Source organism: Dasypus novemcinctus, chromosome 7 (genome assembly GCF_030445035.2).
Source record: "Dasypus novemcinctus isolate mDasNov1 chromosome 7, mDasNov1.1.hap2, whole genome shotgun sequence".
Taxonomy (NCBI): domain Eukaryota; kingdom Metazoa; phylum Chordata; class Mammalia; order Cingulata; family Dasypodidae; genus Dasypus; species Dasypus novemcinctus.
This window is the reverse complement of record NC_080679.1, coordinates 68,905,559-69,115,421: the sequence shown is the minus strand read 5'-3', so window position 1 is coordinate 69,115,421 and position 209,863 is coordinate 68,905,559. Positions and strand designations below refer to the sequence as shown.

Sequence of the window (209,863 nt, the reverse complement as noted above, 5' to 3'; positions counted from 1 at the left end):
TCAAATCAATGGCATGTTGGGAAAGTATAGAAGAAACAAATTCAATAGCTAGTTTCTTTTTCAAGGGGAAAGGATATACCACAATGAAAAGCTAGTACATTAGATGTTAGAAAACTGTCTTTGCTTGATTTGATTACAGTCCTGCTATAAAACAGATCACTATTTCTGCAACGGGATGTTAAATAAGAGCATGGCCTCTATCAAATATTAACCACCATAAGGATTTTTGCTCTTGAATTGGAGCAATTGCATTTATTAAGAGCATTTGTAAGGCAATATTCATACAAGAATAAGCAGGACCGATCTGCAAAAACTTAAATGAGGTAATCAGATTAAATTTATTAATTTTACAGGAGTTTAATACTAAGTTAGATTTTGAAGAACTTCTAGTAGAGTTAGGAAACAGTAAGTAGATTATGTTATTTTCAGGAACTTAGTAGACAGGATCTAAAGAAATGAACACACGAAACATTTATTTCTAAAGTAGTCATATATACTTTAATAACATTAAGAAAAGTCTGTCTTTAAGGGCCCAGATTCAATGCTTTTTATTAAAAATTTAAATATTATGGTCAATGGATTAAAGAAACTAACGTTGCTTCTCAACCAAGATTATTGATATTGTTATTAAATTTAAATAAAAGTAACCTCTAAGTTCTATTTAGAATCAAGCCTTTTTGGATCGACAACTATGAGGAATTTAAATGGATTTATACTTAGGGTTGATATATGTGTATACATATCTTAACAATATTTTCCCTCTCCTATCTCTGTCAGGAATATTTAGGAAACATACTGGTTTTTAATTATCCATTTTCGAAACTGCAGTTGTGCTAAGTAGCATGTAAATATCTGTCTGTATAACATCACCATTAACATAAGAAGAGCCTGCTTGTTCATTAACTCTTGGCCATTAGCTGCTCAAGGCACTGGTGTTATTAGCATGAGGTGTTTTTCTAACCTGATTTCATCACCTGGGCACTTCATAAATTACTGAATCATACAGCTAAGAAATACTGACAAATAGGTACACATACACACATTCATACATATGCTGTATCACCAAGATCCAAGACTCTTGATATGACTTTTATTAATTCATAATGATACCTATGATATGTGATGCAATGTGCTACATAATTGTGATTAAGCCAATGAATAATAGTTTCTCATATTTAAAAAACATAGACTATTCTAATTCCAAATTTCTCTATGAGATGGCACCAGCCTTCCAAATGATTGGAGTTTTGCCTGCAAAAAATGTGACAATACAGGGGAGTGGGTGTAGCTCTGTGGTTGAATGCCTGTTTCTCATGTACAAGGTCCCAGGTTCAATCCCTGATACCTCCTAAAAAAAAAAAAAAAATCTGTCAGTACAGAGCACAGGAGGACTGGAGATTCCGTGCCAAGAAAAAGTGAGCCACAACTGAAGACTTCAGACTGTGGTCAAGACTTGTATATTCTGTGAAGTTGGGGGTCATTCTTCATGGTGTTCATGATACATTTTTATTTACATCAGGATATCAATCTTTGCACAATTATACAATATGCTTCCATAGGTTTGAACAAAAGCTACAATGAGTACTTTGCTTGCATAACATTTATAAGTTTTGGGTGGGATCTTTACAATGCCCTGATATTTATGTGATTATATTTACAAAGCCTTTGATAAAACCCAAGTATCATACTAGGCTTTTGTGGTGCTACATTAGTTCGTTTTCTTTTGAGTGATAAAGAACAATGTCATTCTATTTTAGACAAATGATATTTAAGGCCAAAATTAGTTTCAAGAACATATTTAATGGAAATGAAAAAAGCACTTATATTTAACATTTAGGAAATACAAAACTATTAATTTCATTGAAAAGTTTCCAGTTAACTATAGGTGCCAAAGTAGCCATTCATATTCTATCTTTCAATTAATTAACAGATCAAGATGTGACCTTAGGAAAATACAATGTTTTTGAAGTAAATACAATGTTTGAAATATTTTTGCTCAAGTTTCTTCTAAGAAATCATTGAAATAATACTAGCAGCAAGAACCTGTCTTCTGATAGAAAAGTGCTTATCCATGGGAGGTACATTCATTCTTGTAGCTCAGTAAAGGATCAATTGATAAATCGTCCACTCCTGAAATTGACTTCAGAGGCCAAAGGACTTCTTTTCTTCAAGAATTATTGTTGGAGAAGTTTCAACTCCACAATGCTATACTTAACATTTCTAATTTTTCTCTCTTGGTCCTGAGAGTGGCATGGTTGGCAAATAGCCACATTTGATTTATATCCAACATCAAATGTTTCCTTGCTCTGATGAGCACTGCCTCCTTCAAATAATTTAGCTCTCATCAAAGCCCCCACAAATATCCTAGGAAGCTAGTGTCATAAGCAAAAAAAGCAAGTGTCATACCATTCAATGGGGAAAGAATAGCCCTTCAACAAATGGCCCTGGAAGAAGTGGATAGCCAGTTGTAGTTGAAGCCTTACCTCACACTACATATAAAATTAATTCAAAATGGAATAAAGGCCAAAATCAAAGAGCCAAGATTATAAAATTCTTAGAAGAAAACATAGGGACAAATCACCATGACCTTTGATTTGACAATAATATCTTAATATGACAGATAAAATACAAGAAAAGAAAAAAAATAAATTGGACATCATCAAAATTAAAAATGTTTATGATTCCAAGGACACTATCAAGAAAATGACAAGACAATTAATGGGAGAAAATATTTCCAAATCTGATGAGATACTTATATCTAGAATATATAAAGAACTCTTACAATTAATTAATAAAAAAGGCAAATAACCCTATTAAAAATGGGCAAAGGACTTGAACAGACACTTCTCCAAAGAAGATATACAAACGGCCAAAAAGCATGTGAAAAGATGCTTGATATCATTAGTCATCAGGGAAATGCAAATCAAAACCACAATGAGATACCATTTCATATCCGCTAGGATGGCCAAAATAAAAAAGTCAGATAACAAGTGTTGGTGAGGATCTGGAAAATAGGAACCCTTCTACATTGCTGGTGGGAATGTAAAATAGTCCAGTTGCTTTGGAAAACAATTTGGCAGTTCCTCCAACAATTAGACATAGAGTTACCATGTGGCCCAGCAGTTCAACTCCTGATTACATACCCAAGAGAAATGAAAGCATGTGTCTACAAAGAAAATTGTAGATAAATGTTTGTAGAAGAATTATTCACAATAGTCAAAAGGAGAAAACAACTCAAACGTCAAATGTGGATGAATAGATAAACAAAATGTGAGTCTAAAGGAATGGGAGGATAGGCAGAGAGTGCTAAAGGATATGTAGTTTCTTCTTGAGATGATGAAAATATTTTAAAATTCACTGTGTTGGTTTGCATATATCTGTAATATACTAAAAATTATTGAATTGCACACTTTAAATTCATGTGAATTATATCTTAATAAAACTTTTTTTAAAAAAGAAAGAAAAATCAAGTGTGAGAGGTTGCAACTAGATTCTAAGTATCCCTGAAGCCTGGAACCAATTTATGGAATAGGGACAAATCCATGTTGCCTGACCTATCCATGGACTCTGAAAACTCTGAAGATACCTGGTTCATTGTTGTTCATTTATTGACAAATCTCTGATATTCTCCTGGATGCAGTTGTTACAGGACTTCTGTTTTTGGTGATACTGTAAATGGTATTTTTGTTATTTGAAATTCTAATTGTTAATTGCTGACATACAGGAGAGCAATTGTTTTTTGCATATTCTTGTATCCTGAAAACTTGCTATACTCCATTATAAGTTACAAAGTTTTAAAAAAATAGATCCTTTGGGATTTTTTGCATAGGCTGTTATGTAACCCATGACAAAAATACATTTTTCCCCTTATCTGTATATTTTCTGGTCTTATCTTATTGCAATAGTTAGGACTTCCAGTACAATATTGAATAGGAGGGGTAAGAGAAGGCATCCTTGTCTCGTTCCCAATCTTAGGGGCAAAGAGTCCAGTCTCTTTACCATTAAGTATGATGTCAGCTGTAGGTTTCCTGTCGATATTCTTCATCAAGTTGAGGAATTTCCCTCTATAGCCAATTTTGTGAGTGGTTTTTTTTTCGTGAATGGGTGTTGGATTTTGTCAATGTTTTCACTGCATCAATTGATATGACATCTTTCATCTGTGGATTTGGTGGATTATATTGATTTATTTTCAAGTACTGAACCAGCCTTACATATCTGGAATAAATCCCACTTTTAAAAAATTTCAAATCAGAGACCTAACTTTAAAACTGGAGGAACTGGGAAACGGACTTTGGCCCAGTGGTTAGGGCGTCCGTCTACCACATGGGAGATCCGCGGTTCAAGCCCCGGGCCTCCTTGATCCATGTGGAGCTGGCCCATGTGCAGTGCTGATGCGCGCAAGGAGTGCTGTGCTACACAGGAGTGTCCCCCACGTAGGGGAGCCCCACGCGCAAGGAGTGCACCCATAAGGAGAGCCGCCCAGCGCGAAGGAGGGAGCAGCCTGCCGAGGAATGGCGCCGCCCACACTTCCCGTGCCGCTGACAACAACAGAAGCGGACAAAGAAACAAGACGCAGCAAAAAGACACAGAAAAACAGACAACCGGGGGAGGGGAGGGGAATTAAATAAATAAAAAAATAATAAAAAAAAAGATTGAGTTTAAAAAAAAAAATAATGTACGAAAGCACTACATTTAAAAAAAAAAAAACTGGAGGAACTTTAAAGAGAAGAACAATTAACCAAATCCAATGGGAGCAGAAGGAAGGAAATAATAATGATTAGAGTGGAGAAAAATGAAATAGAGAAATTAAAAACAATAGAGAGGGAAGTAGATTTGGCCCAACGGATAGGGTGTCCGCCTAGCACATGGGGGTTCCAGGGTTCAAACCCAGGGTCTCCTGACCCATGTGATGAGCTGGCCCACGTGCAGTGCTGATGTGCACAAGGAGTGCCATGCCATGCAGGGGTGTCCCCACGTAGGGGATCCCCATGCACAAGGAGTGCGCCCCATAAGGAGAGTTGCCCAGCACGAAAAAAGCACAGCCTGCTCAGGAATGGTGCCACACACACAGAGAGCTGATGCAGCAAGATGATGCAACAAAAATGAGACACAGATTCAGGGTGCCACTGACAAGAATACAAGCGGACACAGAAGAACACGCAGTGAATGGAAACAGAAGCAGACAACAGTGGGGGGGGGCAAGGAGAGAGAAATAAATCTTTAAAAAACAAACAAACAATAGAGAGAACAAACAAAATCAAAAGGAAAAAAGAGAGATGACACAAATAACTAAAATCAGAACTGAAGATGTTATACTTGAACCCACAGAAATAAAAAGGGCTATAAGAGGATGCTATGAACAACTGTGCACAAACAAATTAGGTAACCTAGATGAAATGGTCACATTCCTAGAAGCACATAAATTGCCTACAGTGACTCAAAAAGAAATAGATCTTTAGAAACTAATAACTAGTGAAGAAGTTGAATCAGTCATTAAAAATCTCCCAACAAATAAAAGTCTAGGACCAGATGGCTTCACAGATGAATTTTACCAAATACTGCAAGAAGAATTAACACCAAAAGTGCTCAAACTCTTCCAAAAAATCGAAGAGAAGGGAACAGTTCCTAACTCATTCAATGAGTTAGCGTCACCCTCATACTAGAGCCACATAAACCACAGATAGAGAATACTACAGACCAATATCTCTTCTGAATATAGACGCAAAATCCTCAATAAAATAATAACAAAGCAAACCCAACAGCACATTAAAAAATTTACAAAATGATCAGGTGGACTTTATCCCAGGTATTTAATGGTGGTTCAAGATAAGAAAATCAATTAATCTATACAATGTAATCTATACATATACACATAATTAATATAATATACTCAATGTAATATACAATGTAATATATCACATTACTAGAACAAAAAAAAACAATGATCATCTCAATTGACACAGAAAGGCATTTGACAAAATTCACTCTTTGATAAAAACACTTAGAAAACTGAGAATAGAAGGAAACTTTCTCAACATAAAAAGGGCATATATGAAAAATGCACAGCTAGCATCATAGTCTTAATGGTGAAAGATTGAAAACATTGACCCTAAGATAAGGAAGAAGACAAGGATGCCCTCTATCATCACTCTTTCAACATTCTACTGGAAGTTATAGCCAGAGCAATTAAGCAAGAAAAAGAAATAAAAGACATCCAATTTGGAAAGGAAGAAGTAAAATTTTCCCTATTTAAAGGTATGTTACTATGTAGAGAATATCCTGAAAAATCTACAACAATGCTACTAGAGCAATGAAACTAATTCAGCAAAGTGACAGGGTATGGGATCAACATGTAAAAATCAGTAGTGTTTCTAAACACTAGTAATGAAAATCTAAAGAGAAATCAAGAAAAAAAACATTTATGATAGCATCTGAAAGGATTAAGTATTTAAGAATAAGTCTCACCAAGGATGTAAAGAACTTGTATATAGAAAACTACAGAATATCGCTAAAAGAAATCAAAGAACACCTGAATTAAGGAAGGACATTCTATGTTCATGGATCAGAAGACCAAATACTGTCAAGATATCAATTCTGGAAAGCGGGTGTGGGTCAACTAATAGAGCACCCGCCTGTCACATAGGAGGTCCAGGGTTCAAATCCAGGGCCTCCTGGTGCATGTGGTGAGCTGGCCTACACACAGTGCTGTCACATGCAAGGAGTGCCATGCCATGCAGGGGTGTCCCCCAAGTAGGGGAGCCCCACATACAAGGAGTGTGCCCTACAAGGAGAGCTGCCCCAAGTGAAAAAAGTGAAGCCCACCCAGGAGTGACTCCACACATATGGAGAGCTGACGCAGCAAGATAATGCAACAAAAAGAGACACAGATTTCTGGTGCCACCGAGAATGCAAGCAGACACAGAAGAACACACAGCAAATGGACACAGAGAGCAGACAATGGGGGAGGGGAGGAGAAATAAATAAATCTTAAAAAGAAAGGATGTCAGTTCTACCCAGAGTGATTTATAAATGCAACAGAATCCCAGCAGCCTTCTTTGCAGAAATAGAAACCAATCATCAAAGTTATATGGAAGGGGAATGGGCTTGCAAAGCTGGTTTGTGTCTATCAAGGAGTATCGCTGGAAATTTTATTGCCAGGGAAAGACATGTATTGACTCTTTTTAAAGCATATTCCTTTTATTAGTTTCCTAGGGCTGCCATAACAAAGTACCAAAAATTGGGTGGCTTAAAACAACAGGAATTTATTCTCTCCGAGTTCTGGAGGCCAGAAGATTGAAATCAAGTTGTCAGCAGGGCCATGCTCCATGTGGAACCTGTAAAGGAGTATCCTTCCTTCTAGCTTCTGGTGGTTGCCGGCAACCCTTGGTCTTCCTTGGTTTGTGTGAGCATAACTCCAATCTCTGCATCTGTTGTCACACGGCCTCCTTCCTTGCATGTCTTCTCTGTGTCTCTGTCTCTCATGGTCTTCTTATAAGAACAACAGTCATTGGATTTAGAGACCTCCCTAATCCAGGAGGACCTAATTTTATTTAATTCTGCAAAGATCCATTTTCAGATAAGGTCACATTCTGAGATTCTGGTTAGACATGAATTTTGAGGGGATACTCTTGAATCCAACACAGTGCTTTAGAGGAAAACAAAAATTATCTTGTGGACACATTTCAGTTGTGGCCTCTAACTTTTTGGGGGCTCCCCACACACATTTTCTGAATCCATAGGATATTTATACAGAGAAGGAAGATGAAAACCAAAGCTGACACTCGGTTTCCTCAGTCTGATGTTTGGCTATGTTTTCCTTTCTTGCCCTATATTTCTCTACCAACCTCGACAAATGGAGCACAGCATGCAAACCTTTCCAGCTCCCACATAACCCCTTTTCTCACCAGGATGTATTGTTTTTGGGGGAGGGACATTCCTGTTTAATCTCATAACACAGAGTAGGATGTGATAAGAGATTCTATTGCTCCTTTAAGAGTAATGGAAATGAATAAACATGTATTTTAACAGCACCTTCTGGAGCTACATGAACTAGAATTAGCAGAACAAGTGAGACAGTGGCCGGCAGGGAAGATGCTTTGGAGCAGATGGGCATTTTAGCCTTTCTGATTGCACCCATAAGTGATTTCCTACTTTTTCTGCATTCCTGACGAACCTTTTTTGCCAACAGCTTGTTTGTGCATGGGTTCGCATAATACTTTCTACAAAGAAAGGTGGCCTTCTGGCATGATTAGAATAATAGGTATTTGGGACTATTAGTGGTTGATGAGTACATTCCTTTACATTTCATCCTTTGAATTTTTATCTTCAAAAGATTTCATTGTATGTTTTTTAAAAATATCAACCTAAAGTAAACATACCATTTTGCAGTTGTTTGGATCAATAAAGTTCTTGGAAACAGACGAAGAACAGTTTTTGAATGACAAGGAAAAAATGTTATTTTTTTTTCAAATTACCTAGCTCTGGAACTGCTACTTTACGAGAATTGATAGTTAAGTGGATTTTAAATGGAAACACTGCACCATAACCAGGCTATCAGGATACAGACTGAAAAGTTTAAATTATGTTTCTATTATTGTTATGGTTTTAAAAACTTCAAGTTGTTTGTTTTTCAGCTACTCCTATAATTAAAATACATTTTGATTTCACCTAGTTTTATTGCACTAATTGGAAATATATACACAAAGCTTCCTCTCTATACAATTCTTTATGCTCCTTCATCCTCTAAGGAGGATAGGGTGTTAATTTTAGGGTATAGTAAGAAGATCCAAGGAATTGGATTTCCCAGGTCCTGGCTAATAAAAATTAAACTGCTGCTGAAACAGATGGAAAAGTCTGGTCAAACACTCAAACTCCAGAATTAAAGACTTGTTCATCTGGAGTAGTGTCATGGATCCAAACTTCACCACTGATACTTCATGATATTATATAAAATCTCACCAAAACAAGTAACAGCAGTGTGGAAAATCATGGAAAAGGCCACTTTAGCAGCTTTATGCTTTCTGTTTTTGAGATTGAATTCATACACAGCTGATAAAATTCAAACTCATCTAGGTGAAGAAGCAGAGAAAATGAATTGTTATTGTTTTAAGCAGGACACTGTTTCATTTAGTGAAAGCAAATCTTTTGGCTTTCTGATGCAGTTCCAAGATTCTGCTTATTATAAATGGAAAACAGCCTGTCATGCTTTGACATTTGCATTGACACTCACAATATCAGAGTATACACGCAGGACATATTTTGTTTCAACTCACTCATTTCTTGGCTATACTTAAAATACTATATGTACAACAGAAATATCAAAAGCTTTAGATGTAATTTTTAGTAAGAGATGGGACATCATGAATAAAGACAATAGAAAGCTGAATAAGATGCATTATCCTTTCCTTTCTTCGTCTGGGATTCAAATAATTTAAATTCTTGGACTTGGCTTTTTTATATTTACAAGTATAAATGAAATGTAGCTTTCAAATAAGATCTACCCATAACCAGATTACCAAGCTGCAGCTACAGTAAAATATTGATAATTTATGTAGTGTTCTAAAGAAGTATATAAATCCTGGTTTTGGCAGTTTGGATTTACTCATTAAGAATGGAGACATCCACTTTTCCACTGACACTTTGATGATGGTTTTTGCCCAATTTTATATGTTATAAAATGTTGGAACAATGATCCTGTACCTTTCCTTATCCCTCCTCAGTATTATTTTGACCACAGGAGCCCAAGTCTCTCTTTATGTTTGAATTTTTAATCAGGGTCTAGCTCAGGGAATCTGGAGCATTCTCACTTATGTTTGTAGATTTGGCAAGAGTGCTTTATACATACATCATGGCTAGGACTTACTTGATTCTGACTGAATACTATTCATAACGAGGAAGAATAATTAGGTAACAAGTATATCTTCTTTTTTCCACATGTCCCTTCATCTGCACCACAACCCCCCAGGAAAAAAAAAAAAAGAGAAAAAGAAAAGGAAAAACAAGTTAGGTCTATCTTTGTTTATCTCTGACAACAGTTCAACTAAAGCAATTATTGAATTAAGCTATGTCTCAGGTGCTGGAAATACAAAGATGAACAGATTCTGCTAATAAGGAGCTCAGAGGAAATAGATGCTCAAGCACACACTTCCAATTCTGTGTCTTAAAGGATGTGTAGGGATCCCAGTTGCTGACAGTACACATAGCAGGAACATCCAGACAAGATCTGATAGGTCAGAAGGCTTCCTGGGGGAAGTTGTGCCTCAAATGGAACCTAAAGGATAAGCAGGGATTGAATCACATGAAAATAGGCAAGAAAGTAGTACAAGAGTTCTAGGCAGAAAAAAGGACTGAAGAGAAGAAAGAGTGATGGGTTAAAAATCTGAATGGGAGTTAAATGTAGATGGAGCATAGAAGGTTATGGATGGAATGGAAGCTGTGAAGGGGAAGCCAGAGAGTGAAGGGTCTTTTGTGCTACTTTAAGGAATTTCAACTTGAGTGATAATAGTTAGAAGGTTCTTGCAAGAATCCACCTTAAAATCTGTCTTGATTAGGAGCAATGTTGGCCATTATTGAATGAAATAGCTAATTTTAGATAGTGCAGAGTATGCAGCTATTCAAATAAGAGGATTCCTACAGTAAATTGCTCCTGGAAATGAGTGTAAAAACCTTTATTGTCTAATGCCCTTCTATTGGACATCCTTTTATTGGACAATTAGTACTGGAAAATCCAATGATTATTTGCCTTGGCTATAAGGGAAGCTCAAAACATCTGTGTTGCAGTACTTCAAGGTGTCAAGTATAAAACCAATAACTTTCATATTTGAATAAATCAATAAATTTTCATCTTTCTTTTCCTTTTCATTTTCTTGTTTAAAAAGTGTTTTGATGTGATAAGCTGTCCAGAATTTTCTCTAGAAGTGAATGATTATAAATCACATATATATCTTAAAATAGGAACATTGAATTTCCTAGGTCCTGCATTTTTAACCAATAGCTTTCAGTTTACACTTTCATAAGGGGAATTCTTTGATGAAGACAGAAATCCTTGGAAAATGAAAATTACACTTAGGTCTTTGAAATTAATATATAACCAGAAGGATAACTGAATAGCTGATTAAGTATTCTTTACTGCTGCAGGAATTACTAAATAGTTCATTGATAGCCCAGATGTATAAGTAGATAGGTAAGAGAGAGAGAGAGAGAGAGAGAGAGAGAGAGAGAGAGAGATAGGAAGGGAGATAGACAAGCAGGCAGGCAGGCACCTATCTGAACTATATCGTGAATACCAGCACAGTATTTTTCCAATATTTGAGCTCTATGTATGTGTATATGTGTATGTCTTATATTTGAATATACTTTTATCTTTCTTTTCATTTTCCTTTCATTTTCGAAAAGGATAAGAAGATTGAGCAAGAGATAATTGATCCTGCAAGAAAGAAAACTTCTTTAATAACTATTTTAAATTGTCTTTGTTAAACAAAAACCTCTGGCTTCAATTTTTCTTCTTAATGGATGAAAGTCTTTGTGGTGCTCTTATCACATAATGAAGGAATGGGCAGAGGTGGAACATCCTGGGTAAGGAACATATACTGTCCATCTTGGCTAGTCCCTTGGGCTATTCCAACTTCCTCCTTGGCCATCATCTATTTGGGTATGTTTCTTCTTTATTCCCTTGCATACTGAAGTCAAATCTTAGCTTTTTTTTTTTTTTTTTTTTAACTCTGTGGCCACTCCCCAGGCTTCTTTTTCAGTTAACAGATTCCTAGTTGTCCATCTATCCTCCCCAAATCTTCCTAGCCTTCTGTCTCTCCAGTCGTTAATTATATCACTCTAGGAATTAGTCTTTCTGAACAATCTTTCTGGTATCCTTTGGTTATCTCAGTACAACAACTTTGTTCTTGTCCAGGGAAATTACTTGCCTTATTTGGGCATGTACGATGGATGCATATCCCACCATGTTCCCCAAAGGATTAACATTAGTTGGCATGCAACAGGTAAAGCAAATTAGCAATTCTCTTATCCTGACAACCCTAAACCACTAATTTAACCAAGATGACAAGATGGGAAGGAGATCCTGCCAAATAAACAATAAAAAGATAGAAAGTGGGAAGAGAGAGAATTTGTTACCTGGTCCTACCTGCCCTCTTTCAACACGAATAAGTTTTACTCTTTAGCTCCCCCCTGGGCCATGGTAGTTAGGCAAGTTATGCAGGACACTTGCAATTGGACAGAAAGGATAGAAAAGTGAAAACTCTGTGAGTTCCCTAGGACGTTGTGCATATAAGCTTTTAATAGGTTTCTGTCAAAAACTGGAAGAAAATTAAGAGAAAAATGTAATTAAATTGAATGTGCAACACAAGAAATATGCCAACTTTTGACTAACACATTTCACATCTTCAGATAACATTCAGTACTTTTTAATATCAACTTGAATGTATTACATTTAAATATTTTGATTATTTGTAGACAGTCTTCCACTAACATAATTAATTTCCTTTCTTTCATCCAAAAATCTGTAATGAATTATTCTTTCAACTAAAGATTTTGCCTTAGTATGATAAGATTATGTTGAATATTAAAAAAAAAAACTGTCTCTCTTACTATGCTTAGTTTTAAAAGAGACTGAAAAAATGATTCTCTTTTCCACATAATAGTATTTTGAAAAGGCACAGGATGGTCTTCATTATTATGGTGATAATTATAAGAAAAGCATAAAAGTCATCTTATACGATCTTATCACATACATATTTTTCTTTGAGACCATTCTAAATACACCCTCCTGAGCTTAATTTCAAATCTTTGGAAAGGATTTAGTCTTAAGTAATTAGATAGGAATTTAAGCTTCAATTAATAAAATATCTTTTTACTCCCATGGGAATAGTTGGAAATCACATATTTACACTACTTCTTTAATATTTTAGAAAATGGCATCTGAGGGAGAACTAATGGGATGGAGGCAGGTGTGATGACAAATTGCATAAAACAATATGATTACTCTTAGCCTTCATAGGGTACTTTCCATTTTCCAGGTCTCTACATGACATCATATGAAAACTCAATTGCCCAAGAGGTAAATGATGAACCCATTTTCCAGATAGGAAACTGAAGCACTGAGATGCCCTGCCAGAGGGTACAAAAAGGTCAGCAGGAGAATCAAGACAAGAAGCAGGAGGTCTTGATTATATTTGTATGCATGACCACCTACAACATGTCAATGGAATGACAGCAGAAATGTTGGTCCATTCCCATAGCCCATGTTCCATCTTGCTCAGCAACATGCAGAACTAATGGAAGTTTGAACTCCACTTAAAGCTGATGGGACATCTGTTCTCCAATGTCAAACCCATGAGATCAACATGAGGAATGATTATTTACAGTGGCTTCCTCAGACTCAGGAATGTGGTCTGTGTTGGAACTACATAGAATGCATTTCAATAAGAGAGATCAAGACATGAAAATAAAAATTAAAGGACAGCTAAAGCAATAATGAAAATTACAACTTCTGTTAAATATTTCTCAGTTATTTTCCTCAGAGATGTTTATGAGTATAACTAAAAATAAATTATCAAGCAATTGGATTTGAAATTTAACTCCCCTCTCTATGCTGATGTGAGTTTTGATCTCAGGCCCTTAAATTTTCTTTCAGAGGCAATAAGCATAGTATAATTTTACTGTGCATTGTATTGAACAAATCTGTTTCTCGAGTACAAAAATATATCCTTATCCACTGCAAATAATTTACCAAGCTCCTCAAATACATTAAAGCACTAAAGAGAATTTGATTAATTGCACTGAGCATTGGTATTAGCCAAACAAGCACTATTGCCGGCATAGAGGTACACTGGTGGTGGGGGGGGGGGGGGGCGCGGGGAGGGGTGCTTTGTGAGAAGTGCAGGAAAATAAATGATTGTTGTCCTTCATTCTCATAGCATGGTGTCCATTATGCCAACACCACAGTTACTGTGTGAGTAGCCAGTAGATTAGGGACACGCTAACATAGATGGCACACAGCGTTATCCAGTTTATTCTTGTGATTGGTGGCCTGTGGTTACCTGTCACGTGGAGGATGACACTGGAAGAGAGAGTGCCACCAGGGTTTTGGGCCCGAGCCACATAGAGGCCTGCATCTACCTTGCATACCTTCCGAATGAAGACCGAATGCCTTGTCTCCTTGTGTAAAACCTGTAAGTGCCCATCTCCAGACAATTTCTGGCCCTTCTTGTACCTGAAGCAGAGAGTTAGTTTTAAAAGTCGGTATCACTATTTAACAAGTTCTAACATCCATTACAAATAGGCCCGTTACCTCTGCAATAATCTCTAGTAAGTATTAGCAGGAAACTGCAGCTATACCAAATTCTAGTGGGGCTCATTATCTTTCAAGTAGAGCTCAGCACTGGTGGCCAGCGAAGCATTTTGATTTGCTTGGACCATGTTTTTAAGAAACTTATTATGTCTTTAACAATTGGAATGTCACATATGAAAATTCAGATATCTAGCCTCTCTTGAAAAACTAAATCATCTGATCATACTGAGCCACTGTTCACTTATAGCAACAATTCCCCAGAATGTGAAATGGTATGCTCATATTTGGCCTGTTTTATCCTTACAGATGGTGTGGAACAGCAGCTTGTGACTCCTTCCTGGAATTTGTATTGGACTGAAATTCACCTTCCCTATCACTTTCATACCACAAGATCCACATGAGAATACAAAAAAACTGTTTTAGAGGAAGGTACTTACACATTACTTCTTAGTGAAATGAGTTCATTTCATTTTTATAAATTAGTTTTGTTAGAAGAAGAAATGATTTCTAATTATAAAAGGCATATATGCAGTTGGGCCATTACTGTGAAATGGCATGTTCCTAAAAGTTTTCCATGAAAATGAACACTTAGCTGCATCTTTTTATGAAGTAAATAATTTATTTTGTATATTCTAGCTTCTTGTTTATTTATTTATATCCAAGTTCTCCCACACAGGAATTAATGATAAACCTGGATCTGTTCCTGTTGCCTAATTGATAACTTCCTATTTTTCTGAGAGTCCTGGGGATGTGATTCCCTGATAGCTGGCCAATTGTTAATTGAGCAAAACGGTTGCAAATCTGGTAGCAAAATAGTTTTTCATTTTGTTGCAAAAGTCTTTTTTCTTCAACAATATATGCTAACCAAATTATTTGTTGTGTGGATGAAACAAGAAAAATCTCAGACAGTGTTTTTTCTTTGGGGTGAACTGATATTTAATAAATTAGATAACTTTTAAATTCATAAATATGAAATTCCTGATTTGTAAAAAACATGCACTTGTAAAAAAACAAAAAATAAAACAAAAAGCATCAGTGTCTGTATTTTTGGCACAAAGTGCAGTTCTTTTAATAGCTGAGAAACCAATTTTCTCATCAGCACTTTAGATAGCCTACTCATACTTCAAGTACTATCAGTGGGCACAAACAATTGATACTCCTAATTTAATGTCTTTTAAAACATTATGGTAAATATATCATTTTATTTAACTTAATTTATAAGTCTAAACTCATTTTCACTTATGTCATTTTGTCCTCAAATAAATCTAGTAAAGGATAAAAATTTTCTAAATGTTTTAAGTAACCCATATATAGAGAACATTAGAACTGTGTTTGTTGTTAACAACAGTAAGTGATTCAAAACCTGTATTCTGTATTTACTTTTACTAAAACAAATAGGTTAAAAACCAATGATGCCTTCAGAGTGAAATCATATTGTTCACAGCCCAATGATTATACCACCTTTCAAAAGTCGGTTTATTACCTGCCACTTTAAGGCAACTGTGAAAGAAATATTCTACTTTTCACATGGAATCAATGCATAAAAAAGAAATCACAATAAAACAACCAGTTCTTACAAAGGTGGGATGTGTCACTGTTGAGAAGAGGGAAAAGGTGAAATAGGTAAATGAAAGAAAAGGGAAAAACCAAATTCTTATGTTTTTTTAATTGAATATGTTAAACCAAGAAAATTCCGTGCTTATAAGGAAATAGACAATAGGAAAGAATACCAACCCGCAATTTTTAGAAATGTGGAATGTTAAATTGAAACAAAAACCAACAAATAAAGCACAACTAACTCACATTGCTTTTGGAGTTGGTTAAATTATATGTTATATGGTTACTTTTCTTAAGGGTATTAGCCATGCTGCTACAAAAGGGAGAGTTAGGGATTTGATGTGAGATTGAATCATGCAGAACTGCAGTATCATAGAATATTAATCAGCTAGCCATAAACCTTTAAGTTAGGACACACAGAAAGATTTTCTAAGTGATTCAATTTGTTTCTGTGTATGATTTGCCATTATAGGCTACCCACCATGTCAGTGTAGGCTCTGGAAATCCTGTTACTTCAACTTCCAAAGTCACTGGAGAACCTTCCATGACAGTTACATTAGACAGGCGCCTGGAGAAATTAGGTGGCTGACCAGCAAGGCTGACCATGCTGTTCTTTGCTGATGTACTTTCAATCTCTTCTCGGGGAACCACGGGCCTCTGAAAGGCCTGGTTGGTATCTGATTGAAATCGGAGGCCCGAGAATGCATCAGGGGAAGCATGCAGCCTATGTTGGATTTTAGTGACATTATTATCAGCATGCATTTTTTCCTGTGTTTCTAGCAAGCTTCCCTGAGCCTCAGGGTACTGCTGTGAAGCTTTCCCATGCACTTCACTCAGCATGCTCTCTGGATGCTTAACACTGATTTTGCAGAAGGCAGTGCTCTTTTCCAGCAATTCCTGGGGAGGTAATGGGGGCTCAGCTTTGAATTGGGGGTAAGGTCTCTCAAAATGACTTGAAAACATTTCTTTCTTATCATCGAGTGTGTCAGCAAAATCCGCAGGTGGTGGGAGACCAGATTCCTGGGCCTCCCCTGGACCACTGGCCCCCATCTTCAGCCCAAAGTCGCTGATGTGCACACTGAGGGAGGAAGAGCTGGAAGGCTCCTCAATCTCCATATCAGATGGTGTGGGAGGGGACTCGGGGCTTCCTGAGAGTGGAGGCAAGGAGATGTCATCTGGTGATACGCACTCAAATTCCTCTCCTGAAAGCGTGTCTTCAGGCAGGAGCAGGCCCTGGATGCCATCCTCCTTGGCAGAGGTCAATTGCTTTGGGTCCTGTGGAAGATGATCATCTTCTGCCCCATTGATAGCCAAAACATCTGTCCCTTGTGCCTGCTCCTTCAGAAGACAAAGACAAAGCTTTGAGTTAGCCATTCATTTTTCTTTTTTCTGGTCCAATTAGAGTTAAATTCAACTTCACTGGGACAGCTCAAGAAAATCTATAGCCAGTGAAAGCTTAAACACCTGGCACAAGGATCACAGAACTTGACACCATTTGTTTGCCTAACCTGGCACAGTCCCACCCCATGACTAAGGAATCATAAAACTGGCTTGGGTCTCTTAGTGAAATATGATATATCTTATGAAATAGAAAGACCTGCTTTTCATCTGTAATGGAGGGGTTGCACTGGATCAATGCCTTTCAAACCATGATTGAGGGGTTCCCTTTAACCAGCAAGCTCTGCCTTGGTCTGTTTTGTCTATACTCCATGTGGACACAGAGTTCCTAAACATAAGAGCCCCCTTGTTAAATGATGACTCAGACCCTCCCAGAATAACCCCTCTCCTCTCTCAAGAAAATCATTCTTAATGACTGTTTTTATTTTCTTAAAATTTCTTGGTTTTATTCTTACATTGAAAAAAAATATTAAGCACCTACCAAATACTAGATGCCATACCAGGCATTGGAAAGATACAAAAATAGATGCAGACTCTGCCTTGTGGATAAGACAGCCTTGTGGGGTAAGGAGATACTAGTGAAACAATCACACTTTATGGCATTTCAAAAAGAATACACTGAGATACAATGGAAGAACACCTGTCACTCATCTTTCTGTCCCATGTGGAGTGTAGGTCATGCTTACAGCTGTGGGTAGCAGTACATCTCTTCCTGCTTATACTATCCTACCCTTCCTCCCCAATAATGCATGCCCATCTTTAGTTTACAGAGTCTCAAAATATCCCTTCTGGCATACACTCACAAGAACATTGAAGCTAAATGGGCTCTCATCTATCTCAACATGTTTGTTTCTTTTCTTCTAACTTTGAGTTCTTTTTAGCCCGTAGTTCTGCTATTGACATATACATTATTAGCAACTTTAAGTAAATAAATGTGTTCTCAGGTTGAAGAGTAGAAGCAAAAACACATCAATGCTTCCTCTCTTATCCCACATAGATGACTTCTCAGAGAAAGGGTAAATTCACTGTAGAGAAAGTGCATTCCTTCAGTCATTTAGTAGACTTTCCAATACTGGGACTAAAAGCCAGGCATTCTTAAAGAGTCTCTCTCATTTCTTAAAAAATGTCCAAACCCATGTCCAAGAGGGGAATGCTCCTCCTTCCTGTGGTTGTCCTAGAACAGTTTAGCTCACCCTCTCCATCTCTTCCTAGATGTAGAATGTTTACTCTCCTTCTCACAGGGACTTTGATCCAACCTCCTGGTCAATGATGATTCTCCTTTACAACATTCCTGGAAGCCTCCATTTGAATACTTTCCTTGAAGGTCTTGAGAAAAATATTATGCTTTACCTAAGAAGGACTTCCTGCAATTTCCATCAATGGATCTGAATTGACCTCCTGGAGCTACGTCCAATATGTCTGATTGCTCTCCTGTTTAATTGCCCTTTGACTACGGAGACTTTATCCCACAAACTCTATGGTCTCTTTCTTTGGGCTAAATACCACCAAGCTACTGTCTTCTTCTGCCTGGATCCTGGAGCTTTCATTATCCTGGTCATGTTCTGAGAGGCCTGACTCCTAGTAGACTACAAACTCCTCCTAGTAGAGCAGGGAGATGGGCATTTGTGGATCTTGTGAGCTATCGGGGGCCCATCTTAATGACTTCTTCAGGCAACATATGCCTTTCCAGAGAAGAAATAATGTTTTAAAATTATCTAAGAATTTACCCCAAGCTTAGGGAAAACCTCGAATAAAAGTCCAGGCCTCTCTCCTTACTCCTAACTTCCTACTGAGGAAGACTGACTTACCTAGTTGAGGATTTGGAAGTAGGAACTGAGCATGCTCTCTCAGTCCCTCTAATACTCTCTCTTTTGAATCTGTCTTCCACCAAAGGGAGGACTCAGATTAGCTTTAAGGCATAAAAAGTCCCCGTAGGGACTGTCTGTGGTTGTCCAGCTGTGCACCCAAGTGTCAGGGAGGGCAAGTCTATTTAAATCAGCATTGAGGTTTGGGAAACACACAGAGAAGTACATCTAAACCATGTCCTTCAGTCCAGCTTTTACTGGTTGTAAGAAAGGCTCCTCTGTCTTACTTTCAACTGGTGCCAAACTCAGGAAGAGAATCTAAGGAAATTGATTTGTCATTCCCTATATCCCCAAAGTACTCTGCACAGAAAATAACTCTACCAGATAATTTCTACTGACAGTAAGAGAGATGTAGTTTTCTCAAATCTTTTTCTGGAAAAATTTTAACTTATTAATATCACCCTAAATATGTTTGCTTCCAGAATTAATTTTACTATCCAGATGGGAAGTAATCAATGGAATCTTTATCTCCTTGATCTATGTGTTATGTTTATGCTGAAGTTACTGTATTAGTTCTTTTTTTATTATTATAAGCTCTGCATCAAACCATTGATTCTTACTGAGTTTTCAGTCAACTAAAATTTCCTGCTTCCTGTATCTCAGATTGGGACATTACATTTAAAGACACAGATGAGAATTTTAAATATATATTTGTTTAATTTAATTTCATGTTCTAGTCCATTTTATAGCCTGTTGAAATCTTTTTGAATTTAGATTCTCTACGGCCCATTATAGGATTTCAGCTTTATGTCTGTGCATTTTATAATCATAATTTCTGTCCATTAATATCATTGATAAAAATGTTGAACACTGCAGAGTTTAGGGAAAAGCCAGAGGTCTCCCTAAGGCAAACTGTTTTATAGGATGACATTAATGAATTAACACTCTACAATTATTACAATTTGGTTTTGTACAATTACTACTCAACCAATCTCTTACTCACTTTGCATTTCTCCACTTACCTTAAAAGAGATGTTATAAGTGTACTTATCAAATGACATTCTGAACTCATGATTAATTATGCTTACGGCACTAACCTAGAACTACCCATTAGATAATTATCTCCATAAGCAGAGTAAGGTGAGTTTAATATATATTTTTCTGAGTAAATCCCTGTTGGCTTCTGGCATGTCTGCCTTTGGTGTCAAATCAACATAAACTTCTGATTTTGGAATTTTACTGAAATTGCTTTTAAGTCCATTGAACTATAGTTTCCTGGATCTACCCAGTTTTCCTTTATGAAAATGGTATCCAAATAGCCACACATATGAATTATTTTTTCATATTTTCCCACCATGAAACCGTCTTCCCTATTAGGGAGAAAAAAGGTGTGTGTATGAGTGTGTATTTCCCAGAAAGGGGCAAATAAATCTATATATGTCAGCACAGACAGGGCATTTTTGCATTAGTCTGATGAATCCAGGCAAAATTACTAAGACATTTCGATCTAATTCACCAAAACATAGCTCTCAACTTGTTTTTCTCATATCCATGACTCCTCTCAATTTGTCTTTTTTGTTGACTCCCTTTTTCTTTTCCCACCTTCTAAATATAGGAATGACCTATTGTCTTGTCCTTAAGCTCTCTAATCTTCTCTATATACTTTTTGCCTCAAAGATTTCACCCATTTCCACATCTAATGAACAATCCTAAATCTGTAACCTCAAGTCTGAACTCTGTCATGATTTCTGAACTTTCATTTTCATTGATGGGCACAATTACTTGGATTTAAAGTCATCACCATGTAGTAGACAAAGTGTCTGAAGGGGCAGAATACAAGATTTTCTACATCTACCCAGCCAAGGTTCAGAACCAATCCTTAATGCACATAGAGCAGAGAACCACCGATGTGGTCAATCTAAAGAGACATCACAAGACTTTACCTTCCAAAATATCGCCACACTGATAATCTTACCTTGGCATATATAGGATATAATGAGGATAAATGAGAAGTAGAGAAAGATATTGAGCATGGGGTTCAATCTATGCACCACATTTCTGGGGGAGGTGGTTTTGGGCAGCCAAACGATGACCTAGGATCTTTGGGTACCAGGGGTGGGTAAGTTTAAGGAAAACTGAAATGTAGTAAAGGAGAACACATTTGTCCTCTTCCCACTTTTTTCTAAAGCAAGTGTCTCAATAACATTTTCTCCAACCCAGAATCTACCCCCAGGAGAATGGGATTGGCAGAGGAGTACCAGGAACTGTCCTCACCTGGGCTAATGAGAGCTCTCCATTGAATTGTTGGTCTAAAAGTACTTCCATGCTATTACTTTATTAACCATCACGGAAACAGACGAAATTGAAAGAGAGAAATGTTTAGCATGTAAAGCTACATAATTATTACAAAACAGCTTATTTATAGGCAACAATTCTTCGGTACTCTCCTTTGGGATTGTGGAAGGAGTACATGGCTGAAATTCAAGAAAACTGGAATGCCTGCCCAGTTCTGGCACTAACTTTTTGTGATTTTCAGAAGGGCAAGGCATTTAATCTCTTTTGGTATCAGTTTTCTCAACTATAAAATGAGATTTGATCAGATGATTTTTAATTCCCTCTAGCTCTAAAATTCTATAACTTTAAATGTTAGCACAGGAAGAACTCATCTTCCACCAAATAGTTTTGTGGCTTTAGGCAAGTCTCTTAATACTGTGTGCCTCCTTTTAACCTTAGGAGTTTTCAGCTATAACCATGGATTTGGCTTCAGTACTTGCCTTGGAGATAAAAAATGCCACCACTAATCTGTTAGCAGTGCAACATACATTGCATTTATTGAAAACCACCTGCTGCATTTTGAGTCAGAAAAATGAGAAGCACTGCACTTTTCTATCTTCAGGAAAAAATTCCTGTGATGAATAACCTTTTTAATAGTTTGGTGGCATTGTTCTTGCTGACTCAAATAATTTTCCTAGAAGATCAACATCTTTTAAGAATTGAATGCAGTGATTCCACAACAAGCTTTTTACTTGGTGCTTCTTATCTGCCCACATGGTGTTCCAGGGAATCATTACATCTGACTATAACATAAATAATAGATATGATAAGAGGGTAAATGTGTTTGAGAGGTTTAAAAGTGAAGATTACTGCCACCCTTTTATTTTGCTGTCTGTATCAGAATGTAAATATGAAATGATGTCAATCATTGTTCTTGATAACTGTAATCGTGTACTTTCACTTTGAACTTAAATGACTGATGGGCTATCATTACTTTCTATTTTATGGTTTTATCATGTCTTTTAATTTATATAAAACCTGAACTATGGAGGTTAGTCTTGCTTTTTTATTTAAAGAAATGTTTCTTCTTCTAAGGAAAATAATTTTTACTAAGTATAAATGAGTGTGTTTGCTTGGGTGGTAATAACGTTTTTTTCCTGAATTCTTAATAAATGTTCCTGGTTCATGATGTAGCAAAATGTGCACAATAAAATAAAATAAATGATGTACTTTTGGTTTTAGTAACTCTTAGAAAATTAAGAGTATGTGGGACATTTAATGTTATTCTTTATTATTTTGACCAGTGGTTCTTAATCAAGGGTTATTTTGCCCCCCAGGGGACATTTGGCAATGTCTGGAGACAATTTTGATTGTCACAAATGGGGGGAGGAGGGGTGCTACTGGCATCAAATGGGTAGAGGCCAAGATACTGCTAAACACCCTACAATGCACACAACCTTCCCTCATCGCCACAGTGTCAGTAGCGCTGAGGCTGAGAAATCCCGATTAAGACCAAATCAGAGTAACTGAAGACTGTTGATTCAAGACTAATTTCAAACAAGATGACTAAGGGTCAGCCCCTCTCGCTGGTCTTAGAGCAGAATCAGTATGTAAGTGCCTTAGGGTAGACAAAAAGGCAGCTTGTTTAAAGGTAGCTGCTGCCTAGTGGCCATATAATCACTCTAGACCTTGACATAGATTTAACCTGTGGAAAAAGATCTATAAGCAGGTTCTAAGAACCAGACTGATTACAAAGAAAAATAAACCTTTTTCCATAAAATGCTGCAACAAAGGGGGATTTAAAAAATCTCTCATGTCACATAAACGATAGTTTATTAATTTAGGGATCATTGAGAATAATGTTGACTCTGCTGCTTCCTCTTCAATTCCGTGGGAAACATTGGGAGCAGGCAACTTGGCAAAGCAAAATGTGCAGTGCTAATTATAGTCCAGCAGCTATGAATAGAAAGTTAGTAGCTTATGCCCAAGATGCATAATGATGTGATTTAAATAATACTTTTGAAATCATGATGCATTTGCATTTTGTGAGTATTTGTAGTTTTTTGTTACATGCTTCAGTTTATCTATAAATGCACAGGCTTTAAAGTAATTTAAACATTTTTCTAAGTTCTGTGGTATTTGTTTTCCAGCTGGATTTATTTTTCAGTATCTCTGCCTGAATATATCCTATTGGAATCAGATACAATCAAATTTCATGTACTATGGCTTTCCAATGGGTCATGTAAAAGAATAAAAGTCATACCTTTGTGGTGGTATAATAAAGAGGAAGAAGTAAAATTAGAAATTGAGTTTGAATATAAAAGGACAATAGGAAAGGCAGCCAGAGACAGGGGAAATAGAAGTGGTCTGGGGTAAGATTATAGCTTTTGAATGGTAGTCCAAAACACTGTGAAATGCTGTTTCCAGTATTTAATAAGAGGACGTCAACGGGAGAGAAGAGAGAAGGAGGATTAAGTAAGTAATGAGGAAACTCACATTGCATTTATATTGGGAGATTCAATCCACTGAGATAAGAAGGTTTTGATTCACTTTTTGTTTTGCAATGCCCAATGATTCTACCTCAAAATAAAACTATGAATAAACAGCTGAGGTTTAGTAGTTTTTGTTACCTTATTCCTTTCTTCATTGAATATTGTCGGCTTGTTTTTTGCTGGTTCTTTTAGTAGGTCAATGCAATCATAATGGAAGCCTTCCGAATTCAGATTTGTCTTTAAAACGTCTCCCTGCTGTACAAAGTGATGGTTGGTGAGAACCTGGGCCAGGAAAGTTGGAGAAACAGTGCCAAACAATAACCACGTGGAAGAATATGTAGGCCACTTGCAACCTTACAGCAAATGTATTCCACAAGAGACAGATGTACTCCCATGATGTGATTTACAAAATTACCCCTCCAAGCTAAGAGTTTCCCTTCCCTCTTGCCCCACTCTTCTGATAAAGTCCATTGCCAGTAAAAATTGGTGGTTCAAAGACCCAGTAGGAAAAAAGTAGAAAAAAAAAAGTTTCAATAAGATGCTCCTGCAGGAGCATTCTCTAGGGAAAGGAATCACTGTACCTGGTAGTTCAAACAATTAGGAGAGCCTGAGGAGCAGCAAAGAGGTAGAAATGATAAAAAATTTTTGATGGAGAAAAAAGCAGGAAATAAAGTATTTATACAAGCAAAATATTTTGAAAAGAGGAAGGAGATATTACTGTATATGCTAAAGAAAAAAACATTGAGAACAAAGGATGTTTCTTGTGGGTAATGATATTTTGCTTCTTCAATTCATGGGGCTCAATTTTGGTCACAGAAGTAGGGGGTTTGCAAACCACTGTGAGGTCTGAGAAGACTTTGTGAAGGTAAAAAGACCCACAGTTATCCCAAGTGTTGGAACATATGAATTTAGGATGTGATACTATTGCTACAGAAGATTCTCACATCATCTAGAATATATGTGATTATTAGATGGGCTTTAAAGACACAAAATGCTGCTCAAAGTTCATTCACTACACTGACTCAGAGGAATTATTTGGGGGGACACACTACTGGGAAGATTTAGGTTTAGTTTCAACTCTAAAACCAACCTGGTTTGAATTACTGGATAATAATTCTGCTTCAGTACACAGTTGATATCTAATTCCAAAATGGCAGCTCTTGTGGAAAGAATGCTAAATTTTGAATTAGAAGATCTAAATTCAAATTCTAGACCCAGCATTTAATGACTGTGGAGCCCCAAGCACAGCATATACCCTCTTTGAACTTGTCTCTTCACCTCTAAAACAAAGAAAATAACATTTGCCTTATCTCCATCACAAGGTTATTTGGGAGATCACTGGAGATAATATATGTGGAAGTCCTTTGAAATCTCAGACTGATATACAGATAGAAGGAATCATTGTCATAATTTCAATTGGGACAGGGTTTTCTGGACTTCCTTTTTAATAATCCCTGTAAAAGACAGCTATAGCATCAAACTTAAAAACATAAAGCCCAGACATTTATGCTTTTCATGCAAACATCTGCAGTGTTAGTATGCATTTCTTGACAAGCTTTTGTCCAGGTTGTAATGTATATAGCAATGCTGATGTTTAATTCTCTTGTCCAAGAGTCCTTTTTCAATTCTACACCTACCCACATCAAAAATATTCAAACTACAAAATGATTTTTCTTCCCTGGTCCAATCCTTTGCACATTCCCTACAAATGCCAAAAACCTTTCTGGAGAATGTTTCAGGCAATGCATGGTATGCAGTGTTGTGAGGCACCATAAACTGTACAGACCATAGGGTTTCCTCATGTGTACCAAAGTAGGGAGGTTGGATGTTATTGGCAGTTGTTTGTGATGAGTATGGTAGGAAAGACATAAAGTGCTATGAGAGATCACTGAGCAAGTGCTATGGCTGAGGAAGGATTCATGGTGGAGGCAATATTTGGATTTAGCTTTGAGAAATGGTAAGATTTCAATAAGCAGAGATAGAAGGTCATGAACTCAAAGTTAAGGGTTAGTTGTAGGAACCTCCAGCAGATGAAGAGCAGATAAGTGGGACTGGAATCTATGGTGAATGTAGAAGCACAGTGGTTTGGAAAAGCAAATGAGCCTCGGGAAAGCAGAAGGCTTTGAGAATGACTTTATTTAGAAGGCAATGAAGCGTTTGTAGTGAAGTGTTTTGAATGTGAAAATGACACTAACAAACTGTATTTGGGAAGAATAATCTAGCTGGGTAGTATAATTAGGAGGTTCCTGACTAGAGCAACAGGGAATTGAAGTAGTGGTCTGGGAATGAAAAGAGAGGGCACAGTCCTGACTCCTGGTGTGAAGAGGAATGGGAAGGAAGAAGTAGAAAGAGGGAGCGGAAATAACTATTTCAGGAGGAATAGCCCTGAAGGGGAGAAGCTGGTGTGGGATATGACTTGGAGAGGGCAAATTTTATTGAGTTGACTCTCCCCTGAAGCCATACATTGTAAATAGGAGGCATGATATAGATAAGGGAGAACACAGAGTCACAGGAAGCAGTATTTTTAGCCGGGGTAAAATACTCCTGAAGTTAGGAGTACAAACTGCTGCTCCACAGCACTTTGCAAGCCCGTTAGGGGATGGGGTGGAGATGGGGAGGAAGTGCTAAATGATAAATGTTGAAAAAGATAATATGGGATACAGGGTACACTTTTACTTTAGTTTTGTCATTGTAATTGTAAAACAGTTATGGGCAGCAATTTAATGTATAAATTAGAAATGTTAACAATTTAATGCCCATTTAACCCAATCTGCTTTGGAGGATTTATTCATAGGCAATAATAAAAAAGAGAGAAAAAGCTTTTTGCATAAAGTTGTTCAGTGTAGTGTTATTTAAAGTGCCAAAGAGTTGAAAAAAAATTCTAAATCCTTAACTAAAGGAAAAAGATAGTTTGTTGGAGCACCCACTGAATTAAGAACCTAGCAAAAGGAGCGGGTTTAGCTCAGTGGTTGAGTGCCTGCTTCCCATGTACAAGGTACCTCCTTAAAACAACAACAACAAACACCTAGCAAACTTTGAAAGAGAAGAGGCACTCAAATTTATGACATGGAAATGCATGAGAAAGAATGAGAAAGATGGTTGGCAGGAATAAATGTGATTCTGCTCTGAACTGCATGACCCCATTATGCCTCAACAACCCTCTCCACAACGATAAGCATGGTGTCATCATTAGAGCAGCTGCCCTGTGATAAGGCACCACTATTTCTTCCATTTTACAGATCAGGGAGCTGAGACTTGAGCAGATTAAGTAATTTACCTGAGGTCACATATCTAATAATTTGGGGAGTTGGTATTCCAAAGCAGCTGTTTTACTCTAGAGTCTGTGCTATTAATTGCCTTGCTATATTCTCTGCATCCTACATAACCAGTTCTTTCAGCCAGTTGTAAAAACAGCATTAATCAGACCACTTTTTGACATGACATTGATAAAACCTGTTGTTTATAGACATATACATGCTTTCTCTAAACTTTTTACCATCCATTTTATATGCCATGAAAGACATTAATGATTAGATTAATATTTCTATGATGTTAAATGGTCAATGAATATAATACTTGAAGATTAGTTTTATTTTCTCTGGGGCCGCAATTTGGAGGAAAAAACTTACATCTAGTATTTATAGGCAAAAATATAGGCTGCTTAATACAGACATTACTTTACTTTTAATGGCACACATTTATCCTTTAGGATATGATCCATGAAAATGTAAACGAGGCACCTTAATTGTATTTCTCCCTCATTCCCAGCAATATTTTTCTCTGCAGTGATGGAAAAGAAACAGAATTAATTATCAGAAACACCCAGATAATTATGTTAGAAAGCTGTGAAACAAATGTGCACATTATGTCCCTTGAGAATTTCTATTAGAACATCTTTGCACAAGAAGACACTTGATCAACACATTTTTATTTATGTCACTTGGAAATACATATTCTAGGGAGAAGAAATTACCTTCATCTTTTCTTCAAGTTCTGTGAGAGAGCAACATAATTCAGCAACAGATTCAAGAACCTCTTTGTGTTTTGTCACTATTTTCTCAGCATATTTCTGCCCTTCTTCCAAACCTGGGGAAGAGAAAAGATAAAACTATTTTTAAAGGTCAAACTCTTAGCAAAAAAAAAAAAAAAAGCCCAGGCATAATTCCATAATTCATCTCCCCAGTGTCAAAAGTATAGTAAGGCTGGTAGGTAGATAGTAAGTGCTTAATAAAGACTTGCTGAACATATAAATAAATGTAAAAAATACCTTTTTTTTGAAAGTCAGATATTACAGAAAAATAGTTATATTTGCTGTACCATGTCACTTTTATGTAATCTACATAACGTTGCTATAGTAATATTCTAAAAGCTCAGGCTACCCAAGTTTTCTCCTGCTCAGAACATTCAGTGGTTCTCCACTGCCTAAAAGAGTATACATTCCTCATAATGGCATTCAAGGCTCTCTAGAATATGGCTTCAACCTGCTCTCCCAAATGCAGGTCACCCTCATGCCCTCATGTATTTAATCTCTGGCCAAACCAAACCACTAACTCTTCCCCCAAATTCCCTCACAGCCACTCAGTATTCTTTCCTATACCAGAAATTCCTCCTTCTTTCTGGTGTCAAAAACCAACCTACAAGACTCTTTGAGGTCTTTTTCAGATGCCAAAATCTCAAGGGAAAATATTCGTAATATTTCCCAACTGGAGTCTGTCTCTCCCTATTGGAACAGTAATAAAAATAGCTATGACATAACGAGTATTTATTATTTGTCAGTGGCCAAACACTTAGATCATCTAATGTTGTCCTCAGGTAGATTCTGTGACAATGCACATTTTACAAATGAGACACCTGAGGCTCCTAAGAGGTTAACATGCCCAGGTGACCCAGCCGATAAACAGAGGAACAGAGATTTGAATCCAGGGCTGTTGACTCCACAGCCTAGTCAGGCTGCACAGCACACTTTATACCTTTCTCACTGCATTCACCATAGCATGGTGTCTAGGCCTGGACTGTGGCTTCCTGAATGGAAGCATTATGTCTATCTCTATTTCAACCACAGTTCCTAGCACATAGTAGATACTCATCCTTCTTGAAGTAAATTTATTATTTGAGTCAAAATTCTGGATTCAGTAATGCTTGAGTTTGAATATAAAAGGACAATAGGAAAGGCAGCCAGAGACAGGGGAAAGCTCCTAATTTTGAGTGTTGAAGTATCAAATTTTAATTTCCTCAAACTTTATATCCACTACAGTTTGAACCTTCTAAGTCACAATAAAGAAAATATAAAAACATGGTAATACATGTTTGTACTTGGATATTAGAGGCAAATAAGGAAGAATGGAAATACATTTGATTTTCCTACATTCTTACGTTTACCTGAAGTATAATTCCTAAGAGAAATGTTGCAGATTTTTAAGAACAGGTAGTATAGCAAACATATGGCACTAAAAAAAATCCAAATGTCAGCAAAAAAGGAGAGAAAATACCCCCAAACACACAATACCCAACATAATTAACTGAAATCATTAACAATACATAATAAAGTATCGCCTGATTAATATTCTTATAAATTCTCTGTTGAGTGAGGTTTACTTTATGGATGAAGGAAGCATCAACTGCAGGATAGTGTTATGACCTTTTAAAATAGAAGATGCACAGTCATATTGTCAAAGCACAGTGGCGAGTTGAGAGAGTTTCTCGCTAAAATAAATAACTGTGATAGAAGGAATGTGTCTGACACAGGCCAGAACCACTTATGCTTGGTGAGAAATACAAACACATGGTTCTATTAGGAGCTGGCTTTAAATAAGTGCCACAGAGCTATAGGAAACCTATATATCAGGTAGAGAAGGATTGTCTTGATCGTCTTTAATGCCGTGTTAAATAAAAAATCTCAACTGCATTAGTGACAAGAAGATTGAAGTTTGTGTCTCAGAATAAAAGGTTACAAAGAACACTCGAGACCTTCAAGAATAGAGGTTCTTCAATATAAAGTGTGCAAATAATAATTTTGTCAAATTTGATATATCTCTATATCTGTATTTGTATCTGTCTTTTAAGAGGTCCTGGATATTGAACCTGGGACTTCATACATGGGAAGCAGGTACTCAAATCACAGAGCTACACCCACTCTCAGATGATATATTTTATGTGTACTCTAACATGCCTCCTTTCAACAGTAATAAAAATAACACCAATAACTATTTTTATACCTGAAAAATCACTTTTTTTTCTAAATCTTTTCAAATTCTGTGAAATAGATAAGACATTCTGAGCATTTTAAACAGATCTCTTGACATATATAAGCATGCACATAATTCCATGATAATTAAAGATCTTGAGTTGATGGAGGTTTGGAAGAATTGGAACTCTCAGCTGTTACTGGTAAGAGTAAATTAGCGAAATCTTTCCTTGTAACATTCATTCTTTTAATCAGCAATGCCACTTTAGGAAATTATCCTAAGGAGCTAATCATGGAAAGAGGGATAATACATGGATTTCATAATAATAGCTAATGCAACATTGTTTTGAAGTATCAAAATAAAATTTTGAAACATTAATGGAGAATAATTACATTATGGTACAGCCATTGAAAATTATGTCACAGAGAATATTTAGTGACATCAAAAGGTAAAACAGTATATAAAGCATGGTTCCATTTTATCTATCTATCTATCTATCTATCTATCTATCTATCTATCTATCTCTCGCTAGAAAATAATCTCTGAAATATGAATAGATATATCTGAGTAGTGAGTTAACGAGTAGTAATTTTATTCTTATTGCTTATGATTATTTTCAAAATTTTTATATTTTAGAGATCTATATATTTTCTAAATGTTTATATTTTAAATGTTATTTTTAATTCCTACCAGTTTACTTAGGGTCTTTTCACATTAAATATCTATAATATTAGGTATTAATTAGATATTTTTAATATCTAGATATTAAAATCTAGTTTTTAATATAACTAGGTATTTTTAGAAACAAAAAAATCATTAATAATTCTGTTCAAATGCTCTAGAATAATCAAAGGTATAGAAATCATGCCACTGAAGACTGGCAGCCATTATTGCCCAGATCCAGTTAATGATCTGGGTTGTGTGAGAGATAAAATCCCAATGGTCAAAATAAGATATGAAAGATTTGTGTAGAGTCTTATAGTCTGTCTAATCACTCAAAGTCATCAATAGCATCACAATCCCTTTTGGGGAAAATAAAATGACCAAATCCAACCTTGTCAACTATGAAAATTATTCAGTATAAGTATTTATTTAGCTAATTTATGAAGTCTACCACATTCAAAGTCATAATTGCAATATGTGTCAAGTGAAAATGCTCTGGAGTTCAATTTCTTCATTTATAAAATAAGAATAAGCACATCTACTCTGATTATCTCATACGTTTTGGGGAAGTATAAAATTGTATAGAAGAGATGATAGGATTTAGAAGAGGAACTGAAATGTATACAAATGCAAGGTATTTATTACATGCAAGAAAGAGATGATTCCACAGTTCCTTGGAGTTGGTAGGCAGATGAATGTGGAGTAGAATACCATGCTGATATGTTTTATAATTACTTGAATCCTCATAGATCCTGAGTCAATCCACTGAATCAGAATCACAGAGAACACTAATCTAGAACTGTGTCCTCTAGCAAATGTCATTTTACTATGTACTGAAAGTCAGCTTCCCTCCCATCATTATTTTCTCATTTTTGGCAGGCAAAGATCAGCAATGAGTTAATACCTCTTCTATCAACTCCTGAAGATGCTCAGTCAGGTCCAAATTCTTCTTGTAATCTGTCACAACTTTGTCAAATTTATCCACATGTTTTTGTAAATCCTTTATGGCCTCCAAAAGGACATTATTATTTGGATGATTTAAGAAAGAATCAGAAGTTTTATTCTCAAAATTTTCCATTTTCCTTTTCAAAGTCTGTGCAAGAAAATTAATATCATTCTATTTTTTTATAACATAGCAATTAAATATTGATAGAAAAAAGGGGACAACCTACATAGATTCTTCCATTCTGCTATGTTAAAATTGTAACTATTACAAATGTTTTTTGGAGAGAATGGGTTTTCTTCAACATTGATTCAACATTCAGCAAACATAGGAAATTTACTATATACCAGGGTCTATTCCAGATTTTGAGAATGATCATATGATAATTTTTAAAAAGGTGACCACAAAATCAAATACTTGGCCTTGATAAGCTCACAATCTCCTGGGAAAGACATTCAAATGATCTAGTTGTTACATGTGCTAAGCAAGGTAGGTATAAGGGGTCATGTGAGCAGTTGAAGAAGCTCCTGCAATGGCTGGATGCAAGAAGAGGAAGGGCGTATACAAATGGTGTGTGTGTGTGTGTGTGTGTTGGGAGAAAGAATGGAAGCAGAGAGAGCTGGGTAGGTTTGGCAGAAACCAGAAACCTTTCTGGAGCTCTCTTAAAGGATATGACAAGTTATCATATATTTTACACAAAGATCCCACTGTTCTAAAAAGGAGAACTACATTTTTAGTCCCCACACGCAATAAGCACAAGTGTTAGGCATCTAGAATTAAAATGCAAAATGATTTTTCAGTAATTGAAGTAGCATGCATACACACACACAAACATGACTTTCTCATTACCTGCATTTTTTCTACATACATATCAACTTGTTGAATTTGATATTTAAGGGCCTTTGGATTCCGTGCTTTTTCATTTTTCTTAGTGTAATTAAACTTCAAATTGTTGAATTTCTTTTTGATATCTTTGAATGACTCTTTTAGCTGCAGTTCAATGAAAAGAAAAAAGTGATTTCCTTAAAATGAGGACACTAATATTCACTTGTAATAAATCAAAATGTCTAAACACTTCAAAATATTCATTATCTTCAAAATGTATTCAGAGTGATTTTTCAATAGAAAACATGTCTGCTAAGTGGACATATAATGTGAATCTAAAGATATCCCCTTGTAATTATAAGTTGTTTTTAATACTTTTACATTTTTGACTTTTAATTTATAATTCAAATTATAGATACAGAATATTCCTTTGGCCTCCAAGCAAGAAAGTTTCTTACATATGATAGACTTTCAACAAGTCTAATTTTCTTATTTGCATTTATTTGGTTTTTTTTTTTTCTATTCATCTGTTCTCTGTGTGCTAATTTTTGTCCCTCTACTTCCCAGTGCTTAATGTATAAATTCATTAAGGCTCTGAGGAGCTGGTCATATTGCAGAGGTCAATTAAGTGTTGACATTAGACCACCCAGGACATTAGTAGAGTGGAAGAGGAGACCCAACATAAGATTCAGCAGGAAGAGAACTTTATTTCCCCGAGCCTTTTCCAGAATAGATTTACTTCTTAGGTATAGGCCATTAATTTCAGAAGTCCTTCAAGAGCAAAATAAATAAATGCCTCCAGTAATGGTTGCCTCCAGTAATGGCAATACCAACTTGTGTATAAACAGAGTATATGTCTATGCATTGAGAATATGGTATAGATAGACCAGGACAGTCTTAAAAACAATTCAGCTTTACCAGTGCACCAAAATTCTAAGCAGTCCTGTTCCATTATACATACCATTTCCTGTGCCCTTCGCTCTATCAAGAAGGATAAGCATATTGGTAGGCAACTCTCTCTTTACATTATCAACAAATAAAAGTACAGAGAAAATATAAACCTTCTCAGCTTATATAGAGGCATTTAACAGCAGGAATGGACAATGCCATGGCTGATAAATTTGAGCTATGATAAGATAAACCAGAAAACCATTAAAATTCTTTTAAATGACATCATACAAATTATTTGGGAGGAAATAAAGGACTGTGCACATGCCAGATTTTTTACTTCTAATGCAAAAAACCATATTTGCCCTAGAAAATGCTTTCTCAAAATGCTTGCTTCAAATTCTGCATTGTGAAAACAAAATTTTGACCTCATCTTTAATGCTTCTTGGAGACAATTATCTATAAAGCTGTAGCAGACTTGAAAACACAGAAATTATTATACTGATGCAGTTTTTGCATCTGCCATACCTACACTTAATCAGTATTGTTTATTTATGGGAAAATGAAATTGCAGAACATTAGTTTTAAGCTACAAACTAAATCAAGCACAAGAGAACATGTAAAACATTTTAATTGACAAATCAGTAACATTCAGCAGGAGTGGAAATAGCTTTCACATCAAAACTTGAAAACTATTTCAATATTAGAGTTGAGGAAAACATTAAAAAGACCAGATTCAGTAGGTATATGTATGAAATAACCAAAATTTCAATGCTATGACATTCGTAGTTTGAACATGCATGTGCTTGATATAGTGGCAAAGGACAAATAAGCTCAATTACATGGGACTGAGATACAAAGGGACTACATCCTTAGTTAGTCATAAATTTTGGTGGGAACTTTTTTCCCCTCAAAGTCATAATCTGTAACTATAGGTATAATAATGACCATATCAGAGGAAATCAGAAATTTTTGTTTTAAAAAAACATTTCCTGTCACTAACCATTATCTCTTAGAAAATAAAATTTACATTATTATATCCTACAGGAACATGACATATATATGAACTTAAATGTAGAGAAAAGAAGCAGAGCTCTGTCAGAACCCTGATAACCATTGGATGACATCGGCTTACTTATATGGAAAAGATCAATGTATATCTGAAAAACTGTATGATAAGGACTTGATCTTTAATGCTTTAATACTAAACCATGAAATTGTAAGTGCTTTCAGGATTAAGAAATTTAAGTGTGTGATTTTATTTGTTTGCTTCAGAATGTATGCCCTTCCACTGCAGATGATTTATAAATTCAAAGAATGTTCATGGCCCTGTGGGTATGTGAAATGGGATCGGCTTCTTCTGATACTTGAGCTCCCTGGACAAAAGTCTTCAGTTGCTGGAAACTTTCTCTTTTGGCCCTATTGAATGTCCATTTTAAATCTAAATCCCTGAGCCTTTTCCGACTCAAATTCAGGACAAGTGGAAGGCAGTATGCATGAACTGCCTTCAACAGTTGAAAAATCTCATCATTCTTTTCTTACCTGCACATTCCAACGTGAAAACTTACTTCCTGGATAATCCCCACATAACGCGTGGCCATATTTTTAAAGGAACCGAGGGCCGCGTTTGCTGGGCTGGGATATTATCGCTCATGCAGCTGTTTCTAACTTTAGTTAGCTTGTCAACAATAGCGAACCGTGGAGATGGCTAAGACAACTGCTCAACTTGAGCACATAAACAAAAGAAAACACCCAAAGCTTGGGCCAAAATAAAGTTTACTCTATTAGAAAACTTTAAGTGTCATTACAAACCATATTAAGAAGGTTTCCGAGACTCTTGAGTAAATAGGGAAAAACAATTTTTCCAACGAATAATGCGATCTTCCTATCTTTCTATTTGCTCAGCTACTCCATAGTTGCTATGACATAAATAAGTAAACATTGGTATGATTAAGGAAAAAAAAAAATCAAAGCTTCACACTGTGGTTCATTTGAAACTAGTATAGTGAGCATCTTCACCAAATTTCCCAGGAAGCAGTAAGCCCTATTTCAGGGTTAGAAATGAACAAGGTTTCTTTTGAGAAGAAGCAGAAGGGAAAGGGACTGTCAAGAAGTAAAGCTGGCTTGCTATTCTTAGTCTTGACTAAGCTGGCTGAGGTGGCTTTGGCACAAGAATGTTTTATTTGTAAGTCTGTTGCTGGCAAGGCCAATTCATGAGAGGAACATGGGACATTTTAAAACTGAGGAATGAATTTCAAAAGACTTTCATTAGAAGAACTATAGCACAGATTTGATCAGAAGCAAAAATGCAAAATAGGTAGTCAATTTTCATGTCTACTTGACGAGCTTCATTTCTAGACCGCTATTTTGCCCACTCCAAAGAGATGCTTTCTAATACCCATTTTCAGTAACATAAGGATGTAATGTTGAGACCCCCCAGAGATGCTTATGTTTGAAATGAAGGGACCCAAAGACTCATAATTTACCCAAATGATTTGCTACAACTATTAATGGTAGATTATTAAGCCTTAATGCTGCAGATATTTTGGGGCAAGACTTTCTTTGCTTCCTCCCATTTGAGAATCAGGAGGCTGTTCTTCCTGTGCTTGAGGGAGCAGCAGAAAGTGGGGCAGCTTGGAAAGAGAAGACAACTGCTCCATTTTTAAATTATTGGTGACAGCATGTCCCAGTAATTAATTGCATTCACTCTGCAAGCTCTATGTGTTCAAGGTATCTTTCTTAAGTTTTATTAGCTGGATATGTTAATTATGGTTTGAAACATCAGCTCTCTATATTCTTTAGGAATATTCCAGAAAGTAATATTTTTCATTTTTCAAGCAACACATTTTTAAAAGATTTAAACACATGGGATGGAGGTTTTGGGAACAAATTATGATCTTTCCTATCCTCTAAAATATGCCACCCAAATGGACTCAATCTCATCTACTCATGAACACTAAATAGAATGGGGCCTGATTAAGCAAACAGCTATGAATATGAAACCCCGCAGGCTTTAATTCTCCTTGACTGTATCCTGAAGATGTTCGTATTCTTATGGCCTGGCATATAATAGTTACAGTATAGATTTGCTGATTGAAGATAATTTAGTTTATTTTTTATGGTGAATGAGGATTATCAAGCTGGAAAATAATTGTCGTCTTTACTATACCGTAGTGCTGCCCTCAGGGGAGTTTTGCCCCTCTATACAAGTCTTTTTCTGCTTCCTTTCCTGCTAGCAGGTGGGCATCCATGATCACTTTGTCAATGGCAAAGAGCTATACAAAGTCCAGTGGTTATAGTTTTATTAAACATGTATGCATCTGTAGCAGTACCCTTCCTCTTTTCTAATGTACTGCTTCTAATCTGACTTGTATCCCTGGAAATCAGATGACCAACTTCTCCAAACTGATAAAAGAAGTTCTGTCATGTAACTGGAACACATGATTCTGGCACTTTAAATTCCTTTTCTGCTGATTTCCTGATAGGTAAGATGTTGCCACAGTGGAAAAATTTTAGGACTAAGCAATATAATTATCTGTAAGCTTCTGATTGGAAAAATTATTTTTAATAAATAGATACCAACCCAGTTTTGTCATTACTATCCTTTTTTAGCAGAGTTATTGTTTGTTACCCATAATATGTCCCTCTAGTAAAACTCCCATGAGCATCATGTAAATGTAAAGGCAATTTTTTTTGGCCAGACTGCAAGAAGAAACATGCTCAATATTAACTTACTACATTTCTAAATTTTAGATGTGTAAAGAATAAGTAATAATGCTCCTTTGTCATACAATATGGAAAAGAATATGTCTATAATGCTTTGTGTGTTAACAATTTATATTATTAGACAAGAAAATGTACAGTGATATCAAAAAATTCATGCATACAAATCTATCTTTTTGTGGAATGAGTGGGGAAAAACCCCACAAAATCTGGCAGTCTGAAGGCTGTGTTTTCTAGTAGGTAGACATGGAGAAAATGTGGTTCGTATGACTTACATAGTATATGAAATGAGAAAAATAAAGAATATTTTACCCAAAGATAATCAAGGCACAAAACCATACTTTCTTTGTCTTCAAGAAATATCATATCGCATTTTAAAAAATCACATTAAGAACACCTCACATTGTTTTGCCAAGAGTCCTGTTTAAGACCACATAAGTTAACTTCAACCTAGTCAAGAGCATAATAATTTTTACTGAAATAATTAAATGAACTGTGCTTTTATATCAGACCATACAAAAGAGCTTATAACAGATATACCAGAAAATAAGGATAGAAGATGAAAGCATGAAAAAAAAGATACATTAACATTAGACTACACAGTGCTTGAACGTGACTAAAACATTAATGGATGGTGAATTCAGAGTTAAGCAAATGGCCCATGTGCTGGTGGCCAATAAAGGATCACAGATACATCTTCTTATCTGAAAATGACACTGTTGGCCTCTAAAATCAATTTGACTTAGAATCTGTAAACTTCCAAGAAGGACTTTAAGCACATTGGAAGTACAATAATGTATTTTAAAGTCAACTAAAGGGATAAACTACTATTCTTGATCTAGTTCCCTGGCAGGATATCTGACTACTTTTTATACAGTTAAAAAAAAAAAAAAAAAAATAGTGTAACATATCACTTTTAATTTTATATAATGTTTTAAGTATCTATACCCAAAGATTAAAATGATAATAAAAATAGTAATAATGTCTGGATGTCAAATATTATTATCATTGTGATATTTGCCCATCTTTTCATGCTCTGATATTCACAATACAAACTAGGACACATATATCTTCATTTTACTAAAGGGCATTGGAAAATTTACTTCTGATTATTTTCCTATTAGGCTTGTCTATGGGGACTACCTAGGGTGTGCATGCTACCATGTGCAATGTAACTATAGTTCCACAGAAAGGGAAGGGAAAAGGACCAGCGATTTTTCAAAGACCCTTTAAAAGTGATTCTATAGCTTGCACCAAAGATTAGTTGGGTTCAAAGTAGAAAGAAGTGGGAAAAATACCCCTCTTAATATTTAAGAGCATGTTAAAGTGAAACCTGATTCCTAAATCAAATCTGTAGGTATCTGGTTGCTCATTCCTGATATGGTACAGACAATCCCGGGGCATCCCTACTAACTGGAAGGGACATCTGTTGTCCCAGCTGGCTGGCTCCCAGTACAGACTCATCATGAGGCAGACCCTAGAAATAGAACTATTAAGAGCAGGGCCTGAATAGGGAAGTCCGGCCCCATAAATGCCACAGCTCTTCAGGGGGAAGAAAACTGAGCTACAGGAGCCTGGGAATAACCCTTAACATGCCTACTTGAGCTTTCAGAAAGTGTAGAATTGAACTGTCACTGAAGGGAGTGAGATTTTCAGCAAGACAAAAATGTGTGTATGTGTATAAAGCAGGAAGAAAAGATACCTTTGAGGACAGACTGTGAAATATTTGTGCCATGTCTGATGAATCCAAATTTTGTAGCTTGGGGGAGAACATTTGCTCTCCGGTTGTTTTCTTTAACAAGACCTTACACATTCTTACTACTGATGGAAGCGTGAGCTGCATCAAGAACACGTGCAAGTGTGGAAGTGTAACAATGGAAGAAACCATTCTACTACCTACAGGGCAGGCCGCACTATGGGTTTAATTCCAAGGAGTTAATGAGTCTCTTTGCCAGAGCTGATTTCCTGGAACAGAGGCTACAAGCAATAACTCTGCAGTTCTGTAACTCATCGCCAAAATGAAAACTGTTGTTCAATGTTAGTATCCATTTCCCTCCTCTTGAACAGGATCCAAATAGTCTCTAGTGCACTGGCCACTCCTTTCAATTTCCCCCAGCCATCTTCCCTTCCTCTATCTCCCATGGTCCCAAGGCACACTTCAGAGTTAGTCCACCATTAAAGTTCAGTTGCTCTCACTCAAATTTTAGTCCACACTTTCATGCTCTTTGTTTCTATCTGATACTTGCAGGCCTACATTTTGTAAATTGGTCATAAACAAAAAATTTTAGTCCACCGTCTCCTTTCCCTCTACCCCTTTTCCTAGAGGACTGATGACTAAGGGACTCAGAAACATATGGCTCTAAATGGAGGTAAATCTGAAATTATGATTACCCTTGCATTCCGCTGCCAATTCCCCATGAAGAGCCCTGCCCCGATCTGCCTTTTTTTTTTCACCCAGAACAAGTAAGCCTTTGCATGGAGGACTTAGCTAAGGGAAAGTGGTGACTGTGGTTCAGGAAGAGTCTGGGGGTGGGGATGGGCGTTAGAATTATGGGGGGAGGTGGGATTATGGATGTGGAAGCCCACTTTCAGCTGTTATTTATTTTCCTCTAAGAGCTGCTTTCCCAGTTACTCAGCCACTCAGTTTAAATATGAAACCAGCAACTTGACTTTGGCGATAATACTCTGTAAACCTCTGAAGGAAAGAGTCTGCCCCCTGGCCTTAGCACTCTTCATCATGAGTCAATGGTACTTAAATAGAATCCTGGCAGGCTGGAGCTGGCCACAATGGGACAGAGCCGCCCGTACCTCTGTGCTCTCAAAAAACTGTAGGCATGCAAGTATATAGCTGCTATAAGGGCTTGAGGGAAAAAAAGACACTGTAATCTTACATTCTAGGTTTCCCTATCCATTGACAACACACTGACTCTAACACTCTGGGGAATGTTCAGGTTACTTAAATCTCCATAGCCACCAAGGCCACTGGTGGTAGATTAAAGGACATAGTGAAAAGAAAGTCCCTTGATCTACCGAGTGTGTGTTGGGCGGTAGGGAGACACACTGACTGAGACACCTGCTTTAGGTTCAGAGCAGCTCTTGTCATTGTGTTCCTTCTCACCCCCTCTCTCCCACCTCGTTTATCTCGTCTCTCATGGTGCAATACTGCAAGCTGCCGGACAGGGCCTGCTTGCACGCCTCAGCTTTGGCACACCAGTTCACACAGTCCCTCTCAAGGATTTCCAGCTGCTGCTGTAGGTTCTTTGCAGAAACATTAGAGCAGTCCTACAAATGAAAGAGAAGTGGAAGTAACAAAGGGAGTGAATGAAACAGCAGTGAGACGCATATGCTAGCTACATGCATTATGAAACTCATAAACGATGCTCTAAAAAAATAGGTTCCAGATTTATTTCATCTTAAACATGGATGAATATAATTATTTCAGAAAGAAGGCAGACACCCCACATTATAGGAGAGGCAAACCATTACATTTCCAGTCTTGAATCTCTAGTTTTGATGATTTGCTCATCACATCCAACTCCTCAGAAACACCATTCATTACAAGGTATAATTTTTACTTCAAAAGGCATAAAATATGCATTAGAAATATTCAGCTTCTGCACTATAATTTTCCTGTCAACTTGAGCTTAACCTCTGGTTTATTATGCAAGTGCTCCAATCTCTACTCAGAGCTGAGGGGCTTCTGGGGCCAAAGCCAAATGTGGATTGAAGAACAATTTACATTATTTGTGCAAAGCAAGACTCCTTGCTTTCTTTTTTCCTTTTAAAGTAAATTCACAAATAAAATCAAACTCTTTAAAGAGAGAGCATTTTCTTGGTAAAAATAGATTCTATAAACAGAGACATATTTTTTCTATGTCTTTCAGTTAAATAAAAAAAAAACTGTAGGTTCATAACATTCCATATTGTTTAGAGGATATCCTAAATGAAGTACAAAATAAAATAATTATCCATTATAATTTTATCAATGTTATACATACTAGAGAGAAAAAAAATCTTTTCCCCCTGCAAATTAGGAATATGGAGAAGGATTTCTTAAAAATCAGAGCCCAGTGTATTATTTATGAAAATATGATCTGGAAATATGTCCTTCTCTTTTAGGCTCCCCTGTTGAAGTCAGTCCAGCGGCCTAAAGCAGATCCAACGACGAGTGCCCAGAGCCCTGGGTGGAGCAGGAGGCCTGGGCGCCTCCATTCTGGGCTTCTCAGCAGTCTCCCTGTCACAACGGATAAGGCATCCAGCTTCTCTGGGCCTCAGATTCTTCATCCATAAAATGAGGGTACTGGGCTAGATGATCTTTAAGATCCCTTCCAGGTCTGAAATGCTAATGTAGCTTTGTTAGGTAGAAATAATATGTGAGATGCATAAGCAGGTTTAAAAATTAAAAAAAAAAAAAAAACACCAAAACTTAAAAAAAGAAAGGTGAAATTAATTTTCAGAATGTATTTTATTTAACCCACTCCATCCAAATATCATTTGACATGTAACCAATATAAAAATATTAATAAGAATTAATAAGAATTTTCTCATTCTTTTTATACTAAATCTTTGAAATCTGGTGTGTATTTCGCACTTAAAATACATCTCAACTCTTTTGCTAAATTTCTATCAGTAATGCTTGAACTGTATTCAGATTTCATAAAATTTACAATTTGAAAGTGTAGATTCACAGGCCCAAGTTATTCCAAAGACACTTGAAAGTTTTCCAATAACTATATCGACTTTCAGTTTTGAAATTTAAGTTAATTAAAATTAAAAGTTCAGTTCCTTACCACACTCAAGTGCTAAAAAGCTGACTGCTATATTGGATAGCACAGCTCTACAAAAGAAATATTAATACTATCTTAGTTTTAATCTAGCATAAGGACAAATATATGAAACAAGCCTTTTAGATTCAGATTTCTTCCTCAAAATGTTTTTCTTTTGTCATTGGTGGTAGAAACTAACCATAAGTAAGTACCTCAACAGTCTAGTGTATTTTTAAGTTAACATATGCTGGGTTTCTTTCATATGCTAGCCCAAGTCCAGCTGGAATTAGAAAAAGTGGCTTACAGGCCGCTGCACTGATGAGATGATGTCCACTCCCAGGGAGACGGCCAGGCCGTGCAGATGGTCTACCTGGGCCTGCTTTTCCTGAGAGCGACTGAGGTGAGCTCGGGCGTCGTGAGCATCCCTCAGTTCCTCCGGGAATTCAAAAAACTCCAACTCTCTTGATGTGATGAGACGTCTCAGCTGGAATTTAGGACATTAACAATTATGCTGGGTTTCATATTTTTAAAAATAACAAAGATGGATTTTTTAAAAAGCCTATTTCCTGGACAGAGTTGATAGTAACACATTATAGTGAATAGCAACTGGTCTATAAATGGGATTGTGGCTAAAAGGGATATAAATTTCAACTGAAAGAAAGCTAGAGAATAATCTAAGGAATGGATAACACAGTGACCCCAGAGGTGGACAACAATCATGGTTAATAGTGCAAAATGTAAGAGTGTCCTTCTGTGAACTAGAACAGATGTACATCACTATTACAGGGTGGTGGGTATATAGAGAAGCATGGGAAAAATACAGTTAATGTAACCTATGGACTATAATTAACAGGAATACTGTAATAATCTTGCATCAGTGCCAAAGATGTACTGTGTTAATAATTGGGGGGTATGGAAAAATATGTTAAATATATGCTATGGACCATAGTTAGTGGTAATAGTCTGATAATATTATCTAATAATCTGTAACAAATGTTCCACAATGGTGTGATGTGTTGGTAAAGGAATGTTATATGGGAATACAAGTGCATGACTATTTTGTAAATTCACAACCTCTGTTAATAAAAATACATATTTTAAAAATCTATAAAAACCTAAAAAAAAGTAAAAGAAAAAGGCTATTTCCTATAGCATATTTTAGTGGCCCAGCCTATCCATAATCATTAGTAACATAACCAAATAAATGTTACAATGTTGGAAATCAACAGGGTAAAATTGAAGGGCTAACAGCGTCAGTTTTATTAAAGAAGAAAATATTTTTATGGTCATATCCTCATCTTAGCAAGTTCTAGGCTAATATTCTGAGCAAATTCAGAAGGTCTTTTTTTAAGATTTACTTATTTATTCCCCTACCCTTGGTTGTTTCACTTGCTGCCTGCTCATCTTCTCTTTAGGAGGCACCGGGAACTGAACCTGGGACCTCCTATGTGAAAGACAGGCACTCAATCACATGAGCTACCTAGCTCCCTGCTTTGTTGTATCTCTCATTGCCTTTCCTCTGTGTCTCCTTGTTGCATCATCTTGTTGTGTCAGCTTGCTATGCCTGCCCATTGCACCAGCTCCCTGTCTTGTTGGTAGAAGGCTTTTTTAAAGGAATGTCAATGTGCCACCCTTTTTGGTTAATAGAGGCTAGTAACTATTACTTTTTTTAGAAAGCCAACCAATAAATAAATATTTTCTGAGAAACCCACCAGATCAGGAACTTGAGATTATCTTTGGTTTCTTGCCCCCACAGAGCTTATACTTGAGTTAGGGGAAAACATGCTGTATTTATCAAAATCTAATTAAGAATCAAGATACTGAAAATGTCAGAAGTGTGGATCAAACAATAAGAGCCCCTGGAATTTAAAAAAGGGAAGAATCACTTCAAATGAGGTAAGATCAGGAGAAAGGTACAGGACCTAGAAGGTGAGAGGAGAGAGAAAGACCCATCAGGTAAGGGCAGCCATGAGGCCTGGCTTGAACTTTGGAGTATGTGCCCTGTTTGAGGAACAAAGAAGAGCTCAATTTGGCTAGAACATAAGGGAACAGAGAGAGAAGTTTGGGGCCAGATTGTATAAAGTTTGTAATATCAGAATAAGCAATGTGGCCTTCATTAAACAATAATTTCTAAAATTTCATAGTGTATAACACAGGGTCTTGCAGACATTTATTACAAGTCTTACCTCTTCCTTGACTTGGTGGAACTGGACTACCTTGTATAGGATATCATCATAATCTTGTATTCTCTCTTTCTGTCTTTGATGGAGGTGAATAAGGTCATTCAGTTGTTGGGACTTCTCTTTGACAGGGGCTCCTTTTCCACGTAACTCTTCTGATACTTTTATAATATACTGAACCTCATCATTCAGTTGCTGAAAAGTTGAAGGCAATATAAGGTCTAGCTTTTAGAGAGCTTTTTACTTTACACCTGACAATATGAAGATCTAAATAACAAATCAGTTTCTCATTTGTTAAAAAAAAATACTTATGCAAGCCCCTCAAAATTCCAGATATTGTGCTGGATGCTAGGGATACATTATCCCATTTTCCATCCTCTCAGAAATTAAAAAAAAAAAAAAGTAAGCATTGCAAAAAAAAGTGTTCTATTAAAATGGTCATAGCACAAATTTCAAATTAGGAGGTAAAATGGAAATGTGTGTATTGTTTCTCAGATATACCAAATATTCTAGTATTCTAGGTAAACACATTTTAGAATATTTTATGAGGCCCATAATCATCTCTGATATTTAATACAGACTAGAATGTGGTGGTATGGTAAGAATAGCAAGAGAAGACAAATATAAAAATAAAGTGGGGGAATTACTTGTCCCCTGTGATAAAAGAATGATCAGAATGAACCATCAGCTGAACACCATAGTAGATATACTGCTTTAAAAACAGTCATCCTGAAGTCCAAAAATAGCCACCACATGTAGGGAGAGAGAAACCACCTTCCCTTTTGCTCAGCACTGCTCAGGTATCCGTTACTGGATTCCAGATCTTGGGGTAGAATTTACAAAGGGTTGACATATTAAAGAAGGAGCTACTGAAATTTCATGGATGGGTATCATAACAAAGATAAAAATAATGGAAATGATTTAGGCTAAGTAGATAATTTGCAGAAGAGGGACCTAACCGGGGTCTTCAAGATTAAATCAGTCAAGTGGGCATCAATTATATGCAAATTACAGTGATAAGGCTAAAGATGCTTGGCAATTGTCTGATGTAGAAGAATTTACACACACATCTTTATATAACACAGCAAACATAAAATCATACAGCACAGGGCAATCACAGAATGGAACATTTGTAGGCTAGTGAAAATGTCTTCTGGGAGTTTGGAGGAAAGAGTTCACTGTAAGATACAAATGGTGCATGGTTTGGGGAAGAGGACTATATGCTATATCAGTTTTGTCTTAAAGGGACCTACAGTTAAATAATCCCTAAAGAAATCTTCAAACTTCTGATTCAGGGATTCTTTAAGAGCAACACTTAAGAAGCAATGACATAGAAACACAGGTATTCTAATTCTGCAGAAAAAAAAAAAAAAAAGAATCCAGGCAGGAGGATAACATAGCTGGCTACTATTTTTGGCAGTGTCCCAAGATTTGGCGAGGCAGGAGGTGCGGGTATGGAATGTGTCAAGCAGTCAGGGCCCAGGAACATGACTCACTGTTTTATCTCCCATTACACTGTGCTCCTGACTGAGAGCAGAACAAAATTCTTGGGGGTGATCGTAGGAACCTTATGTGTTGGTGGGAATAGAGCCATCAGGGTGGTAATTTCAGGCACTGAGGGCAGCATAACCTCTGTACCAGAGGCCGCTCATCCTTGTTCTAAGAAGCCCCAATCAAAAACATGCATCACACGGCAGCTAATTAACTAAAAGTCAGGGAGCCTTTTAGATTGTAGTTAGATGACACCATCATAAAAATTAATCAGATATTATATATATAATAATATGCTTACACTCTCCAGGAAAATAGAGTTAATATATATGTGTGTGTGTACATTACCAAGAAAATACATTACCAAGAAAATAATTTGATGTAAATTAAAACAACCTAAGATAAAAAGATACTAAGGACTTTTTGTAGCCCGAATGTTGGTCTATCATCAAATACAGAAAAGTACAGAAAGAACAGAAAGAAAATTGCATTTTACACACTTTTGTTCGAAAAATAGTAATTCACCACTGTTAAAATTAATTAGGTAAATTACAGCAGAACAGTTTTAAAATTGTGTTCCATTCTCCCTAGTGCAGCACTCTATTTCTTCACCTGGAACTGAGGCTTCATTTCATTCCATTTTTTTCGTATATCTAAAATGGTCTGGAGGCTTGCACCAAGGTCAAGTGCAGACACTGGCATAAGTGCTTCCTGAAGAAGTTTTAAGTTGTGAGTGGTCTGAAAAAGAGATTGACTGGTTAGATGTATGTTTTCTTTGACACCACCAGCAAACACATTACAACAATTTTAGTGATAACTTGTGTTATCAAACTTTTTAATCCCCACAAAAACATTTGCGACCTGGAGGGAACCTGTGGTTCTAAACCACCAGTGCCAAAAAACAGGCCCTGGGTTTCCCTTACCTTTTTCAGTTGGTCTTTGAATGCTCCCCACCGCTGTTTCACAGGCTTGCTTTCAGTGGCTTTAAGTTGCCACGCCACCCGGAGGTGGGTCAGTTCTTCTCTTTTTGTCTTCTGGTTTTCAACAGTGTTCTCCATAATGTGCACTTCATTTTTCACATTGAAGATCTTGTTCCCTTTTGCCTGCTGAATTAATAATCCATATAACTACTTTTCTTACCCAAGAGATAAAACATTTTTGCATACAACTCTTCTAGGAGGCAAAAGGTTTCCTCACAGCCAAAGCTGAGTATGCACACCGTTCTGATACTCAGACAAGTCTAAATTCCATGTGTGGAGGCACAGTTAGGCTTTCTCAGCCCCTCTATGCTGAATGGTAAGTCCTGAGTTCTTCAAGACCCTAGCGGTGTTTGGGTTCCCACTTAGGGCCTGATTATTTCCCTAGGTTTGAGGGAGTTATTTAATAAATGTCAGGATCCAGGAATTTTGAAACCAAAAAATTTTAATGCATAAGGTTTTATGTATATACCATTGTTTATTTTAACAAGACAATTGTAATATGTTAATATCTCAATATCAGGGAATATGAGGGGGCAGATTTTTCTTGACTTCTATTTATTTTTAAAAACCATCCAGTTGTATATATTACAAGCTCCTTGTGAGCAAATCAAGTTACTTCCTTTTATGAGAACTGAAGGTTATATCTGTATATCTCTATATCCATATCTTCATTGGGCACCAGAAGCCCCATACTCTAACTCCAAAGACTCTGCTTCTCAACCTTCACATGCTCTGGCCAAGTGATATAAAATCCTTCAAAACAAAATCCTTCAAAACAAAGCAGATATTCACTTATCTACTTGGAGGCAAAGGATAAGAGAGTTAAAGAGAAAGACCGTGTGCTTTATATTTCTATATAAATATCAAAAATGTAGAAAAGTATTTGGAAAAGCAATGATTTTACTTTGATGACCATCCTTTCCTAATAAATCCTTTATTTTCTAAGAAGCAAGATATATATGGATTTCTATAATCACTATGACAGCTAGTTAATTAAAAGTCAGGGGACCTTTCAGATTATAGTTAGAAGACACTATCATAAATATTAATGAGATATTTTATATAATAATATGATAACTTATTTTAAGATATTTTAAATTACATTAATATTGCATGTTTATATTTTTATATTATTTGAAATATTATTAAGTAGTAGTAATCACAAAAAAATTAGATCTTGAATGAGAGTTCTACCCAGAAGTTGAGGATTTAGTAATAAAATGATACAGTCCATAATTATGATTAACTGGATTCAATATATTATAAAAGATATTAGATACAGGAATCCACCCCATATCATATTTTTTATCTATGCTATAAAGTTACAGTAGCTTCCACATCTTATTAAGAAACTATTAATGAAAGTTTAAGGACTGAAAAGTAAAATTTCTGAAAAGAAGTTTAGTAATAGAAAGGGTAGACAACCAAACTGTAGTTTGTAAATATTTGGGAGCAAATTAGAGAAGTACATAATCAAGACATGGAAAAAGATGTACTGAATCAACTATAAATTTAAAATATGTGTAAGTTAATATACTATCAAAACAGCAATGTTCCTAATGAAGATAACTTGATTGGTTTTTTACAATAAAGTATTTGCATAAAACAGGAAAATGAACAAATTGCTTAGCAGGCTTTCTCTGATGCTAAAGGATGGTATTAGAAAAATTAGAACTATTAATGCATATTATATTTCCATATAGATTCAACAAGAATGGTCTTCAAATAACAGTTTGAAATAAAAAAAGGGATAATTGTTTCTCAAAGTAGATAAAGAGGTAGATAGACACAGAAACTAACCCTTCTAAATGAATTCGATGCTACAAACTGAGACTGAGATTAGTCCCATCTCAGTACTGAGAAAATCATAGATGTGTTATATTTGCAAGGCCATGGAAAACAGGAGAAAGGACAGGAAGTCAGAAAAAGCAAAATGTCCTGATTTTCAAAAGGGGAACAGGATGGGCTACACCATTTACAGATTGGTAGGTTTCACACTGAAAACCAGTGCAATAAATTAATCATTATCAGTTTGTGAGCATTTTGAGAAGAAAATCTTGATCACTAGGAGTAAACGAGATTTATGTCAAATTTTATTTATGAATTGACAGGACACCTGGTAGGTATACCTTCTTTTGAGCAGTGTATTTGAGAACATCTCCCTTTATAGACTTAAGAACGAGACTGTAAAATAGTGGTTGAATTAAAGTACTACTGGGAGCATACTTGATTGTTTAAAAAACTGGTTAGTCAACTGATTGCTTAATGGATTGGAATGTCAACCTGCCCTTTAGACACTTTCATTAAAGATCTAATTCCAGCCACAGGAGGCATAATTATCAAATCTATAGAATTAAACCCAGGAGAGATGGCTAATACAGAAGATAACAGGTTCAAAACTAGCTTAACAATATAGAGTCATGGATGAAGAGTGACAAAATGAAATTAATCAGGAATAAATACAAAGACCCATATTTGTTTGAAAATATTGTAACACAAATATAAAATGGGAGGGAATAAGCTTGGCAAGAATTGCAATAAAAATGTTATGGGAGTTTTAAAATAAACTTAATATAAATCAGCAAAGGAAATTATTGGTAAAAAAACCAGCATATTCTTACGTCTCATTAGTAAAAAAAAATATTGCCCAGTTTATTGTACTTTATTTTTAAAATACATTTATTTTTATTTTTTATTTTTAAAATTATATTTTATTTTTAAAATACATTTTATGACTAGCTTTGATAAATTACAGAGAATCTAGGGGATGGAATCAGGATGGAGAGAGAAAGGAACTTACCTCATAAGTAGTAGCAAGGATTTATATGTGTTTAATGGCAGAAAAGACAAGTTAAGCATAGCAATTGTTTTCAATGTTTGAAGGTCTTTTACGAGTAAGAGGAATTAAATATGCATATCTTTTTTTTTTTCCTGTGAAGTTATAGAGAGCCAGGACCAGATATGAGCCAGATCTAAATTTTTTTTTAAAGTTTTCTAGCAACTGGTGTTTTCCAATAATAGAATGAATCATTTCATTAGGAAAATTCTTTAAGTATCATCTCTTAAGGACTCTACAGGGAACTTTATATAAGTCAGAGATTGATGTAAGTGAAAATTCCATGATATTTTATAGATATAACTCAAGACAATTAAATTTTAGGGTACATTTATAAATGCAATTGAGCTTCATTGTATAAAGATTTGCTATAGTAAGAAATTCTATAAAATAAAGAATCATCCAGGACATTGTATTTAGTCACTAGAAATTTTGTAAGGACCTGTTGCATGCTCTCAACATAACTCAGAAATTTTGAATGGAATTCTGTTGCAGACTCTGTAATAGTAACACTGATAGATTGTAAGCATTCTTTCTTTTTGATAGTTAAAATAGCCTTCATATAATACACTAACAAAGGGTCTAGATCAAGCACACACTAAATGCTGAGCTTTAGAACTGCCCTAGATTGAATGAAGCTGAAAAAAAAATTCCTAAACCAGCACTGCTGATTGATAGTTGAACTTTTGAATTTATGATTTTGATTTTGACAAATAATTCTTGCAGAAGGTATGAGTCATTTAATATTCTCACCATATTTACTAAAATAAGGAACTCAAGACCTAGGTCTTGAGTTAAAAAACTCTTCTTTAAAAATAGCTGCCACTGCTTCTCAGTCAAGTCAGACCAATACTTGGCTTTAGCATCATCCTCCCTCTTCTGAGGAATTTCAGTTTGGTAAAACTCCATTAGACTTTGAGACTGCTCCTCTACCTAAAAAAGGAGAATATAAATGAAAGTTAAGAACACTTAAAAACATTTTTTAAGAAAAATAAAATATTTCAATAAAAGCCAATATAAAAATTAAATTGAAATTATATTTGCAGGATTATAAAAAATAATTATTGAATATTGTCAATTTACTGAAAAGACATGAAACTCTACCTAGGTTGTTGTCAGACAGGTAGTAAATTGAACTGTCAAGTTTATTACCCAAAGAACTATTTATTGTAGCCAAAAATCATATTATATATTGTATATATGTATATTTTATAATATGGGACAGTTTATGTCAAAGACCACTGTGGTTCAATTGAAAGCTGAGGTTTATAATTGAAAAGAAGATACATACAGAATCAGGGAATACAAATCAGAAAGAAATATCAAGTTTGAATGATGATTAGTTGTTAGGTAAATCACACACTTTGCTTCTAATTAACGATAAACCAGCACAAAGGAGACAAATAATAATGAATGTTCTGTACAAGTAATAATTTTAAATGACCTCCATGAGCTAATTTTATTGAAATATATTGTTTTGCCTCCCTGGAATTATACTTTCTCATTTGCTAACCAATGTAAGTAGTTCTAGATTATTTTTAAGTCATTCTCTATGAACAGAGTCTATACAAAATCAAATGTGCTTGTAGAAGTACAAATTAACATGTAATTGGATGATGTAGAAATAGCAGAAGTTATTTTACATGGCTTTTATGCATTTGGAATAATATTTAGTGGTCAATGGGACAAGTCTCAGAGAACTCATAACTACTAAAAGCAACCAAAACAGGTTAAGAAATTTCAGGGAATGGTTATTCATTGTATTTTCAATATCTTAACATCATTTAGTTGAAATAACTTAAGAGGAAAGCATGCAAGTGGTTTCCAGAAACAGAACTTTTCTCCTCATTTCCTGTATTCCATTTATTCATGCCTGTAGGCTTTGATGATGCTCCTCAGCCTATAATGATATTTCCTCACTCTTTCTGCTCCTTCTTAACCTTCATGGACTAATGAAAATGCTACTTTCTTCATGGCACCTTCTAAGATCCTCTCGTACAAATTAATCATTTGCTTCCCTGGGTTTCTAAAGATAGTTCAGAGAGAGACGCATATGCATATTATTACAATACTCAGACAAGTATACACACCATACTTTGGGCACACCCAATATTATGGGACCTCCAACTCTCAGAGAAAGCAACATTTGATCTACTTCTTAAGGAGATTTTGTCCAGGCTGAGACGAGTCATGACAAGGGTATCTCCGATGGAAAGAATAACATATAGGACACAGTTGTGAAAATCCTGGCTGGTTCAGATAATAGTAAATGATCTTAATGAGGGTAAAGTTCAGGTTCCACGAGCTGGAGGGGAGTGAGGAGTGAGGAAAGAGGCTAGAGGAATAATTGTTTTCAGATAACACTGGCCAGTGGGTTTCAACATTGCTTTATCATAACCAACACGATGGTGACACATCTTCATTCATTTGCAGCAACTGGTAGCTACCACAAGGAATCAGAATCAGCATGACGATCACCATTACTTCAATGGGGCTGAGTACTACATGTTGCTGGGTAAACTTATGAGCTATCTATTATGTGCAATTCTCAAACATAAAGTTTAATCCATCTTCCTTTATTACTCAAAAAAGCCCCATCAAATGCAAGTGAAAGTGATGCCATTATAAGAATTCCCTTGCCTCTGTTCCAATTTATTTCTTTTTTTGGTCAATTAACAATAAATTTTAATATTTTGTCCATTTTTTGTAAAAGTTATTTGTTATCTTTCAGAAATTACATTGACTCACATCTGACTTCAGGTGGCAACATGATTTGCTTTAGAATGAATTTGTCATTCTAAAAGGAGAAAGGAGGATAGAGTGAAAGGAAAACTATAAAAGGTAGAAAGAACAGGAAGGAGACCACTTCGTTAGGCTAGGCAAGTACAAGGACCTGAACAAAGGAAGTGATGGTGGAAATAGAGAGGAAGGGGAGTTAACAAATTTTTTCGTTAGTTTAATACCTATGGGTTAGCATGGCTTTTGAAACAGAAAATTAAAAGAGAGGGTAGTGCACATTAAATTCAATTATATTTTTTTACTAGCTGTTTGATCTTGGACATCTAAACTCTGAGAGCCCCATTTTTAAAGAGGGGTAATTGTAACTAAAACATGGAGGTGTTGATAAGATGTATCATACCTTATCAGTACAATAAGCTGAGCGCCTGGGACAAAATTAATTCTCCTTGAGAGAGGGGTTAGAGAAAGCTTTGAAGCTTCTGTGTAAGACTTCTAAAAGGATGATGAGGTATTAAACTAGTGCCATAATATGTAAGAAGTATGTGTGAGGAAAAGAGAACGAGTTGTGTTTTGTTTGAGTTTGAGGGGGCTACAGGATATGTAGGAGATGTATGATAAGAAGTTGAAATGAAAGCATTGGTCTGGAGCTCAGGAGAGCTGGAGCTGAGGAACTGCTTTAGAATTTTTGGGTATTTGTTCATCAATTGTAACAAATGTATCACACCAATGAAAGATGTAATTAATAGGGGAAAATGTCAGATGGGAGGTGGTAGGGTATATGGGAACCCCCTATATTTTCGATGTAACTTTTCTGTAATATGAAACTTCTTTCAAAATAAAGTTTTTAAAAAAAGGAAATTAAAAATACTTAAAAGAATTACTGGGGAATTGAAATTATAAGCAAGGATGTGATTTTTCAATGGCAAAGTATGTATAATGTACAAAATAGAGGGCCCAGGGAAGAACTCTGTGACATTTCAGGAACAAAGGAAGGGAAGTGAACCAGAGAAAAGGAGAAGGAAAGATAAAGAAGGAAATGGAATTTAACTACCAAAAAACTCCAAACAACCCAATTAAAAAGAATAGACTGCTGGTGTTTCTGCATGATGGAATTGGACTCAGAGGGGATCTCTTCTCACAAGACTTGCATGCTACATTATTGGAATTGTAGTTGGTGCTGGGGTTTAAGATATATTTAGGGGTTTTGAATCTCTGGACTGATAATAAGACACCCAGGCCCAGAGCCTCAACAAACTTCAGCTCCTACACTTTGATTTATTGGACTTACCCCACTCAGCTAACATGGAGTTGAAGAAGGTCAACCACCACAACATGGAGCCTAGAGTGTCTACAACTGAAAGCAGGAGGAGTGCATCCAGTATCCATGTGGAATCTAAGCCCCCACTTGACATAGATGTGCAATGGACACAACCAATCCAATGTCCACAGAGAAAATGTGGAATGGGTGTGGGAAGGGTAGCCATGGTGGCTGCTGGGTTTGGGGAATGGGAGGAAGAGTGAGATGTGGAGGCGTTTTCGGGACGTGGAGTTGTCCTGGGTGGTGCTTCACGGACAATTACGGGACATTGTAGATCCCCCCAGGGCCCACTGGATGGAACGTGGGAGAGTGTGGGCTATGATGTGGACCATTGACTACGGGGTACAGTGATGTTCAGAGATGTACTTACCGGGTGCAATGGATGTGTCACGATGATGGGAGAGAGTGTTGCTGTGGGGGGAGTGGGGGGTGGGGGCGGTGGGGTTGATTGGGACCTCATATTTTTTGAATGTGATTTTTAAAAATAAATAAATAATTTTAATAATAATAATTAAAAAAAAGAATAGACATTTCTCCAAAGAAAATATAAAAATGGCCAATAAGCAACACATTAGTCATTGGAGAAATGCAAACCAAAACCATAGCAAAATATCACTTTAAACTAACTAGGAAAAAAAATTAGAAAATAACCAGTAAAGACGTGGACAAACTGGAACCCACATGCATTACAGGTGTGATTGTAAAATGGTACAGCTGCTTTGGAAAACAGTTGGGCAGTTTTAAAAAACATATGACCCAGTAGTTCACTCCTAGGTATACATCTCAAAGAATTGAAAAGAGTAATCAACCAGATGATGTACATCAATGTTCAAAGCAGCATTAGACACAACAGCCGAAAGGTGGAAACAACAGTGTCCCTGTGGTGATCTGAAGCTATAGGTATCCCCTCAAAAAAAGTATGTTTTTAAGATTAATCTAGTCCTCTGAGTTGGGTGTGAACCTATTATGAGTAGGACCTTTTCAGAGGCTATTTCAGTTAATGTGTGACCCACCTCATTAAGGATGGGTCTTAATCCTCTTAGTGGAGTCTATTATATCTGGAAGGACTACAGTGAGAGCCGGAAGAAAAAGCCACTGAAGTAAGAAGCTGAAATCAACAAAACCCAGAATAGAAGGAAGAGATCAGCAGATCCTTGTCATGTGGCAGAGAGCCAGCAGCCTGTCTTCAGGAAGAAAGCATTGCTGTGAGTGGACATTTTTCTCAGCCTCAAAACTGAAAGCTAATAAATTCCCATTGTTTAAGCCAACCCATTTTATGATATCTGTTGTAAGCAGCCCAGGAAACTAAAACAATTCCTCAGGTGATGAATGGAACAAAAAGTGGTTTAAAATGTAGTAATAATATAGAGTATTGCTGAGTAACAAAAATGAATGAATTTCTGATATATACTACAATATGGAAGATCCTTGAGAATATTGTGCTAAGTGAAATAAGCCAGACACAAAAGGAAAAACATTGTATGATCCCACATATATCAAAGATTTACAATAAGCAAATTCATAGAAACAGGAATTAGATTAGAAGTTACCAGAGGCTGGGGGAGAGGGGATGGGGAGTTACTTACTTAATGGAAACAGAGTTTCTCTTTGGAATGAAGAAAAAGTTTTGGTAATGGGCAGTGATGAGTACAACACTGTACATGTAATTAATGTCAAGTGAATTCTAAACTTAAAAAAGGTCTACAAAAGTAAATTTTATAGTTTGTATTATGTGGTACCACAAAAAATTAAAAAAAAAAAAAAAGGAACCAAATAGTACAAATCAACATATGTGCAATGTGAAAAAAAAAAAAAGTGTGCATGTGTAGAGATAGAAAGCAGATCAGTACTTTCCTAGGGCTAGTTAGGAGAGGGTAACGCAGTGGGAACTGACTACAAAAGTGGCTCTTTTTGGGTGATGGAAATATACCAAAACTGGAGTATAGTGATGGTTGCAAAACTCTTTGAATATACCTTAAGTCAATGCATTATCTACTAAGTGAATTTTGTATTATCCTATGCAAATTATGCCTCAATAAAGCTGTTTATAAAAAGCCAAAGGAGGTGAAGTTGGGTCACTGGGATGAATAAATGCTACAGAGAGATTAAGCAGAAAGAAAAATGAAAAATATACCATTGCATTTGTCTACTAGTAAGTAGTTTATAAGAGCATTTTTGAGGTAGAGAAGAGGTGGCAGGACAACAGCATTGAAAAGGGAGTAAACTGATCTCTAGTGGGGTGAGGACTGGGGAGTATGAGGAAGTAGAGGCAAGCATTGCCATCTACTCATTTCAAGAGTTCACATGTCAAGGGAAGGAATGTGATAGAATGATGGCCTTGGCAAAGGCAAGCTTAGTTAAGTATAATTGTGGACAAAGAGGAAAAAAGCAATGGAAAAAGCAAATTGAAAAATCAGTGGGTGGTCTCTGGAGCTGGATGTAGGAATATACAAGGAGGGACTAATTCTTGCTCAACAGGAGTAGAGTCATGGCTTTACTGGAGACAAGGGAGGAAGGTGAATATGCTGATAGGTTTGGAAGTAGAAGGAAGTCAAGGCATTATGCTCAATCTTAATTTTTTTCAGTATGATGTAAGGACATGAGCTGAGATTTAGGGATGGAAACTAGGGTAAGGTGCTTAAGAATTACAACAGAAAGGGAGCCAATCATGGAGTATATGTGGACCCTGCTGAAGCAGGGACCCATAAATTTGTAACTGCACCAATTGGCACAATGGATGATTTTCCACGTAGTGACTGAAAGCTTGGAAAGAAGCTGCGTAAACGGAGTGCTGATGGAGCTAGGATTGGGAATTGGCTGAGTTAGGCACGGTAGAAGGCAGGGATTTGAGGGGATGGAGAATGGAATGGAAATGAGTGAGCAAGCACTGGCTGGGAAAGAAGGAAAGCCTGCAAATGAGGAGAGTGAAAGAATGGGAGGTTGTCAGTATAAGAGGGACAGGAGGCTCAACCATGTAGAAAAGTACATCCAGAGAAAGCAGGGACCATGAAAGGCGATCAGGTTCTTTTGAGAAAGTATTATTTGTGAAGCTAAATTTCCAGCCCTAGAGAGGATCCTGGTCCACAAAGGCCAGAGTGGGCCAAGGAAGTGGATGCTTAACTGGAAGTCAAAAAAGTTCATTTTGGCAGTGAAGATACAAAGAGCTAGCACTTCTTTGCTCCTTATCTTTATCAGTAGGATAATCCTATTAGTTTTAATACCTCTGCCCAACTGTGAGAATTCAGGGCCAAGAAGAACTAAAAAGAAGCCAGAAAATGGTGAATGGTTGAGTAAAGATGTAGAAAAGGAGGCAGTGGTTTACCTGAGATTTTCAGAGACTGGGCATGGGCTTCTTGCAGAATGGTAAAAAATTCAGAATATTACAAAATGAGATAAGACAGAAGAGATGTCTGTGTCTGTGGGATGGTGATGGTGGGAGGAGGGTGGAGGTGTGAACATGAAAATCGAGCAGCCACTTGACATTGGTAGGCTTTAACCTTGAGTTGTCCTTGCTGGCTCTACCTCCCACTGAAACAACCCCATCTCTCTGAGCATGAGGGTGATATGCATGACCTGTAGTACACTGGACTAGGGATAAATGCAGGGGACACTCTAACACTTTTCTACTACTGAATCCATCTTCAAGAAGCTGGGACCGTTGAGAGATGAATCTTAGTCTATTAGAGAGTGTTTTAGAGATTACCTATTAAAATCCTGTCAGAATGAGGGTTCAGAAGCTCTCAGAGGTGACTTGATAAAAGGTGTCTCAAAAGACGGATCTGAGACTGGACCCATAGCCCATGATTTTCAATTCTGTTTATTTTCAATGAACCACAGTAGTTGTTTAGCTGTCCAAAGAGATCAATGATTTAGAAGATGATTCGTTTGAAAATAATTTTTCTCTGTGTTTAAGATACTGTAAATATTTGTGGAACATGGTAAAATGTGTTCCTATACAACCTACTTTGTTTTTGTGTATATATCTACACACACACACACTTTTGTATTACTTTTCAGTAAAACAACCTCCTTTTTGAGTTTTTGTGCTTGTTAGTTTATGTGCACTTTCCTTGGTACCTTAAAGAATAACAGACCTATAAGTGAGTACATTCACTGGGATGGAGGACATGGGACTGACCATCCACCCGGGCAGAACTTATCATCCCATAGGAAGCAGGGAAATGGGCAGAGGATCTGAATAAGACCAACACATAGGTACCCACCTCCTCTGATGACTTTAGAAATGCCACATAAGTTTGCAGGATTTGTGACCTGGTGTCAATGCTTTGGCAAAGTATTTTAAATTCTTTTTCTAGGCATTTAGCTTTAGAAGAAAGTGATGCTACTTCATCAGGTTCAAATTCATTTTTCTCTGTCATGATTTTTACAGCTGCTTCTAATTCATGTGATGTCTCCTATAAAGCCAAGCACTGGAAGTCAGAAGCTGACAGGGGAATTATCTTTTGTACATCCATTACGATTTTTCATTGAACTTGTACCAAGACTTTTCTCAACAAAAGAAAGGCATAACTTTTAAACTTCGAAGGAAAAAAAACAAAACAAAACAAAAGGCACCTTAACAAAAACCATCTCAAATTATTCTTTAGCTCTATCAGCTACACTTCTTACTCAGAGCATTCTATTCTCTGTATCACAGAAAGGAGAAAGATTGTTTGGGACAAAACAAAATGGCAGAACTATAATTATACATGAGAACTGCTTTATGAAATTTAACAATAGCTCTGGCAAATTTTTAAGCTAATTTTGTTATAGGAGTGGGCAAGTTTACAAAATTTGTTCCTTTATTTTTTAATTGGAAAAAAGGAACATATAAATTATATTTTTGCAATCTTATTGGATATTCTATCTAGAAGAATTTTTAAACAGTGTAAGGGAAATGTTACATATAAAGTCTAAATAACCCAGAAGTGTCAGTGAATTTGGCTTGCTTGGGGTTGCTCTCCTATATTTTTCCTTGAGTGTACTTTCTGGAGCATGAAATCTAGTCACTGATTAAATGGATGAGAAGATATAGAAGTCATGACATATGCAGCTGCTATTGAAAAAGTCAAGTAAAATTTCATGCAAGACCAAGGTAGGAATCAAGCAAAAATGCAAGGAAAAAAGCTTCACTCATTTGCAGCAAGGAGGGATTGCGTCCTTCCTTGTATTTAATATGCTTCCCAAGTACTCCATGGAATGAAGGTAATTTTAATTTACAAGCTTTGCTTCCTGATAACACTCTGAGGAAGGAAAGGAGTAGGAGAGTTTCTTCCCATGCAATTTCTTCACCCCTTCTAAAATTTTTGAAATAAAAGAAATGAAATTAAGTCCAGACATAAGATTTTTAAATCCCACCAAGTGAATTAGCTTTTAAAACTTGGTTCAGTGAGTGTCAGGGGTGGAGGCTGTTTGTGAATGAGGCGCTACTGTTAAGAACTCATGGCATAACAAGGCTGTTTTCTGCTAGCCTCGGTGAGCCAAGGGGAGGACACTTGACTTGCCTGTCTAAACACCTCTGGGGGCAGTCAGGTAGCTTTAACCTAAGTCCCATATGACAGAAGTGGGAAGCAGCTAAAAAGGTACCAGAGAGAGGAGGGCCATTTTCTGCCTCGGATTGGTTGGTGTACAAACAAGGTTGTGTTTTTATTTGCTTTCTGGAATCTTGCAATAACACATGTTCCTAATGATAATTTTGTTTTGTACCTTGCTCCAACAGAAAGCTCTTGAAAATGAAGAAAGGAAATCACATTTACAAAATCATAACCTTATAATAGTTCTTTTACCTTAGCTTGGATTTCTAGTTCCAGATATTTATTTAAAACCTTCTCTGATTCAGAAAGGCTGGAACCAACATCCATTGCATTGGAAAGTACTGGGCAGATTTTCTGAATTGACATTTCCGCCTTTAGGAATAAAGAATACAATGCAATCTTAATAACATATATTTGTATATAGGGGCGCATTGTCTAGAGAAGATAAATATTACTCTCTATATTCCCATTATACTTTATATAAGTAATATCAATTTTAATCTAAATATAGTTTTAAATATTGCAGAATTTTATGTCCAAATTAATAATGCTCTTCTTCTTATGAGGAAATACTACTGACCCTTCAACAGAGGGAATATGTTTAAAGATATTTCTTCTATTTACAGCAATTAGACATAAACCATCATTCATGACGTCTAAGAATTTATTGATATTAACTATTAATAGAAAGGATAATGTACTTGCTAACACATCAGCAGAGATGAATTTATCTGATTAATTAACTCACAATCATCCACTGTCAGCTAAATGGGACCCAATCTGCAGGTACATTTAGAGGGCATAGGTATTAGATCACCCCAGGGGTTCGACAATTAGGGCTCAGGGGCTCTGGGGCAACACCAAACCCTATATATGATAGGAAAACACAGGAACACATTTAATCCATTTAATCACTGAATTTGGGGGACTATTATTTGATCTTCAGTATACATGAATCAATGAATAAGGGGTCCTTTAAAGTCTCCTATTCCATTTGAGTTATTTCCTTTATCTCCTTCTGCAAACTAGATTCCTTCCTTCCCAGGGTCAAATCGGCTTGGAACTGGCAATAAGAAAGAGCTGTTTGAGCTCCTACTGCATTTTCTACTACCACCAAATTAACTTGAGGATCAAGCTCTAGGGAATGTGGCAACAGAGTTGTCACCATATTTGGAATCGTTCAAACCCAGGCATCAGCACAAGCCTCAAATCCCCATTTTTGGATCAATAGCAGGTGGGGAGGCAATTTAACTAGAGACATTGTTAGCCTTTAACATCAGTTGTAGAAATAAAGAAAGGCATGTCTTTAATATCCTCCCCTGTGAAGTCTACTAAACCTACGGGTGTAAGGCTAAACAAATAGAGCCATTGTATCAAAGCATCATTGAAAATTTGAGACCTAGTCTATGCAGCAAGGTTTGTTAGCATTAATATCACTGAGATATCGTCAGTTTTTAAAATATGTCCCACCGACAGATAAGTAAATTTTTATTCAGTCAAATAGTAGCTGCCCAGATTTATTTCCCTTTAAAAATAGGAAGAAAAATTCTCCCACTCCAAGCCATTTTATTTCACTCTACAGAAAGGACTTTCAAATATATGTTTTTATTCAAAATGACCTTTGCTTAGGTCAATCAAGTATGATAATGGCACTTTATTACCTAGAAAAACCTAGCATATACATACATAGGCATCTATATAACTGTGAATTGACACCTGTGCCTATTAGAACTGTGCACAGAGCTGTTCAAAGCAAGGACAGAGTCCCAAAAGGCCCATGTTTCAGGTAAATGCTATTGCGGAAAACAAGGATTCCCTTTGGGTACATGTATTAAATCCTGGGCAAACAGGATTAGATATTCATGTTTGGCAACCTTGGGCAGAGATGGTTGATGAGCAATAGTGAATTACAGCCCTATTTTTTTCAATTATAGGAACTCATGTGGAACCTAAGAGAAGCCTCTGGAGACATGCCCGCCCCCTCCCCCCTGCTCCCATGCCCATACACTGCAGTTGCCATAACTAGTATCACCAAAGTAGAACAAAAAATTATCTTTAGCAATGGAGTTAAAGCAGTCGCATCTAAATATCAGCTGAAGGAGGGCACATGTGATGAAACTACCTTCTTTAGGTGACCCTCCACTGAGGCTGTTAATTGCTGCTTCTTAAGAGCAAATTCCTTGTGCACTGAGCATTGACTGGTTAGCTGATCCACTCGTCTCTGGACGCATCCCATCATCTCATGGATGCCGCTCACCCGAGAGCTAAATGGAACAAGCCAGCTGTTAGTTTACTCTGTCCTGATATAGACGTCCCAGAACAGGCAACATTTGAAAACCGATCTGCTCTTTCATGAAAGGTATGAGATGATAAAAGTTATCAGCTTCATTCAGGCCTTAGAATAAGAGAAATGACATAGTTATAGTCCTGGCACAGCAGAGCACAAAAACAAATTCAGATCCTTTGTTTAAGTCAGTCAGTCCTGAAAAAAAAAGATGCATTATGGATTTTTACAATCAGGTCTGTTTTTTTCTTAAAGTTTACTTTTTAGATATATCTCTAAGATATTTTGAGATCCTTATGGCAATAAACACAGTATGTTTGCCACAAGTTTTCCTGGGGGCGTTATTTAAAAGCTTCAATTATCCAAAGATGCTTTTTGAATAGAAATGTGGCTCAGTCAATTAACAAAGCATTTGCTAATCCAGTTGGGTAAAATATTTATAGAACACCAAGGTCCTGTTCTCTATATTTAGGAATGCTCAAGGCTATATTCATTAGGTGAAAATCAAGTTATTAATATCACCAACAATTAGGAATCAAGTGTACTAGTTGTAAAAAGAAACCAAGTCTCACTCACATTGTCATTTTTCACCTCTGATGGCCTTATGAGGAAAAGAAAAGTGACACAAGATTTCATAAAATGAAAATACCTTTAAAACAACAAATAAACTTTGAATTGGGCTCCAGTTACTCTAGACTAAACATGCTAAGATGTTTCCTAATGAGATACAACTTTGCCATATTAGCAATGCAAGGCAATGAAAGAACATTATTGATGGAATGAGTTCTTTTTAATTTTTCAACCTATCTCTAAAACATAACTCTGCTACTGTTGAGGAAGTTGAAGTCTTTAATTTTCCATTAGCCATTTCCTTCAAATACTAATAAAGATTAACATGATAACTCTTAAATTTAATTACCCAGAGTTAAAAACGATCTTGGATTGAGGTACAGATTTCAGTAATTTTACCTCAAATAATTAATTTATGACCTTGTAAAAATGAATTTAATTAGTAATGAAATGAGGGCAGGATCCCAAATGACTGAGAGGTAAAGCAATCTCATCAGAATTACAATGAGGCTGCAAAAGAGGTAAGAGTTCACCAGTCAGCTTGAGAATCCTGCATTTGTTAAATGTTCATAGGGCTCAGGTGTGTCCTGTGGGTACTATTGGAATCCCAGACAAGATTAACTGGGGAAAAAAATGAAACTACTTTGAAAATTGTATTCCTCACAATAATGTCCCATAGATGTGATACTTAAAACAATTCAGTTTGCATTTTAATTCTCAGAAACAGTAAGGAGTAACTCAAGAAAATAGGAGATTTCAGAAATAACTCCTTTGATATTTAAATACACAAATTCTGTAAAAGCAACCTATTAATAGTGCTGATTGTATTTTTCTTTCTTTTTTTTTTTTTTTAAGGAGGTGCTGGGGATTGAACCCAAAATCTCGAACATGGGAAGCAGGTCCTCAACCACTGAACCTTACCCACTCCCCAAAATTGTATTTTGAATAGGTGATAGACTTTGAGATGTTATATTCTAAAAGGGCACTTAAAAGCCTAGTTGTCCTATATACTACAGATTCCAAGTTTTCTGTAGAATATGAATCTTAGAAACTCTGGAATGAGAAACATAAGTGAGTAAGTGATACTGGGGAAAGAAGGTAAAGAGAGCAAAATTTGTAAAGGAAAATGGGTAAATGTAGAAAAGGGAAATGGCATAAAAGTCCCTTGCTAAAATAAAAGGAAATTGGCAATGATTAGTAAAATTCAGAAAGCTAAAAAGAGATTTTTATTTAAAAAGCTGCATCATCCAAGATGAAAGATGCTCACTCTCATCTCTTAGCTGCCTTTATGTGGTCCTACCCAGAATGACCAATGCATCTGCATTTTGCTAACCAATATTACCTTTATTATAGGTACCATTTTACCAATCAACCAGAAAATACTTTCTTGATTCCCGAGGAGTTGTAGCTGGGAGGGAAGCACAAACCTCAAAGAGGCGACTACCGTAGGGAAATCAAGTCCAGCCAAGCCTCTTGATCCCTCAGGTCACTCTTCTTACTCTTTGGCTTTCTCAAAAAAATATAGCTGTCAGACTGCTTCTTGACCTTAAATAAATCCAGCCAGGATGTCTCCGGTATCAGAGCTCAGACCTACTCTCTGACTTCCCCTAGTGTCCCTCACCCCTCCCTAATGGGGCATTGAATCCCTGTTTTGTCTTAGCTATGGTGCTCTGACTCAAAGCTGAATCCAGCCTCCATTTAGCCATTCAAATCTAGAATGAGCTCTTCTTCCTCTGAAATTGTATCACTTGGTCATATAGTGCCATGAAAAATATACAGATTATGGATTTATGGTTCTCATAGTTTTGCATACAGTACTATTAAGAGTGACTATTTAATGAAGTCTTGTAACAAGTGTGCCACAGTAAGTGTACTAAATGCATTAGTTCATATAGACCTTAAAATAAGTTTGTTAAGGTAGGTATCATTAACCCTAGTTTTTAGCCAAGGAACCCAAGGCTCCAGAGGTGAGATAACTTGCCCAGAGTTAAACAAGTAGTAAGTAGCAAAGCAGGGATTTAAAGTCAGATCGCTCTGATACTCAAATCCATGACACCAATATCTAATAATGCTTTATTGAATTAATGTTTCATTTATAATCTTAGATTTTAGTAATGATTTTCTACTTACATTTTAGGAAATATAAATAACACTGCTTTCATTTTTAGGCATAAAAGTATTATTACTACTACCAGTAAAAACAATTATTGAGCACTTACTGTGACAAGGCCCATTCAGAGTAGTCCCTTCTAGGGAAGTGGACTTGGCCCAGTGGATAGGGCGTCCGCCTACCACATGGGAGGTCTGCGGTTCAAACCCCGGGCCTCCTTGACCCATGTGGAGCTGGCCCACATGCAGGGCTGTGCCCACATGCACAGGGAGTGCCCTGCCACGCAGGGATGCCCTCGAGCTCAAGGAGAGCACCCCTTAAGGAGAACCGCCCAGCACAAAAGAAAGTGCAGCCTGTCCAGGAATGACGTTGCATACATGGAGAGCTGATGCATCAAGACGACGCAACAAAAAGAAACAAAAATTCCCATGCCGCTGACAACAACAGAAGCGGACAAAGAAGAACACGCAGCAAATGGACACAGAGAACAGACAGCTGGGATGGGGGGTGGGGGGAGAGAAACAAATAAAAAATAATAATAAAAGACAAATATTTTTAAAAAACACAAAAAACAAAGCAGTATCTTTTAATTCTCATAACAAGCCCGTGAACCTGATGTAAATGTTATCCCCCTTCTGCAGATAAGCAAACTGAAGAATAGAGAGGCTAAGAAACCCACCCAAGGTCACTGTTGTTAAATGGGAGAGCCAGGATTTGAACCTATTCATCTAATCCCAGAATCAACTCTGTACCACCTCGCAGTACTTTTCTGGGTCTGTGACAGTGTGACAGGAGCTGCACAGTGTTTTTATTATAAAATTTCACTTTACCTTAGATTGAGTGCTGATACCTGTCGTAAAAACAGAGCTGGCCTGCCTGAGGTATTCTTTTGAAATTGGCTGGTTTCTCTAGGTAATGCAGTGTCTGTAGTTGGCAAAGCGGCCGCTAGAGGGGCTTGCTGCCTTGTTAAAATAACATGTCTTGATGGTCTTTCCAGCACAGATACAGGAAAGGCGGAAACAAATCAAGCATTCCTTGTTGCTAAAAAAACATTGCTTTTTAGCAACTTACAACTTTAGCTTAGATGAATCACTACCAACTAAATAAGATCTCTTTCTGCCTTTGGAGGCTCACCAATTTTCAAATTTTCAATAACCCGTAAGATTGTTGTTCTGTGGTGTTTTGTGTCTTGTCATGTATATCCATTGCGTTTATACATTTTTTAAGGGGAAACAACGGCATCCTATTCATTCTTACGTCCTGTGTAAACCATATAGCTTTGTATTAAATGGATGTATATTTTCAAATTAAATAAAAATGTTCTTTAATCAATATTCAAGGGAAGAGAAGGCATAGATATTTAAGGACCACGAAGAACATATGCATGGTCACTCTGTTAAAAATGACATTAGTAACAATGTCCAATAATTTTTAAGCAACGGTGTCTGCATTTTGCCCACTTACAGAAGTTTTAGGCTACTCAAAGACTATCCAATTTCTTCTTTATCATTTATAATTTGGTTCAACTGACCCTTCACTGCTCTATTTACTCTTAGAAGGTCAGATTGAATTGCCTTGTTCACTTGAGCATTGTTATTTCCGGTCTGCATTGCCTCTTACTTGTTACTTGGACCCCTTCCTGGGTAGAAGAAGCTGCCAATCACCTGGCTTAGCCTAGCCATCCTTTCCCTATGTCCTCGACATAGATTATCTCTACCTGACTGGGCAGATCTCTGCCCTTTCCCCAATTACCAATTAGCATTTCCCCATCATACTTCTAGCCACATTGCCACTCTGTATTCCTTCTTAATGGAAATCTAATCTGCGGGTTACAATCATCCCAATTTTCGGTTAGAAACTTTATAAGCTGATTCAGGGCTTTGCTTTTGAATGTTCTAAAACATTTTTAAAAATGTATAGCATGCATATTGGTAATTTCCTCAGAGCCTGAAAAGCAGATAATTTGATCAAAGGAAAGATAGGGCCTCATTCTCTGCTTGCAATTCTTACATGAACTGAAAATAAATTAATAGAATTCCCTAAGTCATCCAGGAACAAGGCCTATTACTTCAGAGTCATAATAAATAAATGGGACAAGGACAGAAGGCAAATAATTGGACCTTGGTTGAAACAAACCGTGGTACCCTGGCACTTTGGTCTGACTCTGAAGCAACGCTGCTCATTTGCTGCATGATTTGAGGGGAAGAGGAGAGGCTACTGGTCTGCTGGACTTCTAGGTCTAACTACCTGTGGCTCTATAATTTGCACTGGAAATACTGCTTGACATTTGGGGCTTTTCCTATCACAATGGAGTGGATGATGCCTGTTGTGGGGTGTGAACACAATGTATATCAGATTATTCCTGATCTTGACTGTGACTTTTTCAGCTATCACAGATTCTCTGGATTGACAGACTGTGAAGCCTTCTTCAGACATTTGTTAGATACTCTGCAATGGCAGCATTTTCTTCTTTTTTTTTCCTTCAGCCAATAGAAGGGAGGAAAGGATGAAGGAAAATGATTGATTTTTTTTTTCCTCAAAGAGCAGAGACATACTGAACAAGAATAAATCGTTCTATTTGCTGTTTGGAAGAAGTTGCTCTATCTGCATCTGTCACAAATTGTGGCGGGGGAGGGGAGTAAATCCCAATGTTAATGTGTTCTAATGATTCTTTCTGGAGAATGGTAACTTGCTTTCAAACCTTTCATAAATTACTATTGGCAGCCCATCTGGATTAGGAGCTGAACCAGATGGTAAGCACTTGACAACTTACTCGTTCTCATCAGAATGAATCGGCTGATGATATTTTTTCTTTTTGTCTACTAAATTATACTTTGAAAATGGGAACAAAAATCTTCCTTATCTGTAAATTGCTGTTTCTTTTAACAGGGAGCTAAATAGTGTCCCTTCAAATTTACAATGTTCTTTATTTTGGAGGAAACAAAGGCAGTTCTCTGGTTTGTATTCCTACTTTGAAAAAGTGCCATTTCTACTGTAGAAGTGAAATGCATATGCTTTTACAATAAATTTGTTTCTCATTTAAGTTATGCACTTTGAGAGCCTCTTCCCACCAAACACTAATGTCACACACACATACAAAAACACATCTTTTATATGAACATAACAATGAAGAAGAACAAAGCAGTAAGTGAGACTAAAGCTACAGCTTCTTTGGTTCTGTTCCAGAAGCAGATAGAGGTGACAAGAAGTTCCATTCCTATCAGGCCATGGAAACCAAAACACACCTTACATGAAGGACACACTTCGGCCAAATGCTAACATACATAGCATAGGGGCCATGGAATCAAATACACATAGCAGGGCAATTTAGGACCCACAATAGCCCCTCCCCAGCCCCTGGTTTCCCGACTACATTTCTAAGAACAACAATATCTCCATGGGATCTTGTGTGACCTTGATCCAACAACTGAAGACTTATTCTGAACTGGAGGCCATGTGAGTCCAGGTGGAGGTCATTACAAAGCTGTTAAAGAGGAAAGAACAGAAAGGAGAGAACAAACCTAACAAAACAAACCTAAGCAACAAACATCTCCCACTTGAGATAAGAGTGCAAACCAAAATTTCAAAACACATGAGGAAAATCAATCCTAAGAAGAAAAGACACTAAAAAATCAAGTACTCCCAATGTACACCAGCAGAAATGAAAATAAGTACAGCAAGCTGAAAATGGCTTTAAAATAAATACCTCTAAGATCAGGCAAGAGATGAAGGAAAAATACCCATAGTAAAAGAATAGGAGAATATGAAACGAAAACAATCATAAATGGAAGAAAATTGGATTTGTAAAAGAATTAATCAGAAATTTTAGAAATAAAAACAATAGTTACTGAAACTAAAAAAAAATAACCAATGAATGAACACAAAGGGAAAATTAACAAAAGAGAAAATTAGTCTGAGGAATTCAATCAGAATGTAACACAATGAGCTATAAGAGATGAAAACTATGAAAGACGATTAAGGCACATGAAAGACAAAGAGGCTACAAGTATCTTCCAGTAGGAGTTGTAGGAGAAGAGAAAGGAGTAGCAGAAAAGCAATATTTAAAGAGATAATTGCTGAAAAATGTCCATGATTTATGATTTAAATCCTAAGATAAAAAGGCACAGCAAGCGCTAAGCAGATAAATACTCTCATTTGAAATAATTTAGAAAATACAAAAATACATTTTAATGTGTTTCCTTCGAAAAGAATTGTTCTCTTTACAGTCTCACATACACAGACACACAATTTACAATTTGGATCCTTTTACCCCCTTAACATTATTATGTGAGGACACTCTTCATGTCTTTAAATGTTCTTCAGAAACATCATTTTAATATGACCTTAGAATTTTCCATTATATGTTTGCCCCTTAAACTATTCAAACATTGCCCTGTTTCTGGACTATTTAGGTAGTTTTCAGGGTTGCATATAAATAGCACTGTGATGAGCATCTTGTTCATAAATATTTCCACTCATCGCTCTCTCCCTTTTCTGTGGTCCTTTCCCTTCAAGCTCTCTAATCTAAGAGACTCCTCCTCAATCACCCAGGGCTGAGATTTCTGCTCCTTCAGTCAGGTTTCCTCTTTAGGATCTGCAGTTCCAGACTTCCTACTCTGAGATCCTTGCTACTTCACATCATATCATCAGCATCAAAAACTAATAAATTCATCTTTTAGCAAGTAAGCCCTAGATATTTTACAACAACCAAATCCAGACATTCCTAGATTTAATGGAAAGAGTGAACTTGGGTGTCTTGCATACTAAACTTTTCAGAATTATAAAATCCTAACAATGTTAACAGGCCCAGATTGCAGTTATGACATTTACTCAACCTCTAAAAAGCACACCTCAATATAGACATGAAAATATTTGGAAAGTGGATGAGTTAACACTGTCATAAAAAGTCAGCTTTGTAATTTCGTAAATTTCAGTACCTGACATTTACCATCTAAATGTATCATCAAACTTTAAAAAAAAGTTATTTTAACTTCTTAAATGTTTGGGAGAGTTCTTATAAAATGTAATCATAGATGAATCTATTAGGCAAAGGAAATTTCTAGCTTTTTTAATCCTTTGTTTTGTTTTGTTTAATGGGGTGGGGATTGTTTTTCTTTGTTTTCCACTTAATTTAAAAAAAATATTTTCACTATGACAAGGGCATTTCTTTAATGTCATGTCAGCCTCTTAATGTTTCAAATCAAGCCACATAGTATATAAATACCAAACGAAGGAAACATAAAAGAGGTCCTAAATGGCTTTATCCCTCAAGATAATCATGGTCTGAATGAGGAGATGATACTGTTACAAGTGAAACAACTAAGGAATGATGCAGAACAAAACACGAAGTCACTAGGTAGAGCTGGCATATATTAAGGAATTCAAATAAAGTATTATGTGATAGGGATAGATTCTGTTCATCTTGGTCTGAAAATGTAGACATGTCACCCATTTTGGCTTATCAAATTCAACAAGTGTTCATGGCCTTTTCAAATCACTCCTTCACTTGACCTTTCCAGATCGGAGGATTCTGGGATTATCTCCCATCTCTGAAGAGGTTATCCCAATACCCACTATCTCCATTGCTCCCCCAAAGCCTGGGGCACCTTCCATCAAGGTGCAGTTCTCAACTAGACGTTAGTAGGATTCTGGAGATCTGGAGTCAGGTTTAAATATCCTTGACTGCCCTTAAGGCCCAGTGTTCATACATCACATGAGAATCTTACATGTATGTCTAATAAGAAAGAATGAAAAGCTTCACAGGGAAGGAGCATGAAACTAGAAGATGGTTGGAGTACATTTCAAGTGTACTAGAATGGAAAAAGAATCACATTGACTAAGTACCCAGATTCCTTGTTACTGATTATACAGGTGGGTGAAAGTATTATAGTATAGCTAACAACCAGTGATTAAGACCTGGATTCAAATACTCTCCTATTTACCAGAGCATGCTATTTAACCTACTCTTTGTCACAGTTTTCTCATTTGCAAAACTGGGCCAATGATAATTATAGTTCCCCTGCCGCTGGGTGGTTGTGAAGATTAAATTTCTCAAGGTTTAAGAAGCTCACAATGTTTCTGTTGTTGCTAATGAGCATTTGAACACTGTCTGGTTTCCATTTAACTCTTTGATCTGCTGGTGCCCTCTCTTTCAGCCACAGTGTCCTACCTTCTCTTATACCTTTGCTGTTACTCTACTCAGTCCACTCATCTCCCAAATCTTTGCATGGTTGTCTCTTCTCCTTTAAGAATCCTTCCCTGACTATGATATCTACAGTGGTTCCTTCACTTGAGGTCTCTCTCTCCCATTTCACTTTTATATTTTTTCATCGTACTCACTGCTCTATAAGATAATCTCATTTACTGATTTATTGTTGATTGATTGTTTTTTTCCCGCCAGAATATAAGCAGCACAAGGGTAGACACTTTGCCTATCTTATTAGTTGCTCAAGAACACCTGATACACATGAGACACTCAATTATTTTTTGATGAATAAATAAGTGAATCACATTCTGTTTAAAGTTTGCTACCATCCACAATATCAAAAAAGGGAAGTTATGGTAGCCAGACTTACCAATCAACACTTTTAAGCACATATAAAAAGAAAAACAACCTGTGTACATTGATTCAAATTCTGGCTTTGCTAACAAATGGCTTTGTGATCTTGTGCACGTTACTTTCTATCTCTGTGACTCAGTTACCTAATTTGTACCAGGCAAACATTAATAGTATGTGCCTTGTACAGTCACTGTGAGGACTCTAAAGCTCTTAGCTCAGTGTTTGGCATATGGTGAGCCCTCAATAAATGTGAGTTTTTTATTATTATTAATATCACCTTTTACTTGGGGTTTTGCTTGGTGAACCACCAAGTCGTACATGAAAAAGAATTCTGGAACTTAATTTTTCTCAGAAATGAAAAAAATGGGCAGGATAGACCTGAGGCTCATGGACTAACAGGGAAGCAGAAACCCTTTGGAGATGCTAGAACATAAAAAGGATGGAAAACTAAAGTTTTGTTATCTCCTTTTGTCCATTCCCTCTCCCCTTCCTTAGAAACTCATAGTGAGAAAGCTTTAGCATCTTTGAATCCTCAGGCTCACAACATGGCCTCCTGGATGAGTACAGTTGTTTTCAGCATTGCTGTTGACCAAAATTCAATAGATCTTTTTAGCCATGTAGCAATGTTTCGAAACATGAGAAGCAGGGAAAAAACCATGCAAACATTTTTTTAACAGGTTGTGAAAACTGTGAAAATGCTTATTAAACTGAGGGAAAAATAGACTGCACTCACCTGCAGGAGTCCACTTGGCTGATTAAGGCTTGTCCTTTTTGCAAAGCATCAGCTGAGCAGTCTTTAATTTCTCTGTGTAATTTCTCATGCTTTGCTGCCAAGACAGGCAGACTTAAACCCTCTGATTTAAGGAGCTTAAGGTAAGCTTCCACTCTTCCAAGTACATCAAATGCCTGCCAAAGAAAATGTACTTTCATTTTCAGTTTTTCTACTTTAAAATCTACAACAATGTGTACACAAAATGCTGGAGATTAAACCAGACTGTTAGCTAGTTTGATCATAAACAAAACCAACAATTTAGTCTTGGAAAACTTGGTTTTAAGTTCCCATTTGGGAAACTGGTCATAGTTTAGCTCAGCATAGATAAATGTGAACACCATAAAATTACCAAAATAGTTTACATTGAGAATTTATCTATACAACACACATAGTTATAACTATATAGTGTTTGGAGAGTCAGGTTTATTTGTATATACTTCATACTGATACAAATAATGGATAAAATATTTTTAAAATGTTACACAGCCTTTCGTAACCTGAATGCCTCTGTAATAATCTTAAATGGAAATTTCCTAATAAATTGCACTTTGGACCTGAACTACAATAGGGAAAAATATTCAGAAAATCACTAATGTGCTTTTCTCCATTGCCTTTCCAAGTATAAGACTTGAGGCCTCCTCAGCCAAGGCAATCATCGTCTATAAAAGAGATTAGAATTTAGTCCTGAAGCAGTAAAAAGAGAAAGTCCAAGGTAATATTTAGCTTCTGCCATGCAAAATAGGATTATGCAGAAAAAAACATATCCTTGCAAACCAAGATATTGTCCTTAGAGATGACTTTATGAATTCCTTTATTTTCTTGCTTCATCAGCAGATCAACAACCAAGCAAGGGTGATTAAGTTTATGGAATTCACATGGAGTAGGGAGGAGCTAACCTTTTGGTCATTAGGTTTAACTGGCATTAAGATGGAACATATGATGCATAGGCAGTAAGAGAGGACCATGAAAATACAAGGACAAAGAGAAAGGAGAGTGCAGTGGTCTTCATGAGTTTCCTGATATTCCATCTCTGAACTTCATCCTGAAGAGCAGGACGTTAGGTAAATTGAAGAAAAACTGACTGGCAGCCGAGATCTCTTGCTGTGTTGCCCTTTGGGACTATTGGAAGGAGCCAGCTTACAGGATGTCCCATACCAATCTGCCCCAGCCCCAGCAAAGTAAGCTTCCATGCTGTGCAGTCAAACAGGATCATAGAGTCTAGCCTTCCGGGTTTGCTGAGTTGGGAGCCGGTGAACTTGACAGGAGCATACCACAGCAGAAGAGGAAGACTCCACAGGAGAAACTGGGCAACAGATATTCTCACAAGTTTAGCACCACAAAGACCTGGTGGAAGCCTGAAGGGAGCCAGGCAAACTGACTGAGGGAGCACGGCTCCAGCCAAATGTAGAGGTTGCAGGCATGGAGACATGTAAAAGCACCCATCTCTCTACACCTGGCTGCCATCTTAGGGAGTGTCTTATAATGGCGGAATTAGAACCAGACAAAATTTGAATTTGCAAACGAAATTTCTCAAATATTATCCTATTACTTATGTGTTGATATTCTGTTCTCCCACCAATGTCTTTATATCTCCTGAGTTTGTTCTTTCTGTTTACTTAGAATGCTTAAAACAAAATCATTCCCATTTTTTGATAGCTGATAGGATGTAGCTGATACCACGTGGTAAAGGACTATGATGTGAAGCAGTAGGAAAGAAGGGCACTTCAGAGAAAACCGTGAACTTGTATGGGAAAGGTAGGATTTTAAAACTTACTTTTTGTAAATAAGTGTCTGCCTATTCTTCTTTTAAGTGAGAAAAACTACAGAGAAAGGCTGATAGACTTCTCTTACACTTTATAAGACCATAAAAGAAAGTTTTATTAAAGAAACTTTGAACCTGAAGAAGTCACTCTTCCTTATTTATTCTTCTTTCCTGCAGCTGACAACAGAGTCAAATGCAATAAAATACTTATTTTAGAAAAATAGATGATTTGAATTACTCTCTTGGTCTTTCTATAACTCAGTGAAACACCACTTGACAATCACCACTGTTTCAGGAATTTAGTTTTATATTTAACACATTTCTTATTTATTTTGAATAATGTGAAGTCATCTTAATTGAGGATTTGTTTTAAAATCAGTGCATAAACAAAAACCTGCTCTAGTCAAAATTACCTTTGAATTCCCTTAAATCACTCTTAAAGTTTAATAGATGTTGGTTAGTGTTTATAATAATTCATATTCACCTTTAGGATTGAGAACTGGTGAAATTCTAAATGCAGATGTCAGAGCATTTACACATGTCTTCCTTTCCGGTAAATCTCAAGTACCTAGTGGAAATAGGGAAAGGATGGAGAATTCCCCAGTGCTTTTTCTTATAAGTTTAACTCCATTCTGTTTTAACATTATGCCATTATAACCTTAATACATATTATGAGTGTTAGTTGTGAAAATTAAAGATGAGGAAATACATGAAATTAACTAGGGCATGATGGCAGACATTTAGTAAGTACTCAGAAAATATTTGCAGGCTGTTACTGGAAACCTTGATTGGAAAGTCGTATCTTGGCTACTTGCTATCTGTCATTCATCCTGTGTGGTCTTTTAGTCTTGTGGCTTCATTGAACAGCTGCCACACCCATATCTTTGAGCACTGTCTTATCTTCATAGAAGTTAGATTCTAAAGTCATGCGTACATTAAATGCATGTACAATGTGACACTACCCTATTCCTATACATGGTCATAAAACAAAAGTATTGTTTCCTAGTAGCAGGAACATAAATTGAAGGCCCACACATTTACTTGTAGGAGGAGATGATTAATCCAGGACCATGATAACTCACAACTTAATATTAAATAGCCAAATTTTCTTCCAGAGCTTTTTCTCAGAAAAATCAAAGTATAATGAAAGCATTTACTTGTGAATTGCTCTAGGTGTCACCGTTACTAGAACTATGGCATTATAAAGGAGGTGAATGATTTCATTAACTCAACATATGCACTTACAGAATACTTGCTATATGTAAGATAGAGTGGGGACTGTAAGAGAGTTTATTCCTTGACATCAACCCCAACCTAATCTTAACAGGAATAATCTGTAGACCCAGAAAAAGAAGCCCAATTTCTTGACTTTAAAAGCGAGTCTCTTTCAAGAATAATGTGTCTGTCTGAATCACATACAAGAGGAAAAGTCCAAAGGAATATTGCTATCCTCTCTCCCTCTCTCCCTCTCTCCCTCTCTCCCTCTCTCCCTCTCTCCCTCTCTCCCTCTCTCCCTCTCTCCCTCTCTCTCCCCCCTCCGAAGGGTCATTCATGTCATCTTGCCCCTCAAGATATATAACCTGACCCTTTCTTTAGAATCACCTTTCAATGCTCGTTTCTCTTACTTGACACAATTGGGTTAGCCAAGTTAAAATTTGATGAGGAATCCATGTGCCAATTGCAGAATCATTTCTTCCACTCACTCTACCCCCCAAATAGAAAATGAGTGCTTTTCAAAATACTATATCCATAAGGAACCTGACCCACCCAGGAAAGAATCTCTTTGTTGCACACACTGTTCAGAACAGATTCTTTCTGGCAATAAGAACACCATGACCCCCAAATAAACATCTATGGAATTAATGTTTCCCTTTTAGTTTCCCTCTTCACAAGGATAATAGTTTTTCTCTCTGAGTTCCAGCTCTTCTTGGCCATTTTATATGATATTACTCAGTTATTAGGCAGATAAAGAGGAGATAAATCAGCTCTTTTTGGACCTGGTTTGGAAAGGACTAAGGAGTTGCTTGGTTTTTTTTTCTTTGACACTAACAAAAATCTTTCCTTTTTCCCTTAAGTATAATATCCAAGGCAGGCTGTACCAAGTCAGAAAAAGATTATATCAAGAAACCGCATATTCTCTTCTTTTAAAAATATCTAGGGGACTAACTATTTAAGCAAGAGACATGAATCAGTCAGCATAAACTACAACATAAATAATGATCCATGCTGTGTAGCAATGCTCCAAAATGCACTCATCAAATGCAATGAATGTACCACAGTAATGAATGAAGTTGTCAATGTGGGAGGAATTGGGGGTGTGAGGAGTGCGTTATATGGGAACCTCTTGTATTTTTTAATGTAACATTTTGTGTGATCTATGTATCTTTAAAAAAAAATTTTTTTTTTAAATCAGTAGACGTTTGAAAATGTCCTTTCATGATCCCAAGGCTGTAGAATGAGTTTGGTTGGAAACTTTACAACTGCCAAGGACTCAAAACTGAACTCAGCTTCTAATCAGAGCAATGGATTCCACTGCACCTAGAGATCTGGACTTTTCCTGAGTTCAAGTTTTATTAAAAAGTAGAGGCGGCAGACTTGGCCCAGTGGTTAGAGCATCCGTCTACCACATGGGAGGTCCGCGGTTTAAACCCGGGGCCTCCTTGACCCGTGTGGAGCTGGCCCATGTGCAGAGCTGATGCGCGCAAGGAGTGCCCTGCCATGCAGGGGTGTCCCTCACGTAGGGGAGCCCCACGTGCGAGGAGTGTGCCCCATAAGGAGAGCCGCCCAGCGTGAAAGAAAGTGCAGCCTGCCCAGGAATGGCGCCACACACACGGAGAGCTGACACAACAAGATGACGCAACAAAAAGAAACACAGATTCCCATGCCGCTGACAACAACAGAGGCGGACAAAGACGACGCAGCAAATAGACACAGAGAACAGACAACCAGGGTGAGGAGGGGGAGAGAAATTAATTAATTAATTAATTAATTAAGAGAGCTTCAGTTTCCTTTCCTTAGCATCACCTGAGATAACTTCTGGTGACTCCCAGTCTGGAGTGCTTATTCTTCATTCTGGTCCTGCCCAAATCTGCCAGTTTTCAAGTGCTCCCAAAGGCCATAGCATAATGGTGACTTTTTTTCAACTCCAAATATTTGCTGCCACCTACTGCTGCTCCTGCCTGCTCCTGGCCTCTCAATGGTTGCAGCTGCTGGGTCCCAGGACCCTCTACTTGTTACAAGGGGATTAGTGATAATAAGACGTGTTTAAAAACATTAGCCTCTAAACAGGTTTTTGCTTCACAATACAAAAAATAAATTTAAAAACCTGAAAAAAAGCCCTAGAAAAGGAGTTTTAGATTGAAAGTGTATCTGGGGGAAGCAGACTTGGCCCAGTGGTTAGGGCATCTGTCTACAATATGGGAGGTCCGCGGTTCAAACCCCGGGCCTCCTTGACCCGTGTGGAGCTGGCCCATGCACAGTGCTGATGCGCGCAAGGAGTGCCCTGCCACGCAGGGGTGTTCCCACGTAGGGGAGCCCCACGTGCAAGGAGTGTGCCCCGTAAGGAGAGCCACCAGCGCAAAAGAAATTTCAACTAGCCCAGGAATGGCACCGCACACACATGGAGAGCTGAAGCAGCAAGATGACTCAACAAAAAGAAACACAGATTCCTGTGCCGCTGACAAGAGAAGAGGACAAAAAGAAGAACACGTAGCAAATGGACACAGAGAACAGATAACTGGGGTGGTGGTGGAGGGGAAAGGGAGAGAAATAAATCTTTAGGGAAAAAAAATAGGAAAAAGTGTATCTGAAGCATTTTATCAACAGGGAACCAAGCAAGTTTAATTACTGGCTGTCCCTTACTTCTTCAATCATAGTCCATCGTGGAGATGCATAAACTAGACCCATTAAATAGAACTTTAAGTAACTAGTCTGTGTTTATAATTTCTGGTTTCTTTTATCTAAATTGACCTAAATTGTTCTAGGATGATCCTGGCAATATTAATATTGAAAATGTCCATTTACAATGTGCAAAGAATTTATATTCTCATTTATTCAGCAAATATTTATTGAAATCTATGCACCATGGACTCTGCTAGGTACTGGGGAGGTGAAAATGAGCAAAAGCATTTAAGACATGTTAGAGTAACTAGGTCAGCAGTAAATGCATATAAAATGACAAAATAATGGCTAACACTTAGTGAGTGCTTAGCTGTTCTATGTACTAGCTATATATTAACTCAGACAGCACAGGCCCTTTGAAGTACATAAAATTACTATTCCTATTTTAACGATTAAAAAACTAGATGCACAGGGAAATTAAGTAACTTGTGCAGGGTCACAGAACTAGTAAATCTCTGAGCCCAGTTCATACCTCAGCAGTCTGGCTCCAAATTCCATGTACTTAATCACAAAGTTTCTTCAGCTAAAGGTCATACTAGCAAATATTTCTAAATTTTCACCTAACTCAGAATTCTATTTATTTACATTCCAACTCTATCCTAAAAAGATATATAATTATAAGAACTTTTATTAATGAATTTATTATTCCCAAGGTAGATAGGTATTTTTAGGCCTGTGTTAGAAAAGAGGAAACTCAACTTTAGGATATGAATTGATTTGTCACATAACCACTTATTTATTTATTCATCCAATAAAATTGTGGAGGACTAGGTGTCATACAAAGATGATTAAGAAATCATTTCTCTCTAAGGAACAGAGAGAACTCATATGGGAAAAATATGAGCTAAGCAATTAATGCTACTTGGAGACTTCTCAGAGAAGGTCACGAATGGTTATCAAGTCCTTTACACAACACTACTTGTCCTCTCAGCTATGACCCAAAGATTGAGCTTGAAATTTGTGTTCCTCATGCACTAAAGTAATTAAGCTCTCCTTATTTAAAATAATCTCATCCCAATTACCTTCGACTGATTAATCTTTTATGAACAATATAGTGAGTTTACCTTAAATCTCCGGGGTTTATAATATTTAACTACTCTCCATTGTTCAAATTATTACGCACATCTACTAACTGGAAGGCATTGTTCTAGGTGTGCTGGTGAACACAAGGTGAAAGGGACTCTTTTTTTTTTTTACCCCCTAGGAACTTTAATCTAGGAAAGAAAATTTTATTTACCCTAACAATAACTACAATAGAAGGCAGAATATGTTCACTGTCAATAGAGACAACATACTGAAAGTGTGCATGAAAGGGACACCAATGGATAGATTCATGTCTTAGAAGCTGATTGATATCTTGATTGTGAAAGATATCCATTTGTGAGTGAACATGAAACTGTATGCCTTAATTATGAGTCCGACTATTGAATATGCACTGAGCTGTGAGCTCTCTTGAGAAATTAAGATGTTAAAGGTATTCTTTTTTTTTTCCTGTAACTTTTTCTATTATATATATTTTATAATTATATGCTAATCATTTAGCCATTTTTGCCAAATATTGGCTGTGGTTTAAACAGTCTGACCCCTGAACTCTAAAGTCAAAGCTTTCTAAATCCTGTACAGTCATCACTCTCTCAGAGTTTCCAGGAGGAGGTTAAAGGAAAACATCTCTGGCTTCTACCTGATGAAATTTGCCTCTTTATGACTTTCTCCTGGTTAAAATTGTTACATATCTCTGCATAGTGGTCTTCCATCACTGCTTTTATCCACAGTGCGTTGTGTTTCTGTTACCTTGCCTCCCCCCAAACTAGACTGGCAGTGTCTTTGAAAGCAGAACTGCTCTTTCATTGCTTTAGCTCAAGTCCTTGTACAATGCATGGCAAGAGTAGGAATAAGACACATTTGCTGAAGGCCTGAAAGAAAGGAAGAAGGGAGGAAAGAAGGGAAAGAAGGTTGCTTATGCTGTCACTAAGAGAAAGGGAAGTTGTTCCGGAAAAAATAAATCTAAAACAGGTTGCATACGAATTATGAAACTAGAGACAATAACAGTTGCCTTTAAGCCAGGGGCTCTTAACCGTTTCTGTTCCATGGACCCCTTTGCCAGTCAGGTGAAAACCATATATCCCTTCTCCAAATGTAGCAACAGATAGTTTTATGACACTCAACATAGGCATGTTTTTAAATTAAATTTTAGAATTATTCAAAATTACATTTTACAACTTTCCTATAATTTTAACACCTGATAACCTAACACAGTTCAACATCTCTTCAAACGGTCATTTTTAGCAAATGAAATTCGAGTTCTCCCATGGCATCATAAAACCATCTTCATCATCCTTACCAACCTTTTGGCAGGCAGTTACTCACTGCATTCAGAATACGCTACATCAAAATGAAAATCTAACTAAGTTCACACTCTACTGTGTATTATTTAATAAATATATAATACCCACACCAACATGTCCCCATAAGAATAATGTTTTTTCGATTCAAACTCACAGATGGCTAGTTAAGAACCCAAGCTTTAAGCCTGATAACTTTTAGCTTAATTTCTTGAATTCATTTATATTACCCCAATAAATTCCTTCTGGATATTATTTTAGGCCCTAAAATTAAGCTGTGCTCTCTACTTTGGCAGGTTCTTCTATCTGTATAATAGCCAGCTAATTGTTAACTAATTGTTTCCTTCATCTAGGCCTAAAACGTATCTATTTTGAAAATGGTGTAATTGTCACTAAAAAAATATATAAAACTTCATGCTTAATTATTTTTTTTTCATCTGAAACAATGATGTTATGCATGAATGTAAATATCTTGTAAAAGTGATATCTTTTTAAAAGACTGAAATTTTCAACAGTGATGGCAGAAGCAGTGGCAACTGTGACAATCATTACACTTCAAACTGTTGTTGGTGTATCTCTTTGGCAAACCCAGCTTTTGCGTCACCTTTGCTTGCAGGTGAAGAACCAGACCATGTTTATGAAATAGATTTGGTCTTGGTTTCTTCCTCTCGCTTTCCCCAATGAAATCATATACCTGGGAAATGGAAAGCATGTGATTTGAAACTTTATGAGCAGATCAGCCATATTTTATACCTTTAAATTCAATCATCACTGTCATATAAATAAAGGCTCATGCTGTTCTGTCTTGAAACATATGGCCTATTTATCTCTGACTCACCACACTCCCTAAACAATGACAAATGTATTCAATGTAATCAATAAATATTAACCAGAGCTTCATATTTTTGAACATGGTAAAATACAATAAATAACATAATCTATAATCATGAAGGATGCAGATTTGGGGGGATCAAGAGGACTTATTATAATAGGTGCTATGTTCATATTTCATGCCATGTCCTCATAACTCTCAGCAATATCTCAAAATTAGAGGAACTCTTCTCCAATCAGCTATCATTCAATGTCGATAACAAATCACCACTTGTATTGGTCTGCTAAGCAATTTGCCAAATAGATCACCAAACACAGCAGTTACCTCTGAAAAGGAAGTATATCTGATTCTTGAATTATGTGGTTCAAGGTCCACTGGAATCCAGTGGCTAGATTATGGAAAGCGTCAGCAGCAATACCAAAGCCCCATGTCCTTACATCGCCATCTACTGTTCACTCCAAGTATGAACTACCCCATCTCAGCCAAAGGCTGCAGGCATTCTCTCTTGTTGAGAAACATACTCGTGAGCCTTGGGTAATCATCAACCTGTAGCAAGAATGAAAGGTAAACAACCAGTTGTACCCCTGGAGACAACAAGACAAAGATGGTGGGGCAACTGCTGTCAGCGAGGACAATTAAGTTGTAATTGTTATTGAATTTCACAAATTGGGGAAATATATTGGCTTATAGAATGTTATATGTTTTGTTTTCTGTTGCAGCCCCAGCACTTAGAACAGCGCCTAACACATAGTGAGTGCTCATTAAATATTTATTAAATAAATGAATTCCTAAAGAAGTTGTAATTATTCTCAATGACTTCAATAAAAGAAATTATTTGTGACATTTTCTAGCAAATAGTATCCCTATGTAATATTTGGTGGACAGAGGAATTTTGAACATGAAAGGCAAAAGGGAAAAAAGGAATTTCTAGATTACTGCAACAGAAATACCAAACACTCATGTGGCAGTTTGAGATTATGTATGAATTCCAGAAAGAGAGATTATGTTTGTAAACTGGTCTGTTCCTCTGGGCATTATCCCTTTGATGGTATGAGATTCAGCTGAGATGTCTTTGATAAAATTATAAGACTAGGGTTTTGATTTGAACATGTCAGTAGGGTTAAGTGCCCACCTCTTTGGTGGGCTGATATAAATATACACTCACTTAAGAAGACACACAGAAGAAGATACACAGAAAGGAGAAGGTTCAAACAGCTAAAGCTCTGGGAACAGATGAGCCCTAAGCCAGCCTACAGCTGAGATTGGAAGTAGCTGGGCCCATGGAAACTTAAGAAGAAGAAAGAAGGAGAAACTATACAGAGATCTCTGCCATCTTGCTTCAACATGTGGCAACAGACTTTGGGGAGAAAACAACCTAGAGGTGGGACTCTTTAGGACCTTGTAACTGTAAGCTTTTACCCCAAATACATACACTTCATAAATGCCAACAGATTTCTGGCACTTTGCGTCAGCACCTCTTTGGCTGACTACTACAACACATATTTTAAAATGTGGATGAAAAAAGAAATATATATGATCTTAAAGTATATTAATCCATTTTATCAAAGGTCCTTAACCTTTTTTGTTCCATGGACCCCTTTGCCAGTCAGGTGAAAACCTAAGACCCCTTACCATAACCACACTATATGGTGTATTATTTAACAAATATGTCACGCCTGCACCAACATGTCCCCACAAGAATGTTTTTTCGAATTTCAATTCAAGCTCACAGACCCCTTGTTAAGAACCCCTAGATTAGATTATCTGATACTCATTTGTTTGTAACAAAATTCATGAAAAGTACATGTGTTTTTTAAACCATACATTTCACTTTTTATTGACCAAACACTCAAACTGTTAAACTCACTCATTTGTATAGTACCCATAACACTAACATGTTTTTCACATTTGACACAGAAACTGAAAGAGAATATTGACCTAACTTTAGCAAATTTAGAACAAGAAGTTTGCTGAAAAAATAATATCATTATCAAGAGTGGAATTGGTTTCCAAAGTAAGTCTCCTTTTTTTAAAGCATTGACTTCCTCTTTTTCCCACAGTGCTAATCCAGATTATCAGATGTTCAGAGAGTCCTCCATGGGTCTCTTGTGTTCCTGCACATCTTACTATGTATGCCAAGAACTCACAGCCCTCTCTATCTGGGCCGTTTCTCAGTGTTGTGTTTGCAGCAAGCAGCCTTCAAGAATGAGGTCAGGTCTCCTTCTGAGATGAAGAGCAGGCTTGCTTACTGCTTACAAAAAACAGGTCCCCCAAGCTTAGGGTTCCTCTCCCATAACCTTACCCACTGCATATGCAGACACCATCTGGACCCATCCAAATCATCCCTGTGGGGTTTGGGCAACTAATGCAGCATGCTGACACTCCAGCTACTGCTCTGCTGTGAGTAATAAAGTCTGTCAACTATGACCCAGAAGCCATGTGTCTTCTGTCACCATCCACAGACCTGTGACAAGTTAACTTGCAAGGAGGGTAAAAACTCAGACCCTCACTGTTTTTGACAGTGTAACTTCATCTAGGGATGGAGATGTTCAGAATTCAGAAAACACAGAGCAGCTGAGGCACAGCAAAGTGAGTTTTCAAAGGAAAATTCAGTTATTCAGAGATAAATAGAAGATACTTCTTCACAAGATTAGAAAAAACATGTAAAGGATTTTGAAATCTTATTGAATTATTAAATTTGGCATTGGAAATTACTTCTTTGATATTTTGAACAGGATAGAAAGAACTCTACACCTTTCTGAATGCCACTCGGCTGCATAGAGAGAATGCTACAGTATAGAGAGATCCCAACTGAGCTTATTAATAATTTTAGTTTTTAGTATGCCGTGACATTCAAACGATGAAACAGCAGGATTTAGAAATCAAAAGTCTTGGGTTAAGAAACATGAGTTCTCTTCCCAGGATTTGATGTGAATTACTGTATGAGTTTTAGAAAGCTACTACTCTGTTCATTTTTAAAATTATTATTGCAAGAGATAACATTCCTTCCACCTCAAGGCCCAAGAATAATGTTAAGAAAATATCTCCCTGGCAAGATACCAAATAATAAAAGTAGAGAGAGCAAGAATAATAGAATGAAAATGAAAGAGACTTTGAAAACCTCTACCCTTTGCAAGGCTATAAATTACAGGGTTTGTACTAGAAACACAGTTTTATAGTTGTTTATGTTTTGTCTATTCTCTTAAAATAATTTGACAGTATATATTTCTTCAACATTTTACCATAATTCTCACATATCTATTTTGGAATTTTATTATTTATCTTTTTCTTCATATTAGTAAATAAGCTCAAAATTAAGGAACTATTTTAATCATAACAGGTTTATAGTCAAAATGATGTCATGACTTTAGATTGCAATATATCCAATATATCAAGGTTTCCCCATTCATTTCCTTTCATTGACCTTTTTTAAAAACATCAGTGAATTCGAAGGTATTAACTGAATCTAACAATACAATTTGAGGGTGTTTATTAGGTTGAGAAAGGTAGGAAAATATTTCAAATATGGCGACTAGCCTCATATCCTGAGACCTACAAAAGTGATATGAATACATGAACATTGTTACTACATAGCAAGCCACCTGCTACAATCAAGGTTAAATGAATCACTAGAAAGAGACACTGATTAAAGTCAAGAAGACCTGGAGATGGTCCAAAGCAGGATTTCCCTAAAATGGCAAGGCCAAGGCAGGGTGATCAGGCTGAGGCATCTGTTTCTACCCTCACAGTTTGCACTCTAATGTATTTTTAACTGGCAAATGAAAGAGAGTTTTTTAAAAAGAGCTTTTGGTAAAAGTTTCAAGGTTTTTATTTTTTTAACCTTGATATTTCATGATAATTCCTTTCCTCCATAAGAAACAGAATGACAGCTTTAAGATATAACCCAAATCAGGGGATTTAAACCAAAACAAAACGAATTACATGCCAAAGCTTAGAGTCTCTTAGTTTTGAGAACTAAATAATGACCATGATCAGAATACATTTTTAGAACTTTCTTTGCTGCTATCACTTTTGAAACTCTACATATAATCTTGACTTCTGTGATATAATCCAGTCTGTTGAAGTAACAGAGGTTTTACTGATCTGCCATGATAAGCTAAAATTAGTGACTTGACCTTATACCAACCTTGTTAGCACTGTTAAAAAAATCGTTTGCCTTTTTTAACCAGGTTTTCCTTTCTGCCATGAGCTGACTGAGTTCTTCTTGAAGCCATTTCAGTTTCTGGTTAGAGAGCTGTAGATGTTCTTTCTCTACGTGGTTCTTTGAGAGCAGAATCCCGAGGGCCTCACTCTTCAGCTTCTCAACTGTGGAATTCCATTCCTACAAGTGACCATTCACATTTAGTTTATTTTACATAGCTCACATTTTTTAATCTCTGAAAAGGTTTAGAAAACATTTGAATATCAGAAATCTATCATTATATTTTCAAGTCATATAGGAGTAAATGCCTTGTTACATGTTCTAATGCCAAGATGTAGACAAAATAGAAAAGGTAGCAGAAAAGAGGATAAAAAGAAAGAGAAGATGACAGTAGAAAGGGGTAGGTAGGTTGGGTGATGGAGCATCCAGTTGTCCTGAATTCAGTACCCTTCCAATTCTGGCAATTCTACCTGAAAATATATCCCAAATACAGTCAATATCAATTTTCAATCTCTAACTTATTTTGTCCTATTTTTATTCATTTAAGTAGGAAAGAGTATCTCTGACACAATTCAGTATCACTGCCACTGTAGAGAATTGTACAAGATAGGAAGAGAAATCTCATATCTTATGATTGCTGTTTTTATGTCTGCCTACACTTAAAACTGAAATTAAGATCTATTTATTCACCACAAAATTAATAGATGTTGTTGTGCAGTACTCCTCCTTTCTGAACCCAAATTTGCCTCTCAAGCACTTTGCTCTTAATAAAATATAAACATTTTAAGAGAAGAAAAGAGGTAGTTTTACTTTCTACTACATGGAGAGGCCAAAGAGTAAGTAGGGAAGAAAATAATAATCAGAATAGACCAAACATATTCACATACACTCTATTCAAAGGCAAATTCAAGTTTTTTGCAAGAAGACTGAAATCAGATCCAACTTTATAAAGTAATGACTATCTCTAACATGACAGCTTTGCTAGTGAGTTTTCTCTCTACCCATCTCAGTTAAGACTGAGTGCTAAGATTAGGTTATTTGCTAAAGCATTGGAAATTTAACACCAAATTTCAAAAATTCTCAGCCTTACTCCAACCTAGCTTGTTTGCCCAGTACAAAATGTCCTAATATTGTTATATTTTTTATACTACATTGTATAAAATAAGTATAATTTTAGTGTAATTTACCTCTACTATTTCCATTCATTCATTTCACAAGACATACCAAGTATCAGGTACTTGGTACTATGCTAGGTTAAGTGTCTGGGGGAATATAAAGAAAGAATAAAATGCAGTAATTTCCTTTAATAATATATAAACTGATATTTTATGTAATTTTAAAATATACTTATATTATTAAATATATGCTTGTTCTATACACTCACATAGCATATGGTAGTATTTTAAATAACAATTAGTAGGTGTTGAAGGTAAATGTTTTACATCTTATCTCTATAGAACTTACTTGTTCCAGTATTAGTGTAATAGACAAATATTTTGACCAAAAGAGGCAAGAGTAAGGAGGGAGGTAGATTAAGAGGCTGTCTTTTTTTTTTTTTTTCCAGCACCTGTTATAAGCTTGTTGCTTATAGGTATAATCCTCACAGACCCTTAGGTTAGGTATTATTATTTTTCCAGTATTTATATAGGCTCAGATGAGTGCATTACAATGTTGCATACCCAGTAAATGACAGACCCAGGATTGGTTCACAGGTCTGTATATAATGTTACGTTCTAGAAAATTGAGGGTAGAGAGACTCCAGAATCTCCAGATTTCTCAGTGACTACAAAAGCAATACTCTAAGGCATGGATACAGGCTATTGGGTCCTCAAGGTCCTTCACTGTTTTAAAGAGCGATTGTGTCCCCATTTAAGAACAACTAATATGTGCCATAACATTCTTGAGTACAGCACTGTACATATCCCTCCCATTTGAAATCATTGTTTTAACCTTATTGGGAAATGAGCAAATATTTTAAAGCAATTTCTGGCACACATAATGGGCATTCACCAAGTGTTAGTCCCACTTTCCTTCCCATCAGTTTTATCATGGTTCATTAGCACTTTAAAATTTGTTCTTTCTTTTATGGGTATTCCTGCTACCCAGTTCTAAAATAACTGTAGTGGAGTATTTTCCAAAATGTTACTGATTATGTAAAAAAAGTTTGGAACTTTTGGGATAAACAGAGTAGAGCAGGCTTCTTTACTGCAGTACTTCTCAGAACCGCTAATATATTAATGTGTACTGAGACTCCCTCAGAGGGAAATGTGCTGTGAAAATATCAGACAAATTTTCCTGACCAAGAAACCATTTGTTTGCTAACTGGATGAGTATTTGTAATGCCCCAGGACGACATGTTGGAAAAGACATGGCTACGAGATTCACCTGCTTTCACAAGCCTTTCTGTTGGTTTGTTGTTGTTGTTGTTGTTTTTCCCAACCCTCCAGCTACTCAACAAGTCCATTTCTTCCTGTTTTTTTAACCTATTCTCTTTTCTTCTGTCTGTTAAGAACCGTGGGGCATTAATAGTTAAAGCTAAGTTGAAGAAATGCTTCGTGCATAAAGATGAATAAAAGTAGGTAACTCTTTTTAAAAATAATGGCATTGATCAGAAACTTCTGTGCTTATTAAAGGAAGACCACTTAGCAAATATGAGGAGCCTGTGGAAGCTAGACATCTAGAGAGGAGGAAACTAGAAAAGAAGTTAAGATATGGAGAAAAGGGTTCTAGGCATCATGTGCTCAGCTTGGATAACACCGCGCTCTAGGATGTGGTCTGACCTGTCTGCAAGATAGCAAGGGTTGGTTTTCCTTTCTGTATGCCAGCACTGTGCTAAATCCTGACCACACCCCTGTTGATGTAGGAAGTATTAACCTCATTTTAATCATGGGATAACTAGGGCACAGAGAGATTAATAACTTGCCCCAGGTCTCTATGTGAAAGAACCAGAATACAATCTCGGGGTAGTTTGATTCTAGAAGCTGCAATCTCAACCAGTATCCCAGTCCCAGCTTTTTGTAGAGGTGTACTGTGTTCTTCATACACAGAGAGATTAAATATATTAGTTTAGAATTGTAAAGTGAAACTTCTGTTGGGCCAGGAAAAGGCCCTAGAGATTATATGAATCTTATAGGACACTGGGATTTTCTGGTTTGAAATCAGAAGCCTCTCTGTTTTAACATAAATATATCATTCTAAATATAATTGAGAATTTACAGTCCAAACTCACTCAATTTTGCTTACCAACTGGACTAAAATAATAAAGTTCTTCTCTTTGAAAGAGGAATACCTGTTCTCTAACAATGTTCATAAATCTGCCTGTAGTATAAATTTTTGCAAACAACATTAAAGAGAAACTTTTGGAGTATAGCCAAGTCTTTGAAAACTCACTTTGATCTTGTGCTTCACATTATGCTATAAAAAGTGGGCTATGACCTTCCAATGAAACTGTAAAGGACCATTTTGTGCCTCTTATCTTTTTTTATCCTCCATCTCCACTCTTCTTAATTATATTTCATATGAACTCTGTGGATCTTAAAAGAAGCTAGGTCCATTCACTATTTCTATTCAATCTTCTCAGAAAATTGGTTCTGTTTTCTTTGGGCAATCTGTAGGCATTTCTATACCATTCTGATGATGTATTTCTCCAGCCATTTTTCTTAGGGGATGCTTTTCCTATTTTATTTTCAAGATAAAACTTTCAAGAGTCATCTGAATCCACCACACATTTAAAAAAATATGTAGTTGTCACTGTTGTCAAGCCTGGAGGAACCCAATGGAGAAAATCTGGGTCCATTTTTCTCTAAGCCATTGGTGACTGCTAAGTGTTAAACCTGTAACAAGGTTTCAGTCATTTTACAATAAAATATTTCCAGTACTTGTCCCCGCCAGCAGAAAGGTAAAGACTGCCATTTCCTTAGCTTTTCAATTTGACAGAGATACATGCATATCTCTGACCCAATAAAGACTTGTGGCACTGTGTGTTCCTGGACTCATGGGATCTCCACAGGTCACTCCATTATTTTCATTTTTTGCTCACAGTAGTAGCCCTTTTAAACTGTACCTTTCAGTAGTCCATTTGTGGAGGAAATTGAGCTTCTCTTGGATCCCTTGATTGAAAGGGTACTTGTAAGAGGATTAGTGTTGATAGACAAGAAGGTGAAAGTGATTTCTTTTCCTTTTATTTTTTCTTTTTAAGTCCCAGGTTATCTCTTCAAATGAAGTTATAGATTGGCATAAAAATTATCCAGCAAGTAGATTCAAAAAGTTAAAATATTAGCTACTTCAATTGAAAAGAAAAAAAAAATCACAGCATGTTTAATAAGCCTTTATTCATATGAAAAACTTCCCTGTGGAAGTGATTCAACACCATGTGGTAAATTATTTTCATTATAAACTTGACTTCAGAATGTATTTTTTAAGTGGTAGAAGAAGGGTGGGAAGCAATAGGGAATGCATTTGTAAGCTACTGAAAAAATATAGCTGTGAAAATTACAGGCCAAAATCAGATCTGGCAGAAGGCGGTGTGGAGTCCATGATAATTCACATAGCATGGTCAATTCTTGGGTCATCTCATTAGATACAGACCATTTCTTGTTCAGTCCCTTAGTCTACAGTCCCATTTGGTTAAGCTCTAAGGACAAGTAAGTCACTGACACAAAATCATGAAATTTTACATGATTGCATTAGCAGATGGTACAAACAAAATGAACCTGGCAATTTTAATCAGAGAATATTTGAAAGTCTGCTTTAAACAGGAATGTTTTTTTTCCCAAAGAAATGTTTGTGCTTTTGAAGAGTGGCAGTGAGCCCTTGAAAAGCTGAAGCTCTCTAATTATGCCAAGTTGGCTTGCACACTTCAGGTTCCCTTCTGGGGCATTTCTACACTGACTTATACAGATGGAAGGGTCATCCTGGAGAGAAGCATCTCATTCCACTGCTGAATGAATGCAGAGTTCAGTGTCCACAGAAGATTTCAAATCCGCCCTCACTGTGAAGCATTCCAGCAAGGGCAGTGATTGCAGCAGGAAGAAATGTGATTTTGTGTGTGACCTAAAGATGGAAAAAACTTGATGTTTCACCTCACAGCCATAAGGTAGAGAAACAAAACTATTGAATCAGGGAGAGCTTGTAGGTAAGAACAGAAACCTGGAGTTAGAAATACACTTTTCATTCCAAGCTTTTAAATGGCTTCAGGCAGGATATTTTGCTTTCCTGAGCCTTATTTTTCCTGTAGTAAAATGACAGTTACTACCATTTCTCACAGTCTCTGCTTCCCTAGTGAGAGATCTGCACATTCAATGACATACTGACTGTACATTCAGTTTCTGGATTTTAAACTCCCAACCCCCCAACCCCCAAAATTCCAATTTTTGGCCTATTATACATTGATTAACCTTGCCTGCATTGGAGCTGACAGCCTATAGTAGGAATGACAGACAGCACAAAGTTAATTTCTGAGAAATAGTTGCTGGCATTTTTTGTTTGTTTTTGTTTTTTTTTAAACACAATCCATTCAAATATTCAAAAACGTGCAGGAGAAAAAACAAACAAACCATGACTTGGAAGTATCTGTTACTTATTCTGTTCAGCGTTTGACCACCAAGTGGAGCCCTTAGATTAGTGGTACAGAGAATGGTACCTGCTGCTAATATGGAAACAAATAGATGTAGGGGAAAATAAAATTTTAAAATAAAAAAAAAACCTCACTACCAACTATACTCAAAAGCAAATGTTCAGACATTGAAGCAAAAGTGCATTTGTTTTTCTTCCTTAACTCAACAGCGTTTTGAGATGAAATTTTAATTACATGGAAAATTGGGAGAAATTTTTCCCAAGATTTGCATTTTCCAAGAATCTTTCATTATCTTTTCTTTAGGGTCTTGTCCTTGTTATTTCCCTTAATTTTCTTATCCCTCTCAATTACATTTTCTTCTTGTCAATTAAGTAAGAGTCAGATTTGGGGGTATTGCTGTTTCCATTTTTACTCAAAATTATTTAAAATCTAGATGACCAAAATATTTCAAACACAATTCACTACAATTAGATTGTGTCACTGTTTTGTGAAAGGAAAAATCAATTCTGAGTTGAAAAATCTGAGAAACCTTCTTACAGGGCCTTTAATATGGGCAGGTGTTACGGCAGAGTGTAGAGGTGGAACTGGAGAAAAGGCATGGGGACGCTTTAAGCAGAGAGGACAAGCAAGAGCACAAAGGCAGGGGTGTTGGGTGTTACCAAGGAGACATGGAGGATGATTCTGAATCATAAAAGATATGCAGATAATCTACTCTGGGAAATTAATTAAAATTTTTCATAGGAAATGATGTCTGAGTTGAGACCTAAACAAATGGGAGGAAGTTACTGAAACCAAGAGAAGTGGAGTTGCAGATGGAGAGTGGAGAGTGAAGAGTAAATCCATGGGCAAAATTCCAAAAGGAGGCTGAGAAGGACCAGGGAAGAATGGTCAGAAATGGGGCATGGATTTATGAATAACATTCTTTTAGAGAGAATTTTTAACAATGGGAATTCATTATCCAAAAAGTAAAATAAATAAAAGAAATATAATTACCAAATTAATAAAAATAAGAGAAAACCATATAATTTTAATAGAGACAGGAAAAGATATCTATAAAAATCAATGTCCATTCATGATAAAAAAACAAATCCAATTCCCAAATGTGACGCAAGATAGATAGGGGAAAAACACGAGGAAAAACATCATACTTAATGAATAAGTATTTGAAGCATTCCATTTAAAGTCAAGAACAACACAAAGATGCCTACTATCACTGCTGCTAGTCATTTTCTTACTGTAGGTATTATCCAAAGCAAATATAGACCAAAAAATAAAGCACTAGAAATAAGAAGAAGAGCATAGTATTGTCATTATTTGTAGATTTATGATTTTCTACATAAAAAGACTAAGAGAATCTAAAAAATATTAAGTTGAATCAGTAAGAAAGGTCAGCAGAATTGCTGCATATAAAATCAATATTAAAAGATCAATAGGATTCCTATATAACAATAGCCAGTTCTGTTTCCTAATAAATATCCCACTTGCAAGAGTAAGAAAAGTGATGAGGTAGTCATTCATTCAATCAACAGGTATTTTTTTAATCTAATCTATGCCAAGCATTCTTCTAAACCCATACATCAGTGAACTTAGCAGTGGGGTGGGGAGGGGTAACCCAATTTTAGACGTGGTGGTGGTCACTACGTATTTTATTCTGCTTATACACAGCAAACAAAATAAATCAGTACCTTATGTAGCTTGTCAGAAGGCAATGAGGCTATGGAAAAACAGAAAAGTAAAGCAGGTTAGTGGGCTTTAGAATGCCACACAGGGTGGTAGTTGGTACACAGTATTTAATGTGGTCAGGGCAGAGCTAGTTGAAAAGTAAGATTGGAGTAGAGATAAGAAGGAATTGAGGGAGTGAGCCATTGGGTCTCTGGAGAAAGAGCTTGCCAGGCTAAGGGCACAGCTACGGGAAAGACTTTCAGGTGGGAGTTTTCCTGCTTTGCTGGAGAACCAGCAAGGTGATCAAAAGGGTGGGAGCCGAGGACCAGCAGAGGTCGAAGCCCTAACGAAAGAGCAGTGGTGGCGCAGGGGGAGGACCACTTTTCTTCTGAGTGCAATGAGAAGCCACTGCAGGGTTTTGAGCATAGGAATGGCATATCTGACTTAATTTTTAAAAATCACTGGTTGTAATTTTGTGAAAACATTTGGGAGTGTGGGGGGAGCAAGAATGTGAATGGAGAGATTCATGAGGAGGCTGTTGAAATTATCCAGGCAACAGAAGGTGGTGGCTCAGACCAGAGGGTGGCAGTGGAGATAACTGGAAACAACTGGATTCTGGAACTTTAGAAAGTAGAGCCCAGGTGATTTCTTGTAAGGTGTAAGAGGAAGAGGTATCAAGACTGGGTTTTTGGCCTAGAAGGACTGACGTCACTTAACCTGGGTAGTGAAAAACAGATGGAAGAGATTCTAAGAGGAAGGTGAGGAATTGGGTTCCTGACATTCATTCTGATCGCCCTGTCTACTGGGTTCTACAGGAAACCAAGAAGTGCCGTGGTCACCACCTCTGAGAAATTCACAGATGGGAAGAAATCAGGCATGTGAATAACCTAAACCCCAGGCAAAATGAAAAAGATGCTTTAATTGAGCAATAAACAACGTTCTGTGAGAATGGGAGGGAAAGAGAAGTACTGGGGGGATAGAAAAACTTCCCGCAGGAGGAGGCTGAGCTGAAGCTGAGCTACAAGATCATCTCATTAAGGTCTGCAAAGGATCCCCCTTTAGGCTGGAGTAGGGAACACAGAGCTTTAGATAGGTCCTCTCTGTTCAAGACATACTGCATATGCATACTAGGCTCATTGTCTTGCTTCTTTGCCAATTCATGCTGGGCACAATCTTGAATTACACACCAGACTCTGTGAATGATTTCCACTTCTGCTCGGATTTTCTGAAGCTTGGATGCTGGGAGATTTACAGGTTGGGCAGGCAGGCAAAGGGCATATCAGGGAGTGCCAAAGGAGTTTGCACTTGATTCTATACCCAAGGGAATCTGAGGAGATACCTGAGAGAAAAATGGTCTAGTTCTGCTTGTCCAAAAGTAACTTTGAAGGCTGCATAAAGGATGGATTGCAAAAAGGAGACAGGAGGTCCTGATACCAGTTAGGAATGTGGTAGGATGGTTCATTGTTTCCTCCCTATATTTCCATCACAAAGGCAGTCAGTATTTTCTGTGCTCCTTTTGCCTTAGTGAAGTTTACGTTAAGACCAAAAGCAGAAGTTACTTGCAAGTTCTTTCCCTACCTGTCTTTTACAAAAAGCTGAGTTCATTGAAGACATGCTAGATGTGCTAAAGGAGAAGGAAGTAGGGGAAGAGAGCCATTGGAAAGCAGGGAGATCTGGATGCCCTGCAAGGAGACTGCCTGTGAGATGAGGGTGTGGGGATGCACACTGCACTCAGAGAAGCACCTTGAGGAGGGGCAAGGCCTCTGTGGGTGGCTGTGTGTTCCCTTCAGGGAGGCCAAAAGTTGGGCCCCAGGATTCTAGACTCATCACAACTCCCTAGGCCCTAAACATGGCAAATAAGTAGCAGAGGCACTCAACCTGAAGACTCCACTCAAGCTGAGACAACAATTGTGTCAATACTGACAGAGATTGAGGATGGGGACTCAGAATCAGTCTTATGTTGATGAAAATGGAGAAAAAAGTTTTCTAAATAGTAATATTTTCTGTATATTCTAGTTCATAGGCTCAGATCCACTGCCACATAATATAATTGCAGCAGTCCAGTGGAAGATTCTGAGAACCTGAACTGAAGTGGTAGGCTTGAGGATGAGAAAGCTAGAAGATGGACAGATAAGAAACAACCCAAGTTATTAAGTGATTGACAGTGAGGGAAGAGAAAGAATAAGGACCAATGTGTCTCCAAAGTCTCTAAGCTGGGTGCCTGAAGGTTTACAACATTTTTAAACAAGAAAGAAAACAAGGAAGGAATAGCAAATTTGAAGGGGCAAGTAATGATTTTATTTGATTTTGAAGAGCAAGTAAGAAATATATATGAAAATTCCCAACAAGAATATATAAAAGGAAGACTGGAGTTGGCAAAAGATGTATGGATTGGAGATCTTCTAAGAAGTCTAGAGGTCATCCAGATAAAAGTGAGATAATTACGTTGTATTTTCGTGGGCTGGTGATTCTGCAGAAATGAGATGCTAATTCTGCTTCTCACAATATACTTCCAGGACTTTAGCCTACACCTCTCCCCTCCTCCCCCAAGTGCAGAATAGCTGTCCACTCATTAGCTTCCTGCAGGCCTGCTTCCAGTCACCCAGGCGGCCAGCCCCTCACTCCTATTCCTTTAGCCACTCACTTGGGGACCTGAGAGCCAGTGAAGGGCAGGACTGCTTATGGGAAAGCCTAGCATAAATATACCCCATGCACATACAGGAGGACAAGCGTAGATATTAAGGAGAAAGGTGGAATAGTGCCTCAAGCTCTGAGGAGTGTTATTTTGATTTTCTATTTGTGAGAGGCTTAAATAAGATTAAAGGAAGAAGTGACTGAAAAATTAGGGATTAAGAATGAAGAAACAAAGTGAAAAGAAAATGTGAAGGAAAATGGAAGTAAATGAGAGAAGATGACGAAAAGACAAAAGGTAAAGATGGAAGAGAAGGAAAATGTCAAGCAATTTAAATTTGCGTGACTAAGTGACTTAGAGGTTAGGTGAAGCCTGGCTCCATAGCAGTTTAGAGTTTAAAAAGAGCCACAAGAGCAAAGAATTAGTACATGATAAATAAAGGAATTTGTAAAGCTGACAGATAATAGATAATCTGCATTTTAAGTGATCCAGTTGGAACAATTATGCTAATTGTTGCACCTTCAGAATTAAGAAGAAACAGAAAGAATGGGTGACTGAGTTTATTATAATAGCCCTCATGATTAAGGTTCAGTCTGCAAGGAGGTAAACCAGGAAAAAGATGAAGGAAAGGAGGCTGACCTGTAAGCAGTTCTTGGTGATACCAAGGAACAAAATATAGCCACAGAAGAGTGAAGCTAAAAAGAGGTGAAAATAAAGGCAATTGGGCTTATGGAAGTCAAGGAAATCTAAGGTTAAAATATTGAATAAATCACTAGATGCATCCTGAAGTAGCACAGGAAAGTTGTCGGGGATTTAGAGTGTGACTGTGTTAAGGAAAAAGAAAATGACTGTTCAGGTGTCCACTTCAAGTGACACTCAATTTCATCATCATCATTACTATTAAAGTAACATTACCACAAGCTATAATAACAATAAATATAAAAAGTTATGTTTTGGGGTGATTTTTATTTTGGACCAGCAAATGACAAAGAAGGGTAGAAGGGAGGGAGGGAGGCAAGAAGGAAAAGGGTATGTATGAAAATTTTAACCAACATTGTAAAAGTCAGAACTAAAGAAACAATTCTAAAAATTGAAAAGAAAAAACTCTCTAAGCATTTAAACTCAAAGAGCTGGTGCAGATTCTGTAAGCAAGTGATAGCAGGTAGTTTTAAACCTAGTGATCATGAGTACAGCATTCTTTCCTTGATTTCTTAATTCAGCCTCTTCTTAGATGGGCATAAACATTTCCAATGCAGAATTAAATTCAAATTTCCCTTGGAAATGAAAGCTCACAGTTCACTAGTCTTTAACTCACAAGTTAAGGCTAGAGTAGGGTTACCACTGTGAAAATCCCATTATTTTGTGGATTTTCGTAATGCTTGCAAGAAAATTCAATATTATTTATACATATTGTTCCTGTTAGTAAAGAAATTGTTCCTAATTTATGTTCTGTGAAAAATGACATCTGCTTTTAATTGGGAAGTTCATTAAAAAATCAGACAAGTAAGACAAATTATTCACTGACATGAAGACAGAGAAATTGAAATGCACTAATGCAGGTGTCCTCACTGTTTGGAGACTTACTTAATTTCTGCCTTGAGGCATTTCAGATTCAGACCTCACTTTATTTTTTAAATTAGAAGAGACATTAAATAGGAAATAGTCTCTGCTTTATTTAATAGATTTTCCTTATAATCATCAGATGGAAGCTGAAACAACGTTTTAGAGTGGTTTTACAAATTTTTTTCCACATACTTTCACTGAAAGATTTTGAGGATATAATGGAAGATTAAATAGCGGAATAGTAAGTTTCTTTCTACAATTTAATATGTGCAGGAATGAGAAGCAAATCATTCAACAATGCTTGTGAAACAATTAGCGAATATTTGGATAACCTGGAAACAATTATTTGAACTCTGGATACTGCTGCCTACCCCAAACCACCTGAGACATATAAGTAGCTCCTTTTGTACTAAATGTTTCATAAAAATGCTATTTCTGAGGAACTATTTTCAAAAATGAACAGTCAGAAATTTTAAATAGTTTTGCCTTTGATCTTCAATTACCTGAGTCTAGGAATAAATGGAAACAACAATAAATCAAGTTTCAAGTTTTGACCATCATTTTCACACACTAAAGAAACTCAAAGAATAGTTTAGACTTCCATCTTCCAACAGTGATGCAATTATTTCAAATCTGTCACTTACACTCATCCTCACTCTTTCACAGTTTTTTCTCCCATAACCTTTGTTAACTGAAGGGTGACCACCAATCCAGCAGCAGCAACATAACGGTGGAGCTTGCTAGAAATACGTATTCTAGAGCCCAACTCTGACTTCCTGAATAAGAATCTGCCTTTTAAGATACCCAGGTAATTCACAAGCACACTAAAGTTTGAGAAGTATTGGTCAGAGTAAACTGCAAGAGTAGAATTTCACAATTAGACAGATAAGCAAGAGATAAATGAACAAAGACATGGAAGGGAAAACTTAAAAAAGAAGAAAACAAATGATCAATGTGAAAAGAAAATGTCAGTCTCATTAGTAATCAAGGAATTGCAAGTTGAAATAATGGTGAGATACATTTTGTACTACTGAATTGGCAAAGAATTCTAAAGGGTAATTTATTATTGTAGCAAAATTTCAACAAAATAAATTATCTTACATAGGGCTGGTGGGAGAAAAAATTGATTCACCACTTATGGAGGACAATTTGGCAATATATGAGACATGATGCTTTACAGTTCCTACTCTAAAACCCAATAATTTTACCCTTAAAATTTATCCTAATTAACTAAGAGGATGGCACAAAAATATCTTTAAATAATATTTTCCACAAGACTTTTATAAGTGCAAAACTTATATTAAAAGAAACCCATATTTAGGTATTCAGAAAACTACAATGCATTGCAAAAAGAAATTTTAAAAGGCCTAAATAAATGGAAGAACAGTCCATGTCCATGGATTGGAAGACTAAATATCATTATGATGTCAATTCTACCCAAATATATAGATTCAATGCAATTCCAATAAAAATTCCACCAGCATTTTTTTAAAGACATGGAAAACACAATTAGCCTTGAATAGCCACAAACATCTTAAAAAGGAAGAACAAACTTGGAGGACTCTCACTTTCGGACTTTAAATCATTTTACCTAGCTACAATGGTAAAAAAAGTATAATGTTAGTATAAAGTTAGACACATAGACCAATAGAACTGAAGTAATGGTTCAGAAACAGACCCTCACATCTATGGTCAAGTCAGAACAGTCTATTCAACAAATGGTACTAGAAGAACTGGATATCCATGGCCAAAGAAAGAAAGAGGACCCTTATCTCACACCTAATACAAAAATTAACTCAAAATGGATCAAAGACCTAACTATACAATCTACAACCATAAATCTCCTAGAGCAAAATGTAGGGAATCATCTTCAAGACCTGGTGGTACAGGTGGGGTTTCTTAAACCTTACACTGAAAACTCAAGCAATGAAAGAAAACATGGATAAATGGGACTTTTTCAAATTTAAACACTTTCATGATTCAAAGGACTTACCCAAGAAGATAAAAAGGCAAATGGGAGAAAATATTTGGAAACCACATATCCAATAAGGGTTTAATTTCCATCCTATATAAAGAGATCATATAATTCAACAATAAAAAAGCATCTAATTCAATTTTAAAATGGGCAAAAGACCTAAATAGACTTTTCTCCAAGGCTGAAATACAAATGGCCAAAAAGCACATGAAAACACATTCCATATCACTAGCTATTGGGGACACGCCAATCAAAAAAACAATGAGATATCATCTCACACCTCTTTCATCATTATGGCACATTCATTGCATTTGGTGAATACATTTTGGAGCATTCCTGCACCATATGGATAATAGTTTACATTGTAGTTTACACTCTTCTGCAGTACATTCAGTGGGTTATGGTAGGATATATAATGTCCAACATCTGTCCCTGCAATAATATTTAGAACAACTCAAAGTCCCAAAAATGCCCCCTCATCACATTTCTTCCCTCTCCCTCCCCTCAGCAACTACTGTGGCCACTTTCTCCATATCAGCGCTACAATTTCTTCAATTACTAGTCACAATAGTTCTTTGGTAGAATACCAGTAAGTCCACTCCATATTTTATTACTCCATCTGTGGAACTTGGGATGGCGATGTCCATTCCACCTCTATATTGAGAGAGGGCTTAGATCCCACATGGTTGATGAATCAGTTCTCTTGCGTGCAGTTGTAGGCACTCTTGGTTCTCTGGTGTGGGGTTAACCATCTTCACCTCCCTGTTAGCTGACCTGGGTAAGTCCAACGAACTGAAGAGTAGGAGTTGCAACTCTGCTGAGGCTCAGGGCCCAGCTGGCACATGGCCAGCCCAGAGATTCAAGTCTGGTGAGTATAAACCAACCCCAGCACCAACCACAGGTTCAGTAAAAGTGACAGAAGAAACATGTAGAAAGGTCACATCTGAGTTCAACTCCATCACAATCAGAAGCACAGATTCCAAAATAGGGCCCAATGGCAAGGCACTGAACTCCAGAGCTATCTGCCATGACCGTAGAACCTGCCACCAATACTTCTTTTTTTTTTTTTAAGATTTATTTTTTATTCATTTCTCTCCCCTTCCCTCCATTGTCTGCTCTCTGTGTCCATTCACTGTGTGTTCTTCTGCATCCCCTTGCATTATCCAGTGGCACTGGGAAACTGTGTCTCTTTTTCATTGTGTCATCTTGCTGTGTCAGCTGTGTGTGTGTGTGGTGCCACTCCTGGGCAGGCTGCACATTTTTTCACATGGTGTGGCTCTCCTTGTGGGGCGCACTCCTTGTGCATGGGGCACCCCTACACGGGGATGCCCCTGTGTGGCACAGCACTTCTTGCACCCGGCAGCACTGTGCATGGGCCAGCTCACCATATGGGCCAGGAGGCCCTGGGGATTGAACCCTGGACCTTCCATATGGTAGACAGATGCTCTATCAATTGAGCCACATCTGCTTCCCCCAACACTTCTTAATGTCTGTCTTTTTGAGAAAAGCCATCCCCTCCAGCACGTGTTTCCTGTTTTTTAAAATAATGGTCATTCTATGTGTTCCCAAGTTCCTCCTAAAAACAAAACAAAACAAACAACAAGCAAACAAATGGAAAAAACCAACTCAGAGGAACTGATGTGGCTCAGTGGTTGTGGGCCAGTTTCCCACATATGAGGTCCCAGGTTCAATTCCCGTCTGGTACCTCAAAAACCAAACAAACAAAAAAACAAACAAAAAGCAAAATAAAACAACGAAAAAAATGGAGGTTAGAAGGCAGTGGGATGATGTTTAAAGTACTGAAAGAATAAACTGTCAACCAAGAATTCTAAATCAGGAAAAAGTATCCTTCAAAAATGAGGGAGAAATAAAGATATTTGTCTTAGTTTGCCGCAGGGCTGCCAATGCAAAATACAAGAAATGGGTTGGCTTTTAAATGGAAAATTTATTTGGGTAAAAGCTTACAGTTCTGAGGCTGTGTAATGTCTAAATCAAAGCATCAGCAGAGATTCTATGGGTCCTGCCACATGGTAAAGCAAGATGGCCACCATTCTCTGCCCAAGTTTCTGCCTTTCGCTTCAGAACCTACTGTCTCCTGGAACTCAGGTGTGGGCAACCAGGCATAGGCCCTGTCTCTTACTGGACATACTCTCTCAGTCTTGGCTGCTCTGCTTTCTTCCCGAGTTCAGTAGTGAGCTATCGGGCATATGGCTTGTCTCTTCTTGAGCCATTTTGTGGGCCCAGCTTCTCAGGGGCCTCTTCTGTGCCTCTGTACTCTGCTAGTTCTAGACTCCAGGACCTCTCTCAACCCTTGGGGCTTCTCTGTTTTCCTGCAGTCCTCTCTCTCACATGACAGGATCAATATGTCTCCTATTTCTCTCTCTCCTATTTCTCTCTCTCCTTGTCTCCATTTATATCAGACCTAGCAAGAGGGCAGAGACCCAAGCTAGCTCACACCTCACTGATGTAGCCCAATAAAAGCAATCTAATCAAGTGATCTAAAATGAATCTAATGCAATCAAACTTTACCACACCCCAAAAAATAGATTCATTTAGGAACATAATCTTTTTTGATTCACAAAAGAACTTCAAACTGTCACAACATTCTCAAACTAAATCTGAGTGAGTTTGTCACTAGTAGACCTACTTGCCTTATGAGAAATGCTAGAGGGATTCTTTCTGACTGAAGTGAAATGACACTGGACAGAAACTGAAATCCATATGAAGTAATAAAGAACACCAGTAAAATTAACTACGTAAGTAAATATGAAAGCCATTATTAATATATTTTTGGTTTGTAACTCTTCTTTTTGTTTGCTATAATTTAAAAGGCAAATATGTGAAGAATAATTATAAATCAATGTTAATGGACACAATATATAGGGGTATAATTTGTAACAACAGTAGCAACATAAAAGGGGGTGGAGGTGTATATGAGTAAAGTTTTTGCAAGTTTTTGAAGCTAAGTTGGATCAATTTAAACTAGATTACAGTGAATTTTGGACATTTAATTGTAATCATTCTGATAACTAATAAAATAAAAAATATATACAAAAGGAAAATAAGGAGCAAAATAAAATGGTACACTAGAAAAAGTAATAAAACACAAAAGAAGGCAATAATGAATGAACTGAGGAACAAAAAAATATATGATATATAGAAAAGAAATACCAAAATGACAGGTCTTTCCTTATCGGTAATCACTTTAAATGTCAATGTATTAAATTCACCAACTAGAAGACAAAGATTGACAGGACGTGTTAAGAAAATGTGATCCAACTATATGCTGTCTACAAGAGTTTCACTTTAGATCCAAAGTTATAAATAGGTTGAAAGTGAAAGGATGAAAAAAGACATTATGTTGCTTGTGTTGCACTAGACATTATGTTAACACATTTCCTCCTCGCAACAACCCAATAAGGAAGGTACAGTTATTATGCCCATTGACAAAAGAAGAAACCCAGGTACAGGTACGTGAGAAATTTGCCTGAGGTTAAATCAGAAGTAAGCAGAGAAGGAGAAATTTAACGCCAGGGTCTTGCCCCTCAGCTGCCATGTTGCACAACATCAAGGATCTCACCATTCACTCCAGTGCCATACACTGACATACTATGTATCACTGCCTCAAATAATTTATAGCAAATCTACATGGTTTAATATTATGATACCATTAAAAACATTTTAAAATATGTTTCAAGTGGGGAAATGCTTATGATATAATGTTTATTGGAAAATCACATTACAAAACATACACATCGCAAAGTTTGCATATAAACATCATGTACATACACACACACACCCTTATATACACAAACACACATGGTTTTGAAATGCTCCATTTTATGTAATGTTTTATATTTTCTTTACGTTTCCATGAACACTCACACCCTATGTGTGATTTTAATTTTGTTTAGTTCTATGCATTTTCTATTTTTTCCAAAATGAGAATGCACTATTTAATAAAAAAAACACATTTTTTTTCAAAGAGCCACTTTCTTGTTTTGACTCTATTGATGCTAATTATGCATTTAAATTATTCAAATTAGCTTGCAAGGGATTCTGCTTTCCTTCCTTACCTCATAGTTATATTTTGTAACTTTAAACTTGACTTTTCCCTCTGATAAAGTTTATTAGGAACCCAAGCATCAGTATTTTTTAAAGATCTCCAAATAATATTATCTGAGAACTTGGGGCCTAGATCACAAATCCAATTTATGAAATCATTCAGCAACTGGAAAATATTTTCAACGACTTGGAAAATCAGATTAGATGATGAATCACGGAAGATGTTTTTAATCATGATGCAGAAAAACGTGGGCTTCCCTATATTAACATTGAAAGTGAAGTTTCTATACACCATTTTCAGTATGCTTGTTAATCCAGAACATTAAAGACTCTTGTTAATCCAGGACTTTATAAACTACACAGTCATTTATGAAAATTAAGGAGACTGTGGACAACTAAAAACAATCAGAAAAACATTTAAGTCAAGGCAGAGGAATACAAATCCTCTGGGGAACCTGTTAAAATGCAGATTCTTATTCAGTAGGTTTAGGGGGTGGAGTCTGAGACTCAACATCTCTAGCAATCTCTGAGGTGCTGCTGCTGCCCCTGCTGCCATCTGGGAGCCACATCTTGAATAATAAGCCTCTGAGTGTCCTTTAAGATGGAAATAGATAACCCCATCTCCAAAGAATTCAGGCCCCACCTAAAGTCACTCACATTCAAACTGCAATAGCTTCCTATGTGACCTTTCCTGTCTTCAGTCTCACTCCCTTCCATTTCTATCATTCACATGGTTTCCAAGGTCATCTAAAGTGCAAGATGGTTTAAGGTCCTATTCTCCTTGGATGGTTGTCTAAAACATTGAGTCTCAAGCCCAAACACTTACAGGGACCAGTTGCCTAATGTGAATGAGTGAAGCCAAGGACTGGAGGGGGAAAAGGTAAGAGGTGGGGACCATGACAAACTAGAGCACACATGCCTTTTCCGAAGGAAACAGCTATTACTGGATTCCAACTAAGAGTTGCTATGTCTATGCAGAAAGGTGAGTCACATATTGTCAGATCTTCCAGGTTTTTGTTCTTTTTTAAGAAACAAGAATCTGGATTTGATTTTGATAAAACTCCATTTCAAAGATGAGTAATGACTTTTTTTTTTTAATCCTTCATGCCCCAAACAAATTACTTAGAATTTCTGTGAATGAAATCCATACTTCAGTACTTTTTAAAGCTCCCACGTGATTCCAGTGTGTAGCCAAGGTTGAGAATGACTGATTCAGACTCTCTACCCTTGGCACTATCTACAAAGGGCTGTATGAACCAAGGTGAGGCTGGTTAGTACAGGAAACAAGGAAGGCTCCTGGTCTGAACTAAGCCATGAGACCCCACCTGGAAATTCCCTGTGGGAAGGCAGTTGATTGAGAACAAAGCCATAACTGTTAATAGCTGAAAAGCCTGCCAAGATCCTGGTGACCAGGTCCCTCTTGAAAATCCCAGCCTCAAATGAAGCCACAGATAACTCTAAACAGAAAGGCCTTCCCATTGGATCCCTGAGAGCTGACAGGTGAAGGTAGAAAGGCAACCAACTGGGACAGCAAATAGCTGAGATCCCTCCTTAATATGGTGAAGGGGAGAGGAAAGGTCTTCAAAAGGCCTCCCATGGGGTTCACATGCATGCATCAGCCTGTAGCATGTCCTCATCCATGTCTCAGGTGTATACTTTTTCCTTTTTCTCTGTTTCTTAATAAACTCTTGTTACTGGCCTTATTAAACTGGCACATCTCCGAGTTCTTTTTTGCAATGAAGCCAAGAACCTGGAAACCCAGAACCCAGAGCTTTCTGCTAACAAAGGCTTGAAGTCATAGGTGTACAGGTTAGCTCCTGAAGGCAGTTCTTATATGGATATTATTTCTGATGTGTGGAAGAAGGAACAATTATACCTTCTCAAAGAAGAAAATAAGGAAGTATTTATTTACATATTTTAATACATCCTACAATCAACTCTGAGCTTTAAATGTTGAATTCAAGCCTTGAAGCATCAGGTTGATTTATGTCACAATCTAAGACTATTTAAGGTTCTTAACCAAAGATTCATTTTTAATCATCTTTGTCTGATATTTATTTATCTCTTACATATATAAAAGGAAAATCTTTTTTCAAATTCATTACAGTATAATTTAATACAATTTCCCGTAATCAAGGGGTTGTATTAAAAATTCTTTAGTTCGATTATTTTATCATATGCTGAATAATTTAATCACATTTTTTAAGACATACAAAAATTGCTATATTTCTTATTTTGAGTGCAATCCAGTAAAAAAGGATAAAAGCATTTTCAAAGTTCATTTAGGAAGAACTTACTGACTAGGCCAAAAACTGTGCAGACTAGCTTTCTGTTATTCATTTTACTTGTGGATAGCAGAAATAACTGCTTTATCTGGGTTTTCAGATTATTTATATGAATTTCTCAAATGAATCCCCAGCTTAATGCCTTATTTCTGCATAGAATCTCTTTTTTAAAAAAATTAATTCAATGAAGTATATCACTCATACATAAACAATGAGTGTATAATAATAGTTGCCAAACTTACAAAACAAATATATGTAACATCTTACAGGACTCTCATAACTCATCCTTCCACCAAAAACTTGCATTGTTGTTAAACCTTTTTAAGTAATGATTAAACAGCATTGTCAAAATATTACTACTAACCAAAGTATTTTTCCTCCAACCAACCCCATTATGATTATTTTATATCATTTATATATGAACATACATAAACAAGTGTATAGTAAAAGTTGTGAACTTACAAAGCAAACATGCATAACATCATACATGGGTCCCATATATCAACCCTCCACCAACACCTTGTATTGTCATGAGACGTTTGTTACAAACTATGAAAGAACACATCAAAATCATACTACTAATCAGTCCTTTTCTTACATTTCATGTGTTTTCCCCCCAACCCACCCTATTATTATTTTTTAAGTATATTTTTTTTAGGACAGAAATTGTAAACTTATAAAATAATCATGCACATGTGTAGAATTCCCAAACAACAACCCTCCATCAACACATCACACTGCAGTGGAACATTTGCTACAGATAAGATAATATCATCTGATTGTTACCATGTCCATAGTGTACATTTGGCTCACATTTTCCAGACTGCCTCAGTATCAACACAGTGCATCTTTTGCATAGATGCAAGACTATTATCTTATTACTGCTAACCACAGTCCATAAGTCACTCCAGCTGTATTTTTCCCATGCTTCTCCACATTCCCAACACCCTGCAGTAGTGATGTACATTTGCTCGAGCTCATAAAGGACACTCTTGCATCCATACCATCAACCTCAATTCTCATTCACCTCTTGGTTTGCCGTGCTATTCAGCTCCTAGGTTATTCTCTAGCATTCTGTCAATTGGCATTTATATACCTAGACTATCATTTTCAACCACTTCCCCATTGAAAAACTAGCTCTTACTATGTGTTACCATCCACTCTATACATTTCTATGCTTTTACAGTAAAGCTAATAAAAATTCTACATACATTAAACATCAGTAGTACATCTCAGTCTTCCTCTTATCTCTGTTAAAAATCCACCACCTACCACCAGGTCTTGAAGATCTATTCCTATAATTTCTTTTAGAAGTTCTATGGTTCTTGTTTTTATTTTTAGATTTTTGATCCATTTTGAGTTACTTTTTGGATAAGGTGTGAGATAGGAGTTCTCTTTCCTTCTTTTGGCTATGGATACCCAATTCTTTCAGCACCATTTGTTGAATGGACTGTTCTGCCCGAGCTGTGTGGGTTTGGCAGGCTAGTCAAAAATCACTTGATCATACATGTGAGGATCTGTTTCTGAACCATAAATTTGGTTCCATTGGTCTATGTGTCTGTGTTTACACCAGTACCATGCTGTTTTTACCACTATATATGCTAGGTAATATGCTTTAAAGTCTGAAGATGAGGGTTTGCTTTTCCTTTTTATGAAGCTTCTGGCTATTCAAGACCCCTTACTCTTCCAAATAAATTTGATGATTGTGTTTTCAATTTTTTAAAAAATGCTGGTGGAATTTTTATTGGTATTGCATTGAATCTATATATATCAATTTGAGTAGAATTGACATCTTAATGATATTTAGTCTTTCAATCCATGAGCATGGACTGTTCTTCCAGTTATTTAGGTCTTTTTAAAATTTCTTTTAACATTGAGTTGCAGTTTTCTGAATACAAGTGCTTTGCATCGTTGGTTAAGTTTATTCCTGACCATCTGAGTTTTATTTGTCATATTTATTTTCATCACTCTTTTTACACTTTTAGTTACTTATATTGATATGATCTTCATTTCTAGACTCTCTTCCAGGCCTCTCTCTCCTGTCTTTTCTTTTCAGGCTCTAGCACACCCTTTAGTATTTCCTGAAAATCTGATCTCTTGCTTAGAAATTCTCTCAGTTTCTGTTTATCTGTGAATATTCTAATCTTGACCTCATTTTTGAAAGACAGTCTTGTTGGATATGTGATTCTCCACTGGAAGTTTTTCTCTTGTAGTATCTTAAATATATCAAACCACTGATTTCTTGCCTCCATGGTTTCTGATGAGAAATCAGCACTTTATCTTATTGGGTATCCCTTATATGTTATGCGTTGCTTTTCTCTTGCTGTTCTCAGAATTCCCTCTTTGTGTTTGACATTTGACATTCTGATGAGTATGTGTTTTGGAGTTGCTCTATTCGGATTTGTTTTTTGGATGGGAGTATGTTGTGCTTCTTGGACATGGATATCTACGTCTTTCAGTAGGGTTGGGAAATTTTCTACCATTATTTCTTCAAATATTCCTTCTGTCCTTTTTCCCTTCTCCTTCCGGGATACCCGTGACATGTATGTTTGCATGCCTCTTGCTGTCATTTAGTTCCCTGAGACCTTGTTTAATTTTTTCCATTCTTTTCTTCATCTGTTCTTTTGTATGTTCACTTTCAGAGGCCATTTCTTCAAGTTCACCAATCCTTTCTTCTGCCTCTTCATTTCTGCTATTATATGATTCCAATGTTTTTAAAATTTCATTTATTGCACCTTTCATTCCCATAAGATATGCTATTTTTCTATGTATGCTTTCAAATTCTTCTTTGTGCTCATCCAGTGTCTTCTTATCCTTAATCTCTTTAGCCATCTCATTGAATTTTTATTAAGGAGATTTGGTTGAATGTCTATGATTAGTTGTCTCAACTCCTTTATGTCATCTGGAGGCTTATCTTGTTCCTTTAATTGGGTCATACCGTCCTGTTTCTTGGTGTGAATTATAATTTTTTGTTGGTGCCTTGGCATCTGGCTGGCTAGAGTATTTATTCTGGGTGCAGTTTTTCTCTTTAGTTTAGGGCTTCCTGTCCTTTCTCCCTTGCTATAGGCTGTGGAGGCTCAAGCTGCCCTCATTATGCCAGGGACCAATGAAACTTCTCCCAACTTTCTCCTTTGCCAAGGGTAGGGAAAGAGTCACACCTGTGTGGAATAATATAAATCATGTAGGCCTAGACTGTAGTTGCCCAGAGAGACTGATGAAGTTCCATACTGCTTTCTCCCCTGCCTGGGGCAGGGATGGAGCTGCAGGTATGGGCAGCAATCTATGCAGTGTGGGTCCAAGATGACCGCAGTTACCCCAGTAGACTTCTGATTTTCAGTATGTGTCAGCCAAAGGTACCTGCAGTTACCTGAATAGGCTGGTGCAGGGCCTGCCAGCCTCCCTGCCAGAGGCAGGGCTGAAGCCTTGTCTAGGGCTGCAAGCCCATCTGGGTGAAAGAAACTGGTTCCTACTGTCACTGTGATTTTCAGTCAGCTGGGGTTCCCCTCAGGCTGGGGATAGAGACAAAATGGTGGCCACCGGTTTCTTTCTGACTTGGGCAGATTCACATCCCAGCTGCTCCCAGGGTTTTACCTTAGTCATCCAAGTCTACCAATCAGTAGCCGAAATCAGCTGCCAACTGTCTCCTTCTCCTCTGTTTTTGGGAAATGGAGCTTCCAATTCCAGCCACAGAATAGCTCCTGGGGTGGCTCATGTTGCCAGAGTAGGATAATCACTGGCCTTCGTGGCTTGGCCAGTAATTTCCCGGAGAGGCTGGTGCAGGTCCCCACAGCTTCCTCCCTGCTGGAGGTGGCACTGGGGCCTAGGCTAGAGCTGCAATGTGATCTGGATGGAAAGAAGACAGTCTCCACCAGCACTGTGATTTTCAGTCCATCCCACTTCCCCTTGTGCCAGGCGTGGAGTTAAGATGGCGGCTACCAGCCTTTTTCTTACCTGGACAGGCTCAAACTTTAGCTGTTCTCAGGATTATACTTTAGCCTGATGAATTTACTCATCAGTAGCTGAAGTTGGTGTCCAACCATCTCTTTCTTCCCCATTTTTTGGGGAGTGGAAATTTCAATTCCAGCCACAGAACAACTCCTGAGGTGGCTTGTGCCTCCAGTGGAGGATGGGCACTGGCCTCCATGGCATGGAGCGCTCTACTTATGAATCTTCTCTGCAGATGGGCAGTCTCCTCCTTCCATTCCTTCAAGGATATTGCAGGATGCTCTTCTGGCCTCCTGGAGCCTCCAAACAGATGCTTCAGCTAGTTAACTCTGGGTATTTACTAACTGCCCTGTAGCAGGAGCTGACTCTAGGAGCTGCTTACTCCACTGCCATCTTGCTGGTTCTCCCATAGAACCTCTTTTGAAAGGGACATTTCCCTTATCTTACGTCAAACCCACACCAAAAAAAAAAAAAAAAAAAAAAAAGTCCAAAATGTAAAATATAATGTGCTCCTTCTTGTAAATTTGGATTACTTCTCCAAGGAGGAGAAATGAGATTGTTAAAAAATCACAAATTAAATGTATTTCAAAGTTTTCATTATGGAAGGGACATGAAGTAACAATTTTGGAACTACTACTAAAGTGTGGGTGTTTTCATACATATTTTCTAATGATCCCTCTTTTTTAGATGAGGAAAGCGAGGCTTAGAGAAGTGATGTATACCCAAGATTACATATTCAGTGACCTGGTGGGATTCAAACCTATTTTTTCCACATAGATGCAACACATTACAATATTATAATCAACTTCCAGGTATTGCATTGCTTCTAGAACATATTCTCCTCTGGAATATGAGTAAGATAAAGATTTAAAAATATAAAACCATGAACATTGTGTCATAATAGTTTCTCTTTTCTTTACTCTGATATGTATTTTTATAGAAAACCTGCTGTTTTAGTCTCCTTGGCTACTCAAGTAAATACCATGAAACGGGTTGGGTTAAACAATGGAAATTTAAACAAATCAATTTTATTGATACTAATAAAACACAAATCCATCCAAAGTATACAATCAATGGTGGTTGCTATAATCATATAGTTGCGCTGTCATCACTTCTCTCATTTTTAGAGCATTTTCATTATTCCAGTAATAATAATAAAATACAAAAACTAACCAAACAAACAAAACTCATCACCTCTCAATCTCTCAATGCTTCCCTGTCATACATAGCTGCTATTCTATTCCCTTCTCTCTAGTATATTCGTATTTACATTTTGTAAAAAGTCTTATATATGCCATATCACCCATATTCATATTTTACATGAGGTTTCACTATGTTGTACAGTCCCATGTTACATTTTCTAGCTTTGCTTCTAGTAACAGACATGTCCTTAGATATGACTACTGTCATAGCTATATAATAGCTCTGCTAGTTATTTAATTCAAACACTATGATATGCTCTCACCATTTCCATTCATTCCCAAAGATTTACTGCCTTTTAACCAATTCTGCACAGATTAATCCTCAGCTGTCCATTCTCTACCCTCCCTCTATTTTCTGGTGACCTATATTCTAGTTATTCACAATGGGAATTCATTAGCTCACAGATTTTAGGCTAAAAGAAAGTCCAAATCAAGGCTTCATCAAAGCAGTGCTTTCTATCCAGAGACTGTAGCATTCAGGGGGTGGCTGCTAGTGACGCTTGGTCCTTAGCTTGTTACGGGGGAAGGTACATGGCAGTGTCTCCTGGTTTCTCCCTTCTCTTCTGGGATCTGTGAATGTTCCGTTTCTGGCTGCTTCCTCTGTAGCTTTCTCTCTTTGTGTTTGAAATTCATTCTTCTTATAAAGGACTCCAGTCATAGGATAAAGACCTAACCTAGGCTCCTAGCCCTTACTCATCAAAGGGTCTTACTCAAAACAGGTTCACACCCCAGGGATGGATTAAGTTTGAGAACATGTTTTTCTGGGGGCACTTATAGCTCCAGATCACCACACCTACTAATCCCCCATCAGCTCTTCCAGGTGGGAAAAGGTTAATAAAAGTATCCAAAGAAAATGAGTAATCAGCAAAGCCTGCTAGGTCCCTCCAACAAACCTAACCTGCAAATAGGGCCTATTTCCTGGTCATAAACCCTGTTCAATCACACAAAATTGTGTCCTTAGAAGGGCCCCATGCTTCGCTTAATGCTCTGCTGTTACTGTCTTGGAATTTATAATAAATTTTTAACAAAGGGCCCCACATTTTCATTTGCACAGGACCCCACAAAATTATGTAGCTGCCTGTAGAGGAAAGAAATGTAAGAATAAGTTTCTTGATCATAGAACCTTCCTTAGGGAGCCAAAAGATGGTTCAATCTCAAGAGCACATGGCTATCGAGAATAAAACAAGGTTGATGCCACAGCCAAGAGATATGCTGGGGAAGAACTTTCTAGCTGTGCTGCATTCTCTCACCATTTGTCTAGTCACTGTTTATCTCTGTACCTTTTCAGGGTAGAAAATAGTAACCTTAACCCAGGACACAACATCAGTGTAGCAGTGGATACTATGTCTCCTAGCCCAGCCTACTCTTTTCAGCCAGCTCTGAGAAAGATGCTTTTTCACACTCATGTTGCTTTAAATATAATAAGCATTGCTAGCAGTGTTATATAAATTATGTCTCTCGTATGGAATCTGAAAGTTGAAAGGGACCCTTGGGGTCACCTAGGCCCACCTCTCACCGCACCCATTTGTATTTCTAGGGAATGGCTGTGGATAAGTCTATTGCCTCTGAGGCAACTCTTCTTTAGTTTACATTTTCTAGGACCTTTAAGTCTTCATCATAGACAAACTGTTCTGATAGCTGTTTTGCCTTATTCTGCCTTATTCTGGAACACTCACCCTTCCTAACCAACCTAACTCACCTACTATCTCTCTGCTTAATCCTCATGCCCCAGGAAGCCATCTGGATCAGTCCAGAACAGAATGCCATGACCTCTTCTGCCTTTACACTACTGGAGCCTCTCTCAAACCACATGACGCCAGGACCCCTGTTGCCTGCAGTGACCAGTTATCCTGTGATTGGATTGTTTAGTCCCCTTAATTGGTGGTCAGTGTCTTAAAAACAATCTTCTTAACAACAAATCATGTTTTAGTTTTCATCTCCATTTGGTTGATCCAATCTATATATTTATTAAATATATATTTTTTAAAAGATTTATTTATTTATTTAATTTCCCCCCCTCCCCTGGTTGTCTGTTCTCTGTGTCTATTTGCTGCGTCTTGTTTCTTTGTCCGCTTCTGTTGTCGTCAGCGGCACGGGAAGTGTGGGCAGTACCATTCCTGGGCAGGCTGCTCTTTTCTTTTCACGCTGGGCGGCTCTCCTCACGGGCGCACTCCTTGCGCGTGGGGCTCCCCCACGCGGGGGACACCCTTGCGTGGCACGGCACTCCTTGCGCGCATCAGCACTGCGCATGGCCAGCTCCACACCGGTCAAGGAGGCCCGGGGTTTGAACCGCGGACCTCCCATGTGGTAGACGGACGCCCTAACCACTGGGCCAAAGTCCGTTTCCCTATTAAATATTTTCAACATCTCTAAAGATGGTACCTAAATTGGGGGCTCCATAGCCCAGCCTATAGTTTGGAAGGAAAATCTTCAATCAGAAACAATCCTACACAGGAAGAAATTAAACGGAAACTCACAGCAGAGCAAACTAATTCTTTCCTTAAAAAATTAATTTATTCTTAAAGATACTCTAGAGAAATAGTTTTTTCTTTGTCAGTTTGCAAAAAAAGTTTGGCTCCAAAATTACTTATTGAGCTTAATATTCAACTTTCACACAAGATCTGTAATTGGTTCCTAAGTAGCTCAGGACCCTGAAAGGAAGCAGACTGAACTGTCTGGAACACAATAGTGGGTTTCAGGACTCCATACCCATTTTCTCCAATATTTGCTTCAATACTCATATGGCTTAGCTCATACATATAATCAAAATATGTAATCCTGTCATTTGAATTCATGCATTTTTTAGCATATTTTTTAGCATAGAATATTGTTACCTAGGAAAATACTTATGAATAATTTAAGTGGAAACAAAAAGCATGAGTCCAACACGAGAGAAATTTTTTTTTCCTTTTATTTTTCTAATAGTTTTGAAATTCTCTATGATGGATATTACAAAACAAAATACATACTAGTAAAATTTATTTCTTACACTCCTTATGCCTGCAACTTAGGGATAATGATGGGAAGAATATCTCTATGTTATTCTATATGCACATCAGGGGTTCAAATGTGAACAATAAACTGATGGAAACTGCTCCTACTAGAGTCAAGGTCACACATTGACAACTCTTCTACTCCAAACTGTTCTCAGGGCTTGTGGAAACCACAAGTCTACATTTAAAGTGACTATAACTGTAAGATATGACTAAATTAAGTGAAGGATATGAAGAAATGACTAAAGGAAGTATTAGTCATCTGTAGCAGTTTTATATTGTTAAAGAATTCCAAAAATGGATATTGGATTGTGTTTGTGAACTGGTCTTTTACTCTGGGCATAAGAGATTATATTGGATTCAGAGCTTTCACTTTTACTTGATTAAGTAATGATTAAGGCTTTGATTAGGCCACTTTAATAGGACGTTGAGTCCCCAACCCCTTGGTGGGTGGGGACTCACAGAGAAACCGCACTGCAGAGAAGGGAGGTTAGGGTTTTGATACTGGAGTCCCAGGAAGTAAACACACAGAGAAGCAGATACCTGAGGAAGGTGAGAAGGCTCCATTACACACGACAGAGGCCCCAGGAAGCAAAAGAGCCTGATAGTCTATAGCTAACCTTGTGGAGAGAACAGATAACCTAAACCCAGAACAGAATGAACCCTGGGAAAGAGATGAGACTTATCCTAGCCTATAGCTGATATTGAAAGAACCTAGGACCACCGAGCCTTAAGAGGAAGAGGGAGTCTGAACCCTTGCAGATATTGGCAGCCATCTTGCTCCAACACGTGGCAAAAGACTTTGGTGAGGGAAGTAACTCACACTTTATGGCCTAGGGTCTGTAAACTTCTACCCCAAATAAATACCCTTTATAAAAAGCCAAGAGATTTCTGGTATTTTGCATCAGCACCCTTTTGGCTCACTAAATGCCATCCTATGCAATTCAGCTCATCTCTTGTGTTTGGGGATTTTGATAGAACGTCCATTGGTAAAACCTGAGTTTGACACAAACATAGAATAAATTGTTTATAGCGTAAAAGAAAAATAAATTCCTAAATGAAAGTTGAAAATTTTAAGGAACTGAAAAATTTTTTTAGCCATTACCCTATAACTGCACATTTTATCAATCAGTCAAATATTCATTCAACCACTTTGAATACTTACTATACATTGCAGTGTTCAAAAGGAAGCAAGAAATTTGAAAATTTTAGAAAGTCTCATGATCCTTATAAAATGATTTCAGTTTAGGCAAATTCAACCCACTGCCTCCTCTCCCCAAACTCTCAGCCTTGAAACATGTGAATACTTATTCAGTTTATCTTCCCTCTTTTCAACCATTGCTCAGTAGTACGGACACATAGTTTTCCAGAACTTCATGACCTATCTCCATCTTAAACTCTCAACAATCCAAAATATTAATAATAAAAAGTTCTATAAGACTGAATATTGATTCAAGTATTTACTCTTCCCACTGAGCCAAATGGGAATGGGCTTTTCCCCCTTGGGCAGAGCAATATTGAGCATCTTTAATTCTTAGAGGTATCTATGGACCTTATTTATAGACACAATGGAGAGAGGAGCAAGTGGAACAGGCCACACTGCTCATCTTGTTTTCAGCATATCATGGTTTCATTTTTGCACATTCCACACACTTACAAATGGTTGATCAGCTGTCAGCCACTACTTCTTGCAAACCTGAGAAATTACTTGAAGCAGGCTGAGGGATGTGGAAGACAATATAATGGCTCCTTTCCCCAAAGATGTCCACATTCTAATCCCTGAATATTTTACCTTACATTCAAAAGGAACTTTGCAGGTATGAGTAATGTAAATATCTTGAGATATGGGGGGATATCCTGGATTACCTGGACTAGTCCAATGTAATCACAAGGGTCCTTACAAAAGGAAGGCAAGGTAATCAAAGTAAAAGAAGGCAATAGGATGATGGGAACAGAGGGGTGGGGGAGGAAAGGAGAAGGAGAGAGATCAGAAGATACTACACTACTGGATTTGAAGAGGAAGGAAGGGACTACCAACCAAGGAATACAGGTGACCTCTAGAAACTGGTAAAGGCAAGGGAACGGATTCTCCCCTAGGGCCTCCAGAAGGAATTAATCTACCTTGACTTTAGCCCAGTGAGACTGACTTTGGAATTCTGAGCTCTGGAATTATAAGCTAATAAATTCATTGTTTTAAGCCACTAAATTTGTGGCAATTCATTATGGCAGCAATAAGAAACTAATATAGGACATTAGAAAAATGCAAATGGGAACATCAAACTGTATCTGGAAATAATAAAAGTGAAAGCCCAGTGAGACCTTTGTGTACAAAATATGTATTAGAAAGCTAGCAGAGTGTAGTGGTTAAGAGTATGGGCTCTTGAGTTAGATAAGACTTGAAATCAAAATCTGATTCTGCCACTGACAAGGTGTGGTATTTTGAAACTATGTAATCCAGAAAAAAACATGTTCCTAAATCTAATACATTCCTGTGGATGTAAATCTATTGTAAGACAGATTTTTGATGAGGTTATTTCAGTTAAGGTATGTCCTGCCTCAATTAGGATAGGGTCTTAATTTTAGTACTGGAAAGAAATTCAGATGCAGAGAAAGAAAGCCACAAAAGCAAGAAACTGAATTCTACAAAACCTGGAAGAGAAGGAAGAGACCAGCAGACACCACGATGTGCTTTGTCAAGACGGAGGAGCCAAGAATTACCAGTGGTTGGTCTTTGGGAAGAAAGCATCACCTTGATGATGCCTTGATTTGGACATTTCTCAGTCTCAAAACTGTGAGCAAATAAATTCCCATTGTTTAACCTGACCCATTTCATGGTTATTTGTTTTGAGTATCCTGGGAAACTAAAACACAAGGCATATTATACTGGTCAAGTTACGTCTCGTATCCCAGCCTTTGCTCTTAATTTATTTTGATCTGTAAAATAGGAAAAAAACAATACCTATACTGGAGGGGTTTTTAAATATTAATTTATTTAAGGCATTGAATATGATTAGAAGAGTGCCTGGCACATGGTAATTATTGTAGAAGGAAACTGCTGTTTTGTTATTATTATTCCAGAAATTCAGTCACTGTGCAGTAGTATTAGCTAATGCTATAAGAGTCTTTTCTATGTAAATAGTAGGTTATTCAAAGTGAGAGTTTTAGCTACCATCAAATTACTCAAAAAGAGCATTAGAGAGAAATCTATGCATTTGTGTGTGTGTTTTTTTAACTCACAGGGATCAAGGAAATTCCCTTTCTTTATTATACATTAATAGACTATTTTTAGAGCAATTTTAAATTTATAGAAAAAATTGAGCAAAATTACAGAGCATTCCCATATACCCCCTTCTCCACCCCTGTACAGTTTCCCCAATTATTATCTTGCATTAATGTGGTACTTCATTACAATTGATAAAGCAACGGTGATGCTTTATTATTAACTAAAGTCAAACATTTTCATTAGGGTTCATCCTTTGTGTTATATAGTTCTATGTGTTTCCACATGGTCTATGCACTTCCAATGATATTTTAATGTCAATGTGTTTCTTACCTTTGCTATTATAATCAGTTCCTCATGCTTATGAATTAGCTCCTCATTGGCTGAAAGTGATGAACCTAGGTTTTGTTCCCGTAAATCTCTTATGGTTTCCTGAAACCAAGATGTCACCTAGATAATAAACAACAAAGAAAAATCAAATTGCAAATGATCAGAGCAAGTGAGTAAATTCAGAAATAGTTCCTCAACCCTTCAAAACTTAAGCCATATCAATTTCTCTTTATATAAACGCATCTCATATATTAAGTTAACATGATCAAGTTTTCATTTTTTCTTCAGTTAAACCTCTACATGCATTAAAAAAAGTCAAAATAATCCCAGAGAAGTGTGAAAATGATTTATCAGTTCAGTAGATTACATGCATGAAGAAAATAATTCAAAATCTCCTAACAAGGAAGAAACAAATCATATTCCCACGAAGTCCCTAAATCATGCATTCTTTTAAAATAGGAGTCTTCTTTCCTGGATAAGAATATGAATCTGAATATAGTTACATAGACCCATATTAAGACATTAAACAGCAATGTAGAATTATATTTTCTACTATAAAAAGACAACACAAAATATTTAGTTTGCTGCAATACTGGAAACTTGTATTCAGAAAATAAATAGAGAAGTTACTAAAATTCCGTTGACATTATAAATGACTCAGGGCATGACTCACATTCAATTAGACCTAATTTACAACACATGTCACACACATTGCTAAAACCACAAACAGCAAAAACCTTGAAAGAAGCCTTACATTTTTAAATGATGTCCTAAATTGACACGGGGCTCCCAGATGCAGATTACTTACCCCAATTAAAGAAAAGAGGCTTGGATTTTTATTCTCAAAATCCTGTATATCATTATCCTCATGATCAATCACATCATAGCTACTGATTCTTAAAAATCTACAGGTTTTCTAGTTGTTTTTTGAGCATCCTCTCTATTGCTCTCAACACTTCTACAAAGGAATTATATCATCATTTTAGAGTTAAGGTAACTGATATTTGATGAGATTAAGCAGTTTAGTCAGAGCCATATAGTAAGAGGCAGAGACAGGATTTGTCCCCAAGTCTACATGATTCCAAAGTTCACAACCTTTCCCTTGTGACCTGCTGCCATGATAGGATAACCTAAAGTCTCACAGCCCTGTCATCAGAAGGGAATGATGTTCAAATGTAAATAATTGAGCCCAGCTGCCCATTCAAAATGGTGAGGATTGCCACAGCCTTATACTCTTTTTCTTTAGTCTAAGTTGTCTTGCTTAGGCAGCCTTGGGATTCCTCTGAATTCTTATAACATGGATACATGTCTGAAGCAGGTAGCCAAGAGAAAGTTATGCCTGAAGTTCCATACAATAAATACACACTATATATAAACACACACACACACAACCCCACTACATAGAAGTCAAAGTTAGGGAGTCATCTCATGACAATAGGATATCTCATGACAATTAGAAGGTGGATCAAAAAGCTGATGATGAGATCAAAAGGTCTGCATCAACTCAGTATTTTTCAGAATGGAACAGACAATAAAATATGAGGAAAGAGGGATTCTCCAGCTTTACCTGTTTGGAAATCTTTGTTAACCAGCATTTCAGCCCCTCATCAGTGCAAAAACTAGCACAGTGATAATTCTGGAGCAGTTTTCATGTGATGTACACTCTATTTCCTTCAGAATATTTGTTAATGTATTATCTAGCCAGTACATGTGTCTAAAACATCGTGTGTATATATTTCCAATTACTTGAAGGCAGTCTGTTTTCCTGGTATCCCAATGAGAACTAGATTATATGTATAATGTGCCCCCCATAGAGAAGATTTTATTTTTAAGAGCTAGTTATAAAATTTATCTATTAATTATTTTTATAGAACAAAATAATTTCTCACAAACGAGTCAGTGAGTCCATATAAAACACAACTAGAGTAATTGTCTAAGGATTTTATTAAAGTAAAGTAGATCATGAATATAACTTTCAGAGTCATTTATTTTATTAAGTAAAGAGATGAGTTTTATTCATTCTTGGCTGAAAGGAACCCAGATATCTCAAGAATGTTTTAACAGGGACAGTTATTATAGAGTCTGAGTGAATGAAAAATGGGTACAAACAGGTGTTCACTAATCCCTAAAAACAGATGGGAAGCCTGAACCCTCAGATAATCCTATTAAATTTCGTGAGTCAAAGAATTGTCATCTAACACATGCCAGCAGTAATGAAGCCAGGACAGAGTGAGTAATTTTGATTTTTTAAAGGTATCTACAGATCTTACCCCTTAGATTTGGCAAATAGTCTTTCAACCCACAAAGGATACTATTTCTCTAAGGGAATATAATGCCCTTTAACAGAATGTAATTTTAAATCTATGTTGATACTCAGTATATCCTATTCACATACTTGCCCATTAAAGTATGCCTTCTCTCTTGAGCTGTACATTTTTACTACCAAATGTATCCTGGAAAGAAACATAAAAACAAGTTGACATAAAGCTCACAAGTAAGTAGAACATGGTGAGGGTGTTACATCTCATCATAAGACCCTTAGATAAGATTTACTGTGTGTTCTGGGATGCACACAGAGAAGACTCTCAGAATACCTCTGATACAAAGCAAGATGCCCTAAAAAACCAAGAGCATGTCAACCATATTATTCTGCCATCCAGTAAATCAGTCATTGCACCCAGCAAGTAGCCACTGTGGACAGCTGCAATAGATATTCCAAATATACTTTTTATAAACATTTAAAATATATCAGCTGCTGTCCCAAAGTCTGAATGATAAGTACAATAAAAGATGCATTATGGCATTTCTGTAGAACATGGTCCTTATGAAAAGATGAAAACATGAGCCAAGGGTTAGGAGGATGTGTAAAGGAAGAACAAAAAGCATTCAGAACGTGGACTGGAAATCAGTTTGGAGCAATGAAGGATTAAATGGGGGGTGGGGATTGGACAAGAACAATTTACTCTCTCATCCCAGTTTCTGCCTTTCAATTTCACCGGAGCAATATGTGGCCATTCCAGCAGTCTGTCATGACATTCTAGGCACTCAGGATCCAAGAGAGGCAGAACTAACGAAGAGAAAGAGTGAGGCAGATTGGGGATGGGAAGAGAGGGCAAGGGACGCCTACCAGAAGATGAAGAGAGATATAGAGGAAGAGAAGTCATCAAAGATGCAAAGAAGGAGCAATCAGAGATGGTCAATGAAAACCACAAGTTCCTTGGAAGTTAATGAGGGTGGCAGGGAAAACCCTGTCAAATGATGGAGACCTGCCCTGGCCAACAAAGGAGCCACATACCAAATGTGACTATTGAATACTTGAAATGCTGTGAGCCAAGACCAAGATGTGCCATAAGTGTAAAATACACAACAGATTCCATAGACTTAGTACAAAAACATAATGAAAATATCTCATTAAGAAATTTTATGTTGTCCAGGCACTATAGTCAGGGCAAATAGCTCGGGAGTTTGGTGCCTTGCCAGTGGGCCCAACTTTGGAATTTATGCTCCCCAGGGTGACAGCAGTGGACTCAGTTGTGGTTTCCCTACATATGGCTCTTCTGTTCTTCTATTTAAACCGATAATTATTATTAGAGTTGTTAGGTGTACATCCAGACTTAAATCTTTGGGCTGTCCATGTGCCAGCTGGGCCCCGAATCTCAATAGTGTTGCAACACTCACCCTACAGTTCATTGGTTTTGTCCAGGACAACTAACAAGGAAGTGATGATGGACAACTACCATACCAAGGAACCAAGAGAGTCTACAACTACAAGCAAGGGGGTCCCAATCATTGGCCCTAATGGATCGTAGGCCCCTCTCAAATAGAGGCGGATTGGACATCACCATTCCAGAACCCTCAGGATTGGGGAATGAACTATGGATAAAGTAGACTTACTGGTATTCTACTATAGACTTATTATGATATTAGCAATGAAAGAAATTATATCATTGATGTGGAGGCAGTGGCCACTGTAGGTTCTGAGGTCAGGGAGCAGGAAGAACAGATACAATATGGGGGCATTTTTGGGACTTGGGAATTGCCTGAATGACACTGCAATGACAGATACAGGCCATTATATATCCTGCCATACCCTACAGAATTGGATGGGAGAGAGTGTAGACTACAATGTAAACTTTAACCCACGCCTCATGGCAATGCTCCAAAATGTGTCCATCAATTGCAACGAATGTACCACACTAATGAAAAATGCTGTTAATATGGAAAAGTGTGTGAGGGGTAGGGAGTGGGACATATGGGAATCCCCTACATTTTTTATGTAACATTTATGTAATCTAAGTATCTTTTAAAAAATAAAAAAAATTTTAAAAAATATTAAAATGTACAGACCATTCAATCATTAAGGTATAAAGGAATGCACACATACAAAAAAAGAAAAATTTTATGTTGATTACATTTGCAATATTGAAATAATGTTTGATATACTGGATTAAATAAAATATAGTCAGTTTTTACTTTTTTATGTAATTTTACTTTTTTTTTCAAACTTTTATTGAAAAACCAAGGGGGTATGCTGGATCCCTTTTCAGAAAAGCCATTTCTCATACGAATGGAAGTTGTGAATGCCACCTTCCACCTGAGCTGAGGATGTTTTCTTCTCAAACTTCAGCTCCCTGGAGTACATCATGGCTTGGACTTGGGTCAAACTCTTGGCACCAATGTCTTGGCAAGAGTGCTGACTGCCAGCGATCAGACAGGGGACAAACTTGTAGATGGAGCCTTTGTCTTGCACAGCCCCAGACACTCCCTGGGCCACCTTAATTTTGTCAGCTTCACTAAAATAACAGTTCTGGCCACTGAGATGCTTTACTGTGGCATCAAGAGAACCCATACCATGGTATTTCTTCAGTTAGATCCCATCAGAGAAGACGCACTCACCAGGGGTCTCAGTGGTAGCAGCCAGGAGGGAACCAATCATGACAGTGGAGGCTCCAAGGTCCAAGGCTTTGGCAATATGGCCCACATTTTGGATTTCTTCATCAGAGCATCATGTGTACTCTGACACTGTGTACACCGCTGTTGCCTGGGGCCATTCGCAGGCCACCATTTCTTGGGTGATGCACATGCAGCCACTGCCCATGCCCACCCACAGGGCATTCATACCTGCATTAATAAGGTTCTTGGTCTGAGCAGCTGTCACCACATTGCCACCAATGACCTGGAGACTGGGGTACCTGTCTTTGATGTATTTGATCATGTTGATCTGGAAGATGGAGTTGTCCTGGAATGAGTCCAGAACCACCATGTCCACACCAGCCTGGGCCAGCAAGTCAAGCCAGTACTTGTCTTCCTCATTAGTGCCGGTGGCTGCCCCACACAGGAACTCCTTCTTGGCATCTTTGGAGGCCAGTCGGTAATCCCAGTTCTTATTCAGGCCTGTCTAGGCAATAATGGCCACCAGCTCATTGTCATCATTTATGATGGGCAATTTTCCCTTCTTGCTTTGTTGTAGAATTACATTTGTTTCCTTTGAAGTGATGACTACAGGTGGCACCACCAAGTCTTCTTGCTTAGTTATGATCTCCTCCAAAAATTGGTTGTGTTCCTCCTCCTGGAGAAAATTGATGTTCCATGAGGAGATGATGCCCACCAGGCTGCTCCCCATCCGGCCTGTGTTGGTGATGGGAATCCCACAGAAACTATGCCAGGTCTTGGCTTCAAACACATCCTGTACACGATCTTTGGACTTGAGGACCACAGGGTCTGTGATGAATCCCTGCTTATATTTCTTCATTTTCTGAACTTCATTAGCCTTATATTCAGGTGTACAGTTGTGGAGGATGAAGTCAATACTGTTGGTAAGTTCCATTGCTATAGCCACACCTGCCTCGGTGACTGTATCCATGGGTAAGGAAACCAGAGGGGTCTTTAGAGTAATCTTCTTGGTGAGCACAGAGGTCAGGTCCACCAGGTCTGCAGTAAAGTCAATATATACAGGAAGAATGAGAAAGTCATTGTTGGTGAGGCCAACTCCCTCGTTGAAAAGCTGTTATGTAGTGAGTCCGCACACAGGACATGCCTCTGCTTATCAGAAAGTCAGCCGTGGCCAGCATGGGGGGCCGCTGTGTCTAACATGTCACAGAAATTGACCCTTACCTTTTTAATATTTTTTTCCCTTTTTTGATGTGGCTTTTAGAAAATTTAAAATCACATATGCGGTTCCCATTATTTTTTATTGGAAGGACCTGAAATGTCCAAGGCGTTTTGGTAAATGTATTAATAAATCTAATGACTAGAGTGTAATTAAGGGCAAATTAAAATAGTGGAGTTCAGAGAATGGTAGGATGGGGCATCAGGTGTAATAATTTAAGGACCACGGTGAAGTCTGTTGCCTAAGTGAAGAGGGGATGGCACGATATCTTTAAGGAAAGCAGTCATAACAGAGACTCCTCCTCAAATTTTTCTCTTTGTCAGGCAACAGGAACAAGTTTTGCCAGGAGAAGAAAGAGAGCAAGGAAAAAGGAAGACACTGAAGATACATGGAGGAGAGTTGATGTAGGAATGTAGCAGAGGTAGTGGGAATGTTGGGAGAGAGAACTGTTGAAGGGGTTAGGCTTAAGCAAGGAAAGGCTTGTTTTCAGTGTAGGCTTGTTTAGTTCACTTGGTTGTTGTACTAATACGTTCCATACCGCCTCTCCCTCTATTGTGGGATAAGAATGAAGAAAGGAAAAGCCATGAATCTGACTTTTACAGAGAGGCATCAGGTAGGTTTCAACTGTTATCTTGTCCAACCTTTACACCACTTCTAAGAGGGAAATATTTGCTTTCTCAATAGATGAAAAACCTGAGACCCAGAAAAGTTAAGTAACTTGCCTAAAGTCACACAACCAATAGGAGGGAAGCCCACAGGCTGGGGCAGAAATGCCAGGGATAGAATTCATGCTTTCCTGTATAGTATTCTTCCTTCTCATCATATCCATCTGAAGAAACAAAGGATTCCTGAGAGAAAAAGTTATTTGCCTATGTTTACGAACATTCTTTTAAAAAACCTGAAATGTAATCCTAAATTATAGACCCTATTTCTAACATGGAAAAGGTGTATGTACAATCATAGGGGGTAGATGGAAATGCGGACTCATAAATGATAACCTATATGTGGGCCAGGTCCTTCAGAAGAAGGCCTGAGAGGAAGAGGCTGGTTGTGGGCAGAGGTGACAGCAAGAATAACTGAGAGTTCCAGTCCCGAAAGACTAAAACAGGAAATGCAAGCAATTGTAAATGCTCTCTGATGATCAAGCATAAACAGTTCAGGTGGCAGAAAGGTGAACTTATGCTATAGCCTAAAGCAATGCATCATCAGGTTGACATAAACCACACCATTCTCTTTGTGTGCAGTTTGTTCTGTATTCTGAGGTCAAATCTTATTATTATTATTTTTTTAAAGATTTATTTTTTATTCATTTAATTCCCCTCCCCTCCCCCGGTTGTCTGTTTTCTGTGTCTTTTTGTTGCGTCTTGTTTCTTTTGTCCGCTACTGTTGTCGTCAGCTGCACGGGAAGTGTGGGCGGCGCCATTCCTGGGCAGGCTGCTCCCTCCTTCGCGCTGGGCGGCTCTCCTTATGGGAGCACTCCTTGCGCGTGGGGCTCCCCTACGCAGGGGACACCCCTGTGTGGCACGGCACTCCTTGCGCGCATCAGCACTGCGCATGGCCAGCTCCACACGGGTCAAGGAGGCCCGGGGCTTAAACCGCGGACCTCCCATGTGGTAGACTGACGCCCTAACCACTGGGCCAAAGTCCGTTTCCCAAATCTTATTTTTTGATCTTTGTTTAAACCTGTGCTGGAGGAGGCCGGCTAGCAGTAGCAATTCAAACCACCTTAACAAAAATGCTTAAGGGAAGACAGAAATCTCTTCAAATTACTTCCATTTTCTTTTCCATAAGCAGAACAGTTCTTGTCAAATAACCTGTTACTATTAGATATAGAAAAATTGATGGGGATGGGAAGAGATATCAGTTATTTATCATTAACCCAAGACTTTTAGATGGTCTCTCTTCCAATTACCAAAAATACATAAACAGAAATGTTTTAAATTGTAGTTGATGGCCACAGGTAACAGTTCTGAAGTCTACCTTGATTCTGAAGGTGTGTTAGTATTATAATAACCCAACAGCTTTTTTTTTTTTTTTTAGGGTAGAGTAACAAGTTGTCTTTATTCCATATTAGGCAATCCAGTCAGACACACTCTAGTTAGCTAGGCAATAACCAGACTTCAGATAGCCATTTTCTCCATTAGGTGATAATGTATATTAGGAGAAAAGGCACAAAACTGCCATCACTGATGGTTGTACCTAAGAACTTGGGAGCAGGATAAGAAAGGAGAATTACCTTCAAATATGTGGATTGGATTTCTATTTTAGATGCATTTTGAGAATGATCTAATTACTTACCTATTATTATTTGGACTTAGGTCTCAGAGATTCTAAGAGGATGATATTCACTATTTTCTTTTCTGAAACTTGGGAACCCTCTAGGGACTATGAAGTCAGCAGCTTATAGGCAGGTTTAAGGGAAGTATTAGTATCTCTTGGACAAATGATCAAATCCTATCATTCTCTCTTGATGGGTAGTAGGAAAACTAAAATACAGTATCCACAGGCAAAAGCCATTACTTTATAAATATCTTCACAGATAATTTGTATCCCTGTCTAGAATCATAATTTTATGTATTTAATTATTCTGACTTATTGACATATAATTTCTCTTTTCATATTTATATTTCAAGAAAAAAGCCACTAAAGATTTTTTTCTTCCCTTGCTAACATTGTCCTCAACTTTTGTTTGTTTTTAGGTAAGTTCTTTACTTCTAACTACTTGATGGTGGTAAAGTTGTTTAGTCCAATGGATAAAAGCTGTACAGGGGAAGTCTCTGGACCTAAATTTTATTTCTAGCATTACCTCTGAATCATTGTGGGGGAATTCACACAATGGTGGAAGGTCTTTTTTCAAAAAAAGGAAATGGAGCCCAGCTCTGTATCTTGGCTATGTGCATCCCTGCCAAAGATATCTCAGGCATGGTTTTCCCAATATAACTTAGGAGTCCACCCAACATGACCTGGAGCCAGTTATATTCTGTGTGTGTGTGTGTGTGTGAGAGAGAGAGAGAGAGAGAGAGAGAGAGAAAGAGAGAGAGAGACATTACAAGGAGGTTATTTAGGAGTGGAACAAATTTTGACATTTCCATATTACTACCCCAGTTCCTTGAATATGCAGCTAATGAAGCTCTGGCATAAACCACTGTAGTTAGAAAAAAAATGAGTACCAGAACTATCATACAGACACGATAAATAACTGCTAAATTTTAAAGGATTTTTCAGTCCTTTCAAAGTGTGCCGTATATTAATTTGCTTGATTAGTAGGCATACCATACAAAGACTAAAATTAATCAGGCTTCCTTGCTTGTCTTTGGCAACTGTGGAATGAGGGAAGAAGGGAGAACAAATTCCACTCTCTGGCCATTTTGGGGGATAGGGTCCCAGGAAGTGGTAGCAATGTTGAGTAAAGGAAAGTGAGCATCTCCTGCATGTGGGACAAAGAAGAAAAATTGCTCAGGGAGGTGGAAGGAGATGCACAGGTAGCCCCTCTCCTTAGTAAATCACACAAGCAGCAGTGGCTAATGTCATACAATGGAAGGGTGTGACGGTTGTGGAGTAAATGCAGAAAATACAGGAAGCAGGCCTCAGGTTTCCTAGCCTTTCCCAGGGCACACAAGCTTCAAACAGCTTTGTCCTGTCCTGTCACTTCTGAGAATGTAATTTAGTCACAGTGTGTTTCCCTCATTCTCCTCACCAACTGATTTGGGGGCTTAAATAATTGTGCTCAGTCAAAATGTTGTTAAACCCTCAGTTCGACTGAATAATATACAGAGGGTGACTAACTAGGTTAATGAATATGTAATCAACTAATATGTGTAAATGAGCTAAAGAAGTAGCTGAAGAGTGGAGAAAGTTAGGGAGGAAAATCTCTTTTAAACTTTATCTTGCAGATAAAACTGACCTTTTGAATAAACATACCTAGTCATGGAATGGCATTTATTACTCCTATACATCATAATATATTAGAAAGCAGAGCACTGATGTGGGTTCTGGGGCATATGTTGGATTTTATGTGCCTATGATTACCCAGTAAAGCTTAGAGAGTGGCAACCAAAGTATGTGGTGATCTGGTCAACACTTGAACATTTATGGAGCGCCTACCATGTGCCTTGCTGAGCTTTAAACATTTTTACATATATAATCTTGCTTATTTTTAAAACAAGTCTATATGAAGATACCATTATTATCCTAATTTTACAGAAAAGGAAACTGAGGCACACAGGACCAAGGACCTTGCCCAAAGTCATATAGGTAGTCAATATAAGAGCTGGGAATGTTATCCATACCGTCTGCTCCAGAGTCATTGGACTCCGTTACACTGCCTTTGATACTCAGTGCCACTGAAAGTGATGGTGCTTAGCCAAGCATTATAATAGAAGTTTTTATTGCTTTCAAAATCACATGCTTCTCCTACAAACACATTAAGATTCTTTGCATTTACTGCTGGCATGCCTTTGAGTAAATTCTACAGACAACCTATATGCTAAAATGAAATTCTGTAATGATTTTTAACCTATAGTGGCTGGATAGTCCTATTTGTCTGTTACTGAATAAATGGTATCAGCAAGATAATTTAATCCTTATTTTGGCCTTACACCAGCTAGTGCTTGAAACTACATTCAAAGAACAATTTTTACTGCCCTTAATTTTTATTGTTCTCAATTTTTATTATCCTTATTACGTACTAGCCATGAAGTGATGTACCTGATATATTATCTTATGTTAATTTAAGCAAGTCAATCATTCAAGCTTCTAAATCCTAGTTAGAAAGTGGCATCATGTAAATAAGAATACATATGCACACAGACATACACATACTGTTTTACAGATGCTTATCAGGTATGAGAACTGGTGCCCTGAGGCTGTGCTTCATTTATCATCTCTAATATCATTTTCATTGCCTATTGACAATGAAAATCCTGCATGATTATGATATACTTTGTACTCAAATTATAAAACCACAGAAAGCTTCCAAGTGTGAATTATACTACCTACCCTCATCTCCCCAAAATAAAGAGTATCTTATAAATATATGACATGAGTTGTAAAAAAGAGATTGTCTGCCCTCTTGCCTTTCTTAATTCCCCTAGATGCCCTTGACACTGTCTTGTACAAAGAGACCATGAATAACCTAGTTTTAATTTATTTGTTTGTCTCAGTTATGCCTGATTGGAGCAATTGAGAAAAATTACATTCATAAATCTTCTTGCCAAGATAATTAATTATGCACAAAATTACTCCAAGCTGTTTTTGATTTTCATTAATGAAGCAGATTATCTGCAAAATAAAATGCTGTTGGAGTTGAAAAGAAAGGTCAGCTGCTCATCTTTAAATGTAAAACAAGTGTACATTTTTACATCTGAAAAAAATGATAAAGAAATAACATGTATGACAAAACCATGTGGTTTCCATTTACTCTTTGTTTTTCCTGCAGGTGATGTAAATCTTAAATATGTCACTATTCTGGTCACCAATTTCTTTTCCAAAGGAGAATTAGCTGAACTATTAGAGTTCAAAAGCATTAGGCCATAAGCATTTAGAAACAGGGAAGCACTGAATGCATCTTTTAAAAGGCCCTTACAAGAGAACACAATCAGATACTCAGACATCCATTGTTATTCATCAGTGATCTCTGCTCTAATTCTCCACTCAATTTTCCTTTTTCTTATGTGATTAAAATGATTGACAATGCTGGTGTTCTATTCATCTAAGGTTTGACAACTCCTATATCCTCTTAGAATAAGTACAGAACCACGAAAAAAATCTCTTTCGTGCTTCAATGTTGAGTAATTTTAGACCTCTGCTCTCCAAGGAAGCATGTGCCTCTGATGTTCTAGGATCATCAGGTAAATCATCCAGGAGCATGATAATCACACACCTTCAATTACTAATTAACAGAGTCACACTCAATTTAGTGTCCTTCCTGTTATTATTCACCATTGCACCAACAAAACTTTCAAGTACAACTTTTAGAAACACTTAAAAACTCAGGTAAAATAATTATGGTTGCCTACTTTGATTTTTAAAATGTACTTGTTCAGACAAAATTCAACATAAAAAGCATCAATTATTCTTTATAATATTGAGAAAATGAAGGGACTCTACTTTCTCATCAGTAAAATATTGGTTCAATTGTGCTATATTCAAAGAGTGAATTACTACATAGCCAATAAAATGATTACTTATTATTCTATTTTTTGACGCAGGAAGATATCTATGATATGTTAAACTTAATAAAAAGTGGGTTGTAATGTAGTATAAATAGGTTATTTCATTCATTTGTGTTTGGTTGCTTTTAATAAATGTCTGTGTGCACATGACCATACTCATCCTTGGATAGAGGTCTAGAAGGTGCACTTCCAGGATGATCTGTAAGGGTGGTAAGTTCATCTATATATTTTTAAAAGTGAGCAATAAGTCATAAACAGAAAAAATTACTAATATATGTTTCTTTTAAACTATTAATTGAGTGCCCACTGAGCAAGTATGACTTAAAATTATTAAAGTAGCTTTTATTTGATCACACCCTGTGAATTCAAAAGAAATAATGAAACTGGCCTTCAAGCCAAGACCAGTTTTCATTTAAGCATGGTAGTGGAGGTGGGCAGGAGTGGGAGAGTATGTGGTATGTAGGCATTCACTCTCCTTTTCTGACTAATACAAATATAGCAGTTATTACGTGCCAGGTACCATTCAAAGTACTTGACATATAATAACTCATCTGATAATCCTAACAACACTTTGAGGTACTATTTATTATCCATATCTTACAGACATCTGAGGCTCAGGGAGGTAAAACGTAAAATAATCGCTCAAAGTTGCTCAGCTGGTAAGTGTTCCGTGAAGCCAGGATGTGAACCCAGCAGTCTGGCCCCAGCGTCCCTGCTCTTACAAGGACACTGAGATAACAGTTAGCTTTATCAATTACTCCAGCTGCTGTCACGGGTGTTAGCAAGAGGAAATGTAACACTGGATATTTTAAGGTTAAGAGCCTGGATTTTATATTTAAGGAAATGAGTACCTTGTTCAATGACATTATTTTTAAAATAATATTTCTTCATACTATCATTAAATTAATTTTGGTTCAAGGATTATTAGGGATGGCATTTAAATGAAAGCCTATTTCTCCTCTCTACCACAAACGTGCTTTCTTCAAGACTTACTACACCTGACTACTAAACAGCATCAAGAGACCTTGATGGGTTTATTAACAATAATGCTAACCCAAGGGGAAGAATTTGGGCCTGGTAAGATAGATTTCATAAGTTGTAGGGTTTAACCAAGGAGAGAGAGCCATGGTTACTAATATTAAGCGTCTCTTAAGATGCCAGGTTTGTGCTATATGCTTTACACAAGTTATTTCATTTAGTCCTTAGAAAAAAATCTGTGAATTAAGTATTATGAAGCCCAATTTAAAGATGAGGTCCAATGAGTTAGAGAAGTCACCAAGTCAGAAAGCATTTGCAATATCTTACTTTAAATATTATCAAAACAACTTCCTGCTTTCCATAGTTGACAAGGTATCTAAATTTCCCTTAGGTATGATGATTGGCTTAGAATGTTCATTTTGAATCTTCTGAATCTTCATATGATATTTTCTTTTTTTTTTTTTTTTTCACTGCAGTTGGTTCTAGTGGACAATTATTGCCACAGTCATGTGACAGGAAGGCAAAATTGCTGTCTTTAACAAAATGAATAAACCCGGCTGTAGCTGCTTTTTCATTCTTGGTGGAAATTGATCTTTGTTTAGGAAGCCCCTTTGAAGAACCTTTCTATTGCCTTTTCTTTGTTTTAATCAGGATAAGAGAAGTTGACATTAAAAATAGATAAATTCCTTATAAAAATCCCAGCAGACTTTTTTGCAGAAATGGAAAACAATCCTTAAATTTAAATGAAACTGCAAGGGGCCCTGAGTAGTCAAAAGAATCTTTAAAAAGAACAAGATTGGGGGACTCACACTTTTCAATTTCAAATTTTATTACACAGTGAGAATAATCCAAAAATATGGTACTGGTACAAATATAGAAAAACAGGCTAATGGATCAGAATTCAAAGTCCAGAAATAGACCCACACATCTATGGCCAATTAATTTTTCACAAGGGTGCTAAGTACATGCAGTGGGGAAAGAAGAGTCTCTTCAACAAATGGTGTTGGGAGAATTCTGGATACCCATATGCAGAAGAATGTAGTTAGAACGCTACCTCATAGCATATGAAAAAGTCACCTCAAAATGGGTCTAGGGTCTAAAGATAAGAACTATAAATATAAAACTCTTAGAAGATAACATAACAACACTTCATGAGCTCAGATTTGGCAATGGATTCTTAGATGTCACACCAAAAGCATGGGCGTCAAAAGAAACAACAGATAAATTTGATTTCACTAAAGTTAAAACTTGTGTACATTGAAGGATATTATCAAGAAAGTAAAAAGATAACCTACAGAATGGGAGAAAATAGAGTCAAAATCATATATTGGATAAGCGTTTAAATATCCTGAATACATAAAGAAATCCTACAACTCAACAGCAAAAAGACAAACAATCTAATTTAAAAAATGGGCAAAGGACCTGAATAGGTATTTCTCCAAAGAAAATATACAAATGGCCAATAAACACATGAAAAGATGCTCGACCTCATCAGCCATTAGGGATATGCAAACTGAAACCACAATGAAATACCACTCCATACTCAAGATGGCTATTACTAAAAATGAAAACAACAATTTTTAAAAAAGGTAAGTAAGTGTTGAAGAGGATGCTGAGAAATTGAACTCTTGTACATTGCTGAAGGGAATGTAAAATGGTGCATTGTGGAAAGCAATATGGTCGCTCCTCAGGAATTTAAATGTAGAATTACCATTTAACCCTGCAATTTGACTTCTATGTATATACCCAAAGAGAGTGAAAACAGGGTTAGAAGTAGATATTTATACACTAATATTTATATCAGCATTATTCGTAATAGCCAAAAGCTGGAAACAACCCAAGAGTTGTTCAACAACAAATGAATTAGATTTTTAAAATGTGGTATACATATATATACACACACACACGATGGAAGATTATTCAGCTATAAAAAAAAGTGAAGTTATGAGACATGCTGCAACATGGAAGAACATTAGAAAAAATTTTGTTCAGTGAAATAAGTGAGGCACATAAGGACAAAAAGTATATGATTTCACTTAAAAGAAATAGCAAATTTGCAGAGATAGAAAGGAAATTAGCAGTTTCAGGGGAGAGGGGAATAGAGAGAGGGGAGAAAGGAGAGTGTGTGTTCATAAAAATAAAAATTAAATAAAAGAGATAAACTACCACATATGATAAAGTTAGAGGAATTCTTAGTGTTTTCTTGGAACCACTAGAGGCAGGAGTTTGGGGTTCTGAGCTCAAGAATGAAAAGAGAGAAAAAGAAGCTTTCTTTAGGGAAACAACAGCCCCAGGAACATAAGGAGAGAGAGGCAGAGACAGAGACACAGAAACAGCCATAATTGACCCATTCATGATGGTGAAGACAAGGAATCAAAAATAGTTGTCTGATAAACAATTGCACATTAACTCTTGTTCTGTGCATGAATCCCTCTTTATTATGCCAGAATCATCAGTAAAAGACTGTAGAGCTGGCTGATAGTACGCAGGGTGGTGAGCATGTGGAGGTGGGGAGGGGGCCACACTGGAGACTGGCAGGTAAAGCATAGCAGAAGCAGGACAGCAGCTGGCAGAAGCAGTGTCAAGGCATAAGTATTAACAGCAGAGATAGAAATGGTGGCTTGAAGGGGAATACAACGAACTGCAAGCAAGAGAATGTATGCCTACAGGCCCCTGCATTTAATGTCTACTCTAGAGCTACCTCTTCAGAAAGGCCTTCTCTGATTAAAAGTAAACCAACACAAGTCAAAATCCATTACCTAATTTGATTTTCTTTATAGCACTTACCATTGATTATTTGATTATTATATGTCTTTCTCATTGCACTAGAACAGTCGTTCTCAACTGGGGCATGAGTTGGGGGCTGTAATGGGGGGGCGGGGGGAGGATTTTGACACCCAGAATATATTTGGCAATATCTGAAGTGCTACTGGCACCTCGTGAATAGGGCTAGAAATGCTGCTAAACATCCTTTAGTGCACAGAACAGCCCTCCACAATAAGAAATTATCTAGCACCAGGTGGTAATAGTACCACATGCCTAGAGGAAAGAACTTTGTGACTGGTGTATCTCTAGCACTTATCATAGGACTTGGTTCATAGTAGATGCTCAATAAATATTAGTTAAAAGGCTTATCATCATTTAAGTCCTCACTTTTCCAGGTTGAAAAAGAACCAATTTCTACTTACCTCATATTTGCTCATAACTATAAGTCTGTCAGAGCATTAACAAAACATGGAAGTGGATCGATACTAGGAGATGTTCCTCCTTATCGTTTACCTCCTAAGTCTCCCCACCTCATCTGTTACAGATTTGAGCATGGAGTTGGGGCAACTAGAAATGTAACAAATATTCCACTTATTTGGTGATTTTCAAAGAGAGTTTTGTAGACTCAAATAACCCTCAATAATTGTAACCCTCAAATAATTAGTACTGAAAAATGTGTAGTACCAAAGCACAAATGACAAGTGATCAGAGCTGTGCCTGCAGTCTGGGAAATGAGCTCTAAGAAGCCTGCAATTCATCAGCCTCCCCCGCCCCGTCCCCCTCCTCCCCCCCCACCAAAACAGCCCTCTAACCACTGAGCATCCAGCTACAGGCCAAGGTAATATTACTTCATTGTCAGCAGACCACTCTTCAAAGAGCATTATCTCTATTTCGACAGACAGGTTCACTGACGTTAGCAGGATTCTGGCACAATTCAGCACCATCACGCCCCTTCAACATTTAAGAAAACTGCAATTAACTTTTCAGAACTTCAAAGAAATATGTTTAAAACTAGTGACGTGGAAGGAAGAGAGAAAATCCCAAGAGAGAACACATCATTTTCAAAACTGCCCAATGTGTTCTCCTATTTATAAAATCAATATTATAAGGAGAGGAAGTTAAAATCTTTGTTTTGGTAATACTTTAGGAAACAGCACGGTATTTGGGATCACAACTACAGAGAAACGAGGTGTCCCAGGCCACTGGCTGATCCCCATAAAGATTAATCTCATTAGCTGAGGCAGGAACATCATCCGAAGCCCTTCTGGTTACCTGGTTTACTTGCTGGTCCCACTGACATAACTGCAGAACCTGCCCCAGTTCCTGCTGCTGTTGCTTCAGGTACTTGTCTAGTTGCCGTCTCCTGTCCTGTAGTAGTTCGAGAAGGCTGTCGATCTTCAGGCAGCTGCTTTGAGCTCCCTGGATCAAGTGGGGATTCACGTTAGGCCCATCACATTTAAATTTTTCGATGAATTCAGTGAGCTGTTGACTTTTGTTTAAAAGGGCTAGAGATCGTTCTAAAAGTTCTGGAAGAAAATTAGAAAGGAAAAAGACAAGTGGTATGAGCAAACTTTTCTACAGCAATATTCAGACTTCATATACTTTAAACATTTTGTAAACTTTAATAATAAATCATCCTGCAAGGAATTTAAATATGTAAACATAAACTGCTTACAACACATAAAAGAAACAATTAGCCCAGTCACTGAACCACCGCCGACTCAGTGGTCTCCCCCTGCAGCCCCCTTGCTTCCCAACGCTCACATGCCCCCTGCTTCCCACCCCCCCTTAACCTTCTGCAGGCGGTTTCCCTTGAAGAAAAGGAATGGAATCTATGCCCACTATCAAAACCTCTACTCCTTCCACACCTTTGCTGATGCAAGTAAGGGTGATGACCTAGTTCCTGATGGGACTGAGGATTATATTCATATAAGAATTCAATAGAGAAACAACAGGAAGACCCTTTTCATTGTCCAAGGGACTGCTGATGATTAATATAGAAAGAAACTAGGGAAGGTGTTTAAGAAGAAATTTACCTGCAGTGGTATTATAATTGGGCATCCAGAATATGGAGAAGTAACTCTGCTATGAAGTGACCAGCACAAGAATATATGCCAGTTCCTTGTAGATTTTTTAAAAAGATTTTTTATTTCTCCCCACCCCCTTGTTGTTTTGCACTTGCTGTGTTTGTACATCTTCCTGGTTCTTTAGGAGGCACCAGGAGCCGAACCAGGACCTCTGGTGTGGGAGGGAGGCACCTAATCACTTTAGCCACCTCTGCTTCTTGCTTTTTGTGTTTCTCATTATATTTTTTCTTCTTGTGTCTCTTGCTGTGTCATCTTGTAGTGTCAGCTTGCTGTGCCTACCTGTCACGCCAGCTTGCTGTCTTCTTTAGGAGGCACTGAGAACTGAACCAGGGACCTCCCATGTGGGAGCTCAAGCACTTGAGCCACATCTGCTTCCCTCCTTGTAGACTGGAATGGCTAAGGACCACCAGCTGAAGGTTCATGGGTTTTAAGTGCTTGTCGCTCACTGAAGCTTAACCAAGGATTTCCTTGCAATGAGTAGAAAATTTCCCTTCTGTCCCTTGTCACAAATTTAAAAGACTCACAGCTTGTATAATGTAACTATTTGGGGTTTGTTTTTAACTTGGACTAGTGTAATAGTGTATGCAATAAACTGAAAAAAGCCAGGCAGTAAGGAAGGAGGGAGGAAGGAAGGGACAGGAAAGGAAGGGAAAGAAAGAACTAGTCAAATTATCTTGGCCTAAGAACTGCAGTCGAGCTGATTGCCAAACATTACAAGGCTAAAGTTTAGTGATAGCATGATATGTACAGGGTGAGAAAAGATCACTGGGTTTCACATTGGTTCAATCAGTTTTACCATATGATACTGGTGAAGATGTTCCCTCTCTCTCCTTGGAGTATTTTTCTACATTGTGAGGTGATTGTTCTAAATCTGAAGTTAAAAATCTAATGCCCATTGTTGCCAAACATTAATGATGATGGTGGCCAGGTGCCCAGGTGATAAGGACTATGGCAAAGTAGAAAGAACTTGCTCAGTCTAATGGAGTCAACTATCACCACGTTTAAGCCAATTGTTGGCATGAGGGAATAAAAGTCCAATGTTGATGGAACTTCCTTTTTTTTTGAGAGTTATAGATTTTTAAGTGAAATCTTCTGATTTTTAAGTATTTTGTAATTTGTATTTAAAAAATAACAACAACAAATCCCAAAGCATGTCTATCTGCCAAATGGGTCACTAGTTTGTGAACTCCAGAGAAAACAGAGTTGCAGATTTGGGTCATATCTCCTAGAAATGGGAGTTCAAGTCTGAAAATTGAAGGATCACCAAGGAAGAAAGTGGAGGAAGGGAAAGAGTTGGGAGCAACACTAAAAGAGCATCCTTATCTGGGATCAATTGGAGGAATAGTTGGACAACAATCCACCTCCACAAGCCAGAATACAAGGAACGATCCATCACATACCCCTCTCCCTCAACCCACCATCACTAAGACCTGCCAATTTTACCCTCTTCCAAATCTGTTCATTTCTCTCCATCTCCACTACAGAAACCATCAGCTGTTGCCTGGATGAGTACAGTCTTCTTATATTGCATTCCCACTCTAATCCATTCATCCTTTCTCAGTACTTTAGCCAGAGAGATCGTTCCAAAACACATCATGCCTCACACCCCACATCCCCACTCAAAACACTCCAATGACTTCCCATTGCATTATAATTAATACTCTAAATGGATTACTAGGTTTGGTGTGGTCTGGTCTCTTTCTTCCCCTTCACATGTCAACCTCTCTTCATTATCCCCAATGACTTCCTTAAAATCCCTCACACATGCGAGACTTCCTCCTGCCCAAGAACTTTTCAGTTCCTCTGCCAGAGACACCAGTCTCCTCCATCTCTTCTTCTCACCATTATTCTACTCACACATCAGATCTCAGCCAGTTCCTCAAAGGCAAAGAGACCAGACTAAATTTTCCTATTACAAATTCTCATAGCACAATGCTCCTCACATTCAGATCTCTTATCACACCTACAATATTACACTCATGTGTGGGGTTATTTTATGAATAACTGCCTTTGCCATGAGGCCCTCATGCCATGTGAGGACAGGGACCATGAGTATACCCCAGCACTTGTACAATCACGGGCACAGTGGAGATGCTCAATAATTTTTGCAGAATGCTTGCATGAGATAAAATAGGAGAATTAGGAAAGTTACAGGCACTGGAGATCATCAGGAGATGTTAAAAAAAAGTGTTGAGAAGACTTGGAATTTTGTGACAGGTAAGTGGTAACCAAGTTATCAGGTTGAGAAGCTGGATGCTAGTAATAAAGTAAAAAACAATGCAGGGAACTCCTTGAGACATTTATTGATAGAAAAGAAAATAAGATACTATCTCAAGAAAATAGCAGGGTTGAATATACGGCTTTTTATTTTTAGGGTAGGGACAACTGTGAAGAACACCCAGTGAGTAAGTACCTTACATTTGCCCTACTAAAAATGACTGAACCAATTCTAAAAGCCAAGTCTTCTGTTGAGTAATTCAGTGTTCTTCCCACTGTACTGGCACTCTACTTTAGCATTCTAACATTTGGCATTTGCAGAGGATATGTTAAACTATTTCTAGGAGTGTCATATGAAGAAGGGAACAACATTATTCTGTAACTTTCAAGAGAGCAGAAACTTCAACCCATTCATCCAGGGTCTGTCCTGCAATGTTACAGAGTAAATTTCTTACATGTAACTCTGCCTTAGTGTTGCTGAATAAAGAAAGGGTACAGGTGAAGCTAATTGAAATACATATGAAGTAAAAGTTTTATTACAGATTTTTCAGTTGTATTACTAACCTTTGTTGTCCTGACACTCATGCTCTGTACTACTCACTGATCAACATCTCAGAAATTTCTTAGAAGTACTAATTTTTTATTTAATTTAAATTTTTCCTTTAATTAAAAAATTATATATATATATTTAACTAAATATCAGGATTTCATTCTTGAATAGGCATTATAAATTAGATAATCTTAATCATATCCCACTGAATTAGTTGATTAATAAATCTCATCATTTTATGATTTAAAAAAGCCCTTGAAAACACCATCTGGCAAATGAATTGGGAGCCAGGTATCCTGGCCAGAGTCCCCAGAACTCTACTCTCCAATGTCACAGTGAGGGGCACAGCAACATCATAAAAATCAGGCCAATGGGTTTGAAGAATATCTTGTTCTTACAAAAATAAGCTGTTTCCTATCTTCAGCCAGCATTTTTATCTATCTTCCTGGCTTAGAGGAGGCCAGTGGACTCTCCAAGGCCATGCCACTGAAAGGAGGCAGGACATTGGTTGGTTTTCAGCTGGATGCCTGGTTGCTGCAGGCTAACGCCTCCACGTGGAATAACCTGACCCAAGTAAACTCACACACCACAGGTCCAAATAACCTTGAAGGCCCTAAACAAAACAGAGTTCAGGCTACTTTCCCTCTCCCAATGCCTTTCCCAACTTTTTATTGAAAAATCTCTACGTCCACGACTCTCCAATCTCTCTGTAAACATGCTTTCATTTAATTGCCTCAATAATGAATCTCTTCAACAAAATCATCCAGTCACTGTCAGGTTTTCAGAGCTAAAATGGCTGTGCCATGTGCATGTTGGCTAGATGAAGATTGAATTATGACCACATAAGCCATCTTGGTTAACCACTCTCTAGTCACTTTCCAGTCTAGGAGGAATTTCATATGATCTGCACAGTCCCTTTGGGCCCAGGTAGATTGCTGCTGCCATGTAAGAATGGGTAGGCTACCCCTGTAAAGCTGAACCTTTGACATTGCTTATTATTCCTATTAATGACAGGTCTTATAGAATAATAAAGTTAAAATTACATATATGTATTTGTTAGGATCATAAAAATTTACACAGGAAAGATTGAGTCTTTTAATCTTTGAACTCTGGAAAAGTTGTCATAAGTAACTAATCATAATGATATAGGTGCATTGGAGGGTAATATACACACAAAATGTATTTGTGGCTTTAAAACAATCTTTGTCCCTGTCCAGCATGATGAGACTTGTGAAGCTAGAAGTTGAGTTAGAACAGCAACTGATGATTTCAGGAAGCCATTCCACTCAAACCCAGTCAGTCTTATTTAGGAGTAATAATTAGAAGACACATTAGGAAGAAAATAAATGATTATTCCTATCTGTTTTTCTAACCTATTTCCACAGAAAAAGACTGTAGTAAACAGTCATTCTTCCACAAATACTTTCCCTTCTCTAGTCCTGGCCAGGCTCAAATTCTGGTGGAAGGGCCTAGCATACAAATGATTCCTTAACAATTAGACTACCTTTACAGTTTTTTGGAAGGGTTTGAAAATCTTTTTTACATAGTATGGAGGTTTGAAGCCTTGTGTACTCCAGAAAAGTATGTTCTTAAAATTAATCCATTCCTGTGGGTGTGGACCCACTGTAAGTAGGACCTTTTGCTGAGTTGAGTCTTAAGATGAGCTCCACCTTATTCAGGGTGGGCTTAATCCTCTTACCAGAGTCATTTATGAGGGAATGAAATTCAGACAAAGAGAGAGAAAGCCATGGAAGCAAGAAGCTGAAAGCAATGAAACCTGGAAAAGAAGCAAGAGACCAACAGATGCCGCCATGTGCCTCGCTATATGATAGAGGAGTCCAGGATATCCAGCAACCAGTCTTCAGGAATTAGCATCACTTTGTTGATGCCTTGATCAGGACATTTTCACAGCTTCAAAACTATAAGCTTGTAAGCTTATAAATTTCCATAGTTAAACCCAACACATTTTATGGTATCTGCTTTCAGCAGGATAGCAAACTAAAATACATAGTGTATTTTCAGATTTTTATCTGGAGAATGTTCACTACTATTTAAAAAAAAACCATAATGGTGAAAGAGGGATTTTATTTTCTAGAGCTGTTAAAGGCTGACCTTCATTTATTGACTCTTAGAAGCAACAAAACTAAATTCAACAATTAATTCAATAAGAAATATTTATTAAGGGTCTACCATGTGCCAGGCACCATGCTAAATGAAGAGAATAAAAAATATTCAAGGTGGAAATGACCCTTGTTCTCAGGAATTAAAATCTAGGAGATCAGATAACTGAATCTCCTGGTTTTCTTCCTGTACCATCCCGTTAGAATCATTTACAACTAGCTCTTTCCTACAGAAAACCACAAAAATAAAACTTTATTTAATCTTTCTAAGAACAAATCACGGTATAAGTAAATAGATAAATTTAAAACACAGTTATACATGGGCATTCTCGTATTGGCATCTTTTATAACCTTTATAAGCTTCTGTAAGGAATAATGATATTTCTTGCCTTTGGCATGATGTTCATGGAGCTGAAGAAGTGACTTTAAGGATTCAGCACTCTCAAACTCCTGAGTGTTCTGGAGGAAATCCTCAGCTTGGTCTATTTTAATAGCAAACTACAACAGAAATACAGGGAAAAGATATTTTAAAAAATAAAAATTACCACTTTTAGTTCTTTATAGATGTTTTTCGTAGACTTATGACCTAGATTGCTATATGTATATTTGAGTGAGGATATGTGTGACTGTGTCAGTGTGTGCTGTCTTAGCATGTCTGTGCAAGGATATGTGTTTGTGTATAATCAGTTTGTAACGTACAAGGGCAAGGACTTTCTTCTCTTTCCTGTGGATTCCTTGCATACCTGAAAACATCTCATGTATGCTAAAATAAACCAACTTGTTTACTGTTTAAATGTTATTACATTTTTCTATGTGATAAATACAGTCCCCTTCAATATTCTAAGGCAATCTGTAAAAGATTAAGAAGTTTGCTAAGAGAAACTGGCAAAAGGTTGGCTAACCAGTAACCTCATAATTACAAATGAACTTGACTTAAGAATAAACTTAGAGGTTGAAATATAGTTCACTTTTCCCTTTGTAATTAAACCTAGAAATGAAAAGCTCAAGTTTACAAGTAATATGTAGAGTGTAATCCCATTTATGTTATATAAGCAAAAAATAAATATTTGCAGAAAGTGGTCAGAAAGGATACATAGCAATGGATTACCTTGAGTTATATCTATGAGAAGGAATGAGATTCCAGGGTGGGGGATGAAGGGAGATGGACTTTCAGCTTTTGAATCTATAACTTAAACTCTTGCTTACATTTTTAATCAGAATTTATTTATGTATTATTTCTATAATAAAAACATGATCATACAGAGTATTAATGAAAAATGGAAAATTTCTCTCCTCTGTTTCCAGGGAAAAAAGCATAGGAGTTTGATACCCTAAATGGTGAGGAATAAGATTGTTCTCTCTTTCTGTGTTTTTTCATGGGCAGAAGTTTGAAATGGGGAGAAATAATTAATCGAAATAGTGTGAAAATTCTCAGGAGAATAATCTTAGAAACAAGCTTTAGACAATGACAGAATATATTTCATTAAGCTAGTGGGGTATAGTATATTTATAGTGGTAGAAAAATAGCTGGGTTCATTTTAGCACTGAGATTCCAGGGTAATTACTATAGCTTTTTAAAAAAGCATTTTGATCACAATGTTCACCTTTGCCTTAGGCTTAGAAAAAATTAATAAAGGCAAAGTTAAGTTCAGTGAGAAAGATACCAACATCTATCAGAGTGCTCATCCTCTTTTCCAAGTTTTCTCCAAACTATCATCTTTAAATTTAATGATTTTTAATATTTGTATATAACTATTTGATTAACTACAAATAATATCTGTGTGTGGATTATTACAGTAAATGCATAAATTCCACAGTTATAAATGGCATGGAATGAGAAAGAGAACCTGATGAGTCTGTGTCTTTTGAAGGCAAAGGAAGCCTCCACCATACTCTCCGAATAACCTGATGGGGACCCACTGTTGTCACCTTAGGATAGTGTTCCTAAATTACAGCCCAGATTTTGGGAAGAGAATAACTTATCTGATTATTAAATCTATGAGTGAAGTCATCCTGCAATGATTATCAACCACGCAGTAATAAGTCATTTGGGACTTCTAATGTACTCTCACATGTAGAGTTCAGTAAGGAGATCACATCCATACACCTCTTATATCTCTTATTTGTTCCATTTCAATAATTGATTATAAGGATATTCTTTTAAGAGATCCTTCAATGAGAAAATAGATCCCTGGTAGGTAGTTTTGTTTTTTTTTTCCTATAGAACCCTACAAAAAGATTTGCAGTCACTGTAAAATTTATGTCTATATTTTAACTTCTTCTTTAAAAAGTTAAAAAATAAATACATGAGCAATCCTTTACTCAGAGAAAGCTTCCTTAAAGTTCTTTAACTTTTACCTTATGGACATTTTCTTCTTCCACATAAAAGTTATACCTCATTCAGCAGCTTGTACAGAATAGCCATGGCAACACAGACCCTCTTTTTTTAATCATTAATGAAAATCCTTTTGGCATTCACAAGGGGCAGGAAAGAACATATAGGGGTTCACCTTCACCTTAGTATGAAGTGATCCACAAACGTGTAAGCAGAATAATACCAGAAACACCTAGTGTTTTCATCAGATCTAATAAAAGCTCACTGAAGTAAAAGAATCAGGATACAGGGTTGAATTATGGTTTAACGTAGCATTCATTTTCACTATATGCAATATCTGGGAGTAATTTACTCACTATGGGGAGAATTATCATAGCATTATTGCTTCTATACAGTGAGAAGCAAATATTTGGCCTAATGCTCGAAAAAAGATAGTAAGTGTAGTTGACACCTCTACTCCCTTAACCAAGATGAAATGAATCAGATGTACCTATAATTCTGCCCCTGTAGGTGTATTTCAGCCAATTTATTTCTTTTCTGGAAAGTAATTATATATAGAACTTTTTCCCAACATGGTCTTTAAAATGAATTGTGAGTTGGGCTTCAGTGTTCTAATTGTGGAAAACAAAACTTGCCGGCGACAATAAAGTTTTTGTTTCCCCTTTTTGCTTTTAAACAAGTTCATGATGCATAAGATTGTCTACCCCAATTTTTACATTCTATTACTAATCTTCTTTCTTTCATTATTTTGGATTTAAGTCCTGAATTTCAGTTTGAAAATGTCATATTTTTTGAAGCTAGTGCTTTATTATGATGAAACAGTGCTGTCACATCAAAATGAATGTACTGATACTTGACAGAGAAGTTATAAGTGAAATTTCCTATAACAGTCTTACACCAAATGTAACACCTCTGTTGATAATATTCTTTGAGTCTCACATTTTGAAATTGGAAACCTCAAAAAAAATCACAGAATTCAAGAAAAATCCCTTTTAAGGCAGGAATTTTTTTTTCTTCCCTTTTATTTTAATGACCTCAAACTACAGAAGCTCAACTACATGCCTTAGGAAAGTACTCTAGAAAATGCCATGTTTACAAGGCCAAAAATATTCAACAGACTATTATTTAATTCCTTGTTTTCCCAGGCAGCAGGAAAAATTTTATCCTCTAACTTTTAGCCAACCAGAACACTCTAGACCAGGGGTTCTTAACAAACGGTCTGCGGACCCCATCCGTGGAAAGATTTCAGGGGGTCCATCAGTTTGAAATGAAAATTTTTAAAAAATGTTTTTCTTGTGGAGATGTGTTGGTGTGAGTGTGATATATTTATTAAATAATAAATACAGTATAGTGTGGACTTTGTATGCTTTTTTTTTTTTTATGTAGCATGTACTGAGTGCAGTGGATAAGTGCCTGCAAAAGGCTGGTAAAGATGGCAGAGAAGGTTTTATAACACCGTGGGAAAACTCAAATTTCTAAATATTTGCCAAAAATGACTGTTTGAACAGATGAAGAACTGTGTAAGGCTATCAGGTATTGAAATTATGGGAAAGTTATAAAACATAATTTTGAATAATCCTAAAATTTAATTTAAAGACATGCTGATGTTAAGTATCATAAAACTATCTGTTGCTACGTTCTCAGAAGGGGTCCATGGTTTTCACCTGACTGGCAAAGGGGTCCGTGGAACAAAAAAGGTTAAGAAACCCTGCTGTAGATTCTAATAATCTTGTGGCCAGGAGAATTGTTTGACTTAGTGATTGCATTACTCTCTTCTGAAAAAAGAAATCATATGACTTATGTCTGTTTCCATTTTATTTACTTTACTTAATTTTAATGAACTATAGTTTTTGTTTGAAGGTCTACATTTGAGTATCAATAATTTTATTTTTTGACAACAAATGTATTGTATATATCTTGATTTTGCTGCCACTTTTGAACATGAATGTGATGTCTATTTATGGAAATAAAACATTTTCAGAGATAACGTTTGCTCTGATGGAGAAAAGGGAAATTATTTCTAACACGAACCTCTAATGCATTTTCAAAAAATTCAGAAGTCAACCTGAGCAGCTCCCTTCTTCTTTCAAGCATGGAGACCAAAGCTGCCCATGCTTCCCCCAGGGTTTTAGCCATGGCATCATAGACCTGCCTCTGATCCTTGTTTTCTTCAGCAGTCTTGTCTGCTTCTTGCAAGAGTTCCCATACGCGATCTTCCAAAGCCTATGTAAAGGAGAAAACAGGCATAAGGCAGAGGGAAACTCACTGTAAAAAGTCAAGGTTACATTTTAAACCTTGGGATATTTGAAATTGTATGAGTCTTGGAAGGTCTAGAACAGAAATTGTAAACACAAACTGCCATGGGATCAAGTAAGCAGGAGAAAGCAATGGAGATTGTGGTGAACTGGGGAGCATAGGCTTTGAAAAAGCATTTACATTTAAACACTGTTTGAGGGCTGTAGAGATTTACCAACATATTTGTCTAGTCTCCCAGTGGTATAGAATAATGTGTTGTCTTCACGTTTCAAACAGAAATCAAATTGAAACAATCCAGACGAGAGGGATCAAAAAAAAAGGCTGTGAGAAATAAAGAGTAAAAATTTACGGTTTCTTGTAAATAATCGCTTTTAATTGTTAATAAGTTCAAGAAACAATGTAAATTAAGAATATTGATAAGTTAATAAAATTAATTTAAGAATAGAGTCTTAAAAGATATTCATAATGTAAATATTAAAATATCTGTAACAGTACAGAATGAACAAAACATGGCAGATGAAGGGATATGCTAATATAATTGCCTCATTTAGGGTTAGGAAGAAAGTCCCACAGATTGTTTCAGGCTTGAATTTGGCACAAAAATTAAGGATTTAAAAATAGAATAGCCTAATTTAGTTTGCATAAATTCTAAAATATCAGCAAAAACAGGGACTAAAAATGTAATAAAGCAAAATACAACAAAGAAAACAAAAGGAATAAGAGCACATTTATCAGGAGGGCACAAAAAATATAATATCAGGAATATGATTAAATATTACTTAATTTAAAAACTGTGAACAATTTAATTTTTTCAATTAAACAATGAAGATAATCAGATTGAATAAAAGAAAAGCAAAATATGTCAACTAATTTGTGCTTGTTAGAGTCATTCCTAAAATATAAAGGCATAAGTATAGAAAGTAGGTCATATGTAACAGGCAAAGACAAGCAAAAATAAAGCAAGACTAGCAATATGAATATCAGACAAATGAGAAATCACAAATGAATAAAAATCTCTGAGACGAAAATATATTTTATATTGCTAAATTGCATAATCCACAGTATAGATAAGGACTCATGAGCCTTTATGTTTATGGTATGGAAATATTTGAAGTAGTTGTAACCAGTCAGACCACAATGAAACAAAATTAGAAATAAATGGAAAAAGGTAAAGGTAATAAAACTAATCACTTAGACAATTAAAAAAACTTTAAAGAATTATTCTTAGGTTAGAGAATAAAAACTATAATCACAATTTTTAGAAAAGAATGAGTCTACACATTTAAAAACCTAAGCAATACAACTAAACTTATGGATAGAGAAAATACACATCATTTATAGAAGAAAACTATAAAATAAAATTAATTAATGATCAAATCTAAAATATAGGAGAATACTAATAAAATAATAATAAATGTTATTACTATTGTTAATACTATTTAATATTGTTAATAAATAAGGATAAAATAAAATTAAGAGGAGGAATTGGTTAAATACAAGCTCAAAAACTGAGAAGTTAGAATAAAAAATCAGAATTGATAAAAAACACCAAATTAATTTGCTGAAAAGCCAATGAAATGTAAAAACCTCTGACATTAAAAAATAAAAAAATTACATATACATTATATAATATTAGTATTGAGTGGCTAAAAACTGTGTTTTAAAATTATAAAAGGAATATTTATGTTAGTAAATGTGAAAATTAAAATAAAATACAAAATTTCCTTTAAAAAGATGTGTTATCAAAATTGACCTAAGAAAATCTTATCATCATTTATCATTAATACCAACACCATGGAAAATATTAAATTATTTTTCAAGAAATTATGTTCCCAGAATGTATCAATCCCAGAGGACTTTTGCTTTGTTGTCCTATTTCATTTTAAGACAAGTTCCAACTACCTTCAGTATGCTACTTAACCTACTTCAGACATAGAAAAGAAATATTCCAGGTCACTTTAAAAGGTTAGCAGGATATGAAACCTAACAAAAGTATAAAGCATTGTAGACCACTCTTATTTATGAATATACTACCCCAAATAAGATGTAAGCAGATTAAATCTAGTAGAATTTTAAAAAATAATATACATACACACACAACTGTATATATTGGGCAAAACTTATCAAGCAGTACAATTAAAACAGATGAATTGTACTGTGTGTAAATTGTACATCAATAAAATTAACTTCAATAGGGAAGCGGCTGTGTCTTAATCAGTTGGACTCCCATCTACCACATGGGAGGCCCTGGGTTCACGTCCTGCAGCCTCCTTGTGAAGGTAGGCTTGCCTGCACACTGCAGAGAGCCACCAGCCCGGGTGCCGCAGAGTACTGCTGGCCCGCAAGCACCACAGAGAGCCAACTCAGCAAGGTGACACAAGAAAAAGGGAGACAAGCAAAAAAATGCAGAAGAACACGCAGCAAATGGACACAGAGAGCAGACAGCAAGCAAGCTGCCAGGGGGAGGCAGGGGCTGGGAAATAAGTACATAAAAAAATAAATACAGACACAGAACGTACAGTGAATGGACACAGAAAGCAAACAGCAAGCACAAAGCTGCAAGGGGGGGGGGGAGGATTAAAAAAAATTAACTTCAATAAAATAAATGCCATGACCAAGTAGAATTTAGTTGGAGAGAGCAAGGTTGGTAACTATTAGCAAATCTACAAAAGTTACTGAATACTTTAATAGATATTGGAAAATTTATAAATACTGAAAAGTCTTGGTAAAAATTCAGCATTCATTTCTCATCAAAATTAATCTTGGGGAAAAAAAGGATTATCTTCTTAATACAAAAAATAGCTACCTGATACCAAGAGCAAATGTCTTCTTCATTGGTAAAAATTATTGTCAGTCAAGTCTACTGTTCCATCTTTCCTATTAAATATTGCTGTGGAAATTTGTTAGCCTATGTGATAAGTTAAGAAAATAGGCGATATGAATGTTTACCTAGCACACCCAAGAAAATCACCCAAAAATTTATATAATTTTAGAATTCAATAAATAGGCTATATACAAGATAGCTATATAAGAATAAGTAAGAATTTCTGAGGATGCTCCAATAATTTTAAATCATTTTATTGAAGTTATAGTTTACATATAATAAAATGTACCTATTTCATGTCCTTTTCTAAAAATTTTGACAAATGTATACAACTGAACAACCACCACCACAATAAGAACAATTCCATTACCTACAAAGTTCACTTGGAGCCCTTCCCAGTAAACTCTGCCCTCTTCATGCCCCAGACTGCCACCTATCTGCTTTCTGTCGCTATATGTTAGATTTGCCTTCTCTAGAGCTACACATAAATGGAGTGATATAGTATATAATCTTTTATGTATAGCTTCTTTCACTCAGCATAATGTTTTTGGATTTATCCAAGCTATTTTATGTATCATTTTTATTGTGGACTAATATTCCATTGAATGAATATACCTTTATTTATCTAGCTACCTGCTGACACTGGAGTGTTTCCAATTTTTGACTACTATGAATAAACCTGCAAAGAATGTTCATATATAAGGTTTTGTATGGAAATTTGATTTTATTTCTCTTGGTATATACCTAGGTGTTTTCCAATGAATTTTACTTTCTTATTTATGTCTTTCTGTATGCCTTGAATTTTTTATAATGAGGATAAATTATTTTTTATTATTGGGGGAAATGTTACTTCATTTTTGTAACTATGTAAAATAAGTTCTCCAAAGAAAAAACAAGAAGCTATTACTGTACCGAAACAATGGACCTGATTTATTTCTTATTAGAATTCTAGAGCATTCTTTCCTCCCTACACTTTCAAATTCTATCCTAAGATATATGTAGCAGTTTAATATAGTTATGAATTCCAAAAATAGATATCAGATTATGTTTGTAATCTGGTCTATTACTGGGCATGATTGAGTTATGATTAGGGCTTTGATTGGGCATATCATTAGGGCCACACCAAGGAATGGGAACTCACAGATAAAAGGGATGGCAAAGGACAGAGGTGGACAGAGTTGGTGCTTTTGATGCCAGGGTTTTTGATGCTGAAGTTTTGATTTTGGAGTTCAGTGCTGAAGCCTTAAACTGGGGTCTTGGGAAGTAAGCTCACAGAGGAAAGAGAAGCAAGCCCCCGGGAGAGAGGAACCCTGAGCCCAGGAAGAAGCAAGCCCTGGGAAGGAAGGAAACTTGAACTCAGAGAGAAGCAAGACCCGGGAAGGGAGGAACCCAGGAAGCCTGAACCCTCGCAGCTGTTGGCAGCCAACTTACTCCAACACGTGAAAATAGACCTTGGTGAGGGAAGTAACTTATGCTTTATGGCCTGGTATCTGTAAACTCTGAGGGAAGTCACTTATGCCTTAAGGCCTGGTATCTGTGAGCTCGTACCCCAACTAAATACCCTTTATAAAATCCAACCATTTTCTGATACTTTGCATCAGTACCCCTTTGGCTGACTAACATAATATGTTATATACTCTAATTGTACTATTGGTCCCAATTTTTTGTTGCTTCTTTCTGTAAAAGGGTTATTACTCCCATGCCTCCTAATATCAGATTTGGCCATGTTACTTGCTTGGACCCATGAAATGTGAATTAGGTGTTTTGTGTGCCACTTCTGAGCAAAAGTTTCAGGAACCAATGAGTGATTCCACCAGTGCTTTCTCATAAATAAGGTTGCTTCTTCAGGCTTAAAACAAAGTAAACATACCAAACCAAATTGCAATTACCATGCAGCCAATATGTAACATAATTGAGAAATAATATCTGTTATTGTAAGAAATTGCAGTTTTGGGGTCGTTTTTTACCTTATTAGTACCTAATGAAAGCTAACAGATAAATACACAAATGTAAAATAATATTTTTGTGAATTTTACAACCAAGGTTCTCCTTTATTTAATAAAAAAGAAAAATAAAACTCATAATTCAACAATACGAAAAAACCTAAATTAAATCCTTATAAAGTCAATCTTCATAAAAGGTCTAAGGCAGATTGGGTTGAACATGATAATGAAATCTTCAAAGCTATCCAGTAAATATGTGCCACTGCTGTTCTCTTTGGTGTTTAGGCTAAACTAGCAACTGATTTTTAAATTGCTAGAAGAAAAATAAATAAACAAACAAATAAATAAATCAATAAATAGCTAGAAGAGTTAACACAAATATGTATACTTTCTTCCCTAGCTATTCGACAGCATAATTTCTGGGCATTTCCTTCATATGTGACAAATTTTAGATTATTTTGAAGGCTAATTAATTTTGTATTGTGCATATTTTTCAGTTTGTAAATTTTATCATGAAACTGGATGACCTTGGTCTCAATTTCTACTTATAATGGGTATTAGCTTAAAAATATGTAATGAGAAGGAAAAATATTATATTAGGAGTTTTAAATTATAAGATAACTCATTCTCATGAGAAAGATTATCTTAAGAGTTGTTTTTGGAAATATTTTTATTTTTTATTTTTTCTCTCCCCTTCCCTTCCCACACCCCCCCGGTTGTCTGCTCTCTGTGTCCATTCACTGTGTGTTCTTCTGTGTCTGCCTGTCTTCTTGTCAGCGGCATCCAGAATCTGTGTCTGGTTTTGTTGAATCACCTTGCTGCATCAGCTCTTCGTGTGTGCAGCGCCATTCCTGGGCAGGCTGCACTTTTTTCGTGCTGGGTGGTTCTCCTTAGGGGGCACACTCCTTGTGTGTGGGGCTCCCCTATGCGGGGGACACCCTGCATGACACAGCACTCCTTGCACTCAAAATAACTCTTTATCATACTTTAAGTCACCATTTAGGGGTTATTTCTCTTAGCAAACCCTCCCAGATGCTTACCCTCCTCTCCTGCATGGGGTATTTGCCCCTTTAATGGACAACCCATTATTTATATCAAATATAATGATTTTTAAAATTTTTGTTATGAAAGTTATATATTTTCATATTTTAAATGGGAAAAATAAAGATAAATAAAATTACTTATAATCTCACTCACTGCCCAGAGATAATTACCATTAATCTTTGGTATATACAGTCATATCCACACACACACACACATGAAACTATATACATTTTGTATCATACATACAAACATATGTATATATACATTTACACAGACTTAATTAGAGTTATATGGTATAGCTCAGGAATTAGCAAACTACCATGGGCCAAATCTGGCCTGTCATCTGTTTTCGCGTTGTCCATAAGCTAAGAATGGTTTTCACATTTTTAACTGGTTGGAAAAAAAATCAGAAGAAAAATACTATTTCATAACACATGAGAATTATACAAAATCCAAATTTTAATATCCATAAAGAAATTTTTATTGGCATCCATTTGTTTAAGTATTGTCTATGACTGCTTTCACACAACAGCAGAGTTTGAGAAACTGCAACTCACAAAGTAATATGACCCACAAAACCTAAAACATTTCCTATCTGGCCCTTGTACAGAAAAAGTTTGCCAAACTCTGGGGTAGATAGTGGTGTGTGGGTCTTGTTTTATCTGCTAAAATTACATTATTTTTAGTAGCCACTAATATTTCATCACATGGGATTCTGTAACTTATCAAATTACTCTCCTATTGTTAAATATTAAATCTAGTTTCTGTTTTTTAAGTACTGTAAATAATATTGGGCTTAAGCCATTTCCAACAATCCTTATTTCATTTGGCTTCTTGATCCTTTCACATAAATCTTTGTGGACCTTTCTCATTTCCATAAAATAAATTCTGAAGAGTAGAATGGTTTGGTCAAGGGTTATCACATTTTCTAGGCTCTTGATGAAACTGCTTATTTGTTCTACAAAGAGAAGGCTCCAATTGACTAGTACTACCATAACATATTAAAAGTGTCCTTTTACTTTTCTGACTTTCCCATAACCTTTGAGGATAGGGCTTCTCCCCCCTCCCCTCCCCGTGTTTAGCATAGTGAGAAGTACACAGAAAGCATTTAAAAGATATGTGAGGAATGAGTGGCCAGGTCCAAGTGATTAGTCATTTGTCCAGACCCATTTCAGCACTGTAAAGCAGTTTTCTCAAACTCGAGAATTAAAGGCTGTGGAGAACATGTTTGCAGATCCCCCAGTTTGAGAAACCATGGAAAAAGTCAAACTCTGCCACTCCACTTGCATAAATGAAATAAAAAACACAAACACAAGTGTTAACACCAAAATCAGGCAGTTAATATGAACTATTTCAAGATAATATCAACATTTTGAAATTATTTTAGGTACTCATGGATCTCTAAGAATGCATTAATGAACTCCCAGGGATCTGAGAAGCACAGTTTGAGAAACACTACTTCTGGAAGATTGAATTATGTACTTCAACAAATACAAGTTTTTCATCTTAATCTGTGTTCCTGTGGGTGTAAACCCATTTGTAAATAGGACCTTTTATTTTAGTTAAGGTATGGCCCAACCGAATCAAGATGGACTTAAATTCATATTACTGAAGGCTTTATAAAGAGAATTCAGAGGACACACAGAAAGAAGCCAGAATCCAGCAGAAAACAAAAGAGCAGACAAAAGGGAAGGAGATAACTGCCTGATGGGAAGCAGAGATGTGAGTCAGGGAACCCCAAGGATTGCGACAAACCAGCAGCAGAACCCTGCAGACTTCGGGGAGAAAATATGGCCTTGCTCATTCCTTGATAGTGGACTTCTAGCCTTCCAAGCTGTGAGTCAATAAATTCCTGTAACTGAGACAAGCCATTGTGTAGTATTTGTCATAGCAGCCTGGAAAACTAAGATACTGCTCTAGAGGAAGTAGGGGACAAGGGGGCCATACCAGGGAGGGGGTGTCTAGCTGTGCTGACGTGCAGCAGTGGTCTCAGGAAGCAGCACCACAGAGTTGCCACTGTACTTTTCCTAGTATGCAGAGAGGAAAGAAATCACTTCTAGGCTTGTGATTGAACAATTTGTAGAAAGTAAGAAGGTGACAGCTTCAGGTAGAAAAAAAATACAGGGTTGAACTGAAGACACTGGGGGAAAGAACTATGAAGAGAAAGAGATGTGCTAGATAAAGTATCTGGAAATCAGAAAACATCGTGAGAAAGGCAGAAATGATAGGATTAACACAACCAGGAAAATGTGGTTCATTCCAGAGCATAATCTATAAGAAGGCTGAGGCTATAAAGGACAGTGTAATGGATGGAGCAAAGCTCCCAACGAGCATCACACAACCATCAAAATAATACACTACGAAAACATACAGAGAATTTGGTATTCTACTTGTGGAATCAGAGTAGCTATGAAGTATATATTGTCAGACAAATGTAACTGAACAGTTCAGGAATTACAGAGATAATTTGATGTAGTCAGCCTATTTGGGAAATGAGATAGGGATCTTTTGTTCCCAGTGCTAGTTTTTGGATTGAATTTCTCTGACTTTTTTCACCAGTCCATTTTAATATTCCTTGATGATATTTAAAATTGTTCTCACAAAGACAGAAAGTTTGCTCATGAAGAAAATTTTGAGGTAAGTCCTAATTGATACTTTTGGACTAACCAGAAATCATGTACATTGAGTTGTTTTTGCAATGGTTGAGATGAATTTGGCTTGAGCAGTCACATTACAAAATAATAATGTCTCCTTTTGATGCTTGATATACAGGATAATGTAGGGATTCAGACACAGACTTTGGGGACTGCTTTCTGGCTCCTTTTAGTAGTTCTGCACAGTTTAAAGTTATTTTTCTCATGAAGTCTTAGCCTATTACAAATTTGGCATAATAATAATAACTACCTAATAAAGTTTTGTGAAGTAATTCATGAAAATTCTTGGGCTTACTGTATAAGCCTAGTATAGAGTAAGCATTCAATAAATGTTAGCTATTATTATGTTTAGATATATTCTTTTGATAGTATTATTATTATCTACTTATAAAACCATTGGATGGAGAACACACTGAGAACCTAGTAGAAATAAACCATGTGATCCTGCACCCTATTGGAAACAAAAAGTTGTTTCTTATTTAAATACGAATCATTACGGCTTGCAATGATTAATTAAAAAATGGTAAAAGTTAAAAACACAATATTTTAAGTCTGAGTCCAAATAACAGTGATCCATTTTCAAGAAATATATATATGTTAGAATGTTGTATTTTAAAAATAAATTTTTCAGAAAAATTTTGGTTATTCATTCACAACTTAAAATTGTAATATAGAAATGCAGTAATCTTGATAAAAGTCTGTGATGATGTGGAAAGTTCAGGTCTCATTTGGGGCTCCAAGATGAAAGGAACATCCTGAAATGGATGTATAAGTAAATGTGGAATGTTGCATTCTGGGATTTGTAGCTTCTTTGGGCTGCGTATTGTATTAATGACTAGGAAAACATAAACATAATCCTTTTTATGCATTCCTGGGGCTTCCCTCCCTAAAAACAAAACTAACATATGTGAAAGCAAACATATTCTGTAATTAATGCTACTACATTGCCAATACTAATATACATTGTATGGAAAAATGTTTTTAGTTATCTTCTGCTATTTCTTCTAATCCTAATTGTCCTAATAAATTTGTTTCAAAATCTTTTTTTCTTTTAGGTACCAGTACCAGAGATCGAACCCAGGAACTCATATTTACGAAGCCAGTGCTCAACCACTGAGACACATTGGCTCCCCAAAGCTGGAACTTCCCAGCAGTCGAGGCAGGCGCTCAACTGCTTGAGCCACATCCCAAAGCCCTTTTACAATTCCTTAAAGCCCTGTTTACCATTCATACTAATGACTAATTTTTAAGAATTATAACCATGAGCTGATAGGTAAATTTGGTATCTTTATCTATAGATATAATGGCTTTTAAACCAATAAATAATATTTTAGTTTTATGTTAATCTGAATCAAATTGTCATTAATCATTCTGTTATTAATCATCACATTTTGAATCTAGATGAAGATGTATCTGAAATTTCTATCCTACAAATGAGATCTGGATATACTCTCAAGATATCTTTAAATCACCCTAGTACCCGCTATTTGGTAACCTATAATACTTTGTGTATTAGTCAGCCAAATATGTGCTGATGCAAAATACCAGAAATCGATTGGTTTTTATAAAGGGTATTTATTTGGGGTAGGAGGTTACAGATACTCGGCCATAAGCATGAGTCACTTCCCTCACGAAAGTCTGTTTTCACATGTTGGAGTAAGATGGCTGCCAACCATCTGCACGGGTTCAGGCTTCCTGGATTCCTCTCTTGCTTCTCTCTGGGTTCAGGGGTTCTCTCTTCCTGGGCCTTGCTTCTGTTTCCTCTGTGAGTTTAATTCCCGGGGCTCCAGCTTAAGCCTTCAGCATCAAACTCCAACATCAAAAACCCCTCAACTCTGTCCTTTGTCATGCCTTTTATCTGTGAGTCCCCACCCACCAAGGGGTAGGGATTCCACATCCTAATGACGTGGCCCAATCAAAGCCCTAATCATAACTTAATCACGCCCAGGTACAGACCTGGTTAAAAACATAATCCAATATCTATTTTTGGAATTCATAACCATATCAAATTGCTACACTTTGTAAGTAGGGAAGAACACAAAAAACTAAACTCTTAAAAGTCCTATGTGATGGATTTCTCACATGAAAGAGCTATTCACTTTTTGACATAGAAAAAGAGAACATTCTCTTATTGTCTCAAAAAGAGACATTCTCTTATTGACATCGAAAAAGAGAAAGGTACTTTTAAAATTTTTTCTTTAAAAACCGTTGGCTACACATGGTTAAATGACAGTGGTTTCCCTCAAATTTGACTACCTGTAAGAAAGAAAATATCCCCTCTTTTTCATGTAAATAGACTAAAACTATTCCAAAAGGATTTTTCACAGATATTCTTAGCCTTGTTAACATGATTTGATTAATGTTTTTTTAAACAAAGAGGATAAAAAACTACTAAAAAGTATAACATAGTGACATTTAAATGATTAAAAAAGTTATAGATAATAAACACATTACAGAAGGAAAAAAAATAGAGCAAGTTAATTCAAAGATGGGATGGCCTATGTTGTAATTATTTTGGAGGAAAACAGTAATAAAATAATATTGCAATGAACAAACACACTGTATTATAAAGGATCTTTGTTACTAAAGGTAAAGCTAATACAAGAGGTATGGGATATATGCTTTACCAATCAGCCCTGCAATTAAAAGACCTTCTTCCCTTGCAATCAGGGCTAAAGAATCATTCCCATCCATGCTTTAGTTATATTTGTGTGTGTGTGTGTGTGTGTGTGTGTATTTCTCTATACAAGGTCCCTTTCTGGGATACTTTGTACCTTCCCACTTTCCAGATGTGGCAGCGCTTCATTTCCCTCATTTCTGTAATCCTGGTGAAGATCCACCTCCACTAGCCATGAGGAAGTTATTGGCCCAGTTACCAACTGCCCATACAGGCTTTACTTCAACCTTCCTCTCAGGTACCTCCAAATCCACCCTCAACAGGCCTGTACCTGAATTATTGCCCCATACCCCCTTCTCTGTCTCTCTGCAAACAGTTCCTTGGCCAGAACTCTCCCCAGCTCTGATGGACAAAATCCAACTGTTCATTTTAGTTTCATTTGCAGATAGTATCACTTGAGATATGACTGATAATTTATTATTTGCTTCTTATCTATATACTGGGCTGGGGACGGGGGGAGAAATTAAGTGAACAATATGTATGCTCTTTTGTTCAGTGTTATCTGCTTCTAATTACTTCATAAGATGGTAGGTAGATGACAGACACTCTGAGAAAACAAAAGGTTTTCGTATGAGTGTTCAAACAGTGGTTCAATGACCTGTTTTCAGGATATGCTAAGGCATAAGAGCATCCCTCTGAGAGATTAACTAGATCTAAAGTTCCATCTAATTTCAAGGTTCTCTGATACAATAACTCATTAATTTACTCAACATTTATTGAATAACTACTGTTTGCAAGGCACAAGAAATAGCTGAAATCTAGGCTTTTCGCATAAGAAATATTTGACATTGTTCTGCTATATTTAATATAAGAGAATAAAATTAGATCTAAGGCTGGGGAAGGGATTATAATATCCAATACCTTATTGAAACACAAGCATAAAACTGTAATTTACATTGTTGAAAACTGCAATTTTTCTCAATAAGGTATAAATTGTTTTATCATTGAAGATGTGACTTTTGTTCCCTTTCCTATAAATATAAACACTAGTGGGAAAATTAAGCCACTATGATGGACTTGTTGATTTTATTTTTTTCTTTTCTTTTTGCCAATAGAATAGCCTTTCTCTTTCTCTGTGTCAAAGCCACATGAGAAGGCCATCACATGAGACTTTGGGAAGGGCTAACCTCACCACCTCACCCACTGACAGCAGAAAGCAATGACACAGGGCCGGCCCATAGGAGTTACGCATCACAGTTGTGGATTTGTTGATTGGTTCAAGGATGGAAAACAAGATTAATTCAGGGATGGATAAATGATCCAAGCTTGAAAAATATGATTCTGCCACCGAGAGATGTTTCTGCTTGAGTTATCTGAAAAGAATCTTTCTACCAGAGTTACAAAGTTGGTAGGATATGAGCCTGGTGTAGTTGATTGTCCAGCCAGCCATGTGCAGAGACTAATGGAGAGACAGAGCATTAACAACATAACTTGTATTCCTGGATTCAGACATGACTGATCCTCTTAATTATACAAGTAAACACATTGAAGGATCTAGTCCACATTTTCCATGACTTCTCCAGATTGGATTAAGAAAGATATGAAACTAGAAATAATTTCACCTGCTTTTTAATTTGAGGATTACTGAAACAACAGTAGTTAATAAAAATCCTATTCTCACTACTTTAAAATGCTTGCTACTCTGGAATGTGGTTTCTGAAAAGTGAGCTGTCAACCTCTGAAGATAAGTTCTGTTTTTCCAACATCCACCTTCTGACTGCTCAATCAGGCCCTCTCCATCTTTATAATGATTAAATAAGACCATTTTCATTTAAGTTGTTGAGGGTCAATAAAAAGACGTTTTAAAATATTTTAATGTCTAAAAGGAAAAAGCCTAGGTTTTGCCATCCATAATGAAATGTGAACTAATTATTATGATATCATACTATCTCTTCTTTAACCAAGTCAGAACATAAGAGCATTTCAAGCATTTCTTTCAAAACATTTGTGAAATAAACATCATGAGATGACTGTCAAATTTAGCTTTAAATGATTTTTCCTAGCCCCATTCTTTTATATATATCTAGATTAGCTACAATTATTGCCTCTACCTGTCATCACTTAGATTACCCATCACACTTACACAGTGATAATTGATTCAAAAGCAATACCATGGGATATGTTTTCTTAGTATAGCCTATAAAGTCTCAGTGTGAGTGTTTACAAGGTGACAGTTTTCTCCTACATTCTATCTTCTTTAGAGCAGATAATTCTATCAAAGTGGCTGAGCCCTGATTAAAAATAAATGATAGAATTGCTGAAAAATTTGAGTAAATATCTAGACTTTAGTTATCATATTTTAATAAATTGTTATCTCCTAGATTATTTTGGCCAAAGATACAAAATCATACTGCTAGCCATCTCCTTTGCTGACATTATGGTTAAGCAATACTTATTCATTCCTCAAGTGTTTGTGGAGACCCTACCATATACCTAAATTTGCAGTACTTTACAACGACACAACATGACATGTGATCTAGTAGACTTGAGCAATACAGGCTCACATGAGAAATGTGTTCCCACAGTGATTTGTAGAGCTGTCCTGGGCACTGACCCACTCTGAATTCTCTGTAAGTAGATCCTGTCTGTCTTCCTCTACAGCTCAATGCTCCCCAACCCTAGACTATGAACTGCCTGCCTAGTGCCACCTGCATTTTGGAAAATATGGATTCCCAGACCCCATTCCAGAGTAAAAACTGGGAGTCTTTTTTTAAGGACCTCACTTGACTCTGATGCACACCCATGTTTTGGCAGTACCACATCACATATCCATTCTCCTGGGGATGGAAAGTAGGACACCAATTCAAAGATAGAACATTAGGGGAAAGGATCAATAAAGAAACAGAGAATTTGAATAATATGACAAATGGACTAAACCTAACAGACATAAACAGAACATTGTATCCCAAAAGAGCAGGATATACATTCTTTTCAAGTGCTCATAGATCTTTCTCTAGGATAGACCATATGTTGAGTCACAAAGCAGATCTTAATAAATTCAACAAGATTGAAATTATACAAAACACTTTCTCTGATCATAATGGAATAAAGTTGGAAATCAAGAAAAGGCAGAAAAAGAAAAAATTCACAAATATATGCAGATTAAACAACACACTCTTAAACAATCAGTGGGCCAGAGAAGAAATTCCAAGAGAAATCAATAAATATAATGAGATGAATGACAATGAGAACACAACATATCAGAACCTACGGGATGCAATGAAGGCAGTGTTGAGAGAGAAATTTATAGCCCTCAATGCTTACAGTGAAAAAGAAGAAAGAGCTCAAATCAATGACCTAAGTACACAGCTGGAGGAACTAGAAAACACACAGCAAAGGAAGTAGAAGGAATGAAATAACAAAGATCAGAGCAGAAATAAATGAAATTGGGAACAAAAAAAACAATAGAAAGAATTAACAAAACCAAAAGTTGGTTTCAAGAAGATTAGCAAAATCAACAAATGCTAACAAAATCAACAAATGCTTAGCTAGACTGACAAAGAAAAAAGGAGAGAAAATGCAAATAAATGAAAAAGAAAAGAAAATGGAGACATTAGTACTGACCCCATGGAAATAAAAGAGATCATAAAAGGATATTATGGGAAGCGGACTTGGCCCAATGGATAGGTTGTCCGCCTACCACATGGGAGATCCACGGTTCAAACCCTGGGCCTTCTTGACTCTGTGTGGAACTGGCCCATGCACAGTGCTGATGTGTGCAAGGACTACCGTGCCACACAGGGATGTCCCCCACATAGGGGAGCCCCACGTGCAAGAAGTGCGCTCAATAAGGAGAGCTGCCCAGCACGAAAGAAAGTGCAGCCTGCCCAAGAATGGCGCCACATACATGGAGAGCTGACACAACAACAAGATGATACAACAAAAAGAAACACAGATTTCCAATGCCACTGATAAGGATAGAAGCAGTCACAGAAGAACACACAGTGAATGAACACAGAGAGCAGACAACACAGAGAGCAGGGAAGGGGAGAGAAATAAATTTAAAAAAATAAAAGGATATTGTGAACAACTGTACACCAAAAAAATACACAATGTAGATGAAATGGAAAAATTCCTAGGAATGTATGAACAACTTACACTGATCCTAGAAGAAATAGAAGACCTCAAAAAACCAACACAAGTAAAGAGATTTAAACAGTCATCAAACACTCTTCAAAATGAAAAGCCCAGGACCAGATGGTTTCCCAGGTGAGTTCTACCAAGCAGTCAAAGAAGATTTAATATCAATCTTACTCAAGCTCTTCCAAAGAATTGAACAAGAAGGAACACTACCAAATTCATTCTCTGAAGCCAATACCACCATAATACCAAAACCAGATAAAGATACTAAAAAAAAGACCCATTTCCCTAATGAATACAGATGCAAAATTCCTCAACAAAATACTTGCTAATTGAATCCAACAACACATTAAAAAAATTATTCATCATGATCAAATAGGTTTTATAGTAGGGATGCTAGTGTGGTTCAACTCAAGAAAATCTATCACCATAATAAACCACATTAATTAATCAAAGAAGAAAAATCTCATGATCCTATCAATTGATGTAGAAAAGGCTTTGATAAAATACAGCATCCTTTCTTGCTAAAAATACTACAGGAGAGTGGAATTGAAGGTAACTTTCTCAACATGATAAAGGCCATATATGAAAACTAACAGCTAACATTGTACTCAATGGTGAAAGCCTCAAAGCTTTCCTGTTGAGATCAGAAACAAGACAAGGATGCCTGTGGTCACCACTGTTGTTCAGTGTAGTGCTAGAGGTTCTAGCTAGAGTAATCAGGCAAGAGAAAGAAATAAAAAAGACATCCAAATCAGAAAGGAAGACATAAAACTTTCTCTATTCACAGATGATCTGATCCTATACCTAGAAAGTCCTGAAAAATCTACAACAAAGCGCTAGAGCTAATAAACAATTTCAGTGGAGTGTCAGGATACAAGATCAATACACAAAAATCAGTAGTGTTCTATACTGTTAATGTGCAATCTGAGGAGGAAGCCAGGGGGAAAAATCCATTTATAATAATGACTAAAAGAATCAAATATCTAGGAATAAACTTAACCAACAATGTAAAGCACTTGTATTCAGAAAACTATAATGCATTGTTAAAAGAAATAAAAAAAGACCCAAATAATCGGAAGAACATTCCATGCTCATGGATTAGAAGACTAAATATCAAGATGTCAATTCTACTCAAGATGTCAATTCTACTCAAATTGATATATACATTCAATGCAATCCTGATTTAAAAAGTTCCATCAGCATTTTTAAACAAATGGGAAACACAATTATTAAATTTATTTGGAAGGGCAAGGGGTCCTGAATAGCGAGAAACATTGTAAAAAGGAAAATTAAGTTGGAGGACTCTCACTTCCAGACTTTAAATCATATTACCTAGCTACAGTGGTAAAAACAGCATGGTTCTGGCATAAAGAGAGACAAATAGACCAATGGAACCAAACTGATGGTTCAGAAACAGATCCTCACATCTATGGTCAAGTGATTTTTTTTAAAAAGATTTATTTATTTATTTCTCCCCATCCCATCATTGTTTGCACTCACTGTTCATTGTGTGCTCGTCTTCCTTTTAGAAGGCACTGGGAACCAAACCTGGAACCTCCCATTTGGAAGGGAGGCACCCAATCACTCAAGCCACTTCTGCTCCCTGGTCAAGTGATTTTTGACAAGGCTGTCAAACCCACCCAGCTGGGGCAGAATAGCCTATTTTAAAAAGTGATGCTGGGGAAAGCAGCTATGGCTCAATCAGTTGGGCTCCCATTTACAATATGGGAGGCCCTAGGTTCGCATCCTGGGGTCTCCTTGTGAAGGCAGGCTCGCCCACATGCTGTGGAGAGCCACCCGGCCCACAAGCACCACAGAGAACCAACTCAGCAAGGTGATGCAACAAAAAAAAGGGAGACAAGCAAAAAACACAGAAGAGCCCACAGTGAATGGACACAGAGAAGCAGACAGCAAGCAAGCTGTAAGGGGGGGAGGAGGGATAATTTAAAAAGAAAATGGTGCTGAAAGAACTGGATATCCATAGCCAAGAGAAAGAAAGAAGACTCCTATAATTCAAAATGGATCAAAGACCTCAATATAAAAGCAAGAACCATAAAACTCCTACAAGAAAATGTAGGAAAACATCTTCAAGACCTGGTTGTAGGTGGTGGATTCTTAAACCTTACACCAACAGCACAAGCCTTCAGAGAAAACATGGATAAATGGGACCTCCTCAAACTTAAACACTATTGTGATTCAAAGGACTTAATCAAGAAGGTGAAAAGGCACATTTTCTCAATGGGAGAAAATATTTGGAAACCACATATCCAATAAGGGTTTGATTTACAGTCTATGTAAAGAGATCATACAACTCAACAGTAAAAGAGCAAGCAATCCAATTTAAAAATGGGCAAAAGATTTAAATAGACATTTCTCCAAAGAGAAAAAATATGAATGGCCAAAAAGCAGATGAAAAATTGTTCCATATCACTAGCTATTAAAGAAATGCAAATCAAAACTACAATGAGATATCATCTCACACCACCTAGAATGACCATTATCAAAAAAACCCAGAAAATATTAAGTGCTGGAGAGGATGTGGAGAAATAGGAACACTGCTTCACTGATGGTGGGATTATAAAATGGTGCAGCCTCTGTGGAAGACAGTTTGACAGTTCCTCAGGAAGCTAAGTATAGAACTGCTATGTAATCCAGCAATCCCTCTACTATGAATATATCCAGAAGAACTGAAAACTGTGACATAAACAGACATCTGCCCACCAATGTTCAGAGCAACATTATTCACAATTGCCAAAAGATGGAAGCAAGCCAAGTGTCCATCAACCAATGAAAGGATAAACAAATTATGGTATATACATATGATGGAATACTATTCTGCAGTAAGAATAAATGAAATTGAATAAGAAGAAATATGATAACATGGATGAACCGTAAAGACTTATACTAAGTGCCGTAAGCCAGGCACAAAAGGAAAAATATTGCATGGTTTCCTTAATAAGAAGTAAATGTGAAGAATAAACACATGGGGTTAAAACCTAGAGGAAAAGTTATAAGGAGATAAGAGGAGGGCTGAGAAGGACTACCAATGCTTAATGTATGTAGAAAGTTTTAATTAACGTTACTGTAAAAGTGTGGAAATGTATAAAGTTGGTGGTAACACATTATAGTGAACAGCAGCTGATTTATAAATGGGAATGTGGCTGGAAATCATAGTCTAGGGATGTAAATGTCAATTGAAAAAGATTCAGAGAATAATCTAGGGACTGAATAACACAGTGAACCCAGAGATAGATGAGAATTGCAGTTGATGATACAAACTCAAGATTGTCCTTCTGTGAGCTAGAGCAGATGTACATCACTACTGCAGGGTGGTGGGAATGTGGAGACGCATGGGGAAAATATAATTGATGTGACCTATGGACTGTGGTTAACAGCAATATTGTAATATTCAAGGATCTATGCCAAAGATGTACTATGTTGATAATAGGGGAGTACGGAAAAGTGTGCCAAATGTACGCTGTGGACCATGGTTGGTGGTAACAGTCTGATGATATTATTTCATAATCTGTAACAAATGTTGTACCACAGTGTGGTATGTTGATGAAGGGATGTTGTATGGGAATTATCCACACGTGCATGATTCTTTTGTAGGTTCACAACTTCTGTAATAAAAATGTATTTAAAAAATAATACAGTGGGTTGGGGGGAATACCTCAAATGTAAAATAGTTAGTTGTAAGATTTTAACAATATTTTCATAATTTGTAACAAATGTCTTACAACAATGCAAGGTGTTGGTGGTGGGTTGAGGTATAGACACCTGCATGATGTTGTGCATGCTTGTTTTATAAGTTCACAACTTTTACTATACACTTATTGTTTATGTATGTTCATGTATGATTGGTATTCTTCAGTAAAACTAAAAAGAAAAAGATCCGGGAAACGGACTTTGGCCCAGTGGTTAGGGCGTCCGTCTACCATATGGGAGGTCCGCGGTTCAAACCCCGGGCCTCCCTGACCCATGTGGAGCTGGCCATGTGCAGCGCTGATGCGCGCAAGGAGTGCCGTGCCACGCAAGGGTGTCCCCTGCGTGGGGGAGCCCCACGCGCAAGGAGTGCGCCCGTGAGGAAAGCCGCCCAGCGTGAAAACAAAGAGCAGCCTGCCCAGGAATGGCGCCGCCCACACTTCCCGTGCCGCTGACGACAACAGAAGCGGACAAAGAAACAAGACGCAGCAAACAGACACCAAGAACAGACCCCCCCCGGGGGGGGGGGGGGGGGAGAATTAAATAAATAAATCTTTAAAAAAAAAAAAAAAAAAAGAAAAAGATCCTATAACAGTACACAAATCTTGTCACCCTCCCACCTAACAGTTTTCAATGATTATCAACAACTTTAGGATAAACATCAACCTCCTTTCCATGACATACATGACCCTCCATGATCTGGTAGTTCTGGAGACATCTTTTCTTTCACTTATAAAAACACTTAGATTTAGGACCCACCATAATCCAAGATGACCTCATCTCAAGATCCTTACCTTTACTACATCTGCAAAGACCTTTATTCCTGATAAGGTCATATTCTGAGGCTCTGGGTAGACATATGTTTAGGGGGCCCACTATTCAATCCACAACATATTCCTTGTTTCCAAAGGGTGCTAGAAATGGTGATGTTTGGATGAACTGGGCAAAAGGGCAAACCTTGCATACAAAACATACTCACTGTATATCAGCCCCCATGCTGAAAGAATTCTTTTTTTGAGGGAGCCATAGGAGGGCATGGGGGGATTTTGCACATGTATAAAATGTATCAGTCTGCTCATTTGGAATTTCAGTTTTCACTCATCAGAAATATTTGTAAGGTATGATTTTTAAAAATTAAATTTTATCCAGATATTTTGAACTTTTCAACAACAACAAAAGTAAGTGCCTACCAGTGGTCAATTATTCCATCACATATTACTTTCTTAATTTGTATCTGAACAATAGTTGATCTTAGCAAAAAAAGAAAAAGAAAAATTAAATCAGTTTATCTTTTGATAATAATATCTGTGGTAAGGTATCACATTATTCCATTGTAAACTATAGAAACCTATCTTATAAATGAGCTTATAATTTCTATTTATGCCTTAATTTGGGAGAAAGATATTTTAGAAGGGCATGGCTAAGCTGCGTGGATACCTGTTCCTTCTGTTCCTTGGGAATTAAGTACACAGGATCCCAACCTCTCATGTCCTACCTCTCTCAAATCCTCTCTCTGCCTCTTCCCAAGACCCTCATTCCCAGTCTCCTGCTTTGGAACATAATAAAGCCCTCCACCTTGGCATCATCTTTAAAGAAAATGGCCATTGGGTTGCACAAAATCATAAAGAAAAACTAAACACTGCCTGGGGTGGAAAAAAAGAGCTATCTATTTTCAAAGTCTGAAGGAAAAAAGTTTATGTGTTATCCTAATTTTTTTTATTTAAAAAAAGGCATATTCTCAGATATTTGAGGGGAAAAAGCCATTTTCAGGTTGAAGAAGCTTCAGGGAATGCATCATATAAAGCACTTAGATTAATTGACACTAGCAGTAATAACACTTTTTAAAAAGTGAGTTGTAAAACATAACAAAATAGAATACCCAGTTTACAGTGTAAGCAGACCTTTTTTTGACAATGAAATACGGAACTTCTAAGACATGAGCAATCCATGAAAAATGGCTTGCCTCAGGACTCGGTCAAGGCCAGCTTAATTTAAGTTTTCATCTCCCATTTGGTTAGTCATTAAGTTTAGAAACATATTTTGGAATTGGATCTGAGAAAAAGACACTCTGGCCAACATCATAAAACTGGTTATTTAAAGGGAAGCTAAGCTAATGCCTTTCCTTTTGGTTCCAAAGAATATGAAACCAAGGCTTTTCTGTGATACTTGAAAAATGCACTGTCCTCTTAAGTGTGGCTTTGAAACTGTTGGGTTTTAAGTATAGCATATTTTATGGACATTGCACCATTTCAAATGCCATACAGAGCACAAAAAGGATTATGGATTTTCTCTTCAGTGGAGCATTAAATGGTTCCCTGAATAGCAATTTTCTAAAAGGATAATTACATATGGCATATCTTGCATATGTTTTCCTGACACTACAGAGTCTTTCTGTATATATACAGATATAGACTATGGGATACAGGTAAAGTGCCTGTTTCTTTCATAGAAATAAACTCAATTCTACCCCTAAACTAAAGGAATTAATTCAAGGTATTTTAAAACAAAGAATGAAAATTTTGGAAACTTTTGAGGGAAGTAAACAGTTCTATTATTTTTTGCCAGTCTCTTGCCCATAATATCATCGATTTGTACTGGATTTTGTCATTGCTTTTATTTTATTTTACTTTTTAAAAGATTTATTTATTTCTCTCCCCTTCTTCCTCCCCCCTCCCCCACCCCTGTTGTCTGTTCTCTGTGTCCATTCGCTGCGTGTTCTTTGTCCACTTCTGTTGTTGTCAGCAGCATGGGAATCTGTGTTTCTTTTTGTTGCGTCATCTTGTTGTGTCAGCTCTCCGTGTGGGCGGTGCCCTTCTTGGGCAGGCTGCACTTTCTTTCACGCTGGGCGGCTCTCCTTATGGGGCGCACTCCTTGCACGTGGGGCTCCCCTACGCGGGGGACACCCCTGCGTGGTGCGGCACTCCTTGTGCGCATCAGCACTGCGCATGGGTCAGATCCACACGGGTCAAGGAGGCCCGGGGTTTGAACTGTGGACCTCCCATGTGGTAGGCAGACGCCCTTATCCACTGGGCCAAGTCCATTTCCCTGTTATTGCTTTAATTAGAATATTCTTCCCTTTCATTTCTGACTATCCAAAGGCTGTTAGCCTTCAAGTCCCAATTCTAATGCTGCCCCCTCCATAAAACCCTTCCTAGTCACCTCAGCCAAAAGAATTTTCTCCCCCCTGTGTATCCCTTTGTCACTTTATTTCCACTTTCGAAGTTGGGTATTACATTTCACTATATAATTATGACTGAGCATGTTTTAAATTCCATGGATTATAAACTAGGTGGGAGCAGGGACTGTTTTACCCAAATTTGTGTTTCCCATAACACAGTATGGTATCTGTTTAAGATGAAGTTACTTCAAAAGCTAAATATTAAAAAAGTATGATCAATGTTTTAAAACTAGTATTCTGAGAAGAGACGGCACTTAGAAATTTTTTCAATTAATAATTCCTTAAAATTTTAAAACCCAAAACACCAGTTCTATTCGATTACAAGTTCTGAAAAGTCAGACCATGCTCCTCTTTCTTTGGCCTTCCACAGCTCCAAGTTCAGAGAATTGTGTTTTATCAGTGCTAACTATCATTTTGTGATTCACAAATATAACTGTGTCTACTAATATACATGGCTCTATTTACCATTATAGGACCAAAGTCTTCTTGGATTCCAATGTTCATATATATCCAAATACTTAGTACATGTCCAAAATATTTTTATCATCTTGCTGAGTCTCCTTAGAGACTCTGGGAATTAAATATATTCATGGCTTATACTATTAAAAGTGAAGCACCTTCACATTTTAAACAACAAATGAATCTTGCAGTCTTTATTTCATATTCATATAAGCAAAATATATATGATGAGAGAGAAACATTCATTATAAAGACCCATCAACACAAGAGTCTCACTACTATATACTTAGATTGCTTAATATTTATACATTTCTTTTTCCTATGTCAGTAATTCCAGTTTAGCCACCTAGTATTGATTTCATATAGGAAAGTTTTAAACAGTGGGCAGGTAGGCAAAGTTACTCAAAATTATTATATTCTTTCTCTTTCTATCCTTTTACTTTGTACCTTACCTCCTACCTTCCCTGCAGACATGACACATGACTCCCAGGAATGAGCCTCTTGGGCACCAGGGATTATCATCAAGTATTAATCAGCAATGTATTTGGAGAAAGATCTTGATGAAGGGGGAGGATTAAATAAAATAGAGTTTTTATAGCAAAGAGATTTTAAGGTGATTCAGGAGTTCATTCTGGAAGTTACAGTTATACAGGTCTCAGCCAGATTTTACAAACATCCACAGTAAGCAAAGCCTAAAACAAAATTGCTCCCAAGGGCCCTAGGGACAACTGGACACCATAGGCAAGTCACACAGGCACATGAAATCAACACTTCCTCAGGAGGCTCTATCTGGGAATATATGAAAAACCATTTCCTCAATACAATATAGTTATATGCATTTATAAATCCTCAATCATGATTTTTCTACTTCTTTTATTTGGGCCTATAATTTTCATTTTTCTTGTTAAGTTTATTTCTCAGAGACTTAAAACCTCTAGATTGTTCCTATGCTGGTTGAGTCCTGAAACCCAGCAAAGTGCAGACAACTCTTACTCTCCAATTCTTTGGGCTTGCCCAGGACAACTAAGAAATGATGGTGATGGACCAGCCCCATCCCAAAAGCAAGGAGTATCTTCAACTGCAAGCAAAACAATTCCATTCCTTTGCTCCATAATATCTATATCCTATTCAGCCTGAAGCAGTCAGAATGGACATTGGTCAAATCCCTCAAGACTGAAGAATGAACAAAAATAAAGGGGAAGTATAACTACTGACTAAAGCAGTTTATTGTTGTAGCTATTACCTTGTGTCAACTGAGTAACTTGTAATAGTGATATAAAATACATTAAATATGAAATACAAAAACAAAAATGAAGTTAAAAAACAACCAAATAAATTTTTTAAAGTAAAATTATTATTGTATAGTGGGAGACTACACTTTATCAATAGATATTTGACTTTTAAAATTTGAAAGTATAGTTAAAATACATCAGTATATCTCTTAGTTTATTTCTCAGTGACTGGGGAGCTCATTTAACTCTATATGAGAAAATAGTTTCCTGTCCATTAGAAATAAATACTTTCTTTTTATTTATTATTATTATTATTTTTTTTAAGATTTATTTATTTATTTAATTCCCCCCCCCTCCCCTGGTTGTCTGTTCTTGGTGTCTATTTGCTGCGTCTTGTTTCTTTGTCCGCTTCTGTTGTTGTCAGCGGCATGGGAAGTGTGGGCGGCACCATTCCTGGGCAGGCTGCACTTTCTTTTTCACGCTGGGCGGCTTTCCTCACGGGCGCACTCCTTGCGCGTGGGGCTCCCGCACGCGGGGGACACCCTTACGTGGCACGGCACTCCTTGCGCGCATCAGCACTGCGCATGGCCAGCTCCACACGGGTCAAGGAGGCCCGGGGTTTGAACCGCGGACCTCCCATATGGTAGACGGACGCCCTAACCACTGGGCCAAAGTCCGTTTCCCGTTATTTATTATTATCACTTAGAACCCAAAGGGTTCCATAGGAAGCTACTGCTTGTTTCAAAACCAAGAGTCTATTTTGCTCTCCCACTCAACTTTCTAGAGAGATTTAGAACTAAAATCCAAAAAGTATAATTTTATGTAATTTTGTTCTTTGCACTGTGTGGTGGTTTGAGGCTTTTGTGCATCCTCAGAAAATTATGTTCTTAAATTAACCCATTCCTATGGATATAAACCTACTTTAGTTTGGACCTTTTGATTAAATTATTTCTGTTAAGGGCCTTTGATTATATTACTTCAGTAAGGTGTGGCCTGGGGTGGGTCTCAATCCTCTTACTGTAGTAGTTTATAAATGGAATTAATATGGGTAGACACACAGAGAGAAAAGACCCAGGAACTCAGAGAGAAACTCCTAGGAGCTGAGAGAGAAAGTCCCAGAAGCCAGAATCTGAACGCAGGAGAGAGAAAGCCATAGAAGCAGAGAAAAAGCTGGAAGAAGCCAGAAGCTATGTGACCAGGGCAAACAACTTAACTTGTGTATCCTTTAGCTCGCTCGGGGATCTAAGCCTCTCCCTCAGGTGGATGTCCATACCAGAACACTCCATGCTGGCACTGGGGCAGATGTAGGTCATTTCCCCTTTGGGGACCAAGTGGTCACCAATGTTGGTGGTCAGCACTGTTCATGGAATCAGGTGTTCAGCTTATACCACATTTACTGCTGGCCAGAAGGAATCAGGGTCCAAGAGAGTGGAAAGATCATGGCAAATTAGATATAATCAGATTATGAATCCCAGCTTAGCCAGTTACTACCTGTAGACCAGTCACTTAACCTCTCTGAAACTCAGTTTCCTCACCTATAAAAGGAAATCCATACCCTACTGGTGTTTATACTGTGAGCTAAAATTAGATATATATACAAAAGAAATTTGCAAAGTAAATACGCATGCTACATAGCTGATTATTCTAACCTAGTTTTATTGGTATTTCATGGAAATATTTCATTGGTATAGACTAGTTACATGCAAAGCTTATTTTATTTCTATAGGCTTCAATGTTTTCTGTTGACAGCCAGAGTTAGCTTTAAATGTTGATGCAATAAATAAGAAAGTATGTGATGTGAATTCAGGGATATGAGGGAAGTCCTGATATTCATGAAAAATCCATTTTCATGTCTTGGATTTACAGTTTTCATATCTAGAAAACGGGCACAACCATAGTGCTTTCCTCACAATGTTGTTATGAGGACTAAATGAGATGACAAATCTAAAGTGCTTACACAGTGGCCACTCTTAAGCCTTCCATGAAAGTTTGTAACTATTAGCAGCATCAGCATTACTAGGAGTAACCAAAATATAAGGTAAGAGGGTAAATACATCAGAAATTACATACTTCCTTTTATAAGCATTTCATACTTTCACTATCAAAGTAGATGCTATACTTCTCTGTAAAGTCATTCTTATTTAATTGAGTCCATGCACACTGCATACAGACAAGATGACTTTCTGGCTTCAAAATATATTTTTTTTCTCATGAAAAGTAAATGCTCCACTGCTGAATTTTGGGAAAACTAGTTGCACACGTCTGTTTGATGATGTTATTATTTACCCCTAGTTGTAGGGCATGCCCCTGATCCAAACTGGCATACAAATGACTGGACTAGATTTCTTCCAGTTTGAAATAGACACTGCAACTGTGGCTGCTGAAACCCTGAAATCCATAGCTGTCCTCAGTGGAAAAAGCCTCTAATGAAAGCTAGACTACAGCCCGTATTTAATTAAGAATTCTTGTGTCAACTCTCTAACTTTCAGGTATTTCTGTGCTAAAACAAAGCTAGTAAAACATAATATGGTTCTCTTGTCACTGGGAAATAAATAAAAATTAAGATAAACACAATTTGGAAAGTTCTGACACTGCATTGCATGATTTGGAGGTTTTTGTTTTGTTTTTTGTGTGTTTTGCCATTTTTCAAGCCATTTATTAAATCACCATTCATAATGGAAATGGTAGAATAACCTTTATCTTTCAAAGTTATAACTTGGCCCCTGTATAATTAAATGTAAACAACTCAGAATGAGATATTTACAAAGCTTTATTTTTCTCCTTCTCAATTTACTGCAAAATATTTGTTAAAAAATGATTTCTTTTGTACAGGCCCAATAAAAGATGGTATTTTAAAAACAGATATAAAATGCACCCCCAAAAACTCTATAATAGTTTTTTCAATGTGTTTTCTTAAATTTTATTCTTGGGCATTTGCATACAAATGACCCTTCCATGTGTGTCTTGTAAAATGAAGTAAATAATACAATTAGAAATAATCTACAGATGTATGGATTCGATTTTTAACCGTGGTTTCTGTTGTTTAAGGGAGTTGTCTGTACCCTTGGATTTGTTTAGATTTCACTTCCCTTAGACTTCTGTGGCCTTTTACGTGACTGAAAAAACAGAGTCCTGGAGGCTTATCAAGAATGCCATTGTGTGTTTTAATGGAGAACTTGAACTCTACCATGTTTGAATAAAGAGTAAAACAAACAGAATGAAATAGTCCCTAAATCTTAATGAAACTTAGAACATTAGGAAGTTTTTGTACCAAACAGAAGGATAAATAAGTAAAAGTATTAAACTAGCATTTGTTTACTGGATGAAGTCAAACTAGAACAAAGAGTCAGTGTTCTAGTTTGCTAGGCTGCTGAAAGCAGTACACTAGAAATGGGTGGGCTTTTACAGTGGGGATTTATTCGCTTACAAGCTTACAATTCTGAAACCGTGAAAATATCCAAATCAAGCCATCATCAGGACGACCTTATTTCCAAAGACAGCCAGCAATCCTGGACTCCTCAGTCACATGGCAAGATTCGGGGTGGCACCTGCTAGTCTCTCCCTTCTTTTCCTGGTTTTGTTACTTCCTCTTTCTCTCTGAATTTTATTCTCTTGTAAAGGACTTCAGGAAAAGGATTAAGACCCACCCTGAATGAGGTGGATCACATCTTTAAAAAGTTAAGATCCTACTCACCAAAAGATCATACTTACAATGGGTCCACACCCATAGGGATGGATTAATTATAAGAACATACTTTTCTGGGGTGTATACAGCTTTAGACCATCACAGGCAGCTACTTCTGTCTTGAAGAGTTGATTCTTTCCCCTGCCCCAGAAACTTTTCTGTCACACCACTTACTTACACAGCCCCATATTTCAAGGTTAACCTTAAATCCCACCTTCTCCAGGAAACCACTTCAGCTAAATTAATTTTTTCCCCCTGAACTTACCTACAATTCTTATACCAGCAATGTCTTTCACCTGGGGACCTAATTAATCATCTAGTGCCTCAACATTATTTCATTGTTATTTAATTGCTTCATGTTTCTACCAGAGCCATTTAACCCTATGTAGATTATATATTTCTGGAGAGAGGAATTCTAGCATTAAACTTCCTAGCTATGTGACCAGGGCAAACAACTTAACTTGTGTGTCCTTTAGGTCCCTCATTTGTAAAATTGGGATTAAAAATAATAATAGCTAACCATCATTGAACACTTGTTATGATTCTAAATCTTTAAATGTTTTACCTCACTAAATCCTCACACCCACTTTATGAGGTAGACACTATTATTATCACCACTTGACAGGGGAGGAAACTGAGATGGAGAGAAGATAAATAACTTCCCCAGAGTTACACAACTAAGCAACAATGCAGGGATTCATCTCAGGCAGGCTGGCAGTGGAGCCTGCATGCTCAACTGTTAAGTGCATTGCCTCTCATAAAATATACCTTGGAGGGTTATTTTAAAGGATTAAACAAATTAATATATGTAAATCATTTATATATATTTAACATTAAATATTAAGTTTTAAAAAGTGGTTGACATCATAAGCACTCAAGAAAATTTCACTGGATTATATTTATACACATGTCATGATTTAGGCTCCCAAACTCTTATAACTAATTTAAACAAAAAATCAGCCAGATAATAACTTCCTGCTCACAGAAAAGCTTATACTCTTATTATGGAAAGAAATATGCGCTTACAAAAAATTCAAAAACAAATTAGTATTAAAAGCCTCACTCAATGAGGAAAAGCCCATTGGAGTTTAGGGGTCAAGGGCAGATTCTCCTCTTATTTTACAGGGATTTAGATAGCCATATGTTAGCAAGTTACCCAAGTAAGTACTTCATAAACCACAATTTAACCATCCTGTATAGATCACACTTGAATAAATACCATGTTAGAATGTAAGACTGCACTGTATATAGCAACGCACTGGTTGAGAAATCCGGAGGAAACACAATGGAGAAAGATTGGCATAAAGAGGGGACAAGCTCAGGGAAGTCTTCACAGAGGAGACAATTTAGACTTCCAAAATGAGGATATCAATAATTTACCCTGAAACTTATTTTCCAGCTCAGTTAAAAGAAGAATAATGACATGAATCAGAAAAACTAATAGTATTAATAATTTAGCACTTCCATAATGTTCTCTTAGGAGCACAAATGTTCTATATATTAATAATTGAGTCTTCTTAAAACCCTCAGAACTGTTGTGAGCAAGAAAAGTGGAGTATGTGAATAGAGCTTAACAGTTCTTGCAATTATGTAATGGATACATGTATACATACATTCATTCCTTCCTTCATTTATTCATTCATTCAACAAACATTTTTTAAACATATAATCCAAGCACAGTGTTAAGTCCTGAGGATTGAAATGTGCTCACAATCTAATGAAGACAAAAATGAAGCATTGGGAAGCAAATATGGCTCAAGCAATTGAGCTCCTGCCTACCACATGGGAGGTCACTGATTCAGTTCTCAGTGCCTCCTAAAGAAGACAGTGATCTGGCATGATGGGCAGGCATGGCAAGTTGACACAACAAGATGATGCAACAAGAGACACAAGAAGAAAAACATAATGAGAGACAACGAAAGCGGGGAGCGGAGGTTCCCAGTGCCTCCTAAAGATGAGCAACACAGCAAGCTGACACAATGGGTAGGCATGGCAAGGTGATGCAACAGGATAATGCAACAAGAGACACAAGAAGAAAAACATAATGAGAGACTCAACAAAGCAGGGAATGGAGATGGCTCATTGAGATTCATAGGAAAAAAACCCTCTCTTCACTTGATGCTCACACTCCATCTGCTACTCTTACCTCTCAAGTGAAGAACACTAATTTCCCCTATCTCAGGTCTCTCCCATCCTAACAAAAGACTCTCAGTTAGTATCACCCCTTTGCTTCAGTCAGACTTCTTGGTGGAACAATCTACTCTTGCTATCGCTGATTCTGATTCTTCTCTTCATATTAGTTCACCGAACAACTGCAACTTAATGTCCCATACCACTGATCCCCTGAACCCACTCTAGCTAAAGATATCAATGACCTCCAATTTGCCAAATATAAAGGGCCTTCCAGTTCAAAATGGCAACCCTTTGGCAATCATGTAACAATATCAATGATATTTCCAAAGAAATATCAATGGAGTCTCTGTGCTCTTTTTAATCCAGGCTTTTCCTCACCCTCTATGTAAAATAAATTATCTGATTCTCTAATATTTTATAATTAATTTATCAAATATACTTTCCTATTTTATACAATATAATCTATATGTATAAAAATATGCTACAGAAACGTGATCCTTTTTACCCTTACACTCAGCCCAAGTTTGACTTTTTATCAATAGCCTCCATACTTACCTTTTAATCCAAATAACTTCCAATTCAAGTCCAAACTTTTCTCAAATTCTATTTTTATCAAATCTTTCTCCTGCTTTAAGAATCCACTCTTGGCCAGGATCAAATCTAACCCTATTGTATAACATATACTGACTTCCAGCCCCAGCCCTAATCCTCCATACCACTTTTGCTTCATCTCTTGATATTTCCTGACAGGGTTCTTCACATGCTTCATGTGTATCTTGCTTATACCTGTCTCAACAGTTTTGCTAATATATTTAAATTTTGGAAGCCACTCTGTCTCCCAATCCTTGTACATAAATTCTTTTGAGATCCAAATAAATGCTCTCCTTCCTTGAGCCAATAACTCTGGTATGAACCATTCTGTCAGCCATTTGTATATAATTTTCATACATTATTTTGGTGGTAGGAATTTGTATGTACCCCAGAAGGATATGTTCTTAAAGTTAATCCATTCCTGTGGGTGTGAACCCATTGTAAGTAGAATCTTTTTGATGAGGCTACTTCAGTTAAGGTGTGACCCTTCAGGATGGGTCTTAATCCTCTTTACTGGCGTCCTTTATAAATTGAATGAATAGAGAGAGAGAGGAGAGAAAGCCACAGAAGCAAGAAACTGAAACCAATGAAACCCAGTAGAGAAGGGAGAGACCAGCAAATGCTACCATTTGCCCTGCCATGTGACAGAGGAACCAAACATCACAGGTAGCATCACTTTGAGGATGCCTTGATTTGGACATTTTCCTGGACTCTAACTGTAATGAATAAATTCCCATTGCTTAAACGGAACCATTTCATGGCATCTGCCTTAAGCAGCCTAGGTAACGAAAACAATTATCTTGCAAGGTCTATCATTTGAATATGAATCTTACCTCTTTAAATAAATTGAAGTGGCAGTGATATATAGTGTCATAAACCCCTGTGGGACATGGGCTTAAGCCACTTTTGAACTCGTTTCATTAGCTGTTAAATGTGGATATTTCTTACCTCACAATTTTGACGTGAGGATTAAATAACTAATGTGTCCAGAATGATGACTGATGCATAGTATAGTATGATTGATAGATAGTAACTATCATTATTTTGGCAAGCTTTTCAAGGGGAGGAACTTCTCTTTCTTTCAGGATGTTTCATACCCACATCCTTTGTGCATCCAGATGCTGTCCTACAGCTTCATATTGGGTTCATAAGTTAATTATTAAAATTCTGATAACTATCGTGAATACCTTTCTGAAAGTTTAACTTGTTGTTTGTAGGAGTATAAACCTGATCTACTTGTAGGAATCTCTCATGATGACTAATGAGTTGGACAGGATAGGAATTTCAAGGTACTCTAAGATTGAAATGCTGCTTGGTATTCCTGTGTTTAGCCTTTTTTTGCAGGCCAGTTTAAGTCTCAGGTAATATAGAAAGCTTTTCTGTTCTTTAGCAGGAACAAAAATCCATAATTATAAATTTTTTGTCTTCCTAAATCTTGATTAAATATCCAATCCTTCTTTCAGGTGGGTGCCTTTAGTTCTAGAAAGCAAGCATTACCAAAAATTTAAATCTTTACCTCTTTTGTATAATACAAGTAATAATATCCAAACCATGTTTCTCTCTTCTCCAAACACAAAATATCAAATGACAATAAAAATTGTGGAGCACATCCATGCCATAGAGACCAGTGCCCATTCTCCACTGGAGGCACAAGCCACCTTGGGAGCTGTTCCGTGGCTGGAATTGAAAACACCATTTCCCAAAAATGGGGGAGGAAGAGATGGTTGGGCTCCAACTTCAGCTACTGATGAGTAAATTCAGTGGGCTAAAGTATAATCTTAAGAACAGCTAAAGTTTGAACCTGTTCAAGTCAGAAAGAGGCTGGTAGGTGCCATCTTAACTCTGTGTGTGGCACTAGGGGAAGTGGGGCAGACTGAAAATCACAGTGCTGGTAGGGACTGGCTTCTTTTCATCCAGATAAGATTGAAGCTCTAGCCTAGGTCCCAACCCCACCTCTGGTAGGGAGGAAGCTGGGGGGACCTGCAACAGCCTCTCTGGGAAATAACCAGTCAACCCACAGAGGCCGGTGATTATCCTACTTTGGCAGCACAGGCCACCCCAGGAGCTATTCTGTGGCTGAAATTTGAAGCTCCATTTCCCAAAAATGGGGGAGGAAGAGATGGTTAGCCACTGACTTCAGCTACTAATTGGTGAATTCAGCTGGCTGGAGTATAGCCCTAGGAACAGCTAGAGTATGAAACTGTCCAGGTTGGAGAGTTTTGACCGTGCCCTGGTATGAGGGGAAGCTGGGCTGACCGAAAATCACAGTGATGGTAGGAACCATTTCTTTCACCCAGATTGGCCTGCAGCCCTAGGTTAGGCTTCAGCCCAACCTCTGGCAGGAAGGAGGCTGGGGGGGGGGGGCCCTGCACCCTATCCAGGTAACTGCAGGTACACTTGGCTGGCACAGAATAATTGGAAGTGTACCTGGGCAACTGCGGTCATCTTGGACCCACACTGCAAAGATTGCTGCCCACACCTGCAGCTTCATCCCTGCCCCAGGCAGGGAGAAAAGAGGCATGAAGCTTCATCAGTCTCTCTGGGCAACTACAGTCTAAGCCTGGATGATTTGAATTATTCCACACAACTGTGACTCTGTCTCTACCCCTGGCAAAGAAAAAAGTTGGGAGAAGCTCCATCAGTCCCTGGGGCAATGAGGGCAGCTTGAGCCTCCACAGCTTATAGCACCAACTACATTCTTGGCTCTGACTGCACAACTAGCAAGGGAGAAAGGGCAGGAAGCCCTAAACTAAAGAGAAAAACTATACCCAGAATAAATATTCTAGTAAGCCAAATGCCAAGACACCATCAAGAAATTACAATCCACATCAAGAAACAGGAAGATATGGCCCAGTTAAAAAACAAGATAAGCCTCCAGATGACATAAAGGAGTTGAGACAATTAATCATAGATATTCAAACAAATCTCCTTAATAAATTTAATGAGATGGCTAAAGAGATTAAGGATATTAAGAAGACATTGAATGATCAAAAAGAATTTGAAAGTGTACATAGAAAAATAGCAGATCTTATGGGAATGAAAGGTGCAATAAATGAAAATTTAAAAGCATTGGAATCATATAATAGCAAATTTGAGGAGGCAGAAGAAAGGATTGGTGCACTTGAAGAAATGGCCTCTGAAAGTGAACATACAAAAGAACAGATGAAGAAAAGAATAAAAAAAATTGAACAAGGTCTCAAAGAAGTAAATGACAGCAAAAGACATGCAAACATATGTGTCATGGGTGTCCCAGAAGGAGAAGAGAAGGGAAAGGGGCAGAAGGAATATTTGAAGAAATAATGGTAGAAAATTTCCCAACCCTATTAAAGGACATAAATATTTATGTCCAAGAAGCACATCATACTCCCATCTAAAGAAATCCAAATAGGCCACCTCCAAGACACATACTAATCAGCGTGTCAAATGCCAAAGACAAAGAGAGAATTCTAAAAACAGCAAGAAAAAAGCAATGCATAACATATAAGGGATACCCAATAAGATTAGGTGCTGATTTCTCACCAGAAACCATGGAGGCAAGAAGACAGTGGTATGATATATTTAAGATACTATAAGAAAAAAGCTGCCAGCCAAAAATCTTATATCCAGCAAGACTGTCTTTCAAAAATGAGGGTGACATGCACAAGGAGTACGCGCCATAAGGAGAGCCACCCAGCGCAAAAGAAAGCACAGCCTGTCCAAGAATGGTGCCACACACATGGAGATCTGACACAACAAGATGACACAACAAAAATAAACACAGATTCCCAGTGCCCCTGATAAGGATAGAAGTGGTCAGAGAAGACCACACAGTGAACGGACACTGAGAGCAGACAACTGGGCGGGGGTTGGGGAGGGGGAGAGAAAAAAATAAATAAACCTTTAAAAACGAACAAACAACAAAAGAAAACAAAAATGAGAGTGAGATTAGAATATTCACAGATAAACAGAAACTGAGAGAATTTCTAAGCAAGAGACCAGATTTTCAGGAAATACCAAAGGGTGTGCTAGAGCCTGAAAAGAAAAGACAAGCGGGAGGCCTGGAAGAGAGTCTAGAAATGAAGATTATATCAATAAATTAACAAAGTATCAAAAGAGTGGTGAAAATAAAATATGACACATAAAACTCAAATAATCAGGAATAAACTTAACCAATATATAAAGCACTTGTATTCAGAAAACTGCAACTCAGTGTTAAAAGAAATTTTAAAAAGTCCTAAATAACTGGAAGAACTTTCCATGCTCATGGATTGGAAGACTAAATATCATTAAGATGTCAATTCTACTCAAATTGATATACAGATTCAATGCAACCCTGATCAAAATTCCACTGCATTTTTTTAAATTGAAAACATGATTATCAAATTTATTTGGAAGAGTAAGGTGTCCTGAATAGCCAGAAACAATTAAAAAGGAAACATGAACCCTCATCTCCAGACTTTAAATCGTATTAGCTAGCTATAGTGATAAAAAAACAACATGGTCCTGGCATAAAGACAGACATATAGACCAATGGCACCAAACCAATGGTTCAGAAACAGACCTTCACATGTATGGTCACGTGATTTTTTACTAACCTGTCAACACCCCCACATGGCTCAAGCAGAACCATCCATTTTAACAAATTGTGCTGAAGGAACTGGATATCCATACCCAAAAGAAGGAAAGAGGACCCCTATTTCACACCTTATCCAAAAATTAACTCAAAATGGATAAAAAACCTAAAAATAAAAGCAAGAGCCATAAAGCTTCTAGAAGAAATTGTAGGAAAATATCTTCAAGATCTGGTGGTCGGTGGTCGATTCTTAAAGGAAATAAGAGGAAGACTTGGATGGACTACTGATGTTTAATGTATGTAGAAGTTTTAATTAGCTTTAATGTAAAAGTGTGGAAATGTATAGAGTAGATGGTAACAAATAGTGAGTAACAGCTAGTTTATAAATGGGGATGTGGCTGAAAATGGTAGTCTAGGTATGTAAATGCCAATTGACTAAATGCTAGAGAATAATCTAGGAACTGAATAGCATGGTAAACCAAGAGGTGGATGAGAATTGTAGTTGATGGTACAGATGCAAGAGTGTCCTTCGTGAGTTAGAGCAAATGTACATCACTACAGGATGGTGGGAATGTGAAGAAGAATGGGAAAAATACAACTGGAGTGACATATGGCCTATGTTTAGCAGTAATAATATTCTTGTATCTGTGCCAAAGATGTACTGTGTTGATAATGGGGCAGTATGGAAAATGTGTGCCAAATGTACACTATGGATTTGTTAACAATCAGATGATATTATCTTACCTGTAACAAATATTCCACCACAGTGTAGTGTGTTGAAAGAGTGGTGTTGTTTGGGAATTCTGTACATGTGCATGATTGTTATATAAATTTACAACTTCTGTCATAAAAATATTTTTTAAAAATAATAATAGGGTGGGTTGGGAGAAAAATATACCAAATGTAAGAAAAAGATTATAATTAGTAGTAAGATTTTGGCAATATTCTTTCATAATTTGTAACAAACGTCTCACGACAATGTAAGCTGTTGGTAGAGGGTTGCTATATGGGACCCTGTATGATGTTATGTATGTTTGCTTTGTAAGTTCACAACATGTACTATACACTTATTGTTTATGTATGTTCATAGATAAATGATATAAGGATAATAATAGTAATAGGGTAGACTGGGGGAAAATACTTTGGTTAGTATTAATATTTTGACAATGCTTTTAATCATTAGTTTAAAATGTTTAACACCATGCAAGGTATTGGTGGTAGGATGAGGTACGAGAGTCCTGTATGATATTACATATGTTTGTTCTGAAAGTTCACAACTATTACTATATACTTATTGTTTATGTATGTTTATGTATGTGTGATATACTTCAATAAACTTTAAAAAAATTTTTTTAAATTGTGGGGCACTTAAGTTATTACAGACCATATTTTTTTCAATATTATTTGCATCCTACTTTTTGTAAATTATTCAGAACTTGGACCATCATCTATAATCATATAGGAAAACCAGTCATTTGTGAAATATTTATAAATGAAGTAAGCAAAAGTTCTCGTTAATCCAAGTTTTTAAAATATGAATATTCATTAACAGAAAGAAGAGTCATGATCGGTGTTGTATGTTTACCACCTAAAGAACAAATATACAATCTTTAATGATCTGTTAACTAACATTAAACAAATTTAATCAAGGTAGTATTAATAGAGTCTTTTTAGCTGTTTTTAGACTCTGAATTGCATTTGGCCTCCTGTGTTATTATCACTATTAAGCAACATAACTATAAGAAATCACTGAGCAATATTTGAGCAATGGATGAACAATGAACAAGTTAATTACTTATAATGTCATTAATGAAACATGTAACAAGTTTTCTAGAACTCATAATCAAACAATTTACCATTTAGATATTGCCTTCTATCAACCTTTTAAAATGGATCAATACCAGGTTTTCTTTTCATTGTTTCAAACTGCTTATGTAATTGATTTGTTTTAAAGAAATTAATTTTTTCCAAGTAAAATCAATTGTAATAGTCACCAAACACATGTACAAATACATTTACATGTGTACATACTTTTAAAAATATTACACTAAGAAAAATATTTCTACTCCTCTTATGACACTTTCTAATAATACTACATTTTAATCTTCAAAAATTTGCCTGGTTTTCTTTCATTCCTTGATCCTGGAAGAAATCTCACAATTTTCCTGTTCAGGCCCCATGTACATTTGTTTTCCTAAAGCAGACTTCTCCTGAATTAAAAAAGAAATAAAGTATTTTCACTCCCAGAAGATTTAGTCTTCTCTTTTCTTTTAATCTGTGCTGTTCAATATGGTAGCCGCCAGCCACTTGAAATGTGGCTAGTATGAATTGTGATATGCTGTCAGTGTAAAGTATGTACTGTATTTTGAAGACTTGGTACAAAAAATAATTAAAATATTTTGTGAATTTTATATTGATTACATGTTAAATGATATTTCAGATATATTATGATAAACAAACATATGATTAAAATTAATTTCACTTGTTTCTTTGTACTCTTCTTGGGTGAGTTTTGGTAATTATGACTTCCAAGGAATTGAACCCTTTCATCTAAGTTGTTGAATTTACATGTGTAGAGTTATTAATAGTATTCCCTTATTATATTTTAATGCCTGTGAGGTCTATAGTGATGCCCCCTCTTTCATGACTGATATTGATAATTTTTATCTTCTCCTTTCCTTTCTCAGTCTTGCTAGAGGTTTATCAATTTGATTGGCTTTTTTAAAGAACCAGGGTTTTGTTTTGTTGATTTTCTTTATTGTTTCTGTTTTCAATTTCAATGATTTCTGCTATTATCTTTATTTTCTTCATATTCCTTGCTTTGGTTTTAATTTGTTCTTATTTTTCTAGTTTCCTAGGGAAGAAACAGATTATTGATTTAAGAAGTTTATTCTTTTCTAAATACACGTTTATTATGCTCTAAAATTTGTATGTGGCTACAAGAAAATTTAAAATTACATATGTGACTAGCATTATATATTTCCATTCATTGCTGCTCTAACAAGTGTAACACACTAGGAAAGTATTTTCTTTACACCTTAATAAAAGGTAACTAGCCTATGGGATTGTTGAACCAAAGAGCCTCAGGCTTTCAGAAAAGCTGTCAAGAATATCTTCTGGGTTTGGATTTCTCTAGTTCCATTTATGTAAAAACTTGGGATATGTTTTAGTTGACTCGAAGTGAAAAATAAGTCCTATGAAACTGAATCTGAAAGCTTGTGGTTCTTGAGTTCACTGTCTACTCATAAAGCATTTAGACTTTTAAGCAAAATAGATAACGATCTATCCCTATGAGTTCTGGAGCTGAAAGATAAGACTGTTTTCTTGCGTTTTCTTTTCTGCCATCTGACTTCACCAGCTTGACTCAGTGCCTGACAGACGTCCTGTTGTCTGAACACTGAACTTTAGTTTCCCTATCCTGCTGTGCACTTCCAGCAACTGCATGGGTGGGGACAGGCAGCAGGGAGGATAGAGGGAGAAAAAAAAAAGCAATGTGAATTCACCCCATACTCAGAGGGAACATAGGTCTGTGGTCAGAAAGAGGTGTTTTCCTCTCAGAGGTTTAGGCACGGGCCTGGCTGCCCCTTCACCATCACCACGGCCACTACCGGATGGCATCTGCTGGGACAGGAGAAAAAAGCAAACGAAAACAAAAACAAGGAATTTCCTCCTAGTCTCTTTGATGGTTGGGAGTTCCCTTTCTATTTCTCAGACCTGAAAGACAGGACTTTTTTGGAGCTTTTTTCTGTCCATTCCTGGTGCACATTTTAGGGTGTTGGTTTGCCTTTGAATCCAGGCTGAGCTATAGTGGGGGTTGAGAATAGGGCAGGTTTGGTAGTACGAGGAATTCTGATCTCTTTCCCTAACCTACTTGCTAGTATTTGTTAGTTTTCCTGCTTCCTAAGCATGCATGCATTCTGCCCAGGGTTTAGAGTTCCATTTCCTGGAGATAGGGTGGAATGTGTTTATTCCATCTTTCCCGGAACTGGAACCAGGATTTAATTTTAAGACAATTTTTTAAAAAAGACAAAATTTCCAATCTTATTCATGTCCCTGAAGCTCAAATGCGTGATAGGAGAGAGATACAGATCATATAGAGGACTGTGCTATCTACAGAATCTGAAGAAGTTTGTCTTATTCACAGAGGACTAATAGCTAGAACGCTAGTCATAAGAATTATATAAGCAGATCATTTAAAAACCTCTTGAGTTTTATATATTTGTACATTATTGTACATCTAAAATCAAGTCTATAGCTCTGAAAAGATGCATTCTGGCTATGGCTAATCTGTCAGGAGTCACAGTAACTTCAAACAGAAAACAAAATAGACCAAACAACTTCTCCCCCGACTCTTGATTGAATATACATTATGTCTTTTCTAGAGCAGAAGGACTTGTTGCCCTCTGAATAGAATTCAAATGGTATACTTTTTATCTTAACATTTAATATCAATAGGAAACATTGAAGAATGGGGGCAAGGAGGTCTGTGCTACCACCTTACTTCCCCGTTCCCCTTCCCACCCAGTTTGCATTTCTTGTTCCGTCACAGTTCTTCCTGACAGGCCAAACCTTAGAGTTTTTCTGTAATTAGTAGTGAGAACTCCGCATTCTACTTTCCATGGAAAATTTTTGGTGGTAGATTTGTATTTTAAAGAAGAAATATTTTCTGAACAAACGATTAATAGCCTAGAGGTTATGGGCTCATGATCTCAAAAATGCTAGTTGTAATCTTGGCCTTTGACCCAGGTTTCAATGGAAAAGTATTTGGTGCATAAAACCCAACAACACATGAGTTTATGATGTTACAAACAAGAAATCTGGCATCAGCATCATATTCCATATGCTTCATGACAGAAGCATAAATTATCAAGTTATAAATTTATTCCCCCATTGTAAGACATTGTTTCCTGTTAGGATAGGCATATAAAAACAAGAGGTAGTGGATGTGGCTCAAGCAATTAAGCACCTGCTTCCCACATGGGAGATCCCAGGTTCGGCCCCCGTTATCTCCTGAAAAAACAAAAACAAACAAGCAAACAAATGAAAAACCAATTCAGAGGAGCCAATGTGGCTCAGTGGTTGAATGCCAGCTTCCCAAATACAAGGTCTTGGGCTCAATCCCTGGCCCTGGTACCTAACAAAACAAAACAAAACAAAATGAAAAAAAGGCCACCATAAAAGCATCTTCTTATCTTTATCCCTACTAGTGCTTTCATTTCCAAGGATAGATTCCTAGAAGTGAGTTGCTGGGTCACAGAGCATGAGCATTTTACATTTTATTACTTTCCAGGTTCCCAAATAGTTGCATCAAATTCAAAGTCTCACTAACAGTATAGTAGACTGACATTTTTATTAACTCTCACTATCACTGGATGTTATTAATATTTTTAATTTTCAATGGTGTGTTAGGTAAATAATGGTATACCTGTTTAGTGTTATTACTCAGGCTACTATTGATGTTGAACATCTTTTCACAAGTTTATTGGTGATTTGCCCCACTTCTGTGAAGTGTCTACTATATTCTTTGTGTATTTTTATTGGCGTATTTGTCCTTATTATCAAAATGAAGGACTATAACCCTTTAAGTGTCATATGAATTACAAATATTGTTCTGTCAGCCCATTTTTTGTCCATTTCATTGGTCTACGGTGTCTAGAAAGCTCATATTCATCTTTAGGACAACTCAAAAATCATTCTCTCTGTTGAGCTGTCCCTGGCTTCCCTGGCAGAATTACTCATTCCTTCCAAAATGCACCCATAACATTTTGTGCCTATCCCTACGTGCTGAAATAGAATGACTCATCTTTTCTTCCTGATCAAGAAATTGTATCAGAATGCAAGTCAAATGGACTAATAGGACACTATATATATATGAAAACAGATTTAAAACATATATATATATATGTTTTGAATCTGTTTTCATTCATAATTTATAAATCATTCACAAATCATAATTTTCTTCTTGCTATTATTTAGTGCTATCATGCCTTTTTTCATTTTAGAGAGTCTGAGTTACACTTCTCTTCTTCCTCCCTATCTCTTGCTTTCTTCTGCCTATGTTTGTCATTGAGTGCTGCCTTCAAAGTCCCTTGAGGATGCTACCAGTGCTGCAGCCTTTTGTCCCAGTTATTTATTTCTGTGTAACCAACATCCCCAAAACTAGTGGTTTAAAACAACAATAACCATTTATTTTGCTCAAAAACCTCAATTTGTGCAAGGCACAGTGGGAAAGACTTGCTCTGCTCCCCACAGGTCAGCTGGGCAGCTCAACTGGGGCTGGAGAATCTGCTTCCAAGATGGCTCACTCACATGCCTGGCCAGTTGGCTCTTGGCTGGGTTCAGTCAGGGCCGTTACTGGGGAGCCCCAGTCTCCTATGGGCCTCTTTGCTGTGATGAATGACTTCCTCCCAAGTTGACTGTGTTCCAAGAGTGACTATTCTTGAAACTCTTGAGGCCTGGGCCTAGAAAGTGGCACAGCATCATTTATGCTGTATTCTATTGGTCACAGTTGTCACAGAGTCCCACTTCTCAGTAGAAGGAATGCCAAAGGATTTACAGTAACCTGTGATCTACCATAATCTTCCTGTGTCCTGGGTCCTTCCAAAATTGGCAAGAATCATCAGTACTTGCCACATCCAAACTATGTTCTGTTCCTTGCAGAAATGTAGAGGATGCCCCTCTCTCTCCCTGACTCTGTGTCCTGGTCACAAAGTATTATGTGTACCTTGCTTTCATGCATAGAAATCTCACCTTGGCTGCCATGCCAGAACAGGATGCTTTCTACCCTCAGTCCCTATGAAATTTGTTACTCATATAATCCCTTCCCCTCTAGAAAATCAACTCATATAAATAGTTCATCAGATATGGTCATACTCTGAACTCCTGCTTAGGCTGAATTGGTAAGAAATTATATGCAGTATAATATGTCTTAACCCCATGGTTGGGAAATCTATTGTCATGGACTCTCTAGACACTCTTAAGCCAATTTCTATCACTTCCACTCACAAAAACTATTTTACAAGATCATCCATGGCACTTTGCAAACCTGAGGAATACTATTCAAGTTTGAGTCCCCTGATCACTCCACTGCTCCCTACTACTCACCGGAATTTAACATCCGGGAAAGGAAACACCCTTGTATACTAAGAAAGTGCCAAGTGGGCAGGAAAAATCACCAGGAACTTCTGCTGTTTCATAGCTGAAGAGAACGTTACTTTTGTTTTTGATGGAAAATGTTTTCCAAGGCTGTTATTGTGTCTTTACTCACTCTCCATTTTGAAAAGCCTGAAAGAGAAATGAAACCATCTCCCAGTTCCCACTCCCCTACAACTCCTGCCTTATTCCTGTTACCTTCTTCAAAATGATCAGAGAAAAGTGAGACAGGAATTTCATATATACAGAACACTAAAACACAGACCCCTTTGAACCTTCAGTTAGTTAAGTATTCAAATTTGGGAGGTGTCAACTAATCACACCCCTCTCCTCTCCAGATTCCAAACCAATTGAGAAATAGACATTAGGGACAAATATGGCTCAAAATATCTGTTCTTATTAATGGTAAACTTGGACTGGAGGATGGGGCTGACTTGGCTTTCTAGTTTTTCTCCCTAAGATCTAGGGCTCAGGACCTGCCTGTGGGAGTTGGTTTTGAGGCACAGACGCACATCTGGCTGCCTTGGGCAGACTGTGACCTGCCTTTCCCGGGCAGGGATGTCTGTCCAGGTCAGCAGAAGTAGAGCAAGGGGAGAACCTGGATCCTGTGGGAGAGAGTCCCTGAGGCTGTCATCCTTATGGTGGAGGCTCCTTCCCCAGTCTCCCCAATTAGGTGCATACTCCACCTCACTTCTGCAGGGAGAAGAAAGTGAGGAGCCCAGATGGATGGAAGCTTCTTCCCCAACAGTTCTGTGAGAGCAGAATTGCCTAACTTGTGAGTTTATAGAACACCGGGAAATAGAGAAACACTACTATGACAAAGATAATGTAAAACAGGCTAGTCTTCTTCCATTATTGCTTTAAATGGTTCTATCACATTCACAATGCAAATGCTATAAAATTTACTATAATATGGAAAGATATATAATTCAAATCACATAGTTTTACTTTATTAAAATGTATCCTTAGGCAAATACCTCAGAGTAACAGTAGAAAACATCATTATCTCTTATAAGGCAAGTTTTAATAAGACTTTAAGCTTTACTACTAACATAATTTATTTATAGTGCATTCAATTCTAGCTAAGTAAACAAAAATAGTACTAAAATAGGCATTCATTGGGTCACAGATTTAGTCAATATCAGGGAAACAATAGATTTATGAAAGTTAAATAAGAGGTGAAATTTTTTACTGTTTTATGCTTTAAAGATTCATTCTTCACTGAATACCAAATATTGCATCTCCACAAATACAGGAACTGGTGGTCGGGAGGTTTTCTTCATTCTTATAGTCTTAATTCCTTTGGACAACAGTAATGCAGTTGAAAGACAAGTGCTGAGGAGAGGAAGTTCTTAGCCACATCCCTAAGGCATTTCCAGCTCCACTCTTCCTCCTTAAATGGCTTTGTGCCTGCAGATGTCATGGGAATAGAGGCCATGGACAGATAGTCTTTACCTGACTTAAATCTCCCTCTTCTCTTTCCCTAATTTCTTCTTTTTCATTAGAAGTAATTTGAATGTGGTCTGGGAATTTGGATGCCTTTAGGGAATTGGTGATTTTTCCACATGATTATGTTTTTACCACTGAAAGTAGGAAAATATCTTTCCTCTGGACAATCCACTAGAACTGCTTAGTACATTGCAGAAAGGAAAATAAGAGCTCCAGGGAATAGACATTACCAACCCTAGAAATGCTCATAAAATTTGTGTTGCCTCAATTTTTCCCATTAGTTTAAATTACTAGGGCTTGAGATAACTTTTTTTTTGGCATACCTTTTCTAACAAATTAATTATCTAAATTACTCTAATATATTCACTATTTATATAACAGTTGTGCCAGTCTTTCTTTTAAAAGCAGTATGCACTTCCATACATGATCACATTTCTCCTTCAAATTTCCTTATTAGGTAAAATGATGGTAACTGCTATTCTCATAATTTAAAAAATAAAGACCCTGAGACCAGAGAGGCTAACTGGTTTGCCCAAATCACAGTGGATTCAGCACTGAATCCTACACTCTCCCAATACCCCTTAGTGAGCTTTCTTCTTTGTAATTAGATAAATTGGAGTTCCCTGTGCAGAGGAGGAGGCCTGAAACAAACATTAATTATTATTGGCTTATTGAACTACTGATGTATTCTAGCCTTCAAAAATCTCATATTAAAACTAACTTTGATCCTATAATATTCTGCCACAGGTTAAGGTTGTGCCTACCTGACGGCATAATAACTGGTTGAAGTATTGATCTTCCCATTTGCAAGACGGAATTCACATTTTGCGATTTTTGTCTCTTGTCAGCCATTCTGGAACATACCTCAGAATCTTGATAAATTTTTTTTTCTTTTGTCAATAACATTGGGATTGTTCCATTTGTAAGTTGCTGCTACTAGTTAAAACTTCTTGGGGGTTGATGGTAGTGGGTGAGCTGGCGTGGGGGGGAGGGTAGGGGAAATGGGCATTGAGAGGGTTCTGGCTAGAGGCTTCCCATAAGCCTTTCCATTCAAGACCTCATGTTCTTACCCCCAAATATAGAGGGGAAGAATGGTACTGTGATCCCATGCTATCTTACTGTAAGACCCATTATAGATATAAAGCTTTGGTTTGTCCTAGCCCCTCAGTTTACAGATAGAAACTGGAAACCCAGAGGACTTACATGGTTAGTTCATAGCCTGAAGAGTGGCAAAAAGGACAACAGCATGTTTATAATCTAGAAACTTAAGCACCTTCCAAGGAGGACAGATCCTGCTAAATGGAAACCCTTTTCCAGCTGAGCTCCTTAATAGAGATAGGCATGCAAATTTGAACATAGGTGCTGAGGAGAGTTGAACTGCTCCACCTAGGAGAGCATTCTCCCTGGAGTTGTAGGCCGTGAACAGAGTAAAAGTGGGGGGAGAGTAGAGGTAGCCTGAGAGACCCAGAATGAACTTCCCCATCACTCACAATTCATCAGTGAACCTAAAAATGGGCTGGGCATGAATTATTAGTGGGATCTGGGGAAGAGTTAACTTCAGCAAAGTTATTTGGCAGCTGTATCTGAAGGAGCTGGGACACAGGGGACCATGAGACAGTACTCTAGGAATGGGTGGGAGTAGGAAATGTTGGATTTACACAGTTCATGGAATTGGAGATTGAAGAGTTTACTGTTTTTTGAGTTGTTAGCTGAATTTCTCTGGTTAGTGGTATAACTATAACTAAACATTAGGTCTTTTGTTTCCTGGCTCAATGCTCTTTCACCAGTAATGTTTTTCAATATACAAAGGACTTCTTGGTGACCAGAGATTTCTACCTTGAAAGACATCCCAGAGCTAGGAGACATCTTAAGAGGAGAATAAGTTCTGGATTCTAAAGGCCACCTTCCCCAGTATTATTTCTTTCTTCAACCTCTCAGTCTGAAACCCAATTACTTTTTCCAATTACTTTGTCTAATCAGAAAACTACTGTATCTCTTTATCTATCTATCTATCTATCTATCTATCTATCTATCTATCTATCTGTCTGTCTGTCTGTCTGTCTGTCTGTCTGTCTACCAAAGAATCAGAAGTAGATGAGATCTGTATCTAAATCTAGAAAGTAAATGTAAATTCCAGCCTAAACGTTCAATGAAGCCAGGAATATTAAAGCACTGAAAACATAAAGTATCCCAGTAACTGCAGTCTTTTGAATGCTCATCAAACCTCTTTGATTTTAGTGAAGACATCCTTGTGCCTATGAGAGTTATTACGGGGCCCACTGCATCACAGGATTCCTTGCTCAGAAGGGGAGCCCACTTGGGGTTCAATGCTCTACTGTGTCTGTTTCAAAATCCTTAACACTTCTATCTTTGCACGTGTGTTTTGTAAGTGAAGTCAAATGGGCCTCAGCTAATATGGTCCTGCCTGGAACACCCCCTCTGCCTCCCATGTATAGGGTCTCTCGGCCATCCTGTATGCACCCTCCCACTCCAAGCCCGCCCCGTGACCACAACCCGCTCTTCTCAGAGGAGATCTGGCTGTGGCGTTCAGGGTTGGGAGTGAGCCCATGTGCCCTGTGCACATAATCATGGAGCAAGGTCCTGGGCACCTGTAAGGAGTGAGCATTGGCACTGCTCTGCCAGTATCCCTGTGCCTGAAGGAGCTAGACATTAAATAGCAAATAAAGGAAGCAGACTTGGCCCAGTGGATAGGGCATCAGTCTACCACATGGGAGGTCCGCGGTTCAAACCCCGGGCCTTCTTGACCTGTTTGGAGCTGGCCCATGTGCAGTGCTGATGTGCACAAGGAGTGCTCTGCCACGCAGGGGTGTCCCCCGCGTAGGGGAGCCCCACACGCAAGGAGTGCGCCCCATAAGGAGAGCCAACCAGTGTGAAAGAAAGTGCAGCCTGCCCAGGAATGGTGCCGCACACACGGAGAGCTGACACAAGATGACGCAACAAAAAAGAGACACAGATTCCCAGTGCCACTATAAGGATAGAAGCCGTCACAGAACACACAGCGAATGGACACAATGAGCAGACAACTTGGGGGACAAGGGGTAGGGGAGAGGAATAAATAAATCTTAAAAAAAAAAAAAAGAGGAATATTAAAAAAATAAAATAAAATAAGTAGCAAATGAAAAACACCATAGCAGATCAAGAGAGGGATAGCTTTACCCTCCTTTTTGAACAAGGGGCGTCATGTTTTCATTTTGCGCTGGACCCCACAAGTTATGTGGCTGGCCGTGATTACATATCTTATCTGCCAGTCTTAAACCAATATTATTTTCAGATTCTTAACTAAATCACTACAACATATATGAACTAATAAGCCTGATTTTACTAAAAAACATTTGGTATCATGCATTCTTAATACTAAACACAAAATGAGACATTTCAGATAGTTCAACAGGGATCCAAAAAGCCTCTAAATTATTCTTGCCAGCAGGTATCGTTAACGATGGGAAGTTTGGATCTGTTGTTATAACTTAACAGAATAATGCATGAAATGGAAAAATGATGGATTTTTTTTTTTTTTTTACTAAGGCAGTCAGGGGGAAAAAAGTTCTTATTTCTCCATAGTGAAAATATTATCACTCCATATTTTCTATCACGTTAGGGAAAATTTAAAAATATATACTGTTACTTCTTTCCCATGCTGGCGTTTGCTCATAAATAACTGTAGTGCCGTTCCATTATCTATCTGGCACCATATTAAAATGGCCATGAAGCCAGTGACACAAGAAGGAAGCCTGAGAAAATATAAGAAATAGCTTCTCATTTCTCTTTAATTTTGTATCTGTCTCATCTTAATACCTTACCTTGAGTTTGGCCAAAAGAAGTTCATGATCCTCAAGAAGTTTTTTGGTTTCATCTTGACTGCTTCCAATTTCTAAAAGATTGGGCTGTGATTCAGCCAACTGAAGTTGTACCCATTTGCCACACTAAAAATAAAAATGAAATAAAATGCACTTTTTATTCCCTTTCTTCCTTCCTCTTTAATCTTCTCCTTTTAAAAACAAAATTACACTTATACTGTGAACACTTCATTCTTTAAATAGAGATGGACCTTTCTTAAATTGAAACATAAAAGATCTAATATAAATACCCTTTTAAAATTCTTAGGGCAAATTCTTCTTTTTTTGGCATATTATATTTAAATTAAAATTTTTCAAACAAGTAGCATGTGCAATAGATTACATATTATTTAATATTACAAAATTACAGAGTAATTCACACATTTGTATATTCTCTCATGTGCAAAACTGAACTCGATAAAAATAGTGAGATTTCATTTAAGGACATGGGATGCAAATTGCATCATTTGGGAAAGTTTAAGTAAGTATAATTTAGACTGATCAGTGTCTTTGCATTTGGTCTTGCTGGTTAAACCAGAAAAAATAAAAAATAAACATCAGATGAAGCAATTGATTTTTATCTTATTTCAAAGATAAAACATAACATTTTCCAACTTTGGTTGTTGACTATTCAATAAAGTATACAAAAATGTCAGTAAAATTAGATGCATATGACAACTGCCATTTGAATGCAGTTAACGTGTTTTCCACACTCAGGACTCTTTAATGCTCCAAGACATAATTCATGTTACATTTCCTGAGAAATTGCTTTTCTAAAAGGCAACAACTGATTAAGCAAGAGGAACCACTAACAGGCACATGCACATGGATAACTGAATTACTAATGAGAAATAAGAAAATTGTGTTTCTATTCTAGAATATAATTAGTGCCTGAGACAAGAAACTAGAGGCCCATATAGATCAGTTACTGACACTGCTATTCCTTTAAGTTGGATTTTCCACTTTGAGCGGCTTAGAGTTTATTTTCTTTGGAGATGGCAATGAGGTAAGGGAGTTGGGATTTGGGGCGGGGGGCAGTCCTAAAAACAGAATTCAGGTGAAATAAAGTAGTTTCCAGTATAATTTTTGTTTTCTTACTTTTAATTGGTTTCTTATGCTTTTACAATTTATTCCCTGAGCACTCTTCCTCACTCTGCTCTAAGAATGTTTTATACTTCAGGAAAAGAAACATTAACTGCTTTCAACAATGTATTTGCCTCTTATCCCACACTGCTGAAATTTGCAGTTACTCATTAAATCACAAGCAAATTATCAATTTTTGCTACTTCTGCTTCGGACTTCCTTTCGTCCACCTCATTGCCTTTGAAAAGATTAGAGAGCAGGGTCCTGTTTACGTGGGGGCCAAGTCTCCAAAGCACTGGAGCATCGGCCTTGGTAGGAACTCTTTGCATTCTATGCATCTAGATTGAATCATTTTACTCAATTTCAAGTGCTGTTTTCAGCTATGAATTTTCACATTACCATAAAATTTGAAGCAACTATGTTAAATTAAATAGGCCTTGTTGTCCATGCTCTAAACAAAGGTCAGAAAGACCATTGAATTAAGGCTGGTGGGGCTCTGGAAGTAAATGGCTAGTAAATACCAGCTTGTTTGTAGGGATTCTGTTCAGTAAACACTGAATTCTTTGGGTGGTGAAATGTCTAAACAATTGTCTAAAAACTCCTGATGCTTCAGAAGTTTTTGCAGGGTGTTTTCACAGGGAATAAAATCACGGAAGCCTTCTTTAACCTAAAGATGTGTGGTCATCTTTGCAAGTGAGCAAATTACTTGATAGAAAATGTACTACGACCTTAAACCTCAAGCAGCTTCAACTTCCTGCTGTTAAGAGCGAATCTGACACATGCCCTTTGTACCTTGGCTGGCAGGGTCTCTGTTCTCCCAACAATGTGACAAGGATTTCGTAGTGCTTTAACCAAATCAAAACTAGTGCTGTGGGATGGTGCATGTCAGACCTCTTACTAGGTGTTCCCTGCTCTCCATCATGTTGAAAACAGCGCCACCCCCCATCTGCCAGTATCTTCCTCCTCCTTCTTCTATCTCACCCACCCTTCAAAAATCATAAGCATTTCACAGGTCCACCTGACTTCTCATTTGGCAATCATGAACATTTTACCTACAAATGACTCGTCTTTTAAAAAAATGAATTGAAAGTATATGGTGGAGAAAGTATATGCTGTAGATGTTTTTGACTAAAAGGAAAGAGAAACTAGTAAATGGCTAAAGCTTAGTAGAGGCTACTCTCAGCGGCTGGTTTAAAGATAAAAACGTTGTCTTCTACATGCTGTGTACTGCCGATTGCCTGGACTGTTCTTTAGGGTTATTGACACACAGCAAGAAGCCCAGAGCCACACAGAAAAAAGAAAGTAGTTACTTACCTTTATGACAGCTATAACGATTTTGGAGTTCCCAGCCTGAACAGCTACTGAACTGACTGTTGTTGTAGAAAACGCCATACCAGGACTTCCTTGGCTGGACATAATACTTTAGAAGCAGAGTTTCTAGTGGTCAGTTTATACTTTGGGCACCCTCTTCATACAGATGTGTGTCTGCTGGTCATTTCAGAGGGCAACCATCAGGGTTACTTGGATTCATTCAGGGAAAGAGCTCAGCTTGCACTGATTACTCTGCCAAAAGGAAAGAACAGGAGGTTAAAAATAGACAACCCCATTGAGTTTATCATAAGAGAGAGAGGAGAGCACAGGAGAGAATCGACACACCCCTAGTATGGTAACATTAAGCTGCCTGTTATTTTTGCTATTATCTTAAATGTGGAAGACAGTTTTGAGCTCTGCCTATCATCTGATGCTTGATAGGAAATGGAAAAAAAAAAATTCATTCTAAACACCCGAATTAGTTTTTCCATTGAATCTATAGTTGTAAGTTTGGACTTAAAACACTGGTCTGGAAATCAATTTTTTCAAGTTTTTTGAAGTCTACCTAATGCAGGCAAAGAAAATGACCAAAACGTACTTTTTAAAAAGTCTTGGTATTTGTTTTAGGGTTAAGTGGGGGGAAAAAATTGCTTAAAACACATGTTTAGAATAATTTGCTTCTCTAAAACTTACTGCCTTTGCCAAATGAAATTTATACAGAATGGTCACATTTCCTCAGAGCCCCAATTTTCTTAGAGGCATTTAAAAAAATTTTTTAAAACTTCAACCAATATTCATAATAGATATCTATCATTTTAGGATTTCTTTGTTACCAGGTGCCCAACTGAACAGTGCTTTCAAATTCAGTATCACAACTATTAATAAGCAATACACTTTGTAGTTACCTACAAATTAATTGAAGCATAAATTTTTTTTCAATTAAAAGTTAATATTGAACTTGTACTTTGGATTTTCCCCCCCCTGAGTAGGAAAATTATAGCCAGTTTGAATTAGAGCCCAAGAACTGCAGATTAATCCTATTGCTAGAAACTCAGTGTGTGTCAAAAGTTGTCTGCGGTATTAAAGAGCAGCTGTTGGATTCCCTGTCAAAGAACAGCTGAAAATAACACTGAAGTTTAGGTCACAGGTCAGATGCAAACATGTTGAAGACACTGACTCCAAAGCTGCTGGAGCCATCAGAAATCTCTGGAACAAAGCCAAAATGGAGGCTATAGCAATAAACAGAGTTAAATGAATCTACTTGCTGTTAAGCCCCTTAGCTCAATTTAAAAGTTCAGGACTGATGTTTAGGAGACTGAGTTAGCACCATTGCATTGTTTTGCTAAGGTTCACAAAAATACTCTTGAGTCAAAGGCGAAAAGTGTTTTTATATTTTCTTTGCTGTTCAGCAGCTATTGCTGTTTCCCAGAGCATGTCATGGTTGTTCTGCAATTGTGTAGCCATGACCCAAGTCCTCCACTCTCAGCATCTGCCTGTGGCTTCCAGCGAGATGGAAGCTATACCTGAATCCCAGTTCCTGTGCTCATGAACTTCATCCACACCATCAAGTGAGCAGTTGGAGCAAGTTCAGGAGAGCAGATCCCAAGGAATGCCACAATTCATAAAAGATTATAAAACACTTTATTTAATGCTAGGGATGGAGAGTTTGCAGAAGGCAGACCCAACCAAGCATGGTGAAAGCAGGCTCCTTCTGCTTAAGCAAATAGCTGGTCTATTAAAAGACCAAACAAACCAAAACAAACTGATTACAACCAGTGTTTAGCTAATTGTCCCCAAGAAAAAGCAAGAGTTGACAACTCTGTCACAGACTATCCTAAACTAAAATGTCCAGAGTTGCATTGCTTAAGTCATTGTGTAGTTTGCCAACCAGAACAGCAAACAATGACCTGCTCCCAAAACACACAGTACAGTTTACCCAAAGTTAATCCTATTGCTAGAAACTCAGTATGTGCCACAAGTTGCATAAGGGCACTCAGGAAGGAAACATATTTTGGCAGGAGGTTACAAAGACCTTGAGCTAAGAAATGAGTGTCTATGCCCACAAAGCCGCACTTAAGGTGGAAGATTGTGTAAGGGGAGAAGAGTGCAGAATGGAATGTCTGGAATTGGAGGGCAGGCCGAAGGGGAAAGGAGATGAGAAATGGGAAGAGAGAGCATGACTGAAAGTGTGATTAATTGCAAGGTTTAAAGGCAAAGGGAATTAGAAATATTTAAGACTTTGTTAAAAGATTAGTCCAGCTATTTGGCAACAAAGCTAGTATCTTTTCTTTTGGTAAATGACCTTTCCTTTTATTAATTAGTTGGAGCAGACCAAAGTATTGAATAAAGAAAATGTTTTCTACATTGGTGTAAATGAGCAATAATGCAAACTGCAACATGAATTTAAGTGGTTTCTAAATTTTGAATTCAAATTCATGGTTTAAAATATTCAAAAGACTTGAATCATTTTTTCTCCTTTTCTCTCTGCTTCCTCTTTCCTTTGTTGAAAGGAGAGTTTTTCCTCCTTGACACTTTATTTTCAAAGATAAATTGTAAGTTTACAGAACAAGCATGCATGAAAAATAAGATTCCCATATACAACCTTGCATTGGTGTGGTACACTTGTTACAGTTAATTAAAGCACATTTTTATAATTGTACTATAAACTACAGTCCATGGTTTAACTTAGGGCTCACTATTTGTTCTGTACAGTTCCATAGAATTTTTTTTTAAATTTTATTCTAGTAACATATATGCAACCAAAAATTTCTCCTTTTAATCACATTCAAATATATGATTCAGTGCTATTACTACATTCACAACATTGTGCTTCCATTACCACCATCCATTAGAAAACATCTCCATCGTCCCAGATAGAAACTCTGTAAATATTAAGCCTTAGCTTCCTATTTCCTACTCCCACCCTGTCCCCTGGTAATCTAAATCCTAGATTCTGACTTTATGAGTTTGCCAATTCTAATTATTTCATATCAGAGAGATCATACCATATTTGCTTTTTTGTGTGTACCTAATGTCATTCAACATGATGTCTTCAAATTCCATCCATGTTATCACAGGTATCAGAATATCATTGCTTTCTCCAACTAATAATATTTCATTGTATTTTGTTTATCCATTCATCAGTTGATGGACACTTGGGTTGCTTCCAAATTTTGGTAATTATAATAATGCCACTATGAACATTAGTATGTAAATACCTGTTTGAGTCCATGCTTCCAGTTCTTTGGTGTATATACCGCTAAGTGGGATTGCTGGGCCATATGGCAATTCTAAAAGTAACTTTCTGAGGATCCACCAAACTATTCCACAGCAGCCACACCATTTTACACTGCCACCAGCAATGAATGAGTATTTCTATTTCTCCACAACCTCTCTGATACTCGCAATTTTTTTTTGTTTTGTTTTTAATAGTAGTTTTCTAGTGAGTATGAAATGACCTCTCATTGTGGGTTTTGATTTGCATTTCCCTAAGTGTTAATGATGTTGAGCATCTTATCATGTGCTTCTGGCCATTTGTATAATCATTCTTTGGAGAAATGTCTATTCAAGATTTTGACTATTTCAAAATTTGTTGTTGTTTTTTTTTCTTTTCATTGTAGAGTTGAAGGATTTCTCCATATATTCTGAATATTAAACCCTTAACAGATATGTGGTTTCCAAAAATTTTCTTTGTGTAGATTGTTGTTTTACTTTCATGATAAAGTACTTTGATGGCCACAAGATATTAATTTTGATGACACCACATTTATCCATATTTTTCTTTTGTTGCTCAAGTTTTGGGTGTAAAGTCCAAGAAACCATTGCCTAAAACAAGGTCCTGAATATGCTTCCCTGAACTTTCTTGGAGGGATTTGATACTTCTGGCTCTTATATGTAGATCTTTGATCTGTTTTGAGTTGATTTCTATACTAAGTGTGATGTAGGGGGGTCTCCTTTTTTTTTTTTTTTCCCAAATTGAGATCCAGTGCTCCCAGCACCATTTGTTGAAGAGACTATTCTTTCTCAAATGAGTGGTCCCTGCTTCTTTGTCAAAATCAGTTGGCCATAAATATGAAGGTTGATTTCTATTAGTCTGTATGTCTGTCCTTGTACCATTATCACACTATTGATTACTGTGGCTTTGTAATAACTTTTAAATCAGAAGTATGATTCCCCAAACTTTGTTCTTCTTTAAGATGGCTTTGGTTATTCAGGGCTCTTACCCTTCCATACATATTTGATGATTGGCTTTTCTATCTGCAAAGCAGATTGTTGGAACTTTCATTGGGATTCCTTTGAATCTGTAAATTGCTTTGGGTACAACTGACATCTTAGTATTAAGTCTTCCAATCCATAAACATGGAATGTCCTTTCATCTATTTAGGTCTTCTTTGATTTCTTTTAGCAATGTTTTGTAGCTTTCTGTGTTCAAGACCTTTACAACCTTTTTCTAAAAGTGTTCCTAGATATTTGAAAACTTAGTTATTATTTTAAAAATATTCCTAGATATTTGATTAACTTAGTTGTTATTGTAAATGGACTTCTTCCCCCTGAATTCTTCTTCTGATTGTTCATTACTAGTATATAGAAACACTGCTGATTTTTGTGTGTTGATCTTGTATCTTGCCACTTAGCTAAATTCATTTACTAGTTGTAGAATCTTAGTATGGATTTCTCAGGAATATCTATATATAGGACCATGTAATCTGTAAATAGGGAAAGTTTTACTTATTACTTTCCTTTGAAAGTCTTTTATTTCTTTTTCTTGCCTACTTTCTCTCGCTAGAATTTCCAATACAATGTTAAATAACAGTGGTGACAGTGGGCATCCTTGTCTTGTTTCTGATCTTTCACCATTAAGTAAGATGTAAGCTATAGGCTTTCCATATAGGCTCTTTATCATATTGAGGATGCTCCCTTCCATTCCTAGTTTTCTAAGTGTTATTATCAAGAAAGCGTACTGGATTTTTTCAAATGTCTTTTTCTGTGCCAGTTGAGAGGATCATGTGGGTTTTTTCCCCTTCATTCTGTTACTATGATGTATGGCATTAACTGCTTTGCTTATTTTCAACCACTCTGACATACTTGGGATAAATCCTACTTGATCATGGGGCATAATTCTTTTAATGTGCATTTGGATTCAGTTTGCTAGTATATTGTTGAGGATTTTTGCCTCTATAGTCATAAGAGATTTTGGTCTGTAAGTTTTCTTTCTTGTATTATCTTTATCTGGCTTTGCTATGGGGATAATGTTTATCTCATAGAACAAATTAGAGAGTACTCCCTCCTCTTCAATTTTTTGGAAGAATTTGAGCAAGATCGGTATTAATTCTCCTTGGAATGTTTGGTAAAATTCCCCTGTGAAGCCATCTGGTCCTTGGATTTACTTTGTTGGGGGGGAGGGGGGGATTTGATGACTAACTGAATCTCTTTACTAGCTATTGGTTTGTTGAGATCCTCTGTTTCTTCTTGTGTCAGTATAAGTATTCTTTGTTTTTTTAGGAATTTGTCTATCTCATCTAGGTTATCTAATTTTTTGGCAAATATTTTTTCATGGTATTCTCTACAGTCCTTTATATTACAGTGGGGTCAGTAGTAATGTCTTTTCACTTCTGATTTTAATTGTATCTTCTCTCTGTTTTTCTTCATCAGTCTAGTTCAAGGTTTGTCAATTTTATTGATCTTTTCAAAGAACAAACTTTTGGTTATGTTGATTCTATTTATTTTTACTTTTTTACAGATTTATTTTTATTTATTTCTCTCCCCTTTCCCTCCTCCCCCATCTCAGTTATCTGTTCTCTGTGTCTATTCGCTGTGCGTTCTTCTGTGTCCGCTTCTATTCTTGTCAACGGCACCGGGAATCCGTGTCTCTTTTTGTTGCGTCATCTTGCTGCGTCAGCTCTCTGTGTGTGCGGTGCCATTCCTGGGGAGGCTGAACTTTCTTTGCACTGGGTGGCTCTCCTTATGGGATGCACCCCTTCCTTTGGGCTCCCCTGCTTGGGGGACACCCCTGTGTGGCATGGCACTCCTTGCACGCATCAGCACTGTGCATGGGCCAGCTGCACACGGGTCAAGGGGGCCCTGGGTTTGAACCTTCCCATGTGGTAGGTGGACGCTCTAGCCATTGAGCCAAGTCTGCTTCCCAATTCTATTTATTTTTTATTATTATTCTCTATGTCAGTTATCTCTGCTTTAATTTTTATTTCCATCCTCTTACTCACTTTAAGTTTAGTTTGTTTTTCTTTTTCTAGTTCTTCCAGTTTTATTAATGTAAGCATTTAGAGCTGTATATTTCCTTCTAAGCACTGCCTTCAGTGCATCCGATAAAGTTTGGTATGTTGTATTTTCATTTTCATTTGCCTCAAGATATTTCCTAATTTCCCTTGTGATTTCCTTTTTAACCCATTGGTAGTTAAAGAGTGCATTGTTTAATTTCCATATATTTGTGAGTTTTTCTTTTCTCCCTCTGGTTTTGATTTATAGCTTCATTCCATTGTGATCAGAAAATATACTCTGTGTGATTTCAATATTTTTGAATCTATTGAGACTTGGTTTTTTCATATTTATAAATTGGTTTATATTTACATTTTATATAAATGGGATCATGTAATATGTTACACAAGATATTTAGTTCATAATAATGCAATCATACAATATTTTGTGTCTGGCTTGCTTCACTCAACATAATGTCCTCCAGGTTCATCCATGTTGTCATATGTTTTACAGCTTCATTTCTTCTTACAGTTGGATAATATTCTTCTTACAGTTGGATAATATTGCACCCAGTTTGTTTATCCATTCTTCAGTTAATGGACTCCTGGGTTGCTTCCAACTTTTGGCAATCATAAATAAAGCCACTATGAACATGAGTGTGCAGATATCTGTTCATGTCTCTGCTCTCAGTTCTTCTGGATATATGTCCAGTAGTGATATTGCAAGGTCTCAAGGCAAATCTATATTCAACTTCTTTAGGGACTTCCAAATAATCCTCCACAGTGGCTATACCATTCTGCCTTCCCACCAATGAATAAGTGTTCCTATCTCTCTACATTCTTTCCAACACTTGTAGTTCTCTGTCTTTTTAATAGTGGCCATGCTGATAGGTGTGAAATATCTCATTGTAGTTTTGATTTGCATTTCCCTAACCATGAGTGATGGTGAAAATTTTTTCATTTGTTTTTTGCCATTTGTATTTCTCATTTGGACAAATGTCTATTCAAGTCTTTTGTCCATTTTTAATTGGGTCATTTGTCTTTTTATTGTTGAGTTATAACATCTCTTTATATATCATGGATATTAAATGCTTATTGGACAAGTGATTTCCAAATATTTTCTCTCATTGAGTTGACTGCCTTTTCACCCTTTTGACAAAATCCTGTGAAGTGCAAAAGTGTCTGATTTTGAGGTGGCCCCATTTATCCTTTTTTTCTTTTGTTGTGCGTGTTTTGGGTGTAAGGTCCAAGAAACCATCACCTACCACAAAGTCTTTAAGATGTTTCCCAATGTTTTCTTCTAGTAGTTTTATGGTCCTGGCTTTTATGTTTAGGTCCTTGGTCCATTTCGAGTTGATTCTTGTATAGGGAGTGAGATAGGGGTCCTTTTTCATTCTTTTGGTCATAGATATCCAGTTCTCCCAGCACAATTGTTAGACAGTTTTGTCTTGGTAGTTTGGACTTGGTAGGTTTGTCAAAAACCACTTGACTGTAGAGGTGAGGGTTTATTTCTGAACTTTCATTTCTATTCCACTGATTGATGTGTCTATCTTTATGCCAGTACCATGCTGGTTTGATCACTGTAGTTTTGTACTATGTTTCAAGGTCAGGCAATGAAATATCTCCCATGTTGCTCTTTTTTTTAGAATGCTTTTGGCTATTTGGGTCCACTTTTCCTTCCAAATAAATTTGATAATTGCCTTTTCTATTTCTGTAAAGTAGGCTGTTGGGATTTTGATTGGTTTGCATTGTATTTATAAATCAGTTTGGGTAGGATTGACATCTTCACAATATTTTGTCTTCCAACTCATGAACACAGAATGTCTTTCCATTTGTTTAGGTCTTCATGGATTTCTCATAGCATTGTTTTGTAGTTTTCTGCATATAGGTCGTATACTTCTAGGTATTTGATTCTTTTTGCTGCAATTGTAAATTGAATTTTTTCTGTGATTTCCCCCTCAGAATTGTTCATTACTAATGTACAAAAACATTAGTAATTTTTGTGTGTTGATCTTGAACCCTGCCACTTTGCTGAACTCATATATTAGCTCAATTAGTTGTGTTTTAGATATTTTAGAATTTTCTAGATAAAAGATCATGTCATCTGCAAATAGTGAGATTTTTCCTTCTCTTTTCCTATTTGGATGTTTTTAATTTTTTTTCTTATCTAATTGCTCTAGTAGAATTTCTATTACAATGTTGACTAACAATGCTGACAGTGAGCATCCTTGTCTTGTTCCTGATATTTAAGGGAAAGCTTTCAACCTTTCCCCACTGAGTATGATGTTGGCTGTGGCTTTTTCATGCATGCCTTTTATCATATTGAGGAACTTTCCTTCAATTCCTATCTTTAGAAGTGTTTTTATGAAGTAAGGATGCTGGATTTTGTCAAATGCCTTTTTGGCATTGATTGAGATGATTATGTGTTTTTTTTCCCTTCAATTTGTTAATGTGGTATATTACATTGATTGATTTTCTTATGTTGGACCAGGCTTGCATATTAGGAATAAATCCCACTTGGTCATGATATATGTCTTTTGATATGCTGTTGGATTTGATTTACAAGTATTTTGTTGAGAATTTTTGCCTCTATGTTCATTAGAGATTGGTCTATAATTTTCTTGTAGTGTCTTTACCTGGCTTTCATATTAGCATGATGCTGGCTTCATAAAATGTGTTGGGTAATTTTCCCCCTTCTTCAAATTTTTGTAAGAGTTTAAAACAGGATTTGTGTTAATTCTTTTTGAAATGCTTGGTAGAATTCGCCTGTGAAGCTATCTGGTCCTGGACTTTTCTTTGTTGGGAGATTTCAAATGATGGATTCAATCTCTTTAAATGCGATTGATTTGCTGAGTTCTTGTATTTCTTGTAGCATCAGCATAGGTTGTTTGAGTATTTCTAGGAATTTCTCCATTTCATCTAGCTTGTCTAGTTTGTTGGCATACAGTTTCTCATCGTCTCCTCTTGTGATTCTTTTTATTTCTGTGGGGTCATAACATCCCCTCTTTCTTTCCTGATTGTATTTATTTGCATCTTCTCTCTTTTTTTCTTTGTTAGTCTAGCTAGGAGTTTGTCAATTTTATTGATCTTCTCCAAGAACCAGCTTTTGGTTTTGTTTATTTTCTCTATTGTCTGTATTCAATTTCATTTATTTCTGCTCTTCTCTTTATTATTTCTTTCCTTCTGCTTGATTTGGGATTGGTTTGCTGTTATTTTACTAGTTTTCTAGTTGTTCAGTTAAAACTTTGGGTTTAGCTCTTTCTTCTTTTTTAATATAGGCATTCAGGGCTATAAATTTCCCTCTCAAGACTGCCTTCATTGTATCCCATAAGTTTTTTTTTTTTTTAGCTGCATTTTCTTCTTTTTATAAAGATTTATTTATTTTTAATTTTTTATTTCTTCCTGACCTCCCTCCCCAGTTGTCTGCTTTCTGTGTCCATTTGCTGTGTGTTCTTCTGTGTCCGCTTATATTCTTGCAGTGGCACTGGGAATCTATGTCTCTTTTTGTTGCGTCATCTTGCTGCATCAGCTCTCTGCATGTGTGGCGCCACTCCTGGGCAGGCTGCACTTTTTTCATGCTGGGCGGCTCTCCTTATGGGGCGCACTCCTTGCACGTGGGGCTCCCCTACTTAGGGGACACCCCTGTGGCACAGCAGTCCTTGTGCGCATCAGCACTGCGTGTGGGCCAGCTCATCACATGGGTCAGGAGGCCCTGTGTTCGAACCCTGGACCTCCCATGTGGTAGGCAGACACTCTATCCATTGAGCCAAATCTGCTTTCCCCCATAAGTTTTGATATGTTGTGTTCTCACTTTAATATGTCTCAATACATTTACTGATTTTGCTTGCAATTTCTTCTTTGACCCACTGATTATTTAGGAGTGTGTTGTTTAGCCTCTGCACATTTGCTAATTTATCTCTTTCCTGTCTATTATTGATTTCTGGTTTTATTCCATTATGATCTGAGAAGGTGTTTTGTATAATTTCAATCTTTTTATGTTTATTTTGAGAGCCACATTGTACTCTAACATATGGTCTATCCTGAAGAAAGATCCATGGGTACTTGAGAAGACTGTATAACCTGCTGAGCAGAGATGTGACATTCTGTATATGTCTGTTGGATCTAACTTACCATATTGTTCAAGTCCTTTGTTTCCTTGTTGATCTTCTGTCTAATTTATCTATCTAATGATATGAGTGGTGTGTCGAAGCCTCCAACAATTATTGTAAAGATGTCTATTTCTCCCTTCAGTTTTGCCAGAGTTTGTCTCATTATCTTGGGGCACACTTGTTAGGAGCATAGATATTTATGACTCTTATATCTTCCTGGTGGATTGTCCCTTTTATTAATGTATAATAACCTTTTTTATCTCTTATAACTTTTTTGCATTTAAAGTCGGTTTTGTCCAATATTAGTACAGCTACCCCCTGCTCTTTTTTGGTTATTGTTTGCATGGAGTATCTTTTTCCAAACTTTGACTTTCACGGGTTTGTACCCCTGGGTCTAAGTTGAGCCTCTTGTTAGCTGTATATGGATGGCTCATGTTTTTTAGCCATTCCATCAACCTATATCTTTTGATTGGGAGCTTAATCCATTCACATTCAATGATATTATGGTAAATGCATTATTTACTTCCACCATTTTATTCTTTGGTTTTCATACGTTATTTCACATTTTCTACTATTTACTCTTTTGGTTATCCTTTCTGCTATTTTTTCCTCTATACTCTCCACCAAATCTCTCTCTCCTGTGTTTTTCTTTCAGGCTCTAAGACTTCCTTTAATATTTCCTGTAAAGGTGGATTCTCTTTTACAAAGTCTCTTAGTTTCTGTTTGTTAATATTTTTTACTCACCTTCATATTTGAAGGACAATTTTGCCAGTTGAAGAATTCTTGGCTGGCAGTTTTTCTCTTTCAGTATCCTAATTGTATCATACCACTCTCTTCTCACCTCCATGGTTTTTAATAAGAAATCCACACTAAGGATTACTGGGTGTCCCTTGTATGTGATGGTTTGCTTCTCCCTTGCTGATCTCAGAATTTTCTCTTTATCTTTGACATTTGAAATTCTGAGTAATATGTGTCTTGTAGTAGCAGATATATTCAGATTTATTGTGCTTGGGGTACAGTGCACTTCTTGGACAAGTAAGTTCATTTCTTTTGTGATAATTGGGAAAGTTTCAGCTATAGAATTTCCTCAAATACTCTTTCTGCCCCCTTTCCCTTCTCGTCTCCTTCTGACCTCCCATGAAATGTATGTTGTTGCATGTTGTCATTCAAATCCCTGAGCCTCTGCTCAATTTTTTCCATTCTTTTCTCTTCAATTTCAACTCTTCTGTCTTCAGTATCACTTATTCTTTCTTCTATCATTTTGACTCTGCTGTTGTATGACTTTAATGTGTTTTTGATCTCACCTATTATGTCTTTCATCCCATGAGCTCTATTAGTTTTCTATTCAGGAATTCAAATTCTTCTTTGTGCTCAATGTCTTCTTATTGTCATTTATCTCTTTAGCCATATTGTCTTTCAACTCACTAATTTGATTTTGGAAATTTGTGTGAATCTCATTAATTAGTTGTCTCAAATCCTGCATCTCTTCTCAGGCTTTGATATATTCCTTTCCTTGGACCATGTCTTCCATTTTCTTAGTATGGCTTATAATTTTTGATGATGTCTAGGCATCTGATTAGGATGGTAGTTTACTCAGATGCTCAATTTCTCTCTCATAGGGATTTAGTGGCAGAAGTCTCTGTGTTACTGCTGCTTTTTGATTCTTGGTTCAACGTGGATCATTAGAATTGTCCCTGTTAGTTGCTCAAAACTGGACTCTGGACCCGTAAATAGATTGCAAACCCACGTCCTAGAGCCTTAGGAGGGAGACTATAATGGCTGGAAAAAGCTTCTCTACTTACTTTCAATTTTCTCATGTGCACTTCTTTGGTCTGCCAGTAGATGGTGCTCTTGGCAGCCCTCTCAGTTCAGAGTGTTTGCTTTTTTCTTAATAGAATTTTTTTTTTAGATCTTTTTTTTTAATTTCTCTCCCCTTCCCCTCCCCCCCCTCCAGTTGTCTATTTTCTGTGTCCATTTTGCTGCATGTTCTTTGTCTGCTTCTGTTGTTGTTAGTGGCATGGGAATCTGTTTCTTCTTGTTGTGTCAGCTCATCTTGTTGTGTCAGCTCTCTGTATGTGCGGCGCCACTCCTAGGCAGGCTGTACTTTCTTTCATGCTGGGCAGCTCTCCTTATGGGGCGCACTCCTTGCGCGTGGGGCTCCCCTACGCGGGGGACACACCTGCATGGCAGGGCACTCCTTGCATGCATCAGCACTGTGCATGGGCCAGCTTCACACAGGTCAAGGAGGCCCGGGGTTTGAACTGCGGACCTTCCATGTGGTAGACAGACGCCCTAACCACTGGGCCAAGTCTGCTTCCCTCAGAGTGTTTGCTGCAGCACCCACTGGATAAATGTGATAGAATTTCCTGCCTGGAGGCTAAGAGACTTTTTTTTTTTTAAGATTTATTTATTTTTATTTATTTTTCTTCCCTTCCCACCCCCACCCCCCTCCCCCCCGGTTGTCTGTTCTCTGTGTCTATTTGTTGTGTCATCTTCTTTGTCCGCAGCACGGGAATCTGTGTTTCTTTTTGTTGTGTCATCTGGTTGTGTCAGCTCTCCGTGTGTGCGGCACCATTCCTGGGCAGGCTACACTTTCTTTTGTGCTGGATGGCTCTCCTTTTGGGGCACACTCCTTGTGCATGGGGCTCCCCTACACCGGGGACATCCCTGTATGGCACGGCACTTGTTGCGCACATCAGCACTATGCATGGGCCAACTGCACACGGGTCAAGGAGGCCTGGGATTTGAACCATGGACCACCCATGTGGTAGACAAATGTCCTAACCACTGGACCAAGTCCGCCATCCAAGAGACTTGTAATTCAAACTTTCTCAGCAATAGTCCTCCAGCCTTCACTGGCACCCCCTCCCTTTTCCACTCCCCTCTGCATCTTCAACAATTGGTCTCCGTTAGCAAAGAGGGAGATTTGGATGGTCAGATCTCTTTTGTCCCCTGCCAGCTCCCAGGACAAACAATGGTGTGGACCCACCCAGCCTGGGAGGAATGGTGGGACAGAGTAGACCAAATTTGTGGGTCAATAGCTGAGTCAGCCTTAGGCTGTGTCCCCCTCTCTCTTTTCCTGGGGTGATGGATCCCTGAAGCCCCCTTTATTTGTAGCCCACCCAGGGGTCTGAGAATTCTAAAGTGTCTTTAGTGTGGAGGCGGGTGCTGGCAATAGCAGCCGCTGGTTTTAACTCACAGTTTTGCTGACATGATTTTTTCCTTTGTCCCTCTTTCTTCTGGGCTGTTCCAGCCTTTGCCTGGTATCTAAACCCTAGAAGTTGTTTTCCAGGCCATTTCAGCCTGTTCTCTGGCTCTTTTTCTGGGAGAGATAAGTGTCATGTGTCTTTCTAGTCCGCCATCTTCCCAGAAGTGAGAACTTGTTTTATGACCTAAGTTATGGTCTAGCTTAGAGAATGATCCATGTACAGTTGAGAAAAATGTGTGTTCTTATGTAGTTGGGTAAACTGTTCTATATATGTCTGATAAGTTTAGGTGGTTTAGAGTATCGTTTGGGTCTTGTATTTCCTCATTGCTTTTCTATCTACATGTTCTATTATTGGAAATGGTGTGTTAAACTCTCCTTTATTGATGTAGAACTGTCAATTTCTTCCTTCAAATGTGTATTTGCTTCATATATTTTGGATCTCTGCTCTTAGGTGCAAAATGTTTTTATAATTGTTATGTTATCTTATTGAACTGACTCCTTTATCAGTATATAATCACTGTCTTTATTTTTTGTAACAGTTTTTGACATAAAGTCTATTTATCTGCTACTAGTATAGCTACCCCCAGCTTTTTAAATTTTCTATCTGCATAGTATATATTTCTATCCTTTCACTTTTGATCTACTTTTATCTTTGAATTTAAGGTGAGTCTCTTACAGTTTGCATATAATTGGGTCATGCTTTTTCTTTCATTCTCTCCATCTCTTTTGACTCAAGAGTTTAATCCATTTATATTTAAAGATACTACTGATAGTGCAGGACTTCCTTCTGCCTTTTTGCCCTTCAGCCTTTTCAAGTCTCATATCGCTTTTGTTTCTCACTTCTGTTAGTATCTACTTTTATATTTATTTGATTTTTTGTGTTGTAGCATATTGAGTGCCTTCTCAGTTCTATCTGGATGTATTTTCCATAATTTTCTTTGTGGTTCCCTTGGGTTTAAAATTAAAATATCCTAAATATATAACAATCATTTGTTTGATATCAACTTAACTTCAATAGCCTGCACACATACCTTTCTTATATCCCTCCATCCCTTATCATTTTTTGTACTTGTTACCATTTATATCTTTGTACATTATATTTCTAAAAATAGAACTTTATCATTACATTGTATGCATTTGCATTTTAGTACCTATAGGGAGCAAGAAGTGGAGTTAAATACCAAACAATACAATACAATAATACTGGCATTATAGTTACCCAAATAGTTACATTCACCAGAATGTCTTTATTTCTTTATGCCACTTTGAATCACTGTCCTTTTATTTCAGTCTGAAGAACTCCCTTTAGCATTGCTTATAGTGCAAGTCCAGTGAAGTTGAAGTTTCTCATCTGTTGTTCATCTTGGAATGTCTTAATATCTCCTTCATTTTTTAAAGACTATCTCACCAGATATAAAATTCTTGATTGGCAATTGTTTTATTTCAGCACTTTAAATATTTCAACCCACAGTCTTTTTGCCTCCATCGTTTTTTATGAGAAATTGGCATTTAATCTAATTGGGGCTCCCTTGTACACAACACATTGTTTTTCTCTTGCATCTTTCAGTACTCTCTCCTTGTTCTTTGCATTTAAGAGCTTGATCAGTATGTGACTGAGCATATTTTCCTCAAGTTTATCCTATTTGATGTTCTCTGGGCTTCTTGGATGTACATGTTCCTGTCTTTGGCTAACTTTGGGAAGCTCTCCATCAATATTTGAGTATTCCTTCTGCCCCTTTCTCTCTTTCTTCTCCTTCTGGAACCTCTATAATAGTATATTAGTATGCTTGATGATGCCCAGAGGTCTCTTTGGCTACTTTTGCTTTTAAAAATTCTTTTTTCTTTCTGCTCCTCAGCCTGACTCATTTCAATTTTTTTGTCTTTGAGTTTATTGGCTCCCTTTCACCAATTTCTGTCTCTATTGAAGTTCTCATATTCTTCATTCATTGTTTTCCTAATATTCTTTAGTTCTTTTTTCTGCATTTTCCTTCATCTCTTTAAGTATATTAAAGATCAATTTTTAAAAGTCTTTGTCTGGTATGTCCACAGTCCTTTCTTCATTGATAACTTCTGGATATTCATCAACTTCCTTTTGTTGGGCCATCATTTCCTGTTTGTTTGCCTTGCAATATTTTGTTGCACAGTATACATTTTAATTGGGAGAGGAGTTTCCCAAGTCAATCTTTCACAACCAGAACAAGGCCAGGGAGTCATAAAGGAAGTGCCAGCCAATCTATCCTGGAGAGAGATGAGGGTGTCCAGGTAGGGTGTCAGGAGCTTCTTCCTTTCTTCAAAGCTATGTTTTCTTGAGCCACCCAGAAAATGCAGCCCTTCAACTGTCCTCTGCAGATCTGAAGAAGTACACCATCTTCTGCCATCTTTATCCAGGGTGGTTTGGAACAATGGCTGCCATCAAAGATCCAAAGTAGCTCATCAAAACTGTGATCAGCGACCGGCCTGTGCCCACCCTGAATCTTGGGGAAGATTTTTGCATCCCTTTCTGGTACCCAAGATCTATGCCAGAGTACTGACCCCACTGCTGCCCTTCATGAGAATGGGTGCTGAGCAACAGAAACCACTGTGTGGGGAGAGCAATTTACTGGTGTTTACCAGAATTTACCAGCCTCTTCCTCCTGCTGTTCCCTGGATGCTGTATAGCGTTCTACTGGACTCTGGGGTTCTGAAATAGTTGATTGAGATAGTTCCTGTCTGTTTAATAGTTGTTCTGTGTTGGGACTGATTTCTAGAGCTTCCAACTCTGTTTTCCCATAGTCCCTTCTTGATTATTACCTTCTCTCGACAGAAGCCCTGTGTTCAGACATCTCACTCAATGTCTTGCTCATTTAGAACATTGGTTTATTTTTCTTCATCTAGCATGATATTTGATCATAAACTGCATTTATTTAACTATTGAAGAATAGTTAGTATAGCATACTGTACTACAGAAATTGGTATACTATAATTAGTTGGATTTTTTAAAATGTTAAATGTTTGAGCTACAGTTTGTTTATATTTTGCCTCCTCTATCAATCACACATACAAAAATTAAATAAATAACTTACAGATATTCTCATACTCTTTGAAGTTCATAGAAGATCTTGTAGAGGTTATTCTGCCTTCTCTGTTTATCCCTCTGGGAAATGCCTGTTTTTATACCAGATGAATTTTAGTGAAATAACCTCCATGGGGAATCAAAAAGCTATAACCAGATTCTGTAGATTTCCAAATAGCACATTTTTAATAAAACATTGATAGCTAGTAGTTTGAAAATGTTATCATGCGATTATTTTAAAATTCTTTTTCTGCTATTAAAACAAATATTTTCTTTGCTCTATATATGGGGTCTGCTCATTTTGTCATTAGAAGTTCTGGGTGCATGTACTATTATTAGTTAAGTTGTATTCAAATTTATGAAGACAGATTAGATAAACTTGGTATAAATAACCCAGAATGAGTCCATCCAGATTAAAAATTCAAAGTAAAATTATTTCT

At 37.0% G+C, this 209,863-nt stretch overlaps 1 protein-coding gene and 1 pseudogene across 1 annotated transcript; both read right to left on the bottom strand.

Annotated features, from left to right (window-relative positions):
- Positions 1-23,972: 23,972 nt before the first annotated feature.
- On the bottom strand, positions 23,973-193,205 carry CCDC141 (coiled-coil domain containing 141). The gene is made up of 21 exons (XM_071216243.1): positions 192,846-193,205; positions 190,413-190,535; positions 143,006-143,197; positions 139,029-139,137; positions 132,938-133,191; positions 115,643-115,759; positions 84,178-84,372; positions 71,156-71,328; positions 61,022-61,163; positions 59,152-59,271; positions 57,589-57,780; positions 50,062-50,241; positions 46,416-46,598; positions 46,105-46,230; positions 44,008-44,196; positions 42,126-42,305; positions 40,188-40,337; positions 32,469-32,609; positions 31,581-31,769; positions 27,802-27,914; positions 23,973-24,083 (listed from the first exon to the last, which is right to left on the bottom strand). The coding sequence occupies exons 1-20, from the start codon at positions 192,945-192,947 to the stop codon at positions 27,879-27,881; spliced, it is 3,093 nt and encodes a 1,030-aa protein (XP_071072344.1). The 5' UTR covers positions 192,948-193,205; the 3' UTR covers positions 23,973-24,083; positions 27,802-27,878.
- On the bottom strand, positions 120,109-122,067 carry LOC101422719 (inosine-5'-monophosphate dehydrogenase 2 pseudogene; annotated as a pseudogene).
- Positions 193,206-209,863: the final 16,658 nt, after the last annotated feature.

Coding starts and splice junctions, on each gene's coding strand:
- CCDC141 (XM_071216243.1), bottom strand. CDS start 192,947: ATGTCCAGCCAAGGAAGTCCTGGTATGGCGTTTTCTACAACAACAGTC. Junction 190,536..192,845: donor TCGTTATAGCTGTCATAAAG/GTAAGTAACTAC, acceptor TTTTATTTTTAG/TGTGGCAAATGGGTACAACT. Junction 143,198..190,412: donor TTCTTTTGGCCAAACTCAAG/GTAAGGTATTAA, acceptor TCCTTTACATAG/GCTTTGGAAGATCGCGTATG.